This window comes from Mastigoproctus giganteus, chromosome 8 (genome assembly GCF_048544385.1).
Source record: "Mastigoproctus giganteus isolate SK-2022 chromosome 8, ASM4854438v1, whole genome shotgun sequence".
Classification (NCBI taxonomy): domain Eukaryota; kingdom Metazoa; phylum Arthropoda; class Arachnida; order Uropygi; family Thelyphonidae; genus Mastigoproctus; species Mastigoproctus giganteus.
The window spans coordinates 173,514,776-173,803,133 of NC_143582.1; the positions used below are offsets into that span (position 1 = coordinate 173,514,776).

At 38.8% G+C, this 288,358-nt stretch overlaps 2 protein-coding genes across 2 annotated transcripts; both read right to left on the reverse strand.

Annotated features, from left to right (window-relative positions):
- Window positions 1–366: 366 nt before the first annotated feature.
- Window positions 367–30,871, reverse strand: LOC150082014 (COMM domain-containing protein 8-like). The gene is made up of 5 exons (XM_090379908.1): window positions 30,789–30,871; window positions 28,341–28,496; window positions 19,704–19,856; window positions 16,163–16,318; window positions 367–525 (listed from the first exon to the last, which is right to left on the reverse strand). Exons 1-5 carry the CDS (start codon window positions 30,855–30,857, stop codon window positions 502–504), a joined length of 558 nt encoding a protein of 185 aa, XP_090236034.1. The 5' UTR covers window positions 30,858–30,871; the 3' UTR covers window positions 367–501.
- Window positions 30,872–113,176: 82,305 nt separating this feature from the next.
- Window positions 113,177–241,304, reverse strand: LOC150082015 (uncharacterized). The gene is made up of 5 exons (XM_090380397.1): window positions 241,193–241,304; window positions 135,925–136,164; window positions 121,980–122,275; window positions 117,065–117,128; window positions 113,177–116,217 (listed from the first exon to the last, which is right to left on the reverse strand). Exons 2-5 carry the CDS (start codon window positions 136,112–136,114, stop codon window positions 113,177–113,179), a joined length of 3,591 nt encoding a protein of 1,196 aa, XP_090236523.1. The 5' UTR covers window positions 136,115–136,164; window positions 241,193–241,304.
- Window positions 241,305–288,358: the final 47,054 nt, after the last annotated feature.

Genomic DNA, 288,358 nt, shown 5'->3' on the forward strand with positions numbered 1-288,358 from the left:
TTCTATATATTTTTAATTATTAGTACCCAACCAAGAAATGAAGGTGAAAATGTAAGGTAAACAGCATATTGAGTCAGTTTATCAATTTACAGTATTTTAAATATTTATTCATTGGAATGTAATAATACAGATACAAGTTGTACATGTGAATATATACATATATTGTAATTTCTGATTGGCAGTTACTGATTATAAAATTATATACACTCTCTCAGAAAAATTTACATTCAGAAGAAATCTCATAACATGCATGAAATATAAGAGACATGCCAAAAGAATTTAAGTAGGAACAAAGAAAATATCTTCAGTTGATCAATTCATTTTAAATCATAACTTTTTGTTCACAAAGACAGTTCTTTTGTCCTCAAGTGTAGATGAACTTCCAAAGTTTTCTAGTCAGATTATTTATTAGCTGCTCTTGTGAATGAGTTCCATAAAAATGAATCAAACAAAAATTCCTTTTATAAGATTTTTAATTCACACTCTGTCACTTTTAGTTCTTCACGTCTTCAGTTCCATGAGAACCTAAAATGATTGAAGATTTATGAATATTATCACTCACAATAGCCTGATTAAAGCAAATCCATTACTGATATAGTGTATTAGATATTATTTCCCTCTAAGAAGCCAATGTTACATATTATTATATTTTGATTACCAATCATATAGTATTGTCAACAAGATTTCATATTCATTTACTATTATTATTAAGGATCATAAAAGGCAACAAGCACCTTTGATAAGTTTCTACATCAAAAGGTGTTATCTTTTAAAGAAAGATGTACATGTTGTTGTATCAACGTGACCTATTACAAACAGCCAAAATGTTGCATAAAAATGTGATGGTTAATGTATGAAAATTCTTTTAAATGATACATCCTTATTTATTAGGAAGATAAACTGCTTTAAGATCTAGAAACTTATGAAGTTTTTACTGATTTAATGTTAAATATAGTTCTGCCCTAAGAAGCAAGAGTCATATTTAAGGTATTCTCTATTCCAATAATTGTGTTGTGGTTTCAAACACAGACAGTGGAATAATTTATTGTATGCAACTCTGCTTTCAATTTCCATTACTGGAAGAATGAAAGCATCCTCAGAATTGGCAAATGAAAGCAGAAATGTGAACAATTTTTTAAGTATTCTGCTTAATGTACACAGTACAATCAAGGAGCCTGTGTTATTCAATTATTATTACTGAATGCTTAGGTTATTTTGTTTATGAAACAAACTACAATAAACTATATCAAAATTTAAATGATTCAGTTTTATACAGGTCTACTAGTTATAGCATCATACATAGCCGAGTAGTCAGGAGCAGGAGTGCAGTAGTACACGCTCTTTGAGTAGACCAGGTTCAAGCCTCTGACTGCTTAATACGGTCGATCTGCCAACCTGCACAGGACCAGCGTGGTAGATTATGGTCCATTTCCCTCAACATGGATTGTTGAGGAGGCTTCCATCCTGCAGTAGGTTGATAATGGCTACAGTTTACCTTTTAACAGTATTCAACTAAGTCAGTTATAACGTCAGACAATTTACCTAAGTTTCAATAAATGTATGCATAAAGTGAAATGGTCTGTCACTATCAAAAGGGAGCCTGCCGATATCATTTTAGCCATTTAATAAGGATATGCAAAATAAATGACTTTGTGAGGGGGTTTATTTAATAATCAAGATACAGAAATAAACATTTAACTCTGTGAAATTTGCAAGATAGTTTACTGAGCTTTAAAAATAAAGGGTGTTATTCTGTACACCCTGCACACTCAATTTATTAAACAAATTTGCTGAGTGATAATGGTTCTGGACCACTTTATGTTCTCAAGTCAAAAACAGTAAAACTAAGGAATGTCCAAATGAAATGAGATTCTGAAGTAAAGCTGAAATTTATCCAATGAGTGAATATGGCCGACCGGGCTAGCCAGGTGGGTAAAGTGCCTGCCTGGCAACCCAAAGGTCGCGGGTTCGATTCCCGCCTCGGGCTTGGATCAAAGTACTGCAAAAACCTTGGGAGGTGCATTATGGCCACAGAAGCCTATGCGCCAACAACTAACAAAAAAAAAAAAAAAAAGAGTGAATATGAACAGTAAGGACATCATTATGGGCTTACTTCACATAGGTAGCAAGCAATGATTTTATTCAATGCTATAGAGAAGCAATGTGATATTCAGTAGAATCCGGATTAGAAGTTTTCCAAAGGATCAGAGGTTTAGAACTTCTTATGCGGGAAAACTTCTTAGAAGGGAAAATGACCTAAGGGTATGAAATATTAACTACACAAATGAAAATGAAAAGATACACATACATAAGTTAAAGGTCATTTTTAAGTACTATTTCAGAATTTATAAATATTTTACTCTATCTATGGGAAACATTTTTAAACTAAGGATTTCTAATTGCTTAACATTCTCTTCATTAAACTCATTACTAAGTTAGAAGGATGAGCTCCTTTGGAGTTTCAACATACCTTAAAAGGTCACAATTACAATAAGATAGAACAATTCACTAAGTAATTCAGAACTGTTCAGAAAAAACAGAACTTAACAGCAAATGCGTCACATAGTCGAAGCTACCCAATTATGGATATCGATGAAAATAATTGCAATATCTTACTTCCATTATATTGAAAATTTTATACTAAAAAGGTTTTAAGGCTGAAGGCAGCAGACTACAGAAAATTAATTAATTGAACAAGTTAGCGCATAGCATCATTTTAGTTCTTAGAAATCACCAAAGTAGGTGGCATCATTTTTGTGATATCTCATATTGTGAATGCCTTCACAAGTTGCCCTAATATTGAAATACCTAGAATAAGCAGGTAAGCAATGCTTCGATAGTGGTTTCTCGAATAGGCAACACTTTGCCAGTGGATTCTTGGCAGATACCACCACCACCACCCCTGTGTAACGGTATCTGCCAAGAATAAGTAACATTAGTCTTCTCAGTGGTGAAGCATTGCTTATTGGAGGTAGTGCAATATCAGGGAAACTCGTTGTGAAGGCATTCACAATGCGAGATGTAAAAAATGATACCATTTCACCTACTTTGGTGGTTTACTACGAACTAAAACAATGCTCAGTAATAACTTGTTCAATTACCAAATTGTTTATATTGTTTAATATTAAAAATAAAGAATTTCTATATTTAAAAAACGTATTAAGTGGGAAAAGGTCATTAAAATAATACACTGTATTCTTTATCATGAACTTTTTATGTGGGAAAACGTTTTAAGTGGTAAAATAATATATTACAACATACAGAGTTGAAATTGGGACTTAAGAAACAAAAAATAGTACAGGGGAAAACTTCTTATGCGGGAATTTCTTATCCCGGTTCTACTGTATGTTGCATTATTATAGCAGATGCCACAGCGCAATTTTTGAAATGCAACTGTTATAATGTGCCTGTGGTTTACCTGAGAGATATTTTTCAGTTTTGTGAAGAAAAAGTTTTTCAATTTTTTTTTTTTTGTCATATTTGATTATACTATTATCTTATATGAATTTTATGTATATCAGATTATATAGTGCTTCTTATATGCATTTTATGTTATAAATCCAATGGTGTCATCAGTTTTTCTTTAGTGTCAGTATTATGGTGGAAATTGAAGGATTTTACGGCATTTGCATATTAGATAAGTGCATACCAATACTATTATATACATATAATAGCCTTTCATATTTGTACCTTTTTTTTTTTTTTTTTTTTCAATTTGCTATGGCTACCAAACAAAGGTATAAATTACCTCCAGACTCATTTTGCTATGTTTGTGGCTATTACACAGATCCAAAACAGGTGAAGCATGACACTGTTGGTGGCACCCAATTAGTGACACCTATTTTGAAATGCCCACTAATAATGATTAACAAGATATTAACATGACAAGATATTAACATTTCCCTAATCAGGTTAACATTAGAGGGATGGTTTTGTGATAGTCTTAAGTGACTCCACATTTGAGGTATAACAAAAGACTTTTGCTATATCTCGAATATCGAGAGAGCCTACGAACCATTATTGCAACTGATGCTTTTGTGGCAGATATATCAAGGTTTAAAAAGTATAGATTGAAACTGTAGTATATGCAAACACATTACTTTACTACTCTAGTGCCACACAACAAGCATATTAAGATTACTGTCTATAAGTTTGCAGTTGATATAAAAGTGGCAGGGTGGTAAATGGCAAGAATCTATGTACTACAAAACAAGACCTAGTAAAATTGCACAGTTAAACTGAGAAGTGGCAACTGAAGTTCAGCATTAATAAAATAAAGGCAGCAGTAATCTCAGAATAACATACCAATTTGGTGGTACCACACTCAAAGTAGTGGAGAACAAAAGAGACCCAAGTAATTGTACAGATTGATATGAAGTTCTCTGAGAAATGCAAATACGCTTCTAGGACAGCTCATGAGGTTCTGTCAATGATATAGAGCAGTGGTGTCCAACCTACAGCCCACAGGCGGATCCGGCCTGCGAATAAATTTTATAAAGTCTGTGCGGAAAGTGAACTAAAAGAGCATTGATCGCCACTGCGTGTACAGGCATGCAAGCATCCAGCTCAACTGTATCCAACAGGTACATGTGGTTCAGTGCAGTCATATGTACGCTAAATACAGTTATGTATTTTGATATAGATTGTTCATTGCATTGAATTAACTATTAATTTGTATTGAATTAAAAAAAAAATCATTCTTAAAAATGTTCCAAAAGGGGAAAATCGATTTGGAGTGTCATGTCAGGAGACAGTTTTTAAAGTGATACTGATTCCAATCATAAATCTTATGATCAACATAAAGGAGTGCTGCGAAAAGAAGTGTTCGAAGTTACAAAGCAAATTAAGAAAACAACAATGTATACTGAAAATGTATCAGTCAAGAAATTTATCTGCTATACGTGCCAGTTATCAAGATTTTCTAGATCTTGTTGCACATTTGATCGCTTTTGAAAGTAAATCGTTCAATGATGGTGAATTTGTTAAGCGTTGTTTGAAGTTGTGGAAGAAATTTGTCCGGAGAAAAGAACAATGATACAAGACATTGTCTCGACAAACAATTATGCAAAGAGTAGAAGATATTGGAAAGAATTTGTTCGAACAACTTTTGGAAAACATATAACAAATGAAATATTTTAGTGTAGCACTGGATGACAATACTGATGTAAATGAGATAACCCAACTCATCTTCATACGTGGAATTAATGATAATTTTGTACCAGTTGAAGGTTTAGCTGATCTACAGAGTATGCACGGAACAACTATAGGTGAAAATCTTTTTGAAAATTTTTGCCAATCTATCGAAAAGTTAGGATTAAATATTAAAAACCGAGAAGGTTTCACAACTGGTGGTGCTTGATTTGATTTGATTTGAATTTTATTGGCGCATTAGCATCTAAGGCTATAATGCGCCAAGACCAGGTAATATATAAAAAATTTCTCCTTTCAGTGACCTAAGTAGTTAGGCCACCATGTCCAGATATATAATATAAAGCTTATCAATAAAAGAAGTAACGATAACGTATAAATTTTAAATGCGAGTAAAAACCTTTATTGATTTAAAAAAGCTAAAAACAGCAGACACATTGTCATTGTCGGATAAAATCTGACTGAGTGTATACGGCTCAGTCAGATGATTAAAAGCGGTAAAACGGATATTGCTAAAATCTGGACAGTCAACTAAAATGTGTCTTATTGTTAAAATTGTGCCACAGGACTCACACATAGGAGGGTCATCAGCCCTCAGCAAAAACGAATGAGTCAAATGACTGTGTCCTATGCGGGTCCGGGCAAGAACAACTTCCTCCTTACGATTCCCGCGCAGACTAGACTGCCACGGTTCAATTACAGGCTTTATACAATATAATTTATTCGCAGTCTGTCTATTCCACGAATCCTGCCATTGGGAGTGTATCTTTTCGTGTATTATTTGCCTGTAGTCTGTATAGGGGACTGACAGGCAGCGATTATTACTGGGAATTGCTGATTTGGCTGCGGCGTCAGCCAAATAATTTCCCACTGGTGGTGCAAAAAATATGATTGATAAAAACATTGGGCTTATGGGGATCACCAACACGTTATGAATGTGGTTATTTCAACTGTAAATTTTACAATATCACATGACCTTAATGTGGCTGTTGAAACATCACCGAATGTTTAAACACAGAAAAAGGGAAACCAATAAAACAACTATCAAATATGGAGTGGCTGTTTGATCTTCTTGCAATTCATACATACATTTCTAGTCATTTAAATGCTCTTAATTTATTAATTTAAAACTACAAGGGAAAGGAAAATTGGTCACATCAAATCATTTCAGAATACGTTATTATTTAAATCCCAGTTGAGCAAGACAATTTAGTTCACTTTGAATGTTGTACTGAGTTAAAGGAGAAACACATTTCCAAAGAATCGTTGCCTTTCGTTATTACAATTACTTTTTGAAAAGTTTGAAAGTCTATTTTCTATAAAATTCCATGAAAAAAACTTCAGCTTTTGTTTGAGAACCCATTTACTTCTATGGCTGAAAACTACAATCCCAGATTGCAACTTGAAATTTTGATCTTCAAGCCAAAATATGATTCAAAAATAAGTATATAGACTGCAAAAATAAACTATTTTAATTCTACACGGATTCCCATCTGAAGATTTTCCGCTAATAAAAGAAAATCCATACTTTGTTCGGATCAACGTATGTTTTCAAGCAGATTTTTTTCACTAGTAAAATCAAATTAACTATTAATTAACTAAAAATATTTTTAAAAAAACAGAATAACAGATGAGCATTTTTTTTTTTTTTTTTTATGAAAACCCCAAACACGAGAGGTATTAGAACCCATAGTACCGTGCATTGGTTGGAGGTTAAGAAGACGAAAGAAGATATTTGTTGACATTAGACTTTAACTTCTGTAGACTGTAATTTTCAGGAAATACATATGAAGGAAGGTTGTTCCAGAAAATGGCAGTTGAATGAATAAACGAGGAAGACGAAGAGTTGATTCTGCAAGTTTGAAGTTGAATAGTAAATGGATGTTGGCTGGTGGCGGCACATGTTCAGACTGCTTTGAAAGAAAGCAGGAATTATAGAAGCCAATTCAAAAGAACAGTGCCCATGGAAGTAACTGTAGAAAAAGGCATGCAACAGAAACAGTATATTTTTAAGACAGCGAGTGGAGAGACTCTGTTAGAGATGAGTCATTAATCAACCTAACTGCCCTCTTCTGAATGGAATCTAGAAGCCTGAGAGAGGTTTTGGAGGCATCGCCCCAAATGTGGGAACAATATTCCATGGTAGGGCGGATTTGCGATTTGTACAGAGTGAACAGCTGTTTGGAAGAAAAGTAATGCCGAGAGTGAGAGAGAAAACCAAGTTTTTTCGATGCACAGGAAGCAATATTTGTAATGTGTTTGTGCCAAGAGAGAGTAGAAGACAGGGTAACCCCCAAAAGAGATATATCAACTTGTCTAGAAATCGGAGTATCACCAAAGATAAGCATAGGAGCAGAAGAATCCTTTTTGTGAGATATAAGACAAGACTGAGTTTTAGAAGGATTTAAATCAACTAAGTTGTCTTTGCCCCACTGGAGAATTAGCTGGAGATCGGCATTTAAGGAAATGATTGCAGATATTCGAGAAGTCGAAGCTGATTGAGCAGGGCTGGAAAGTGGAATGCAATGTGCTATCATCAGAAAACTATGGATAGGATTTCCAATCAATTAAAGAAGGTAATTAATATACAACAAGGAAAAAACTGAACCTTGGCGGACACCAGCATTAGTGGAGAAGTTAGAAGACAAAGAGCCATCTACCATCACCCTCCATGAGCGGTCAGAGAGAACGCTGGATAATCAATTGGTTATCCAGCGTTCTAAATTACTAAAGAACAGTTGGCAAACCATAAGATGGAAGCTTGTTTAGAAGACCTTTATGCCAAACACGATCGAAAGCCTTTGAGATGTCAAGAGCAACTGCTTGTGTTTCACCGAACTTTTTCATTGAATTTGTCCATAAATTGGTAACATAGGCCAGAATATCACCTGTGGATTGACATACGGAATCCATACTGGAAATCGTTGATCAGATGGAAGGTTTCTAGATAGTTTAACGGTTGACGGTTAAGTGATTTCTCCATTAGAAAAAGTAGAAGTAATTGGATGGGAGGGATTTGTCATCGTTTTTAGGAACTGGCTGGATATGAGCAAATTTCCAAGCAGAAGAAAAAACACCTTTGGAATAAGAAAGTGAATAAAGGTGGCATAGAACAGGAGTAAGTTCAGGAGTACAGGTTTTGAGAATAGGTGGAGAAATACCATCAGGACCTGGAGCTCCATCGAGAAATACCATCAGGACTTAATCTTCATTATGTATTGAGATTGGCGTCACAAATTTGCAACCAAATTTTGAACAGTTTTTTAAAAAAATATCCAGCCTCAATCAGCTCATTAAATGTTAAGTTTTGTCCGGTAAATGCTATTATCTATTGTATTTAATGAAATTTTCGAATTTTTCAATTTTATGTTTATCATTATATTTATTTATTCACCTTAATATTGAAAAGCAGTGATCCTTTTCAGGTTGCAAATTTTCTAAAAATGAGCATTTAAAAGCAAAAGTAAAGTATTGTTTTTTTTAAACAAAAGTAAAGTATTAAAAAAAAACAAGCAAACAAAAGTAAGTCATATTTTTAAAATTGTAATAAAATCAAAAAAATAAACAAAAAACGGCAAAATGAAAATAGAAACTTCCTTTTACGAGTAACAAGATATAGAAAATGTGACAATTTTTTCTCAAATCACTCTGTGGGCCCCGGCGAAACAAATCTAACTTTGAATACGGCCCCTGTACGGGAAAAGGTTGGACACCACTGATATAGAGGAATTTTGTCACCAAGGAGGTGATTATCCCATCATGTAAGGTAATGGTTAGGCCACATCCTGAGTACCACACACAGGTCTGGAAGCCTCATTTTAGGAAGAATGAGGATCTGTTGAAATGGGTGCAGAGAAAAGCAACAATATTAGTGAAGGACACAAAAAGGGTACTCCTACCATGAAAAACATCAGCACTTAGAACTAAACACTCACCTGCGAGGAAACCTGATTGGAATGTTTAAAGCTTTAAATGGATCTAGCACACTAAATGCTGATGGCATTCTTACTCTTTATCACGTGATACACATGAGGGGTCATAAACTGTAAAAGGATGGATGCATGATAGATATGTGGAAATTTTATTTCAGTCAACAAGTGATTGATTCTTGGACCAAACTTCCATCTGATGTTCTGGGAGTGGGTAAATTAAATAAATTTAAGAAAGATTAGATAAATTATTAGAGGGGATGGATAGATGAGGTTGGTAGTTTGCTTTTAACCATGGCTAATGTTGCATAAACTTTCTTCCATGCAAAATTTGCCACTCACAAACAAATATCAATCTCCAATGCTATTTATTTTCAGTAAAAATGTATATCACCATTTTTTACTGAAACTTATTTTATATTCAAATCATCTGTCAAAACCCTCCTCAAGTTGTTGGTTTTACGGCATAACGACAGCTAAAGGCCATTATGCACCAAACAATGGTAGGAGATTTCAGGCGTTATTAAATGTGAGATATATGTAATACGTGGGATATAAGCATTATATTTTGCCATAGCATTTTATCCTTTTTAGGAAAGTGAAAACTGCATTAATGTCAGATCTGTTGTCTAGTTTTTGTTGCAAAGTAGGTGTGATTTGGGCTGCATGGTTTGATAAGAAGGTTGGTGGTCTCTCTCTCTCTCTCTCTCTCTCTCTCTCTCTCTCTCTCTCTCTCTCTCTCTCTCTCTCTCTCTCTCTCTCTCTCTCTCTCTCTCTCTCTCTCTCTCTCTCTCTCTCTCTCTCTCTCTAATGCTGTATGCCATGAGAGAGAGAGAGAGAGAGAGAGAGAGAGAGAGAGAGAGAGAGAGAGAGAGAGAAGTCAATTATGATATGCTGGACTGTGATTTGTGCTTGGCAGTTTGGACAGAAAGGTGGATCTGAGGAAGAAAGATGATAAAAATGAGTAAGGTGTGTATGTCCTATTCGTAGTCTTGCAAGCGTGACTTCTTTCTTTCGGTTCGAGCGGAAACTAGATAGCCAAGACTGGAGTTCCTGTTTAATCCGAAGGAGTTTGTTGCCTTCTTGGTTTTTCCAGATGATTTGCCAGTGATTCATACTTTGCCTTATTATAAAACTTTTATAGTCAGTGAAAGGAGTTTTAAAAGAAGCATCAACTGGTTCCACAGTAGATTTGGTGCATGGTCGGAACTCTCATTGCCAGGTATGCCAACATGGCTAGCGACCCAACAAAATTTTACTACTTTTGTGTTCTTAGCTAGATGAGTCAGCAAGTTTTGAATATTACCAAGTAGGTAGTTGTGATACTTTCTTGGTTGCTGTAAAGCGAGAAGGGCACTGAGAGTCGGTAAAAATAATACTATGGGTACACTGGTGCAATTTTATAGTTTCTAGGACCATATGTATGGCATGTAGTTCAGCAGAAAAGATACTGCACTCTAAGGGTAGCTGACTGGAGATTACGGATGATGGAAGAACGACAGCAGCACCGACATGATTGGTCAGTTTTGGGGCCATCAGTATATATCTGGGTATAAGATTCATATCTTTCAATTAGAGATTTGTTAAGCTGTTTTATATTCTGTGGAGAAAGAGTGCTTTTCTCCATTTTTGCAGGGACAGATCACATGCTGCAGGACAGAGAGCCCATGGGGAGCAGCGGAACTAGTGGTGGCTATTTTAGATAGGTCTAGTTGCCAATTCTCAAATAATGAGCAAGCAAAGACATATGCCAGCAGGTAAATTTATTGATGGATAAATGTGGAACTAGTGGTGGCTATTTTAGAAAGGTCTAGCTGCCAATTATCAAGTAATGAGCAAAGACATATGCCAACAGGTTGATTTATTTGATGGATAAATGGCATAAAAGTTCTTCCAATTTGGAGTAAATAGATGTTTCCACGCTGTATGCAGGGGTTGGCTCTTGATTTTGACAGCATAATTAAGCAGTAAAATTTGTCTTTGTAAAGAGAGTGGAGGATAGTGAGCTTCAGTGTATAGGCTTTGCACAGGAGATGTGCAGTAGGCTCTAGGACCAATAAGTAGGCCATTGTGATGAATAGGGTCCAAAAACCTCAAGCTGCTGGATCTAGCAGAGTTGTAAACTGGCGATCCATAGTCTAACCTTGATCTTACGATTGCATGATATAAATGAAGGAGTATATGACAGTCAGCACCCCATGGTGTAGCTGATAATACTCTCAAAATATTTAATTTCGTGAAACAGGTGGTTCTAAATTGTTTGATATGGTCAAGAAAGATCAATTTTTTATCTAAAGTTAACCCAAGATATCGGATAGTAGGCACAACAGATATGTTGTGGTTGCTCAGCTTTAGAATTGGGTCAGGATGAAGATTATGTCTTCTACATAAATGAACTGCAACAGTTTTTTCAGATGATATGTGAAAACCATTATCTGCAGCCCAAGTTATAATTCTATTAAGAGCACCTTGAAGTTGTCTCTCAATCATTCTCATGTTTTGGGAGTGACAAGATATACTAAAATCATTTGTATATAAAGTAGTAAATACAGTGGCTGGAATGACCTTAGTTACTGAGTTTATTTTTATAATGAACAGTGTGGCACTTAAAACTGTGGAACACCTTCTTGGATGAAGTTACGAGAGAGGGTGGATTGAATGCGGACCTGGAAAGACCACTGCTTCAGAAAGTTCTGTATAAACTTTGGCATATTACCCCTGAAGCCAAAAAATTAATATAGATTGTGGAGAATTCCATATCGTCAAGCTGTGTCAAAAGCTTTCTCGATGTCTAAAACTGTAGTCAAACGTTCCTTCCTTACGAAAGCATTGTGAATCTGGTTTTCCGTTTGCATCAAGCGGTCTAAAGTTGATCTACCTGTATCAAATCCACATTGAAATAAATTGAGAAGGTTGTATTTGCTCAGCAACCAGGTAAGACGAGAGTTTACCATCTTTCCATTATTCTGCTCATACAGCTGGTGACAGCAATAGGCTGATAGTGACGTGGATTCACTGAGTCCTTGCCAGGTTTTAATAATGGTATGACATATAAGTGTCACCAGATATCAAGGAAAGCATTTTCTGTAAAAATCCTGTTATATAGCAGGAGTAAGACATGAAGCAACTCTTTGCTCAGCTCTTAACATGTAATAGTGAATTCCATCAAGTCCAGCAGCACTAGGTCTTGAGCTGTTAAGAGCAAGCCATAGTTCAATTATGGTGAAGGGACAGTTGTATGATTGATGATGGTTAGTGCTAAAATTTAACCTGTTTTTTGGCAAGGAACTTTAATTTATGGAATTCTGGTGAGTGTGAGGATCCGGCAGAGGTTTCAGAAAAAGACTCTCTGAGAGTGTTAGCTATGTCTGGAGGCAGTGAAATGTCATTATCATTTACATTCAGTATTGATAGATGTGAAGGAGGACATTTGTTATACATTTTTCTAATATTTTTCCAGATTGTGTTTTAGTGGTCCTCGTAATTGTGGAAGTGAAACGTTTCAATGATTCTGTTTTGCTTGACTGCTGACTGCACCTAGCATTGGCTCTGGCTTTTTTAAACTAGACTAGACTAGCAGTGGTAGGATTCTTGAGAAAGTTATTCCAGGCTTTATTTTTCTCTTGTTTGGCTTTGTTGCATTCATTGTTTCACCAGGGTTTTGGTCTTATTTGCTGACTTATGGAAACTCTTGGTATTGCCGCTTCTGTGGCCTGCAATATTTGGTTTGTTATATAATCAAGAGCATTATTTATTGACGCATTTGAAACAACTGTTTTTTTCTAGGATTACTAGTTGCCTATATTTTTCCCAATCAGCTTTTGAAAAGTTCCATTTGGCTGTCTGATTATGGCAGGGTGGTAAATTTGCTTCTATATGACAGACTATTGGGTAGTGGCCACTACCCAGTAACCTATCATGAACAGACCAGTCGAACAGTGGAAAAAAGGGCTGGTGAGCATATGGAGAGGTCAATTGCTGAGCTTTACCCAGAAGGCAGGTGAAAATAAGTGGGTAGTCCAATATTTGGTAGCATCAGATTTAAATTATCAAGAAACTTTTCTAATATTTTCCCCCATTTATCATGTATTTTATCACCGGACAAATCCACTATGTAAAAGAGAGGAGGAAGCTGAGATACAAGAGTTTCAAAATCACCGTACAAGATGTCATGGTTAGAGGGAAGATATAGAGAGACAATGGTAAGAGCAAAACGAAAGTATATTCGAGCGGCTACTGCTTCAAGATTTGTTTGTAGCATTAATGGTCGGGAGGGGATTTGGAGCTGACTACAATTGCAACCTTCCACGAGCTGAATTGGTTACACGAGAAACTATCTTTTCTGTAGGTAAAATGATGTTTAAGTGAGGTAGTGACAGAAGCAGTTAAGTTAGTTTCTTGAAGGCAAAAGGCAACTGGGTTATACTGAAGAAGGAGATCGATCCCGAATGTCATCAAGGTTGCTGTGGTATCCTCTACAATTCCACTGAAGGAAACTGGGCATCATTTGGATGTAGTGGGGGTCCTCAGTTTCTGTCCGAGGAGCCGTTGACTTATGGTGAACAGGTTTTCTTTTCATAAAGTACGGTCTTCCCATCTCCATCTCTTCCTCTATCAAGAACTGGTTCTTCATGGTCAGTGTTTCTTTCTATTTCTATTGAATCAGTTTTAGTAGAATCATCACTTTTTGAGTATTGTGGGTTATTATTAGTATGCGGAACAGTGATTGGTGTATTAATAGCACTGCTTGTCTTAGATGGTTTGCTAGATAAGAGCACAGCTGCCAAAATTGACCAAGCCAAGTCTGACATTGATGTCTTTGGGGAAAATGTAACTTCTGTTTGAGTACCAGTCGTTGATCCTACTAGCACATTACTGGTTACTGCAGTTGGCTTTTGAACTACTTGAGCGAAAGAGGGTCATATGTTAAATTGAGCCTGTACCGATTTTTTGGCTTCTTGGTACATGACGTTTTGTTCGGCTTTGACCCGTTAAATGTTTTCTTTCTTTTTTCCAAAGAGGACAATCTCTGGAATAGGCATGTGGGCCATTACAATTTAAGCACTTGTTCTGTTCAGATTTACATTCTGAGTGAATATGCTCGCGTGAACCGCAACTAGCACAAGTGGCTAAACCTCTGCACATGTTTTGGGAATGCCAAAATTTTTGGCATTTAAAACAGCATGTTGGGTTAGGAACGTACAGCTTTATCTGACAATTGAGATACTCTGCTTTGATGGATGTTGGAGGTTTGGGGTTATGGAATGTTAATATTATGTTCCAAGTTGGAACTAAAGCATTGTCTCATTTGGTATATATGCACTTTACATGCACAATTTCTTTGTCTTGCAATTCATTTTTAAAAAAAAAAAACTCTTCTTCTGAGAGATTTATGAGGTACCACTCAGCTAGCACACTCTTAGAGGTGTTTAGAGTAGCATGAGGGGAAACAGTGATGGATAATCCTCCAAAGGATGTGATTGCCGTTCATCTGAGACCTCAACAAGCCGGTCGCCAGATCTAAAACACTGATGTTTTTGGTGATCCTATTAGATTTTTTAGGTGTTTCTGTATTTTAAAAGGCGAGAGACTACCTAGAGATTGTTCTTGAGTAGAGTGCAATACAAGATGCATTGGAGCTCTTCTCTTAATAGTGTCAGTTTGTCTTTTGGCACTGCATGAGTTAGTCTTCTATCTCATGAGTAGCCATGTTAGGATCCTTAGGTCCTGAAGGGGAGATCATTTTGCTCTTTTTAGCCCTGTAAAGATAAACTTTTCTTTCCAGGTTACAGGAATTAGTCTGGTTAGTACTATTAACCAAACAAAAAGGAGAGTTTCCTTTCTGGAATTCTGCCTAGTTTTTGTAGTGCAAAAGTTATGCAATACAACTAAATAATGTAAAAACTATTTAAAACCAAAATAAAACTATTCGCTTTGCACACACAGTATAGAGCTCACTTGGAATTGCTTGGTTACACTAATAATAGCTTGGTACCTGGGGCCCCCTCAAGTCTCTCAATCCAAAATTACTTCCTCTGCCATTAGTCATATATCTAAATGTCTATGTGACTAAATCAAAGTTTGCACCATTTCCACCAGTTGTGCGAGTTTTCATATAACCACTTCTTTCATATCCTCCTGACCTGCTTATGCCTTTTTCACTGCTGCATTGACTCCTGATAACATTTCCACCTCTCACTTGCTCTTTTGCTTAACTTAATGATTCATTGCTCTAACTGTGATTACTCATTTTGTAATGGAACCAAGAAAGCTCTCTTATTATGAATGTAAATGCTTCACAAGAACCACAAAGTTCTTAAAATTGTAGCCTAAGCAAACACAGATATATTGGAACATACTCATATTGTCCTAATGCTTGTAAAGGCATTCCAACAAGCTTATTGCCAAACTTCATACTCTCCTAAAAGGTCATAGATATTGTGAAATTGTAGAAACTCATGACTACTGTTACAATTTAGAGAAGTATTAGGTTTGGGAGTGCCTCTCCTGAAACCTCAAAACACTATAATTTTATTAGGTTCTTTGCATCATGGCACATTGCTTGAATCCATATGTGTCAGCTTATGCTAGTGACATTCACTGACATGTATATGCATATGCATTAAATTAGGGTAGACAATGAAGGTCATTCAAATTGGGAAGAACAGATATATAGCAGCATAAGAAGCATTCCAAATGGGTGAAAAATAAGAAATATGTGATGAACAACATACTAGTGAGATCTCTGATGGCATATGAATGTTATTTATATTCATTTTTGTTAGTACCACCCTTTATGGCTAATGATTCTTTGACAAGAAGTGTTAAATTTGACATGTTTAACCAAAACTATGATTTCAATTAATTAATGGCATATAATTACATGAAAGCACATACATACTAAGCTCCATTCCTCCATATTGTCAGTGGAAATTCCTATCATATGATTTGATCCAGAAAACAATGGAAGCATCTTAGCATGATGCTGTACTATTTGCACTTCATCCTTAATGACATAAAATTATACAAGTGAACTGTGAGGAAAACTGAAACACTGTTTTTCTTAAGATAAGAATTATGCTTACTTTCTGTGCCTCTTCCATGGAGTCAATCAAAGTTTTCAACTCATCTTTAGACATTTCTAATGTAACTAATTTTTGTCCAATATCTTCGGTTATATCCAAATTGAGTGTTAAGAGGGGTTCATGAAGAGTTGCTAACTTGTCACTAGAAAGGGCTAGCTGAAAATATAAAATATTTGTCACATTTTGTAAACAAGGGTGTTCATTTAACAAATTATGTTGGATGCTAATGGGCAATATTACTCTAAATAATGATCACTCCTGATGACTTTAACAATGTGTAGAATTTATGAATTTAAATGGAAAGAAACACTATACTATTAAATTATATGGTAGAGATTATGAAAAGTATAAATAAATGGGGCATGTGCCATTCATCACATTACAAACTGCTAAAAAAAGTATACTAGATAAAGAGAAACAGTTAATTTTATTTGAAAGACCAACTCAAAAGTTTCACAAAAACTCAGTGTAACCAATAGATGGCAGAACTAAAAAAGCTTGATCATTCGCAATGGCATTGTGGACAGAACGTGATGTGTGTGTGTGCGCGTGTGTTGTGACATAAATCTATCATTAAAGTGCAAACACATTACTGGCTGGAATAATGGAGAAAAATCATCCAGAAGAGCCTATACAGTCAGTGGTTGAAACAGCTTCAAGAAAGAGAGATAGTGTTCTGTGCCAGAAAGTGGGGGAACCTTCTGATCTTTTTTATGAACCCTATCTCCTTTATGAACACTGAATCTTATTTATGAACCCTATAACAACTGTCTTCCGCCACCTTCTGGTACAGAAGGTAGTGGAGGACAGTTTATAGAATTAAAAAAGCCTTTCGCTGCAGCCCAGGGAAGTCAATTCATCATGCCAATAGAGGACTTCATTTGATCCAATCAACCATATGGAAGATTCTCCATACTTGTTTGAAGTTGTTTACACATCAAATTCAGATTAAGTGCTGAAGCCAGTTGATCATCTACATATCATTTTACTGATGGAATGCTAAGGCATGTTGAAAATAAGAATAGTTACTTGGACAGTGTTTTTAGTGAGTCAAGTTTTCATTAGTGTGATATAGGTAAATAGGCACAACTACACAATTTGTCTGTAGAAGACACATATTGTTTAAGAGAGAGTTCCAAGCTGAATGTGTTGTAATGTGTATAATGTTTCATCATGAGGTGACTGGCTCTTTCTTCTTTTGCACAAAGACAGCCAACTGTGCTAACTGACTTTGTATTCATCTATCTGCTATAATGTAGATGAATAATGTAACAAAATACTAATTTTCAGCAGGATGGTGCTCCTCTATGATGCAGCCAGAAAGTTAGAGAATTTCTGGATGCTCAATGAACTGGATGAGAAGGACCCATTTCTTGGCCTCCTCACTCCCCAGATATAACTCCTATGGATTTTTAAATCTAGGATAATTATTATATTTCAAGCTTAAATGTGTACAAATATCCTTGCAATGATAGATTACAACAGTTTTTTGACTAATAAAATCCTTCCTTAATACAGTATGCAAACTTAAACATTTTTGTTTTTTTTCACGTTAGGCTCTGAAGAGTAGGAAGTACACTGTATATATATTTTGAGGGTTGATTAAAAGCAATATTAACAAATTACATCTGCATATGTACAGATCGTCTTGGAACTCTACAAGGATGTTTTGTCATCTATTAATTGTACTCAGAAGTAATAGTAGCTGTTTTTATATTTAAGATAGGTCAAAAGTCAGCACAGGAAGGGTGAAACCCTTCTTGTTAAGAGCTAAAAGAGAAGAGAGCTTTCACAATCAGTTTCCACTAATGATTAGAAATTAAGGTAGATGTGAAGGGAATTCAAGATTTCATATGATATAGCCGTGCACAAGTTGAAATTGAAACTATACATTTTTTATGCATACACACAGAGAGAGAGAGAGAGAGAGATATTACTGCATTGAAGATTACTGAACGAGTTTTGTATGTTTTCAAAAAAATACATATTGTATATATACAATATACATATTGTGTGTGTGTGTGTGTGTGTGTGTGTGTGTGTGTGTGTGTGTGTGTGTGTGTGTGTGTGTGTGTGTGTGTATATATATATATATATATTTTTTTTTTAAATGTTTTTAAATTGCTAAAATTTATTTAAAAAAAAGATTTTATTTTTTAAAATAAAATTACTCTAATTATTGGATATAAAATCCAAACAGGTCAAAATCAATATTAAGAGTATTTATATACATAGTTTATCAATTTTTTACAAACTTCCAAATTCTTCAATAAGAAAAAAAAAAAAAAAAAAAAACTTGCTTCAAGTTGTATACATGCTGTCCAGAAATACAGACAAAAGGAGTAAGGAACAAGTGAACGAACGTTTGCACATATCAACAGTACAGTTTCTTCTGCGATACCAAAGATCGTGGACAAGAGTTGGGGGGGGGAACTGAATATAGTTTTGGCATTATTTGGCTTAAATATTGAGCCCATATGGATACCTATTTATTATCTGTATGAAAAATTATTTTTTTTTTTTTCAAATAAAAAAAGTTGCTTCTCTTTATTCAGTGTACTTTTCTTATAGCAGTTTGCAATGTAGTGAATATTAAATGCCCATCCTATGAGCCATTAGAAGCATAAATGATTTCTTGATCAATTAAAAAAAAAAAGAAGTAAATGTAATTCATTCACCCCCCCCCCCCAAGACTCATATTTGTAGTCAGCGGTCCCACAATCTGTTTGCATAAGTGGACTGCATGAAATGGTCATGTACATGGCATGGGCCACGACATTTTCAAACAGAAAATGTGAATATACTTTGCTACTAAACCTAATCACCAAATTAAGAAATTAATTTTTTTTTTATGTGAACCCCAAACACGAGAGGTATTAGAACCTATAGTACTTAGTACCGTGCTTGGGTTAATATGATTTATGTATAAATATCACTGCACTTCTTACAATAATCACTGAAATTTCGAAATAATCATTCGTAACATCAAGTTAAAAACAAATCAAAAGCTTTCCTATTTTGGCAAACACAACAATGAAATTCATTCATGTTTTCATAATGAAGTTGGGCGCCTCCGCAGCCAGGAGCGGCAGTGCGTAGCACACGCTTCTTGATAAGACCGGGGTTTGAGCCCGTGACCGCCAAATACGGAGGATGCAGAAAGGTCAGGGAATGACCACCGCATATCCTCGGAGCAATATGGCCTTAGTTGCCAATGCTCCTAAAAACCAAATAACAATGACATAATGAAGTAAAACACAGCAAATAAAAAAATAAAAAACCAGTTGCCCACCTATTTGAATACATTCATTCTTTTTACTTCTTTGAAATAGTGGTTTATATTGCAGATTTTAATTTTTTTTTTTTTTTTTCAGATAGCAGATAAATGGGCAATTTGTGCATTACTACATCTGAATGAATGACCAAACATGTTGTGACAAGTTGTAACAACCTATTTGTTGTAACTGATGACAGTGCTACAACTTCAAGGTATAAAGTCAGTCCCTAACTTTTTTGTTCACACATTGTACATAAAACTCACCTTTAATTTCCAATCAAAATCTTTAAGATATCCTGGAGATATAGCATGTGTCTCTTGGAGAAGAATACTTTTTAAGTCATCTGACCTAAGGTCTATGCAGTCAAGTGCCACTTTGATATGTGACTGGGATAAAGATGAAAGCATTTCTGAAAGCTAAAATAATTCTTTATATAAATAGTTTTATAGCAATTTTTACAATATGAAGTATCAATCAAAAGAACAACAATTTAACAAGCAAAATATTTGAAAATGACTTTCTTAAAAAAAAAAAAAAAAAAACTATTAAGTTCATAACTATTAAGTTGTAGACCTAAATAGTTTTTTTTTTTATAGCTAATCACAGAAAGTGATTAGCTATAAACATCAGCAAGATTTTCAGAATTCAATACAGCTTGTATAAATTTTCTTGTAATTTACTTATGATTCCACCACCAAGGGTTATCTCATTACTGCATTACAAACAAACAGCACTCATACTGTTTGGAAATTTGTCCTTTATTCGTTTTGAATAAACAAATAAAGGACATTATGAAAATGAATACTCTTAGTGTCCTTTATTCATAATTAACCTCCATACATGCCAACTAACATACAATTTTTTTCCTTTCTAACTTTTTCAACTAATGCATCCCCTCCCCTCCGATGTCTTGGATAGATTTAATGCAAATACTGAGCTTAATTGACAACAGTACGCAGTCATGTAGATGATATTTCTCGATCTGAGGCCTGCAGACCCAAATTTACCCAGCCAGTTCTTGCCAGTTTGGCAGAACTGGTTCTTAAAATTTTAGGAAAAAAGCTATTGCTTTATTTTACTCATTACACTCAGTTTTATTTTATTGCCACTAAAAGAATAACTGAAGTGAACCAAATGTTAATAAAACTGTGACATTTTCCCACAGAAATTTCACAGGAAGCATATTTTATACAGCAAGTCATCTAAAACTTTAAGCAAAAAAACTATAAAAACTGATTAAAATTTATAAAATTAAAAATATTTTTATTTCCATTTCTAAACAATATTAATATGCTTAGAGTCACCCTAGGCAAAAATAGCAGTGATATTCTTGGGGTGGGGTTTGCAGTTGACTAAAGATTACGAATGATGGGATAGGGAATTAAATCAAGCTTTTGCTGTAGCATAATAGTTGAAATCAATTGCATAAGCATTTTACATTGTCAAATCTCTTTTAGACTGGAATTTATATATGTTTATTATGCTATTTCCATGTAAATTTATTTATGAAATCTATTTTCTATTATGAAAATGTGTTTCAGTTTGATTCCATTGTATCTGGAAAAGTTCACATTGGTCAATTTTTTCCCCATAAGTAATCACGCTTATGGAAAGAGTGAAGAAAAAAAAAAATAAAAAAAAACCAATGTGAGCTTTCCATGAATGTGCCAGTCATGTCAGTTGAAGAATGGGTGTATTTAATAAAATGACAGAGGTAACAAAATCACCCATTTGAGAGATCATTTTAGACTTGTCAGGTTTATTGCAATATCAAGAAAACTAACAGCGACTTCAGAGTAAGCCTATGCTGGAAAAGGACTGTCATTTTCAACACAAACTACTGAAAAGTTATTTACACAGATTTAAATTTCATAGCATTTCATTAAAGATATGCATTACTTTTTTATACATGGATGCATATCCTACTATCATACCCAGAAAGTCATGCCCCTGTTTGTAAAGCACAGTCCTGCAGAACCTGACAGGTGCCCAACTCTGATTTTTATTTCTGGAAAGAGTTTTTTTTTTTTTGTTTTAAAAATTCTGCTTTCACCATACCAATATCTCTTCTTTTCTTAATGGATTTACGTACTCATTGTATGTAACATTAATTCTGCTAAAAATGAAAAACAATGTTACAATCATAAAATATAAAGATGAGCTAAAAGTCACTTCCATTTTGCAGTTCAGAGAATCATTAAGAGCAGAAAATATTTAAAATGCTTATGTGCACATAATGTGTTTAGCCAAATAAAGGAATAAACAGATAAATAATAATCAAATCAAGAACTATTTTACATCAATAATAATCAAGAAAAAAAGAAACATATTTTGTACAATTAAACATAAAACAAAGAGTAACTAATTTTCATAGCAGACACCTATACCACACATCAGTCATGTGCTAATTTCAAACTACACACATCAGCCACGTGTTGTTTTTAAGATGCTGAAAATGAAACTAGCACTTTGAAGCAAAAGTGCAAAAACAGTAAACAGTCATAGGACTGACAGGTTCTTTTCAATTTTAATTCCAAGCAAACAATACATTATTACTTTAAACATCTCAAATACAAGTTTGACTATATTTAGGATGGTACAAAAAAAAAAAATTCAGATTTTTAATCATTAATTAACAATTAATGCACAACAGACATTTTTTAAGGTCACTTGCCAGATGTCACATGGATCAGGTTTAAAATGGACAGTCTTGATGGAATAGATAGCTTTTCCCTAAACATCATTAATAATTTAACTTATTTTGTCGTTTAACCTATACTGGTTCACCTATGACTTACCTAAGTAATTTAGATACTGATGTGGAAAGTACATACTGGATGCTTAGTCTCAGCCAGTTTTTAAATTCTGTACAGTGGGATCAACTGATGATGTTACCAACAGTAAATTCTAAGTGGGAAGCATTCAAGGAATTAATCGTGGATGCTACTAAAAGTTTCATACCTATTAAGAAATATTGTTCAAGGTTTAGGCCTAAATGGTTATCAAATGAACTAATGAGACTTGGGACAGAGAAGAAAAATGCATGGAATGCATATAAATTATCAAGCGACTCAGAAGCCTATGGCAGCTATAAGCTAGTCTGTAATCAGGTCACAAAGGAGGTTAGGCAGGTGAAGGCAAATTACGAGAAATCTTTGGCAAAAGATGCTAAGAAAAACAGCAAGGATTTCTTTACTTATATAAACTCTAAAAGGAAGGGGATGAATCTCATTGGTCCACTTGATATCGATGGTTCGACCGTTGATGATCCTGCTCAGATAGCAAACAAACTGAATGAGTATTTTGCATCTACATTCACACGTGAGGAGTTATTAAGGTTTGAAAATGGCAGAAGATTATCAAATTGTAGCAGGGTGCTTAATGATTTTGTAATAACTGAGAGCAAAGTGGAGGAGAAATTGTTGAAGTTAAACATAAGAAAGGCACCTGGGGTGGATGGGATCTATCCAGTTATATTAAAGGAGGTGGCAAAGCAACTAAGCAAACCCTTAGCCATAATTATGAGAGCATCCTTGGACTCAGGGGAGGTCCCGACGGACTGGAGATGTGCAAATGTATCCCCAATTCACAAAGGGGGATTGAAGGGTGACACGAGTAATTACAGACCGGTTTTAACTTCCGTTCCAGGTAAAATAATGGAGTCACTGGTTAAAGATAATTATTTGCAGGATCATCTAGAGAAGACTGCAGCAATAATTCAGACAGAGTATGGGTTTGTTAAAGGAAAGTCTTGTCTGATAAATTTGATAGGATATTATGATGTGGTTACAAAGGAACTGGATGCAAAAAATAATTTTGATATCATATATTTGGATTTCAGGAAAGCTTCTGACACTGTTGCGCATGGAAGACTATTGTACAAATTGGAGCAGAATGGTATTAAGGGTAAGTTGCTACAATGGATAAAAGGATGGCTGAGTGGGAGAAGACAGAGGGTGGTAATTAATGGGTGCTGCTCTTCGTGGACTTATATTATTAGTGGAGTCCCACAGGGTTCGGTGTTGTGTCCTCTGTTGTTTTGTATATTTATCAATGATATTGATGAAGGTATATTAGGCTTAGTGTTGAAGTTTGCAGATGATACAAAGGTTGGCAGGGTTGTTAATGACAGTAACGGCAGTGTGCTACTGCAACAGGATCTAGATAATTTGGGCAGATGGGCTAAGAAGTGGCAACTGAAGTTTAACCTTGAGAAATGCAAAGTACTGCATATGGGTAGAAGTAACCCCAGAGAAACGTACCAACTGTGTGGTACTACACTTAAGGTGGTAGAAAATGAAAAAGACCTGGGAGTAATTGTGCAGTCAGATATGAAGTTTTCTGAGCAATGCAGACAGGCTGCCAGGGCAGGTCATGGGGTTTTGTCAATGATATATAGGAATTTTGCTAGCAGGGAAAAGGAGGTGATTGTCCCTCTGTATAAAGCAATGGTCAGGCCATGCCTTGAGTACTGTGTACAGGTCTGGAGGCCTCATTTTAGGAAGGATGTAGATTTGTTTGAGCGTGTACAGAGAAGGGCAACAAGATTGGTGAGGGGAATGAAGAGATCCTCTTACCAAGAGAGGCTTAAGTTCTGCAAATTGCAGTGGCTGGAGACTAGACACCTGCGTGGTGATCTGATTGAGGTGTATAAGGCCTTGAATGGGTTGAGCATGCTGAATTCTGGTAGGATCCTTCCACTTGTTCAGATTACGAACCTAAGGGGGCATAAATTCAAATTAAGAAAAGACAGATGTAGAATAGATGTATGGAAATTTGCCTTAACCCAGGGGGTAGTTAATTGCTCGAATAAACTTCGATCGGTCGTTGTGCAAGCTGATAGGTTAAAAAAATTTAAGGAGGAACTAGACAGGCATTTGGAGGGAATGGTGTGATTTTTTTTTTTTTTTCTTGGCTGATGTTGCATAAGCGCATACATTTGCTTTCTTGCATGACATGCCACTACTACTACTACTACTATCATTCGTTGAAATATTGTTATACATTTGTGCCTAAATATGGACGGCATATATATACACTATTTCAATTCAATGAAAATATTATTTATTATTTAATTCAATGAAAATATTATATCTTTTATTTTGTACATAAAATACAGATGTTCTATTTAACATTGGATAACCAAACCTGTGTTCACATCTTTAAAAGTTCAATTAATCCTTTGTTATTTGCATAGCACATCACAGAACTTGGGGGGGGGGGAGATCTTGTCATTTTTTCCCACCAATCACCTCTAACTAATGTTACAATACTTAGTTTTCATTTAGATTTACGACAGATCATGTAGGGTCAGTTGCTTTGCTTAGTTGATGGTTAAAAGATACCATTAGATCTATATCCATACTTTGATGGATGATAATAAAGTACATATTGCTTGAAAAATGAGTGGATCAGGAAAGGTGTTAATGGCCCTCCCCTATAGGTTAACTATATCCATTATGCTAAATTTTTTTTGCATTTTTTCAATTGAGCTTTCATTGGAAAGGGTAAGGGAGAGACAGAGAAAGATATAACAGAAAAAAAAAAGAGGAAATACTGAGTGAATAAGAAATTTCAAGCAATAAGAAGTGGAATAATTTTTTAAAATCATAATGAATAAAAGACTGTTTTCCAATTTAATGACATGGGTGATTGAAAGTTAAGTTAAATGCTTTAAACTAGCACTTTAGAGCAAGTTTTCTACTCTTAGCCTGTTAAAAATATAGTTTGAATTAATTAATGCTTTACAATTGTTGCAAGCTTTAGTTTAAGCAGAAAATGAACCTGGAGATTTGGATGCAAGTCAATTGCAATATGCAACATTAAGATTTGCAAATTACAGTGTCTGGTGACTAGGCACCTGCAAGGTGATCTGAGTGAGGTGTATAAGGCTTTGAATGGTTTTAGCAAGCTCAAAGCAAGCTAATGGGATTCATACTCTTGCCCAGATTAATTGCCTGAGGGTGCATAAATTAAAATTGAGGAAAGACAGTTAGCATTAGCATTAGTAGAGCCATATGATGCAAGAAAGCAAGCTTATTCAGCATCAGCCAAAAAAAAAAAAAAAAAAAACAACCACTACTCCCATTTCACCCCTCAATTCGTTCGAAATACCTGTCCAGCTGAGCCTTAAATTTGTTTAGGCTATCAACTTCAACAACAAGCGATGGAAGTCTATTCCACAAACCAACTGCCCGCTGGCTAAAGGCGAATTTCCGCACATCTATCCGACATCCGTCCTTCCTCAATTTGAATTTATGCCCTCTCAGGTGATTATTCTGAGCAAGAGGAAGAATCCCATCGGCATTGAGCATGCTCAAGCCATTCAAAGCCTTGTACACCTCTATCAGATCACCTCGGCGATGCCTAGTCTCCAGGCTCTGTAATTTGCAAAACTTAAGCCTTTCTTCGTAAGAGCAACCCTTTGTTCCATTCACTAATCTTGTTGCCCTTCTCTGTACTCGTTCCAGCAGCTCTACATCCTTCTTGAAATGAGGCCTCCAGACCTGTATACAGTACTCAAGGTGTGGCCTGACCAATGCCTTATACAAGGGAATAATCACATCCCTGTCCCTGCTAGAAAAATTCCTGTATATCATTGACAAGACACCATGAGCTACTCTTGCAGCTTGTCTGCACTGCTCAGAGAACTTCATATCTGCCTGCACAATTACCCCCAGGTCCTTTTCATTCTCTACCACTGTCAGCGTAGTACCACAGAGTTGATACGTTGATCTGGGGTTACTGTTTCCCATATGTAGTACTTTACATTTGTCAATGTTAAACTTCATTTGCCACCTCTCAGCCCATCTGCTCAACCTTTCCAGATCCTGTTGCAGCAGCATAGTATCAGTAGTGTCCTTAACCACCCTGCCAACCTTTGTATCGTCTGCAAACTTGGACATTAAGCCTAATACACCATCATCAATATCATTTATAAATACAGAAAACAACAATGGACCCAACACTGAACCCTGAGGAACTCCACTAATAACATTAGTCCACGTTGAGCAGTGTCCATTGATTACCACTCTCTGTCTTCTGCCACTCAACCATCCCTTTATCCATAGCAGCAATTTGACTCGAATGCCACACTTCTCCAATTTGTGCAGCAGTCTTCCATGCACAACAGTATCAAAAGCCTTTCTAAGATCCAAATATATAATATCAAAGTTATTCCCTGCATCCAGTTCTTTTGTGACTACATCATAGTATCCAATCAAATTGGTCAGACAAGACCTGCCCTTAACAAACCCATGCTGTGTCTGAGCTATAACTGAATTCTTGTCCAGATGATCCTGCAGTGCTTCTTTAACCAGTGCCTCCATTAATTTTCCCTGGAACCGAAGTTAAACTAACAGGTCTATAATTACTTGTGTCAGACTTTGATCCTCCTTTGTGAATTGGGGTTACATTTGCACATCTCCAGTCCATGGGTACCTCCCCTGAGTCCAATGAAGCTCTCATAATTATGGCTAGGGGTTTGCTTACTTCCTTTGCTGCCTCCTTTAATATAACTGGATAGATCCCATCCACCCCGGGTGCCTTTTTTATGTTTATCCTCAACAATTTCTCCTCCACTTTCCTCTCAGTTATTAGAAAATCATCTAGCTCACTGCCAATGTTTACTTCACCTACGACATTCCCCTTCCTGAATAACTCCTCATGTGTGAATGTAGATGCAAAATACTCGTTTAGATTGTTAGCCACCTGAGCTGGATCCTCAACTGTTGAACCATCAACATCCAGTGGACCAATCTGATTCATCCCTTTCCTTCTTGAGTTTAAATAGGTAAAGAACTCTTTTCTGTTTTTCTTTGCATCCTTTGCCAAGGATTTCTCATAATCTGCCTTTGCCTGCCTAATCTCCTTTGTGACTTGGTTACAGACCAACTTATATCTATCATAGGCTTCCACGTCACCCATTAATTTGTATGTATCCCATGCATTTTTCTTCACTGCCATATGTCTCATTAGTTCATCTGACAACCATTTAGGCCTGAACCTTGCACAATATTTCTTGGTTGGTATGTAAAGCCTGGTAGCTTCCAAGATTAGTTCCTTGAATGCTTCCCATTTTGAATTTGCTGTTGGTAACATCATCAGTTGGTCCCACTGTATAGAATTTAAATACTGTCTCAGACAATCATAGTCACCTTTACGAAAGCAAAAACCCTTCCCTTTACCTCTGATGGTAGTTACCTCCTTGAGTAAATCCCACTTCAGCACACTGTGATCACTGCCACCCAGTGGTTCATTTATCTGCAGATTCCTAATGCATGAAGAATCACTACTGATAATCAGATCAAGAGTATTACTCCCTCTAGTTGCCTCCCGAACATGCTGGTGTAGAAAACAATCATCCAATAAATCCACAAAAGCCTTGCTAGTGTGTGAGTGACCAACCCACAAATTCCAGTCAATATCTGGGAAATTAAAATCCCCCATTATAAGACTCTCTGATTTACTGGCCCATTCTATTTCCCTGTACAGTATCTTATTATACTCATCAGAGTCATTAGGCCTATAGCACACTCCTACTCTCAATTTTGATTTACCTATGCTTATGTCACACCAAACTGACTCAACACTGCACTGTCCAGCGATGTCAACTGGCTTCACTTCCTTGGATTTTATGTGTTTTTTAACTAATAGCATAACCCCTCCTCCCTTCCAGTTGTAGAATAGATGTGCAGAAATTTGCCTTCGTAGAAGTTGCAGCTTAAATAAATTCAAGGCAGAACTAAACAAAAAATTGGAGCAAATGGATGGGTGAAATGGTAAATTTTTTTTTTTTTTTTTTTGGCTGACACTGTATAAGCTTGCTTTCTTGCATCATATGCCTTTACTAATGCTAATAAAATAATAACTAGTAAAAATAATTACTCAAAAATACTGACCTCATCTTTAGTGAAATCTTGTCCAGCTACACTTTTTAAGAAAGTCTTCCATGCATTTCCCAAATCCCACCATTCTGTCAATGTCCATATATCAGAAAACATTTCATAATTAGGTGATTTTCTACCACATATTCCATCCACTACAAGATGTAAATACTGAAATAAATTGTAATAATTATAATAAGAATATGTAGATTTTAAAGTGGGGTTCTATCTTGTACAAATGAATCAGTTAAAACTGATTCATTTAGAATAGTAATGATTAACTCTCATACTATTCTAAATAATATCAGCATAATTAAATTTTCTCATGGTTATTTAAAAATCAATAAATACAACTTTATTAAAAAAAAAAATGCAAACAACCTGGATCATTCTGAGGAACACATTAATAGAATCAATAACAATATATACAGATTTCAATGTATCTCATTGCATTAACACTTTTAGCATCTACAGTAATATAAATTTCATCCTAGAACAGTTACATAATGAAGATTGAATAGCATTTTGATTTTTCCATTAGTATGTAAAATTTTCTATTATTATACAATCAGATACAAATATCAAAACACACACATACATGCACACTGTTTGCTTGTTGTTGTAGGGTTTTAGGTGCATCAGTGACTTATGCCATATTACACTATATCTATTGTCTGTAAATTGAGTATGATCTATGGTAAAAAAAAACCATGCTATCCTCACCTGACACTATCTAATTCATCCATGTTGTGAAAAAGGCCCATAAAAATTCCCCATGCCATCGATTCGATTCAAAGTGTGGTCTTTTTCACCCAGTGTGAGTGGACAGTAAACTCTACTAACTGTTCTACATGTGAATACCCAATTTACCTTTGAATTTCTTCAATACCTGTTAGTCTCAATACCTGCTGGCCAAAAGAAAACCTCATACAATCTAGTCTAAACTTTTTTCCCTATAATTTGAATTTATGGTCCATAGTCCTTGAATTCTTTTTTAACATTAAAATTCAACCTTCATTCATTTTACTAACTCTTCTCAGAACTTTATAGATCTCAATCGGGTTCCCTCTGAGGTGCCAGGTTGCACAGCTTTGTAACCCACACAATCGAAGTCTTTCCTTGTATTTTTGCCCTTTTGCCAATCTCACCATGCAAGTTGTTATCTTTGGATTTAATATGAGGTCTCCACTGCCTTAAAGTAGAGACCTCATCTGAAAGAGTCTTACAACTGCCATATACATTGAGATTATGACCTATCTTCTACAGGATATTATTTGATAAATAACTGATAGGACACTGGACTTTCTTGGCCACCTGTTTACATTGCTCAGGGAATTTCATATTTGAAGATCCTTTCTTCCTCTACTGTTTTTAATTTAACCCCACCAAGTGGGTATGTTATTTTGGGGGCACTATTGTCCAAGTGTAAGACCTCACATTTTGTCTGCATTAAAACATAACTGCCACTTTTCTGACCATTCCTGAAGCCTATTCAGGTCATCCTGAAGGAGCATTAATTATCATGCTTAGCATGATAATCAATGACTCTCACAATTTTTATATCTGCAAATTTTGATATCACGCCCTCTATCCCTTCGTCAACGTCGTTTATGAAAATCAGAAACAATGGTGATCCAAGAACAGATCTTTTTGTGTTGATTAAAAGAAGAAACATGGTGATAATTCTAAAAATATTCTTAACAAAATGAATGGTCATCACAGCGGCTGTTTTTGTAGCGAATACGAGTGTTGCGATTCAACCCAAGGGGCTCACATCTGGTGAGTATGAGCTTGGCACACCCAGGGTCCTTAGCTGGATATCATCATTCTTCTCTTTCTTGGTGATTCCCTTCTACTTCCGACTCTTGTCCTCTCTCTCTCTCTCTCTCACAGGGTAATTCTGAAATTTTTTTTTGGCTAGTGCAACATAAGCCTCAGACTTCCTTGCACCATACAGCTAATAATAATAATCCTATGCACCACGTAGATCAATCCTAAATTTTACATTAATTGGTTTCAATTCACAACATAGCAAGTAACAGAGAACGGCACCTCTATGCATTCTAATATCCAAGAAATCAAGCGATACGTGAGGAAAAGAATCGTTTGCAGTCGGTACTTGCAAAAGCTGTCAAACATCGTAATTAAAAATTGAGGTTTTATCTCGCTATGGGGCGCTATATTCATAACTCTCATTGATCGGTAAAATATTTGTTCACCTGACAATATTAAATTAAACCGGTTTTTTTTTTCACTTCTTTTTTAAATAAATGAGGTTATTCTGCTTATACATATTTCAGAAATGGAGCACATAAATCAACACGAACCGCAAATGTAATTAACTGACAGACACGCCTCTTCTAGTAAACAGCAAAAGAAAGCAATATCGCACATCAAACTGCTTGCTCTTTACAAAGGCAACTACTATGATAAAAAAAAAAATTCGCAAAACACTTCTCTAACCTTTGCAGCTTTCTTTTCATGACATTTACTTAAAAGACTTATATTCTCAAAGGATAACACTTCAGCCATATTTAAAGCCCAAGGAAAGCAACGAACGCCCTCTACAAGTTTTGGTCAACGACTATAAGGTAAGAAGTGGCTCTAAAAGAAAAAAAAAAAAAAAACGTTTGGCTAGTGCAAGGGTTTTTAATAAGAGAGGCTCGCCTCCAAAGTAGGATCCAGACAGTTGGAGACGGGTGACATAACGATGATGATTTACGTGATGGACATCAATTGAATTAATGTCATAAAGCACACAGTATTTGTTCCAAGTTATGCACGACCTGGGGGGAGAGAGGGGGGCGATAACCCATGCCGGATTCTACACTTCTCGTTCCATTTACAAATTTTAAAATTACAGTAGGAGAGGTAAGGAAACAGGGCAAAACTGGAAGGGAGGTTACTGACAAAAAAGCCAAAAGCTTTGAACGGAAATAAGTACAGTTCAGTGTCTTTTACGAAGTGCATAGCGTATGAGTCAGAAACCACTGGACGCTAATTTTATTATCGTTTCTTTTCTTTCTTTTTTTTTTAACTTTTTTTTTTTTTTTTATTGAAATACAGTACAGTACTTATAAACAAATGTCCTATTTTATATTTCTGGGCGGCTCTTTTAATATCACATTCAATGAAAAATGGTCAGCAATGCTTGCTTTTTTTTTAGAACAAACTTTAAACGAATTTTACACTGGACAAAACTTAAGGACCAACACTATTTCTAAAGGTTACAACCACAAAATCTTTACTTAAGGTTTTCTTTACTGATGAGAGTAGATTCAGTCTCAGCAGCGGTTCTGGAGGTCAGCTAATCTGGCAAGAGGTTGGCACACTGTATCACCCCGCAAACATCACTGAAATGGATCGGTATGGCGGTCGAGGTGTTCTCGTCTGGGGAGGCATTATCTTGGATGGACGTACACAACTCCAGATACTGGAAGGCGGTACTGTAACCGGTGCACGCTACTCTGCTGAGGTAATCCTTCCCCATGTGCGTCTGTTCCGAGGTGCAATTGGCCCCGAGTTCGTGTTTACGGATGATAACGCCACACCCCATCGCACTGTAGCTGCTGATATATTTTTGGAAAGTGAGAACATTGTTTGTATGGATTGGCCTGCCCGTTCCCCACCGACTAAATCCCATCGAACACATATGGGACGCTCTGGGGAGACGCCCAGCGGCACGTCCACACCACCAGAAAATGTTCACCAGCTGAAGATGGCGCTGACAGAGGAATGGACGACATTACCGCAAGAACTTTTCAACAACATTGGTCTAAGTATGGACAGGCAGTGTAAAGCCTGCATTGACATTAGGGGTGGCCAGATCTCCTACTGAAGAGGATCACCTCTTCCCTTTGTTCCATCTTTGGCAGTGATGCATCTGTATCATGGCAGCCAGTGCTATGTTGCCATTTTTGAATAAAGCCCCTCTGTACCGTTTTGTTTCCGTTGTTGTTGTGTCGGTATTGTTTCTTTCATCATTTCTGTACCTCATGAGGTTCCTTTGGTATGCATTCCCCATATACAGGCCGCTCCTATGAGAAGCTACAGGTGAAACCTGACTGGTACTTGAATTTTGCACACCAGTGTATCTTATCTTGTTTTTGTTGCCAAATACACTGCTCGATAAAATTGACAGAACACGTAAACAACATGGTGTTACTCGATCAGCTTGCGATGAAGCAGGACGAAATTTGGCATGGTGGTGTAACATAAAATAACGATGAAAAGAGGAGACAGCGATAAACTTTGGGCAGGTATAAGAGGCATTTATAGGGACTGTATAAGAATTACTAAAAAGGTCACGTTACAGAAGTCAATAAAAGATGCTCTAAAATATGGTCACATGACATCAGTACAGCGTATGATCCCCTTCAACGGCTAAATAGGCCTGACAGGGGTGGGAGGGGATCCATGCTCAATATAAGGTGGCTACAAGATTCTGTGGCAATAAATCCCATTCTTTCACCAGTGCAGAACTCAGCTCACGAAGCAACCGAGGAGTTAGTCTCAGCATGCAATGTGACGCCCAAAGGTGTCCCACACATGTTAAATCTAATTTAAGTCTGTGATCGGCCAATGAAGTCGTTGGATGTCTTCAGTTTCAAGAGATTCCTCCACTATTTGTTTTATGAAAAGGGGCGCTGTCGTGGCCGAAAAACAAAATCTGGGCCAACTGCACCCCTAAGAAGAAGCACATACGGTTCGAGGATCTGTTCTCTGTATGTATGAGCAGGTACAGTACCTCTATCAAAAACATGAGGAGTGTGGCTGTTGGTCATTATTCTTACCCATACAAGAATATCGCCTCCACCGTTAGTTTTTCTTTCTCTGATGTTGGAGGGATGATACCGCATTCCTCGTTGTCACCAGATGAGTTAACGTCTAGACTCTGTTCATAGGGTAAAACGGGACTCATCAGAGAACAGAACTGTACCCCATTTGTCATTGCTTGAAGTCAAATATTCATAGCACCAGTTTCTACGAGCTCTGCGGTGGTTTGGGATAAATGGAATGCAAACCACTGGCTTCTTTGCATATAGTCCACTTGAATTGAGCCTGTTTAACACAGTTCAGTTGAAAATTGTAGAGGTATGGCATTAAGGGTAAGTTTTCAGATGATACAAAAGTTGGCAGGGTTGTTAACGACAGTAAAGACAGTATGCTACTCCAACTGGATCTAGATAAGTTGGGAAAATTGGCTGAGAAGTGGCAACTGAAGTTTAACATTGACAAATTCAAAGTACTGCATATGGGTAGCAATAACTGAAGAGAAACGTAAGAACTGTATAGTACTACAGTTAGGGAAGTGAAAAGTGAAAAAGACCTGGGGGTAATTGTGCAGCCAAATATGAAGTTCGCTGAGCAGTGCTGCCTGGGCAGGTCATGGAGTCTTGTCTATGATATATAGGAATTTTGCTAGCGGGGATAGGGAGGTGATTATCCCGTTATACAAGGCAATAGTCAGGCCACACCTACAGTACTGTGTACAGGTCTAGAGGCCTCATTTTAGGAAGGATGTAGAGTTGCTAGAACGAGTACAAAGAAGGGAAACAAAATTGATGAGGGGGAACAAAGGGGTGCTCTTACCAAGAAAGGCTTAAGTTCTGCAAATTGCAGCGCCTGGAAAGTAGGCATCTGCGAGGTGATCTGATTGAGGAGTATAAGGCCTTGAATGGGTTGAGCAAGCTGAATGCTGATGGGATTCTTCGTCTTGCTCAGACTAAGAATCTGAAGGGGGTACAGTTTCAAATTGAGGAAAGATAGTTGTAGAATAGATGTGCGGAAATTTGCCTTAGCCAGAGGGTAGTTGATTGGTGGAACAGGCTTCCATCTTTAGTTGTGGAAGCTAATAGCTTGTTGTTTGGTTTTTAGGAGCATTAGCAACTAAGGCCATATTGCTCCCGGATATGCGGTGGTCATTCCCTGACCTTTCCGCATCCTCCGTATTTGGTGGTGACGGGCTCGAACCCCGGTCTAATCAAGAAGCGTGTGCTACGCACTGCTGCTCCTTCTCACCTGGCTACGGCGGCGCCGGAAGCTAATAGCCTAAATAAATTTAAGGCTGAGGTGGACAGGCATTTGGAACAAATGGAGGGGTGAAATGGGAGGGTTTTTTTTTTTTTTGGCTGATGTTTCCTTGCATCGTATGCCTCTGCTAATGCTAATGATAAATTTATTAACCTGTGGTCGCGGCAACCTCAAGAGTCAGTTGACGAGATGATATAGTATAGTTCCGTCTTGCTGTTAGAGTCAGATAGTGGGCTTTCCTATCCAAAGCAATCATCTGAATGAGGATGACTTGCCATCTTGAGTACTGGAGATGTGGCTGTCTCACTGAGCAAGGCAAAAAAAAAAAAAAAAAAAAGGGAGTGAAGTGATGTGGTCGCAACCCGTGTTTTTTATGGGTATGAATAATTTGCATAATGTGCGGTTTGTAAAGCGATAGATCGATTTCTATTGGAAACTCGAATTTTTCATGTCAGGATGCCTATTATATCAAATATTTGCCTTCGGTGACACCGTTCATAATAAAATATTCATGAAAAACATTTTGTTATGTTAATTTAGTTGAACAGTGCATTACAGTTCCAACTGGTAATATATTAACAATTTAAACACCGGGATAAAGGAAGAAAGATCTATTTTGGACAACATACAAATAGAAATCATATGATAAATATGCAGCTTCTCACTGTGAAAAAGTTGTACAGTGAGAAGCTGCAATGCAAAATCTATAAACAATTTCCAGTGAAATAAAGATATCAGGAATTATCAAAGAAGTCCTTTAAGCAACTATTATATACCAAACTACTCCAAGCCATAATTAAGATGATTTTAATGTACCTGACAAACGTACGTGTAAAGAAAGGTCGAGTCAGTAAGCTGCCATAAAAAAATACATGTTCCATTATTTTCTATTATACTAGTATATCTGCTACCGTAAAGCAGATATGATGAAACCTTGCGTGTAGCACTGTGGTAAAGATCGCCGTGCTAGATTTAAAAATTGTCAAGGATGGAAGGGATATTAATTGGCTTTTTTGGGACATCGGTCCCAAAAAAAAAAGTCACAATTAATTGGCATTAATTGTGATTGCCCTTATCCGGACGAAAGATGGACCTACCCGTTACTGAGTAGGTAGTCTACGATTTCTGTCCACTCAGTGTATATTCAGAGAAGTTTCAGATTAACAGAGATCAATTTCAATTGCTAAGTTGAGAATTCAATCGGGATTCGTAATCTTGCATATTCAAGCTAGGTGTACTTTTGGAACTGATGTTCAACCTGCGAAGGATCTAGGGTTGGACATCGGGTCACGTGTCCCTTCCCTCTGTCGTTCGCCCCACAAAGAAACTTAGTAATATTTCGTATCGTTTATTCTCGGTGATCGCCTAAATGTTGTCATAAACAGGAATATCCATCTCTTTTCCATTTCCGAGAAAATGTGACTTTCTAATTAACTTTGTAATTTTTTTTTTTTTTTTATGAGATGTTACTAAACTTTCTTCAGTGTTTTCTTCCGGGTATTTGCAGAAACTGCTGTTACCAACTTGTACTCGTGATGCTTATTTGATCGTGGATTTTTTTTTGTATATTTTTTTTAATCGAGTACCGCTTTTCTTCCAGTTTTCATGAATTTGCTACCGTATCCAGCAACTGTTTTGTTTTGAAACGTTTATGTATTTAAACAAAGGTAATGGATTTCAGGGCTAAGCCAGAAACAGTTCATATTTATATCAACAGATGGCACTGCTATGCGTTTCCCACACCTCTTCAGGGCTGTCCAACTTCCCAGAGAGTGCGTAATATATCTTTGCTACCTACACGCTACTGTATTTTAAAAAAAAGATTTTATTTTTCAATAGACCGATACAGATATCTTTCTACAATGGTTAAATGTATGAAGAATTAAGAATTAATTCAAACACAAATAAGAATTAAGCCATAATGTTCAAAAAAAATATTTAAATTGAATAGTTGTAAAGTTACATACAAAAATTAATACAGTAAACACATTGTATTTACTAGATATCGTGTGAAATCAATTAAAAAGTTGCACCCAATATTTTCTAAATCTTTTTGTAGCATATATTTAGCGTTTATATTTAGCACAAGCGTTTTCGACAAAATTTGCTGCATTTTTTAAAAGGATGTTAACACATATTTTGTTTGTTGTTGATTGGCTTTACGCGCATCAGCGACTTAGATCATATTGCGCAATGTGTATTGTCTGTATAAGTGTGTATAATCGCCAGGGGTAGGCCGTCCCGAGGGTGCAAGGCGTGCACTGCACCCAGGAGCCAAAGTTCAAGGGGCGCCTGTAAACCTGACACTTGCATACACATATGAAGAAAATTTTAAAGGGTGTGCCAAATTTCAATTGGTACCCTGGCGCCAAATTACGATTAACACCCTGACGTCACATACCCTAGGAACACCCCAAATGATCGCTAGGCCGATTTGTACGTTGTACAGACTGAAACACTTGGAATAACTCACTGGGGAACCCTACTTCCTTCTTCTGAGATCGGCTAACTACAGCTCCCATTGAAAAAGTTAATTCCTCCAGCTTACGAAGGGACTCCAACCCAAACCTCTCCACACGAGTACAGGTGGCGAAACCACTACACTTGCACCGTCACGGAGGATACTTATTTTGGGAAATAAATGGATACTCTCGCGGGACGCACAAAACTAAATGGAGGGATGCAAGCGGTCGAAGGACCACCAGTTGGATAGCTTTAGATACAGTATTATACTCACAATACACCACCAGAGTATGCCTCCACGGGTGCGTCTGTGAAGTTTGATGATTCATTACGAGAAGCCTAACATCAAACAAAATTGCATGGCAATGTATAGCTATTTAATCTGGAATGCTGCGAGCCATGAAATTATCCATATTTGGAGTAATTCTTTGAAAGCTCTGCTGATCTTTGCAAACAGGAAAGGAAGTCCTCGCAATCAGGGTCGCCTTTTTAGGCCCTAGGTCTTGCTATATTATATCAAACATATTAAAATGCTGTTGCGATAAATATAGTTTTGTTTTTAAAGAAGTTCGGAAGCGTTTCTATAAATTTCGTTTTGAAGTTATTTGAAATAGCACACTTGTTCGAGTAATAACTTAATCCCGATATGAACTTTGATAATATTGTTGACGATATTTTGCTACAAGAAAAGCTGAAGAATGAATATATTAAATATTAGTTTGTAGAATTTTATTGTGGGAATAAAATGGTTGGATTTTATTTGAATTATATATTTTTTGAGTTTCGCAGGGCACAAAAAACTTCGTAGGTGCCTAAAGTGCCTAATGGAAAAGACGATCCTGATGGCAATGTTTTTTCTTCAGAGATTAACTGATGTTTTTAGTACAGCTTAATTATTTAAACTAAAGCTCTGATTTTTTAATAGTATTATAATTCAACACAGAGCAACATAACATTTAGAATTTATCGAAAAATGGGTCAAACCATTTTTTTAAATAAATACAAAACGTAGATTTTCATCCCAACTTTTCTATCTGTTGGGTATGTTTTCATTTTATTATATTTCAAGCTCAACACGCTTCCATAATTTTTCTTCCTGCATTTGCCTTTTGAATCTTTTAGCTTCGTATTGTACAACATAATATGTTTCTGATTATCTCATTTTGATGTATGTTTTATGTAAATATTTACTGTACTTTCTGACGTTAATACTCTACTTCTTTACACAAACGTGGATTTATTTGGCTAAGTAAACACTCCGTCACCTTTCTGTGGATACTGTGCGTGAGTTTATTAGGGGCTCTTGGCCCTGTTATGTGGCTTTCATTAAATAAATAAACAAAAGAATTAGAACAAATAAAGGAATGAGATTCATTATTCTTTTGTATTACACGTTTTCATTTGCGTTTTATTCCCCCAGTGACTACAGATGTTGCTATTATTGTTTTCTAAACTTAAACTTGATAAAAACTGTCGTTACCTTCCGAGTAATATGTAATTAGAGTATTTCCATAGCAATATATACCACCTTACCAAAAATATTCGGACACCATAAAGTTTGTTAAAACACGAGTTAAGAATGAATCCAGTAATATTCAATCCGTAGCATAATCATTTCGAGTAATTCGTTGTAGCAGGCAGTGAGAAGTTCCCGACTAGTGTCACGACAGTTTTATTAACAAGGAATTTGCTTCAATTATTCTGTTAAATAGCAATGGCGATTTTCTATCGAACCAGCTATGGTGACACTACTGCATGTCCCTCCATACACTTGCAGTGGTGGACTTGGCGGTAAGGCAGTTTCGCTACTGAACACGTCAGTGATTTCCAATTGGTTTAGATGGAACCCATATTCATAATCCATTAAGCTTCCGCGACCGAATATGATGTCACGTAAAATTCCACAAATATCCACAATGAATTAATTAAAAATCCATTGAACTTCAGTTATTTATAACTAAGCAACTCGCCAGAATACAAGTTGTCTGTCATATACAACTACAGTATTATTCTTCTGTCAAGGGATATACAGAGAGCGGACAAAATAATGGAAACACCTAATATAAAAGTAGTAGTTTTTGTAATGGCTGTAAGAAGTATTTATGGAAATGGAGTGAGGATTTTTTTATTTTGTTTCTTGCAAGTAGCACTGTGAAGGAAAGACGATAAAAGTTGATGTTTATTTGGAGGTGATATATAAAGATACATGAAGAAAATGACCGACCTGTCTGAATTCCAAAGAGGTCAAATTCCAAATTCCTGAATTCCAAAGAGGTTTAGAAGGGGCATTGGTGGCTGAAACTACTGATTTGTTTGATGTATCCAGAGAAACTGCATCGAGAGAGTGATGTCTGCATTCGCCAAGCATGGAAAAACAAAATCTGATATGACGGATTGTGGCAGAAAATCGAAGCTGACTGAAAGAGACCGCTGGACACTGAAATGGACGGTAGCCCGAAAACACAAAACTACTGCCTCAAAAATAACTGCACAAATTAATGTGAGTGTCAGCAATCCAGTTTATAGAAAAACAGTTCGGCGAGAACTTCATAAAGCTGAAATTTGTAGCTGAGCATCGCCATTGCTAAGCCATTTGATACAGATTGTAATACTAGAAAGTGGATGCAATGATGTAAGGAGCGCAAAAACTGGACACCTGATGATTGGAAACATGTCATATGTTCAGAGAAATCACCATTAACACTTCTTCCAACATCAGTGAGAGTTAATATGATGTATGCCAAAGGAAGCGCATCATACTAATCTGGTGTCAACCACCAAACATGGAGGAGGAGGAGGAGGAGGATCGACAATGGTTTGAGCAGCAATATCTAGGTCCTATCATTACTCTGAACGGGCGAATTACTGCCACTGATTACCTTGATATTTTTGAGGTTCATCTCCATGGTACAAACATTGTTTCCCACAAACGATTCAATGTTTCAAGATGATAATGCTTCAATACACACAGATAATGTGTCCAATCTTGGTTTGAGAGCACGAAACTGAGGCTAAGCACATCCCATGGCCTGCACAATCAACAGGCTTAAACGTTATCGAGCCACTGTGATATTTGGAAAGGAGAGTGAGAAGCAGATTTCATCCATCTATCTTCATTACTCAAGGAGCTGGAATGTTCCTCCATGAAGAATGGTCCAATATTCCTCTTAAGCCACGATATCGAAATTGTCTACAAACAACACGTTAAATAGTTTTAAATGACTTTATTTTCAGATCATGTTCCACTATAAACAAACTCTTCTCTGTGTTGAGCACCATGTTCATTTACCGCTTGAACTGCGCATGCGCATTTATTTCTGGATATCGACAGATGGCGACACTGTGCACAGAATAAAGATCGCTATTTCTGGACTTTAGGATATTTGCGTCTTTTATTCCAATTTTTTTTCACAAGTTCATATTTAAAATGATTATCCCATGCTACTTATGACACACGTATCAACCTCAAAAAAAAATTTTTCTTTTTATACTCGAATAAGCACAAAAGTGATGTCATACGTTATCCCACCGCAATCCTGTTTTTACAACAAATTTTTTAAACTCATATACACATAATGCATTTAATTATTGAATCCTTAATTATTTAATTAATCTTTTATATTTAACTAATTATTTGATATAAAGATACTAGGTGCTGTTTTCTGAATTGTTTTCTGCTCTACATAGTCAATTAGCAGCATTTTTTTTTAATTTCTCATTAGAAAAGCACCAGATTCTATCGATTTTTATAATTGTTACATCGAATTAAATCTGATAAATTTATATACCGCTTATAGATTAAAATGATTTCAAAGTAACTTTTTCGAAGTGCCCCTTGTTTCAAACAACAACAGTTCACAGTTGGACTGAATGCCAAAATTGCGTTTCTGGTGTTGACCAGCTAAAAGAGGGAAAACTCATATCGATTCACGATACTGCGAGTCAGCCTCAAAGTAGAATTAGTAACTAAACGAAACTCTGTTGCTGCCATCGAATTCCCAGAATTGTGATTCATAGTGGAATTTCCAAATTACTGATTTTAAAATAGCATTGTAAGTGCTTGCCATCTCTTATCACGTATCCAGTATAATCCGCAAGTTGATAGCAGTGAGACCTGCATAACGATAAAGTACTGTTTTGTTAATTCATTTCGGTCTTTAGATTTTAAGTATCATTTTGGGTTGTTATTTTAAAGCAGCCTAGGTTAAAAAATAATTAAAAATGGTGGAAAACCGGAAGAATAACTGGAAAAAAAGCAAAAAAACTATGCAACCTTCTCACTGGACCAAATAATTGGACCACAGTCTGAAATAAAGTCATAAAAGTTTTTTCGGGGGGGGAGAGGAGATAAAGTTTTTCCTCTTTTCTAGGCGGCATTTGAATATAAGCCTTTTCCAATGGTGTGGAAGGACGATGTCCATAATGACTGCTGTTGTTGATGTTGTAGGATTTTAGGAGCATCAGCGACTAAGGCTACATTGTTCCTTGTATTATCTGTAAATTGCATGTTTTTTGTGGTCGATTTTCTGGTTGCTGAACGAAAAACTCGAATTTCGGGGTCAAAAAAACCATGCTACCCTCGCTTGAGACCGATGAACTAAGCCACGTTGTGGAAAAACCATAAAAATTCCTTACGTCATTGACGAGAATCGAACTCAGGACTTTTCCACCCGGTGTGGGAAGGATAGCGATTCTACAATTGTGCTCCCCACGAAGGCCATAATGACTGTTCTAGCCATGAGGATGCAGAGGATGAAGTGGAATACAAACTCCATTAGTTCTACTTAGAATTTCCTGGTCAACATGACGCTTCTGGAAGGCCCTCGTGGGTAGCACAGTTGGTAAGATCGCCGTCCTTCCACACACCGAGTGGAAAAAACCTGAGTTCGATTCCCGTCGATGACGGGAGGAAATTTTTATGGGCCTTTTTCACAACGTGGCTGGAGTCGGTCTCAGGAGGGTAACAGTTTTTTCTCCCAGCAATTCGGGTTTTTCGTCCAGCAAACAGAAAATCGACCCCAGAACTGACGCAATTTATACGCAATATACACTGAGCAATATTGCCTTAGTCGCTGCTACTCCTAAAACCCTACACCAACAACATCTTCTGGAAGAGCATGCGTACAACAAATCGCTTGTCGAAAGAAATTTTGTTCTTTTGATTTTGCTGTCTGATAATGGTGCAGACCTAAACGGGAAAATCAGTAATATCTAGATACACAAGCTCCATACCATACAGGACTGGTTTCTGGACAATTGCACCAAAACATTTGGCTGACCGGCTGAAAGCTCGAACCTTAATTGAGCCGAACCCCTGCAGACGAAATGGAGTGCCGGATTTTGGGTGCAACCAAAATGGCCTTTTTCCAAAAACGGCAGTATCAGTTACTTTGCTGGATTTACCTGTTTTGTTTTTGTAGGATTTTAGGTGCAGAGGCTTAGACCCTATTGCTTCGTAGATATTGTCTATAAATTTTATATGTTCTGTGGTCGATTTGCCTGTTGCTATTAGGCGAAAAACTCGAGTTTTCAGGAGATAAAAAACATTCTACCTTCGCCTGAGACCAACTAACTCAGCCAAGTTGTGAAAAAGACCCATAAAAATTCCTCCTGTTAATGACTAGATTCGAACTCAGGCCTTTTTTTTCCCGTTGTATGTAGGACGCCGATTATATGAATTGTGCTACTTTGCTGAACAGGAACGGAGAATTGTAGTCGATACCTACCGAAATAATGTATGACATCATACGTAATGCTGTTACGTATAATGTTATACATTGGTAGAGTGTATGCCCAGGAGAGCATACACTCAGTGGTCGGCATGATAGCTTCAACTATCATCCAGGCCATTGATGGCTCTACTGTGTATTAGGATTTTGAATTAAAAGCACTTTTTTGCAAGTACTTGCGTACTGGAATGCCTTTGGTCAAGTAGCCACGACGCCTATCTCATGAAACTTGTAAGCTGTATTCTAAACAGTAATAACTTACAAGTTGAAAATTCCTAGAAGCACACAAGCAAATTTTCTTCAACCATAAGCGTAACGACGAGGCAAAATTCATCTCCAAAGAACATTTGTATCGTACTGTAACGCGTTTATCATGTAAAGTTACAAATGTGGACCAAAAGCTGTCACGTAAACAAAATTTTAAGTCTGCTACTATCTACAACTAGATGAAAATATTATTGTTTGGTAGCCAGGATTGTTATAAATCACAATTTTATAATGTTAAATCAGCCTGTTAAGCAGTTTGAATCCTAAACGAACTTTAAGTCCAAAGTCTGTAACCGATCTAGCTGGACAGGAGTTCCGACCAAAATGAATTAAAAAGTAATAATAAATAAAAATATATATAAGGGCCTAGCAACACAGATCAAAGACTGAGGGAATATTATTACTTTAGTAGGGTTTTTGGAGCATCAGTGACCAAGGCCACATATTACTCCGTGTATATTGTCGCTGTGTTCTGTGATTTTCTGTTTGCTGGACAAAAAACCTGAGTTTCCGGGAGAAAAAACCGTGCTACCATCGTCTGAGATCAATTCCGTACCGTTATGAAAAACCCTCATAAAAATTCCTTACATTATTGACGGGACTCAAAATTTGGGTCTTTTTCACCCGGTGTGGAGAGGTCAACGTTCCTACCAACTGTGCTGCCCATGAGGGCTGAGATAATAGCCCAAATAGAATTATTACATACTAATGGAATGTTGCTCCTATAAAGAAGAGTCTCCTTCGACTAAACAGAAGACAGTATGGGAAATGAATTGTCATGATGATGATGAAGCTAGACGTGTGAATCTGTAATATTTCCAGTGGTTTTCCACAAATCCGCAAAGAGTACTTGTTGCAAGAACTTTCCAAAACCAGGTGATGTGTTTCTAGTGTTGTTTGACTGGTCTTTTAGTTACTGGAAGGGGCGATGACCAGGAAGGAAGCCTCCCATCATCCCTCCATCCATGACAAGGGGAGTCAGTCCAGGATCAGTACATGTGGAGTCTTTCGGGCAACCCACACTCTTGCATAGCGAAAGTGGGAGGGGCAGCCTTGAAGAAGTGAAGATGTGGAGTAGGAGAGTTGCGATGGAAAGGGAAATGAGTACAGGGAATATAATAGAAGACGTTCTCGAGGCTTACTAAAGATTAAGAAACCTTCATTACGAAGGAACCCTAAGGAAGAGTGGATATGTTCGTGAGTAGAACTGGCTCTTAATGCTGGAACACAAGAGCCACCTTTCACGGAATCATTAGGAAGAATCTGAAGGAAGAGCCAGATAACATTTTCCAATTGTTGTCAGAGTTTTCTTCTAACAGAATGACGAAATTTTGCGTGTGTATGTAGGCGCGTACGTCTGTGTTAGGCGCCAAAGCAACTAAGGCTGTGAAGCGTCAGTATACTGTGTCTGTAAACTGCGTGTATTCTGGATCGATTTGCCGGTGTGCTGGGCGAAAACCTAAGTTTCCGTAAAGAAAAAAAAATCATCGGGGTAACTACCCGTCCACCGATGATAGGCCAACAAGACGTGAAACGGTGCCGTCTGGGTGGTGGTGGTATCTCCCGAGAATATGTAACAATAGTATTCTCTATTGGTGAAGCGTTACTTGTTCGAGGTAGTGAAATATATGGTTTATAGTAAAAAAAAAAAAAAATCATGCAACCCTTAGTTACTGGAATGTTAGCCACGATGTGGAAAAAAACCATAAAATTCCTCGCTTCAGTGGCGAGATTCCAACCCGGGGTTTTTCCATCGCTGGATGTGTGGGGAGGAAGATTATTATATTCGCTGTGCTCGAGGGGCACGCAAACGCACTAACATATGGCCCTACATCCGGCAGGTGCGGGATTTTAGTGCGCTGAGCACTGACAGTGAATAATGGACCCGGACCTGGCTCCTCGAGCTTAGGATGGGCATTAGGCAGCAGCTGCCCAGGTGTTGGTTGCTCGCTAGTTCGGAGAGGCCTGACACACTTTTTTCAGGCCGTTTCACAGAGGTTTTGTGCTGTCGCTGGTGTTCAAGGTGGAGATGACCATATTTGCCTAGGTGCCACCCTGACTCAAGAACATAAAAAAAAAACAAAAAAAAAAAAAAACACTAAAATTTTTACCGAATATTTGATTCACAGAAAATCATCGATTAATTTTACCTTTAGAGAGAAACTCATGTGAACTAGACGCTCCCGATCGAAAAATGCTCTAATCACCTTGCCATTTTGAATTGTATCTAATGTAAGGCGGCTCCTAAACTCAACTCTGCCCCATGATTCATGTGTTTATACCAAACTCTGTAGAATGGACAGAAATTAGCGTAGTTTTATGTTGTGCAGTGTGTTTTTTTTTAAAGTATTCCACGTACTTCTTTTACAGTAATTTTTCACCTTTGAAACCATTAGAATATTGCTGCGCAGCTACTGTACTAATGCGTATAATACTATACGTGCACAAGTACATTGATCTCAACTTTTTGCTAAACATTTTTATATAATTTATACAGGCAACAAACCTGTGGGTCTATTATAGTGGTAAAAATTACTGCCCTTCTATACTCTAGGGAAATAGTTCGAATCTAATTCTCCGGGGAAATTGGTCGACACTTATCCACTGTGGCCAAGTTAATCGCTTTCAGGTATTTCTACTAAATTCTGGTTTTTCATCTTATAAAATGGTAAAACCGACTATAGACTACCAAATTTACAGACACTAAATAGTAAAGCCTCGTAGCCTTAGTTACCCCGACATAAATTTAAAAATTAACAAGAATAACCCAGAACTCTGAGTTATTCTTGTTAATGTTCTTGTTCTTCTTAAAAACTCTTGATTCTACTGAGAGGGTTTAAGTTTAAGGTTTTAGTATCCCATTTTTATAAGGTTATGTATGAGTCTTATATTGTGCAGTCATATTAAAACTACGTTTCTTGTGTTTGACCTGTTTGGTCGGTATTAGTGCAAGAAATAACGCGGATTATTATCCTAAACTTTTAATTGAAATGAATGAAGTGAACTTAGCCGGCTGGTTTCGTTATTGCTGCATGGCACGATGCATTTCTGATATCGTACTTGTCACGTTGTTCGAGATGAGTGATATCCTCTTCGAAGCGCTCACACACACACACCGAAAACTATCTGTAATCTTCAATGTGCTAAAGTACTGACAGCTTCGGAAACCTTTTCCACAGAGGCACAACTTGCAAAAGAATAGAACTTTGGCAAACTTTATTGAACTGCCTATAAATAGAAGACGTCATATACATCCTGGAGAGTATGAAATTTCTTGTAAACCAGAAGTACAAAGCATAGTGCGAGGACTCTCAGAATTGTTTATCTACTATATGTATCTTTACGATGTTAATGATACCACTTATACACTGTATGACCAAAAGTATTCGGATACATGCGTGGCTGTACCCGTAAAATCTTCACCCTATCAAAGTGGATTTGATTTTAGGCAACAAGCAGTAGTGCGTGGGAGTTAATACAAAGGAATAATAATAATAATTATTATTATTATTATTCGTTTATTAACTACAAGAAACTGTGGGTCACCCCGGGACGGCAGTATGCCAGGAGGATGTTTTATATGGAGTGATTTAGCACCAACATCTCAGACTTTGACAAAATGTGATAAGCAACGCAGAACACTGCCTAGAATTGTTGTGTAACAGAAACCACTTTCCTTTTTCTCGAAACCGAAGCCTTATTCGGTGAATTGTTTTAACCAAAGCATCCGAAATGTGTGCATTGTACTCCTTATTCACTATCTTACCTAGTGGACAAGCCAATTCTGACAGAGATTTGAGCAAACGGAAAGTCTGCGCTAAGTTCATTCCGTACCTTTTTGATGGATGAACAAAAGATGTTCAGACAAAAGCCTGAGAAGGGCTCATTTAATCTGTTGATGATCATTCCTCTTTGCTAAACTCCAGTATTACAAGTGACGAGTCACAATGTTTCTAATACAATCCATAGATGAAGAGATAAAGCCTGGAATGGCGAACAACATGCTCTCCAGGACCGTTTAGGTTTTAAAAATCAAAGAGATGCCTATCAATTTCTTCGATGGCAATTGTTAAAAGAATTCACCGAGTACATCTTCAGTTTAGAGAAAAGGGAGGTGGTTGTTGCACGACAACGCTAGGCTGCGCTGCTTATGAGGAGTTGAGGATGAGATTGTGGAACCAAAATCCTCCTTCCTTTCCTGATCTCCCCTGGACTACTTTTTTTTACCCTACATCAAAGCCACTCTGAAAGCATGACGATTTCATGGAGCAGAGAACACTAAAAGAAATGTGATAACGGAATTGGTGACAGCCAGTTGAAATGCGTAGAAGTGTTTCCGACGTCTGCACGAGAGATCTGATCTGGCAAGCGTGCAGTTGCTCGAGGCAGTTATTTCGAAAAACAACAAAAGCTTTTTCATTTTCCCTACGATTTTCTATAAATTGGTCCATTCCTTAAAAAAATTTAAAACACTCCCACGGTCCTTTAGCAATTCATTTCCATACATTCTTCCTTTTATGAGAATGTTTTAATTACTAGCCGACCGTTGTTAATCACTGATATGATGTTAGAAAGAATAAATTAAAGATATTTATTCTTTTTAACATCATGTTTTGTTGTAAGTAAAAATTTGGAATAGAATACATTTACAATAAGTTAAATAAACGCAAAATAGGCTCTTTGTGGGATTTTGGTAAGGCCAGATGAACTGTTGGTGTATCAGCAATTAATAAAATAACTATAATGCACTGATTGCAGTCTTATATTATGTTTGTTTTAAGAGACAAGGGTTCAAGATAAGATATTTATCAACCATTTTCAGAAAAACGAAACGTTCATCAATATTCTGTCATTCTCCTAGAAAATACTGTTAACAATTTCCCCCTCTTTTAGATACAAAGGACATTCTGCGTTGATATTGATTGGTTGGTCTGGTGTGGGCTTGTTAGGCACATCGGCAATTTAGGCCACATCGGGTCGTGCATAATGTCTTTAAATTGGGTGTGAACTGTGGTCGGTTTGCTAGACGCAAAACTCGAGGTTCCGGCAGAAAAACCATGCTATCCTCACCTGAGATCGACTAACACAGCCATGTTGTGAAAAAGCCCGATAAAAATTCCTCGCGTCATTGACGGGATTCGAACTCAGGTCTTTTCCAGCCGGAGTGAGGAGGATGATGATTTTACCAACTTACCACCCACGAGGGCAATTTCAGGTAACCCAACGAATCTTTCTAAAATGTCCAATTATATAATTTTATCCAAATCTGTCCACTGGGAATTGAGTGGCCACTTGTGGACGAACATGACGAAGATATATAAAGTTCATATATAATAAACTCATATGTATGCAAGCATACATCCCAAATCGTTGTCTGAATTTCTTACTTCCATCGATTTATCCTCATACTTTGCTTTTCCTCAAACTGTCCAGTGGGTTTCTCGTGTTTGTTCAAGTAGCAATAGTTCTGCCAGTCCTGGCCCAAATTCACTTTTCTTTTTTAACAACACCAGTCTTCAGAGTTTTAATTTAAGCGATGATAATTTTTATTGAGTTGTACAATAATCACCGATGGGCCTGCATTTACCAAATCAGATTTTATTTGGGTTACAAAGAAGCGATCTAAACTTGTTACGCACAGAGGCATATGGCTCCCCTTCTTTACGTCATTGGCGATCTTCAGGAACATATTAATCTTAATCAGTACTGGGTCAAGTATGACCACGCCCCTAAAGAGCATATCAGCTGAAGGGCTACACTTGCACAAAATTAATGTACATTCAAAAGACAATAAGGCATTGAAGGGAATTTAGCACAAGTTCTTTCCAGCGAACAGATAAAATTCTAAATGTATTTTAAAGTTTTCTTTTATTTTTCCCTGTATTAAAGATCTTCAGAGTACTGAGAGAAACATCCAGTATAGGCACATTAGCTTCTCTCAAGGTGTTTTCAATGGCAGATCGCTTCAGTTATTTTTATCCCCAGTTACAGCATCCGTAACGTTTGGTGAAGAGATCCTCTTGCAGCTGCGCGATGATGTGCAGCCTTCTGGTCATGATCCACTTTTTCCATGGGATTGTGCTCAAGTTAATATGAAGAACAGCACGCGAGATGAAGCTTTCTGGATCAAATATTCAGTGCTAGAATGTTATTGAAGCACGTGTCAGATGCAAAGGACCAAATAGCAGATTCATGGAGCGGTATTGGTATGAGACAAACCCTTGTGTATAATGCACGATCACATTTGGGTCATGACATAACCATTCTACCCTCGCCTGCAACTCCTGTCTATTGGTCCGTAATGCTGCGTGCGTCGTTGCCTTTATATCCCCTCTTTATCACAGAATACATTCAACACGCTTTGCTGCATGTATATTTATGGGAAGTACTCCTGTATTTATTGTATAAATTACTCTACGCGTTATGGTTTGAAGGCCTATTCTTAATACTAAAAGTACATTTTTTTATGATGCATTTAATCTCTGGCTCGAGTTACTGATGGAATCGAACTGAAGACTTTCCATAGAAAATAAAAGCCACTCGAAGAATGTCACAGCCATTATTCTAGTCGCTAGTGTTGTTCAGATGATCTTTATTTGCGTCAGCATAACTTAATTGATCTATTACGTCACGTTCTATAACAAGTTGGTTGGTTAGTTGTTGCAGGGTTTTAGGCGCATCAGTAACTTAGGCAATATTGCGCCGTATATAATATGTCCATAAATTCCGCGTGTTCTGGGGTCGGTTTGCTGTTTTCTGGACGAAAAACCTGAGTTTCCGGGAGAAAAACCAGTTATCCTCTCCTGATATGTTTGATATTTATTAGTTAAAGCGGTCCCAGCCAACCAATGGCAACCCCGCGGTCAGTTACACATAATTCAGCAGAACTCTTATATACTCCCTCTCCTGTTTGCTCAAGTACAGGGAGGGAAAACACCTGCCATGACCAAAAAAGATTGATATAATTAAATTTCAGACAAAGTCCAAACTTCATTGTAAAGATCTGCATCTGTTCACAGTCTGTTGGAAAGCCAGCAGCGCTACGAGCTGACGAGAACAGAAATGCCAGCACAAAGAACTGGAGTTGTAGTGGATATAGCAGAGTCAAGCCTCCACGATTTCACATAATGCTAGGTAATTTGGCATACACCATACCGCATTACAAATCCAAGGCTTCCAAATGCAGAAGAATCTTCCAGCTAATTCAGTCGCGTTGTGAAAAAGACCAATAAAAATTCCTCGCATCATTGACGGGATTCGAACTCAGGATCACTGGATCGCCGTTGGCTGGATGTTATTTGATTAATGGACCAATATATTGGATCTTGACACACCTATGACACAGTCATACGTGAAAGGCCAGCAGGGGCTTTCACGTACGACTTTCTTAAATAATCTATATCATTCAAATACACGCATACAGCATCCCTACGTATGTGGCCACCTGCTTTATATAGCGTGGTACGAATACATGATGTCTTACTGAAGGAGCTCTCCAATTCATAAAAAGGGTCCTTAATAAAGTGGCCATGCAGTGCATTACTCTGAAACAACAATGATTCTGGGTCCGGTGGTCATACTAAATCAAGAATGAAGATATCCAATAGCATTACAGAGTAATGAGAATTACAGCAATTGTTGCATCAATGTTATTGATCTTTCAGCTGTGCAACTGAAAGATCCATTGCAAACTAGCTGCCACAGTACGCAGGATATCGCAGTTTACTATGGCCAGGCGACTCTACAAAGGCTGTTTACCCAACAGTCAGTACGCTGTGTCCCTCTAACACCTACCCATCGGAGACATCGTTTACAGTGTTGCATTAAACACAAGGACTGGACAGCAGCGCAATAGGGTAAGGTACTTTTTACTGATGAGAGTAGATTCAGTCTCAGCAACGATTCTGGACGTCAGCTAATCTGGCGAGAGGTTGGCACCCGGTATCACCCCGCAAACATCACTGAAAGGGATCGATATGGAGGTCGAGGTGTTCTCGTCTGGGGAGGCATTATCTTGGATGGACGTGCACAACTCCAGATACTGGAAGGCGGTACTGTAACCGGTGCACGCTACTGTACTGAGGTAATCCTTCCCCATGTGCGTCTGTTCTGAGGTGCCATTGGCCCCGAGTTCGTGTTTATGGATGATAACGCCACACCCCATCGCACTGTAGCTGTTAATATGCTTTTGGAAAGTGAGGATACTGTTTGTATGGATTGGCCTTCCCGTTCACCGATCTAAATCCCATCGAACACATATGGGACGCTCTGGGGCGGCCCCCTAGCGGCACATTCACACCCACCAGCTGGTGAACATTTTCTGGGTGTGAATGTTCACCAGTTAGTGACACACACCCACCAGAAAATGTTCACCAGCTGAAGATGGTGCTGACAGAGGAATGGACAATGTTACCCCTAGAACTTATCAACAACATTGTTCTAAGGATGGACAGACGGGGCAAAGCCTGAAATCAAGTCACAAAGAAGGTCAGGCAGGCCAAGGCAGCTTATGAAAAATCTTTTGCAAAGGATGCAAAAAAAAAAAAAAAAAAAAAATCGCAAGGAATTCTTTACTTATCTAAATTCTAGAAGAAAAGGGATGAATCAGATTGGACCACTTAACATAGATGGGTTGACTATTGCTGATCATGCTCAGTTAGCTGATAAACTGAATGAGCATTTTGCATCTACATTCACACATGAGGAGTTATTCAATGAGGGGAGTGCCCGAAGTTTATCAAACGCTAATAGGGAGCTAAGTGATTTTGTAATAACATAACTTAGAGCAAAGTGGAGAAATTGTTGAAGTTAAACATAAGGAAGGCACCTGGGGTGGACGGGATCTATCCAGTTATATTAAAGGAGGCAGCAAAAGAAGTTAGCAGGCCCTTGGCCATAATTATGAGAGCTTCCTTGGACTCAGGGTAGGTCCCCATGGACTGGAGGGGGTGCAAATGTATCACCAATTCAAAGGAGGTTCAAAAAGTGACACAAGTAACTACGGACCTGTTAGTTTAACTTGTGTTCCGAGGAAAATAATTGAATCACTGATTAAAGAAGCATTGCAGGATCATCACAAGACTGCAGTAATAGTTAAGACACAACATGGGTTTGTCAAAGGGAGGTCTTGTCTGACCAATTTGATTGGTTACTATGATCTGGTCACAGAGGAACTAAATGCCCAAAATAATTTTGATATCATATACTTGGACTTCAGGGAAGCTTTTGACACTGTTGCGCATGGAAGACTGCTATACAAATTGGAGAGGTATCGCATTAAGGGTAAGTTGCTACAATGGATAAAGGGATGGTTGAGTGGGAGACGACAGAGAGTGGTAATCAATGGACACTGCTCCTCGTGGACAAGTGTTATTAGTGGAGTTCCCCAAGGTTCGGTGTTGGGACCATTGTTGTTTTACATATTTATCAATGATGATGATGAAGGTATATTAGGTTTAATGTCCAAGTTTGCAGATGATAGAAAGGTTGGCACGGTTGTTAACGACAGTAATGACAGTATGCTACTCCAACTGGATCTAGATAAGTTGGGAAAATGGGCTGAGAAGTGGCAACCAGACTTTGACAAAGGCAAAATACTGCATATGGGTAGCAATAACCGAATAGGAACGTACCAACTGGGTGATACTACACTCAGGGAAGTGGAAAGTGAAAAAAACATGGGGGTAATTGTGCAGCCAAATATGAAGTTTGCTGAACAGTGCAGACGGGCTGCCAGGGCAGGTCATGGAGTCTTGTCAATGATATATAGGAATTTTGCTACCAGGGACAGGGAGGTGATAATCCCATTATACAAGGCAATGGTCAGGCCACACCTACAGTACTATGTAAAGGTCTGGAGGCCTCATTTTAGGAAGGATGTAGAGTTGCTAGAACGAGTACAAAGAAGGGTAACAAGATTGGTGAGGGGAACAAAGGGGGTGCTCTTACCAAGAAAGGCTTAAATTCTGCAAATTGCAGAGCCTGGAGAGTAGGCATCTGCGAGGTGATCTGATTGAGGTGTATAAGGCCTTGAATGGGTTGAGCACGCTGAATGCCGATGGGATTCTTCCTCTTGCTCAGACTAAGAACCTGAGAGGGCACAGTTTCAAATTGTGGAAAGATAGTTGTAGAATAGATGTGCGAAAATTTGCCTTTAGCCAGCGGGTAGTTGATTTGTGGAACAGACTTCCATCTTTTGTTGTGGAAGCTAATAGCATAAATAAATTTAAGGCTAAGCTGAACAGGCATTTGGAACGAATGGAGGGATGAAATGGGAGGGTTTTTTTTTTGGCTAATGCTGCATAAGCTTCTTAATTGCATTGTATGCCTCTACTAATGCTCATACATAAGATACACTCACAATTTTCTATGTATTGCCGACCAAAGGATAAAGAAGGTCAGTAATAGTACTTTTATTATGATATATTATTTAATTATTATTACTATTATTTATTACGAGACACAATTTTTGGAAAATAACTGTCTACAATTTATCCGCACCTTGTAGCTCTAACATTATCTGCATCATCGGAAGCACAGTACAAAAGTTTTAAGGGCTCTATTTTCGAAAGGCGACATGGTCAGTTAGTTTCAGAATGTATCCTTCAACCCGGGTTTGACGAGCATGAAAAGTGCTTTGATTTTCCAACAACGATGTTATTAGAAAGGATAAAATCTTCAGATTTTATATCCCTTTACTAGTGGATTTATTTATTTAGAAAAATCTACAAAAGGTAATCCTGATCAAGGTCGGTTGGTACATGAACGAAAGGCATTTTTAGTTAAATTTTCTAAAATCGAAATCTGACTTCGAGGTCACTTTTGTGCTTGTTTCCTTCTTAATAGCTTCCAATATGGCATCCACTGTAACTCTAATTTTAGAGGGCGCGCGACCAAAATTTATATTAGTTGTGAGGATCGGGAGGAGGAGTGGTCCAAGATATTCTAGAGGAAGTATTATTACAAGAGTATTTTATTTTATATAGTTTCTAAGAAATGTTTATTTAGCTCTTATAAACAAATTTCACACAAAGTAGGGAGACCTCCAATCACAATGTATAATAAAAAGTACAATGAAAGGGAGGAATGAATTCGAGGTATCTGTGTCAGATACCTGGGCACGTGATCAAGATACTGCTCTCTGTCCAGGAGCATTAGCGACTAGGGCCACCATATTCCTCTGTGTATTTTGTCTGTAAACTGCGTTCTCTAGTCCGTTTTGTTTTCTGGATGAAAATCCCGAGTTTCCAGGAGAAAAAACCAAGCTTCCCTCGCCTGAGAACAAGAAACTCATCCACGTTTTGAAAAAGGCCCATAAAAATCGACGGGACTCGAACTCGAGCCTTTTCCATTCGTTGTGGGGGAGGACCGCGATCCTACCAACTGTTCTACCCACATGGAGTCGCTCCAGTAAAACTAATCAACTAACTCATTGAAAAGTCTTGATAAATACTCTCTTATCATCCGAGGAATTCAAAACGATGACAAACAACGTCTTATATCAAAACAACCGCATAACTTGTTGCAACCAAACTAACGTATTAATTGTAACCATCAACCTCGCCTGAGAAAGAAAATCAAAACGATCAGGATGTTGTTCGCTACCGTTTGTTTTTAAAAGTTCATTAAAATCAATTTAGAAGCGTGGAAAATTCATTAAAAATATTGACCGTACTCTTTCTTTCAACAAATCTTTACTTTTATTTTTTATACTACACTTAAAAATCTAGTCTTTTTTGTTCCACTTGATGAAAAGAGAAAAACTGCCCCTGTTTTTCGAAAGGATAAAACCATTGTTAGCTAGAGAGCCTCTGAAGTTTTAAAAATCACAAAATAAAAATCTGAACTTAATGATAATGACCCCAGGGCTGTCGTTATAAAGAAATCGAGGGCTGGCTTCGTTCATTTATGACGATAGGTAGTCACATAATTTCTATGTTTTTTGATAGATAATTTCCTAACGAAAAAGATTTGGAAATTGAAATTAAAATGTTCCCGCTCACATCAAGCAGACAATAGGAAAATGTCAATCTTGGAGTAATGATAATTTTTTGAACTTCGGCATTGTCAGGGTCAATTTTGTTTGGTTAGTTTTTATCCCACCCTTTAGAAATCATAACCGAAGAGCTCCCAGGATTTTTGAAAACTCAGCGCTTGTGGTCATAAGTATAAAGGTAGGGAAAGATGGTGCCCAAAAGAATGCTTGAGTCTTTTAACTTGTGCTAAAGGAGCTACGTAGTCCCACAGACTGTGGATAATCGTGGCAATTATTACAATCAATGAGAGATTAATCGCTAATCTAGTATGACAACGATATACCGGTACCACTGGCATATAGCAAAATGGGGACGCACTGTCCTCCAGCATATATTAGGAAAAATCATTCGAAAAAAGTGTGTTCTAGAGCCGAGGGAAAGACTTAACTCATTCCAAAGAGACAAACGAATCAAAGTTCTTGATAGATTTCTTGCTGTCATCTGTGGCATGGAAATCCAGGTAACCTTCGATTGATGGAAATATTAAGCGGCAGTGGAAGACAGATAATAATACAATTCACTGAAAGACCCGCTAGGGACTACTACCAACTCCCAGAGGCCGTCGGCAGTTTAAACACGTTGGAGGAAAAACATATATAGTCAACGATGTAGGCTCTCTACTAAGTACGGTAAAAACATGAACGTTAATCAATAAGTTCTGCTCGAGGCAGGTAACTATATCATAAGAAATTACAATTGAGTTATAAGGCGGATATCCTGATAGTAGAGAAGCCAGTTAGCTGGCGCCGTCTGTTAAAGATTTCTTTTGCAAATTCTTGGAAGATTTTAAAAATTTCCTTATTTGCAATTAAATCGTGTTCATTTCCAGGAGCAAGATGATGAGATGTAGTTGAGATTTGTTGCCGAAGATCTTGGTAGATTAGGCAATAATAAATCACGTGTTGCCAGTCTTCGATGCCACCGCATAAGCAAGAATCTGTAGTGGTCAGATTAAACTGTAAGAGCTTGGCATTCAATGATCCATATCCTATTATTAAGTATGATGTGCAGAAATCGGGGAAGTATCATTTCTGTACCTTGTTGGAACAGGTAAATGAAATGTCAGGTATAAACGACTTAGTAACAATACCTTTGGTGGAAACGGAACGCCTGGATTGTCAACAGTTGGTGAGAAGATTCAGTATTTCTCTTTTTCTTTCTTTGGGTCAGCCGTTGGAAGGACAGTAAATTTAGGAAGGTAATAGGTATCGATAGTTCGTAGCGCTGGTATGAAAAGACTTTTGTATAGTTTCCAATTGTGATTTTACTGTAAGAAGGCTGGCTATTTGAAACCCAATTTTCTGTTCAGTATTACTATGTTGCTCTGTTACGTAAAAGGTAATATCACCAGTAGCGTGGTTGAGCTCCATGGATAGATTAGAAGACGCCTCGTTCTTTTCGTGTTTATTTTCAATATCCATTTTCGCGTTATACAGTAAAAAATCTATTTGTCTAGTGGAATGAATTTACTTTCTCTCTCCCAGATACAGTGTCTAAAAAGGCGTCAGAACAAGTTATTTCGATGCACAGTTGCGAAATGAAAATTGTAAGAGCACTTTCTCTGCTCAGGAAATTGCTTTTCAGTAGCGTAGTTCCCAAATGAAAAATTTCCGTATGAGTGAAATATTTGATGACATGGAGATTCCGTTTCATCTCTTTTTAAGTCAGCATTCTGCGAGCAGTTAACTGCTGACATTTCGCGTGTTGATTAAAAAAGGGAGATTTAACTCATCAATGGGTTGAACAAACAGGAAATATTTTCATTCGAAGCTTTGATTTTCAGGATGTGTATTATGAAGTGCTTTTGCTCTTCGCTCATTATCCAGGTAGCAAAACACGCCGTCTACAAGGTCTTGCCGCATTCAACAGCCGCTAGATAGAGGACATTAGGAGTACGCCCACGAGAGCATTACGACAATTTGCCGGTGCCGGCACTTCCTTGAAAAATTTTAAATTAAAATGTCGTTGCCCCTGCATCGCGTAACATTCTACAAGGAGGAATTGTGGGACAGCTTGGAACAGCGAGCGATAATTAAGACCACATTAGGGACTTTTGATCGTTGCATAAACCCAACTGTTTAATTAAGATTTTAATTAAGATTATCTATGGAAGCACTTTATGAGATTTCAGCATTCACTGAGTTAATGTTTGGAATGCGAGTTTGTAGAAAGCACCAGCAGAAAAACATAATGCAGACGTCAACAAACATTACCTCGGGGACCTTCATCGGAAACCCAAGACATTTAAATAGAGCTTAACAATTACTCGAAAGAAATAAGAAGGGATGATTGTCTTAAGTTCACACGCGACAATATTTGTTATTAATGCAAGCTGGAGTAATCCTTTTACGAAGAAATTGATTGTTGTTTGCAGATTGGTTCCTGTGTAGTTGAGGTAGAAGATTTAGGCAGGTTTTAAGAAAATCTATTAAAGCTTTATATATTACTTCCTTCTTGTTTAAAATTGGTTTAAGATGGATTATTTCAAAGCTGACAGACCCGTAAGAATTTTTGCTGTTGTATAGAGCGCATTCAAACGTTTAAAAGTAATTGAAGCTGGTGGACAGTAATAAACAGTTCAATGAGATTTTACTTCTGAATTTCCCACTCTTTGAATTAAGAACGTTGCTGGTGCCAAACAGATTTTTCGAGAATCTCTCGATGAAATAATAAAAAATAGGCTTTGAAATGAAAATAAGGGGAAAAAAAAGTTTCTATTGAAAACGCTCTCCTTTGTTTGCTGCTTTTGACTTTCTCCGAAATCTGACAGGAGAAAAGGGGGAGGAGGAACAAACTTTAGAAATGTTTGCTGTTCTATAATTCATTAACTTGAATTGTAACTTTTAGGACATCGACAATTCCAGATTACATGTCCATTTTTTAGACGCTAATCAATTCTATATGCGTTATCTTTCATGTTCTGGGAGGACTTTAAAAAAAACACCAAGGACTGGTCTTATTTTCAGATAAAGAAAGGTTCTATTTAGAATGTTTTATGAATAAAAGATTTTCAGAACAGAGAGAAATAAAATTTGAAACTAAATACAATACGCAAGCCAGTAGATCCGAAGAATTTTTAAGAACGCAAAATGAACAGAAATCACTGACAATTTTGTACTCCACTCACTCGAAAAGTAAATTAACTTCTATTTTATTTCTGCGCTTTCTATGGCATATTTTCTACGAAGTGCTGAAAATTTGAGCTTGTTTTTCTTAAACTACTTTAAAACAGTTCTTTTGCCACGCTGGAGAACGATTAGATTTTTTGAGACTTGGAAAAATAAAAAAATTAACGCATTATCCTGAATCTCGAAGCTAACGTGTCATGGCTTTAAAACATATTTGCACTTCTAAAAGAAGAATGTACAAAAAATATAATTTTCATAATAGCTATAAATGAAATTTTAGAAAAGATATAAGATCTCTGAATAAATCAGTTTTATAATTAACGTTACCAAAGTAAAAACTTATGTATCTTTGCTTAGAGTTTGCATTTTTAAATTAAGTTAGAATCCAGATCTTCCACGTGTTTACGTTGTTTTTACCTTTTGCCAGTTGTTGTTGCTGAGTTTTTAGGAGCATCATCACCTAAGGTCATATTTTTCCGTGTATATTATCTGTAAATTGTGTGTTCTCTGGTCGATTTTTTGTCTGCTGGACAAAAAACCCGACTTTCCGGGAGAAAAAACATGCTGCTCTCGCCTGAGACGGACTAACTCAGCCACACTGTGAAAAAGACCCATAAAAATTCCTCTTCTCATCGACGAGACTGTAACTGAGGTCTTTTCCACCCGGTGTGGGGAGGACAGTGATCCTAACAACTGTGCTACCCACGAGGGCAAACTTTACCCAGTGTCCACATTTTGACCTTCTCTTATAACCGGCTAACTCGTCTTCTCGTGAAAATTCCTCAAATTCATCGCGTCATCGATCGAATTCGAACCTGGTGGACAGTGACAGCTAATCAGTCAAGGAGGCTTTCGGAGCTAGTCGAAAGCGCTTCTCTTAGACATATTTTTGTTATTTTTCAAACATTGTCACCTGCTCCATGGATAATCCCCAAACGCCAGCACTGTGGTTTCTTATTGATGCCACTGATAAGATCGTATTTGAAGACATCTTGTTTACGTCTTAACACACACACACAAGTCTCTCATTTCATGCTGGTGGAATTAATAGCACCCTCCTCTTCAGAAAGCCATGATGGAAACATCAATCACGTTAAGGTTTCCCTTAGCAACAGATAAAGACTCGTGGCTTACCGTTACGGTTGGTTGCTAGAAACATTTGGATGTTGTTTGCCAGATTTACTATTGCGGCATTATATTTCTCGGGCTCGCTTCCTTTGATGGAAAAATACAGGCGCATTATTGGTTATTACTTTCTAAGCAGAGAAGGGAAACGTGCGTGACCTATTTCTCATAAGACTGCAGTTCCAGAGGAATGCAACTACAGAATACACGGATGATTATAATAGAGAAATACTTTGAGAACTGTTTTTTTCTTGAAATTGGATTACAAATAGTATTTTCTTAGAACATCTTATGCCTTTCAGTAGATCTTTAGAATAATCCGCACTGAATATGATTCTTAGTTTCTGTTTTTCCGAGATCTTTCAAAGACGTTAGAAGTTGGTTATTTAAGGATTATGATAAAAATGTTTTTGGTAACCCACTTTTAACATCTGAGAAAAAATTAAAAAGCTTTGATGGGTTTAACTATTACGTGAATGCTGTAATTTCGCGAATCTACTTAGAATAATTAGTTAGAATGCCTCACAAGATGCAATTTCACGTAAAGAAACTCCAGGAAGTATGTAGGGAGGCACACATTCTGGAGTTTCACACATCCATTTGCAATGATAAAAGAAATGTTATTGCTACAGAAATTACTATTCAGGATGAGGTTTACAAGTATGTTCCCAGGATTCTGGGTGTGGGGATATACGCTCTCCAGTCAAAGCATTATGATCACCTCGATATTTTAGCAAGTGGCTGTTCCTCCCTGCCTGGTGGCACACGTGTTGCGCAGAAAACCAGTAAATATGATATTGCAGTTTGTGACATGCAGTCCATACGAAGTTCTTGGTTGACATTGACAAGGGACTGGATTTGACGGACTTCGAAAAGGGGATGATTGTCCAATAGCGGTTGAGAATGGTGTGGATTGTTCGTGGAGAGCTGTAGTTAAGGTGTGCCAAGAATGGATGATGTACGGTGGACAGAGTAGGAGTCGCTGGGCCAATGGCGATAACTGACGCCTCAACAATGGTCTTGGTGAACGTAGGCTGTACCGCCTTGTGCAAGTCGATAAAAGGAAAAAGATGGAAAGGCTGACTATGGACTTTTCAGCGTTCCAACAATTTTCTATGGAAGATTTTAATAGAAGGAAGCGCCCTCGTGGGCATCACAGTTGGTAGAATCGCGGCCCCTCCACACTGTGTGGAAAAGACCTGAGTTCTGTGTCTGAGGTTTTTCGTCCAACAAACAGAAAATCGATCTCAGAACACACGCAATTTACATAAAATATACACAGAGCAATATGGCCTTAGTCGCTGACGCTACTAAAACCCTACTAAAACAAAAGTAGAAGGAAACAATTAATCTTAACTGCTTAAATGCGTGCTTGACCTTTCTTTGAGAAGTCGTTTTTTGAATGACTTGAACTTATAGTGTAGTTTGGATCAGGACTTGTATATTCTATATATTATGGATTTGTTGTAGCCTTCTAAGGTGTAGATGATGTTACATCTACACCAGTAAGGTGTAGATGTAACATCATCTACACCTTACAGGTTTTTGGAGATAGCTTGTAAATATGAAATAATAGGACACGTCTCCATCCAACAAATTTGGATCTGAATGAATATCTTCTGGACTGTGATGGTCTCCATATATTTGTTCCAAGTCTTCATTTGTTCTGCACTTTGAAGAATGCTTTTGGACACCTCGCTGATTCGTGAAGATGTTGTGTAAATATGTAAATAATTGAACAAGTCTCGATTCAAAATTTTGAACTTGATTATTACCTTATTGATTTGTCATGTAAATGTGAAAATATCAGGATAAGCCTCCATCCATAAGTTGTGGTCTTAAAAGTGTGTATATTTTATTTTACCCACTTTGTCTCTCTTTTTTTCCCCTCCCTGACTGCACCCACTGGTTTCGCACTACTTCCAGTGGGTGGGTGACTTTGTGGACCGAAAGAGTATTTACTCTACCTGGCCCACCTTCCCTTGTTATCCTGTAGTGTACCCTGAAGTAGCTAAGAGGCTAGAACAACACAACACACCACAGTTCACATATCTGGTCTTTTTCACAGAGAACTGTTTCCTAACAGTGACAGGAGGTGGAGTTAAACAAATGTTCTAGGTGCCGCCCTAACAAAAATACATACATGACCATCGATGTTAATCAGGGTCATTATGGGCCTTTGGAGTAGGCGCTCGGTCAAGATAACCATACGGCCACTCATCGCTAACGGCGCCTAAAGTTTTTGCCTGAATCTGGAGTTATTGGACAACTGACGACTGTAAAAAAGTTTTCTGATGAATCATGTTTCTTGCTATGGACGGTAGATGCGAGGAATCACTCCGATATTCTGGTACCAACAGAAACGGGCAAGTGATGGCAGTGTTTTGGTATGGGGACCTTTACCTGGGAATCTGAATGCAAAAAGCTATCTATTCATTGGTCCTCCGTGACACCTTAGTGACTTCGCCACTTGTCACTCGATTGGAAAAGTCTAGGTTCAAGTCCCTTCGTTGAGAGGAGAAATTTCTAAAGTCCTCTTCAGTGTAGTCTGTAGTTAACCGATTTAAGCCGGAGGAAGCAGGGTTTCCCTGGTGAGTTATTTCGGGTTCTTCATCCCACACCACATTGTTTGTTTTGTTGAATTTTAGGAGAGTCAGCGACTTAGGACATATTGCGCCGCATATTATCTGCAAATCGCCTGCGTTCTGAATCCCGATTTGCTGTTTTCTGGACTTAAAACCCGAGTTTCCAGGAGGAAAAAATCATGCTACTCTTTCCTGAGACCGACTGACTAGCCAGAATGTAAAAATGGCCCATGAAAATTCCTTACGTCATCGACATGATTCAAACTCACACACTGGGATGACCGGTTAAGAGCTCCAATCTTAAGAATATTGAGCATTAGTGGGATGAACAGAAGAAGTGTGAGAAATCGGCCACGCAATTTGCGAAGTCATAAGTTTATCGGACTTATAACCTCAAAAACTGATTAAAAGATTTCCTGCGCGAGGGAGGGGCGAAATATTTCCACTTAAACTTGCCAAATTGGCGGAAAGTTCGCCACTTAGGGTACATGCTGTATTAAAGTTCTGTGTTTTCGTTACTTATATAAATGTTCCAATACTTTTTATGGCAAGTGATGGCAGTGTATGCGGCATAATTTAAATCAAGAAGTTAAATAGCCAATATGAGATATATGACGTCATTAATGAATGTTGGGTCATCCACTCTCAAGGAATGTTTCCGTCCCTTGGCTGGTTGAAATAGAAAAATTAATGAGTCACTCCCAACACTCATATTATTGCCATATTAACCCGTCCCTTAATGGTTTAGCATCTTTAGACCCTTTTGAAACTATTTTAAAAGCTTCTTATTTGAGTTTCAAGTTTTTGTTTTCTATATTTAAACACCAGGATGAAAAAAAAAGTGTTTTTACACTACTGGAAATCAAATCCTTGAAACACTCAAGTTTTGTAATATGAAATTTTCTCAATTCTACGATAAGTCCAATGCGAATCCTTTGATTCCTATGACTTTCCTTGCACTGGTGGCGAATTCTCAACTCGAGATTTCTTTGCAGAAGTTCACTGTTATCACTGAGGTTTAGCATCGCTTGGTACTATGCCAGTTTTTTTCTTTTTTTTTCACATTAATTATAAATGTGCGAAAGGTTAACCTGCTTTCTATGCATTAAATATAACTGTAGTCTTTCTTACTTTGAGATCTAAGAGTTTAGGAATCGATGCTCGGTATGTGTATCGCAAACATTGAAACTGGAACCATACCTTCTATGTGTGTGTGTGTGTCTACTAGTCTGAATTACCACATGAATAACAAGCTTTGTTCAGAAGACATTATCGAGATTTAATTCGAAATTAAATACAGAGAAATGCGCTCACGCACAATAGACCATCTAAGACAGTGTGGTAGGAGTTTCTCGAACTATTCATTCGTTGTATCGTCTTCTCCTTCATCCGTCCTCCATTGCACCAGTAGCAGACAGGAATACGTTAATTTATTCGTTTACAACATTCTTAAATTAAATATGCATTTATTTATTGTAAAGTAATAGAATACATTTCCTTGGTGTTACCATGACAAGAAGCAAGTCTCAAAATAAGGGCGAGACTATATTTTATCAGAGCTGTGTTCCAGCACGTTATTCTGTCATCGTAAAAGAATTTCGTAACGAGGCAGTCCCCAACAAATGGATAGATAGCGGCAGACCCACTGAGGTGTCTGTAGTCTTCTGATTTAATCCCTGCAGTTTATTTTATTTTATTTCTGTGGGGTGATTTGAATGAAACGGGTCACGGACGTGAACTGAGGTCTTTAGACATTCTGAAAGCGTTCCTTGTTGCTGAAGAATTTTCTAAAATTGGTCATATGCTAACGACAAAAGTACGCCAACATGTACATAAGAGAATACTTTTATGCATGAGGGACATCAAGTTGGAACAATGTTAGTAAATCTTTGGGTATAATTTTAATATCGCTTCTGTTGTTTAATTCTCTGATATGTAAAACAGTTTTCATCCTTCCTCTTGAAATATTAAAATAACGTGACATTGTTATTGATCTGCTGTTTTACAAAAAAGATTTTTCTCTGCATTATTCGAGAACATTAAACTTTCCGTTATTTTTCTTGCCATGTTATGCGATATTAGTTCTCCTACAGCTCGAGAGTGTTCTTAAGTTCCTGGGACGTTGCCAGTACTTGCATACTTCAAGAATTCCACGTCGGGTAATTTAACATGACGCTTGCTTTAATATCAACATGAACAAATGGCTTTTGGGTCCCCAATGTTGTTATTATTACGATTAACGTGCTATTAGGAACTAAAATTGTTATCACCGGATGACGAAAGAAAAACTGAAAATACGAGGAGTGGGTGAAACGCTTTGAGCCAAACTATGAGAGTAGTAAGTGAAAAAGATAAATGAGAAAGATACAATGACCCCATTATGACTGCAAAGCATCAATCCTATCCTATCCTGAAAGAAGGGTTTTGTCCAAGTACTCTATAAAGTTCTTGATTACTGTGAAAAAGGTCCCAGCCAACAGTTTTTTTCAAATTAGCGAAAAACATGGCAATTCAATGGTGTCATACCGGATGAATAAAGCACAAAGAATAAGATTAATTCAGGTAAAAACACCGAAGACGCCTTATTGAGAATTCGTGTCAGTTTTTTTTTTAATCAGATCGAAAGTTTCTGAAATTTTGACACCTAAAAAGCACAAACCTCAACTCTCCTCATTCTCAGAATCATCTCGCATCCAGCACAGTGATAGTAAGCGTTATCTTCCAAATTGTGTAAAGGAAGGCCCAAGTTCGAACCTCATCTTTACAGGAGGAACTTTTATAGGCATTATTCACAATGTGGCCGAGATAGTCGGTCTCGTTTTATGCACTTTATTGTTTTCATTCTGGAAATTATTATTTTTTTTATCAAGCAAAGCAGGAGAGCCTACCATAAAGTTTACAATATACCGATGCCTCACAGTCTTAGAAGCCCCGACACAAATTTCAAACAAAACAAAGAAAGAAACGAATTAAAAAAGTTTAGAACTCCTCAGATAATGGGTAATTTTCAAGTGTCACTCAGCTGTGTTGCCTTCACGTTGTCACGGTGGCCTTGTTAATTGCTAGTTTCTTTAATGTTTGCTGAAGTAATCACCTTTCACAGGGTAACTTTTTATTCTTCATACTGTTCCTTTTCTTTGCAGCTTTACAAGCTTCAAATTCTTCGTACCAAGCACATCATTATCTGTAGAGAAAGGTCTATAGATTTTGTCGGCAACACTTAATACCTTCCAGAGTTGCCCCGGACTTCTTGGATGAAATTTTTGACAACAAAACAAAAAATAGATTTAACTGCTACCCTGAGGTGTATGGCAAAGGACTGACGTGGCCTCTAATGTCAATTCTTTTAAACCAGCGTGATTTTTATCTGTGGGATTATCTCAAAGATAGTGTTCGCGAAGATCTACGAATTAATCCTGCACTGAAGAAAGCGATTCAAAATTATTTTTTCTGGTCATAGAAAAAGTTGAAGCATGTTCTTCGTAACTTCACACTCCAACTGCGACACGTTATTGGAAAACTTGGAGGGTATGTTTGAACATGTTGTGGAATGAATTTCTGAACACTGCTAAATATAGTTCAAGTGTTAATTAAATAATATTTTATGTCTTTCAGATTAATATAATGGTATGATGAGTAAAACACATCCTGTAGTTAGCTTTCGCGCTACTATAGTGATTACAGCCACCGTTCTTCCATGTTTGGAAAGGCCTAGTTTCCATTCCAGTCACTGGCCGAAGTTCATGTATACTTGCCTTTGGAACGGGAGGAACTTTTATGGAGTTGTTCGTCCGGTGAGTGGGCAATTTAGTCTCCGGCGAAAATTACATTGTTTTTTTCCCCCCAAAAAACTAGGATTTCATACAGCAAGACGGACGAACCTTGTGTGTATATTCTGCTGTAATTCACAACAAAAGATACATAAGCGGACTACAACTGGTGTGAGTGAGTGTCCCAGTTCTAAGGTCAATATTTAAACAATATTTTACGATATGGCGAAACGATTTAAAATAAATAATCTGTATTTAATTCTGGTAAGGTACATTTACCAGAATTCAATGTTCCAGTCATTTTGTATTTTATAGATTATACAAAAGCATTTGATTGTGTTCAACACGAGAAACGATTACTATTATGGGTTTCCCAATCCACATAATTCAGCTGATTAAGCTACTGTACCAGGAACAGGAAGGAACTGTGAGAAAGAACATGGGAAACATGGACTTTTTCACAATAGGTAACGGTGTCAGGCAGGGCTGTATTTTGTCACCTCACCTTTTTAATCTTTATGCCAAAGATATCATGTGTGAAACTTAGATTTAGAAACTGGCATCAAAATTGGAGGACTGAAGATATGCAGATGATACTGTGCTAATTTGTAATTCAAAGGATCATCTTAAAGAAACAATGAGGAGAGTATGTGAAGGAAGTAAGAAAAAAGGATTGTTTCTCAATGTGTGTAAAACTAAAATTATCGTGATTGGTGATAATCTCGGTTCCAGTAAAGTGAAGGTTAATGGGCAAGATATCGAAGAAGTTGATGAATTTGATTACTTAGGGTCAAGAATAAATAAAAATAGTGACTGCTCAAACGATGTAAAGAGACGAGAGGCAATTGCAGATCGCTGATCTGCTAAAATTATGGAGAGATCATGATCTGCCCCTAAAGACGAAACTGAGAATCACTGATTCGTTAATTTTTCTAGTTGCCACTTATGGATGTGAAGGATGGAATCTGAAAAGAGTTGACAGGAAGAAAATTGAGGCATTTGAAATGTGGTGTTACAGGAGAATACTGCGAATTTTTTACTTGGATCGAAGAACAAATGAGTGGGTATTGAATAAAATTGGCAGGCCTAAAATTCTTCTTCATAGCATCATAGAAGGGAAAACTTTCTGTTGAAGAATATAAGGGAAGGAAAAACCGTGGGGAAGAGGTGCAGAGGAAGACCTGCAACTAGGTGGAAGGATGGGATCAGTGAACTTCTGGGCATGACACTTTGCGATGCTACTCGTATAGCCCACGATCGACGTAGTTGGAGGAATTTGTTGATGGCCACAACAGCTCCTCAGGGAGCTATGTGAATGGAAGAAGAGAAGGTACAATTGGTAATTTACGATATATAACCAGCTTTGCTCATCACAGCCAGAGGGGCCAGCAGAATTATAATATTATTTAATAAATTATTATTTAGTGAAAATCAAATTAAAAATATTATGTACAAATTTTCCAGAAGGCAAAATTTACAGTGAAATTTACATTACTGTATATACAAATTTAAACAAATCCATTACCATTCTGTTGTTATAATTAGGAAACCCTTTACAAAACGAGAAAAACAGTTGCTATCTCTATAGCATTTCACTAAACTAAATGTCAGTTCAGATGACTTCTGTGTGACAATTTCTCTTCGTGACCATCTATTTATTCACATACAGCTCTGCATCATTCATTCCTGCCCCAAAGACAACTGGAAGGAGGTGGCTGTTGTAGGTGTCCCATTTTGAAGCGAGATGTACTGAGGTTTTCATGTGTCTGCTATATTTCTTTGTAATTCACGCATATCAACTGCTTGAGCCACTTGAGGAGGTACTCAATGTGGTCACGGAATCAGAGCTTTGGGTTGAAATCTTTATGACTAGTAGGTAAAGGTATTAGTGACCCTCCAATTGTTGATTGAATCAAATCACAGCAGATTTATTTAGGAGAGCACAGTACCGATTGATTTGTAAGGATTGTGGTGTGATCATTTTAGGGTGTCCATAAAAAGGTGTGCTGTCCTTCCCTGCTAACGATTATAACAAGTAAAAATTAGTTATAATCGAAACAGGCCGCAAAAGGAGTCTGTTTTGATAAGACCAGCGGGATGGTAGGGATTCGTTGCTTAACACGAGGGTAATCCGCGATGAGAACCAATCGATGCTAAAAAAAAACAAAAAAATAAACTGATACACACACAAGAACCTTAATTAAAAGAACGCCACAGAAGCTGCAAGTAAAGCAAAAAAGAAACGTCTGAGGAGAATCATTGACATAAGAATACAAAGATAAAAATACAACGTTCAGTTCCCGGAAAGAGTAGTAGCCATCATAAATAAGAAAGTGAAGAAAATAAAAGGAGTGAATAGCTTGCGCCACACACACACACACACAAACTAATATGAAATTGATGTTTTCTTCCCAGTGAAATTTCTTCTCAGATAATTGGATTGCTGAAATAAGATGATCGATAGCAAGGAACCCGGATCGATTATTTTCTTTAAAACCTGGATTCGCAATAACGTAATAAAAACGCTCTTTTTATTTACTTCCATGAAAACAGATCACGAAAAAGAAATCATTAAAGGAAACATTGATAAATTATACTCAAATGTGCTTTGAACGACATGTTTATGTTCTTAAATGTTATGTTCTGTTCTCAATACTCGGGGCCTTTTAAGTTTGACGCTCACTACCTGCAGTCAGCATTAAAATTTCACAAACAGGATACAAATTGAGTATAAAATTACTTATCATGAAGAATTCAAATTTTATAAACGGATGTTTATTTGTCATCTCGAGCGAATACAAAACATTGCAAAATCTACTCGGCATCAAGTATCCATAGCCTCAGTTCAAGTGGATTGTGATTAACAAGGCTTCTCGAGAAACAAAATTATTGAAGTGCTTTGGATGAATCAAAAGCACGTCAATAATTCAAAATGTAAAGGTACGATGACTCGTACCTTTGCATTTAGAATCACTATGATACCGTTGTACGAGTCCAATCCTGCAAATGGCAGACAGTGGTCATCTAGAGTTTGTCTATCTCATCAATTATGCGTCCATTTCATCTGCCTTAAAGCGCAGATACATGTATTTAAAATCAAATCGACTATCTATGGAGATGACGTCATCAGTCACAACAGAGAGGTACTCGTATGCCTGAGGACAAGTATACCATTTGAAAGCGTTGTTGAGGGTCTTCAGATTATGAAAAAACACCAACAAGAACTATCAGTACAGTGAATTTATAAGTAAATGTCAGATGCCGACTGCTAGATTTTCGCGGAGTGAAAGGATACGTTGAATTTCTGCGGCAGCACACCCCTAGAGATAAAGAACACATCGCATTTGAAGCCATCTCAAGAGACAGTATCCATCGATCGATTACTTTCCTGGTGTGGATCCCTGCAGCCAGTGATTAGGCTCGCTTTCCTTCACGCAGTGTGGAAAGGCCTGGTTTCGAATCCTGTTAAGAAAGATGCATTTCCATGGACTTGATTCAACCGTAATTGAGTTAGTCTCAGATGAGAGCTGCATGGTCCACTTCCCTCTCTGAAACTTTACATTCAAACCGGCCATACAATACACGAATTTTCTGAAATTGAATGCTAACAGTTTGTTGCCCTCGTGTAAAAATAAATAAAAAAACAGAAACAAATAAACCTCTGCAAAACTGTCTAAAATCATTACAGAATAAAAACATTAATGCATCTATACAGAGTTTGATAACAAGCGAATGTGAACAGTTTTTTTGTTTTTGATTTGTTTCAGGCAGCTTTATTAATTTTTCCATATATCAGTTTAATGCATTCTTCAAAGTTTATCACCAAATCGAAGTGACACCATGACCTTTATGACGATGTAGCGTCTTTATGGAGTTCATATCCGAATTAAAAGGTAGTCCGAGCGAGATTTGAAAATGGGCAGATTTTGTAGAGTAGTTATTTTTATATTTTTATTTAATTTCTTTAATATTGTCAATTTTCTGCTTGCTTGCTGTAAATCTGGTATCCTATTTTTGATTTAGATTAAAATTACACAAATATGCTCTCTGCGTTGCTCTCTTTTTAAGTGTTGTTGGTTTGTGCACGCATTCGATAATTTACATAAAACAATTTTAATTATGTAACGCGCTAATCTAGTCTTTCCGCGTTTTTCTTTCTCTTCAGAGGAAATTTTCTGCGTCTTCAGATTATTAGTATCTATTTCTAGTGTCTTAGAGAACGCTGTTTTTTTTAAATTAGACTAAGCTTTTTTGAAAAACGTAATATTCTTAAAACGGCTGCCAAACGTGATTTGTAAATCACGTTTGGCAGCCGTTTTTATGAATTTATAAATGTAATTTTGAAAAGTAGGATGTAATATTCGCCAAATATTTTTAAGGAAGGAATTAACGCAGATTTATTGAAAACAAAGAAGACAGAAAGCAGATGTATCATACCTGAGTTGCGAAACACTTCCTCGAAGACTAATGGTGAACCAGCGCATTCCATTGAAGCAGAAAAGTTAAGACAATTGAAATGCCATTACAGATAAAGCGAGACCTGCAACTGCTGTTTCTCATTGGTATCATAATTGGAGTTTGGGAAACAGGACACGTTTTATTAATTAGAGAGGACAAGACGGAGTTCCGTGAGGCGACACGAATTACACTCCATCTATAAATGAGAAAAGATGACGAAGGGAACGTTATTGAGGGTCAGCTTGATGGAAATATTAATAGCAGCCATTTGTTCTCGTGATATCAGCGAAGCTTTCAAAATGTCTCTTGCGTGACCAAGCACACATCCAATTGGATGTAGCGTGAAAGTCCTTTATTATCTTCGTCAAATTTTCTATTCAATAGATTGGATAACGCATTACGTTTTCTCTGATAGGTATGTACGAATATTACTTATTCAGTCAGTCCATAAATTCTGAAGTTGCGTACATCTTCAGAAAGCATGAACTTCGTTCGCTTTGCGATAAGAAGAAAAGTAATTTGAAGAAGATGCTCTGTATTTGTTGAAAGGATATCGGAAAGGTTTAATAAGTTATGCAACAGGAATTCTGCTAGCTTCAGGTGTAATGCTTTTTGTTCGATGCAGAGAATATTTACGACGGTGCTCCCTCACCAAAATTTCGTGATTTATATGTAAATAGCTTATTCAGTGAAGATCTGGTTGAGATTCTGGGAAAGTTGTTGTTGAAGGGTTTTTAGAGCATCAGCAACTAAGGCCATATTGCTCCGTGATATTGTCTATAAATTGTGTGTGTTCTAGGGTCGATTTTCCTTTCTGGACGAAAACCCTAAGTTTCTGGGAGAAAAAAACCATCTACTCTCACCTGAGATCGACTAACTCAGCCAGGTTGTGAAAATGGCCCATAAAAATTCTTGACATCATAGACGGGTTGAAACTCGGGTCTTTTCTACCCAGTATGGGGAAGACAGCGATCCTATCAGCTGTGCTACCCACGAGGGCTTCTGGGAAACCTTTGAAAACACGCTTACATGGATTTCAGGTATTCTTTAGGTGAAAGAAATGCAAAGGAGGTTTTAGAGATGCTTGAACAATGTACCATCATGTTGCAAATGTCTTCTTTATTGCTTTATCCGTACTAATGGACCCAACGCGTGTGAGCCTAACCGTAAGTGTATTATGTCTGTAGAAGTGCGTGTTCAAGGGCCGATTTACATGTTATTCGCGCTGAAGTACCCAGAATAATCAGGGGAAGAAACTTTACTCCCTCCGCTGCAGTCGTCGAAGGTAATAGAACCCTAACCGCTCTAAAACTCGGATACACTTACCCATGTGACGCGCATGAAGATTTTTATAGTTGCAAAGAACAAAAGAGCACCCAAATCCACTCTATATTCTTACGATTCGCATTAAACGGTGTTGAATTTAATCCTTTTTTTTTAATTTTACACAATAACAAAGTAAATATGATAATATTATTGCACATGATTCCAAAGTGTTTATATACTCTGATAAAGTACAGAGCAGATAGCACTTCTCAAGGACACAGACCACGCCTTCAGAAAACGTGGAAAACAACCTAGAAAAGCTAAATCTAAAACTCAACACACACAAGTCGGCGCTGTAACATTTACATAAATTAAGAAGGCAACTATCCTTCAAGTAACAATCGATGGGTAGCTTGTTAATAGGATTCAGTACCATGAGAATCTAGGCTTGGGACCCTAAACTTTGTTTAAAAAAGCATATAGAGGAATTAAAGAGAAACTTACTCAAAGTCAGGTGGAGTATCCAACAAGAAGTAACACTGTAACGAAGTCCCAGTTAATAATTCCGTATATTGAGAGGTTTATCCGATTGCAATTACATGGTCATCGATTCCGTCTAAAGAGATTCAAAAAATTATGGCAACACAATATTGGCTACTGAGATGGCTGACGCACAAACTTAACACCAGGTCGAGGACGATGTTGGACCTCAACCTTAAACCTTGGAATCGTGGGCGACAAGAAATAAAACTAAAGATCTTCGCAAAATTTAGCAAAACAAACTGATGTACCAAACCTAAATTGCATAAGGGATATCTTAGAAAAGCAGATGGCTGAAGAAATAATAAAGAAAATGGAACTGAAGTAAAAGGAACGAGTGCTTTAGACAGCATGCTTACTGCAAATACAGTCGGCTTAGTAAACCACTTTAAAATAAGCCTAAGAAAATTTAATGAGGACAAAGAGTATAGAAGGAATGCACTTAGAAAAACGTACAAAGTTGTGTATTGCAATACGAGAAACTTTAGACATCTGGAATGAAGTTTAAGATTACATAAGCGCTTTACTGAAACGGCTTCAGTAAAGTAAAGTCACGAAGTGCTCCAGTGGACCTAGTGTACTTTGAAGGCTAAGTTGTGAGGAGATCCGGAGGAGGAAAAATAATCAGGGGACCCTAAGTTTGAAGGACTTAGAAAGGTTCGAAAAGATAAGCTAAGATAACTAACTCAGCCAAGGAAAGAACTTTAACTAATGATACAACAAACATAATGGTTTATATTTTAAAGTTTTAAATGTTTTTTTTGAGGAAAGTCAACATTAAAACCTGTGCGTGTGTGTGTATATTGCGTTAAGTCAAAGTCAAAGCTACGAGGCTCAGTATATTGTGTCCGTCAATTGCGTGTAGTCTGTGATCGGTTTTTTTTGTTTGCTGTATGAAAAGGCCGAGTTTCAGGGAGAAAAAACACCACGTAACCCTCACCTGAGACTGACTAACTCAGCCACGTTGTGAAAAACTCCATAAAATTGTTTGTGCCCTTGACGGGATTCGAACTTAGGTTTTTTCCATCCGGTGTGGGGACGACAGCGATTATACCCACTGCGCTATCCGCGAGGGCAAAGTTTTATTAGCTAGGAGTAAATTAGTGGATTTAAAAGTAAAAGAAGTGCTAGAAAAATTAAAAAAAAATTACAGAAGTAATGTGCACGACCAAAAACAAGACTGTCAAGCAAAAGCAAAGGAACGCTATTGCCTTATTGAAAGTATTTGAAGAAAGTGTATTTTAAACTTAAATTTATTGAAAATTATTGCGAACTGGATAAACATGAAATTGTTGTAATCACGTACAACCTTGAAGGCTGTATCAGGGTGATTTGTAATAAACAGATAAAACAAAACTACAATAAACGTTATAGTTATTCTAAAAGGTATATCTAAATTTAGCCAATTTTAAATTATAAATTACTTCATCTTGGAAGTAAACGTCAAAAATATTACATAAACTCCGGTCTTCCATCCAACTGGAAACATCCAAAGGTCGTGATCAAAGATTGGTCAATAAGTTCTAGGAACTACAGTACATCAGAAAATTGCAGACGTTGGGTTATGAGAATTTAATATTAAATCCCGGTTTCTTTAATATTTTACATTTCTTTCAAGAAATATCATTCCAGACTCGTGTATCTTGAAGTAATCTGCAGTTCCTGTCAAGAGCGAGATTTTGAAAATCTTTCAGTTTTTACGTACACAACGAGCTGCACCAGTGATGGTTCTGTTGACTGGCAGCGCGCCAAAAGGTGATGACACGAGCACACGAATATCTGTTATGAGAAAGCAAGATGAATCTATAACAAACACCTATGTTGCTGGGAACCAAGCCACGTGTAAAACCAGCAGGAAGTGAAAAATAGTCCCAGCTATGGATTTAGTGGACAGAAATTGCAGAAAGCAAGAACATCTTTCCTTTTTCGCATATTGCGGTATTTGTTCAGTGACGCAAGTATTGAATAAACATTACGATAGTCATTAGGACATCCAAGATGTAGAGGATGTCGATTAGCAGCCGGACAAATATAGAAAATGTAGAAGAATTTGTATTGGAAATATGTGCATAACAAAGAGCAATGAATACGAAAGCAACAGACAGTGAACTCAATGGCTTTCTGGAAGAAAGCCATTGAGTTCACTGTCATTGAGTTTAAAAACAGCGTTGTTAACTATCTACTTCGACTGCATGATGAAAAGGGTTTTTCATCCCTAATAGCGTTTCTTCTAATTAGTATTTTTAAGTATTGGTATTAGCCATATAGTGCAAGGGATCCAAAGACTTTTGCTGCTGTACAACCAAAAGAAAATATTGGTTTGTTCCCGTTGGAAATTCTTCTGTTCCAGAGCTCATCACAAAGCAGCCATCCTTCAACTTGAGGAAACGTTCTAAGGCGGTGTCTTCTTCGCAGTCTAAAAATGCTGATGTGTAAAAGTTAACAGCATTTGCATACCATCAAATAAAGAGGTAGTTTTCAAAATATGCAGCAAAATTGTTAGAAGAAAAACGCTTTTGCAGTGTACAGCCAAGAAAGAGGAGAAAAAAAAAAGAATGTAAGTGAAAGTCGCTGGCGAACACGCTTGCCAGAATGTCATAAGAGAGCTGTCTTCAAAGTACATTATTCAAGAATACCCAGATGGCTTGCAACAGTCAGACTGATCCATCTTCGTGTGTTCCTAGTCTGAGTTTAAGGCAGTGGGCATGTCTAGAATTTGGTGTAGACATCTTGCATCGATTGACATTCCGGCCCCACATCTCTCAAGAATAAGTTCTGTTGCCGGGAACAGAGAATATTAAGGAAAGACTCGCCACACGTGTTCAGGAGATGTAAACAGGAAGTGTCTTATCCCGGCGGTCGCGAGTCAAAATAGCGATTATTTCGTGGTAAACGTGTTTTGTACACTCTTAAAGGTTACTATATTTGCTCTCCTAGCACGTGATTCATCAACTGCAATGCGAGATGTACCAAGACTAAGTTTTGCCCATTCACTTGAGCAAACGAAAGAACAGTAGTGATCGACACTCTTCCCCGTTAGCTGCCGATTGACAGAGAGTTAAAAAACGCGCGCTCTTAGTCAAAAAATTAAAATAACAAACAAACAAACAAACACTGGGTCTGAACCACTTGGGGGAAAAATATTCATAGTCATTCATAGTGGATAGCGGAAATGCGCTATCCACTATGACTGATGTAACACTTGACGTAAAGGACGTAACACTTGGGAAACCGAGTATCGATTGCCTACTGCACTTCTACTTGACATTTTTTACCTCGAGGGCTAATTTATAGTTTGCAAAAGGGCACACCATAGTGTCGAATGAGTGCGCAACGACATCTGTATTAAATTACTAACAATTAAACAATTTTTGGGACTTCTGGGGGCACCAACAAACCATCTTGAGAGGGTTTGTTGCCATGATAGCCGCGGATATAGCGTTGGACAATGCTATCCTATTGCTCTTTCATTTGCTGTTTCGAGTCCTCTGGGATCTTCGGTCCAGCGAAGGTTAGTTGGGGCTAAAAAATGATGCATATGCCCAACTTAATATATAGCTCAATTATATAGTCCCAGTCCTACAATTCATTATCAAAAAATTCCCCTTTCCTTACATATTTCAGCCCTCAGTACATCAACGTTACCGACTAATCTTAGGAGGTTCCTTATCCTTAACGATTTTTCCATCGGCCAAACAAAGCAGCAAGGAATTCTTTCACCATCTCGAGAAGCATGCCGTTTTTCACCCTAGGAATCTCCCTGCTGTCGACTAACCATTGTACTCGCAATATCATAAGGCTGTCAAGTTCGTCCGTGGTAACCCTTAAGCTCCCGATGTTAGTTTGATAATCATTTTCCCTCACAAAGAGGAAATTTCTTATGGAAAGTCTACATCTCCTGTCCAAAATTGACCTATACGAAAAGCTTTCAACGTATGCTGCCCTTCAACATTTGCTTCTTCGTCTCACTGGAAATTTGATAAATTCGACTTTGAGCTGCTTCTTGATTTGTTTTCTATTTCAGACTGCTGGTACATAAGACCCTCCAAGTTGCTTGAGACTGTGTGTGTTGGAATGCCTTGTTTAATGTTTAAAATTATTTTTCTGTTCAGAATGTATTGTGCAATAAAACACTAAAATGAATAACCGTGTATCGTCTCTTTTTCAACTAATTCATTGCTTTTCACAAAGTCGAAATTTAAATTAGGAGATTTTCACAGTAACTCTCGTTTGATTGTAACCCCGTGCTGTCTCCTTTTTCAATTATTGCATTTAGATTTTTTTTTCTTTGGTTCCTAATATGATTCGCGTAAAATCAACGTATATATTCTTCTAGTGTAAATTACAAATTTCAGTTTGATGAAGGAAAAAAACAATAAAATGCTAAAGTGGATCAACGTCGAAAGAGGTTTGCCTCAAGTAATTTACAAACCAAAATTCTAAACAACCACAAAATCAAATCACTCGAACTTTAAAGTAGCAATAGCCTTCCCCCAGTAATGCTCCATGCGAAGAAGCCAGTTTCTTCCGATATCAGTCAAACCATTTCTCCAGTTCCTCAAAGAATAGTAGTAGAGTTTTAGGAACATCAGCGACTAAGGCCATATTGCGCAGAATGTCTGTGAATTGCGTGTGTTCTGTGATCGATTTTCTGTTTGCTGGATGAAAAACCCGAGTTTTTGGGGAGAAAAACCATGGTACACTTGTCTGAGACCAACTAACTCAGCCATGTTGTGAAAAATCCTCCCGTCAATGACGGGATTCGAACTCAGGTCTTTTCCCTCCGGTGTGGGGAGGACGGCGATCCTAACTGCGCAACTCCAAAAATCCCGGCATCTCCAAAATCAACATGAACTTTCCACACGAAAACTAAAGATCTAAAAACCAATCTCATATGAATAAATGAAGGCCATCTGATAACAACAGTAACATCTGGAATCCTAGGGCCAAAGAAACAAGATTAACTCAATTAAACAATACTTCAATTTCATTATCTAGATAAGAGTTTAATTCATGCGATGACGTGCTTACTAGACGCATGTTTATAACTAGACATACATGTAAACACCATGCCCTTAGCCTAACAAGGTCGTGACGGATTTCCAATGCAACGAATTCACTATAAGTTATTATCGATTTATTCCTAATGTTTCCACTGTAATCCTTCTACTGGCATTATACTTAACATCGCAACTTTAATGTAGAAACGCTGTTTTAACTTAGTTACGTTCTAAGTTAGTTTGCCTTTGTATTGCGAGACTGTTTGTGTTCTATTGACAGGACCAAAGCCAGTAATAAGTTTCTGGAAGACATCGGGAGCACCGTGGATGGTTAGGCATATAAATTCCACATATCTCTGAAGTATTAGCGGCATGCGAATCGCTCAATGAAAGCCATTTTCATTATTCCACTACGCATACATCCGTTTTTTCTCGGCATCTGCTCTTTAGCTGTCGTTGGAGACTTATCAATATTGGAAGCGATCTCTACGAATCACAGCGAGCGCGTTTCTTACAGAAAGATTTGGTTCGGTGCTTTTATTTGCTTTTTTTAGTATCCAATAAGGAGTGGAGTTGCATGAAAGAATTATTATTTGTTGTTTGGCAATGCCATCAGTGCAGACTCGTCAAAATAACGGATTCAATGCTGAGGTATGTGAATTATCTTCATTGATTTCTTCTTTTTTTTTCAAAGATCTTACAGTATATTACTGAAGGCTGCTGTTTTGTTTTGTTTTAAACGAATTTCGAATGTATTGCTGAGCGCAATTCACTGTAAGATTTCAGAGTTCTTACCATGGAACTATTTTACGTTGAACCAGGTCAAAAATGGAAATATGTAAGGTTTGCTAGAGATATACTGCTAATGTTTGGCATCGATTCGGCTCTCCTCTAAAGTCTCTAAATCAGTTTCTCCCTATGTTCAGTACCGATTTACTGTATTACCAATTTCTTTTTTCAGCATTGATGGTGTTTAAACTCCTATTTCAAGATAACTCTAAGCAAACCGTTGTTGTAGTTGAGTTTTAGAGCATCAGCGACTAAGGCCATAATGCTCCTTGTATGCTATCTGAAATTTGCGTATTCTTAGGTCGATTTTCTGTTTGCTGAATAAAAAACCCATGCTACCCTCGCCTGAGAGCAGTCACGTTGTGAAAAAGGCCCATAAAAATTCCTCACGTCATCGGTGGGACTCGAACTCGGGTCTTTTCCACCCGAGGTGGAGAAGACCGTGATTCTACTAACTGTGCTACACACAACGGCTCTAAGCAAACTGGTTAAAGCATTGCAAAGCGTATTTAATACTAAATATTGAAATTCCGGACTTTGAATGGAGTGATTGAATTAGCAATGCATCATTATTTGGATCTTATTGTTATGGTATCTATTGCTGCGCTCATTTAACACTATGGGGTAGGGGCATCAACCTTTTTGGCTAGGGCCATATAAAAATGCTGAAGATCGCAGGCCGCAAGACAGCCTGCGATCTTCAGCATCTGCACTCGTGTTCAATTTATTTTTACATGTAATAATTAAATATGAAAATCCACCAATTATTACACAATGCTAACAATATGACATATTGAGATTATAATCATAAACATTCCTACTGTATTATATGTTTATAATACTCTTTCTAAACTTAATTTTAAACTCGAGGACGCATTCCATTTGAAGGCTGCCCATATGACCGCGGGCCGCAATGTGGAGTGGGCCTCAAGAGGCTTGTGGGGGGTGGACACTCCTACTATAGGATATGCTATAGCTTAAATTAAGAGCTTATTTCTTCTGTTCCTTTCCAATATCTCTTTCACGGACACGGTTCCTCTAAAAAAAAATGAGTATTATCGATCGATAATCCTCGAACCCTATTAATAAGTTTATAATTAAATAATTGTTTTTTTAGCAGTAGATCAGTCCATAAGTGATTAAACGCATTTAAAATTACAGCGTTTTTGGCTGAGTCAATTATCTTTTCTTAGGGAGGAAGCAGTCAATTTTTAATCGCATCAAAAGCAATAACAGGTCTTTGCAGGGACGTTCCTAGGGTATGTGGCGCCCTGGTAACAATCGCAATTTGGAGCCCGGGTGCCAATAGAATTTGGTGCTCCCTTTAAAATTTTCTTCATGCGTATGTAAGTTTCTGGTTTTCAGGCACCCCTTTGAACGCTAGCGCCCCTTGCATGTTTGAATGTTTGTCATTGGTAGAACAGACTAAAATAATTTCATCTGCGAGTTGTTTATACAACTGGCCAATAACTGCATAACGTTACACATTATCACTGTGACGCTGATGACGTCATACGGTTACCTGTGACACTATTGTCTTGCAAGCTGTTTCCCTTATCAGCCGCATCTTTCACATATTTCATGCGGGATTCCTACTTCTCGAAGATATTTTCTTACATTAGCGGGCAGTATTATTTATTGGCACGTGCGCCGACCGCCTTAAACATTGCTTGTTTCGTCACACGTCGGCATACTTCAGTTGCTTTTTACAAACAACACGCGCAAGACGTCCCATGGTTATAACATCGCAGCCGCGCATAATTCAGAGTGAGAGAGAGAGATCAATGCCAGACATCTTACTGCTTTCTCAAAACTATTGTTCTCCAAGGAAGCCAGCAGCTGCAGAAGCGGAGTCAGGCAAACTTTCGCGCACAACAACAACGCAGACGTGTAAAAAACGTCTTAGCAAAAAAAAAAAACTCTCCAAGTTCAATAAAAGAAGCTCGTGCCGTATCTGCACACCCTCAGGTGGATGCCGACAAAGATGAAGTGCAGCCCAGAGCGAATTCAACAAACCCATTTGTATTTCTTTTTTCATCAATGTTAGATTATTAAGAGCAGATACGCACTGTGTCCACAGGAAGATTGTGTTTGTCTCCAGTTGGACCAAACAACAAAAGATGGGTTGAAGAATAAATGGAAACGTAGAAATTTAAATTGTAAAAGTACGTCAACGTGTCTTCACTACACTGTTTACGACGACTTAATGAGCCTCTAGATTATATACACTACCTTGCCAAAAGCGTAAGCCTGCTAATGGAAATACGTATCCATAAATGCAACGCGATTCGTCTGCTGCTTAACATTATAGAACCATTTTTTTATAGATCAGACGACAAATCGAAAAACATTTGCGCATGGGTGGTTACTTTTGAACATTTAACCTGATTTCTTTAGAGCGGAGGAATATTCTTGGGTTCATTGGAACGATAATCGTATTGATTGATCAGTTATGGAGACTCTTGATTTACTCAAGAATATCACACCCATTGAATAAAATCCTCAAGATTGAATATCTTAAATTACCGCGTTATAAAAAGCACTTCTGCGCGGTATTTCATGCCAGTGGTTTTTCAGGGACTCAACTAAAACACCGTATACATTAGCACGCCAATAGAGGATGGTTTTTTCACCTTTGCATTCCTGGAGGGATTCAGAAAATAGTTTTATTGTAAAGGCCGAAATGCAACTTTTCAATAGTTTCCATTTTGGCGTTGCACCAGAAAAAATGAAAGTAAATTTACGGCAAAAATTCCAAAGATTGATTTATTAATAATGGACAGTTTTGTAAGGCCACTAAGTGTACATTGTATATAAAATATCTCTAGAGAAGATGATGCATTAATCTCTAATTGTATCACCTGCTTCTGACATTGCATTTGTTGCGTTTGCACAGCAGATGCACCAGAACTCGATCTAGTTGTTGTTGTAGAAAGATTTTAGGAGTATGATAAAGTGGTGGTTACTTTTGTGGCATTATCGTATAAGACAAGCTATTTTTCATTTTACCTCGTTTTCTAAGAATGGACAGCACGCATATACGACGTCAACAGGTTTGAATTCCCACTGATAGCTTTTCCAATTAAATGTTTAGTACATGGAAGGGGATTCAAGGGTGCTTTGTTTAATTGATTATTGTGGGGTTTTAGGAGCATCAGAAACTTAGGCCATATTCATTTGCTGGATGAAAAACCATACTGTCCCTGAAACAAATCAACTCAGCCACGAGAAAAAGGCCCATAAAAATTCCTCGAGTTTCCAACTCGGGTCTTTTCCACCTGGTATGGGTAGGAAGACGTAGATTGTACCAACTGTGCTAATTAAAGGCATTCAAGGGGGTTTTGACGAGTTATTATTTCTAAATCGCAATAGAACTGAAATAGGTCCAGTCGTTTGCCATATTAAAAGATGGAAAAAAGTGGTATCTAATATGTATTTAGTTTTTGACAGGCTGATTGGCTTGTCAACCTGCTGGATACTATAACATCAAGACTAAATTTAGACCAAAACTGGGGCTTAACATTAATTTTAGACATTAGCTAACTTTGAAAGTTTTGGGTTCGTGCGCTGGAGAAGTATCCCCAAATTATCTCTCTCTGCATGGTTTTTGTTGCTAATATAAGGTCATTAACCCAAATTACTCATCAATTTTTACCCCTTCAGGTTTAACTACCGATAACAAGCAACAGTGAAGAGTATTTTGTTCACTGGCAACGCTTAGAGATGGGTGAACGTACAAGTGCTGGCTGATGAAACGGGTCAGAGAAAATTAGCCTCTGACGAACGAGCAGATTGGAAAGAACGAGTGCAATCAATACGACAGGGCTTGCAACTACCATTATCTCATCAAACGTGTCTATGTAAAATGGAAGCTGGTGCTTGGCACAAAAAAGGATTTCATCCTCCTTAGACAGCTGTAAACTCAATTTTTATCTGAATAAGTGACTGCTTTAAATGTGTAAGATAATGTTTCAAAAAATCTTTCATATTTAAAAGATAATGTATGCATACATCCCCCCCCCCTTGTTCTTATTTTAAAATTGGAAAAAGAATTACCGATTTTAAAACAGCGGCAACAATCGCTACTACTCGCAACGATCAACCCTCCAAAGGAGTGTGCACCCTGTTCTGAACTTTAACCCAAAACATTATCTGTTGGAAAAAAGAGGAAATTTTTTCCACTGACATTTTTTTAAAAGGGCACACGCGTTGTTCATCTATTATTTTGGACTGTCGTCTGCTCAGTTAACAGTACCAAAATGGCTTCCTTCACGCGCAAACTTGAATTCACTTTCGATAAAACGATACACAAAAAGGAACCACCAGAGATATTTTACACATTGTGCGTGCAACTGGAAAGTTTCCTTAGAGGCGCGCGTAATACTTTCAGTATGCAGTCAGAAAAGAATTTTCTTCTGCCGATGGCATTGGGAAGAAAAAGCCCAAAAAGGACGGTTTCTCCTTTCGCTTTTATCAATAACTTGCCTATAAAAAAAATCTAGCAGAACCACAAAACATTTCGAATAATACAGTTTTGTGATTTGTACCACAACTCGTGTCTGCACCATAAGATGAATAAGTGGGTGCAAAGTGAACACTTCTCTTCGTGTTGCTGATAGCAACACGAAGAGAAGAGCCAAAGGAAGGCATTTATATTACCCCACGACACTTATTTCTCCACCCCGATAGGTTTTTTGGTAAGAAAGTACTGGAATGGACTATCGATTAGCTAAAAGCTGATATAAGGCGAAAAGTTGTATTGGAGTCAGCAGCGCGTCTGCATGAGCCTGACATAAATGGAAATAGTATGCTAAGTGAGAGGGGTGGGATAACTGAGGATCTCCCATCTTCGTACGACCATTTGGAGAACATAAAGAGCATCGAGCATCCGAAGAAGATGAAGTCGTATTTGAGTGGTGCCGTTCCAAGTTTTCCCAGGGTTCCTCGGGTTTGCGAGCGTTATCTCGCATTATCGGCTAATGTACGGGGAGGGAGGGAGGAGGGGAGGGAACAGCTACATCGCAGGTGTCCGCAGGAATGAAAGAGATTTAATATTCTCTTGTTCTGCCTTACGACTCTCGCAGAGGCTTTTCCTTTGCCTTTTTCTAAATTACGATCCCATTAAGGAATATCTTCTTACATAAAAGGGACGAATGGGCCACTTAGGCTGCTGCATATCGTGACAGACGTCCATTAATGAGAGCCGGCTTGTTAAATATTGAGGTTCTTTCATCGCTCGTGCGAAACGTGTTTTCGTCATTCGGGTTTCGTGATTCCTTCTTAGTGCGTCATCCCCACAACAGATGAATTGTGGCTCGCTTTCCACTGTTTATGTATGTCGAGGGGTTTGCTGTTCGCTAGCACCTCTGCCTAAGGGACTTCGCAGCAAAATCTTATGGGCGAATAAACGGGAGCTGGAAGTCGAAGTGTTGATAATCTCGCGGGTCACACTTGTGACGTCATCTACCATAAAATCGTTAGGTTACCTCTCAATTTCTTCCTGCGTGGAGTCTCGTTTTTTCCCCATTTTACTTCTTTAATTTTCGAGAAGTAATGCGAAAAGAAGAATGGAAATTTGTCATTTGCATTACTCGAGCCTCAGCTGATTAATATTTACGACCGCTCGAGTTGATATCAGGAGTGTGCTGTCCCTCAATCAGTCTGTTAAATTTTTTCACGAAAATTCCATTCTCCATTCGTATTGTTCAGCGCCATTTTAGATGACGTCATCCATTACATCTAAATAGCAAATTAGGTAGAGCAACCGTCTCAAGGGTTCTCTTGATAAAGTTGCCGAACATTTGATGTTTAATTATAAATTAATATTATTATGTTTATGAAACAGCAAATGGGCATAGCTGCTGTACAGCTTTTAGCCAGAGGGACGATTACTGCAGAATTAGTTCTAAGCAGATGACATGTCACAAGGGCAATACGTTTACTTTTCTTGAGTTCATATACATGCAGCTATCAATGTACGAGGAGGTATCAAAAGGTTCATACCCTTACCTAGAAATAATAGCCCTAGAAAGGTGAAACTTTGTAGGAACTTTAATCCTTTTCTATGTACTCTCCATGTGTAGTAACACATTTCTTCCATCTATGGATCAATTGTTTAATGCCTTGATCATAGAAGTCTGCATTTATTGCCTGAAAACACGATTCTACTTCATTGATGACTTCCTGAGACGACTCAAAGCGGCGTCCACGCAATGGTTTCTTCACTGTACACCCAGCATTCGTCATTTGTCACCAACCGATCAAAAAAGTTCTCAACATCGGCATTACACAAATCCAACAGTTGGCGGGAACATTGCATTCGAAATTGATTCTGCAAAGGTGTCAGCAATATTGGAACCCATCGTGCGGACATGTGCAGATGGTCATGTACAATGCTGTGAGCAGACCCATGACTAATTCCCACTGCATTTGCGATTAAATGAAACGAATTGTCACACATCTGTCACTCAGCACTAGCTTCTCAACCTTTGCAACCGTCTCACTGTCTGTGGATGTTGATGGCCTTCCTTCTCTTGGCTCGTCAAAGACACTTGTGTGACCGTACTGGAACTCCCGTTTCCACTTTTTTTACAGTGTCATAGGATGGACAAGTCCGCTTTCATTTCTTCTTCAATTTCCTGGGCTTTCTTGCCCTTCTAATGCAGGAACTTGATCACTGCTCGATACTCCACTTTGTCAACCACAGCGTCCTTCCTTAGATTCCGGGCTCCACCCTTGGTGTACGATCACCTACTGGAATGAAACTTCACATGTTAGTTATTGAATACGTAGGCCAACTTATATCAAAAACTGCATCTTCCTACTGATGTTTTATCTAGGTCAGGGTACGAACTTTTTGATATCCCTCGTGTGATGCATATTTGTTTAGACACTTATTTAACAGTATAATAATTTTCAGATTATTTATAAAACGATGTATAAATATTACAAAGGCTACAGTACTTCGGTCTGAACTAAAAAAACACTTATTTCAAATCTTGATTACTTTTTCTTGATTGAGCCGCCTGTATTTTCTCCCTACTTTAACCTTCTGTAAATTGTGCGAGTGTTATGCGGTCGATTTGCTGTTTGTTGGAAGAAACCCGAGTTTCCGGGAGAGAAAAAAAAAAACAAAAAAAAAACGATGCTACCCTCTCCTAAGACCAACAAACTCAGCCACGTTATGAAAAAGACCCATAAAAATTCCTCACATCATTGCCGGGATTCGAACTCTGGTTTTTTCCAGTCGGTGCCTCCTGTAAGACCGGACCACACTATCCAAAAGTTAATTGAAAGCAGCATTTGATCAAATACGATCAGTTTCATTTTTTACATAATTATTAAAAATTTTACAAGGTTCTCGAAGAAAATTAAAAATAAACAACAAAATAGCAACTGAATACTGTAAGATGGACCTGGCTGTAAATCATGTGAAGTCATTTAAATATAGGAAATTTTAAAAACATCGTTGCTGCACATATCTTGTGTTGAACTCTAATATTATCTGATTCCTTCTTAGTGCGTCATCCCCACATTATTACGATTCTAAGAGACATTCTAATTGATTCCAATGATTCATAGGCTGCACGCCAATGAATTATTCGAAACCTAGTCCAGTAGGAGGGAGGCTGTGCTTCTTCGAGTCAGAGAAGAAAGTTTTCAGTCCTGTTTAGCGTGATGTTAGTGAATTGTGTTAAAAACTGCATTTGAATGGAATATTAACGTGATTTATTCGATGGGAAGTTGAAATAAAAGGAAATTGCAATATTTCTTTAAGGGGGTGGATGAAATCACAATATAGGTCATAGGTTGACGATCCCTGGGTTATAGATCGGTGTAAGGGTAGTGGTTCGTAGATTAAAGCTCTTTTTTTTAATTATTTGGCTTTTCCATGGTTTTATTTTTATTTGCTTAAATTCCACTTTAAATGCTAGGTTTCAGTTTAGTAACTCTGAAGTGTGTCATATGGAACTACAGGAGTAAAGGCAGCTCCTATAACAGACTTATAAGATGTTCGGAACTGAGAATAATATAACAGAGGCCACAGAAATTGTAAAAATCATCCATTAAAGATATATATTGGTATCAGGAAGCAAATGCCGATAGAAGAGATTGAAATGAGCGTTTGCAGCGGATCTAATGAAAATCGGCCAAATATTTCTCTCTGAACATCATCGTGCATTACATGCGGACGGACGGACGGACGCCATGTCCGTCCGTCCGCATGAAGGGAAACATAGACACACTTCAAGATGCGCAACCATGTCCTAAATTATTGAAGGTGAATAACACGACGAACCTTGTGGGTTAATTTATTATTAAAAGTGGTAGGTGTTAATATACGTGAGAATTTCCCTCCGCATACCCTGTTTAAGAGGCAGTAACTGAAATCTCTTACACAACATCAAAACCGTTCTTGAATAGATGTCTGTTCAGCAAACTGGTCTCGAGTTTTGCATCTACAAAGACAAATCATATGCCATTCGAAACGTCTCAACCAGGAATTTAATGCGTTAATTTTTAAATACGAAATTAATTCAATGTGTTTGCGAGAATACTAACTGGAATTTCAAATCTGGATTTTATAAGCAGAGCGGTTGGACTAGCGCTGTAATGAAGAAAAGTCGAAGGTCGCCATAGCCGTGTGGCCAGGCGTGATTCGAGGTTGCGTACATACATACACACACTTTGAATGACCGTGGTTCAAACTCGCGTGACTGCTATATACGGTGTTACTTCTTGCATTCTCCCTTGTGAACTCGTGTGGCCATCCTACTTATAAACAGAATTTTTGGATATACGCGATCAAATCCACAGACCGCCTCCCCACCACTTGTTCCTTGAATCTTTGACAGAAAAATTGAGCCAGTTGATTTGAAATATAAATAAAAAAGCAGTTCACCGGGAAGGTATTTACTGATTGGAACCTTATTTTTGACCTTTGTAACCAGTTCTTTTATTCCTGCCATCTGTGGTGGTTGAGTCTCCTTCCCCCTTTCGCCTGGTGGCTCATCCCACCACCCACTTTAAACTTCCACCCTCTGGGCCAGGACGTCCTGTACCAATGGTCCCCTTACTGTCCCCTCTTTCAAATCAAATCGTGATTTTTTGAATAAAGTACCAGTTTGGTAAGAATGTAATTCTCGTCTTCGTTTGACTCATCATTATATAAACTGCCCAACCATGACTGCACACGCAGCTCTGTTTTTACATCGATCAACAAAACACAACCGTACGTAAAAACGACCTGAATATTCGCTGAAATCCAGGTTACCCAACGTTGCATTAAACGAAATAGAAAAACTGTGAATCGTCCTAAAAACTGCTATTATCTCAGGCCATTAGCTTCATCTGGCAACCATCAATACAATTTTCATCGCTAGGCGACCGAATGAGCAGAGCTATTAGTAAAAAGACAACTACAGTCACGTTTAAACGAACTCATAAATAGTCCATATGTTGAAGCGGTAATGTACAAAAGCGGGCAACAACCCCATCTGCGATGTGAAGCTGTTGCTCAAAGGCGTCCATTGAAAAATGGCTAACTCTTTGACAACTCGGTATACAGATCGATGTCTCGATTTACGATTTTTCAAACGAAAATCGATTTAGTAAACGTCGATTTTTAGAAGAAAATAACCAAATTAAAATTTCACACTGACACTGTTTTTAGTTCTCTGACGATGGATTTAATGATTCACTGAAGAAAAAGAGAAAGGGAAGTCAAAGTTTGCTGATTTCAAGGTAAAAAAAGGTGGTTAAGGACTAGAATCAGATCCATACTTTACTCCATAAAAGGGCTGACGTACAAACGAGCGGTTAACAACAAAGCGCAGTTCCACCCATGTTTGAATTGACAGTAGTTCTAACCCACTTGACTGCTTAATACGTGGTTCTATTCCTTGTGAACGTCCCTCTGGTACATCTACTTTAGAAAAATGATTTTGGATGTACAGTTTGTGCTTACAAAGGCCATTTTTAGTGGGTTAGAACGACAGGTAACTCTTCTAATGAAGTGCAAGAGCGACAGAGTTACAACAATTGCATATCGGGTGGGCAAAAATGATGTTCCAATCTTTCAAGCCATTGTCGCTCTAATGGAATGGCAGGCTGCACCGAAACTTGTAATCTAAGTTTCAAAAGATGATTATGGAAAAATATCTCCAAAACTCGTCAGCTCATCACCGGAGGGACAAAAACAGGTTGCTGTTTAGTTGTAGACTGTTCAATGTGATGACTTTCCACAGAAGTACCACACTGAACGCAGCTTTCGAGCGCTAATGTCCCCACACAAAATTTGCAGACTGCCACGTGGAAGCTAAGCCAATGCGACTTTGAAATATTGACTCATCGGCCACATTCCTCTGACCTTGCCCCAGCATTTTCCCAATTATTTCTGAGACTGGTTTCAAGCGAAATGACCAAGGGAGTTTTAAGAAGTGGCCAACAGAAGTGCATCCATCGCTGCTGTGAACGTGGATCAAAAGGAACCTTTGTTTATCAAAGGGCTTTTATCAATTCGTATACTACCACGAGAAAGAGTCCATTTTCCTCTCACCGATTCCAAATACACAAAGCTTCCTTGCGTTAGAATTTCCAGTTGCTTTCATTTCTTTTTTGTGCCTCCCCATGAACTCTAGTGGGTGCGTGTAGTGTTTTATGGCTCCCAGTTTGCAGCAACGGCTCATCGAAAATCCAAAGTGCTTTCAGTTCAACTGTTTTCCATTTCTACAACTGGCCCCGAGGTTGTAAGTCAAAATTTTGATGGTGTTATGTAATATTCATGACTGTAGATCACTATCCGGCTTTCAGGGAATCGTTTACATTAAAAACATCAAGTCGTTTTCTTTCTGCTAAATTTTTTTTCTTCCTTTCTTATAAACAACAAAAGCTTTTTGCTGACCGTGCGTCAGTTTTAAATGTTACAATGAAAGTCTGATGAAACCTCTGATACTATAAAATTTAATGCGCTTTTCCTTTGGTATTAAGGGGGAGGGGGAGGAGAGAGAGAGAGAGAGAGAGAGAGAGAGAGAGAAAGAAAGACCATCTCTCGATAGGAGTAATTGACATCACCCTTAATTTTTTGGCGCGTTAGTATATATGCATAATATGTGCCCATTGTTTTCACCATGTCCGTTCGTCCATCCGCATGTAATAACTCGCCTCCCAGTGGATTGATTTTCATTATGTTTTATACTCTGGCCATTTACAAATATTCGTCGAGCCATCCCAATTTCAATGAAATCGAACCAATAGAAATCCGATAATTATTCTTTCCTTTTTTTTTTCCACACACACATAGGTTATCATTCATCTACTGCATATTGTAGCTGACGCACTGGATATTATGTTTGCTGCCATGTTCTGGTTTGAGATGAATAGAGTGTGATGCATGCGCAGAAACAATTTTCTCGGTTCGCGCATCAAAGTTGTTACTCTTGATTATAAATCATGAATTATTACTATCTGCTGGCTCGTCTGAAATGTAACGCACTGTACATTAACTAACTTGCTTTAGATTGTTAAAGATGGGAAACTAAAGAACTAATTCTTGACATGACAAGAGTTATTGGTCTTTTTTATCTCCTATTTTAAGCTTTTAATCCTAATTAAAAGTAAAACAGATAGCCTAATCTCGAGAGCCATAAAAAAATCTCAATTTTCATAGAATGTAGTGGCAGATGGTTACCCACCCTATCTAAGAACTGACCGCTGTTTTCGATGACAGGAATGTTATTTGTCAAAATTGTTTGCTCTTACTTTAAATAATAATAAAAAATGGCTGTTTGAAATTAATGAACCTCAGCGCCTCTGGCACACCATTAGCTTTTATTGTTGCGCGTAATCCAATATCTCACAGAGCTGACATCCCGCTGCCATCTATCATCAACACGTGAGCACACAACACGCGCAGCTATGGGATTCTACTCTAACGATAACTGGACATGTGAGAGCAACTTGCTCCGGTAGATTTGGGCATCTATAAATTGATAAGAAGTGGAGTAATGAGACGCTTCATCAATTTGGCAACATTTGCTGTGCTCGGGAGAGAAACAAAATATTGCGATAAAACTTAATTGATGAACGCTATCGCATTTTAAGCGTATTTAATTATCTTATGGTATAAATAATAAGATAGGGAGGGAGGGAGTAGTACGTAAGTCAAAAACAAACGAAGTTCCATCAATATACTAAATGAACTGTTACGAGCTTTCAGCAATAGGTGGCAGAACAATCCACAGTGGTATAAAAACATACACGAATGCAACGAAACATCACGATTTATCCCAATAGAAGTTTAAGGGTTTGCTGCCAGCAGGGAAGGTGACTGTAACTGTTTTCTGGGACTGTAATTGAGTTCTTTTGAATTTAAGAGGCTGGAGATACGTGACCTTCTTCGTACTGCGTCTTCTGGAAAACAAAAAGGTTCAATTCGCAGAAAACTGGCTAGGCTGCAGAGATGTTGAGTGCTCATGTTGCAGAACAACGCAATGTTGCATATATCGCGTGCCAACCGAGAGATCACTGGCCTCTTAGCAACTATCCAGCAGAAGTCGCCAGCTAGTACCATCCCTGCCACGAGGAGGCAGGTCATCGACCATTCTGTTGCGAAGAACCACTGGCTGCACTCGTGACTCGACGAGAGTGTGCGGGCTAGCCTTTAAGAAGGAAAGGCGAGGTAATTACTGGGGAAGTTTGGATAAAAGAAAAAATAAGACAGTGGTTTTTTTTTTTTTTTTTTTTTTTTAATTTTGCTTATTTTAACTTCTGCTTATTTTCGTTGACGAATTGGCCATCAGGTATGCTAGGGTAGTCTCGCTACAAAATAGAAACGCACCATAATAGCCTTGTTAACTGAAATGTGGTATTTCATAGGACTTTGTGGTGGGGAGTTAACTGGCAATGTCTTTCAGTAAAATGCCAAAGAAATATAACGTAAAATTTCAAAAGAAATAAGCAAGATTTTCTACATACTGTGAAATCTGGAAAATGTAAATTTTCCTTTTTTGCATATGCAGATGTGATATTTCACTTTCAAGTAGCGGAAAACGCAATGATGAAAATGCGATGCGTACAAATAAGCATAATGACAGCGTGCAGGGCATATAAATAAAATAATGTTGCGTTTCATGGAGGCGATGATATCATATACGCCAATTGGTAGGTACAACATTAAGGTACTACTCTGCGGGTACAGCGTGGATATATTCTTCCGAACAACATGAAGGCATGTGAGATTCTTTTAAAAAACTTCTTGGCACTTGGTGTTGATAACGCGCTTGTTATGGTAGGCCAAAAACTGGAGTAGCGAGGGTATTAAAAGAGGAGATTAAGCGCTTGGATTGGTAAAAAAATTAATATAAAATGTACATTTTGCCACTAAAATTTAATTTCTAGTGTAGTGGACTCAAAACTTCCTGCATTTTCGAAATAATCTCATCCTTTTCTTCTAATTTTTGGTGAAAGAACTCTCGCTGTTTGCAATAAACTTTTTTTTATTTTTATTTTCGGACTGATTCGGCTTAAAAATCTCCTCATTTCCTCCTAAAAATCTCCTCATGAGGAGGTTTTTAGGCCGAATCAGGGAGGTTTTTGAAAGCCAAAAGTTAGCAGTTATGGTACGGCGATTATGAAGAATTTTAGCGCGATGCAGCGTTATTAATCAGGATGAAATGAATGAATAAATATACACAGAAGGCCGCGTTATAATCTTTTCAATTTGGGAGTGTCTGAAACATCGAGACCGCTCACTCGCGGTATTCGAAATCTAACGAGCGTAAGGTTAAAATGAAGACATGTAAGAATCTTTTTTACTGCACGCGCTGCAGAATCGATCGATTCTTTTCTTTTTTTATATATATTTTAATGAACGGTGGTCCAATGAGGATTTCAAAACAAAGGGATGCGAATTTAAATAAGCTTACCGCGCGGTGTAATACCATCAATTTTTCAGATCTATAAATCGCGATAACAAATTAATAATTTTTATACCGAGCAGCATTTTTATTTTTTGAAAGTATTTCAGAAAGAAGTGAGTGAAAGAAAGCAGCGCCGTATGAAAATTAGTAGGCGAGAGATTACCTTTATAATCTCTGGACTCTGTTAGTATTAATCATCAGTTAAACCAAAAAAATAATAAAATAAGTTCATACTATTCGATTATTCATACTATTCCCCTTCCCAAAAGGTAACCCCGTCCATCTTCTTTAGCCAGACTTAGTTTTTACCAATTAGGAGCAATTTAAATCAGTGTTTGAGAACACGCAGCCCATAGATGAATCCCATGAGATTCTGTCTTTTCTTATTATCTGAGATTTCACATTTGACCTCTCTGGTTCTTGTCTCATCTACGAGGGAGAACAGACTTTCCTCATTCCTTTTACTCAATTCCTTCCACATCTCAATCCGATATTCCCTTAGATGACTAGTTGTTAAACTTTGCAGTCCACACCTAAATATTTCTTAATACAGTTTTTAAATTCTATACAGTGGAACCAACTGATGATGTAACCATGTGGCCACAGAAGAAACGAACTTCAAATTCACGTTGTGAAAGGAAGTGCAGCTTCTGCTGTATCCGGGTCAGGACAGGATGAGGATTGAACCTCATCGATGATAAAGCCTGCAATGAACTCAGAGAATAGGTATATATAATATATTTTTTGTGGTGGGTGGTTTGTATACGATCCAAGGCTAGCTCCACTGCATGTAGCTCCGCAGTGAACACACTGTATTCGTGGGAGATCTGCTCAGGTAATGTGGTGTCTGGGAAAACAGTTGCAGATCCGACAGACATTTCTGACCTCGAGCCATCTGTGTAGACTGGCAAGAAGTCAGAATGGTCAGAGCGCTGTGCTAAAAAAGAGCTGCAGGTAGGCAGCGGATGGAGTACTGTCCTTTCTTCAGTTGTTAAGGGAGAAGTTGCAGTTTGGGACACGAGCATACCAGGGTGGAGAGGGTTGCCCTGGTGATGAGACAACATTGTCTAATGTGATGTCCAAATCGCTCAGTAGCTGTTGTTGTTATTGCTGTTTGGTTTTTAGGAGCATTAGCAACTAAGGCTATATTGCTCCGAGGATATGCGGTGGTCATTCCCTGACCTTTCCGCATCCTCCGTATTTGGTGGTCACGGGCTCGAACCCCGGTCTAAAGAAGCGTGTGCTACTCACTGCTGCTCCTGCTCACCTGGTTACGGAGGCGCCTTGCTCGCTCAGTAGCCTTTGGGTACGAACACCGAATGGTTGGTTGGCAGTATGGCGAGCGTTGTATAGATTTTCCTAACGTGGCTCAAAAACGGGTGTCCGCGTGGGATGATCTAACTTCAGTTTCAAAGCATACTGTACGGCCGGTTCAAGATAAACTAAACACAATGGGCATAATAGAAGACAGGAATTGTCCATGTGGAGAACCAGAGACTTGGCGTCACATCATGCATGACTGCGACAACTATGAAGATATAAGAGCAAGTCTTATTGTAAGAATTCAGTATAACCCAATCCACCAAGAGCCCCGACTATTGGACACTCAGGAAGAGTACACAGCACTAACTAACTTCGCAATACAATTATTCATAAGAAGGAAAACAATCATAGCAATGCAACCTGATCCTCGGGAGGACAATAACACCCAACAGATATATCACAAACCAGATAAAAATAAACGAGAGACACAGAAGAGTCAAAGTAAGAGCAAAAGAATAAAATATCAGCATGAGGAAATAGACACGCCATTTGAAACTCAAGAGACCTGCGCAGGGCTACTCCTCCTGGGAGAGACCAAAGCAAGAATCCTGCGGCCGACCATCTCGGACTTGATACAAACACGCCATAAAGAAGTTCTTGAAAATGATGAAAAGTGGATTGACATCAGAACTAGAGTGCCATCTGGCTATCAAATCTCGCACCTGCGAGATCTCTTTAAAACCCTAATTCCTGGCGGGGGGAGAGAGAGAAACACGCTCCCTTCCCCCTTGCCAACCCTATTTCCCTCTAGCGAGGCATGGGCATGCCCCACTGAAAAACCGGGGGGCCACCTTCCCTATCGACCCCTCTGCTTCCTATTTCATCCCCCAGCCTTTTGCCTCCCACCGAAATCTGTCATCTCACACAGCGAAATTCTAAGCCACACCAAAATTCTTGCCCGACCCAATTAGGCTTTATCAAACCCTTCCGCGTAAAACCCCAAACAGTGCTCCTAAAGCAAAACCCCAAATTCGCAATAAAACATCCTCGCGAATATTTATTTTTCTAATTTTTATTTTATTTATTTTGGTCCTAGCCACTGAAATCCCACGAAAGTAGGTGGCAGGACCTGCCAGAGTACTGATTCAATCACTGGTAACACTCGTCCCCCCCCCCCGACTTATTTACAAGCTTGTGACCAAACAACATAGTACATATCCCACACACTTTTAAATCTCTGGCTTGACCGATACAGGGAACGTACGCTGAGATGGGAGAAGACCTAGGAAGTTAAGTGGCAGGACCTGCCGGAGTGAATCTAAGGCTGCTGGGTTCTTGGTCTGCCTCCACGGGGCGTAAGTGGGACAACGTTGGACCTCAGCAGAGGTCTAGCGGCTAAATGGCCAGAAGAATAACGGCACAGGACACTACACATGTACAATTCCAACACACTTTTAAATCTCTGGCATTTCCCAGCGAACTGGTTCACCACAATGAAAACAACGCGGAGATGGGGGAAACCCCAGTGCCGTATGACAACACACACTTAAGCTGCAGAGACAACTGTTTCCTGCGAAGCGATAACGAGGGCTCATTCGCTCTAGACAGGAGATGTTCGAAATGCTCCAGTGGCAATGCGGATTGCCCGATGGTGGATGGGATCCAGCCATCGTGGAGTACGCAGAGTCTAGAAGATGTGTGTACCTGGCACCCGTAATATAACTTAGATCGAACGAGTGCATCGGTCAGCGCCCCACGAATGTGTCGAGATTGCACCTAGGGTATTCAAGCCTCTCGTGCACTTCGCAAGTAGTTGACGAATGTGTTGTAGAAAGGTCAACTTTCTATCAAATACGAGGCCCAAAAATCTAGTCTCAGGCACTACTGGAATAGCATTTTGTCCAAGCCTCAGTTCAGGTTCAGGGTGAAGATTGCGCTTTCCGCAAAAATGCATTCAAACAGTCTTATGTGGAGAGAACCCGAATCCGTTATTCATTGCCCATGAGTTCAGATGATCAATGGCAGCACGTTGCAGTTGCCTCTCAATTACCCTCATGTTGCAGGCAGAATTACAGAATATGCTAAAACCGTCAACATAGAGGGCACAGTTAACAGTTGGAAGAAGCTGTTCTGTGATGGAATTCACCTTGATGGCAAAAAGCGTAACATTTAAAACGAATCCTTGAGGTACTCCCTCCTCTTGGCTAAAACAGAGAGAGAGAGAGAGAGAGAGAGAGAGAGAGAGAGAGAGAGAGAGAGAGAGAGAGAGAAGATCCTACACGGACTTGGAACGAACGATGAGATAATTTTTTTATAAAATTCGGGAGATGACCTTTGAAGGCCGATGCTGTAGAGGTCTTTTAAAATTTCAAATCTCCAGGTTGTGTCACGCTTTTTCCATATCGAAGAACACGGACACCAGGTGTTCTCGTTTTAAAAAGGTATCTCGAATGGAAGTTTCGAGCCTGATTAAATGGTCCAAAGTTGACCTATTCCTGCGGAAGCCGGACTGTAATCTGGAGAGGAGCCCATTTACCTCCAAATACCATATAAGGCGGGCATTGACCATTCCTCCAGAATTTTGCACATACAGCTAGTCAGAGCGATGGAACGGTAGTTCGTTGGGATTTTAGGATCCTTTCCTGGCTCAGGAAAGGCAAGCGCGATTGCCTTATGCCAGGAATCCGGAAACTGTTCTTCTTGAAATATTCTGTTATATAGAAAGAGTAGTTGGTTCACGAATTTTGCAGACAGATGTTTGATCATATCATAATGGATACGATCTGGTCCAGCAGCACTTGCCTTGGCTTGGCTTGGTAAGAGTTAGAGCTGTTTCTAACTCTTCCGTGATGAAGGGACGGTTATAGGTATAAGACTATTTAGATTTAAAGTTAATTGGCTGCTTTTCAAGTTTGTCTTTCCAGACCAGAAACTCTTGGGAGTAAGATGTTGACGAGATGACAGAAAAGGTCTCCCCAAGTGCATTGGCTATTGCAGTTGGGTTTGCAATAATGCATCCATTACATTCCAGGACCGATGAAGGGTGCGATGTACACCGACGAGACAAAACATTATGACCAGCGAGTCATTATGCAAATCGAAGCAACTGCAGGTGAACTACGGCGCGTGCACGGGTCGGGACACGGTATAAAAAACAAACACCCGATACTGAGCTCCGTTAATCAGTGTAATCTTGTCCTTCAGGTGGGAAAGGCAGCGGACTCAAGCGAGTTTGACAAATGCCAAATTGTAATGGACAGACTAGTGGGTCAGAGCATATCCGAAACGGTATGGCTGGTGGGATGCTCACGGTCAGCCGTGGTAGTACCTACCGAAAGTGGTCCGAGGAGGGAAACCCGCGAGCCGCCGGCGGTGTGTTGGACGACCACGGCTCATCGATTCTCGAGGTGAGCGAAGGCTCTTCCGGATGGTACGTGGCAACAGAAGGGTAACTGTGGTGCAATTAGCCGGTAATTGGAATGCTTCTGACAGGAGTAATTTGTCACAACACGCAGTACATCCAACCCTGATGAAAATGGGGCTATGTAGCCGCAGGCCGCTCTGAGTGCCCATGCTGACCACAGTTCACTGGCGACAGCGCTACAATGGGCACGCGACCATCGAAACTGGACCTTGAGTGATTCGAAGTTTCCTGTTGCACCATGTGGACGGTCGGATACGTGTGCGTCGTTTACCTGGGAAGGTGATGGTGCCTGGATGCACTGTGGGACGAAAGCTAGCCAGTTGCGACGTTGTCATGCTTGGGGATTCTGTTGGGATACCCTGGTTCCAGTCATCCATGTGACGGGTACTCTAACGTCTACCACATACCTAAACATCATTCTAGAGCCATGCTTAGGGAAGCAGTGCCTAATTTTTCCACTGGTCAAGAGTCAGTGTTGGTGCAGGATGCTGATAATTACCGAACGCTGCCGTCTTTTGCAAAAGAAGCTTTGATGAGAAGACTTGTGCAGTCTCAGATGACAGCAGTTATTCACGCCTCTGGTCCGAACCCAACTTGACCTGCAATTTGATGTTTACGACGAACTGTGTGGCTGTGTCCTCACCTGTTTATAGAACGATAGATTTTGCTGTATGTTTGCTGTAGATGAGCAAATCAACTTTTTTTTTAATACACCACGGGACCTCTCTGTCTTTTTTAATACGTGGCGTATTTAAAAAGAGAAAGAGAGAGAGACTCTCTCTCTCTCTCTTTTATTTAATACGCCACAGGAACCCCCCCCCTCTCTCTCTCTCTCTCTCTCTCTCTCTCTTTTTTAATACGCCGCGGGACCCCTTCTCTTTTTTTCTCCTCTGGAGTGAGCCTCCAGAGGAATCTGGCCCATCATTTGGCAATATCAGGTGGGTCAGATTCTTGAAATGACACAGCACGAGCACTATTGGGACCTGCCCACTTTCCAGTGGAGTATCCAGTATCATCTGTCCAGTGACTGATGCTTCTGGGTAGCCAAATGGATAGACACAACAACAGAACACACACAAACCTACGTCATTCACATATCTGGGCCATTTTTAGTGATACTGTTCTTCACAGAGATACGAGGCGAAGATGAACTGAGGTTCAAGGAACCGCCCTTTACAAAAACACATATCCGCCTAAACATCATTGCTGACCAGGTACACCCTTTCATGGCAACGGTGTTCCCCTCTGGCGGTGCCGTCTTTCAGCAGGATAATGCGCCATGTCCCACCGAACGGATTATTCGAGACTGGTTTGTAGAACATGAGGAAGACTTCCAGGTATTGCCTCGGCTTCCGAATTTCTCAGACATCAGTCCCATAGAGCATCTGTGGTTTGTGTTGGAACAGCAATTCCGATCTGCGGCGTCTCAACCACGGACCTTACAGGAGTTAAAGGATCTGCTGGTTACGTGTTGGTACCAGATACCACAAGACACATTTAGAAATCTTGTAGCACCCATGCCTCGCCTGGTACGAGCTGTTTTGGCTGCACATGGAGGGCCAACATCATATTAGGTAAGTGGTCATAATGTTTTGGTTCATCGGTGTATATGTCCCCTTAATTTTTCCAGATTGCTTTACTGCTGGTTGACTGGGTAATAGTGGATGTAAAGCGGATCCACGATTCCTTTTGGCTCTGACGACGAATATATCGTGCTTTTGCGCGTGCACGTTTGAAGGCTAAGTGATTGGCTGTGGTAGGATCTCGTCGGAATATCCCCCAAGCTTTATTTTGGGCCTTTTTGCTGCTGCGCATTCAGCATTCCATCAAGGTTTTGGAAATGGAGGAAACCGGGTAGATGTTTTCGGAATTGTAGTTGCAGCTGCATGGACAATGCTTTCTCTGATGTACCCCACGCATCACTGATAAGCTCCTGACTGACTATACTGATGCTAAAGTCTACCAGGTGTTGAAAGGTGTTCCAGTCAGTCTGATCAATCTTCCATCGCGGTAACCTAAAAGGTGGGCACAGCCTCCCTTTAAGTAAGTTGGTTATCACAGGGAAGTGATCGCTTCCATAAAGGTTCTCCTCTACCATCCGAGAGAGAGAGAGAGAGAGAGAGAGAGAGAGAGAGAGAGAGAGAGAGAGCTCAGTATCACAGAACGTACAGGTAGACATGTGGAAAAAGGTGTTAGTTACCACATTTAGAAGGGAAAGGTCATTGTCAGTGAGCGTATGTTCTATGACACGTCCCCTTCCATTAATGTTGGCACTACCCCACAGGGTGTTATATCCATTGAAATCGCCCACAGTAAGCAGCTGCACAATGATATCATCAAGGTCTTTCTAGGAGATATCAGCCTCAGGTGGCAAATAAATCGAACAGACTGTTAATAAGAACCGTACCGTAAGGCGAACCGCTACCGCTTCTATGTGGGTGGAGAGCGGAATAGTTTGAAGTGGGGTATGGTTGTCCAGAAGTACAAAGCAACACCCCCATGAATAGGTCCATCCCCAGTTCTGTCCTTTCGAACGATCGTAATATTACGAAGGGGAGGGTTTTTATTTGTCTTCAGGTAAGCAAAAGCAAACTGGCTTATGCTTTTGCGGGAGGGCCTTGATGTTATCATTATTCCGCAGGAATCCACGACAGTTCCATTGCAGGAATTTAACCATTGTTTTGGCTTTGTGGGTCCATCAGGCGGCTTCCGAAGTACTGACCGCTTACTTTTGTCAGTCTAGGCTTTCTTTCCTGGGGAAGTGCGGACGCTGTCCAGTGTCCATTTCCCCCTCAGCAAAGAGTTCCAAGACTGAATCTTCTTGTATCTCCTTCTCCTCGACATCCATGTTTTCTTGGGTACTTCAACTTTCTTAATCTTTTCTTTGGCAATTGCTTTTGCTACTTTTGGAGCATCAGGAGATACTGATATAGGAGTGACAGCTGATTGGTCTTTCTGTGCAGGTGTTTGTGGGCTTAAGAGGTAACGTGCGATGGGTGTGAATGACTCTTTTGGAGGAATGGTCATGCCCGTCTGAGTTCCGATAGAACAACTCCCTGCTACCTTCTGGGCGTAGGTGGGTTTGTTGATATTTAGAGGTTTCACCGCTTTCCTTGCCTCCTGGTATGATATTTTCAGCTCTGCCTTCAGCCATTGGATTTCTTTTTCTTCTTTCCACTCTGGCATGCTCGTGAGTAGGCTGAATGTTCTCCCTCGCAATTAATGCAGGTAGGTTTCGTGGCTGAACATGTGTTGTTTCGTGGTCCTTTGCACTACAACGAGCGCATGCAAAGACTCCACGGCAGACCATTTGAGAATGTCCGTATTTCTGGCACCGAAAACATCGTACAGGATTTGGAACCTATGGACGCACTGGACAGTTCATGTATTCAGCTTTGATCTCATCAGGAGACGTCGGTGTGTTGAAAGTCAGGATTACGTTTCTAGTTTTAACAAGTTTCCCATCCCCACAAGCTTAACGGCAATCACTTCCTGCAGTTTTAGCTCAGATCTCCTCCTCGATAATGTCGAGAAGGTCCCACTCTGAAATGACACCTCTCGATGAGTTGAGTGTTCTGTGTGATATCACTGTTATGGGTATTCCTCCGATTGATGTTGCTCGGAGTAGCTGCTCCGACTGCCTATCACTTTTACTTTCATTTAAGAGGTCCCCAGAACGGAGCCTCTTAACTGATTTAGGGGAACCTGCTAATACATCTAACGCTTTCTGTATAAAGAAGCGCGACATTTTGCCATTCACTTTTTGCTGGTTGAATGTATAATTAAAATCATTGGGATAGACCCTGATGGTATTTCAGTTCGCCGTTTCTTTGTAGCAAAAGTGCTATCTGTGTCTTCATCTATATTTGCAGATAGGGACCGGGTTGTGGCCCCTGAAGAAGTATGTTTATCATGGTTCATGAAGTTTTTGAAGTGGTTCAGTGGCTGGGCTCCCCACCCACCGGGCTCAAGGAGCTTAAAGGGATGCCCACTACCCGGCATGCAATAAATGCGCTAGGGAGTGGAACGGCAGGGCTACCCAGACACCATACCCGCATCACCGCCAGCCTGAATCCTGTCCCTCGGAACATGAGGGTAGGGGCATGGCATTGACACGGCTGACCCTCGCAGGCTAGCCTACTAGCCGATTTGCATCTTCCAGGACCACCAGTCTTGTCGAAGCAGGGGGAAAATTGGAGTATTGAAGCTGGGCCCCTCAACCCCGTATCGGAATTTCCACGGGTAGCAGCGCACGGCAAACACACCGGATCCCATTGATGTTAGTCTGGAACCTAGACTGTGGGCGTTGGATCCCAGCAATGCTAATCTGGATATCCAGCAGCGTCAGGTAGGGCTCTTCACCACGTACAGGTGCCCACATATAGCGGTCTTTGGCAAAGGATGCAAAGCAAAACAGCAAAGAGTTCTTTACTTATGTAAACTACAGAAGGAAGGGAATGAATCAGATTGGTCTACTTCATATCCATGGTTCAACTGTTGATCTTGCTCAGGTAGCTGACAAATTGAATGAGTATTTTGCATCTACATTCACACATGGATTTTCACATTCATGGAGGGAAAATGCCAGAGGTTTAATAAACTCTGGAAGTGAGCTAAATGATTTTGTAATAACTGAGAGCAGAGTGGAGGAGAACTTGTTAAAGTTAAACATAAAAAGGCACCTTGGGTGGATGGGATCTATCCAGTTATATTAAAGGAGGCGGAAAAGGAAGTAAGCAAATCCTTAGCCATAATTATTAGAGCTTCCTTGGACTCAGGGGAGGTACCCATGGACTGGAGATGTGTAAATATGTCCCCAATTCACAAAGGAGAATCAAAGGGCGAAAAGCAATTACAGACCTGTTAGTTTAACTTCTGTTCCCAGGAAATTAATATAGGCACTGGTTAAAGAAGCATTGCAGGATCATCTAGACAAGACTGAAGCAATAATTCAGACACAGCATGGGTTTGTTAAGGGAAAGTCTTGTCTGACCAATTCGATTGGATATTATGATGTGGTTACAAAGGAACTGGATGTAAAAAATAAATTTGATATCATATACTTGGATCTTAGAAAGGCCTTTGATACTGTTGCACATGGAAGACTACTGTACAAATTGGAGCAGTATGGCATTAAGAGCAAGTTGCTACAATGGATAAAGGGATGGTTGAGTGGGAGACGACAGGGAGTGGTAATCAATGAACACTGCTCTTCGTGGACAAATGTTATTAGTGTAGTCCCTCAGGGTTCAGTCCATTGTTGTTTTCCGTATTTATAAATGATATTGATGATGGTATATTAGGCTTAATGTCTAAGTGCAGACGACACGAAGGTCGGCATGGCTATTAATGACAGTGCACTGCTGCAAGAGGATCTAGAAAAGTTGAGCAGGTGGGCTGAGAAGTGGCAACTGAAGTTTTACATTGAAAAATGTAAAGTTCTGCATATGGGTAGAAGTAACCCCAAAGAAATGTACCAACTGTGTGGTGTTACACTCAGGGTTATAGAGAATGAAAAGGACCTGGGGGTAATTGTGCAGGCAGATATGACGTTTTCTGAGCAGTGCAGACAGTCAGCAAGAGTAGATCATGGTGTCTTGTCAATGATATACAGGACTTTTTTCTAGCATTATCCATTTATATAAGGCAATGGTCAGGCCACACCTTCAGTACTGTATACAAGTCTGAAGGCCTGGATTTTAGGAAGGACGTAGAGCTGCTGGAACGAGTACAGAGAAGGGCAACAAGATTAGTGCATGGAACAAACGGTTGCTCTTACGAAGAAAGGCTTAAAATTTGCAAATTATGGTGTCTGGAGACTGCGAGGTGATCTGATTGAGGTGTATAAGGCTTTGAATGGGTTGAGCAAGTTCAATGCAGATGGGATTCTTCCTCTTGCTCATATTAAGAACCCGAGGGGGCATAAATTCAAATTGAGGAAAGACAGTTGTAGAACAGATGTGCGGAAATTTGCCTTTAGCCAGCGGGTGGTTGATTTCTGCTGAAGAAACTTTCATCTGTCGTTGTAGAAGTTGACAACTTAAGTAAATTCAAGGCAGAACTAGACAAACATTTGGAGCGAATGGATGGGTGAAGGAAAGGTTTGTTTTTATTTTATTTTATTTTTTTGGCTGATGCTGTATAAGCTTGCTTTCTTGCATCATATGCCTCTGCTAACGTAATCCCAGTTTGTTCTAGATTACGAAATAGTTCTCGTATATTGCAGCCGTGTGTGAGAGAAGGGATCAAAAGTTTTACTGAAATGTAGATATGTCAAAATTATTACCTATGTCTATTCAATGGCTACATAGTAGTAAAATATCAGATTAGTCAGGCATGACCTTTGTTAACGAGACCTTGCTGGGATCTATCCAAGGTACCCTGTTTTTATTTCTTTCCAGTTTTTTCCGAGCTGTTTTTGCTTCAGAATTCGTTTTTTCCTGGATTTCAGCCGAAAACTGTCTTAGGAGAGAGAAATAGAATGTCTGCCTATTATAATAAATGTTGCTTTAACACACAAGGACATCATGTTGAGTTCTGTGACGTGTTGTTTGTCTAATTCACTTTACCTTGTATCGAAATGCCTCACCTCCCGCCGGCCCCCGTTTCCTTTACCTGCGTTTTACATTTGATTTCACTTTTCATCAGAAATTGGAAGTCCTTTTGTTTTTTTTTTTCTGAACTCTGTCTCCCCGGAGCTTTCCCTTGTTATGCAACCGACTACAAACTGCTCAATTTGTAAAGGCAAATAAAATCTTCCTACTGAAGTTTTCTTTGACAATAAATAAAACTTCCTGATATCAATTTCATCCTTTTAGAGATCGCTTCTAGAAAATGCAGATACAAAATCGATATTTATTGCCTTTCGAGAAGTAAGAAAACATGTATCGCCGAGAGGTCGAATAATAAAAAATAAAATCTAATATAAAAACTTTTGCTGAAGAGAACCCTACAGAGGAAGGTGCAGGATGTCAGGTTTCCTAGAGAACTGGCAATCGAGTGAAACGCGTTATCAGAGTGCTATGGTGAAGAGAGGCCATTTCGATTTCAAAGAGAAAATAAATAGAGCTAAAAAATCTTTTTATGGTCTCCACCCATGGAAAAAAAACACTGATATGTGAAAAAATAAACATTACTTTTCTGCATGAACAGCGAATGGAAATTATTTCAAATTGTCGATATATTTTTTTATTTTTCCAAGGATGGATCCATCCAGGGAAGTGGAAGGAAGCAAAATACTTTGAGCTTTGACGAGTGTGTCCAATAATTTTAGATAACTCATAATTCAATCTAAACAATAAGACCATCTTGATGATTCCTACTTTGAGTCACATTCCATGTACATCAAAATGGACGACCACTTGTGTTTTCAACAACTAATTTGGATTAAATTCCCTCAATCCAACGAGTAAACATCTAGTAAACTTCTAAAAGGGAAATATAGAATTAATAAATGCTTTATAAACAGATTTTGCAAGGAGTTTCAAACTTAAACGAGAATTCCATTATCAATGGTTTCAGAAACACCATAAATCTCTTAAATTCTCTGAAACAACACCGGCCAATTTTAATTTCGTTCAAAACACAGGATTTCACAAGAAACGTTGAAAATATTTGAAACTTTAAGGACTACTCAGTACAAATATACGGTACAACAGAAATGTAGGTAGATTAAGACTCCCATATTATGAAAATTTGCAAAATTATTTTTAAGACTCAAAAGTGGTCGTACAAACTTCTGATAATCTTTTCTGGCAAGAATTGCATGTGAAAAGCTCAACGTTTCTTATCAAGTCCGATATTTGCTTATTCAATGGAATCTTTCTTCCGAAAATCCAATAAACTTATTAAACAAGTTTCTGCCATCTTGTCAGTGTGTAATAAATTTGGCTTTTTATTTTTGATCTATCGTCAGACGCTGCTAAAATACTTCCTTTACTGACCTTCAAGTTATCTGCAAGTGTGGCGAAATGAATGGATTATTTAAAAGAAGGTACGTATCGGGAACTTAATTAACGCTTCGCTTCTTTATTTTGTCCACCCCAATAAAGAAAAAAAAAATCTTACTGAATAAAAGACATTACCATAACTTTGGTTTTGATTTAATGTGATTCACTGTCATCAGTCTTTTAATGAAGGCTCTAATCAGAGAACTTTTATGCATAATGTTAGATAAGCCACAAAATATTAAATTCAAATCACTTTTTTTTACTTATTTCATTCAGCAAGTTCGTTTTGAACAGTTAACTAAGTTTCATTGTTCTATCACATTTAATGGAGCGATAGAAAACTTTGATAATTTCGTTCAAACTTTTGATTACCATTAAAATTTAGGTAATTAATTGGAAGGCGAGTTTACAAGAATGGAATGTGTTTAATGCTAGCTTGCTTTAAAAAGTTTTCTCAAAACATTTCAAAACTTCGATGAAATAACAAGGCGAATGATAATTATTGATCAAATTAAAGTCCGCTTATGTTAAGGAAAAGGAAAAAAAACAAAAGGTTAGTATAACAGATTAGTGTTATTAAAATTTTCTCCTGTTAGTATTAGTGGTGGAAAATGATGTAAGTTTATACAATATCAACTAAAAACCTACCTACCTCATTTGCACATCCCCTGTAACAATTTATCTAATGCTTCCTTTAAATTTATTCAAACTATCCACTTCCAACACCACCAGATGGTAGTTTTCTCAAAAAATTAATTATTCTGTAGCTGAAAGCACTGTATCGCAACCATTCTTTTTCAATTTAAATGTACGCCTCCTTATGAGTGTTGTCCGAGAAAGAGTAAGGATTTATCAGCATTTAGTTTCAATTGATTTGGAACCTTAAAAAGAAATCGGGTCTCTTCGCACTTATATAGTTTTTAGGGGCTTCAATTTACAGAACTGAAGCCTTTCCTGATAAGTGTTTTTAATCCTCCTGCTGCTCTTCTCAGCACTCGTCTCAACAGATCTACACCTTTCCTAAAATGAGGTCTCCTCTTGTATGCAGATCCCAAGATGCGGCCTAATGACTTCCTTATAGAACAGAATAATCACCTCCCCTTCTCCCTGCTGACAAAATTCCTTTACATCATTAACAGAATTCCCATGAGCTGTCCTAGCAGCTTATCTCCATTGCTCAGAGAACTTCAATAATATTGTACAATTACCTCTAGGTGTTTTTCATTCTCCACTACCTTCAGTGTGCTGCTCAAACGGTATATTATTCTACGATTACTGCTGCCCGTATTTAATTCCCTGCACTTATTAATGCTACATCTCAATTACCACTTCTCAGCCCATCCGCTTAATTTTTCAAGGTCTTAACTGCTGTAGTATGCCTTGATTCCTGTCATTAACCATCCTGTCAACCAATAAATATTGAAAACAGTAAAGAGCCCCAGTACTGAACCCCGAGAGAGGCTCTACTAATAACATTGACAGACGTTAACCACCAAAAATCTAAGATAACCGCCCTCTGTTTTGAGCCAATCAACCATCCACTTATCAATAGCAGTAACTTTCCCCTAAACGTCACACTGGTGCGGTTGTACAGCAGGCTTTCATATGGAACAGTATCAAAAGCTTTACTGACATCTACGTATAGAATATCAAACTTATTTTTTCCAACTAACTCCTTTATTACTCCACCATAGAAGCTAAACAGCTCGTCAGACAAGATTTCCTCTTAACAAATCCATGCTGCGATTGTTATATAACTGCTGTTATGACGATCCTGGATTAATTCTTTGACCACTGACTTCAATTTCCCTGGAACAGAAATAAAATTTACAGGTCTACAATTATTCATACCACCCCTTTGTTCCCCGCTTGTGAATAAAGAAATATTTGCATATCCCCAACGTGTAAGGACTTTCCCTGGATACAAGGATGCTCTCTTAATTATTACAAAAAGTTTGCGTACCTTCTGTTTCTGCTTCTTTTAATCCAATCGGACAGATTCTGTCAAAATCCAAGCGCTTTATTTACTTTTAGCTTCAAAATTTCTTTTCCATTTTCTTCTTAGTTATAACTTGATATACTTCTGGAATCCCCATCCCTAAAATCTTTTTCATTCTTGATATTAAATGTTTCTTAATATTAAAGAAATAAATATTTATTGCGAAATTCTTATGTCAAGAAGTATGGAGATTTCTGCAGAATAACACGACTCACTCTAGGAAATATCTCTTAAAAATAATTTTAAAGTGAACTAGACTACAGGTTATTACATCTATATAAAGGGGCCCTGAGCTGTATGTTTTTTAATAAAGATGTTATCGTTCCTTTTGTTCTTAAAAGGAGTTTCTTTATGGATTTGGGAATTTATTACGTAAATATCTTCAAGTTACTGTTTTTAAGGACATGATGGTTAAAGAAAAGCGTTTTGTTATTATCTTTCTTTAAAGTGTTCTTGGCACCATCGAAATTTATTGCTCGCACATGCTTTATGTTACCGCTCTAACAGAATGGAGTGTCCAATAAAACAAAAGAGCATACTCCGAGAGATGTGTTGTATCTTTCTAAGTCGATACTTTGCCATTCCCCACTCAGCCTCATTTGCGATAAATGTAGTCTAGTAAGATTTGCACTAAGAATACTATTTGTAAAGAAAAACAATTCCTTTAGGAATTTAATCGTTCGGCGAACGATCTTATTTTCTTCGTGTTTAAGTGGCTGACATAAGAGTGACAATTTATTTTTTCCTTCAAGTCCTTTCACCATTAATGCCATCAAATTACAAGCATAATTATTTTAACGTTTTATTTTAATTTAAAAATGAAATATTGGCGATTAAAATATGGAAGAGAACTAGAAATTAATGAATTGGTATTTAGCTAAAATCAAATCATTTAATCAAACTTAAATCATTTAAAAGCATTTTTACCGAAAAAAGTAAAAGACATAACACCGCTTTTAATGCGCTGACAAATTTCTTGGGGTAGTGGGGAGTAGGAAAAACAAAGATCATTTTGGTTGAACTTTTAGTTTAGGTTAAACCAGATGAAAGATGCTTGGTATCTATATTTAGGATAGAAAATTTGCATATCACCTTTATGAATTGAATAAATGCTAATAAAAAAAAAAGTAGCACGCAGCTTGTTGGGTTATAAACCGGAATGATCACAGATTGAAGGAAGACAGGATCCATTTTTGACATACACAATCCCCAGGACAATAAAGGAAGCGTTTCTAATCTTGTACGCTATTTCTTTAAACTTAAATGTAAAATGAATGTTTCTAAACACGAACAGTATTGGTATAAATGCATTCTGAAGGTGTTTTGCTCTGGTGTTGATAATAAACCCTCACAACCAAGGTCGATATCGAAAATAGAGCACTCGTGGTTCTATGCTGTTTGTCAACATAAAATGTTATAATGGAATAAAGCTTTGCATTTGTATCATCGCTGCAATCAGAGTCAACAAAAACAGTTAATTTTGCATAAATTATCGCTGAAACTGTTACGTCAGCTTTGGTATATGCTGCGCGAGAAAGATAAAGAGCACGAGCGCCACTTTTAACGGTCATTTTGAAGACCATATCGATAAACCTTTCGGAAAATATCGATCATAACTTAATCATTCAAAAAGTTTCTATCAACACACAAATATCGAAAAGCATAGTGGAAAGACATTGAAATTCGTGAAAAAAAAGTAAGTCTTTTGAGTTTATTTTAACAAAATTTAACTCAAAATTTAACTCAGTCTTTTTGAGTTAAATTTTACAGATCTCATAAAATTTGACGATATATTTTAATGTCGTTTATCATGTTCATAAAAAAGTCAATAGGTAACTTTTTTTAGAATTCCAAAAAGGGGAAGAAGGTCTGTATAGCTTTTGAAGAACGCCAATGACTGATAAGCATTTAATCATTTTGATTGGCAAATAAAAAGACAGAGGAAAAGAATATAGCGTAAGAGAATAAATTTTTTTACACAAATCTTGCAAAAATAATTAAAAGGATCCAGTAATACGAGTATAGTAGTTTGAAATATGCCTTTTTCAAGCGTACTTCAGATAAGCAATCTTAAATAGTCATCTGTAAATATTAAAATATAATCAGAATTTTAAAAATGAATGGGGATGTTTTGGCTGGTACTGTTTATATACAGGGCTGTGTTAACGCTGAAATTTTAAGTTTATTTTTTAACTTAAACAGTTCCTACACCCAAAACAAACGTTTACTGAACTATTATATATGCATTGGCTACGTTTCTGGACGAAACGTGTGCTCTGTTATCAGGCCAGTATTGAAGTAATTAATTTAATAAAAAATGAATGATTGATCCCTTCCAAATCAAACTATGAACTGTTCGTAGCTTGATTTGAAAGGGACCAGTGACTGACTTTTGTAACTGGATTATCCCCTAATTGGACTGATGATAGGATCGCACAGTCCATCCAGGTTCGTGGTCACGTGCACATAATTTGCACTGGGTGCAAGAAAATTAAGTATAAAAACAAATTTCTTTTTCTGGATCGAAGTGGTGTTGCACATTTGTATTCCATAGATACGGATATCTATAGCATTCCAAAGAAAAAATCCGAGAGATAACTTTCAACGTTTATCACTTTGATAAGCAGCTCGTTTTAGATCCAGAAACTGAGTGTAAAATTACTGAAATCTGTCATTTATAAATGACAAGTTTTTCGGTAATTAAATACAAAAGTTCGCTTTTATTTTTCTAAAGAAAAGTAGAGACTACGTGCTACGATATTCGCACCAAAACATCGATACAATAGCAAGTAGTAACTTACAAAAGCATTAGCTACATTTAAAATCAATCAAATTGTGATCACTATAAAAACAGTCTTCATATATATGAGAGTGCATTTGCTGAATAGTTAAATGAATTTCAAAACAAAGCTTTCGAAAAGGACTACGTAAGCTAAACATTAGAAGTTATCTTTATTCAGCTTGGAGGTTTGCATAAACATAACGTAGTAGTTGAGATTAAAAAAAATTCAGAGAGTAATTAGGAAACCTTACTACAAAGTATAGAAATCCATCACGGAAATCCATCGGGGATTTAAGGCTTTAAGAGGGCTAAGTCAACTAAACACCGGAGGTATCTTTCTTTTCTTGGGCAATGTACACAAGGGGACAGAGATTTAAACCAAGAAACGCTGTTATCTGACTCGTGTATTTAAGCCTTTGAAAGGGCTGACTAAACTAAACACAGACTTATTTTTCCTTTCCTTCTCAAACAACATATACATTGGATCGGTCTAAGCTAAGAAAAGATAACAGCGGACAAATCATAATACAAACTCATTTTAATCAAATCTTAATTAGCTATTCGAACAGATTACCACCTAATTTTTAGCAACTCAAAAAGTTAAAATAGATAAACACTTACCTGAAATGATAATAGACACCAGTTGGCGAGATATACGTGGCTTGCAATTACGCAGAATGAAGTTTTTAGCTCCAATGTTATCCAATTTTTTTCTTGAATAATTAATTCGAATATTGGTGATTACTTATAAAAAAATACATTCCTCTGAGAATTACCAATGCTCTTAGTCCTGGCACAAGATCTGCAATGTGATCATGGTTCAAGCCTGTGTGGCTACTAAATACGATGCTGTTTCTTGTATTCTCTCAGTCTTGTGAACCCTTCTGCCAGTGTGGTCATCCACAAGTATAAACAGAAAATTTATTTATTAATAGGGTTAAATAAACCAAATCAAACCTAACAATTTTTAACAAAGCCATATTTATTGTACAGCACTGTTACTTTCGCTCATACAGAGGTACATCAGAAGACAGACATTGTGACTACTCTTGCAGACGCGTGGAATGATATATTCGACTTCTGCGAACGTTATGTGCTTGGCCCGGCGACCAATTGTACTGCGGTCAACAGCATCATAGTCACATCATTTTCTGTAGCCTCCGGAAGTGTTCTGTAGTCTCCACACACACACACACACACACACACACACACACACACACACACACACACACACACACACACCAAGAATTCATTCAATTAGAGCACACTGTTTCTGAAGGACATTTATGGAAGAACCATATTTTAAGGCTGCTACAGCGACAACACCTTTGGGAAGGCTATATCATTATGAAAATAAGAAGCAGGAAGGCCCTATACAACATGTAACAGTTCTGTAGAATAAACACAGCTTTGTGAAAAAAGGGGGCTTTTTTGGAGTGATCCTCGTATTTGCAGAACTCAATTTTCCTTTTGATAGTTATCAATACTATCATAATGCTTCGTCCCTCCCTCCCTCACTTGAAACCAGCGTCTCCGATTGCCTTTGAAATGTGTATTATGGTTGAGAATAGACTGGATTGACATTTTGATGACAAGGTAATATCATCAGCGCCCATATCTCTGTCCTCCAGATTTCCAACCCCGATCATTTTCACCCATAAATAATTCGCGATGTCTTGCAAATATTTATTTTATGCCAGATAAATTATGGATCGCTAATGAGGCCATTTTTATTCTTAACGATCCTATTCTTTGATTTTCATCGCATTCCAATATTCATAAAACTTTTATATTGTCTCAAGAGAAACTTTCGTGGGCTGAAAAACATGTCAACACACAATTATTGAAATCCTGTTCCTTCCTTTTATTGGAAACAGCAGAAGTCGCCTAGAGCACAGTTGAATCTAAACGCTAATTAGCTGTGGAAACAATACACCTCACAATAACAATTCCTTGAAAATTCGACCAAAAACAGAACAAAGGAATTGCTGTAATATCCAGAGGAACTCATAAGTGGATCGCAATACAGTAGCCGAGTGGTCAGAAAATAGAAGCCATTTTGCCGGCGAAGATTATAAATAACCGTTAGGATAACTGTTATTGCATTCGGAAGTACCAAGCACTGTGAAATAAGTGGAATTCTTCAGTCGCTTTCAAGGGTCGATGACAGCACTTAAGAACGCTAGAAAACAATAGTTAAGTTCATCTCTCTTAGTAGAATGACAGAAATAGTGTGTATTGTTCGAGAAAAGATTGTTCCTAATAGCCAGTGGATTCCTTTTAGCAGGTGTTGCTCTGCTTTTCGAGTCAGATGGTGTTGACCAATAAAACCCACTCACTTCCTTTGAGAGAAACGCTCCTGATATCGGAGTAGTAGAGCGAAAGTCGACCCATCGTAACTATGCTTTTTTTTTCGAAGCAAGTACCGTTTCGCCGGGTTGAACGACTTCTTGTGTGTCCCTCAGAGGTCATTTATCTCAAAATTAGGGGAATTGTATCCACGACTGACATAATGTCCCTTATCTGCTTGCATATTTATGGCTTGCCTCGGACAGTTCGTGGAAAAATCGTTGTTTAGATCACGCCCAACAGCTGCCTTTGGTACTAAGAGCTAAAAATATATTGCCGTTATTAAATTGGATTAGTATTATTAAAAGATTTGAATGTCCAAAGATAGACATGATTCATATATTCATTTGACATCACAAAATGACAAAGGGTGGAATTAGTTAAGGGTTTAGAAACCAATAAAGAAACAATTTCTTCGACAAAGTTTTTAAATATTGGACTACAACGAATTCTGTTCCACCACACCCTCCACATCCCAAAGATTTACTGAACATGTTCGAGTGGATTTGTTTGATCGCTTACTTTTCTTGGAATTTCGTTGGCGTTTTCAACGATGACTCCCTTGGTAGGTTGTATACCATTTCTCGAATAGTCTGCTTGAATTGGGTGCGCAGTGAAGTCCAAGAAAGTGCACATGGCATTCTATAATATATTTTATATTTGTATTTCTAGCAGGATTGTGGGAGATTGAAGAATATGAATTCCGAGTACAACTTCCGAGATTTTCTCACAACCGCATTCTGAATAAATTTTATAGCATTTTAAAATCCATATCGATGGTTGGGAAAGAGTCCGAAATGTAAAATCTGAACAGATATTCACTTAAAGGAATAATTCATTTTGGTTTGTACGGAAGGCCACGCTGGTTCAAAAAAACCCATCCCATTAGACCTGCTATTAGCTTTGTGCTAGCACAAAGAGCGAGGTGTGAACCTCACTCTCCTCGCCTTCCATCTGTTCGGCAGGTTAAAGAAACATCTTCCAGACCAGCAGTTTCGATCCCACGAGAATTATGGCTTCTTTCTACCTCGGTGGTGCAGAAAATTTAAAGGTAATTTGAAAGTGTCTAAATAAATTCACCTTTTTTACATATAAAATTTCTTCTACCGTTTTTTCCAAGCTTTTTTTCCCTCTATTACTGAAGCAGCTGTAGTGACATCATCAAGGTGGTGGGATAACCATTAGCTACGGTAGGCACGTCAAGAGAGGTTTAATGAGTTACAGCAGAAAGATTCTAATTCAGATTTGAACTACCTTTGTACCAACATTATGTGCAAAAGGAAGTGGAAAGTTCTGTTGTTCAGCTCATTATCAATAAAGTTGTTAAAAAAGAATAACTTTGTGAAATCTTACCGGATTTAAAAAAATTCGGCATGGTGTTAAATCTGGTTCAAACTGTTGTTGAAATCAAACTCAAGATTCATCGAAAATAGCAAAGATTCTTTGAGAAGCGTTCAGGTAAGGAGTAGGAACTCTCGAGAAGTCGCAAAGTTCATATTATTGACGCCTAATGCCAATAAAAATTGGCATCATTAATTGGAATAGCCATTATTTATTGATTATTGATAATTTTTAAATTAAATAAAAGGAAATGTAAGTCGAAACTTAAGATGATTTTCGGGATAAAGAACAACAACAACATAACAAGCGAAAAGAACGCTGTTTTATAAAATATTAATTTATGGACAGTGAATGAAATACAGATGAGATATTCAAAACATGACGTCATTTGAAAAGTTGAGATACACTACTATTTACACTAGAGACCGCCACTGTTTCAAAGGTGGAAGCCATAGGTGAAGAATACAAGGAATAGTAGGAGTAGTCCTGATCTCGAAGTAAATGAATACTTTTCTTGTAATGAGAATATTTTTACAGTGATAAGATGTCAGTTCTTAATCTCATGGCAGTACGGATGTATCCAAGAAGATACCAGAAAAAAAAAAAAAAAGATTCCAAGGACAATAAAAACGGAAGCTTAAATAGTCCAAACTCGCACTTTCTCGGCCACAACACACCAGTTGGAATGGTCGCAGTAGGAAGCAATGATGTGCAAGTTCTTTACGTACTTGTCAATTAGGGCATCGAGCTCCCCCTGGCGGAACACGTGATAATATCGGTGTAAGGTGAGAGTTCCACCGTGGTCGTTATCCTGGATACTTTCTTGAGATGTGGACAATGGGAACGTATCCGTATCGACGTCTGACGCGTTGTCTTCGCAACACCAGCACGATGATCCGTCACTTTCCAACGAGTTAAGCGGAAGTATTTCGAGTTTCCCGAATTGATCTTCGTTTATTGAATTCACACTCGTTTGGAGAAGGGCTTCCTCGTCCTTTGTTGGGCTCTGATCCAAGGGGCTTTTGTCAAGCGTGGAGGATAGAGAATGATGAGGCGCGGATAATTCATCGGAAGATCTTTTGTCCAGACGAAAGTTTCCACACAATGCACTACCTTCGGTATCTTGGCACGGGGGTGGTTCCGTAACGGAAACAGGAAATTTCTCGCAATTTGTCGATTCCACTTCCTTTTCCTTACGATCAGAGGTCGGCCCGCAAGTTACAGAAAAACGAATGGATCGGTATGAATCATCGGGATGCTCTTCATCGTCAGATAAGAAGAGATCAATACGCTCCGGCTCGGGGAAGACTCTGCCGGCATTCCTCATATGTGACAGCACTATTGACTTCCCATTGTTCTTCTGCTTCAAGTGGCTAGGCTCAGATCGTTCGCGCTCGTCAGAGACGTGCCGCGTGCTTCTTACGGCGACTTTCACTTGGCACTCCCGAACATCTGAATTATCGCCGCTACCTTCAGGACGCGTCGAAGCATTCGGGGACGCCACGATATTTGTGTTGCTGCTTCTAAACCGTTCTTTGGCATCGTCGTGTCCCTGGCCGCTTACCAGGGAGCTTTTTTTTTCCGGTGTGCTAGGATCACAAAATGACCTTTGGCCTTCAGAGGAGGAGGAGGTCATGTGTTCGAATTTAGACTCTTTATTACTCCTTTGAAAGTCAGAACTCTCCAATGTATGTTCTAGAATTGGCTTTGAATTTTTTGTGGACTGAGGACTGAAACTAGTTCCTTTGTCTTCTTGTATGTCGCACGGACGGCTGCTTATTCTATCGCCTTTCTCATCCTCCACTGACTCACTACGATTTCTCTGATCACCGCTGGAGGGCAGTGGGAAGGCACTAGAGACATCAGATGGGTCCGGGTCAACTTTGTGTTGGATTTCTTCACTGTGGTTATCAAGCAATTGGACAGATTGCAATACAGTAGAGTCCACAGCCAACTTGATGCCCTCTGTATTTTGATTTTCGTGGATTTCCTTCCCTTCCTGTTCACTGCAGATTATCTCGGTGGTAAAAGGCAATCGTTCTTTGGTGTTAGAATGTGTTTTCAGATTTCCGGCACTGGTAACAGGAAACAATTCTACTTTATCAAACTGCACGATAGATTTTCTACCTTCGCTGTTTCCTCGCGAGGATTGGTTTCTGTCAGAAAGGGCTACACTGATGTTCCTGTTAACAAATCCATTTTTCGGACACGTGACCTTCACTTCCATCAACGGGATAAAGGATAAACTTTCATAGCGCGCACAGGTAGCAATAGGCGGGTTGATATCCTTAATTTTAACAACGACTGGCTCTTTGGATACTTCCTCGTGCAGCTTCGATCCCCTGGTCGCAGTGATATCCGAGTCGTAATCATTAGGGTTGTACAGCTCGGGCATAGAATAATACGAGGTCAGCTGGGTTGTTTCGGACTCATCTAGTTTCTCCATCTCGTTTGATCTATCGTCTGTGATTCGCTTTTGATCAAGGGATGTCGTAGTTCTCGAGGAATTCAATGTATTACTAATATCACACTGGGTCACTACTTTATGCTTGTCGCTTTCAACAGGGTCGTGTGCCGATTTCTTTAAAATTGAAGGCAACTGTTTCTTGGAGGTCGTGTTGTCATATTTTATCCTCTTGTTCTCTTCCATGTTCCGAGTGGCCATGTGATCGAGCAATTTATTCTTCTTATTCATTGAGAGTACCGAATCCGTGGTTATCAGGCTGCCATTCGTTTCGTTGTCCTTCGGTTCGGTCCACGTGTTTTCTGTAGGAAGGATGCTGTTTCCATTCACAATGTCTGTAGCTGTGAGGGATGTCAAATTCAGGCGAACACCAGGCGGCACGATTTTGTTTGCTACGTAATCGAAGTTTTCGGCGAGATGTTCAACTATGAGATTGTCCAACTCGTCAACTTTTTCGAGGTGAGTGTCGGTGGTGTTATCGAAGGGAAAGTTGCACGTGGCTGTAGTCCTCGACCGCACAATTCCACCTTTCACAGGCTCATTGGCGTAGCTCGAGAAATCCACTGCCGACGTTTTAGTGCGAGTTAGTTCAGTTTTACGCAAGGCTCCCCTTCTTCTCCTCAGCATAGTTGGAATGAGGTTTAAAAGATCGCTAAACGAACGCACCATCCTCCTCTTTTGCTTTTTGGGCGACCGACTGCTGCTCGAGATGGAACACCGCTTCTGTTGCAACGTAGTTGTGCTTCCAGTTTCGCTGTCCACATCGCTATCGCCCAGGTGACGGAGTTCAATATGCATTCCTCTGCCGCCATCGGGATCGCAGCACGAGCACCTTCTGGACTTTTTTCCGGTGGCGGGATGCGAAAGAGCAGAATCGACACTTCTAGCAAAGAAGGGACGCTTAGCGTGGGGATGGTTGCGACTGTCTCGTTCGGGGCATTCGGCGGACGAACTGGCTGGGTTGGAGAACCGTCGAATGGCTCTGCGCACGAAGCCATAACAAGTCTGCTTGGAGGAAGGCATTTGGGAACTGGAGGTGCTGTCGTAGGCTGCATCTAGACTCAAGCACTTGCAGTTTCCTTTGGACACGGCAAACTTCTGCCTCCTCCACCTACTGCAGCTATGCTGGCCCTTGTTAGCGTGGTGGTGGCATTTGATTGACTCGTCTATGTCGGGAACGGGACTCGCTCTGGGCGACTCAAAGATGTCGGGATCTGTATAAAAAAAACAGGATACATTTTAGAAATTACGTAACAATGGGGTGGTCGTAATACTGACGCCAAACTGCATCAAGATTAACGTTTCGCGTTGTTTCTCTCTTTTAAATTTAAGGAATACTAGATATTTGGAGTATTCTGGCATAACGGACCAAATGTCGAATTGAAAAATATAAATTAATTTTAAACATGGACGTATACGTACACGTTTATAAAGAAAATAAATTCAAAATTTCAAATTTTTACTATTAAAATTTAGAAAGAATTACAATTTACAAGTTTTTAATACTTTCAAATTTTTAAGGGCTATTTCTTTTAAAGGTCATTTGCACATTAAGGTTTTTTTTTGTCTGAGAGAGAGAAAGATAAGTTTTAATATAAATACTTATCATGGAAATTAAAATCGATATCTTATAAACTTCTGATATGCAAATTAAAGCTGTGACATTGAAGCCATTTTTGGAGTTTGAGGCGTCACCATTAAGTACAGTTATGCTGAATTAAATAAATGATGCGCTTCAACCATGCAGGATTTTGAATAATTGAAGCGCTTTCAGGAACAGCAAACAGTCTGCGTTAATATTGCAAGTGATGTAATCGATTTTCAGTGTCTTTCTCTTCGGAATGAAAGGAGAAACACTGGAGGAGGTAATTATTTTGATCAAGAATAAGAGTCACCTCTAAATACAAAGAATCTTAATGTACTAAGAGCTCATTTGCTTTGCACTTACTACAGTGATAATTTTCTTCGGCTGAATAATACATTAGGCCATATTTTAGTGTTAAAGCAACTTCATTAAACTTTCGCTTTAACTAAATATGAATGAGAACTAGTTAGGCTTACCTCCACTGCTGATGCTTCCTCTGGTCGAACAATTCCAAGGTATAAGAATATCTTGAGATTGGAACTGCAATAGAAAAGGCAGTCTTAAAAACAATGGCATCTACAAATGGATAATGAACTGTTCAGCGACTTGCATTTACGAGGATCATTTCAGATGTTTCCTCAACAGACAAACCCTCGAAAGAAAATGTCACAAGGGTCTGAATCTGTTCCCTACTCGAGCATCGCTTTCTAGCGAATCACTTGGTCAAGCTGCACTCGTGCAAAACCATCATACGCTGGTACTGCTACACAGGAAACTGCTGAAATACATCTCGTACATGTGGACAACCAATACTGAAAGATTAAAAGCTATACGTTTGAATTTTAGTAAAAATATCCTGAAAATCGCGAGACCTCCCCATGTAAACTTACAGTAAACACGCTTTTACATGTGTTTATTACGATGGCACGTTCAGTAGGCAGGCACGACCTATTTCCATTTACTAGAGGTAGAGCTGAAAGCGGTGAGACTGAGAGGGTGACTAAGCAAGATCACTGCCACATGGATATGTCCATAACATCATTTATTGTCTAGTGAATGGAACTGTATTATAGATGCAAAACATCGTTTTGGATTCAAACCAAACCCTCACCGAAAGAAACAAAAACAGGTTGTTAGAAGTTGAGAGCGAGCCTTGCAGATAAACTGCAGCCACCAGTGCTTTAACCTTGTGCTGTAGCACATGGGTCCAAGCTACGATTAGTCGGCTATTTTGTTTGATTAATTTTTATTCTATAATTGTCATTCTTTAGAAAAAGGGACCCATCTGAATTATTAGAAAATGGATCCAAAAGGTAAGAGTTCATAACTTTGAGGGATGTGTCAAAATGACTTGACGATTTTAAGGATGATTAATCTTATATCAAATTAGAGTAGTTATCGATGAATCCTCATAACTATTCCAATTTGGGATAAGATTACTCCTAGACCTTTGTTGACAGATATTGTAATTAAAGGATACAATTATCAATGCAATAACGAGACCACAGGACTTGGGTTCCGTTTTTCAGTGTGCATCGTCCATATCTCATTCATTATAGACATTGCTGTACATTTGCACAGAAGTCATAAGAACAGCATCGTTTTATGGATTTGATGCACTTATTTCGTGAGACCAATATCCATTGGGTGCTAATTACTAAAAAAAAATCCAGATAGTAATTTACCCAACCATAATTGACGCTGTTTGGATAATTCATGCAAGCTTAAAAGGAAGATCGATGTCAGAAACCTACTCCAGACTTTATTCAAAATTGAGCACTCTTAATTCCAAATCACAACTGGATATTACCTTCTTAAACATCAAAGCAGCTTATGATTGGTGTGTGTGTGTGTTCTTGCATACATTAGGGAATTATTCCAATAATCAAAGAAGGCTGCTAACTAATTAGTTTCTCCACTTGAAGTGAGGGTGGAAATTGACTTTAGTTTTACACGTTGGGCTTCTTTGCTTTTTTACCAGCTGCAGTTACGAGACTCATCGCAGTCGCGCTTCCTGTTGCGAGTACAGACTTTCAATTTCATTCTTTCTTTTTCCATATTTTAAATCTTTTAATCCTCTCTTTAGCCTTTTTCTTTATTCAAGCTGTTTAATTGGCGCACGCCACACCAGCATCTCACTAACATTACCTTGTTGCAGTTTGCAGAAAATCTCCCATGTGATATAAAAGTGTTAGATTGAATTTCTAACCTTTAATTGATAACACCGCGCATGCCTTCATATATTTTTTCAAAGTTTTTTAATGATTTCTTACCCCCCGAATAATCCACGAGACTTGAATGGTATAGACTGGAACAGTCTTCTGTCCTTGGTACTACCATATTGGTGGCTTCAACAGCCTTCCATAAAAATCAGTAGATATTTTCATCTTCACGAGACCTCCTTTACTTTTTTTATGTCCAGTTTGTTTTTAGAAGTCTATTTAAGCCTATAATGTAGAGCCATTCTTCCGCATAGGACATTTTAGATGAAAGTTAAGCGAGACAGCAAATAGAAATTGCAAGTGAAACGTGGTTATTTCTTATAACTAAACTTGCAGCTCTAGTGTAATGTAAACAACTGCAGGGAAATACGGAAAGAAACACGTGAAAGATTCTTCACCTCAGGAAATAACATCCGTCAAGAAGAAATGTCAACCTTATCAAGAAAGCCCACATCTATGTTACGATTTTCTCGGAGATATTTTCCTCCTTTGAGGCTTCAACACCGAGTCGGTTGACACTTGCAAGTGACGAATTGCTAGAACTCATTAGAAGCTGTAAAACGGCACACTATTGATCTGGCTAACGTGTGAAGTGTTCTTGCTTATTGAATTTCCAGGAAGGCTGCCCACGGGGAAGACCACAACGAATGAGAAAATTTCGCAAATCAGGTAGGTAGCAGCCTTTCAAACAGCGGCAACTTTCTCGAAATTGGTATTAGCTGGCGTGGCATGAAAACTTCATATAAAACCGAATAACTTTCCCAGTTATTTGGTAGTTTAAAAGTAACACGGACTGTGCGTTAAATTCCACCATCGTAGCCCCTTGCTGTGCACTTATTTGTACGATATGTAAAGTTTGTGATCTCTTCGAAGTCATGTTAACGTGGAAGCCTGGAGGGTGGTCACACACAAGGTTAGCTTTTAGGGACGGCAAAATGAAGGGGCACTAACCTGTTTATGTTTGTGGAGGGGAGGGGAGCAGTAGTATTTTCTTGTTTGTATTCAGGCGCTTGAGTAAAAGTGGCTTTGAAAATTATTTCATCGAGAGACAGGTCAATGCTAACAGAAGCATTTCAACGAGAACTGTTTGGAGTACAAAGCCACATGCGAGTATACGTGCCTTTATAGCAAAAACGCCCAGATCTCTCAGGTTCTCAAGACTGAGGAGAATGGGATTGGCCCACCCAGAGGCCCCAGCTGGATGTTATCATTAGTTTTTTTCTTGATGATTCCCTTATACTTCTGTTCTTACTTTTTCGTAGCGAGAATCTGATTTTCCTCTTAAGAGTACGTGTCCAGCCCAAACTGTAGACAGTCGAGGAATATAGATAAAATAAATGAGATTAGAGCTACCTGAGAATGATCTCAGGTAGCTCTAATTTTGCGTATGTTCTCTGGTCAATTTGCCTGTTGTGCTGGATGAAAAGTTAGGAAAAACATTTATTTATTTATTGCACTAGGCGGTCCCAGCCAACTTTCCCGGCATCCCCACCACTATTTACATACTGCACAAATAAATACGAATTACTCTATTATAACATATTGAACTTCTGCGCTTCATGTGAGTTGGGAAAGACAGAGGAACCACCACCAGTTGGAGAACCACCTCAACTATTCTACCTATAGATATAGCATACAACTGAAGTGCTATGATCTGGCAGTAGGAAATTGGTAGTGAGCCAAGGTATAAAAAGCCTGGCATGGGAGTAAATGGGGTCTCCAGGTTTTTAACCAACGAAAGCCCCGAAGCGTAAGAAGACATGGCTGGAAAAGCAGAAGAAAGACAGGTAGTTGGAATGTTAGTGCAATGAATAGGATGGGCAAATTCGAGAACTTGAAATGGAACGAAGTAAAATAGATACTCTGGGGGTGAGTCAAGATGGAAGGGGACTTTGGAAGTGAGGGAGGGTAGGGAATTATATTCTGGAGATAATGAGGGTAAGAATAGAGTGGTAGTTTTAAACAAGCAAGTATCTGAAAGCGTGAAAATAGTGGAATATATTAATAATAAGTTGATATTTGTAAGAATGAAGGCAGAACTAAAAGAAACGATATTAGTACATGGATATATGTCAACAGAACACAATAAAGAGCAATTCTATTTTTGAGTAACTAGAAAACTTAATTGAGAGAGATCAGGCAGTCAGATTTTTGATGGTTATGGAACGATTAGAAAGCAGTAGTAGGATAAAAGGAGGGGAAAAGATGAGGAACGGTATGAGATTGGTAGCCGGAATCAGAGGCGAAAGGTCTATGCAGTTCTTTGAACAGAATGATCTAGTGATAAATACTCGGACAGCATAATAGGAGATATATATGAAACACGCTTGGAGATCGAAGTAGATCTTAAGTTGACTATATCTTGGTCCGGACAGATACAGAAACAGTTAAAAGAACTCACACGCATACCTAGGACCACACATATATTCTAATCGTAATATTGTATAATGAACGTGGAATCAAAGTTGAAAAGGATTCAACTTTGAAAAAAGGGCAAAGAAGGATAGAAGATGGAACTTGGAGAGAATAGGACCAACAAGGAAGGATATTATGAAGGGGAAATTAAGGGAAAGGCTCTTATCGGAAAGGGGGTGACAAAGTATAAATGGTAAATAGATAAGTTAGAGACAATATAAGGAAAATAGCTGAAAAGGAAACATGATAAACTTGTGTGTTGGATCTGTCTTTGCCAAAAACACTGACGGTGAACAGAAAACGCAACAACTATTCAATTTTATAAGAGGAGAGTCGGAATCGCTCTCCTCTTATAAAATTTACTTTTTTTAATGTTCCGATCCATTCATTTTAACAATATGTTGAAAATTACAAAAATAAATGTCTGTGCAGTGCATATTTACTTTTTTTTCTCTCTCTCAAGTTGCCCGTTCCCTTTAAAAGTTAGACAGAACTGCTCTGATTTTTAAATTTCCACTTTAAAGCGATTCGCATAAGCAATCAACACTTTGGCAGGGCAGCAATCACCCGCAGCAAGAGATGAGCAATTTGGTGAGCAGTGAGAATTGTGGTGTCATGCACTCGCACGAACACGTGATAAGATTAAGTGCACCATCTCCATCTCCCCGTAGAACTGCGCTAATTATCACCGTTAATAATTACTAGTGAGGCGTTACGCGTGACGGGTCCATATGACCACGAGGCGTTCTCTTACCTTCCTATGCTGTTGCTCCATGGCCCACACCGTTATCATCACTTTCCCGCCGATCCGCAGGATCCTCGCTAGTTCTCGCAATGCCTGAACTCGACGCTCGGTTGTGGCGAAGTGATGGATGACGGCGACAGACAGAGCTGCATCCATAGTCTCGTCCCTGAGCGGTAGACGTTGGTTGTCTGACATCTGGACTTCGTGGTTGTTGCTTCGAGCTGTCCGAACCAAGGGAGAGCAGCGATCGATTCCAACGGCGAACACTTGGTGGTTGACGGAAAGATATTTTCCACTGCCGCATCCTGAGAGAAAGACAAAGTGAGAAGTGTGTCATAAAACTTCCTGACAGCTCTGAAGACATTTCTGTACCGCTTAATTCAGAAATAACTTCCCGCACGGTTCCATACTAAATAAAAGGGATGGCAGAAGCAGTATTTGGAGAAGATTCTGCAAGGCAACCACCAATAATTATCTTTATTTTGGTTACATTAGAATGCAAAATTTGTTTTGGTAAAATCTGTATGGTTGATCAAGTCATGGTCATCCCTAACAATGAATGTCATCTTTAACAATAAATCAGTTAAACGATTTCCTTAAATTAAAAATATTTAAATAATACGATAGTGATTTAAAATAACTTATAAAATTATTTTCAAATATGTAAAATCGTTTAAATAAAAATTAAGTTTATTAGTTTTTATTTATAAGATAAATACGTACGTCTTCAACTTTATATAAATATAAAAAAGGTTAAACTTTAAATACTTTTCTTCCATTTAAGGTATTGTTTAGAGAGCTGTATACACCACAGGATATCAGTCATTTTTAACTTCCTGTGTCTGAAATCAGAATTTTTTTTTCAGTTTGTTTCCTAGAGAAATGTGAAGAACGTTAGTTTTTCCTCTTAGATTTCCAGCAAAGTTTTCAGATTATCATAATTGTCAAACAAAGAGAAAAAAAACTCTGCATCTGACATCGAAGCTTAAATTTTCTTAGAAGCTATTAAGACAATGACATCAGCATTTCTTATTCCATCAGTAAGAAGAAAATGCATTTCCGATAAATGAGCCAAGTTAGATGGCTGTTTTTCTTTCTAATTTCAACAATATCTTCCTCCCTCCCTTTGGCCTTAGCGTTATTTTGAAAATCTGTAAATGCCTGCTTATCAATATCCACGGAAAGATGGGAATGGCTGAAAATGGGCCCGCAAATTATTATTATTTGAGTGCAAAGTACATAATGTCACTCATTACCATAAAAGAATCATAGAGGAGTCTGTCGAATATTAATGGAATGGTAGAGTTTTTAGCAAAAGGCATTAGAAAACCCAAATGGTTATTTTCAATTTGCTGTCAGTTGAAGAGGGTAATGCAAAATCTGGCATTTCCATCTTGCACGAATAACATCCTAATTTACGACAAACAAAACAGTGTCCATAAACGGCAAGGCATAACACCGAGAGAGAATAAAAATAAATGGTTTCAATGATTATTCGTAGCTAGATGAAAAGCGCATCGTAAAAGAATCCTATTTAGGTTTATGAATGTCATCAAAGAATCCATTTCGCATACTTACTCGCTGAAAGAGAAATCAGATGGACTTCAAATTTTGGCTCTTTAATTGTTGGTGGTCTGATGCAATATGTACAAAAGCAGCGAGATGAAAATGAATTCCTTCTTAACCTTAACTTTTATATAAAGTACTGTGAAATTACGTGTTGGAATATTGTTGTTGTTGGTTTGTTGTTTAATGGCACAAGGACTGCTAAGGCCATATTGTGCTTATTCCACAATCGCTACCAAAAACGAGAAGAGAGATTCTGGACAGACGATGTCTTTGGATTGATTAAAAATTTGCAAGATTCATAAGGAACATATCCTTCGGAACAGTATATAGTGGGTTCGCCAGTTGTCACCTTTTGGTGGAAAGGTCGGAGTTCGAATTCCGTCGGAGGGTGAATGGCTTTCTTTTTTTTTCTTAAGGATTCTTCAAGGATTGTGAGTTATGGATTTTTCAGCTTATACAACAAGGCACATCTACTTGTGTACAGACATAATATAACATTAAGCAATACTTTAACCAGAAATTTTAAAAATAAAACAACTCGCGAATAACAACCAAATAAATATCAAATGATTTTAATGCCATTCGCATTTTCAAAGAAATTCGTACTCTGTTTCGAATGTCCAAAACAAACGGATTCTCTTGCCTTATAAAAATACTACAATTCGCAGAAACAATTAGTAGCCTTATTCATAAGTTTTTTTCACAGTCAGGAAGGGCATAACATCCTTAATGTCCATCATTACAATGTTTTCTTCCTCAAAACGCCTGCTACTCTGCTTTTGAATAGTCATGGTAGTTAAACAGACGTTAATGAGACCTGTATACGAAAATAAACAAACAATCAACTCCATTTATAGTATTTTATGGCAGGTTGCACGATAATTGTGTGCGCATAAAATTTACAAATAAATGTGAGTTGTCGTCCTCCTCCTCGGAAAAGTTGAGTAACTTTCCCAAGGAGGAGGAGGAGGACAACCAATGGCAATAGAGAAGTTAACCTGTCGCCATCATAGTCTGCGTATTTGCTATGTAATACAGGTTCGAACTAAGACTACGCGAAACTCTGCAAGTGCACGTTACCATGGAAATTGCGGACCCATAGTGGACCTAAATGAGTTTCTCTTTAATGGAGAAATAGTCTCCATTAACCAGAATGCAATTAACTTTCCATTTTCTCTAGGCTCTCGAATCACATTAATCTGGAAAGCTTGCTGGTGAAAGAAGAAGAAAAAAAATCAGCTAAAGTGATTATCTTCTGGAAAAACACAATACGAGGGCAGTATTGGTGATCATCACCATAGCAACGCTATTTACGTTTACTCGTAATGAGAGAGCAAATTCGTATAGTGATTTAGGTAACATAATTAAGTCTTATCGTGGGAGCCAATGAGATTACAAAGGGGATAAACCGCTTCCGGCGCTGAGATTTCCTGCCACGTCTTAAAAATTTATTCTTTTCATCCAACAAGGTTCTAAGCGCTGAAGGAATCTATTAGCCGCGAAGTTTTCGGCATTCGTTCTCACATACGAAAATTTACGCATGCGTGTTGGCTTCAGATTAAACAGGGAAGAAACCCCGCACTTGTTAAGCATCTCTGAGAGTGCGTGGAGCAGTCGTTTTGAAGCCCATTCGTAGCGGGACACACCAAAAGCGTGTCGTAAAGCCGAGCATAAAGACACATCGTAAACCTTGTGTCGTCTCCTAACAGTTAATTTACTCACCCTGTCCTTCTCGGGCGGAAAACAGATCCGCACGTGCTTACTGGGAGAAAAATGGAACTTTTTTTTTTCTTCTCTAAAGTTAAGAAATTTATTTCTTTAGGAATGGAGTGAAAGAAACAGAGGACCAAGTCGGCAGAAAGAAAAAGGAAATTGCGCAAAAGTTTTTTTCCAAAGCTGGAAGTTGCAAACACGTTTCGCATCCGTTTGAAAGAAGCCACTTTTTTTTAAAAGTCCTTCAACCACCGTTATTGTTGATAAGAATTCCACTTTAGAAATTAACTACTCTACTTTCATCTGTCCCTCCCCCCTGCGAACCGCCAGGGGCCGAAGAAAAAGGAACTTTTAATGGCACGGTTGATAGAGAAGAGAGATGTTTCATCAATAATGCATTGCCCTTGTAACTAGAACGCGGTTCACTTGTACTGGGGATAAAAGAAACTAAATTATCCGTAAGAGTGCAGAAAATTACTTTTGTTGCTGTACTTGGATTTTGCTTTTATTTTTTTGTTTAAACAGATTTCGTATCCAAAGATAACAGGAGTGGTGAGATGCCTCATCCAAGACATTTGACAATGGCAGAGTTCCATTCCTTGAAGTCATATTCGGCCTCTGGAGGGGAAACAGATGATACAGCAGGCAGACTTAGAACAGCATTAACTACAAGTTCTTAAACGTCTTATTCTAATACTAACCGTTCATTTCTAAGAGGACACTTTGGAGACAATGATTAGGGAAAGCAAGCAGGAGTCCATCAACGAATTCAAGGTTTAAATGGCAGTCATTGTTCATAGGACAAGCTGCAATTGCCCTTAAATCCGGTTGCCCAGATTTGGAGAAATGTATATACTTTTTGCAGCTTCGCGGACCTATATTTAATATCAGAAATAATTTTTTTCTATCTTTCGGGATCGATTTGAAGAGAATTACAGTATTCCTGGTTCGTTGTTTGGGAATAAAATTTAAATATCTAAAATTTTTGAATTTATTTCAATATCGTGGGCGTTATTCAAACTGCAAGGTATATACACGCTTTTGACATGTGGGAGGCGCAGATTTCCAGTGACGCATAAAGGATGATTGGGTTAACGCACATTAAGAGATACTGGACAAGTAGCTTCTGGTTTGTGATACCTGTTAGTTCTTGCTTAAGACTCCAGTGTATAGCACAAAATTTATATTTCTCAGTCACTGAAGTGATATTGAAAGGTGAGGTTCTTATCCTAAGGTACACCAAGAAATGTTTACCCCGAAGATTTGCGCCATATCGATGAAGACACGGACATCATTCTCAACAAGTTTCTTCGAAGAAGTGAGCTTTTATTTAGCTTGAGTCCAATTGAATGAAGAGAATCATTCAAGTCAAACATGCATTTTTTTACCTCAAGGTTGACCATTGTTTTTAGTTATTCAAGGAAACTTAGATTTTATAAACTATGGATTATACTCGAAAGATCGGCGAATCACGTGATCCCACTGGCCAACAAAAAAAAAAATTCTTATCTCTGTTGAAAAATTTGCAGTTTCAAAAGAAAATTGAGCCGCTGATTCCAAAAATACCAAAATATGTCTATTACGTATCCATTGAAAGATATTTAATTTTCAGTAACTTAATGAACGATATTTTTCAAATATACAATAATATACATGCTATCTTAAAATGAGCCTTATTTTAAGATATTTTAATCAAACATACTGCACTACATACATTCTGTTTCCTTAGAAATGTTTGCACTCAGTTCTTCTTATAATCCATTTTGCTTTCCCTCTTATGAAACCTTGAGTAATCTTCCATCGTGGAAGTATCCCAGCTACAGTGACCTTGGTACAGCTTTTCCACGTGGAAATGGCTTGATGAAAACGCACCCCTTGCTCATCAACGTATCTCCCAAATTCAGGCAAAAACTGAGATGGAAATGAAAAAAAAAAAAAAAATCCCGATTTTCAAAGCTATTCACCAGCCCATCATAACACTGCAGTAAAGTTGACACCAGAGATTCATAATTACCTTCCTTCCATTTTCCACAAAATCCGTGAGCAACTATTTTAAACAATCACCAAGTTGCTAACTCAGATTCCTGTAGCTTTTTTTTTCAAATACATCATCTTTGAGACCCAGTGAAAATTCCTTCCTTCAGTTTTACATCTGTTAAATCTGGGAATATTTCTTATGTGGAAGGATCCACTTCAATCTTTATCCAGAGCCTTAACAAAATTAGTCATTAATCGAAGCTATATGCAAAGGTGGAAGAACAACCTTTTTTGGTTCAACCAGTGGAACATTTTATATCCCTTCTCTCTTCTAAAATTCCTCCCTCTTTTTTGCTGCTGCAAAAATGCTGTTTTTCTGTTGCTCAACTGTTCCACAAACATAGAAAACAACAGCATTTTGTGAATACTTGCCTGGAAACCAGTGAATAATCCAATTTCTTTAAGATTAGCACAGAAATTCCAAGAAATGTCATGGTACTCTATTGCATTCGGGATCTTGGACATACTTTCATTTGTTCTTTTCAAGTCAACAGCATGAAGCAGAGGAATTGATGGGAATGCATTTCCATTGTGCAGAAAACTGCTTTTAAATTTGATTTGATTTTAAGCCATCAGTACGTACACGCGTCATTCACTAGGATTGTGTTTAATGCCCAGTTCGTTCAGAGGACCACTAATATCGTTACAGAAACACACATCTCCTTCCATAACGAAATATTTTGAAAACTTGACATTTTCAATATACTGTACTGTAATTTCAGTTCCTGCTTCAGGTGACTTCCACTATTGTAGCTAGAATCAAGGAGTTCTGTTTCCTCCTGAGATAATTTTAAATCACGAACTGAATCATTCAACTTCTATTGCCGAATTAAGTGTGGTGCGTTATAATTTTCTGGTTGTTAGTCCAAATCTGTTGAAGTGGATATTCCAGCAAAGTCTGCAATAACGAGAATCCTCGTTATATTCGTCTTTGCTTCCTATATTCGACAATTTTGGGAGATCTCGTATAGGCAGGTCTTTATTATACGGAACAGGCCTTATTGCAGATGATATTTGATGCTTTTTGCTTTTTTCTGGACACTCCTGATAATTGTGTCACGCAGCAACAAATCAATATGGTTTACGCGGTTCTTGAGGCACGATGGGAACAGCAAAAGGCATACTTTTAATTTCCCAGTTAGCCACATCCACAGATTTTTGGTGAAAGTAATACAGGACATATGTGAAGTCCAAGTTTATTCCTGTTGCAAATCTTGCAATCAAAGTACAAAGAATATGCAAGTTTCGTAATATGCAACAGATACGAAGATAAAATGTTACACGTACTTACACTACAATTGTCTTTCGGTTACTGAAACAGGTGGAAGGCAGACAGACAAGGTTGAACATGTTGACGTCCCAACATTACTGTCATCTATTAGAACATGCAAACATTATTTGCAAGTAATATAACTGCAATTGAGGGACATAAGCAGAGTCACGTCTACTTTATAAAATTGCAATGAAATGTACGTATAGAATTTCTCATATAACAACTAATATCGATTGAGAAGGTTTTTGTTGTTGTTTTTTTATTTAATTCTTACTGCTATAAATTAATCTCCGGCTAATTTTAGTTTCTAACTGATCCAAGTCTAACTAAGATTGTTCCGGAATACTATGGAAAGATAGCAGCTTAGTGTTCACAAGGCCCTCTCTAGAAGCGGCTTATCTCACACAACCTACGTCGTTTCGAAGCCCATTTCTTATATCCTTGTGGCCATTTGTGAAGGTATAAATGCCAATGAAAAACTCATTCTTGACCGAAGGCATCTATGGATAAACAGCCATGCATCGTTTCTGTCTAGAGACTCTGTCCAAAAGACGTCATGAGACGCTTTTTGTCAGTTTAATCACGTACACGTCATCTAAAAGTTTCATCCCACATGAAGACACCACAAAAGAGACCGAAGAAACCATCTATATTGATCACAGGTCAGAAAAAAAAAATAGCGGAAAGTTACAAGATGTTTTCTTTTGGAGTATCAATTCCAGTGACAAGACTAGGAAAGAAAAAGAATCACGAGTAAGTGAAGAAACGCCAAAAGTATAAATATATTTCATTCAAGTTAGGAGTTTCAATACTCCGAAAACTACAACTGGTTAGTGTAACGAAAGGTAACGTTTCCATCGAAGTTTTTTTTACAAAAATCTAAAAGAAAACCTTAATCAGAAGCCATAACTGCCATTAATCATTAACCAGCGAACATTAAGAGCACGGATATCTCCACTGTACAATTTGAACAACGCAAACTTTTCTGTTTTTGAAGGTAAAAATTCATTTGCATTTCCTCCTTTTTTCGCTTCGACATGTGGTTGCAGAACTGAAGCACGCCCTATTCAGTGAATAACGCAATTAAGTGAAACGATCTAAAAAACAAGTCGCGTTTATTTCCTGTTTAATTCTGGTAATCATATTCATGAACGAGATTGTAGATTAAAAGTTCTTTTTTTAACCGTGAAAAACAACAGAAGCCCGTTGTAATTTTGCAATGGGAACCTCTTGCTAGACCACCATAATCAATTTTCAAACTTAAACCAAACGGTTAAAACTAATCTTGGCAATAACAGAAACTTTCGCAGTCCCAAAATAAGAACGTATTTGCATCCTACAGAATACAATGCTTGTTGAGATAAATACACAAATTAAAATCTTAAATATTTTACTTTAATAAGTAGAACGAGACAAAGATAAAAAAATAAGTTCCATATTTAATTAATTTCGGCGCATTTCAAAGAAATATTATAACCGGAAGGTGGGGTATAAAATAAGAATGAAGTCTGAATTAAGGAGAAAAATTTCGATTAAGTTATTCGCACAAAACACGCCCAATCCAGCCATAATTCTTGCGTTCTCAATCAATGAAAGCAAACTACGAAGATTTGTTTTGTTTCTTTTTAATCAATCGTTCCATCCTTAGACAAAAACAACCCCCCAAAACCCTCAGCATCTGTATTATCTTTATGCAAATTAATTTTATATAAAACTAAAGCGTAACATGTCCTCGGATGCAGAAGCGTTAAAGCATATGGTTAATGCTGTAATAATTAGCCGGAAGAGCTGGGTACAATTTTTGAAATTGTATTTATTTCTGATAGCTGAAAAGGAAAACTACGAAGAATATCTGGAAAATAAGGCACCCCAGGCTACGTGCACTGGAGACATTTCGATAAATTGAATAACTGGCAGACACATTTATTTGGTTTCTATTAGTCTGTTGTATATAAACGCACCCATGGACTTAATTAAATACTACTCGCAGCTTAAATATTAATAAAGCATATAAATTGAATACAAATAAAGTACTGTGCATTGATTTTTAAGCTGTAAATTTTCTTATTTTTAAAATATTTATAATAAATTTTGAATAGAGCTCGCGGACTCATTGGAGCACCTTTTTGGATCACAATGTTTGCGAAATTTGCTGAAGAACTCCGATCTAGATTATGAAACATTTCTCAATAAGACCCAGCACTTCTCGGAATCAAATGATCTCAGGCACGCGCATAACTACTCGTAAATACGAGCACGCGTACCACTATCATAACAAATCTGTTAACTAAATTGTACCAAATGTTAAAACGATGCAATGGCGTGTCTGGAAAATGCTAATGGCGGTAGAAGGTCGAAACAGGGCAAGCATATGCGGCAATAAAACTAAATACGCGTATATATTATACAGCTGTGTGGGCAGTGCTGTAATCCTAACCCTTCCTCGTGCTACTGTGTTCAACTCAGTCAGTTACAGTTCTTCTAAATTATCCAATAATGATACTAATGAGGTCTCGCCCAGTTTCGAGACGAGTTATAACGTCAGAAGAAAGTCAGACGTTTCTTTCCAACGAAATAAAAATAGCTGCTGAAGTGATTACGGCGATTAATATTAATGAATCCAAAAGTCACCGAAATGGCCGTTTCTCGTGCATCCAAAGCTAGTCCGGCGTTCAATTTAACACAATCGGTATGTGGCATGACGTCACTGGAATCTGTTGACGCAAAATGACTCTCCTTTTGGAATTGACACCAGCGCCGCCATCGTGCCGAGTGAAAGATCGAGTGCGTACAGTCGTATATTATAAGTGTCGACCGATGGAAAATACGACATAGTCGTGCATCTAAAAATACCCTCGCCATGTCAATGAATGAAACCAGCGAACAACACGAAGCTTGGATACAATGCAAAGCCTTTGACCGGAATGAGACTTACATTGGCATTAACGAAGGATTATGCGCAGCTCGTGCAGAAAATGGCTTGCCGTCACTGTTAGTAACCGAGTAATTAGAGATCAGGGTGAAAGAAGGGGATTGGGAACCACCAAACGGAAAGGAAGGAAATAAAGATTCGATGGAAGCACTTCGCCTCTCTCGTGCCTGGAAAGACAAAAGTTCTTAATTAGCGTGGGAAATGCAGGCAGGAATTACCGGACCGATTCTACGTACCATGAAACACGTGATTAGCACTAAGTCTGTTAGTGCAGGACTTTAATTGGGTTTACTGCGCTGCCTGAACGATTCGACACTGGATGCTGCAGCGTGTGCGCTGTGACGATGCCACAAAGAATTTATTCTAGGATTACTTACGAACAAGAAGAAAGGACACTTCTACACACCTTTTGGGTTGGAAAAATAAAAAAAAAAAAACAACGGACAGCAGTTTTGGCTAGAGATTGAACTGTTTTCTTCTGACGAGGTTCTTAAACATTTGAAGAAAATACTTTGTATCATGGTCATTTCTTAGAATTAGCCTGTGTGCCATTGAAATTTAGGACGGAGATACATTATGTCCAACCACCTGTACACATCGTGTTTTGTTCAATATAATAAAGGTTTGGTGATAAAAGGGAAAGAACGTCTTTTGATAGACCCTTCTATATACATAAAGTTCTAAGAGATACAGTCAGACATTAACAGATCTTAAAACTAGGGTTAGAATTGTTAAGATGAGATTACCCAGATGCTAAATTTCTACTTTGAATTGCTTTTTGACTTCGGCATACCGGGAATCTTGGTAATGGAGCCATTTACAGCCCTCCTTGCTCTGATTACATTTGAGGTAAACAGGCACGAATAACAAAACCAGAGGGCATCGGTTCCAGCAGTGATTCTTCCACCATTACAACGAGATTGGTACGATGCAGTGGCTGCCAGTCTCGCTGCTGTTATCGTTGCTTAATAAAAAAACGGCAAACTACTCTTAAAGAAAGTCTTCGTGGATTTTATTTGCACTTGCCTATCACACTTTTTTGTGGTGAACCGGTCAACTTCCTAGGAATCAATTAACGACAAACTTTGTAAGGATAACCAGCAGGAAGTTCAGAACAACTAAAACGTGCTTAGCGTTTACAAAGGCGCGCCAACCAACTGTGTTTGCCCCATGGCACGTGCATTTTTAATTTTAAGAGTAAAATATAAGCGTGGCCGATTTTCCACCTGAAAGGCCTCTGGGACTGTTCAAAGTGGAAATCATTATTTTCATAATGGCCGAACAATTTATTAACGCGAAGCCCTATTCTTCTAGAAGGAAAGTGAAATTGATAAATTACGCGAAAGGTGAGCTGTACATAATGTCGAAGGACCATCTACTTTCTTGGCAAGTCTTAGAAGGCGATCAATTGAAGAAGCATCTTCGTTTTGAATTTATTTTCCTCGGAGGAAACCGAAGATGCCACTGGTGGCATCTTCGGTTGCCTCTGAGGAATATAAATTGCTTCAAACGGCGTGATGGAATCGAGTTTGGTCGCTATTCATGGTACCAATGTCCTTAATTATTTATCACGGATTTAACCTCGATGCAAAAGCACACCGAGCCAGTCGTCATCAACTCACCAAAATTCGCGCCATTAAGAGTTTTCCGTAATTGAACACGCGTCTTAAAGGCTTAGCCAACCCCCTTCGAATTTCTCTCACCACTGACAAAGACAAATTGCTACTGCAGCGACGCCCTCTCACATTAATTCACCTTTCCGTGCCGCTAAAAATCGCACTCTTTCAAACACGCTTTCGGGGGAAAAGAAAAAACCAGTTTGAGCCGACTTGGTAAATTTTCAGCCTTTATTTTTTGTGAAGTGAACGAGCTTCACAGGAAACGCTCTGATGCAAGTATAATAGCAAAAGTCGTGACTTCCAAACAAGCCAGTACGGTAGATAAATGCTGACAGTGCGCTTTTTCCTGTAACTATTGGACAAGGTTGACTGTTTGGGGATGGAGACAGGAACAAGCTGCGAATGGCTGAAAGATTTTGCTCTCTCACTATTTGTTCTCAATATAAAGGACTTTTAAAGGGCCCCGCTCTCCACAGAAACACGTGTTAAACATTTCCTAAAAGCGTTTACTTTAAGTAGTTGGTCACCAATGCTTTTAGCGTTAAGTCCTGAGGGAATTTGAACGTTTATTTATTCTACAACGCATTTGTAAAAAGACTGCTAAGCCCAATAAACTTTATTGCGAAAGAGAAACTCAGTTGTCGCAGAAATGTGAAAAAATTGCAGTCGTTACAGATTTCGATCCTTGTTTAACTTGACACACAGCGCATGATTATTCTAATGTCAGAGCATTTATTAACATAAGTATCCACAAAAGGAACACTGATCTCAAATATTTTAACTTTAATTATAAATGGATTTCAAATAATCTACTGCCAATGATGAAATCTTATTTTAAATGTTTAGTAAAGAATAAAGTCACTTCGACAAACATCATGTACCAACCATTTTCTAAATAAATGTTCAATTTTGATCTGGCCTTTTGCCCCTCAGAAATCAGTTTCATTTCGTTAAAAATGCGTGTATGTTATTCGTTATAACGCGGGCTCTGATAATAATCGTTTGGTTGTCATAGCTACCAATGCCAATACGAAAAGATGGAGCCTGTACACGTTTCTAGCTGAGTGAACAACGCATTATTAATTTTTTTCCTTCATTCAAAGGAAAGTGTGAAAGGGCATGAAATTCTGAGGTTAGGTTTTGAGCATAGTACGGGGAATCTTGCCTGTCGTGGTCTTCAGTTTTAAAATAGCGAAGACCATTCGAGGAGAGTCGCGAGCGCATAAAGATAGACCAGCAATTGCAATCAATGCTGCGACAAACGCATGGGTGAAGAACTCATTCGGTGTAACAGAGAAACAACTAGCATTGAAACGTGTTAAGGCATCCAACCATCTGTTACAGAACAAAGGCAATACAAGTTCACATTTCTTCGGTTCTGAATTCACAATTTCAGAGGGAATGTTATAACGTTTTGAATCGCATCGTAACTACTGATGAGAGATGGGCTCAAAATTTTCATACTGAAAGCAAACGTTCCAGTAAAGAGTGCAGGCAATTCATCTCCACTGAAAGAGTGTCCTCGACGAACAAGGTGACAGTTGCATGTATTTGTTTTCGGATGAAAAAGGTATTAGTCATGTTTATTTCCCAGAACAAGGCACCAATACTAATGTTGCTTACTACTATGATATTAAAAATCCTGAAACTAGCTCTAAGGAAGAAGCAGTCGGGTCTTTGTTTCTTTCCCTTCCAAGACAACGGCTGTCCGCACACAGTTACACTGACTGAACTGGTGTGGAATGTTCTTCCACATCCTCCTTGTAGTTTTGATTTGTCACAATGTGCCTACCATCTGTTTGCGCTGCTGAAAGGCTTCCCGTCCATTCTGAGGGTTATTTCCAGAGAGACTTTAGAGAACTCTCAAGAGATCCAACTTCTGTAGTCCATCGTTAGTAAACCGGTTTAATTGAAGAAAATTTCAAGATTGTCATTTTCCGAAGAGACTTCAGAGATCTCTCCAGAGATTCATCGTTGATAAACCCGTTGAATTGAAGCAAGTATCCAGATTGGCATTTTGAGACGGGTGGTTTGGTTGAACCTTGTTTGAAAAAGCTCCTCTGTTTTTTCTCCCCCTTTTTAATGTCTTACCAGAGTTTACTCTTTCATGAACTCAAATGCTCATTAATGTTCGCTTTTCAATACCGTACGTCTACCATTTTTCAAATTTACCTGAAAAACAAAAGAATCCAGGTTCAAAACACAGAAAGTGAACCCTACACGGAACAACAAAATAGAAAACAGAATAAAATAATATGGTAAAGGAAAATTTCGACTTCTCTATAAAATAAAGTGCAATCGTACGGACCGGGATGAAATCTAAAAAAAAAACGAGGCAATTTTTTAGTTTGCATTTCAAAGCTAATGTCTGAGAACATCTCCGCACTGTGGTTAAACAAATGACCTTACAATATGCTCTCAACCCACGATACTTTCTTACTGAAGTGGCAATAAATTTTACATTACGCCACACTTTCTTTAATACAGAATTATCTTGCGAGTTCATGACTGAACTGCCACTATTATTTCAAATAAGAAATTATCCACACAAACACTCACTTCTAGTACAGAGTGGCACGCAAACTGTGGTCTGTGGACCCAAGGAAAGCGGAGAGAAAATAGCTCATTAATTCCGAGAATTATTGTTGAGAGTTTAATCTGGGGTCCGCTGGTAAAGCTAGAAATCATAACGGGTCCTTGGCCAAAGAAGTTTGCGTGGCACCGTTTTAAAATATAAAAAGATCCAGGAGAACAGCTAAATAAATACTCAAAGATAAATTAATATATATAATGAAATATGGCAATACTCACCAATATCGGCTACCAAACTCCCTGGTTCAAGGTCCACAAGAAACTGCTTGACACGAGGCCAGATCTGCTTCCGAGAGCCACAGAACTGAGCAGCTACCTGATGATACACATCATGCACGTAGGTTTGTTCTAAAGTCAGAGAACGTGCCAGGCGTTCTTCTCGTGCGCTTTCGGCGTCTTTTTCAGGCATCCTGGGGGGTCATTAGCGCTCACAGAGTACGACCAATTAATGGCCGATGTCTAAGTAAAAAATAAACAAAATAAATACATATATAAACAGAAAAAAAGTGAAACAGGGGGAAAAAACTGAATGCAGACAGTAATTGTTCTATTATGTGTTAAGACTAAGTTAATTGCCGAGGCAGTCGATGGAGGTATTTAGAGGTGATACGTTGCAAGTTATCCAACACCCACACTTACGGTTAATGTCTCTTTTCTCCCCAGGAGAAAAAGACAAGAGCCAAGTAGTCTGCACGATAAATCTTGTCTCGGAGTACCCCAGAGCACTCGTGCCATAGGGAAATTCTGAAGACGACTTGACTACTTTATGAGAATAAGATAGATGGGCTCGACATTGTCTTTTTGCTCGGAAACTTTCACGTGCGCTACAAGACACTAATGGACTTCTAAGCGTTCGAATTAATCTAAAATCCCGAGTCTTCTTATCATTTATCATTATCTACTCGTTTAACCTACCATTAAGGTGTTAGGCACACGCTGGACGGTTTAAGTGAGGTTGAAGCGTCCGATGACATCCAGAGTCTAACTGTGGACAATTTCAACTGCGAGGATGAATTGCTATTAAATGACAGCTTACAAATCCGTCTGCAACACCCAGCGTCAATCATAATCTCTTCGCATTCTTCTTTTTTAATTTTCAAAAAGATATTTGGACAAATGAACGAATCCTAATTTCAAAGTCTTTTTTATATGAAGTTCTTTATAACGGGGTAGATCGTTAAGGCAATCACAAGAAGGTACTATAAACAAACTTATTTGCTATCGTAGTTCTACCATCTGTCAATAATCTTCCACTCTGCTTGGACCACGAAGTCAGAAATTATGTAGGTTTTTCATCGCGATGTCTGTACTTCGGGATCGGCATTAAGGGCCATAAATTTAGTTAAAATTGCACGCTACGACGAGGGGAGCATTCTTAAACACCATTTACGAGGGCAGACACGAAGGGTCCTTTGAAACCAACTTCTGGGTAGCGGCAGAATATTTTTTGCTGTTGATGCGAATCCACGTCCTGTCACCATAGCAACTGCAATTTATTTTCGAGCATCTTGGAGCGATCCCCCTGTCTCGAGAGGCGGTCGGGCTCGTTCATCATTTATCTATTCACCAAAAAGGGAATTTTTGGACTACGAACGACAGCGGCAACGACGAAATTATTGGTGTTAAGGAGTTCAAATGAATGTTAAAACAAGTCACGAAGGAGTCAAAGGTCGATTGCAATTTTTGGAACTTCAGATGTGAATTCACAAATTCAAATGACAATTTAATGCGCGTATTGGCTTGTGCTTGAAGTAACCAGCGCCATTAGAAAAATGGACATTCTTGAATTTGTAGAGTAATTGAGGAAAGAAAATACAGAAACGAACCAGGAAAAATAACCATTTTATGAGTTTGCAAACCAGCCGAACTCTTCTTAGTGTATTTTTACAAATCGATTAAAATTTTTTCTCCAGGAAAAAGAGGAGCATTCGTGTCACTGCGAAGTTGCTAGAAAAGTAAACCTCAAATCCAATTAACTGTTTAATTATGGAGATATTTGCTTTCATTTTATTGTCAAAAAATGCTGTTGGATTTTTGAAATATTGAATGGTGATTTCCCATCGAAGTAAAAAACTGACTGGTGCCCCGAATAATGAGAATTGCTTCGAGAAAATAATTCAATAATCCTCCGCGTTTGAATAATCTTTAACCGGTTGGGGGGGGGGGGGGAAGATTCTTTAAAATCCAGTTCTCTTTCTCTGTTCACTCGCTGTTAGTCAGATCAGCAATTCAAATGGAATTCTAAAGAAAAATTTGTTTTCAGGCCTTGCGAATTCTCTGCTGCAGAGAACAAAGAAAGCAAATTATCTAAAATGAAATTATGATTTAAACTGTAAATCAAAGTCAACAAAAATAAAAGATTCTAATGGTAGATCGGACGTTAAATTCCTCCATTTTTAAAATTTAATAAAAAAAAAAAAAAAAAAAAAAAGAGGGAATTTTCTGAGAGTAGTAATAGTAAGGTTTTAGGAGCATCGGCGTCTAAGGCAATATTGCTCCATGTATATTGTATGTAAATTGCGTGTATTCTTAGGTCGATTTTCTGTTTGCTGGTTGAAAAACCCGAATTTCTGGTAAGAAAAACCATGCGACCCTCGCCTGAGACGGACTCTTTATTATTTTAACTAAATAAATTTACTCGATTTTATTACACGGTAATGTTTACTTTCTATTGCTTGTGTGCAAAACTTTAAGGACCAGTCAAGTTTCGACCTGTAGCTTCTCATAGGAGTGGCCTGGACATGGGAAAAGCATACCAAAGGAACCTCGTGAGGTTCAGAAATGAAGGAAACAACACCGACACAAAACGGTACAGAGGGACTTTATTCAAAAATGGCAACATAGCACTGGCTGCCACGATACGGATGCATCACTGCCAAATATGGAACAAAGGGAAGAAGTGGTCCTCAGTAGGAAATATGGTCACCCCTAATGCCAATGCAGGCTTTACACCGCCTGTTCATACTTATAACAATGTTGTTGATAAGTTCTTGCGGTAACATCGTCCATTCCTCTGTTAGCGCCATCTTCAGCTGGTGAACATTTTCTGGTGGGTGTGGACGTGCCGCTAGGCGTCTCCACAGAGCTTCCCATATGTTTTCGATGGGATTTAGATCGGGAGAACGGGAAGGCCAATCCATACGAACAATGTCCTCACACGAACTCGGGGCAAATGGAACCTCGGAACAGAAGCATGTGGGGAAGGATTACCTCAGTACAGTAGCGTGCATCGATTACAGTACCGCCTTTCAGTATCTGGAGTTGTGTACGTCCATCCAAGATAACGCCTCTCCAGACGAGAAGACCTCGACCAGTGATTTTTGCGTGGTGATACCGTGTGTGTGTGCCAACCTCTCGCCAGAATCGCTAACGTCCAGAATCGCTTCTGCGACTGAATCAGCACTCATCAGTAAAGAATACTGACCCCCATTGCGCTGCTCTCCAGTCCTTGTGTTCGATGCACCACTGCAAGCGGTATCTTCGATGGGCAGGTGTTAAAGGGACACAGCGTACTGGCCGTCGGGCAAACAGTACACCTTTGTGGAGTTGCTTGGCCACAGTAAACCTCGATATCCTGCGTCCTGTGCAGCTGGTTTGCAATGGATCCCGCTGTTTGGTGTCGGTCCCTCTTGGCCTGTAGGAATATATAGCAGTCATCATTGGGCGTTGTTTTTTGTGGACGACACTGGTCCTTCGAACAGCTGTACCTGTCGTTCTGAAGGCCGACCACGCACATGAGACGATGCTATGGGCGATTCCAAACTCTGCAGCCACACTCCTCGCACTTCGAGCTCCCCAATTATTCGACCCCGAGTAAAGTCATCCAGATGTTGTCCACTAGCCATTTCTTTGTCTGTAGCACTGTATGAAACCAATCTAACGTCTGTAACAATCGAGCTCACCATTCGGTGATTTGCACATAACTGTTGAACTGCTGCTTTTATCTGTTTATGTGAGCCCTCTCATCACGATTCAAATTTTTGCATTTCTACTGAACGACCGCAGTTATGCAAATCGCCATAGGCTGTTTCGTTTGATTTTGTGATTGTAAACGTTAGAAATATTGTTGTTCCTTAAGTTTTGCACACCAATGTACATGTACGAATGTTTCACGATCGTTAGAATGGCCACGAATTTTTTAAACGTACATGTGGCACTCGCATCACAAGTACACAGAAAATCCGTTGCAATTTAAGAGAAAGTGATTAATGAGCTGGTCAGATTTTCAAAAGATAAATGAATGTCACTAACAGTTCTTCTATGAAAGCGCCGGACGAATAGTTAACCGCGCTAACGATCAAATGTAATAACGCACTCATATTCGAAAGATGAAAATCAATTGCAACTAAAAGATGTCTTCAGTCCCAATTACTCGCAAAAACACATACACAGAAATTCGCGCCGCTGTTCCGGGTTAAAAATTTCTCTCTCGTAAATAACTACTCCTCGGGGGTGTCCGTAATCAAATAACATCAAAATATACGGCGAATACGAGCGTGTTATGCGGCGAATAAATTATGCAAAATAAATTCCCCAGATCAGAGGAGAAATTTCGCGAAACAACGATGCGGAATAATAATTTAAATCTTTCCTATAGAAGAAATGAAACAGTTTTCCGCATGAAGTGAATTCAGAATTACCATTCATGAATTTTGCATCGCCTCCATTCTAACCCGCGCGGCAATCACAGAGTGTCTGGTGGAGACCCTGTCACTATGTTTTTATACGCAGGAATACATTAAGAATTTATTTCTGGGGGAACCAAAGGGGGAAATAAACATATAAAGCTCTCACAGTGTGTTTGACACAATGCACGGGTCGCCTGATTTCCATTTGCTCGCCTCGATTCTTCAGTCACTGCGTGAGTGACGTCACATACCAGTGACGTCAGTCATGGCTAATAGCTTATGATTAAACTGTACAGTACAGGGAAATTTGATCCGGTTTCAGCTTATTATTCTCTGTGACATTTAAAATTCAGCTGTACACACACACACACACACGAAACGTTTGAAACTGCTCAAAATAAATTATTTTAATGCCCCACAAGAATAATTGTCATTTTTTCGGCTTTTACTAATTTTTTTTTTGCGAATTTTAAGTGTACTAAAATTACTTCTGCAAGGCTTTCGAGAAATCCAGCACTTTCAAGCAGATATGGTTTAAAAGTCACGCGATTCAAAACAATACAAACTATTGTTGAGAACGAGTCTGCTGAAACGCGACTACCATTGTTACCCCCTTGAAACTATTGTTGAGAATGAGTCTGCTGAAACGCGACTACCATTGTTACCCTTGAAACTATTGTTGAGAACTAGTCTGCTGAAACGCGACTACCATTGTTACCCTCTTGAAACTATTGTTGAGAACGAGTCTGCTGAAACGTGACTACCATTGTTACTCTTGAAACGCATACATAGTTCTTAACTACATATTTTAAATCATAATACGGTTTTCTTTAATTCCAAGCAATACAATTGAAACTGTTTCTCAGAACAGAGATGAATCGATGCTCTACAGAGGTACGTATTTCAGGATGCGATTCTCCATCATACTTCAACACATTTTGATCTGTAACTGCGTCCGAAATCTCGTATGCATTAATTATGACCACCAAGAGCGCTTTATCACACTGTCTAAAAGCTGCAGTTCTACGCATGCCTCCACAGCTCTAAGCAGACGACTGTTTATTTAAAAGCGCTAAATCAAAGGCTTCGTTAGCGTAATGGATTAGAAATGAGAGGGCCATCATATGGGCTTGAAAGTATCCCTCGGCAGCAATTTATTATCGTGATACATGGATGCACCGATAAAGGTGGAAGTTTATTGTGCTAGTTCTGACATGCGTAATGGATTCCTGTGAGTTACAGTAAGACTTAAAAACACGGAAAGAATTGTTATCCTTTTATCGAAGAATTTTTGGCCCAGCCACACTAAACTATTTGAAATATTCCTCCTGGGTTCCACACCATTAAAATTAGTGGGCAAGACACTTAGAATGGGCAAAATTGTTTCTTCTATAGTGAAACAGTCACAATAACCTGTAGAAACGGAAATAACTTCAATAGTAGAGAATTTTGGTTGTTGCATCCGGATGTGGGGAAAGATGATTTGAAAAGAAACTGAAGGGACAATGAGCAGGACATCTAGTTGATATGGAAGAAGCTTATGAGGGTCACGGTTTATTTCTTATGGTGTTTATACGAGAATAGTTGGAGATTGACGGAAAGTTTGCTAACGAATTTCTGTGTCAGCTGGAAACGTTTTGTGGCTACATCCAAGGGCATTTAAAGTGAAGACGTTGGTTCTTCTTGACCGGCAACGTCTATGCTGTCGTAAGGGCTGTGGATCAAGAGTAAGAGCTCGGTTGGGTCTGTTTGGTGGTGATCATTTTGGACGTGATTCGAACGTTTCTGGGATTGAGATGCTGCTGTGAAGGGACGTATGGGAGAGAATCTGAGCTGGTGAAAGGTGGCTTGTCACTTTTTTCAGTCCCTTCAGTATCTAGTACCCTGAGGAAAAAGACTTTGAAGATCAGAAAACTAGGCTGCTTTACGAACTATATTATTGAGGTTTAGGGGCGATTTAATGAAGACATTTGGGTGCACAAGTCAGAAGTTTCCAGAGTGGTTTCACCAAATTTATTGAGCAATATATTAAGAATTTACAGCGTTCATTTCACGTGCTTCATGTTATGCAGTCAGTGAGTTCTTGAAAGCTGATAAGTGATAATTGATTTCAGATGGCTCTGGTTAAGGAACCGCACATCTTCCTACTCTCTTACTCTTTGTCCACGCGTTATTGGCTTTAAACAATAACCCAACTTAAAAGATTAACAATAAAATCTGTGGATAGCGAATAAAAAAAATTCAGTTAAGTTCTTGGGTGCGAAAATATTGACTTATTTCTAGAACGCTTACTATTTGTTCAAAAACAAATGCGAATTCTGAATTCAATAAACGCGTGTATTGAGTTTCATAAAAGAGCTCGCACGCTTTGCTAGTATTTTTCTTTCTGGAGGTCATTTCTACATAAGTTGTCTTCTCTATGGCTCGCTGTTTGACAGTCGCTTTGCTCTCTCGTCGAGGTCTTGGCAGGAAGCGGAAAAATGGAGGACACGCACTAAATCGCGAGGCTTAGAGAGTAGAGGAAAGTCCATTAAAAATGACAGTCGTACGGATGTCAAAATCCTATACTACTTCATCTCTTACTTTCCTTTTTCTTGTCCTCACCATACAAAAAAAGAAATCGGTCTTGCTTTCAAAGTCCTTGTGCCTCTGATAGGGCGGGACCACAATATGTTACTTGTCATTTTCCATCCCTGTACGTTTACTCCAAAAGGCACACTGGGTGTCATACCAGACTAGCACATTCTCGGGAAAGTCGAGGAGTATTAAGAATTTTTACTCCTAAGATACTCTTGAAAGTTCTCGATGGCAATTTGAATCAATAGCTTGGCTACGATTTATTACGCGAGTGCTACAACGCGAGTGCTTTTAGGGACTTGAAAGATCAAAATCATAGATGGAGGAATATCAGATGAAAATGAAAAATAGGTTGTCTTCTTGACGATATCGATTTCGCCACTTAATTCGGGAAAGTCTGGGTTCAAATCTCCCCAATGACTAGAGGAATTTAATGGTCCTTCCATTCCACAGATACTTGTATATTATGCGGAGAGAGAGTGTGTGTATCGCTCTATTTGAAGGCGACAAATTAATGTAAAGAAAGAAAACTCAAAGCCATCAGGGATTTAATGAAAGCAAGATGAAAAACTGTGTCCACAACCGATATCCATTCGCTTTATTAAATGATTAATTAGCTGGTTTGAATCAGACGAATGAAACTCACTTTCCCAAAAACCAAGCAAAGTAAAAGCTAATGTTCATTGGCAGAAAGATGCCCTTTATCGGTGGACTCCTTACAAGATACTTTGGTGTATCATTAACACAAAAGACAAGGCCAGAATGTTCAATTTATCAAAGAAAGCGAGTAGAACGCATTTCGATTACGTCTGACGTTAAAGTAGGTTACCAGACAAATCAACCCTAATGTGGCTGATGGAGAAGCAAATGTCCTTAGAAATGCACGACGCTCGTGCTCACCAAACAAACGTAAACTCAATTTTGTTCCGTCGGTGTACAAGACGTGTTTACACTTATGCCAAGCGGTGGTTATGCAAATTCAGGGGGTGTTACTGGGTGATTTAACAATGCCCGACGACCGTAGTGAGCTAATTACGAAGCTATGAACCCTCCAGACTTCTCGTTAATTTTGATTGATCGTTCCCGAACTTCATTAATCTGTCTGTGAGTGTTTATGTGAGATTATTATTATAGCAGCGACCAATCTATTGTTACGTATTAAAAGGATTAAGGTGTCAACGGAATTCATTACTTCTTTGAATTTATTGCGCGCGCACATTATTAAAAGGATTACGATGTCTTGGATGGTTATCCGTAAACAATGGATGTCTGGAAGTCATTGCTAGCCACAATGGTCCCATTTTAGATCATTCATCGGACATTTTTAGGATAATTACGAGTGGAATAGGAATTCCTTCTTAAGGAAGGCCGTTCAAATTTCTACCATCAGAGAGTTCCAGTTGACAATATCGTAAAATAAAGTTTTATTACTCTGCGTGGTATAAAGTGGAATACGCGCTGAACATCCCAGAGCATACTTCACTTCATAAAGATTGTTGGAATTCTTTGACGCGTTCTTGTGGTAAGTAGAGCGGTTAGGATATACTTGTAAAATGCAAACAGATCAATCTACATGGAATCTTAAAGCTCCATTAGCAAAGGTTTTCTGATCATTACAACAATTCTAAACTTAATAATTCCTACTATAGTTCAACAAGATAATAAAAACAAAAAGCCTGAAAATCGCCATGGAAAAAAGAAATACATTTATTAGCGGCGATTATCGGGAATTTCAACAAGTGGTTAAGACAATGAACAATGTTCTTGGGTGGCTCCAAAAGGCCGTGCGTATTGAAGAATGGTAAAGAAAGATCTGACGATTATAAAAGCTGTCAACTTCATTAATAGGATCTGGATCTAAAATAAAAGTTCTTTTCTTGTTTACGTGCAAGTTCTTTTAATTACGCATCGCTGGCCATACTGCGACAATTTCAAATATCCACGAGGTAAGTGGTACCCATGTAAACAGCCTGTTTGGATCGAAACTGCTAGAAGGACGCTTCACAGAGCATGCTTCTCGTAAATTATTACTCGAACTCAATTCTGCATTACTCGAGAAAAAAGAAGAGTTCTATTTTAACCCAGTAGAAAAAGATAAAGCAGTTCATTACCAGCAGGACAGGTAATGACCTGACTACCAACTTTCTGTAATTTGACGATACATCACCCTGTCAGTAATGCTGGAAACCCCCTCTTCCCAACCCTTGCAGCGACAGCAACCAGTAATAAGAAACTTCCACCGAAAGATGAATTGATTCTTACTCATGTGACCCTCGTCATTGGCGCATGGCGTACATCGGCAGGATAGAAATGAATTCAAACGGCACGAGGAAATGCATTCTCTTTTATAATTTGCATGGAGACCCAGGAGATGTTAGAGACAGCGCGGCATGTCAAATCACCAGCTGCTGCTTGCTCTGTCTTCGCACTTCCGATGTACCTCAACGTGAGTTGCCGTAGTGTTTAGGTTACTATGGTTTCAGCACACCACACAGCGTTTCTTGTGTTCTGTATCCAGTCCTTCGATTCCTGGCAATCCGTCTTTCACGCGTGCAGATTTTAGCGATGCATTTTGACTTCGATGGTTCATCCCTGGTACGAAGGCAGCTTGGGATCAACCGTCTTCTCTTTCAAGTTTCGTATTCAGAAATCTTTCCAAATATACTGCGAGATATATTTTAACTGAAAGATCTTTCTGGAAAAGAGTTTCCATTAATCTCCTACAGCGCCATTTACGATTATTATTCTTTAAAATATTTCGTGTCTTCTGCAAAATTCTGCAATGCTTGAATAACGGAACGGATGTCACCATATAGAGCGAGGAGAGTAAGACAGTGAGGAGGATCGAAATTATAGGTAATGGGATTATGGCAATAGTCAATCTTGATGTATTCTTGATCCCTGATAAGAGCAATAAAGCAAATCACGTTGATCACATCATCTAAAATGCTCCATACAATTAATGGACATCCCCAGATCAACTTCATTTTGCAATAGAGAAGATGTTCCTCAAGCATTACATTACAGTAATTTGCAGTTATTGAACGAAAAGAACAGGCAAAGAAATGGCGTGTATGAAAAAACACAGAACTTCAATAACATTATTTGGAAGTATGTATTGTGTCTTGTGTAGGGTGGCACCTAAACGTTAGTTAAACTCCACATCTGCATGAAGTGGAGAAAAATATTGCGTGATCAGTAGAAACTCATGAAAGATGAATTCTATTATGGAGCGTACCTTCCTGACACCACTGGCATTGCAACCAATCATGCTGGTTACGAGATTCTGCAATTTCTCGGGGAAGGGAATCACAGGAGGCCGAGTTTGGGTAGCAGTGCCCCTGCTCAATACTTTTAAAGTCTAGAGAGTAGAAGACTAGTTCATGAGTTAGATATCATCCTCATGGCACTTCTACGGAATTTCAGGGAATCACTGTTATTCCTCAGGCTGATCCAAAAACTGAACGAACCAGATGCTGGAATGTATTAGTCAACATTTGGCAGAATAGATGGAATTCTACAGAAAGAGGATCCATTAATAAAAAAATCGCTACTAAATGTAATTAATCAATCTACTTCCATTATCCATGAGAAAATGGTTTTTCACCCTCACGGTTTACTCCTACATTCCAACTGAACATGGTTCGCTTCTTACCAATTTAGACTTTCTGATACAGTCGATGTGGGCTACCGGAAAGCTCTTCTCACGTACTTTTTGAATGCTCCATTTACGAGGACCTAAGACTGGTTTTTAAGGCAACAGTTCCAAACTTGTCTCCTGGATGTGAGAAGCTACTCATATCTATGAATAATTTCCAAGCCCTTCAAACCTTCTGCAATGCTGCTTTTAATCGTAGGAAGACTTTCACCCTTAATGCAAACTGTTGTCTCGTCTGTCGTCCTGATAACCCAATGAAAAAAAAATGCTGGTTTTTCAAGAACACGCCAAGAAGGTCTCAACCGATGTTGAATTTTTCAGGCTTATCCTTTATTAACACTCAATCCCTCCTCTGTATAGTAATACCATCATCAACTAGTGACTTCTGATATCACTCCAGATTAAGAGATTTACATCTAGAACTGTTTTTGGATAACTTTACTGCTGCCATTTAACTGAAGACTTCTACTCCTTGTGGACTACACTGGGCACCACAGGATAAAGATAAAGACTTGGTCGAGAAGTATCCTTTATCGTACTCCACTCCCCTTTGTTATTTTCTTCTTCATTTTTTTTGCCTTCTGCTGTCCTCTCATGGGTGAAAGGGAATGATTGTTCGTGTGTGCTGGAGCCGGCTTGCTGGTCCGGGGTTCTTTTGAATGCTTCCAAACTCGCTTTGGGCATTCAGTGCGTGACTATCGAGGTCATCCACGGTACATGCACAGTTGTGGCCTACCTACCCGTAATGTGTAGACAAACACTGTGCAGGCTTTTCAGGTGGTCCCCTTTCTGATAAGATGGCCAGAAACAACACACATTTCTGGCCTTCTAGAGAGATGTATTCATCAGTGTACCAAGGCAGAGTTGAATTGACGTTCAGGTGTCGTCCTCCATAAACTACTATACATGTCTGCGTATCTTCTACGTATCATTCTCGCTGCAAACATTGGAATACATAAAAAGAAAGAGCAGCTATGATATCTGCAGTAATCAACGTAGTAATATAGCGCAGTAAAAAGTTATATTAGGGAACTTTAATTTGCCTCTTAACACATATGACAAATATCCACGTGTGTGCTGTGACACGGACGATCAGTTCTTGAAACACAGCATATAATTGGATGTCTGTAAAGTAACTAAATCTATCTAATTATTTTAAATAGGGCCCGAAATGTACTTTTGCTTAGGGCCCGCATATCCTCGAGTTAGACATTGGGATTGAGTAGTTTCTACCAGAAGATCGCCAGACTAGAGCCGCCTTACTGATTTCGAGACCCCGCAGTAGACAATGCATTTCTGCCTAAGGGAGATAATTTAGTCTGAGAGACAGAGCGCAAAATGAAGAATGCTGGTATCTCCTCTTGATGGATTGTTTCTTGGGTTGAGAAATGTAATTTTCGGTTATTTGCCTCGGGTCTTGAGCTCAATGGCTGTAAAGGCGAAAAGATTATTATCCATCTTTGCTGCTTACAGCCCTGAGAGAGTGGATTTTTTTCCCTCCCAGGTGTCCGGCCCCGCCACAGGCAGAAGAAATGTCGTTAGTGACCAAGTAGTATAAGAGTGTGTTAGTTTTAAGGAATACTTAAGTTTTCCTTAAAAGACCTGTAACTTTGAGAAAAGGCTGTAAAAATCGCTCAGAGAATCGCTTGGTACCCGGGCCCGAAATACTTGATCTGTATTTGCTGAAATATTCAACAGTGCAACGAATGATGCTGGAAATGGTTAGAAACCTAGATCTTCTACATATCTCTGAAAGAGAATGCTGAAGAACTGATTATTATGCGAGATGGCACGCTTCCCCATTGGGTTAACGTTTTGACACTGGCTTTACCAGTAGCCACTCATCTAAAAGGGGAATTAAATCCAGATTTAATGCCCTTCGAGTTCTTTATTTGTAGATGGGATAAAGAAGTTTACCAATCAGATCCGGGGGGGGGGACTTGCTCTTCCAGGAGACGTATTGAAAACAATCGGAGGAAAGCACCTTAGTGAGGTGACCGAAGCGTGGACAATTCACGTGCCTTCATCAATATCAAATGGTGGTAAAGGAGAACCTTCAAAACAGCCAAATAACTGCTGTAACATCTTGACTAATACTTCCATTTCGAAAGTCGACTTTGTCTTCTTCTCTTTCACAATGCTCATCAATAAAAGTTTCGTTTCCTACTCTCCTAATAGTCTTGTTCACGCCAGCGACCTCGCTTACACTATCACGAGATTCCACATTATACCGCACCCGCCTCCTAATATGACATTCGCTTTTCCCTTTTATTGGTAGACCATCTTCTCTTCGAAATCTGGACCGCACAAAAAGGGTAATAATCAGTGTCAGTATTCTACGAGCGCACGCCTGTTCAGAAACGACTCTTTGTTGCGGTTGCTGCAACAAAATAATAAAATCAAAACAGGAATGATGTTCCAAATTATTCTCAACGATAACAGTTGTAAAAGAGTTGAGTTTGGGTTAATATGTTCTACGGAACACCCTGCTTGACCCCAGATTAACAGAAAGTTTAATCCCAACCTGTATCCTCTGAGATATTGACCTCGTTCGTAGCAGCCAACGCCGTGGCCGTATTATTTTCCAATTATTTGAACGAAAGGGATTTTGGCAACACGCGAGTTATTCAAATCTCGCAGGCGACGACGCCGCTGCCGCCATATGTTGCTACAAACATTCCGGCCCCGATGTCACGAGCTACCCAACTGCACTTCCCGCTACGGCTCTCCATCTGTTGTCTCGGAGTCGCGTGGATCACAAGGGTTTGCGTCCTGTTCACTTCTTGGCACGAGTTGTTCGGCACACTGTCGTAATTACGGAACAGTCCCGCAGAACGTGCGGCTGACAGAAAACTCATTAAGTTTCATTCTTCCACGTAAGGGCTCCGCGAATGCGCGCGTCCCCTCGCATTTTAAAATATGCGGCGGTAGAGCGGCATGTACCTGTCTGCCGAAGACGTGACCTATATCTTGACGCGTCGCACGCCCGTGTACGTGACCACACCGAAGAGAGAGAGAGAGAGACGAAGGATCTTGCACGGATAATAGCGGATGTAATGGAATGGCTTAGTGCAGGAGAATTGCAGTAGCGAACCCGCAAACAAAATGCGGACACATGACATTGTCTTTAATGACTCGCAGTTGTATAATGCGTTTAATAGAAGCGCTCCTTTAGCGGAAGTTTCCTTCGTCTTAAGTTTACCTTGAAGACCCCGCACGCTCATTTATGTTTGCGCCAAAGATGGTCGCGGTGACCTTAAACCACTAAATACAGGTTAAATATATCGTTAAAAAGAAATCTTAGTTCACCGAACATCACCTTTGCTGAAAGTATTTTAAGTCTTGTTTAAGAATTGTTGATCGGGAACGCAAGTTCATCTCGTACACCTTTGCGTTGAGATAAGTCATCCAGAATTTGCTGTAGAAATTAATCCTGTTGAGTCCTTTTGTGGTTAAATGTTTTTGTTTAATAAAATACAGTTAGGAATTGGGAGGTTGAGTATCGAATAACATGTGACTGCATTTATTTTGACTACAGTTGGAAGTGAATTGATCAGTTTGTTTATTGGTGCAAGGTGGTTGAGACGTAATGGTGTCAGTGGTTTTAAAGATCAGGTTAAACGCCCAACCAGAAGATGGTTGACTTGAATCTGTTGATTCTTGTTTGTTTTTGATTATTTTGGTTTGGATTAATCAACCTTCCACTGTCTGGAAGTGTACAACTCTTCAAGAATGTTGATTACAACGGCATCATCACTGGACTCACAAAAAATGATTATTGCGGGCCTCGATGGAAATGGTTCAAAAATCGGGAAATGCTATAGGAAGTGACAAAAACACACAGGCCTAAGCATTTTTGCTTTAAAAAAGATTTTAAATTACCACTAATGGGATGTTTGGCCCCGTCCCTCTCTCTTTGGGAAAGACTTCAATGTTCGTTGGTAAGTCGGTTCCCAATTTTGGTGTGCAGTGCTTTTTTTTTTATATAAAGCACCTTGTTCCAGACATAAGCTTCCAAATGAAGTCATAAGTGCAATAGTGTCTCTCAAAAGTTGAGGGACTTCCTTACGATGAAAATATCGTTTACGAAATACCATAAACGATACGTTAAGAAATTTTCTTAATCTTAAAATCTGAAAGAAAAAAAATTAACAGTTGGAATTAAAGTGAATTTCACTGCTGTGTAATTTGATTAGTTACAACTGACGTGTTTCGGGAATTGAGGCAACATCCATTTCAGTTGAGAAAGAGATGTGAAAATGTGATCATCTCTTCTGAAGCGTGGGAAACTGGGTTTCGAACTATACCTCTTAAAATTGAAACTACTCTTACACGCGTTGCTAAATTTAACTTCACGAATTTCCATCTTCAATTCAGAGTAAGAAAGTGCATTGTGTTCTCACCAGTCAGTTATCTTTCTCATAAATGCGAGTTTCAGTTCAAAAGCCTTAATACGAGTAAATAACAACTGGCTTTGACTCATAGTCTAAAGTTCAGATTATTTAAAGTTTCTTTTCCTATCTGCCACACAGCGTCTGATACAGAGGGGCCACCCGAACTTACGGGGATATTTCTTTATCTTATTTCTCAATGTTCTATAAAAGCGGGACAAGCTGGTCAAATTATCAAAGGTGTCCTTACCAGAAAAATTTTGACTGGATTGCCTCAGGGTACGGTATTTCTGAGTTCCCTTTAATTTTGACTCCCCAATCCCAACAGTCTAAGTGCACACGATATAGGAATGATATCCCCCCCCCTTTGACCCTTTTCAAAATGTCGTGTAGGCGTCAATTTGTCACTTCTACCTTGTCCATGTGGCTCTAAAGGGATGCACTGCAATGAATATATTGTCTCAGCAATAAAGATTTCTAAAATTCCCCCAAAAAATTCATTTTATGATGAATTAAGTGGATTATCAGCCGCGTCCTGAGATCATGCAACATTCCCAGCGTGGGTACTCTAAATCCTAAATCGTGCACTTATTAAATTGCAAACCCCACTCAGCCATTTCCCTGACACCGCAAGCTGAATAATTGAGCGAACACTCTATGCTAAGTATGATGACCTTAATCACTGCTCACGGCCCCTTCCCACGTTGACCTTACTGAAGCCGTTAATCACCTACTCGTTAGCTCTATTAGTCTCTTTAAGATATTACAGACTGCCTCGTTAGTATAACGCAGTCACGAGGGAACACTGAATCCCGAATACACTCGAATTAAAATTTATCGAATATTAACACGTTGTACGCGTGTAAGATTACATCGTCGCTGAGTGATGAGATCCATTACCCATTCGCTATACTTTTCCTATAGTTTCAAAGTTTACAGCGAAGCCAAATTTAGGATGGTGGAGTAGTACCATCAGTAGACTGCCGGGAATTCATTGAAAGAAGCAGCGGAATAAAATGACATCCGATTTCTAACCAATGGAAAAAAATATCCAACACTGATGAATCCTCTTATAATATAATAGGATTCTTCGGCGTATTATATTATCTGATGGATCTTCTCGAAGATGAATATCCCTCTAACATGCCTAGAGCAGCCGAACTATTGTAAGATATCGAGTTACACTAAAACCAGCAGACACCAGCAGCGCAATTGCATTTATCAATCTGAAGAGGAAATATATGTCACTAGATGATTAATTTATACATTGCAGAGGGTAATATAATCTTGGTGGTGGTGGTGGTGGTATAGGAAATGTTTAATAAAGTTATTTCCTGCTCTTTCAGTTTCGTTATTGGGCAAGATGATATGAAGACTCCGGGCACGATGTCTTTGGCACTGCTGAAAGGCCTGGATTCGATTCCATTGTGGACAAGAAGAATTTATGGGCTTCCACGCGTTAAGGTTTGTATTTTATAAAGATGAATTAATTGCAAAATATGATGTATTATTATAAAAGCAATCCACTAGCTTTAATACAAGATTTTAAAAAATAACAAAATGAATATATACAAATATATGAATAAAAATTAATATTTTGAGAGAAAGATACGTAGATATAACTAATTCTAATGGACTTTCATAAAATTTGATTCTTTTAGCAAGATTTGTAAAGCCTTCGTAGATTGTTGTGTAGCCTGCTCAGATTTCGTTAAAATGTGGGAAGGCTCAACAAAAGACTCATTGAGGGTTGGCAACCACCGCCCCCCTGGACATGATTATGATTTTTCCCTCAGTTTGTTCACTGCCTCCCAGTCAATGGCAGTGGCTTCCCGAATACACCTGCTGATATCAAACACTTCGGCCAAATCAGATTGGTAATGTTGTACCAAGCAATATTATAACCATCCTGTATTAATAAATATTGAAATCGAAGTTAGCCAAGCCAAGATTCCTTTGTAATCTGGAATTCATAGGTACCTGTAAATACAAGGGAATGCTCTAATTATACAAAAACAGAGGTATTTTTAAACTACGTCTTTGGAGGATTTCAATTACATTGCAGAGCACATAAATCATTTAACAAGAGGCAGTTGAAAATGAGGAACAATTCCCTCTTGAAGGATTTATCGCGATCCAACACAAATCCATCATAGTTATGTAGGAAAGGGCTAACCATCGTTAATCTCTTCCGGGTCTTTCACCTGTTAAGTAAAAAAGGATTAGATTTATCGTGCCATGATGGCTAGTTGGTGGGCTGGTGTCTTTCTGTATTGGTTTTTTCGAAAATTGATAAATAGAGACTGCAATTTTAAGTGCTAAGAGAGAACATAAAGATTTTCCCCAAACCCCGAATTAGATTAAGAGGAACAGTAGAACTTCTCGATTTCGACTGGATGAGTACAAAGAACAATATCGATTATTGAAGTCAGTGTCCGAACTACTGCCTTTTTCCTTCCTCTGTTATTGGTCTCTGGCGCCACGCATACCTGTGATCAGAGAACGCACGAGCGATAGCATGTAATAGGTTTTGACCTCGTTCGTTATGTAAGATCAGTAGAGAGATGGAGCACAATTAACACAGCATGACAGCGCGTGGTACGCGATAGCGTTCGGCGCCAAGCTGCTTATTACAGCCATTACTCTTCCCCGGAAGTAAACGGACTCTTAAGAAGTTGGGAAGGAGGTTGTTCACGGTGCTTTCTCTTCTCTACTTATTAGAGCCGTCGCTCATCATCTAACAGGGCATTAGTGTCTTGTGAGAGCGGGCTACTGCACACTTGCATGGATGCGCCGTGATCAATGAATCTGGGGCTGAAATTAAGTCCGCAGTGAGTGAATTGAAAAAAAATAGGTTTAACTGCATACGGCGTCGAATAGAGGGATTGGCCGGGCGTAATGTACTGGCTGGCGTTGTCCCTCTGCTGATATTTCTTTTAAGCATCTCTAGTTATTCTTCTATTTCCTTTGATTAAACTGACTAAATGCAATAAAAATACGTATTCATCTCTGGAGTATTGAGTACGTCTGTCGGGTAGTTTATGATGTTATAACTGATATTCCAAAAGTACCGATATGCTTCAAGTAGATAAAACAGCCTGCACAGTCTCTCTCTCTCTCTCTCTCTCTCTCTCTCTCTCTCTCTCTCGGATTTGCATTAAAAAAGGTAAATTAAATCAATAGTACTGCACACTTGCATGGATGTTTTGTGATCAATGAATCTAGGGCTGAAATTAAGGATGACGGTCTGACTTTCCAGGAACACCTCCCGAACACGAAAACAAAATGTACTCTGCAATGTGGGAAATCCGCCAGGAACTAACGGAGATACACCCTGCTGAATTGGTAAAGAAATACGTCCTTCGATGTCTCTACCTCATTCCTCTTTATGCAGCAACTATTTGGTCATCGGCCCCTACAACACACTTCAAATTCCTCAGCCTGGAATATTGGCTCGTGAAATGGCTCAACTGGCGGACTGGAAACCAGGACACTATTTCTAGGGCCCAACTCTACATCAATCCCGAAGAGGTCACAGCATGGAAACAACGAATTGTGGCAGCTAATCTTCTTGCACTGGCCAGACTAATCACAGGACGACTTGACGCCCCGTATTGCCGGAAGAAGTCAAGTGGACACAATCTCCCACTGGGTATCAGTTTCAGCAAACTCAAAAGGTCTGAAACGCATGTTCCCAGGAAACACGGCTGATTTGATAAATAGTCTAACCATCGACCTGGATAAATTCTGCCAGCAGCAGTACATCGACAGACGCCAAAACCTAATGGACACATACACAAATCTACCGTTATGACTCACCAGAGAACCACCAGAAGGAAAATATGAACTGTCTCAACCAAGGAAATATCTTTTTGTACACACATTTCACGTTTTTGTTTAGCAATTTTGATTAAATATTATCTTGCTTAGTTTGGGATATTACGGTATTCCACAATTTAAGTATGTAATTAAAGAATTCTGTAAATAGCGCTTCTTTCAGGTTAAGCACGCATGTGGCTCCATGTAACCCCACCCACATCTCCCTGCCTTAACCTTTGAACGTAATAATCACCTCCTAGCTTGCTGCTGTCCAGGAGGTGGCTCTAGAGCAGAGCAATAAACATATAATAATAATAATAATAATAATAATAAATGGAAACAGCAGTAATCTGTTCACGTCTGTATGAAACCCCCTGCACATCCGATTGGATTATTCATCAGAGCGAGTGGACAGATCTGTTTTATTCATTCTTTTGGAAAGTCACCGCCTCTATTCATATTGCACAGCTAGAAGCACAACACATTCAGACTCATTTTTCGCGAATTACGATGATGGTTCAAGTTGATGAGGCCTGTAGAGAAATTGAGTGTACAAAGCCATGTCATCTTGTGGTCAATATTCGCCATAACCCTTCTCTTCTCTCAGTCAAAGCTGCACTGAGTACGGCATCGGAGAATCCTGTTGGTTCGAGTTGTAAACACTCGTGTACCATCTTTTCAAAAAGGCAATAATCACATGAAGTAAAGGCCAAACTATCGAGAGAGTGTGGCAGTGCTCCCGGGGTGGGAGCCCCGCTTTCTCCTATGCTTTGGCATGGCTCTGTATAACAGAACAGCACCAGAAGTAAAGATAATCAATGGCTTACATACCAAAATGGGAAGGTAAAAAGTAATTTAACAAATTTACAGTAAAGCAGACTCAATGAGTTCTTGACATTGTGTTGTGATCAACATGCCACAGCAATACTACTCCTCCAACTGACACCACTGGAAACTACTTAGCATAATCAATCTCAGCTCTGTAGCAAACTGACAACCCGAATTCTTTTCAGAAAAGAAGCAGAATCCCAGCCATGGTTTGGAAGATCGAGAGTGTCGAGTAAATGAGACAAAGCTCATAAAATAGCAGTATATTGCGAACTGCGTGTCGGTTTCATTGTCGGTTTTGCCTCTTTTTCTGGATGAAAAACTAACAAAACTGGCAACCCTCGTCCAAATCCAACTATTATTATTAATATCTTTATTGCAATCAGCGAAAATAAGTTGAAAACATTTTTTTTTCATAATATCAACAAACCGATCAAGGAAAAACAGTGACAGTCACTCGGTTGAAGACGAGAGCTACTTCCTGATGATATGTCTTCTGTAGGCTTTGTCCTCAATGAATTTCTTGTAGTCAGCATCCATATCTTGATGCTCACGTTTTGAAGCATCTCCATTGGCAGAAATCTGTCGCCCTTCCTAAGCCTCCACGCCATTGACTGTAAAGAGGGGAGGGCACTTGGGGGTTTCGGGGGGGATTCTCCAATTACAAATCTGCCAAGGACTTGGGGTACTGATTTCACCCGCTATCATTTTAATGGTGACGAGGAAGCGAAGGGTGATTTCTGTAGTTTAGAAATTTGGTCATTTCTGAATTATGTGCGAGGGGTGGAAGCTTGTGCTTGAAGAGCACCCACCGAAGAAGCCAGTACTTATCAGATGAGATGGTTTTTAGCGTGTTTTTTTCTGCCGACGCCCTATTTAAGATCCGTAAGTAATGACTGACTGGCTGAAGAAACAGGTAAATATATTGAAGGGTGAACTGAGACTGACATGAAGGAGGTGTTGTTTGGCAAGCCATCTGGATCGGAAGACCTTGTTGTGGATATCTGCAAGAGTGTTTAAAGCTGAGCTTAGGGTCAAAGATGACCCCGAAATCTCTGCTCTTGGCTACAGGAGAGATGGAGGTTCCATGGATTTTCAACTTTAGTTGAGTTGAGTGTGATGTGAATGAGAACACCTTTTGTGCAGATTTATTTGAGTTAATCTGGAGAGAGAACTGTGCTAAATACGTAACAAGAGTTTTTAGGCTGTTGTTGAATGGTGTGGGAAGCAGTCTCAGGTTGGTCGGTCCCATGTATCCGATAGAGGAGCTTCAAATCATCTATGTAGCTGAGAAAATCCGTTTCCTGGCACAGAAATGGGTGGATAGCAGCAGTAAAGAGGAGCCCAGAAAAAACTCCGTCTTGGGGAACTCCTACACTGACTTTCCTAGTGAAGGATTTTTTCATTCACCGTCAGGTGGAGAACCCTGGTTGTAAGAAGCGACTTTAAGAATTCAAGGACATTTCCTTTAATCTGGTATCCCTCCTTACATAACTGAAGGAGGGGCTGGACGTCAATGCAGTCGAAGGCAGATTGGATATCTAGATACACAATTGCCATCTCCTCCCTGACTTGTAGAGCCTCCAGAATGGTGTTAGTGGTTGCCAGCAGGGCAGGCTGGTGATGGTGGACCTGCGTTTCAGTGCATAATGGATAAATTGTGAATTATATGGGACAACTTAGTTGGTTAAGATGGGAAGAAGGCACTTCTCCATAACTTTCAGGATGCACCACGCTTTTATAATTGGCCTGAACTGGATACTGAAGTAGCTCCATGTGTTTTTGGAATTTCCCGAACTATATATTGGTTTCAGGATGTTGGGAAACTAAGTTGTGGTAATTCCATTTGAGATTCCTAGAAGCGCATCTATGATGAAAACACTTACGCTCTTAAGGATAAGGCCGAGTTTTTGTCACACAGCTTTCTCCACAGACAACAGTTGAGATCATATCTGAATTACATTAGGTATATGTCTTCATTCAAAAAATGAGGCTGTTCGGACCTTTGGAGAGGTTCGGAACAGTATAACCTGAATGCTTCTCCCCTTTCTTAGACTTAGTGGGTCGGAGTCAGCTCTTCCTTTAATTAGTCGTCAGTTTCCTTTCCTTTCATACCCCAAGTACCCTCCCCAAAACTAACTCGGCCACAACGTGTGTTTCGTTAGTTTACATCAAGTTTTCTTTCAAGCTCGGTAAAACAGCTTGTGCACCTCCAATCTAAAAAGGTACCACCATTTTCCTAGCTTAAAATATTTAGAGAGTATTTGTACATTGGCGAATAAATTATCAGAAGACAGAAAATAAAATTAAAGTAACAGGAAACCCTGCAGTTTACAGTACTTTATTTTTTCCTGTTTTGAAATAGATAGAAATAAATAAATTTATAGCTGTATTTGGATAACTTTTGATGGTGTTTGAAAAGTTTCTTTGAATGGCATGCTACTTGTGTCTGAATATCAAGCTTATATTCCAGAATAAAGGGGGGAAAAAGGAATTTACTTTTCCAAAGATATAAGAGCGCATATGGCTCGCATATGAGTCCCAAAAGGAAAGTTGTTACACGTTAATGAGCCAAAGGTAACGATGAACCCTTGTTTAAACAGCGCCTCAATGTATGATGGTGATGACAGAACTAAATCGGGATCATTTTAACTATCCCATTAACTCGGAAAGACTTTACGGCACGTTTCACCCAAAGCAGTCCGTGCGTGTGGGTATAAAAGAGGAATGCAGTTTACATATTTCTGCAAGTGAGCCAGCTGAATCCTTCCACCGTGAATGTTAATCTTGGCACCGATTATTTCCACGTTCTGCAAAAGAGTGCGCAATACATGGTTAGGTTAACGTCTCACAGTTATCGTGGATGTGAAACTACGAGATATTTCACGAAGCCACTGAAACCCATACAGTCTCTACATTGATCTCTTTATGTGGAACTCAAAAACAATCTTAAAGGAAGACCACGTTAAGAAATGACTCAACTGCTACTTTTCCTATAATGCATTCAGAATTTTAGCGATTAATCATTAAGCGGGAGAGGGAATTTGTTCTTTAATATAAAGAACTATACACGTATACAAAGACCGTTTGTGTAAGGCGTGGTACTCTCCTGTAGAAACTATTTTTCAAATCAATTACACCAACCATCATAAAATAGCGAATGAAGTTATCTTGGAGCAAACTGAGATACAGAACGGATTAGCAACGGTTTTAATGAACAGGGAAACAAAGGTTCTAGTTGTTGTTGCAAACGTAAAGATTTTTCCACATAGATCCTCTTAGACCGATTGGCCTCATCGATCGAAAAACATGTCAGGTTCAAACTGTATACAGATCCTCTTCAAGAGGCGTTAAATGGTTTGCATCTAATGTATTCAAATGTTAGACTTCATCATGTGAATCTCTAATTGGTTGACTCTAAACATTAGTTGCTGTTAGTTTCGATTGTTTTGCCATGAAAAGTCAGAGTAATCTAAAATGCGTATAATCTGATCAGTTTGACCGTTTGCTGGATGAAAAAACCTAAAACTGATCCACGATGTGTGAAGGAACTCCATAAAAATTCCTTCCGTTTAGATAAGACTCGAACTCTGGCCTTACAAGATGCAGAAGGCAATGATCGCAACCACTATGCTAACCAGTCGCAAATAAAGCGAATTTGTGACGTCCATTGCAAAACCTTGTAGTGAGGGTGCTTATTTGAGGTATGTATTTATTCACCATCTCTGACGTACATTTCTTGGTCTGCTTTTTAGCCTGCTGATCTTGATGACAAGGCTGGGTCCATTTTGTCTCAAATGATTTCTTATTGAATTCATTGTCTGGATGAGTTTTCATTAAGAATACTTTTGAAATAAATGTTAAATGCAGTTATTATTACATACTAGGAAAAGTATTTTTCTTCCGTACAGTACAAAGCCATGTAAAATCATGCAGAGGCCAAACAGGCAGAAAACGCATATGATTATACGTTACAAGAATAAAAGTTCTAACAGACTTTGATGGTTTAATAATTAATACTGCAATGGTTCCACTAGTTTAAAAATCTTTGCAATTATATGGCATTTAGTAAAACTCTTCCTTGTAGATGATTCTGTCGAAAACCAGCGAAAGAACTGCAACATTTAGCACAATAGTGCGACCTTTTCTTTGGAATCGACGTTCAAGCTATTACAGGAGTTACTTCCCATTCTTTATCTTAATTCTCATCTGTAACTACGCAACTGCTTCAGATACAATGGATAAACTTTAACCTTGAAACCCTTTTTCCAGCTACTTCACAGCTGCCCTGAGAAGTGTGTTTATACTCAAGTACCTGTTTAGCTAGCTCATGTTATCGGCAGACTGAGCACCTATCTTAGAAATCCGGATGTCCGCGACATTCTTAATTCATGGAACACTTATTATGTCAAGTACCGCGATGCGGTTACGTATGGAAGCAGTCAGACTACATTAGCAGAACGACAATAACACCTTTGAGCATCCTTCATCCATAACATCGCAAACGAACCATACATTTCTATTAAGTGATCTTAACGTTCCACTGTACAGAGTACAGAAAAAGAACTTTGCAGTTTCGCAAAGCAATATATATTGACAAATAACAGAACATGGCACTTTTCTAAACTTAACAACACACTTTTAATTTTTCGTGATTTAGGGCAAAGATTAACACAAGTTTGGTTCATAGCTTTATAAAAGTCATCTCAGCAGTGACTCTGTGATTACAGCTGCCAATTCCGAGCAGTAAATCATGCAAATGTCCCGACAGTTCTGCGTACAAAGTAATTTCAATGCCTTTCTGTTTATTTATGGTCAGAACACGAACACCCTATTAAAATTTCAGAGGAGGAAGGAAGCTTATATCCAGTTTTATTGATATTGATTCGCAAAATCATTTGAAGTCTTCTGTAGTACTATTTATAAATATTTCGTAAAAATTCCAGTCTCTCTCTCTTGCACATACGATGCTTACAGTTTTAAAAATAAGGTGAAAACAGATGGCGCTTATTGTGAATAAGAATCGGACAAATCGTGTAAAAGGATTAATAATAAATTGCTGTATTAATTTTTGCAATAAAGACATTTTCTCTGTCTCTCTACTACAGTATAATTTGCAGACCCGATGTGTTCGCTTTCCTGTAAGACTTCGGTAATTGCGGTGAAGCTACCTTCGCAGGGACGTATCCTTGGCAGAAAATTAGCCCAGTGAAAGTTGCCAACCCTTCTAGACTAAAGCTAATTGGTCGACTCTCTCACAATTAGGCTGCCTTCCTTCTACTAATTACTTAGCACAGTACTATGAAATTAGATCTTCACTCACTTAACTGGAAATTTGTTTTCTTCTTAAGCGATTTCACCATCTTCCTAGAGAGAGAGAGAATTGTCTTTGTGGATTAGTTCCGCCTAGAACACTGGTTAAATTACACAATACACCAAAACTGTAATAAGAAATTTGTTCGTTGAAGAACTACACTTTACTACACAATAAGAAGCGTTACGTCAGTGGATCTATTCTAATCCTTTGATCACAAATTGTGTTCCATATAATGAATGAACGTATTCAAATAGATTCATAACAAAATGCTTGTGTTGTTAAAAATCCTTCAGAGATTAAATAGATTATTAATAAACTCATTGAGTATTGCGTAATTTAACTGCATACTGGTACCGCTACAGAAAGGGCCCGTGATAATACACCATCATGGTTGGGATTCCTGTTTTTGCATAAAATCGATAAAATCTTGTTGCCACCGACAAAATTGAAATAACAGCGTTAATAACATAAAACTGTACAGTAGTTTGTGTATACACACACACACACACACACACACACACACACACACACACACACACACACACACACACACACACACACACACAATTAACGTATAAAATTAAAAGGAAACAAAAATACAATAATTAATCTGAACTTAAATTATAGAATTAAGATTCTGAATATAAATTTTTGAATTAAGATCAGATTATACTAGCAGTCCTCATCGGACTCTATTGGCGACTCTTTCTCTGGAGACAACAGATCTTTGTGATTACGCATTTTTATCTAATACGATTAAATCAGAGGTTATCATATAATAGGTTTTTATGGTATATCATAACTGGTAGGAGATAAAAATAAGGTGAGGTCTCCCAGACCAAATCGCCCGGTTGGGAAAATGAAGCAGCCGAAGAGCACTTTCATTTTCGCCTCACCCATTGGTCATCAAGGCAACTAGAAACGAATCTAATAATTCACAGAGTAGATCGTTTAGTGGTTATGCCACTAAGCAGCAGTTTGATAAAAAGATGATCTTCCTACCGTGGATAATGTAAGCCAAAAGGTTGCTATTTATGGATATAAGAAACCCGGAGTCCCTTGGGTGAGGGGGAGCATGAAAGATGCCAAGAAATGAAAAATGGTGTGAGGAAGCTCAGAAATTTAACAGCCTGAAAGATGTATCGAAGATAAACTGTCCATTTTTTCATGTTTATTTTTTGTTTCATTTTAAATTTCCAATGAATGCATTTTGGCAGACAGTAGCTATTCCTAGATTCCGCGATAAATTCACTACAGTTTCTTGGAAACTAAGACAGGATTTTAGTGTTCACACAGGTCTTATAACAGTAGAACTAACTCCAAACAACGAAAGCGAAAGTTTTGGGCATTATGTAAACGCTCAGTAAAAAAAAAAGCTACCTATTTCGAGCCGGAACAGGAACTTGGGATCCCCAGAGAAATCTGATAGCCTCTTACTCTTCCTTACGTAAGTCTAGACAATTCGCAAACACGTGCAGTTACTAAGTAAGTAGTTTCTGCCATCCTTTGTTTCTTTGGTAAACTTAGCGCAGTTAACAAATAACCTGTTTGTGTGCCCTCGACCCATACAGCAATGTTGGCAGTCCCCGCCACACTGCGGGCTATTCTCTCGACAATTACTTAAGCGAAAACAGGACGCAGTGACTTTGACGGCAGCGATCAATACATAGACCATGACGTCACCGGCGTGCGCTCCCCCGACGTCACGATGGCTAATAACGAGTCCACAATGTGACGGCACACAAAAGTTCAAATATAAATTCTTCCGGGTTCGGCTATGACGTAAGAAATGAAGAATTTTACCTCCGAAAGGTGTAAATGCAAAAACACAAAGTACTCTGACGTTTGGACTGACGGTGGAATTCTAATAGCCGAATATCCCCCCCTCCCGTTATGAAAAAGAAACTTTAAAATTGGTTGAATTCTTTGTCTACATATCCGGCTTCAGGCGATTCAGGCAGTGAGTTGGTGTGTCGTGTCTTAAATTGCGTGTTTTGTCGCACTTGAAAAGGTCTCAATAAGTGCGTGGCGTCATTGACGGAAACCTTTAAGACATAAAACACCCTTCCACAATTAGGGACGGAAATAGAATCACTGCGAACATTTCGTCTAGTTTGTAATTATAATAAGCCACGTAGGTCTGGGAATATTCTGACGTTTCTGGTAGATTGTAATCAGTTGCAAATTAGAACCCTTCCCACGAACTTGTACCTTCTCACATTTCTTAATTAAGTCATCGAGTGAGGGATACGATTCATCAGATAACCATCACTAATTAATATCTTAATAACTAGGTTACCGAACAGTAAAGATGAGAAAAGCAAGAGATGGAATGTCTTAGATTGGGTAAGTGGGCAGTAATTAAAATTCCTTTGGGGCTTTGTATATTAAATTGAATTCTACGAACAATATTAAGTGTCCAATATGAAAGCCTCGCTATGAGGCGAATGGACACGCAACATTTAATTCTTAAATCGACAAAACCGCTTGGAAATGATAATAACCATGGATTAGGATAATGAAATTCCAAGCTAGGGCTAACCAGAATATGCTACGAATTTCCTGCGAAGTCTACTCTCTTGAATTGATTCCACTACAAGTCTAGCGTTAAATAGACTTGTAGCGTCTAATACCACATATCTGAAAATGCATATGCGTCCAAGAAAAATCAATTTCTAATAATATATGCTATTTTGTACTTATTTCTATTGTTATACTTAAAATGGTGATTAAGTTTCATCGTCTCCAACTTCAGAACAGTTTTCAAAAAATGGACAGGGCCAACCATATTTGTTTCGTGTTTTCTAAAATAAGATCTCCAACATAAGACAGCAACTGTAAAGGCATTGAGAACAGCAAACAAAGTAACAGAAGCACATTTAAAAGGAATGAGACTTGGATATTGGGTTAACCATATTTAAGATGAGTTTCTGTTGAACCGGTCTTTATCGCTCACATCCTTGAGATAAATGAGTGTTTGCGAATTTTCATAGTGGCTGGTACCCTCATGAGGACGTGCCATTGCAGTTCCTTTAAACTTTGAGTTACTTTTCCATCTTAGTGGATATCTGCGTTTTCCCAAATGGTTGGTGCAGGGGAGGAGGTGATTTCAAGCAGCAGTTGTGCCATACTATCTTAGGAGTCCGAGTCGCTATGCTGCGATGGGCGAGTTCTGACTCTTCCCTGTAGAATATAATATTTTATTTCATTGTCTTCTTTAATCTGGGTTTTTCTGCTTCTTGAAAGAAAAACCCAGATTAAAGAAAGAAAAATAAAGCGCATACATTTTACATTAGTGTGTAATGAGAAATTACGAAAATTTGGATATTTTATAAAGAGCGTGTTGCTGGGTGGGGAACCGAAGGATTCATTAATAAACCCCAAGTAATATTTGTCTGAAAATATACAAAATCCATTGAACATAAGCCAGACCATGCCAAATGGATCAAAATGATAACGGACACCGAAAGCCTCCAATATTCAAGACTGGACACCACAGTTGAAATTACGGAAAACCTGCAGCATTACCTCAGCGATTACTGCTGTATTCAGTGAAATGTAGTCCTCCAGATCCACCATTAAATCCCAAGACACGAGCAGCCCCAATGATCCAAAGGTCAATGTATTTTTCACAAAGGTATTAACGATTTCAAGAGTTCTTTATAGAGTGGTACATGCTGTATAGCTGTTGGTAACTTGATGACCTCACTAAGACGAAGCAAAATTATTTATGAAATTAATTCTGTCCACGTTGAATCAATAATTACGTACTTCAGTTTCGTACCACGTGCGACGTAAGGCCTACATACTTCATGAGAAACTATTACAGAACACCTGTTCCGAACTTCTTTTAACGTTTCTAATCAGGAAACCACTCGCGATACGCGCAGCATGAACCCTCGAAACACAATAAGAACTCGCATACATTAGCAGCCTCGAGAGCAGCGCACCTGCGACCAATATACATTTAGAAGAAAGAAGAATATGCGCCATTCTTTCTGCTGAAATGGTTTTAAAAATAGGACGTTTCGGATGAAATAAATTTCATAACTCTTTATATTATCCATCAGTCATTGCACTTTACCAGAATCCGCTAGGCGAAAGGGATATGACAGCGGTGTTACAGCTGATACTCTTACGAGAAAGGGAAGAAAGAACACAAGCATGAACAACTTCTAAATTCCAAAACTGCATAAATTGGATCGTTCTCCAGAAGGAAAGGTACGTGCTTAGTTTTTTTCATGCGCCAGCGCCGATTAACCTTTCGTCTAACGCCCGTCCGCCCACATGTAGTAATTCTACTCCCAGTGAATAGATTTTTATATTTTTCTCTTTCGAAAAAAATAAGTCAGCCATTCTAAATTTCATCAAAATCAGAAACAATTGACGATCTAATTCATCCCAGAAGTTCTCTATGGAACTGAGGTCAAGACTTTGGGTTGGCCAATCCAACTTTTCGATACGAATATTCTCAAACCAGTCCATCACAAGGCGAGCAGTATGGAATGGAATATAGTCCTACTGATACAGGTAAGGGGGTTCTCCAAAGTGCTGGCACAAAGCAGGTAGGGCATTATTGTCCAGGACGTTTAGATATACCTCAGAATTTGGTTTTGCCCAAAACCACCAATGATCCCAGGCCAAACCATGTAAAACAGTCCAAGATTATTACGTTGGCTCTGCCGAACTGCATTATCGAACGATAGTCAAGTAGCTTTCTCCGCGCATCCGCAACACCCAGACACGCACGACATATGGCTTATAGACCATGTATCGCGACTAGTCACTCCAAAGTACAGCTTCCATTGGTATCCGGTCCAAAAACTGGTATTTGAAAGACTTTACACCAAGATGGACGGTGTGGCATTAGTGGGGGTGATTAGTGGCTTGTGGACTGCTGCACTATCGTGGTAATCCATATCATGCAGCGTCGTGCGCACTGTACTGGTGCTGACATGTGTCCCAATCGATTCAATGAGGGACTACGTGTGCTGCGACGCCGTCGACCTGCATTCAGCGGGCTATTCTTTGCTGGACTGTCATGTTCCGTCAGCTTCGGTTTTCGGCGTCGGTTCATGGTGGTGTGGGCACCATTTGGCTTCCGCTAGCAGATTTTCACGACCTGAGACATACTGTGAACCGTTTATACTCAGAAGATTTAATGGCAGGAAAGGAGAAGAGTATGTTAAGAAATATAAACATTACCCGATTAGAAATGAGAGACTTTGCGATTAATTTTAGGAAACAACGACTATTCTAACTTGATGGGATGGCCAGAAAAACGCAGTCGACAAAGAAGACTGCCAACATTCCACACTACATCCTTCGAACAACGGTTCACCATGCTGTATTGCTTTCAGCACACTCGCAAAACAAATCGTCGCCGTCACGTGGAGTAATTTTATCTTCAGAGTCTGTACGATTCATCATACTTTACTACGACTCCTTCTAATAAATTCAGATACTTGTTGGCTTTGAGGCTGCATGTAGCGCTAAATCCTGGTGTCACTTTTTGAAACTTTTTTTTGTGCCTTCCCTTTGTGTATACTTTTTTCACTCTCTCCTTCTTTAGTATAATATGTATTGATAATGCAAATATACATAAATGAATTACATTTAGGTACGCACGGTACCCTTTTTGGTCCCCCATCACCCTTATTTTTATGGACTGCGAAACGTAGACTAAAGTGAAAAATGTTTTTGTGATAAATTTTGGGAATTGGATTCGCAGAAAGTTGATCTGTTGAGGACGCACCATTTGAAATGCAATGCAAAAACCTTCACATGGACAACCATAACAAAGCAGTGCGGGTCTTTTTTATGAACCAGCGTATCAACCTGTTGCTTTAAGAGTACACTCGTCCGATTTACCCCCTTCTCTCCAATCTGCTGAGAACTTCCACGCGGAAGGGGTTTTAAATAAACAACCCTCAACAAAACTTGGATTTTTCTTAATTGCTGAATGACATACAATAACAAATTGAATACTTTTAATTATTATGTACCTTCTCACACATTCAGATGTCCTTTCATAATGCAGGTGATGAAAACTTTGCGCAAGAGAGTTTTGTACAATATATATATACACACACACTGCACTACCATTAATATCCGTACACTTGCCTTTAGACAAAACAAAAGCTTTTGTGTCATTTAATATTTTGTGCTGACGGCCTTCAATCTTCGCGGCATACTCTCAACCAGCTTTTTATAAATGTCAGTTGATATGTTCGTCCACTCGGCCTTTAACGCAGCCATCAAGTTTGGCCTTGTTCTTTGGGCTATCTCGACGTGCACGTACCCGATGAGCCAATACATTCCAAAGATGCTCGACAGGATGCATAATTGTCCAGAATTCGTAATTTGTTCGATAACGACTAATGGGCCCAAGCCAAACCATGAAAAGTAGCTCCATACCATGCTGCCTCCACCAAATCTCATTGTTGGGAGGATACAATCAGGAAGGAATTATTGCACTGGCATTCGCCACATCCAGGAACGGCCATCAGACTGGTAGAGTGCGAACCTCGACTCGTTTGTCCATAGGTCTGCTTTCCACTGCTCTACAGTCCAGAATTCGCGCTCCTTACACCATGTTAATCGGAGTGTAGATTTTTTGAGGTGATCAATGGCTTGTGAACAGCTGCATGACCATTGTAACCCATATCGTGGAGTTTCCTTCGTATTGTACTAGTACTGACATTAGTCCCAATACTTAGAGGGTTTGTGTGTGTGACTTGAGACAATGGCAAATTACGATTTGGTGCTTCGCAGAACTCTTGTCCCGTTCTGTTAGTTTTCGAGGTTTACCAGGCCGTTTTTTGGCAGATTCAGTCCCATTCCTCTTCCATTTGCATATGACTTCACTAACTGTTGACCTAGGGATCACCAGATTGATTGCGATGTCAGGTTGGAAGTCTTAATTCTGTCGAACGTGTCATCTTGCACGCCCACTTTTGCAATTGTCTGTTCGAAGCCCAGTGTGCATATTTATAGGAGTTTCCGTGATGCACAGGACTTGTTTCCCCATCCATGGAGGGGTGTCCGGATATTAATGGTAGGGCAGTGTACTTATTTTTTAGGAAGGCGACATAAAGAAAACCTGAAGTTAAAAATATAAATAAATAAATAAATAAATTTTCTGTTTATACTCCGGCACGACAACCAAGTCAGTAGAGTTTACAATAAATCGTCAATACAAATATTTATCGTATTTAGTAGTCACGGGCTTGAACCCCGGTCCACTCAAGGAACGCGTGCTATGCACTCTCGCTCCTGACCACTGGGCTACGTCAGGCCTAATTATTATATTAAAACTATTATTGCATCTTTGGAGGATAGAAAAAAAAAATCTTCCCCCTCCTCCACGCGCTTGTTTAAAAATGAGAATAGTGGAACAGTCCTGAAATTATCAATTAATGGTTAAGCAAATCCGCACCTGTTTTTATATCCGCGTCACTAAACTACATGTTTGACGCAAATCCTCACAATCCCAACAAAAGATAATAAATTCAAGAATTTCCGTTGCAAAATTATTCAATATAAAAAAAGCACGTAGTTGCGAACAAGTTCTGTTTTTTAATGACGTAGTTACAGAAAAAGAAGAGTGGAGGATTAAAGACTAATTTGCTGACTGAATCGTTAATATTTTTCTCGAATCCTGCGAGTAAATCTACAGTTCATCTTTATGCGTGTACCGAGTCTAATTGTACTATAAATAAGTTTAAAACTATTGCCTCTCACGTTCTTTTTTTTGGGAAGGTTTCTTCTTCTTTTTAATGAAAATGTTTTGTATTCACCTCCTAATGCATCCCCAGCCGAAGTCAGTAGATGACATTTTACTACTGCAGAGTGAGAAATACTTTTAAGAGCTGAAGTCTCGTTCAGAAAAAAAGAAAATTAATTTGGAAAAATGCCAGAATTCAACACATGTAATGATCTACCAATGCCAATTCTCTTCTTTATGCATCTTTTCGGAGACCATTTCTTATATCAGTAATAACATCACGCTAAAGAAAACGAAACATTCATTTAAAAATTCAAATGATGTTTAAAGTAACTCTCGGGTCTTTAAATATTCGTGGACATTCTCTAAACTCTTTCAAAAAGGTCGAAAGAAAAATTAAATCCTAGGATTTAAGTCCTAGATGAATCCAGTTGTATTTGTAGAAACGTTGTCGTCACTGTTAAATTGTAATTTTAAGCAACGGATAATATTTTTTAATTAAATTACCGAAAGCCTCCAAACAGATGTTTTCTTCAACCATTCCATCTGAGGACACTTCGCTATTGAGGTAATCAGATCCGAATTAGAAGATTTCGTGCAGCAATTTTGGCCCGAAACGTTACAAGAGACCACTGATGCTATTGCAGCAAGTGCGCGAGTACTTCAAATTAACGGAGCAATATTCTTTTAAGAGTGGTATCAGCGAGACTACAAAAGAACATGCTGTTAACTAACCTTTACACTGATGGAATTACGTGAACAAGATTCTATCAGAGATTAAGAAACACAAGAGACGAATCCTATTTAAAGGAAAATAGGTTCCTTTCATCATACGGATTCACTTTACTGATAATCTCCAATCGGGTAGATTTCCACATTTTTAACGAAGAATCCCCAATACGTCCAGATCGTCTTTGACATCATTATGAGACATGTTTATATAAGCGAATATATTTTACTCTTCAGTTTAAATTCTTACGTATCTGTTAAGTCTTTTTAACACACGCGAGCTTTTATCTAAATTTAAGACGTGCCCGCTTATGCAAGCCATCAGCTATTCTACCTCGCTGGCATAATGACACAACGAAGTGATATTATAACGCATTTGAAAAAAAAGAAAACTTATTGAAAAGTTTATCATTCCCATAATCAAAAAGTGGTTGCTCTATTCTACTTAGAATTTTGCCAAACTTTCGCCTCAGTCTCTCTTGCGAGTAACTTATTTAAGCGTTCCACAACTCGTTGCCCGAAGATAGGGTACTGTGGAACGTTCATAAGATCAAGTTAGTTGTTACTCCCTAAGATTTTATATTTGTGTCCTATGGTTCTCATTTGAGTCATTAGTGAACGTATTCCTCCCCCCTCAGAGCCTCAATCAAACAAGCAATAATTTCTCCTAAAGGTTTGCTAAGCTCTGAATACCACATTTTAGTCCCTCCTCACAAGGATAATGCTTAGCGATCTTCATTGCACCTTCCAGAAATTAAACAGCTTTCTTTAGCTGTACGGCCTCCAGATCCGGATACACCATTTCAAGTATGGTAGCACTATCGTCTTATAGACAGTAATAATTATATTCCATCTACTTACAAGGTTTCGATAAATCATAGACAGAACACTGTGTCCTTCTTGCAGTCTGCTTATACTGCATATACTTCATGTATTTCTGTATCGTAATCCAATCTGTGAAAATTGAAGGGATTTTCTCCTTTAATTCATCTACGCCTAATCAATAAACTATTCCTAGGTTTTTGTTCTTCAAATGCAATACTTTGGGTTTCGTAGCATTAAACTTTAGCTACCATTTTTCAACCAAACTTGTAGTGGATCCAAATCCTTTTGAAGCAGGATTGCCCGTTTCTTATCTCTAACCATCCACCCAAACTTTAACAGCCTTCCCTTGTGATCACTCATCAATATCATTAGGAAGATAAACAAAGATCTGAGCACTGATCCCTAGGAATCCAATTGCCATTCCACTCTGAAGAATAACCATTTATGATCACACTTCTCCTGTCATTCAACCAACTCTTAATCCACTGATGGATCTTTCCTGTTATCCTGACTTCATTTCAATTTAAAAATAACCGCTTATGAGGTAAGAACTGTATCAAAAGCCTTACTAAAATCCAAGAATCTAAAAGTTGCTTCTTCTTGCATCCATCTATCAGATTAGTCAGGCAAGAATTCCCCTTCGCAAAACCACGCCAAGACCCATTTAGGATACCATTTTTGTCGAGATGATCCTGTACTGCGTTTTTAACCTTAGATTCCATAATCTTAAAACTACACTGGTCTATAATTGTCCAAACTTCATTAGCTAAGTAAAAAAGAGCTAAAAAAGTATGCATGAACATCGATCCGAAAAATACCTGCCGAGTTATCACTTCCGAGTTACAGTGATGCAAGGATCACATTCATCGGAAGTGATACGGTCCTCAATACATAACCATATTGACAGGTAAAAAGCTCAAAATTACCAGGAATTTTCTGGATTATGCGAGCAATCTTAATGAGCTTTTGAAGACCTTTACTGCTAACCAGAAATCAAGATCCTAGATTTTTTAGGTGTCGCCTGCATAAAAATTAATGGGATCCAATTCAGCAACTCGCGAATAGTCACGCTGGACTGCTGGGAAACTCCAAGCATAAACCACATGAGCGCCCTAGTCTATAGGAGAAGATCTGACAATGTAGGAAAATCTTGGATGTACACAAGGAGCAATTAGTTACCAATGATTCCGATCCAAACGTCGATAGCGAACTGTTGCCGATAAAGAACGACTCCACAAGTATTTTCGTCTGCTCGCAGACTTTTTTTATGAAAACTGAAGACGCCATTCATCGTAACTAGTGCCCCATCGGGGAAGATAACCAACGAAATAAAGAGAGGAGAAAAGACATTTCTGCTTAAGCAGAATGTGTGCTAGAATCGTTTGGTGAGAGGGCCGCACTCGCAGTAGATAAGGATGTAGATGCTGCACATCAATGTTCCTCCAGGCCATTTCCTGTAAAACATTGACCTCTGCCGCTAACCTTGATGCAGTCTGGTTCAGAACCTATTCTTCTAAAGCAAGTGTTCATACGACTCACTCTTTTCCAATCAGCGTTCACAGGCGCGATGTATCAAAGGCTGAAACATTTCTTGTGGAGACACCGTCGTTCTGGTAATGCTTCCTGGTAGAGACGCCTAGCTTCCCTGTATTTACCATTTTCACGTACATTACATTCACGTTCGTCATTTCAGTATTTGAATAACGATCCATGTCCACGAGAATCCGGACTTAAGTTCATGCGAACTGTTTTTCTTCGCGTTTTGCCAATTAGAGCTTAGTCCCCAACTTTCTCCAGAACTTTCCGAATCACCCTACATATAAAAGCTAAGGCAATGGTCACGAAACAATTTCACCAATAATAGTATGATTTTTTTTCCAGCTAGGTGGTTGACTGATCATAATTTCAGTTTTCTTCACTACACACCATTCTTTGGTATTAATGACGTGGTTAGCTGTTTGGAGAAGATGTAACAATGTGCTCTGGGAATGTTTGAAATGAATGATTCAAAAGAAGACAGTATGCATCAAGATTTGTTTTTTAGTTATTAAAACAACTTCAGAAACACGAAATTAAGAATAACCCTCTCTGAAGGCTGTTCGCAATAATACCACGTTTCTGAAGAATACCATTAACTTTATCAAATAATATCAAAGTTCCTTGGTCGTTCGATATTTAACTGAAAACCAAATGCTTTCTCCTACCTTACTTTCTGGACTTTTATCCTTCAGATTTGTTTCCAAGGATGAAGCTGAAACTCAAAGGAAAGACATTTAACGGTGTCTTTGAGGAGATTTAGCAAAAACTGCAAGGCACCTGTCAGTACTACGAAATTGGAATTTAAAACTTGCTTCCAAAGATGGCAAAAAATCGATGGGCTCGATGTATTAAGTACCAAGAGGAAGATATTATTATGAAGGCAACATGAAGCAAAATTTGTGTAGCGCCTCATACGTTACACACAAAGGCCAAAATGGACACACTTCCTGAACTAGATAAACTACGATGAATGTTCTAGTAAAGGCTGTAAAAAGTTCGAAGAGCTGTTGGGCAAATATTGAGCATAAGCTTTGAATAATTGCAGGTTTCCGTTCTATGAAAACGAAGTGGGGCCATGTACCGAATGCCGATTGGTGAAATGCAATTACATCCAACCAGTATAAACTATTAATAATTATATTTTCCGGTGCAAAAAGAAGTAAGGGGGAAGGTGACCATATTCGTTTCAATATATCTCGACAGCGACCCCTAAATAAAATCATTTCCAAGTAATAAATTTGAATTTGTAATCACTTTAATGAGAACTCTAATGGGCGTGAATAGACGAACAGGTGGACCATTAACGAGGCTTGTAACTAATCGAATTAAAGTAAAAACTCTCGCCTTAAAAATGTAAGGTCTTTTAGTTTTGTCTGAGCATTTTGTATAACTAATTCTATACAATTTGGCAAGCGTGCAATTTTGGGCTTTGCCCATAATATGCAGAACTTCTGTCTGGTAAACAGAATCTACCATCCAGTAGCAAACAAAGTATTTCAAAGGGATAACAGTACGCAAAATATTGCGTACTGTTATCCCTAAACGTTTCGAAAATTTCTTTATATTAAGGATATAAAGGACTCATTTGTTCATTCTATCACGTACCGGTGAATAAATAGAGGGAAGATGCTGACTATAGCAGATAAAAACAATTTAAAACAGGTTTCCAGAATCTTCTGTCATAAATTCAAAAGTCCCCCTATCGGAGAATTAGCGAATGTGCGACCCTACCCATCCATCTTCCCCTTATTTCTTGGAACTGACAACTCATAGTTCATTGTGAACCGACACGGCAACAAAACCATCGTACTACAGAAGGTTGCTAAGAGAGCACGTGACTAAGACTATATCTGCAGGAAGATAAAACGGGTGGGCATGTTTAGCCAGAGGACTCGTTAAGTATTCATACCTGTACCACAACGAAGTGCATGAATGAAACTTGGGCACGTCAACCACCCCGCTATGCCAAGAAAACAAACATTGGTAGGAAGGCAGTCGCGAGAATACCAGAAACATTCATATTATTGATGTCCGTGGCAAAAATAGCCTAGTTGTCTCTTCCTAACTAGCATATGGCGAGAATTGCGCCTGAAGAGAGAGAGAGAGAGAGAGAGAGAGAGAGAGAGAGAGAGAGAGAGAGAGAGAGAGAGAGAGAGAGAGAGAGAGAGAGAGAGAGAGAGAGAGAGTGGGAAAGGTGGTTCTAAGGAATTGTGCGAAGAGATCGTACTTTTATTACCGTTCATTATTAATATCTTTCTCCATTATCGAGGAAAGAGAAACTGCCATTGGAGCTAAACTGTCTTTTTAGTCACTGAATGCCACAGATTCAAGTAAGCCATCTTTCTGTCGTCAAATAGATCGCTAATGATGTGAATTTGCTGAGATTTTGGGACCATCTCTGGTTTGTTAAAGAAAAATAATTTTCAAATCAAAAGCGAATCCAGAATCAAAATAATAAACATTGCACTTATCCAACTCCAAAATGGTAGATGTTACTTTCAAAGTTTACTGGGAATTTTCTCACCTTAATGGCGGTATAACATCGGTATTTTTTGCCTCGCATCCAAGGAATGTGTGCACTGTCGGTCATAAAATATCACTACCCTCCCAAGAACCACCTTTCGGTGATGCGATCAATGAAAGTCTTAACACCAAATGACCTCAAGAGAAGTGCACTTAAGCAACGAAGAAATCACCTTTCTGCAGATGTGTCAGGGGAATAACGAATTGACAAACGAAGCAATAAATGAACGAAATCAAATTAGAACAACAAGGGAAACCGTTGCCATGTCCTGATACCCAGAAAAGTTTATATACTCGGTTAATTAAGCGGCAAAAGAGATAAAAAAGAACTGAAGAATTAATCCAATTAAAGGAAAACAACAACAGTTGCGATTCGCTACAAAAAGGGGACAGTCTGGGCAGTGGTATCGATTCCAAAATGGTAAAAAAAAAAATTAAACACTTACAACGTCAAAAAAACTGAAAATGTTCAAAGAATTCCAGAGCCAAGTTAATTATCGTGGATCCATCATATCGAAATAACCAATAAAATAGGTGGAAGACGTTGTGCCATAATACATAAAAATATAAATTGAGAGAACTCGGGGACATCGTAAGGAGGCTTCAAATACCTTAGAAAACAAGTAACCATAGAAACATAAGGTAAGTAAGTAATCTCTAATCAATGGCCACGGTGAAGATAAAGACAGCAGAATTGATTTTGGTTGGAATATTAATATTGATTTTAGTGGTTCTGCGAGGTAATAAAAATAATTGATAATCGCAATAACTATGGCCACTGGAACCACAAACAAACTCCGAATGGCCGAAAGATTTAAGAAGCTAAGATGTAAGAAGATTTAAGAAGTTAAGATTTTGCTTAAGCAGCTATCAACGGCCGAGTTTTAAAACGTTTTCATGATCAATAAAAAGATTAAATGTAATACAGAAAATACCAATTTATATGGTCACACAAGAGGGCAGCTCTCAAACTTCACGTTGCCTTGCAGAGCACTAAAAATAGGGAAAAAAAGGTTATGGCGCGAGGGGAGACAACGCGCAACTACCCTCGCAGTTATTTTATACAGCTATACGCATGTTGCACAGTGGAAGTTTTAATGGAAACACCCTGCTGGTTGGTTGTTGTAGGGCTTAAGCGCATCATCAATGCCAGCGTATTGCTCCGAATATAATGTCTGTAAATGCGTGTTCTGTGGTCGATTTGCTGCTTTTCTAGACGAAATATCCGAGTTTCCGGGAGAAAAAAAACCACGCTATCCTAGCTTGGGACAGACTAACCTAGCCACGTTGTGAAAAAGACTCAATTTCAATCATAATACTTATGCAAAGTACAGAATATTACTCATAAGCTCTAAATATAATTACGAACTACAAGAGCAGACTGAAAGTAAGGTCGGCAATGTTTTATTTAAGCACCAAAGTAGCTATGGCTATGAGGCGTTAGTGTATTGTGTCTATAATGGCATGTATGCTTTTGTTGCTTTGCTGGACATAAAAACCATGCAACCCTTTCCCGAGAAGGACTAACTCGGCCATGATGTGAAAAATGACGATAAACGTTCCTCTCGCAGAGATGGGACTCGATCCAGGCCTTTGCAATTGGTATTAAGCGACAGAGTTCGTAACCATTGTGCTAACCTGCGAAGTCTGCCCTCGTGGAAGAGCTATAGCCCGTTTGGATACTCTAGGAAGGAGGATCTTCAGCCACAGTTCCTTCTACCGGAGACCTCAGTTGAGCTTGCATCACCCTTAACTCAAGAATGGGAATTGATACTCCAACATTAATTAACAAACACGTTTTTTTTCAGCATAAGAAAAGAAGCGCATCTCACGTCTGTATTGCTACCCACGAGATTAGATGCTAATATGATTATCGACGCCTACGTTTCGGCAACTTAACTCATTTGCATAACTAATTTCAGATCGAAGATTTCCCTAGTCTTTATACGTCATTGAGATTAGCATTAGCATTAGTAGAGGCATACGATGCAAGAAAGCAAACTTATTCAGCATCAGCCAAAAAAAAAAAAAAAAAAAAAACCCTCTCCCATTTCACCCCTCCGTTCGTTCGAAATACCTGTCCAGTTGAGCTTTAAATTTGTTTAGGCTATCAACTTCAACAACAAGTGATGGAAGTCGGTTCCACCAACCAACCACCCGCTGGCCAAAGGCAAATTTCCGCACATCTATCCGACATCCGTCCTTCCTCAATTTGAATTTATGCCCTCTGAGGTGATTATTCTGAGAAAGATGAAGAATCCCATTGGCATTGAGCATGCTCAAACCATTCAAAGCCTTATACACCTCTATCAGATCACCTCGCCGGTGCCTAGTCTCCAGACTCTGTAATTCGCAAAACTTAAGCCTTTCTTCGTAAGAGCAACCCTTTGTTCCATTCACTAATCTTGTTGCCCTTCTCTGTACCCGTTCCAGCAGCTCTACATCCTTCTTGAAATGAGGCCTCCAGACCTGTATACAGTACTCAAGATGTGGCCTAACCATTGCCTTATACAAGGGAATAATCACCTCCTTATCCCTGCTAGAAAAATTCCTGTATATCATTGACAAGACACCATGAGCAACTCTTGCAGCTCGTCTGCACTGCTCAGAGAACTTCATATCTGCCTGCACAATTACCCCCAGGTCCCTTTCATTCTCCACCACTGTCAGTGTAGTACCGCAGAGTTGATACATTGCTCTGGGGTTACTGTTACCTATATGTAGTACTTTACATTTGTCAATGTTAAACTTCATTTGCCACCTCTCAGCCCATCTGTTCAACCTTTCCAGATCCTGTTGCAGCAGCATAGCGTCAGTAGTGTCCTTAACGACCCTGCCAACCTTTGTATCATCTGCAAACTTAGACATTAAACTTGATATCCCATCATCAATATCATTCATAAACACCGAAAACAACAATGGACCCAACACTGAACCTTGAGGAACTCCACTAATAACATTAGTCCACGTTGAGCAGTGTCCATTGATTACCACTCTCAGTCTTCTGCCACTCAACCATCCCCTTATCCATAGCAGCAATTTGCCTCCAATGCCACACTGCTCCAATTTGTGCAGCAGTCTTCCATGCACAACAGTATCAAAAGCCTTTCTAAGATCCAAATATATAATATCAAAGTTATTCCCTGCATCCAGTTCTTTTGTGACTACATCATAGTATCCAATCAAATTGGTCAGGCAAGACCTGCCCTTAACAAAACCATGCTGTGTCTGAGCTGTAACTGAAGTCTTGTCCAGATGATCCTGCAGTGCTTCTTTAACCAGTGCCTCCATTAATTTTTCTGGAACCGAAGTTAAACTAACAGGTCTATAATTACTTGTGTCAGCCTTTGATCCTCCTTTGTGAATTGGGGTTACATTTGCACATCTCCAGTCTATGGGTACCTCCCCTGAGTCCAAAGAAGCTCTCATAATTATGGCTAGGGGTTTGCATACTTCCTTTGCTGCCTCCTTTAATATAACTGGATAGATCCTATCCACCCCAGGTGCCTTTTTTATGTTTATCCTCAACAATCTCTCCTCCACTTTCCTCTCAGTTATTACAAAATCATCCAGCTCACTGCCAATGTTTACTTTACCTACATCATTCTCCTTCCTGAATAACTCCTCATGCGTGAATGTAGATGCAAAATACTCGTTTAGATTGTTAGCCACCTGAGCAGGATCCTCAACTGTTGAACCATCAATATCCAGTGGACCAATCTGATTCATCCCTTTCCTTCTCGAGTTCAAGTATGTAAAGAACTTCTTTCTGTTTTTCTTTGCATCCTTTGCCAAGGATTTTTCGTAGTCTGCCTTTGCCTGCCTAATCTCCTTTGTGACTTGGTTACAGACCAACTTATATCTATCATAGGCTTCCATGTCACCCATTAATTTGTATGTATCCCATGCATTTTTCTTCTCTGCCACATGTCTCATTAGTTCATCTGACATCCATTTAGGCCTAAACCTTGAACAATATTTCTTAGTTGGTATGTAAAGCCTGGTAGCCACCAAGATTAGTTCCTTGAATGCTTCCCATTTTGAGTTTGCTGTTGGTAACATCATCAGTTGGTCCCACTGTATAGAATTTAAATACTGTTTCAGACCATCATAGTCGCCTTTACGAAAACAAAAACCCTTCCCTTTACCTCTGATGGTAGTTACCTCTTTGAGTAAATCCCACTTCAACACACTGTGATCACTGCCACCTAGTGATTCATTTATCTGCAGATTCTTAATGCATGAAGAATCACTACTGATAATCAGATCAAGAGTATTGCTCCCTCTTGTTGCCTCACGAACATGCTGATGTAGAAAACAATCATCCAATAAATCCACAAAAGCCTTGCTAGTGTGCGAGTGACCAACCCACAAATTCCAGTCAATATCTGGGAAATTAAAATCCCCCATTATAAGACTCTCTGATTTACTGGCCCACTCTATTTCCCTGTACAATATATTATTATACTCATCAGAGTCATTAGGCCTATAGCACACTCCTACTCTCAATTTTGATCTCCCAATGCTTATGTCACACCAAACTGACTCGACACTGCCCTGTCCATCGATGTCAACTGGCTTCACTTCCTTTGACTTTATGTGTTTCTTAATTAATAGCATAACCCCTCCTCCCCTCCTGTCCTGTCTATCCTTTCTATATACATTGTATTCCCCAAATTCCAGTTCCGCATTACTTATATCTGTGTGACACCACGTCTCTGATATCCCAACAATATCTGCCTTTGATGTTTTGAGCAATACCTCAAATTCATCAAATTTATTTACCAAACTCCTAGCATTGGTGTACACGCAGGTATACATGCACCTGTTTCTATTCTTAGCTACCCTAACACAACCCATGTGTTTACTTGTTACGCAATGACTACCAGCAGTCTCTGAAATATCCTGCATCTTGTTTTCCAGGCTTCTGCTCATTTCAATAGAAGCAGTGCAAGAATCACTTCCACCTCTGCCAGTGGCTACTGTTAATCTATTAGTCCTTGTATCCCCCCAACTAGCAGTTTTCCGACCCACCTAACAGTGCCTCGACAGCATCAGCAAAAATTCTTGCACCCTTTCTATTTAAGTGTATCCCATCCCTGTAGAAGCAATCTCTCCTGTTAACAAGTACAGTCCAGGCTGAAAAAAATTCTACCCCTTGAGCCTTGCACAATCCCTCCAGGGCCGAATTGATCGACAAGGCTCTCATCATATACTCCCTCCTATCGTGTCTGGGCAGAATTGCAGACACTTTCAAGTTCAACCCTAATTCACGGCTTTTTTTCAACAGTGACCTGTACTTGCTAAGTAATTTCGCCGGTCTCCTACTCTTAATATCATTAGTGCCAACGTGTACAACTATTATCACCTTTTGTGCCCTTAAAAGATGATATCCGCTCTACAACGTCATCAACCTTTGCCCCTGGCAGACATACCCTGGTCCTATTCCACCTATCCTTTTTACAAAGCATGTTCCCCGTTTCCCTGACAATAGAGTCACCAACAACTACTAGTTCCTGTGGGACCAGCGCATTCTGCCTAGGGGGCTGCCTCTGTGTTGCCTGATGACCAAGTGCAAGCTCTGGCGTTGATGTGGGCAGCTGAGAGCTTGATGGGCCCCTCAATTTATTTCCTTCGAGGGCATCCACCCTGTCCTTCAAGCTCTCATAAAGGCCCATAACAACGCTGAGTTGTCGCCTGATTTCCTTGCACTCCTTACATCGTGCACACACAAAGACATCCCCCTTGGCAGTATCATGTCCCGTACCCGAGTGCTCCGCAAACATCAAGCAAACAGTGCATTTTAAAAGACTGTGATTCAGAGGGCAACTTCCCCCCTCAGTTCTCCCCTGAACCACAGCACTCCCATTAGCTTGAGCCTTTTGCTTTGCTGCTCTGGTCTGAGTCATGATTCCGATTTAATTCAATAAAATTCAAAACAAAAATTAAATCCTTAAGTTATATCCCAAAACAGTTATGTTATATATATATATATATATATATTTTTTTTTTTTTTTTTCGGTATCTAGTGTTCCCTTTATACAACTTCCGTATCACGTGTACCACTATAGTTATGTATTAATTATTTGTTACGATTAAGTCGTTATATATATTTATAGAGTTAAAAATACAATATAATTGACAATAAAGTTTATCAAGATTAATAGATTTACTGATTAATGGACAATATTATATTATGCACTATACTACACTAAGCTTATGCTATCGTGTAAAAATGGCGGGAATTCACGAACGGTATTTCTACGGACTCGTAAGTATTGATTAGTTTCGAAATCTCGCTATCTCAATTGAGAATAAACTAAGGATCCTGACTAGGTCTATAATCTACTTATAGAAGATAATTTGATATAACAATTGGTTAATAAATCGACTAAATTTGGTTAAAAGACCTCTCGTTCAATTTGTGACACGTGGATTTGATACCGTTACCGATACTAAGTAATATCTACGAAATCTCTGTCTAAGTTAAACTTTAAACTAAGTATCGTAACTAGGAATATAAAGCTACTCTAGAAAATAAGTTAATATGACAATTTAAACTAATAAAGCAGAAAATAAATCAGGAAAAACTTCTCTGTTTGAAGAGCTTTAAGGAGCAATGTCTAATGAATTTTTCATTAATGTTTTTCCGTACTCTAATAACAAGATTCTGACTTATTTACATTTCTCCTTGACTTTTAATCATCAGCGTACTTAGAAGAAGTAGGCAGATTAAATATAAGATAGCAGGTATACCTACCTAGTTTCATATTTTCTATCCTTCTTCAAGGTAGGTTTTAAAGTCCAATACTCGTAAATAAGTTTCTCTTCGTTGTTTACACACATCTCAGTAAATATTGTATAAAGTCATAAATAAAAAGGGCTTTTATACATTATTCCCATTTCACCGATCCATTCACTCCAAAGGTTTGTCTAGTTCTGCCTTGAATCTATTTAAGCTATCAACTTGCACAACGACAGATGGAAGTTTGTTCCAGCAATTAACCACCCGCTGGCTAAAGGCAAATTTCCACACATCCATCTTACAACTATCTTTCCTCAATTTGAATTTATGTCCGCAGGCGATTAATCTGAGCACGAGGAAGAATCCCATCAGCACTGAGTTTGCACAAACCGTTCATGGCTTTATACACCTCAATCAGATCACCTCGCAGGTGCCTAGTCTCCAGACGCTGCAATCTGCAGAACTTATCCCCTTATTTGTAAGAGCACCCCCTTGTTTCCCCTTCTCTGTACTCATTCTAGCTATTCTACATCCTTCCAAAAATGAGGCCTCCAGACCTGTACACAGTACTCAAGGTGTGGCCTGACCATTGCCTTATGCAAAGGGATAATCACTTCCTTGTCCCTGCTAGCAAAATTCCTGAATATCATTACCAAGACCCAATGGCCTTCTCTGGCAGACTCTACACTGCTCAGAAAACTTCATATCTGATTGTGAACTTCATAGCAAATGTTGAATTTGGAATTTTTATCCCACGTTGGTGCTATTTAACAAATGCACCTTAGATGTTGATGACTTTCAGCGATTCTACAAAACTTATATTCGTGTCTTGTATTTTTTATTCCAAAATTTAACTCAAAATCTTTCGCCTATGTCGTCACTTTAAACATTCTAGAACCCCTTGATTCATAGGCTGGATTCAGGTTGTCACATTCGGTAGTAAAAGCATAGCTTTTATGTGCTCCACAATTGGAACGTGACTGAGCGTTATCTACAAAGAGAATAGTCTTTTTTTCAGGTAAGTTTATTTTCTTCAAGTGTTTTTCTTTACAGAAGATAAAAATCCATGAAAAAAAAGTTCTTTGAATAATGCAGAGTCCATCCATGCTAATTTCTGTGAGTGTTAGTAATCTGATAAAAATGAACAATTTATATTTTTAAAAGCTCCGAAATTGGTTGATTTACTAAAAATCAAATTAGCGATCTGTGACTTCCATTTTTTTTAATTGCTGCAGCTACCATAATTCTCTCTTGGGATTTTCTTTATATCCTGATGCTGCAGACTCCAATTTTTGCCATCGTTTTTTTAAGGTAACATCTTAAAAGTTACTTGTTTTGTCTACATTGTAAGTAGTTCTCCAACTTTTCTCTGTAGATAAACGACCTTGTATCTTCCATAAATTTTTTGGCAGCAGGATGATCAGTAGTAATCTTTCCCCGCCAATACTGAACTACAATGAATATCATGACATTTCCAACGTCCAAGCCATCTGTCACTTGCTGTAAAACTTTCTGTACCATCAATCTTTGACGTTTATGCCAATGCCTTTTCTTTGGTGTTTTTACGGATCCGTTGATTCGATTTCCATAAACCATAATGCATTGTCTATTACGTTTAATCTTTGTTTGTTTAAAGTGGAGACACAACTGAATGATCCTTGGGAAACAAACTAAGGGCCCTGACTAAAATATATATATAAAAAAAATCCTTTAAATTCTTCGTCTTTTTTTCATCCATATTTCATTGATTTACGTAATATTTATTTAAATCACGTGCTTTAATTACAATAACAAACAATTTAACTAAGTGCAAACAGTTTGGAACAAATGTACAACTGACCTTTCTGGATGCATATAACTCAACAGGCAGAAGTGGTCTGCTAACTGCTACAAGCATGCTGTCTGGTGCCCGCGACACACCCCAGCGTGCCACGAGCATCAGACAGAATGTTTTAAAGAGAGCAGGGAGGATAGGTTGATCCAAGATCTGTTAAGATGGCTTTTATCGTATTGGGAACGATGGTGAAGAAAAAGAAGTTCCACGTTTTTCAGCTGGCTATATTAAAGTCAAAGATAACATCCAAGTACTTTTTCAACCTTACATTAACTCTGACCTCAGCACGATTGAAAAGCCAAGCGATTTCTAAAACAATAACAACTTTTGCTTATTCTGCATACTCCAAACTGCAGCAATACAGATGACAGGAAGACAACGTGTATCGCATTAATATATTTTTCGTGCTCCTAACTTCGTTCCTCGGTTACCATAATCGCCGCCACTTTCCTGAGGAGGCCACCCTATCTCGCTACCAAATGAGCATGTGCGTGGGGACTGTATATTTCCGCATATGAGGGGGAAAAGCACATTTGTTCGGCGGGCGAGATTTAATAAAGTTTTACCAATTTCAACAGCGGTTAGTGGTATGAAGTGTGCAAGCGGATGCCTCACGATGCATAATGCAGCGTGCCTAGTGGGTCCCGAGAGCAACCTTACTCAGAAATTCATGCATTTTTCCGTATTGCAAGAAGTGCTTCGAAGAAAGCTCTTCTCCGCGTTATATATGTAAACCAATCTAGACCTACTGCAACGTTCTCCAGATGTTGTGGGCTGTTATGAAGCGAAAAAACAGAACAGACAAAGTGTAAGACGATTATCCCCGTTTGTAATCAAAGAACCGCTCACCAGCTCCTGCCCATCAACACATATTGGGAAGGAAAATAAGAACTACATTGATTAGTGCACCCAAACATTCATATTTCGAGCGCAATGCCAAGACAGAAGTAATCCTGAAACGAACTTGATGAACTTAGCCACTAAGAACTGAGTTGGATCTTTCGGAATTTTACTAAGGTGATTAAAGCCGTGAAGTGCGAATGTATGGTGTCTTTATTGCACAAATTCCAAAGCTGATTTCAATATTTGCGAGGGAGGAAAACTTTGGATAGATGCTTTTCTGTTCAACTAAGACCACTTAACTCGTCCACGCTTGAAAAGGCTTTGAAAATCCCTGCCATTTTACAAACAAGCAGATAATATTATACATACCAGAACATTTACCTGCATACTATGTGTGCTGAATCCAATGCTAAATTACGTTACAGTTTTATAAGGAATCTGAACTCTCCTTCGGAAAACATCATATGGAAAGGCCCACACTGTTGATTGATGTGTGCTTGTATTAATGGACTGAATTATATCTTTAAAACATGTAATCAACCAGAACATTTAGAAAAAAACTATCACAAAGAAACAAATTATGTATAAAATGTCATTATTGCAATTACTCTGCTATCTGACCTCAGCAAATAGAAGGTCAGAACCACGGGATGAAGTTTTGAACAGCAAGAAAAACTATTTTCATAAATGCAACGCTACACGAGCATTTTATGCTATCCTACTCCAACATGTGCTCGTTGCAACTCCACATATGACAGCAACAGACACACAAGTTAAAACTTTGACATCTTTACAAGTTGCAACGAGGGAAAACGGTTTGGACCATCTAATATTGATGGGCACGTGCAGCCAACGTAATTTAGAAAATGTCAGTTGATGGAGGAACTTCTACCACAAGGGACACTCGGATCGTTACATTAACATTGCTAGGAAAGCTCTTCACTCAGTCTGCCATCCATTTATTCACAGGAAGCGCAGAAAACGACAAAATTTCATTAATGTCTGCGTGGCGCACGATGACCAGTTGCTTTCTAGCTAAAATAACAAAATTAAGAGGATGAAGAACTTCTGTTTAATGTAAGGGTACGTCAAAGTTAACGTGTCAAGAGGATAATAAAAGAAATGGTAATTAACATTTAAAGGAAACAGAAGGCGCATTCATATCCCAGTTGAGTGGATGATTTTTTCCTTGTGTATCCTATCTATACTATCAGTCTTCAGAGCACACACACAGTAATGTATTATAAGCACAAGTAGTCGTTTAAGCAGCTTAATGCAATTTAAAAGCTTACCAATCGAAAAACTCAGCTCCACTCACCATGGACCCTCCATCCCCCAAGTTTAATTAGAGTAAAATTCCAAAAAAGATGCTAAAGAGTATGAGCTTTCACAGTTCTCGTTTACACCAAAGATTTAGGTCCAAACCAAACCGCTGGTCTGTAAACACCCAAAGGAAACAAATTATCTTACTTCGGGATCGTTAAATTGGATTTACAGAGGCTGTGTTTTGTACCAATATTATAAGCAGTTTAAGTTTTATGGCTACACTGAAGAGAACACTTTCTTACACATGAATACCAGTTCTGTTAAAGTGATAACAGACAGCAGATTTCGAAAAGAAATCGAAGTTAATGGAAAATATTTTGATACATTTGACCATCAACTATATTACTGTCCAAAACTTTAAGACTGGTGAAAGACGATCTTTTTCTAAGAAAAAAAACAACAAGATAGCAGTAATTTAGCGGAAACCAATTATATTAAGAGATCCTTAAATCCGTATTGTTCATTGGTTAATTAAGTTCTTCCACCAGCCATTTCTGTAACGTCTTTAAGTGGATTCATTTAGGGAAATGCCAAGATTCCAAAAGCGTCTGAACGAATAAAAACAAGTATATACAGTTGTTTCGAAGACTTTCTGTAGTTTCCGCTGCACTACCCCAGAATAGCGTTGAAACCACACTGCCGTTAGTTGGTGACCTCAAGAAAGCTTCGAGAACAATTGGATTAGAGCAGCCCGACTCAAAACATTGGCAAAAGGGCCTTGCTTTCTTTGTGCTGTCTTCAACGACAAGATTGCTGTAATCCAATTAAGTCTCTTTCAAAGAGACTGCAGGAAATGGATAAAACACGCCACGGTACTAAGCTGTTTTCATTGCCTATCCGTTTTAACTTGGGCATTCCAGACATAGTACGGAAACTTCGAGATAGGAGTTTCTCAGCAGTATATTCAAATATTTAATAACTATCCATGGAAAACATTGGCGTACTACAAGCGGGAACTAAGGCGTGTTCACGATGTATCTCTAATACTTCCTGGATACAATTTGGAAGCTTCTGTTTAAAATCTATTTTACAGCGAAACCGCATAAACAAGGACAGACATATTTACTGATAGCAGAATTGTTGATCTCATAAACAGCAATAAAACCTGAGATCTCGGGCTGCATTAATTTCGGCCACAGAAAAACCTATTGGCCAAAACCAAGGATTAATTTCAGAACAAAGACTCAAAGAGAGTGCTTGACTTTAAGTGATATGACAGGAAGTAGGATTCGTTGGACTCCAAATGCATTTCCAATTAGTTCTGCCACAATAAGCGAAGAAGGTTGAGTTCATCGCCTTTATTAACCTTTGACGCATGAAGTTATTGATGTATTCGTGATGGCCGCTTCTAAAAAAATCAAAATTTGGAAAAGTTTAAGGGCGAATCTTCTAATGTTAACTGATTAAGTTGTTTAGCAAAAAAATGTCTTGCAAATTCCAATAAGATCCATTACACGCTCGAAGAATCACCTGCCAATGCCGAAATAAACCAAATCGATGATGCGGGTCCCCAAGTAAAATAAAAGTTCCGTGTGTAGAGAATTTCCTATTAGCGATAGTTACAATTACTTTGTTTTTGTTGTTCCTTAATGGGGCCCTAGAACACAGAAGCAATTTTCATTAATTGTCGAGGCTCTTTGCTAGGATTAACTTCCATCCATGGAATGAGCGGATATCTGCGAATGCCATATTTCATGGCGGCTTTGTCTATCAGATAAAAACTAGCCTATTTCCGGCAATATTCGGACGACGTGAGGTAAACCTTAAATTGCCCAAATATGACCGGAATTCGGCAAAGTTCAGTAGTGGATGGAAGAAGCGCGCTCTTTTTTCTCATGATTTTAGGACTAGATTCGAAACACTGTCATAACTTTTATTTATCTTTTAAAATTTTATGATTCTTGTTTTCAACCATCCAGTAATATTCATAGGGATATTTAAAGTAAGCACAACAGAAACTAAGATCCTTAGATTGGATTCGTATTCTATGGTTGGTTTGCTTGGGTTGGTTTTCTTGGAGAAAAAACAAACAAAAACAATGCCGCATCACAGCCTAAGACCAACTAACGATATACCTGAAAGGAAGGGGGGGGGGGTCTTTCCAGAGAATTCCTCCGGTTTGCGTGCCTTACCATACAACCTGTCCTCTGGTTGAATTCCAGAAGGGCCTTACCGTTTGCGGGGATCATTTGTTTCAAAAATCAGAATGAACAATGACTTATACTTGAAGGATTTGATATACGCAGCATCTCTATTCCAATTCTCGTTATGTGATACTACAATGGTCTTCGGGAGAAGTTTATCCCACATATCAAGAAGTTTCAAAATGGTCGCTATACACCATATATTCTGTTTGCTGACATGTACACAAACTGGCAAAAAATAATTCGTCGGTTGGATACTCTACGAAGCCATCGATATAAAACTAATCGATCACGAGTTCGTTGATTGATCGGCACTGTGGGGAATCTGGGCGCGGGGTGATTCTGTTAAGCCCTTTTGATTTATGTAGCAGCAGTGATTGATGATCATATCTCCGTGTTTATGAAATCCCTGCGGTGTAACCGCTGTTCCCGATGCCGAGGTGCTGACGTCACTTTGTACCCTTTCGTTCGCATTCTCGGGTTAATAAGGATTCCTACATTTCCTTACACAAACTTTAATCTCATTAGCAAAGTGTGCCGACAGACAATGACGTAAGAGAGAGAGAGAGAGAGACCGTGGCTAATTTACAATGGAGAAGAAATTTGTTGTCTTGGACCCTTCAGAAAAGACTCTCTCAACAGGCAAAAGTCACTTAAGGGGCACAATCACGCTCGTTCGAAACGTGCCCAAGACCCCAAAAGCTATTGTCACCATCGTTGTCCACTGTTGGCACGTGGCATCATGTAGCAAAGTGCTGTGGCGTGTAAAACACGTCGCAATACTTTGCCGCGAAGTCCGTGTACGGATTGGCTCGCTCAGTCAGAACGAAGGTTCGTTTATACCTGTCGGGAACTGATCGATACTTTGTGACCTGTGACTTGGCTTTGCGATCGGAGATATGAAAGCTGCAAACTCGGGCAGACAGCCGCAATTCGGATCTGAGAAGATTAGAGTGCGGAACATGATAAATATACGGCCACTTGCCGTTTTCGTTGTGGCCTCTGCATGCTGCGAATGCAGTTTTATTTATGGAATAAGATGGCTGCCAGAGATAAGCCGGCGCTTTGGAAGAAGTTTCTACAATCACGGCCATTTCTTCCTCTTTTTCTTACTTGCCATATTCCCCGAGCACTGTTTTTATACCCAGCAAAGTATATTAGTTGGCGACTCGCCAAGTAATCGCATTCCACGATGCCAGGACGTTAGGGAGCTTACATTTATTTATAAGCAGTACGTGTAAACGTAATTTGTAAGGGGTTTCTTAGCATTACTTACAGGTAGCAAATGGCTGATTATTATATGGAATTAAGGCCATTTCAGACGTTACACTGCCAATGGTACGGCCATCGTATGTTTTTATCCATTTTCTTCTTGAGGATGGAGCTGTGCGAAACCCCCGGAGTGGAGAGGTCGCTCTGGAATGTTGGAAAGGTGACAGAATTCTAAATCATGAGAGCCTTATTGCTGTTAGTCGTGGTTACTCGCACAGGCATGGATTTTATGATGGAATAGCGAGTAAAGAAAATTAAGAAGTCGCTAAGGATGTAAAAGGTGAATAGTTAAAGTTATCAGATTTATTAAGAAACCATTGATGTAAAGCGAGAGGAAATGAGGCAGAAATGAACAAATAAGGTTGTGCAAGATCAACAACTGGAGCAAAGGGAAGTTTCTGCATTAAAGGTACTTCAAAAGCAGCCAAACAGAGGCAATAAATTAGCATTTTCATAAATGTACCGGGCAAACAACTGTGGTCTTCCCTGCAGTCATGTTTATACTGATGTGTGTACTGCTAATTATTTCCCGCAAATCTGGTTTCGTAATTAATTTTAATCAGCTCTGTGATTACTCACAGTAATCAGACGGGTTAGGACGATGCACGTTGTATGCAATAAATCGTGCTGTCGATCGTTTTGTGCTGAATTCTAAGTAACATTGTCTTGGAGTAGATATATGAGATGGTTTTGTTTTACTTTTCACTTTAATGTCTTGAGGATTACATCTGGTTTCGAGTAGCTGCAATCATGACTAAGGGTGGAATTCAGTGAACTTATTCCAATTGCTTTCATAAAATATAATTGCATGGCAAAGGAGTCTGCTTTATTTGTCAAACTTTCTGTCGTTAGCTGAGATGGCTTTTAATGACTTCTTGAAAAGTCGCTTGATCCTTAGGCTGAGGTCACACAGCACTCAAATAACTTCGGGCGAATTCTCATCGCACAAAGTGCGGCGACATCGCTTGGACAAGCAAACCTTTTATCGCGTGTATCTGATCATTGTGGAAATGAGTGACTGAATAAATGCCTTGAAAAATCACTGCTTTCCACCAAAGTGGAACAGGAACTCCGTCCAGCCCCTTCCCACGAACCAAAAATCAACTCTCCCAAGCCAACACAGGCTTGCATCTCTGTTTTGCTTAAAATTCTGAAGAAAGCGCTGCTATCGTACATCACCCATGTACGATAATTAAAGGAAGGTCAAGTATAACTAATCTTGCAACAACGACACTGCAAATCTTAGAACAGAGATAGGAGCTGTCAGTTATATACCATCCACTCTGCATTTGATGCGATATAAACCCCAACTGCTACACGTCTTCGAAAGCTATTAAATTTCCGCGGTGATGTTCTCCGGTTCCTAGAATCTCTTCCGTCCAAGAGGACCCTCGTCCTAAAGGTCGGAACAAAGACCTTCACTCGTGATATAACTGCCGGTGCGCCTTAAAGTGGAGTCCTGTCCGACGTTCTCTTGACGGCAATCATGGTACCGTTTGTGGCAACAACTGCAATCGGATCACATATGCTGACGATGTCAAGCTCCTCTCTAGGATATTTCCAGCCGAAACCACTCAACAAATCAATCCTCTGAAATCGGCACAAATCATCTTCTCATTAAAGGGCAGTCCAACAACGCTGGAACCTTTCGCTCAATGGCTCCTCAAATTCTAAGTGTTAAAACGCACAAAGATCTGAGAGTCATATTCGACTCCAAGCTATCATTCACTGAACACGTTAACCTCATACATTTGAGGCTGATTTCACTACGCTTGGTAGCACGGCAACAGCTGTTCCTCACTAATAACCCACACTTGCTAAAAGCATTTTCGTATCCAATCTATACCCGGTCGTCCTGTCCGCCTCAGAGATATGGGCCTCGGCTGATGAAATCCATCCTTAAAAGGATCCTTTCCACGGAATTCTGGCTGTTAAAATGGGAAAAACACCAAGCTCCACCTCCCCCCAACTCTCAAGAGCAACACAGTTAGCAAATGCGGTTCAACTGCCCAGGTTACGGTCCCACATCGGAAAATGAAGGCTTCTATTCACATTCAAGATGGCCACGGATAAAATAACAGAGCCGAATTTCTGGGATCAGTGCTCTTGGCGAATTCCTCGCCGTTATTTCGGTCTTCATTACAGCTATTAGCAAACCATAACTGGCTAGCGCTCACCAATAGATTCCCACCTAAGCAAAAAGTGGTAAACAAAAGAAATACAGAGAAGAATTCTCGCCAATCTATAAGAACTTACAGTATTGTGTCTGTATAATAGCTCAATGCCAATTTGCGTTTACTTATTAGTTTAACGTAATTTTATGTATTTGTAAACCCCTGTTCAGCACCATGCCACGATGCGATTAATTGTATACATCTTACACCGCAATTAGAGATTCTATTTCTTGACATCTGTGGTCTTTCAGCGTGGATTGTTTCAGATCACGCGATGATCTGATTTGACTTCAGATCAAATCAGAAAACTGATTGGTTCGTTCAAGGACATTCTCATTCAAGTAGTCTAGTGAATTCCGTTGAGCCACCAATAACAGCAAACCTTAACCTCTCAATAAAAAGCGATTTCTTATCCCAATTTCGAAGCGTAGTCGCCTGACTTCCAAAAACGCGTGTAGTTTAACTCCACCATTACTGATCTGTAAACCAGTTGGACAGGACCAAGTAACGCTTCAGCCACGGTACATCCCTAAGTAATAATTATTATTAATCCGCTTATTATTATAGCAAGTGTACGCAATCACCCTTTTACACAGCAGACCGGCCAGAGGGGTGTAAAAAAATGCAATTGTTTACAGTAAACAATTACTTATGAGACCCGCAGAATTAATCAAATAATTCAATTCATTTAATGAAATATTGATAAAATGTTTTATCAGATGAATTGATCCGTAGGGGGGGAAGGGTTGGGGATTGAACTGTGGTCAGAACAGGTATAGAACAAAAGTCATTTTCGCTCTGCGCGAGAGAGAGAGAGAGAGAGAGAGAGCCGTGGTGTTACCCACGCACTTGTTTGCAATGGCGATAAGTTTATTCAGAATTTGCGATTAAAATTAACAAATCAGAAGGTCGTTCGTTCGATGAAGTGGAATTAGAACTCTTTATTGGATTGTATACACAACACCCTTCACGGCAACAAGCCAGGAGTTTACATAAAAGGATAACACAATCTAAACAAGGATGAGGGAAAAAAAAGTATTATTCCTAATTATACAACCCTATGATTAAAGATTGGAGCACAAAAATGACAAATTTACATATGAAAAATTAATAACACACACACAAACACACCACCACCATCGTGCTGGTAAGTAAAATAATATTCTAGGGAGAAGTCCTTTTATAGTCAGGACAAGGCGCAGAAAAGTTGGAACACTGGAGTGATGGAGAGGTCCTCGGGAGCAGGTTCTATTGTCCTGTGACGTGGATCTGAGAAGGAAGTCGATGAAATAAGTTCTGCCCATATTTTTTTATCGACTGGGAACATATAGAAGTCGCCATCCAAGGAGTGCATGTACTGCAGAATTTGCATGGGTAGGAATCGATTACATAATTTAACCGGTTTGGGGATGGCCTGAAGGACTGCATTGGCCCTAAGGCTTGAAAACCTCCAACCTCAGTTAACCAGGAAGTCTAGTTCGGAAATAATGCCAACCATCATTTTGACAGCAAAGAAGAGTCTTCTCTCGTGAATGATGACAGGAAGAATCTGATGTTAAGAGTTGCCGCCATCTGGGTGGTCCTTGGTGCAGGAGAAGCCGAAATTTCCATCTGACCCACTTCAATAGCCAGAATTCTCCCGCGAAAATCCGTCTAAGATGCGTCGTAGCAGTTGAAGTCCAGACTTTGGCGCCATAGAGAATGGCCCGTTATACACGGTTCTTAATGTATCTGCACCCAAGCTTGGTCGTGAGAGTGTGAAAGTTGTTGCTTAAGCATCCACCGGAGTTGGCAGACCTTTATTTGCAGGTGGTCTATGTGTGGTGGAAAGGAAAGCTTTTGGTTAAAAATAACGCCCAGGACAGCAGAAATCGCGGATCCTCTTAAAGTGGGTTGCACCATTGTTGGGTTCCCTTTGAGCGAGAATATCAATCAACTGTTTCTGCTTATCAGGATTGATGCGAAGACCGAAACTAAAGAGGAAGGCCTTCAGATTGTGGATTTTCTGTAGGATTAAGGCATCGATATAGTGAGCAGTGCCCCCATGGTTGATAGGATTAAACAGTTTTATGTCATCAGCAAAGGGTGGTCAGTTCGGCCTGTAACGAACTGCACAAGAACAGCTGAGAACAAGATACCAGACAGGACCCCGCAGCTGGAGTCCCTCGTGGGACTCCAGCTGTAATAGTCCTGATGTAGCGCAGATTGCCGTCGCGAACAGTAACAGTCCTGTTCTCGATCATTGTCTGAATAAACCACAGCACGTCTTCGGCAATGCAGTAATACTCACGAAGTAGGCGTGCCAACACCTGAACGGATATGGCATCAAATGCAGCCTGGACGTCGATATACGTAACGGTGATTTCCGAGCTGTACTCAAATACCTCGACGATCTTGGAGACTAGATTTATAGCAGTGGACCTTGACCGTGTAGCATAATGGATCTGCGGTAGCTATTGTGGCATTATTTGGGTGGTTAACCTTCTCACAACAGATTCCTTAAAGAGCATTAATAGGTTTGATGCAGAGGAAATTGTTGAGGAAGTGACTGGGCTGATAAGCAGAGAGTACTTTCGGCAACCGCCTTACTAGATAGACATGTCACATAAGAGTGAAAAAATTTTGAAGGTTCTTGTTAAATAGTGAAAGGACGAGTCAACAATAAATGTATTTTATTTTGACGTCAAAGGTGCTTTCGACAACATAGATCTCAAAAAAGCTTTTCAAATACTAAAAAATCATTTTCTCGTTGACACAATGATTATTTCCTATCTTCAATACAGCCTAAATCGTAGGCTTCTCCTCTTCCCCACTAGTACTGACGATATTCTCGTCACAAACCTCAATAGGCATTCCCCAAGGAGCCGTTCTCTCCAGTATTATATTTTCAGCATCTCTTCAACCACTTCTACAAGAAAATCCAAATCTACTGGCATATGCCGATGATTTAAAGTTATTTATAATCTCCAAAGCCAGTGATGATATTCGCAAAGTTATCAATGATGCGAATTCACAGATTTGTGAAATCATCGAGTACCTGAAAGATCTCAATCTGAATATAAATGCAAGCAAATCTGCTCAAATTACTTATTCCCTTCAGAAACAACCCAACCACATAGAAATAAAAATTGTAGATGTCCCAATCCCAAATGTTTACGCTCACAAAGACCTTGGAGTTGTTTTCGATAAAAATCTCTCCTTTAATGCCCACTATTTATATGTTGCTCAAAAAATTCAAAAAGCAAAATGGTTAATCAAACAAGAAACAGCAGCGATTCAAGACAGAAAAACAGTCATTAAGCATGTTCAAAGATGCATCTTTTCCATTCTGTCCTATGCTTCCGAAATCTGGTCTGGTGCTCCTCAAGTAACCGTCAAGAAATTCCTTGCCCTAGAATATTGGGTTCTTAGATGGCTCAATAGTAAGCTTCGTTTTCCCCATACAATATCCAGGCAACAGCTTTATAAAAACCTAAAAACAAAGCCTCTGCAACAGATGATCAACGAGTCTAGAGTCATGCTTCTTGCAAAGTTAATCACCTCTGCATGCGATTCACCAAACTTAGCCAATATAATAGCTGCCCCCAACAGGGAAAATGCAAGAATCCAGCGATTCAAATCCACCCTCTCCAGGCTCAAACAAATGGACAGAATGTCCCCCAGTGCATCTCTTCACCTTATAAATCATCACAACAGGTTAATCAACTCTGAAGCCTACAGGAGTCAGATCTCCGATGAAATGAAGAAAAATAATCCAACCCAGTAATTACAACTGAAAGCCAATGTCCTGTTCTGCAATTTTTTTTAAATTCATAACTAAAATTCCTAGCCATTGTTAAAATCTGCTATGTACATATACTCGATTATTTTATGTCATTTCCTTTGTATTCTTATCTGCCCCTAGCCATGTGCTGTGATGGGTTTGCCGTATTTGCAATAAATGAATATTTATTTATTTATTAAATACACGGAGGCATTTTGGCATAAACTGAGAAATCCTGCGGTCGGCACCGGATGCGGCCGTAGACGTTTAGCTATTTATTGTGTCGGTCAATCGATATTTGGTGAGGTGAACTGAATTTAAGGGGTCTGTTGAAATCCGATTGAGTGGGAATTCCATTTTGGAGTTTGACTGAGCTGAAAACTTAGTTATATGGTGGCGCTAACTGCTAAGATTGAGTGAGTCAATGGCGTCCTCTGATTGGCTTCTATGGAAGGGGTTCCCCTTATTTATGGTAGCCTCCAGGTTAAGTTCTTTCTTCCCCCCCCCCCCCCCCGATCCTAATAAAAAGCGCCTTAGCTCGGGAGAAGGTAGTTCTGTCCGAGGGTGAGCCGGCGTTTTTTCACCTCTTGTGGATGTTCTGTTTCATGTGGAAACTTTCAGATTCCACCAGGCTTTGAATGCTCTGTGAATGGCTAGTTTCTTCGTTGCAGCAAAGAGAGAGAGAGAACGAGCGCTATCAATGTTGTCATCAGGTCAACCGGAGGTTGGGGTCGCACTCTTCAAAGACACCCCTGGTTTGCCTGAGCTGTATAAACACTTTTCTGGGATGAGCTATTTGGGCACTGTAATTGTCTTGGTTGAGACTTCCCTTCTGCAGTCCAATGTGCTTTCGCCCCTCGGGGGTAGTGTGCTAACTAGTTTAAGACCTAATGTATCTAGACGCTGATTCAATCTACTCTTGGGGTTCCCCAGAGTATTTGAGAGATTGAAATCCCAGTACACGACATATTTCAGTGATGAACGGAGATGGTTAAGCAGCCAGTTGAGGAGGTCAACTATTTGTGAGTGTGGCACTGGTGGGATATACACAGCGATAATGTGAGAGAATTGTTGAGGCTGTTGTTGTTTTTAGTGTAACTGGAAGTGCCTCGAAAGAGTCAGACTGGCTCGATACTGAGCGAAGGACAGAAAATATCTGATCAATTTTTTTGCATTTTATAGAACTTAAAGAAATAGTATCAAAGTTTTGATTGAATAAACACGAAAAGACACACACAGTAAACTCAAATATTATATCCAAAGGCATTGTTATTAATATTTTTCTTTAAAAAATTACTGTTAGTTTTATCGATCAATTTTGACTTCTTTAATTTGTTAACAAAATATTTTTGATGATTTGACCGAATTAAAAAATATTTCCGAATGGGTGGGTGTTAATTAGTACGATGATTATGCATTTAATATTCTTTCTAATTCAACGCAGTAATTTTAATTTTTATCTAGCAGCACGTTGGGGTCCTTACGGTGGACTTGGTTACTTATTCAGAAACCACATATGATTCTGCAGGTGGGAAATCACTGAAGCCTGTTGGAAGTACCTATAAATACGCATTAACTTTGTATTTATAGCGATCATTTAATTGATAAAGATTGAAGCTCTCGTAGCGCCGTTCATTTAGGATTATGAAGTATAATCATTAATTTAAATTAATTTCGAATTATTAATCACATACTTTTAAGTACGCAAGGGGTTTCTCCATCTATTTTCAGTTCTTGAGTTAGCGTTTACTATTATATACACGGGCAGTTCTCAAATCCGTTTATCATCTTACTGATGCTGAAGAAAATGGACTTTTATTTAAAAAATAATAATGTCTGGTCCAAATTTCGGCATTACGACATCAAAGGCCCGTTGTGAAATAGTCAACTAGCTTATGATAACAGCCAGCTGGAATTTGAAGCCATTCTTCCTTCGGTGCGTTTGCAATTTTACCCGCATACACCCGTCTCTCATCCAATACCTTTGAAGGCATGTCCAGATACTTTTTGAGACATGCATATCTAGCGCGATATCCCTTTTCTTTGGAATCTTTTCATCCGCAAATGCCTGTAATATAAAACTGCTATAACAGTCTGCCGTGTTATTGAATTGGAATTCGAAATAAGTCACTGGATATGCTTTCGTTGGATGGAAACAAATTCTTCAGTTCCTAGCTTCGGCAACCTGAATGGCCATTGAATTATAGATATACCGTCCATATCGAAATGCATTAACCAACGTTCAATACCTTCCGTGTTTCATTTTTCTCATATGTCATAAAGACTGTATTCATTACTCAGTCCAAGAATTTTATGGCGCATTGACTACTCCAACTCAGAGGAGAACTTTAAATCTCGGGTTTCAATTTCTATCATTATTGTTACATTCAAAAACTGAAGCCTGAGATTTAGTGCAACATTTTCTTCTTTATAAGGGTCCGTGGCCCCCAAGCGGTTCTTTCGTTTGCCTGTGCTTAAAATGGCCACCGAATGAAACCATTAAACACTGCTGGCAAGCAACAGCTGTGAGTATGGGACACTTTAAGAACTAAATTATTAAGAATGATCGAAGTTTTATTCTTAACAGAAACGAATACTAAAAAATACACGTTTAATGAATTACATATTTAATTATGAAATGATAACACCCAAAATACATTTCCCTAAAAGTAAAAAAGCAATCATCCTTCACATTAAACCTAAAACACAAACGTTTTATGTCAGAAATTTAAAAGTTGTAATGCGAAAAGGAACAGCTGCTCATATTACATAATTAACTGCGAGCCAAGGGGAAATTTCATTTGCACCTGCTGTGTTCATTATCCTTACTAATAAATTATACGTCCCTTTATCCTGTATTGCATTTTTATTAGTAATTACACGTTTCTATATGGTAATTTTCTGCCTGCTATGCGAAGGGGAACTATTATCAATTTTTAACCAGAAGAAACTTTTAAAACGAAGCGTATTCGTGCTTTCAACTAGCAATTACGAAAACATTACACCGAAAATGCTCAATTAACCAAGAGTGAAAAACAGGTGGTTGGAATCGCGAGAGATTCATTGACAAAATGTTTCATTTATTTTATGCAAAGCGAGTGAAAAGAAATCTAAATACTGTATTCCATCGCACACAGCAGAAATAAACAAAAGCTCGTCTCTCTGGATAAATTGAAAGTTGTGGTGGAAAAGCAAACAGCATTTTGAGAAATCATTTTAATTAAAACATGATTTCCACTTACAGCAATTTTTAGGCAGAGCAAAGAAAGAACACGACCCTTGCCTTAAAGGCATTGTAAACTCTTAATTAAAATGCTTTATATTTCAGAATTGGAATTCAGACAACACGCTGAATTATTGCAATCCTAAAACTCAATTATAATTCAGTTTAATAATTCAATACTTTTAGAATTATAGAGGTTTAGCCACGTGTCAGTTCACCAAGTGATTACACCCTGAAAAACTTATTTAAACTAAATAAATAACATGTAAAAACACTGATTGGCCAGTTTATTAGGCACAGCTAACTAATAGCGAGTAGATTCCCCTTAGTCGCCAGAATAGTCTGGATTCAATTGCTTACAACAGTTGTTGCATTCTGGATGCTCGTTGATCTTGTTCCACCTCATCCCGCAAGCGCTCAACTGGATTGGACGAGTGGGAAAGAAACGGCAGCAAGCTGAATTCACTCATCTTCCTGAAACCATCTATAATTTCGGCCTCGCAACATGACACTGTCCAATTGGAAGAATCCACTTGCAGACGGATGCACATTGCAGCCATGAAAGGATGCGCCCGGTCGGATATTTCCAAGGTCTCTCTCCCGAATGTGCAAAACGAAAACATTCCTCACACCGCCGCCACCACAAGCCTGCCTTATTGACTCTAGTAAGGATGGATCTAATAACTCATGCCGTTTTCGCCATAATCTGCTACCTCCATCAGTGTGAAACAACAAGAACTGCGATTCATCAGGCCAGAAAACGTTTCTCCAATCCTCCACTGTGTAATGTTGGTATTCTTGAACGGACCGTGGAAGTACTTCGGTTGTAAGATAGCCCATCCGTGACAACGTATAAGTTTTGCGTTCTGAATTCTCTTTAGTTACTATTGTTTGAGTTATTTGACTGACTGTAGCCTTTTTGTTATGCTAGTCAAGTCTGGTCAGCCTCTGTTGACCTCTTGCTTCAACGAGCTGTTCCGGCAGTTGGGCTGGATGTTATTTGGTTATTGTAACGATCTCTGTACATCCGACAAGCAGTATTATGTGAAAAATCCAGTAGGACTGCTGTTTCCGAGATACTCATACTGATCTGGAAAATGTTTAGATTCGAATCTGATCTGAACAGGAGGAATTTGTGAATATGTTTCACATCACGGACCAGTTTATCGAATTCGATTGAGGGCTGCATTGTTCTAACAGCCAGAAATTTGGTTTTTCATGACGAATCGCAGAGTATATGAAATTTACAGACAACATATTGACGCCTCATAATCTTAGTTTTCTCGGCACAAATCCCAAAACAACAATCAATTCATATTAAGCATTGGATAATTTAAGAACAAGAATGGCCTTGAAAATGTGCAAGTTAATAATGGTAATACTGCTCTAAATTTCAGAGGCCTAGAGTTCAGTTACAGATTTAAGGCTGTTCAAAAAAAGGTCCAAAGTAAATAACCCTTTTTCCATATTGCATGCTGTGCCCGAATAGCTAATCCTGGTGTGAAAAACAACCAACTAAACTTCCTCCCGCACTAGTAAGAAAGGAATCTGGACCTTTTCCACACGGTGTTTAAAAACAGTTGTCGTGCCACTGTACTAATCGTAGGGGCATAAATTTAGCTGAGTGGCAATGATTATCAAGTAGCAAGGAGACCAGTTTGCTTGTCTACATCAATCATGGCTTGATACATAAACAGTAAGGTGTCGGAATAACACTTACAATGTGTCCAAGAGAACGCACGCTGCTGGTGTTAAAGTTTATCGGGTCACACAAACTTGTGTAAAGTTTACTGAGAGAGAGAGAGAGAGAGAGAGAGAGAGAGAGAGAGAGAGAGAGAGAGATTTGGAAAATGTGTGCATATATCTTGACAGCTACTTTAAAACAGTGGAATCTGCTTCTGAGATAATTTCTTTCATACAATCAATTCCAAAGATCAAAACGTTTTTTGTGGCTGGATCCCTAGAATATGAAAACGGCGCCCTACTAACGAAAACATCGTGTGCTGTATTTTTCAGAAGAGAAATCGGCCATAACGCTATTGAAAATTTTCTATCCACAACTGCCAATCCGCTTGTCTATTTAAAACTAAAAAGAGCAATTCTCAAAGACGCATTGGTTCTGTAATGGAAAGGCAACTACCCTGCACGTTGGGTGGTTGTGTGTCTCTCTCTCTCTCTCTCTCTGTTCGGATCATTCCAGCCGTACCTTCACTAGGGCGGCCCTCGAATAGTCAACAATTCCTGCGGTTGCTGAGATACTGGCCCCCGCCATTCCAGCGCTGCAAATCATTGCGTGTTCCAACTCCGTCGAGTCCTTCCCTTTCCCCATTATACGGGCTTTGATCACCTAGAGCAGCATATGCTGCTCTAGGTGATGGGATGTCCACTCGTGGAGACAAGGGTGGTCAATGTTTTGGCTCATCAGTGCGTAATTTTACGTTTACTATACTTTTATTCCACGCAGGACATTCCAGCGATTGATCAATTAGGATTGGATATTAAATACGTGATTAGTGGGGATAAGACTACGACTGATAATAATATTGGTCTGTCAGAAAGCAACAGGTGTCGCGCTGTATTGTCTAATAAAACCATAACTAAGAGAAGCTGAACTTCAGAAATACAACCTGTCGGGTGTTCTTTTGAGAGCAGCAAATATGAGTATTTGCTGTCCAAGTACAGCTCGAAAAGAAGAACGGCAGAAAGACTGCCTGAATTGAACCACTTAACTTTGAAGATATTTTTTTTACCTTGTAATGACAAATAATGCCTAAACTTAAAATTAATAAACAAAAGTATAAAATTAATTCAAAATATATAAAAATGCGATAGTATACATGTAATTAGATGCAAAATAAAGATATTATCCTAGATTTAATCGATAGGATAATATCTTTTAGGAACCTAGTTGGATCACCAACTTGCTCATGTAGTTTTGTACTAAATGTTCTTAAAGCAGGTTCTTAGCAAAAATAAATGGGACAGACTAATACTTTGTATTATAGAGGCAAATATCATCTTGAGGATCGCCATACGTGTACAGGAGATTGCATCCTGGATGCAAAACATACAGGATGCATCGTGTCCTAAAGTATAGCAATAATAGTCGCTAATAAAAATATTAATTCGATCCGGTGCTTGGTGAATCATCCCAGAGTGTTTTAATTTCTGGACAGGACAGGGACAGCCCAGTTAACTCTATCGTATGAACTAATATCTAAAAGCTTACTCACAACGATGTTTTTTAAATTTATTTTAAAATTACCTGCAAAAAATGTACTTTAAATTTCGCCCATCAGAGCCTATGGCACATCTTAAACCCTCACGTGGTTTAAAGAGCTCGGCTCTACCTTTCAGCAAAGTGCCACAGGCTCTGAATTTATCTTTATGAGTGAAAATTTTCTTCAAAATAGGACTCAGCTCGTCACTGAATTCCTTCAAAGTGAAATGTCTTGCAGTAGATTCATCAGGATTCAGCCAGCCGAGAATTCAATTCAGCATGTCGGGAACACTTTAGAGAAACGAATTAGGCTAGGTCTACTTCATCCAAGAAGTCTCTGTGCATCAAGATGTGTTTTAGAAAGGCGAGATGTATTACTAGAAGGCCTATCAAATTCTAAACAGCACGAGAGCTCGTTGGGAGAGATAATTTTGTTGTCAGAAGCGATCACACTACGTATCAGACATGTTAATTACGCACGACTGACCCTCAGTTTTGGATAGTCATGATTACTATCCAAAATCATAAAAATAAAAGCATATTCTTTCCAAATTTAATATAATCGAGTCTTAAATATGTTATTCACACACACTGGCCAAACAAACAAACACGAACCTTCATATTAAGACAGTCAGAGATAGAAGAAATGCGAATAAATGCAAGGGAACTAATGTGGGGTGACAACATGTTGTCCTGTTGGTATGAAGACTGCAGTAATCTTAAGCTAAAATTTTGAAAACGCGTGATCTATCAGACTTAAAAGGTTTTATTGTGGGTGCACGTTTATCAGAAGCCACGATTCAAGAAACGAAAGACAACTGGTTTCTCAAAAGGATCCATCTCCAAGGTTTTTAATGACCGAAAAGCAAGCAGTTCTTTCACATCTCAGGAGGCGTAAATGTAGCAGAAAAACTACTCGAACAGCGAACCCGTCGTGCTCTGAAGAGGACTGTAGGGAAATAAATTGCTGGACATCCAATCGCAGTCACGCGATATTTTTATGGAAGAATGTTTACAATTAGACCAAAATGCCCACTGGACATCCAGTGTGCAGCGAATAACATCTGAATTCAGCCCAGAAATTCCCTAGTTCAACTCTCATATAATTAAAGAAATTGTGTATTTGCAGTCGCCTGCCTATTCGGAAGCCATTTGTTTTATAGAAAACAGAAAATCCACTTGTAGTGGTGCCGAGACCGGCCTGACTTGACAATAGAAGAAAATCATGTGGTCAGACGAATCACATACACTTTTGTTTTGATGGTAGGTAGAGAGTGTGGGGAGAACCTCACGAAGCGATGGACCGTGCTTGCCTTTAAGACAAGCCCTAAGCATCTGGAGGTGGTATCATGGTATGGGGAATGATCTGTTGGCAAGGGTTGTGTCCACTGATATTGGTGGAAGGTCGAATGTTACCTAGGGAGTACCCGATCTATTGCACCTTTATATCAGATCTACTGCACTCTGCAATGTTACTTTTATTCCGAAAGTGATGGCCACTTTATGGACGACAATGCAACAGCACATCGTGCCAAAATTGTGCAAGAATGGTTCTTAGAACATGACATGGAATTTACCATTTTCCTTGACCCCCAACATTCACCTGGTCTCAATCCTATTGAAAATGCGTGGGATATGCTGGAGAGAGCTGTTCTGCAACGAAGTCCTCTTCCTTCCACTTTGTCGCAGTCACGCGATATTTTGCTGGAAGAACGATTACAATTAGACCGAAATACACCGAAACTCCTCACAGAACCCATGCCAAGCTACACACTTTCTGCTGGCGCCTCCGTAGCCAGGTGGGAAGGAGCAGCAGTGCGTAGCACACGCTTCTTGATTAGACCGGGGTTCGAGCCCGTCACCACCAAATACGGACGATGCGGAAAGGTCAGGGAATGACCACCGCATATCCCGGAGCAATATAGCCTTAGTTGCTAATGCTCCTAAAAAAAAAAAAAAAAAAAAAAACACACTTTCTGTTATACGAAACAAAGGCGACCCGATTCGATACTAAATAAAGGTTCGTATTTTTTCAGCCAGTGTGTACAATAACTTTTGGGCACTAGCGTACTTTAGATAATTCTAAATATATAAAGAAAAGTTGATATTATATGTATATTCAAGTCCAACGAGATTTAGGCACGACTGATTTGCCTTTGAAACATTTATTACCTTACGTAATTTTTCAAGACAAAAGAGTCCCTTTAAATCCAACTAACCAACATCCAGTCATTGTGGCAAAAAGAAATCTAAGTATATCAAGAAATTAATACGGCAAATTAATTACAGCAATTAGGGTTATACTTATCAAGGTTCGATTACCAAGATACCCTAATAATCAAATTTAAATAAAATCCTAAAAATAAAATATCGATTTTACGCAAGGGAGAATACTTGGGCACTCACTCAGGTAGCAGTCGCACACCTCACCACGTCTAACTTTAACTGCTGCATTCATTTGAATTGGTTTAGTGGTATAATTAACATTTCTTTTGCTCCCACAATAGTGTGGGAGCCATAAAGTTTGTCCTTGTAGTAAAGTTAGTTATGTTATGCTTTAAAGAAGTAAAATCGGATGATACAACGTACTTTACTTGATTATAACTTAAATTAATGGTTAAGTTATTTAACCAAAGCAGAATCCAGCTGAGCTAAAACCTTTCTTTTTGAGGGATACAGCAATGGAACCACACATTTGAAACTTAAGAGGTTTAATAGATAATATTTACGATTTCAATTTAGTTTAGTTTGCGAGATTTGTAAATAGAATGGAATACACGAAAACCAAATATAAAAGACAAATTACTTAATGTACATAACGCATTACATTTCAGGAGCGTTCGATTTTATTAATTGATTTTACGCGATTAATAGAAGCGAAAAGTAAATATAGTTATCTCTTTATCAATAAATTACTAATATTACAACGTCATAGAACATTTAATAAAATAAAAATCGTAGTTTTACGTTTTCTAAATTTAGCCGCTTAGTTTAATTACAACTATATAATATTTATTACTCTTCTCCCATAGACTCTTTTTTAAAGTCTCTTTTCTTATTTTAATTGTATTTAGAATGGCTCGACAAATCTTTATAAAGAACTAAACAAAAAAATCCGTCCACTGGGAGTCGATTTGTTAGATGAGAACGGACGGGTATGGTGAAGACAATAGGTGCTTATGCACGCGCGCGGACACACGCCTAAAAACTGAAAAAGGCAGGAAACTGATCATATAATATGCACAATTTACAGGAAGTAAATTGCTTGTATTTTATGATCGATCTCGAGTTTCTGCGACCAAGACCGGAGAACTCGGCTACAGCGTGAAAAGGCCATAAAAGAAATTTCTGTCGAGATGGAATTCGAAACCAGGGTTTATCCACACGATGTGGAAAGAGAGCAATTATAGAAAACGTGCATATCGCGAGGTCTTTGATAAGTTATTTTAAGATGCGACAGATTGAGATGTCAGCTGAGCGTATTTAAAGAATTTTTGTAATCTGAGATGGCGAGTAACGTAATTAATAATCCATTTAACTTGCAGCGTAGGTTCTTTTTAACTGAATATTTTTCATTTCATTTTATTGCTGAAATAAATTACATTAATGTTCAGAAATATCGACATACCCAATATGCAAATTGTCTTCTCAAATTGAAGATGAAATTATAGAAATAGGAAAGAATCCTCTTAGAAAATATTCTATAGCATTAATTTGAAAAAATGAATTCTGAAAATTTAAATTATTTAAAAATAGCAAAATAAAATTTTAATTAATGTTAAAGTCACATTCTGGGGGGGGGGGCTAACATTTCAGTAAATTCGGTTAACACCTCAATTATACATTTTCATCGATACATTTCTTCCTAAACTCAGAAATTACTCTAAAGGGATGCTGGAATACACCCACCAAAAAGTGACCGAAAAAGAAAATCCAGTTTCAAGTGTATTTTACAACTAAAGCAGGGAGAAAAACAACAGGCGGTCAAAGGTCACTCACTGAGCTTCACACTCTACTAATGCTATGGAAGAGAAGGCCTGGCGAATGATCTTGAGTCACCTGTTGTTTATTATTAAATCAATAACAATTTAAATTTTCACAAAAGAAAACGAGGATCAATAGATGTTCATAAATAGATGTTCAATAGATGTTCAAAAAAAAAGGTGTGCAAGGAAATGAAAGAACCGTGCCATACGTCGGAGGTAAAAACCTGCAGCCAGAACAAATATGCATTGTACAGTCAGGAGATCGTGTCTTGAGCGATGTAGGAGGAGAGTTTATTAAAATGCACAAAAAGACTTCGACTCAATAGATATTGAATCAGCTGAAGACGCTCTCCATTTTCAAGTTCAATTAGTAACTTTTTTCCATTTGTAACTTCAACTGTACGTTTCGAAATGTTGTTTGTTTGATTACAGATTCAATGAAGAATTTGAAATAAAACTCGGTGGAACTTTTATTTCTTGTTTCACGTTCTTAGAAAGAAGCAAGTATTTCAGACATCTACTGAAGATATAATGAAAATAAAAAGAAAGCCCTTAAAGGAAACTGTCACTTCTTTCATTCTTATCAAAGGGTTGCTGAAAGCAATGAAAAAAAAAACATCAACCTGCCATGTTTGATTGTAAACAGATTGAAGCAGACAAATGCGGAGGAGGAGGAGGAAACAGTTTGTGCCGCCCTTCACCATGCCAATCTCATTAACATTGGTAATGACACCTACACTTAAATGAAAGTGGGCGTACTCACGATCAAACTTATTTTTAAGTAAAAGAACTCAACAGTTCTAAGTTAATGGACGTCTTTAACTGAAAAGAGATATCAGTATTCTCGGTGATCCCGTGAATAAGGTTTGATCAGAAAACTCGGCGAATATCTTATAGAACACGCGGTGGGAGCTGAAAGATTGTGAGCGTTGCTTGCATCTTTTGAGCATGCGCAACAAGTCAGCTTCTTACAAGCTAGTCTAGTGGAAAATTGCTTGGGGTGAACACTTTTTCATTCTCCGCTCTGTACTGCAAATGAAAATCTGAAAGCCGTGAGAAAATTGACTCAAGGACCAAGGATCAAAGCTCTCATAAAACAAGGAAAGGAAAACGATTTGAGTCAATTCAAGGAATCCACTCAAATACGATGGACCACCTAAAAGCATTCACAGAAAATAAGACGTCGAAAATTATTATTATCTGTTTATCTATCCACAAAACGTGTACCACCGCCGGACAGCTATGTGCCAGGAGGGTGTGTTATTTACAATCTGAGGTACTACATGTATAACGGGTTACAAGTAGCGTACATGGGGGGTCGACCCGAGAAATTTACAAACAATTTTACTTATATACAAGAGGTATTACTTATGTACAAAAGTAATATGAAGTTTGAAAAATTATGCGCATACTCTGAAGTTATACAAAATTATTTGTAGAAAGATATTCATTGGTCCTGTGAAGATGTCCATCACAGATTTATCAGCTAATAGTGTTTTCTTCCTGTAGAACTTATCTTATACGGATGGATGCCCAGTTTGTTGAAGATCAAGGCTATTGGCAGAAACATATCCCGCAGAGAATTAAGATTTGTACGAGCTAGCCAAAGAGGGAAGCAAGAGTAGTGATCTCTCTTCTCGCTTTTTTTTCCGGATGATACTGTTGGGGCATCTATCCGCCCCATCATAAGTCATAATAAAGCGAGGGTATATCATATAGCCAGATATCTCCAGGGAGGTATCTGCTTGGAGGATGGATCTGAAAATAATAAGCTGGTTAACCACAAACCCTGCTCGTCCATCTTAGTAACCAATATTCCAGTCAGAAGTATCTGTTTAAGTAGCAGTATAAGGCATTTCAGGGTGGAAAATTAGCGTTGGAGTATGCTCCGCGATCTACCGTCTACGGTTCACAATTCAGCTTACGTTTTCTTTCTCATCCTATCAAAAAGAGAGATTGGAAAGTGAACTCTTCGTGCCATGTGAAGCCAGGTCTCTGTGGGACATCGTCCTTTTCACCCCTTACAAATACTGTATTTGGATATTGTTTAACTCTTTTCTACTCGTTATTAGAGCTGATTTTGAAGTGTTCAGATGCAGCCCAATTGATTTAAGATATTTTTGTAGTCAGTATCTGACTAGAAGGTTTATGTTATGATACCGATGAGAACTATATGAGCTCACTTAGATCTTCAGGTCGTCAGCAGAGGTTAAAAGAATTGAATTATATTCTAAGAAAGACTCGAAAACTGCTGCAAAAAGGATCGTTGAAAACACCCCCCTGCGAGATGCCTCTTGTGACGTCGAGAGTTATTTTGAAGTTGTAGGGAAAGAAAGATGTCTTGAAAGTAAGATAGACTCAAAATTTAAAGTATGGTATGTTAAAAGATAAAATAGTGTTGCATATGGTAAAAAGAGCTGGCACGTAAATCATATGCCGATTTAATGTCCAGGAAGATGATATCAATCTGGGATCTGCTGTTGAGAGTTTGCTGTAGTCTGAAGAGGTTATCTAGGCGATTGGATCTTCTGTATTTACATCAACGGCAGGTACGATGGACAATGTTTCGGGAGAATATGTTGAAGAATATTAATAATGTAGTCACTAAATAAAACCAATCTGTTGCAATATTCACCGAATTCTTACTAAACCTTGCAGTATTATAATCAAATTTTTATTGACCTATCCGTGGGTGTGCATGTAATGTGTTTTTGTCTGAGGCAGGTGTTGGTCATCTTATTTGTGCCAGTCATCTTTGTTAAGAAGCAGAACCATGCGAAGCCAGTCGTGTTGTTGCGTGGGCGATATAATTTTATTTTGGATATAGTGTAGTGTTGTTTAAGTGGCCTCTAAGCAGCCAGGAAACAATGAAAGCAGCTTTCTGGCGCCAGTCCATAGCCACATGGAAGCAGGACACCATAAAAATTCTGTTTTAAGGATGCGTTTTTCTACAAAAATTTTATTCCTAACTGTTCCAAGTTTTTTCGCCAAAGTAATTAGAGTATGGGGCGCCAGTGCATTGTGTATGGTTGGTTTGCTTGTTTTCGGCATCAGCATCTCGCGAAAATAGGCATGCAACCCTCGCCCAAATTCGATTAGATAGAAACAGCGTTTTCGGAGACTGTAATAAAAACTCATAAAGGTTCCTCCTCCTATTTAGTATGGACTGGAATCAACAAGACCGTCGTAACTGAGTGGACAAAGTGGATTGAGATGAAAGTGGTTCAAGCCCACTCGACTGCTAAATACGGTGCTATTCTTGTATTCTCTCTTTCCTTTGTAGATAGAGAATACTGTAATGAATTTCTTGAATAATATTTTTATCTTAAAAAGAACTTATTTTTTGACAACTTTTTGGCACTTGAATAACACTTTCAATAAAATATCTTTAAAATACTCCGAATTCTGCAAACGTACTTGGCAATAATTTATACAATGGTACCAACGAAACACAGTGAGCCATAAAAACGAAAGTTATCTTTAATAATAAGATTAAAGAAAAACAGTTATTAGTAGGATACAGGAAATAACATTTCCATGCAAAATTCCAAGTCCAAGTATGCGCTAGTGAAGACTAAAATAGCTTTCGCTTTGGAATTCATAGAAGTGCTACAAAACATTGCCAACTTTATTTCATAGCAGAAGAAGAAGAAGAAAAAAGCAGGAGCCTTTTGAAGATGCACTCGGAATAGAATCTCTGAACAATGGCCATGTTCCATTCGACGTTTAGTAATAATGCATGAGATATTTTTAGTTTTCACTACAGTTTCCAAATGCTGCACACAAGGCGTTTCTAATACAGGCGATATGAACTCCACTGCATTGGCAATGTGTGTTGCAGGGAAAACTGTTTTACAGGGGTTCGTTGGAAACAGCTATTTGTTCTTTGTGTTTGCGTATTACGATTTATAATCAAATTTTTTAATTCTTTATTGCATCTGAGATAAAAGGTGCACAACAGACTGGCATATCCCTGGAACCTTTCGTAATAATATACACCTAGTAACCAATAAAATAGGATAATAAAAATCGCAGATTTTCTCTGAAATATCTTTTCTAAAGTAATTTTTAAGCATTTGCACTCAACCAACCTTGCAGAGATTTTGCATACATAGTGTGCATAGTGTGCATAGTGTTAGGGTCAGGCGCCACCTGTGATTTCTCACATCTGCGCCATATGTACGCTGTGAAGAAATACAGAACTACTGTAAATGCCAGAAAAGTGTTGTCTGTTGTATATGACATATTGCGTTAGGTTCTGTTGAGTGTCCTGGCATTTGGCCGCAGGGCCCCTGGTGGGACCTCACGTTGCCCGCACACACCGCTAGGAGGTAGCCAGGCTGCCCATTATTCTCTGGCTAGTCTCCGCCAGGGTCGCCTGAGCGTCCTGGACGAAGACCAAGTTAAAAAAAAAAAAAAAAAAAAGAAAAAAGAAAAGAGAAGAAGAGAAGAGAAGGTCTGGGGAACAAGAGGAAGAGGGATCTGAATGTGAGGAACAAGCTAAAGTGGACAGATAGAGAAGGCAGTCCACCCGAGTAAGGAGAAATAGGGGATGGGTAGAGGGATCAAAAGTCACAGGGTCAGGCGCCACTGTGCGAGTGCCAAAGGCCAAGCACTCTCTGGGAGTCAGCTTTTCAAGGAGTGCCAACCATGATGATGCCAGCATAGTATTTTAATCTTCAGTCTTACTCTTTTATCAGTTTGGGAAAATGCTATCCGACCCCAGTTTGTGTTTGCACTTGAAGGTCGTTGTTCTGAGCAGCTCTAAGTTCAGCAAACTTTGCCCGTCTGATGGTAAAGACAGCTTGTGCGTAACTCGTTAAGGCTTTGTATGTCGTTTCATTCTGAAGCAGGTATGTTTCATGATTACGAGGGTTCTCCTGGATTTCAGTTAAAAATTTGAGCCTACAATCATCGTAAGCAGGGCACTCATACATGAGATGCCCCCATGACTCCTCTTCGCCACAGTGGCAGAATGGATTGCTTTCAATTCCCATTGCTGTCAATTTTTGTTGAAAGGGCCCATGTCCTGTGATCAGGAATGTAACTTGCAGACCAGGTGAAAACCAGTAAGGAGACTTCGGGAAAGTCATGTCAATGGATGGGAGGAATCTTCTGGTAATTTCTCCTTTGGGCGTGGTTTCCCATGAATGCTGCCAAATTCCTTGAAGGTGTGTGAAGATACGTTTTCTTTCTTGTTTCAGGTCATTGGTAAGTTGCAGTTGAAGATTTAACAACTGTGTCGGAATTCCCTTCTTTAATCGATGGTAAAGTCCCCTTTTAATCACCTCAAGATAGAGTGGCAAGCATCCAGTAATAGCCTGTAGGGCAGGGGTGCTGACAGTGCGACATGCCCTGCAGATAGATAACATCATGAATCTTTGTATTGAGTCAAGTTTACGCTTGTTCTTTTCCAGGATAGCCTTTGTACACCAAACTGAGGCTCCATAACACACAATTGGGAGAAACGCCGCTTTATAGATGAGTGACAAAGCTTTATGCTTCAAACCCCAGTCCGCTCTGCTGACTCTTCTTATCATAGCCGTATACTTTCGGATTTTTGTGGATAAGTACTTCAGATGAGAGTGAAAGGTAAGACCGGTGTCAATGTAGATTCCCAGGTATTTGACTTCTGTGTAGAGACGTATAGGGATGTTATTTAACTTCATTGTTGGAGGCCTGCGTATTTGTAGCTTTCCTTTGAGGAGAATCGATTTTGTTTTCTCACCAGAAATTGAGAGGTTGTGGAGTGCTGCCCAGTTTTGGAGCTTTTCCAGAGCTGTATTTGCTTTTGCTTCCAGTGCCGCTCTTGTGTCACCTTGCACCACCAGAACAAGATCATCAGCGAAGGCTAAGGGTCTGGCTCCACCCAGGTCAAACCCCAGGAACTCGTCCAGAACAATGGACCAGAGAAATGGCCCAAGGACAGAGCCCTGGGGGCAACCCCGGTGAACGCATCTTGTCATAGTCTGGTATTTGTTTACAACTTGTAATTTTCTATTGCTGAGATAGGATTTTAGACTATTGTATAGGTTTTTGGACGTGTTTGCCTGCCGAAGCCTCCGAAGGACACTGGGCCACCAGTCGATCGAAGGCACCAGCAAAGTCCACCATGATGGCTAGAGTATACTTTGAAGTTGTATGTGTGGCCTGGGCAATCAAGTTGTGTATAGCGTCTTCAGTGCTGGAGCCTGTCTTGAATCCAAACTGACATGTTTTGCATACAGCGTACCCTAGAAGAGTAATATGACCAGTATAGACCAGACAGCCGTGTTCGATACCTCAATGGCATGCACGTTTTTGAAGGTCCGCTGGTGAATATTTGGCAGGTTTTCTTTTAGAAGTCCAGCGTGAAAACTAACTACGAGAAAGCGGAAACGCCCACAAGTGCAAGTGATCCGTCATTTCTTGTCATCCTTTTGAAGCGGTGACATGCAGCGTGACATAAGGTGCCGGAGAATTACATCCAAGAAATATTTTTACACTTAAAACTCGCTTCTTTATATGAGGTCTCTGAGAGTTTTTTTTAAAGTCTCAAGTGACCCAAGTGTTTTCCGCTACTTCTTTCCCAATTTGCGAAAATTGTTTTTATAAAACATGACAGACCTCAAGTTTCTTTGTTTTGGGAGAAATATAAAGGGAAACGCTTGGTAACTAGTTGCTAAGCTCTGCAGACTGAAATCTTCCTCCGTTGAGAGTTTCTTCCTTTTAAAACCTTTAATTATGAAAATATTCTTTAAGGTACATTTTACGATAACTTCAAAGAAAATGAAAAAAAAAAACTTCAACTAATTACGAAATTCCCATTCAAATAAAAAGAGATTTTAATGCTAAAAATGGCTTTCATTTTGTATTAGTATTAAAATGACAATAATGATGCAAAGAAGCGAATTTATTCTGGAGAAATCTTCCAAAAAACCCATATTATTCCCAAAAAACGCTGATCCAATTTTTGTTCTTAATTTTTTTTGTCAAACTCCTCGACTCAGCCACCTTTGTAGGCAACTTATTTTAGCGTTTCACAATACGCTTCCCGAAGATAAACTACTTCATAAGATATTCTAATATCCTTCCCTAAGATTTTATAGTCGTGCCCTTTGGTTTTTGTCTCGCTCACCAGTGAGACTATTACATCCTCATTCATTTTCATCATCCTGATCCTTGATATTAACCAACAGGCCTCTACACAGATAATGAAACTGGAAAACTATCTAGCCATAATTGGGTTACATTTGAACCCTTCCAAATCTGCTCAACTACCGATAACAAAAAAAAAAAAAAAAAAAGTTAAAAATTGTGTTCAAATCTTCGTTGACGGGGAAAGGGTGCAAAGGGTAACTTCCCACACAGACCTAGGCCTCACCTGGGATGTTGGACTCACCTTCCAGCCTCACTTTTTCAGGATGAGATAGAAGACATAGGCGGCACTTTGGGCAGTGCGCCAGGAGCTCGTTGGTGTGCATCAGCCAGCGTTGCTTTGTCAGTACATCCTGAGGTGTATTACCCCTATTCCTCTCTACGCATCTGAAAATTAGTCATCTGCTCCTGCCTCCCATCTAAAAAAAGTACCCCAGTCTGGAATATTGGTTGCTCAGATGGATGAACAGGGTGGTGGGCCACCCTGTTACTATCTCTAGATCCATCCTCCAAGCTAATCTAGGGACCACACCCTGGAGACTTCTCATTACCACAAGAAACGTACCCATGCTAGTTCGGCTTATCACAGGCCGAATAGATGCTCCATCTATATCCTCGTTAATCTCTAGCCCAAAGAAGATAAGAGGTGAACGCCGCGACTCCTGCCACCCTCTGCGGTTTACGCTTACAAACATTGATTCCCTTAGGGACATGTTTCCGGCCAACTGCCTCCAAATCTACAATAAACTGGGAATCAACCCTGATAAGTTATATGAGGACAAGCTCTACAGAAAGGAATGCCTCAAGAACTTACCAACAATTGAACCTGTGACGATCACCTACACCTGGTCTTTTGCATGCTGCATTTTTTTAAAAGTTCTGATGTCTATTGCTATAAAAACTTTCTTTTTATTTCAAGCGTATGTAAGTTCAATTATGTAAATATCTCGGGTCAAGCACGCATGTACTCTTGTACACTGTACACGTGGTTCCTCGCACCTCAGTATGTAAATTTCTCACCCTCCTGGCACACTGCCGTCCCAGGGTGACCCACAGTTTCTTGTGGTTAATAAACGGATGATAATAATTTTATTCATCCCTCTCAAGATCTTATACATCGAAAGACATCTAGCTACTAAGTTCTGTAGGCCATAGCTTTTAAGGCTATTCGTCATAGGGATAATATTCAATAATAAGTTCAATAGCTCTCCTCCTCAGCGAGAAATTTATTCCAAAGATATAAGAACACCCTGGCTGAAGGGCAAACATCACATTTATCCTTCTGTTACTCCCTAAGATTTAATTTGTGCCCTCTGATTGTCTCTCCTGCAAGTGAGAATCTACCTCCCTCGTTTATCTCACTAATCCTCTTTATTCCTCCAAACAACGCACAGCATCAACGTAATGCGCAATCAACCATAAAAGTGCTTCAGCTACGATATTCGGACAGCCTCTGATGCATATGAAGGAAAAAAATGATATCGATTGCCGGATTTATATTGGTCCGATTTCAATGATATTTAGCAAGGATTGACAAATCGTTATATCAGAGTAAAATATAATATTTTATGAAAATTCATCCGCAGGGAGTCTTTATTACAGCGAGCTACAGAGGGACAAAGAAATAATTTCCTGATTTTTATTGGGCTCATTTATATTTGGCTCTTAAAGAACCAAATATAAATTTTATGAAAATGCGTCCCCTCGGAGTCGAGTTATTACGTGCGGGCGAACGGACGGACAGATATGGTGCAGTCAATAGGCGCTTTACGCACATATGCTAATGAGCCTAAGAATGTCTGTAATATGCACAATTCCAGAAGAATTGTCTTATGTATATAAGAAGTTTACACTTTTAAATCAGAATTAACAATGCGATGTGACTTTTATTAACATTTTGTTAATTAAAAGAAATGTGTTAAATTAACAATACTACGAAGTGGAGCAGATTATCCCCCAAGAGCATTTACTGTTAATTGTATTTGAGCAATTGCACATTAAACTAGAAGTGTGTCAGTCTTCCATCATCATTTATGACGCTAAATAACTTGTCAGGAATGAAATGAGTAACATTCACGCAGAGCCGAATTAAAGGTTGTATCTCAATTAGGCAAGGAAACCATTCAAGTGTGCCAGATCTGCACTTAAAATGAAATAATGTGTTTTAGAATTAAAAACACGAAACACAAGCAGCTTTTAAATCAGAATAAAAAAAAAAAAAAAACAATGTGCCTTTCTTTGACATTTATCCTATAATTCCTCCTCCTGGAAGTTTCTCTTCATTCCTTTAATATTTCTCCTGTAATTCCTCCTTCCTTTAACATTTCTCATTAATTAACAGCAATGAAATTAAGGATGCTATGAACAATACTAATGTACTCCACTGTTTGATAGCAGTGTATTGCAGAGAATAGTGTTTTACAGGGGTTTCCTTGTGCATGTGTATAATCGAATAATTTGTTTGCAAATGATTCTCGTTTGTTCTCTCCAAAAATTTTTATATTTTGATCACTAGGCATAAATAATAGAAAATAAATCAAGCTACCATCTGTAATAGACCGCATTAAATTACGGAGTATACAGTATAGAGATACACGCATCAATTTTTCTTCCTTTTGATTCATCTTATCTATTAAGAATAGTATACATATCTAATTATGTATACATATTTATTTTTCAGTATACATATTTAATTTTCTAAGCAGAATTTGACTTTTATTAATTCGTTTGGGTCTGTTTTATCGACCTAGGATCTGTGCGAAGGTAACCTAGTCAACAAATCCAGCATTCCACCTTGCTTTTATGCACAAAGAGGGTATTTTTATATGCGAAGAGTTGTACACTTAACTGTCAAAGTTTACTCTTTCGTTATGTCACACATAACAATGAATCACGGCAAGTGCTGCGTGCCAAGCACCCCCAGCATCACAGAAAAGAATGAAGAGTACATAACCATCACACAAACGAGTCGCTTTTAAGACGTTCCTTACAATAAAAATGAATTCATTCTTTTTCAAAATGAAGCGAAATTTTCCCATCTGGATTTTAATTCAACTTTTATTTTCTTTAATAAATATAATGAATCCTCCTGTCTGATGCATGCCATACTATGGAAGGTTGTAGCGAACAAGTGAATAAACGTCATGAAGTCAGTACTTTAGTGAGACTCACAGAAAAAAAGGTTTCTTTCAGAATGCAATTTCATATTAAGGTATTAATTTACCTTATTTATTTCGAGACACAGCTTGACAATAATTACAGGAGTGCGCTAAGAAAACAAATAACTTCGTTATTTAATCGCAAGAGTAATTCGGGGGATTACGCTTTAATTCTAGAAACATAAATAAATTGTTCCTTCAAATTATAGCCATCAGTATATAAACGGCAACATTATATAATCCATCAGCATATAAATGCTCACTGCATGTAAATGGCGCGGGGAAATGTGTTCATTTAGTATTCAGCTATGGACCTTGAAAAAGCAAGCGAGTCCACTGACGATTCAGGGAACCATTAAGGTGTACAGATTCTCAGAAGCGATTATCAAACTGTTGGAGGGCCTGAGGTTCCAAGCCTTCTGTTTCATATGATACTGTTGGACGGTGAGCGAATGCCATGAACTCCGGACGAGAGGACTGCACTAGTGATGGTGCTTTGGAAATGATGCGCTCACATTTACTCATAATGAGCTTTATCATCCCGTGCCACCCGATGGCTATTGTTAATGGAACTTGTTATGCAGGGGTTGTTAGGTGATAAACTTACCTGCGCTCAGGAGTTACTGAAGCACCTTTCTTATACCCCAACCCTATCCAGATAGGATTACTTTTTGTCCTCTCTGGTAAGAGCCACTTCGGGGACACCAGTTTTAATCTGGGAACAGCATCAAAACGGCTGTCAGAGGATAAGGAAGTCGCCCAGTTAAGGACGGCCGATTACAGCGCTGCAATTGATGGTCTTCCTCACCGATTACGCAAGGATAAATGCGTAGATCTTGGTGTTGGTTGATTGTCTGTAGCGATGACACACACAGCAAATTCTGAAATGGCCGTTATACACATACAATAAAACCATTTCTGTTTATGCTCGTGGCAGCAGAATTTTAACTAAGTGATCCACAATAATTGCCATTTTTGTGGAATTACGTGGATTTGATATATCTTTTATTGAGCAACCTTCTTGCTCAATAAAAGATATTGCTCAAATCGTAATAAATTAGACTTTTATAAAAAATAATCCAACTGTTGCAGATAAAACACAACTTCCATATAAACTTCTAGAAGCTTAAAGGGTAGTAAAAATTTAAGAAAATATTATGAAATATTTTGAAACTTTATAAAGTTATTTTTAGTCCGATACATCTGCAAGATAAATCTTAAATTTTCCAGACAGCGTTTGTCTGGAAAACAAAAGAAAAAAGTTCATTAAAATAACGCTGTTATTTAACATGCAAATACATAGACATCGAAGAGTTTGCAAACGAAAACAAATCTTTTTAATATTTAAGGATAAACCAAAGAAATGAGCATAATTAAAAGCAACACAGACGATTTACCCTCTTGAGAATCCAAACTTTGTTTTGATAAAAGATTTGTTAGAAATACGATATTTCTGATGAAATAACGGTTAAGAAATTCAATAACTACTCTTGAATCTTTAAGAAATGCTCTCGATACACAAAAAAGACGGCGTCTGAACAGAGTCAAATGATGGAGAAGCTGTATCTGAACACACTGCGTTCAGATACACTGGAAAAAAAAAGTGGAATATCAACATTTTTAGGATAGTTTTTTTTCCATTACTTTTATTAAGACAGAACCAATGGCAAAAGTATGGAAATCTTTGTATATTCCCTTGGAGGGAGTGCTTAAAAGGTTCGAAACTATTCTTTGAGCAAAAAAAGGGCGGTAATACTGGAGGAATGAGGTCAGCATTTTCTAAATCCAACCATAAGTAAAAACAAAAGTTTTGAGACTATCTGAAACGAAGTTCTGAGAAAAATGATATATAGATGGATATTAATGGTATTCAAAAGGGTTCTTTGTTGGAAAGCAGATGCCAGAAAGAAAGCTCAAACAACGTTTGATATATGAGCGATGAGGTAGCAGGAAAGTCCGATATCGCAGATCGATGGTCATCGATTCTTCACACTTCGTGAGACACAATAGCACGGTCAGCAGAGAGGGGTTGAGGAAGTCAATCACGACTTTCAGATTGGATATAAAGTTCAAAAGGCATTGTCATTAATAGAAAAATGCCCAGCTCCTTAATACAAAGATTGAATGTGCTCACCTTAGAGGATTGCGCAAGCACAGAGATCATTAAAATTGAAGTAATTGAGAACAAAAAAGTTAAAGCAATTAAAGACAAAATCGTTAACTAATAGTTTTGCTATATAAATCATTGCTGCGGGTAACTTACTGTTCATGGTTAAAAGATCACCGCAAAAAACTTCGTGCCGAAAATAAATAATAAATCTTTGGACATGCGTGTCAAGACGACATGTTAACTTATCCGCTCAGTTCCAAGTAAGCTGGCTCTTACATCGTCATGAGACTGACTTGGGACACGCCATCCAGAGAACACGCTCAATCTTATTAGAAATTACGCATCTCCAACATTATGCTTCTGAACGAAGAAAAGGAATGTCAAGGTCGCCGATCCCATACATACTTCTCTAATGGAGTACGAAGACTTGTATTTGAAAATAAATAAATTGTTTCTTAATGACTTCCTCACTAGAATAAAGCCTACATCGGGATTTACACCTACAGTTGTCAGCTAATCATAGGGATTTATTGGCTAACTCAGTAATTATTGATGAAATCATCACATTAACCAGCCATAGAACTAGATGTCTAAGTGACCGAAGTCCTCCTATTCTTCAGAGAAGCGAAGCGTCTACCAATATTAAAATTCTAAAGGCAAACTCCATCGACGCACATGTACTTAAATAACTGTTCATGATGCCGTCTAGCCACCCGTCTCAACGAGGATTACTTTGTTCTCTAATTTTTTTTTCTTTCGTCTGCTTCATCACTCGCTTCTTCCCTCTAAGGCAATTTTCTCTATTATTCCAACCCGGGGGAACGTTGCAGGTTTCCCACAATTCCCAAACCTGACAGATATTTCCGCCTCCCGCGTGCGGAAAGATATCTCCCGTAGCAAGATACGTGTTCAGCTTCCGTAATAATGAAACCAATTTCGCCAAGTGATGGCCCACAGGTCATAAGAGGGACTCAATGATGAGGTTGGTCGATTGGATGACATTACGGCAATCAGAGAATGCGGAAAATCCGGCATGCCTTGCAGTGGCTATCACACACGGATGAAAGACACAGAGAAAATAAAAAGCAAGGGAAGGGGCAAAAGGGTAAAATGGACAAAAAGGCGAATCTTCGATCTAAGATTACTCCGGGCCTGACTCTTAATTCCTTTACAGTATTGACGCAGAAACATGACGCAAAGAAGATTCGATGATGGAACGTTCGTCTACCGCCAGTACCCCTGCGTATGTACAAAAAATTGGAAATTCATCTAGAAAGGAACTAAAACAGCGGATATCCACGCTCAAAAATTAGGTAGAAAATCCTTCAATCGATTTAAAAAAAAAAAAACGTTTTTAGCTATTCTGAGAAAAAACCCACCAGCCAAATTGTAGAAATTATCATTCATATACTTATAGAAGTGTTTTCAATTAAAACAGAAGTCGTTTTGAAGATTGGTTGCCTTACTTTTCACAACTTGTCATAGTATTTCCAATTCCGATGGTTAGACTATGCCATCTTTATCTCGTGTTTGGGCAAGTGCGTGTTCAAAGCCAATGTGCGGGTCGTATGGACTAAAAATCCGAAATGACTCATGAGGAGCCCTAACTACAACCCCGATTGAAGAGAACTTGAGGAATTCATTAGTTTCCAATGAAAATTGAACCCAAACCTCTTCTGTGAAAAATGTTGGACCAACTACTACCACGGAGGGCTGTCCCCAGTGCCATTTTAATTGGTATGATACATCGTAGTCTACCACTCATTTTGGAGAAGTCTGTGTTCGAATCCCATCGATAATGCGAAGAACGTACAGGTTTTTTTTTTATTCTGGAATCCAGGATTTTTCCACCGCACAGACAAATGGACCAGAAACACACAATAGAGATGAATACATGATATTGAAAATTTTTGTCACAGAAGACGATCACTCAGTGATAATCTGCACTTCCTCCGGTAAAGAACGTTTTCCTAAATGCTGTTCTTTAAACAGCTTGTTGCAAAATTTAGGAGGACCGATGAATTGATGTGGCTATCATAGTTAACGTGTTGTACTCCGAAAAAAAGGCACTGCAAGATAATTCGTGATAATAAATTGCAGTCGTTGAAATGCACCATTCAGATTCACCACAGGGAACCTTTCTCCATTACTGTGTCTATTAAAAGGGAAAAAGAATGAGGACTTTGAGTAATTGTTCTATTTGTATCTGGATACTTAATGCCCCTATTTTAAATAGAATGATAAATCAACCTCAGAAATATACGTTGTTTAATTAATTAGAACCTGTAGCATAAAAATGGGATTAAAGATCTCTACATTGGAATTTAATGGAAAAAAACAAATAAAGAAGTAGCTTAGTGACAGTTTTTAAGACTTAATTCCTTTAACTAGCAATAAAATTATGAACAGCGATTGAATGAGACTGATATAAAGGAGGACTGGCAACGATAGATGCAGTACAGGATGTTCGAGAGGAAAGAGAAAATACGCAATTGGAAATTAAAACGAATACAACCATAAACAGCCATATACTAAGTATAATATATAAAGGATGTTTTCTGTTTAGAATTACGTGGTTATGAGGGTCATAGAAAATATTAGGCATACTAAAATGACAAATAAAGCACATTATTTGCAAATCACCAAGTTTGACTTCGGTCGAAGACAAATTCCAGATTTTAAAATACCAAAAAATAAATCTCGCTTCTTATTTCTACGTATGACGAACTATAATAGCAGAAAAGTGGTAATCAAGTTGAAAGACCTCGAAAATCTCATTACGATCGAGGAAAGCCTTCGGGAATTGCTATTCAAAACAGAAACGGATTCTGGCCAACGCGAAAGACTATTCCTCAAAGCACTTTATGCGAAGTGCTATCAGCAAACAAGGCGCCTAATTCTCGTGCCAAAATCAATTCACCTATTGAATGCAGCTCGTTTAAAGCTATTATGTATTTTACGTTTTGTTTTAAAACTATATCGTGGAAATTTCGTTTTGAAGTTACATCAAGCTCATCCATCACCTGTCTGAGAATTTCGCTCTCTAGACAGCATCTCGTAATCGCTGGGAAAGACTTATAGAAAGTCTGAACGAACTACAGTGACCACTGGGTACTAATTCATGGTAAGGTAATCCTTCTTGATTAGCATATTTTATCAGTGTGGTTTGGCATTCGATCTCATCCGTCTCGCTCTTTAATTATGACGGTGTAGGAGTTTTCCACTGCGCGTATTCTGATGATTTAGAGCAGAAGTGAGGAAACTGACGCCCTGCTATCCTAAACATGATTATGTTCACAAAGAATATTTATTCATTCTTTAAAGCATTAGAGCAAAGGCATATATAAAATGAGAACAAAGGAAGAGAAATAAACATTGGTCATTCTACCACAGAAGAAATGAAATATGGTAGCAATTATTACTCTACTGCCCAGTTTAGATGCTGGATTCTTACCATAGTTTTTGGTTAGCTACTAAAAGGTATAACCTGGACATTGAAGCTTACTGAATGCGAATAAAAATGCTTATTTTGTCAACCTAAAAGATTTCTGTCCTTCCAAGTTTGAATTACCCCCGTTAAACGAGAAATGAACTGCCTTATTATAGGATATTGGCATTTTTGCGAAAAATGAATCTTGTGTGGACTTTGGTCAACTCTTTGCGATGGAAAATACTATAAAATACTTTCAACTGAATGTCAGTTTTAATGAAGGTTATTTGTTGAAGTGAACAGGAAGCCCGTGCCTCATTTGTTCAGAATAAGTTTCGCTTACTAAAAGTTCGACCTAGACACCTAGTTTAAGTTCCACCAGTCTTAAACAACAACAGCAAAATGATCTTCAAGAACAACTGCGATTAAAAAAAACCACAGCTTAAAGCGAGCTTTGAGTGAAGAAAAATTGGTATTTGAGAAACCAATCAACGTAATTTTACAAGCAAACTACAAAGTGAGCGAATTTATTTTGCAGTGTTCTTTTGCAACTGAGCATTTTATTTAAAAGCGAAATTAATTTGTGAAAAAAAGTCCATAATTCCTGGCGTCATCGATGGGATGCAGACTCGTGCTTTTTCCATCCGTCGTGGGGGAACCGAAGATTATAATCAAATGTGATACCCTCCAGGGTTTCCCAGGATATTGCGAAGACAGGGGCTAAGAATCAAGAGATGCTAACATCACCTTGCCTCTCAAGCGCCCTTCTCAGAACAAAAAGAATTAACAATTCAATAAATGTTTGGTTACTTGTCTATTATCCTCCAGCCAGTAGTTATGTCACCGCCATACGTGGATGGTAGTAATCTAACTACTGTACCCCAGCAGGAGGATAATAGACAAGCATCAGTTTGTGAAACAGCAGAGGTCCAAGACCACAAGACACATCAAATATAACAGTTTCGCTGATAACTTGTTATCCTCCTAACCCGCAGGTTGTTCAAGGACTTGGGACAATGGACAATATATTAGTTAATCGATAGCCCATTATAAAAGCAATCATTTATTTGCAATTATTAAACTACAACTTTTCGAAAGTACACTTAAATAATACGGTGTAAAACAGTTAAATAATGCGCACCAATTTTAATATTTTTTTACTGATGTTTATTTTATCGAATTGTTTATTACAAACCACCCCGAATATCTATTTATTACAGATCACCCCGATACAGCCGTAAAGGGAGGATCATAAATACTCGCAACTTCTTGTTTATACTTCAAATAAATTAATGTTTTCAATTTTTTCTTTCAGTTCTTGTTTACAAAATACAGAGACAATTCCTTTCCTCCGTTACAGTCCTGCAATTGCTCCTATTTACTTCTGTAATCTTTACGTTTTCCTATAATTCCTTTCCTTTTAAATGAAAAAAATTTATTTTTCAGGCTTAAACTTTAAATTTGAAAGCCCTCCAAACTCAGTTTCCGCATTTTTTAACACCTAGCAGATAAGGCTTGAACATCTGGTCAACCTCAGCACCTAGTTTTAACTTCATAACCCCTTTCCTGCGGTCACATCCTCCTGGCGTTCATTCAAGACATTTGAATCAAGAAAGGGTGGTCATAAGGTCCTGCACCGGTTTGTAAAATTTAATAACGAAAGTTATTAGCATATGATGCAAGAAAGCAAGCTTACGCAGCATCAGCCAAAAAAAAAACAAACTCCCATTTCATCCCTCCGTTCGTTCCAAGTACCTGTCCAGCTCAGCTTTAAATTTATTTAGGCTATCAACTTCCACCACAAGGGATGGGAGTCTGTTCCACCAACCAACCACCCGCTGGCTAAAGGCAAATTTCCGCACATCTATCCTACATCTGTCTTTCCTCAATTTGAGTTTATGCCCTCTCAAATGATCATTCTGAGCAAGAGGAAGAATCCCATCGGCATTGAGCATGCTCAAACCATTCAAGGCTTTATACACCTCTATCAGATCAACTCGCCGGTGCCTAGTCTCCAGACACTGTAATTTGCAAAATTTAAACCTTTCTTCGTAAGAGCAACCCTTCGTTCCGTTTACTAACCTTGTTGCCCTTCTCTGTGCTCGTTCCAGCAGCTCTACACCCTTCTTGAAATGAGGCCTCCAAACCTGTATACAGTACTCTAGGTGCGGCCTGACCATTGCCTTATACAAGGGAATAATCACCTCCCTATCCCTGCTAGACAAATTCCTGTATATCATTGATAAGACACCATGAGTTACTTTTGCAGCCCGTCTGCACTGCTCAGAGAACTTCATATCTGGCTGCACAATTACCCCCAGGTCCATTTCATTCTCTACCACTGTCAGTGTAGTACCACAGAGTTGATACGTTGCTCTGGGGTTGCTGTTTCCCCATATGTAGTATCTTACATTTTCAATTTTAAACTTCATTTGCCACCTCTTAGCCCATCTCCTCAACCTTTCCAGATCCTGTTGCAGCAGCATAGCGTCAGTAGTGTCCTTAACAACCCTGCCAACCTTTTTTGTATCGTTTGCAAACTTGGACATTAAGCTTGATATACCATCATCAATATCATTTATGAATACAGAAAACAACACTGAACCCTGATTAACTCCACTAATAACATCAGTCCACGATGAGCAGTGTCCATTGATTACCACTCTGTCTTCTCCCCCTCAACCACCCCTTTATTCATAGCAGCAGCTTGCCTCCAATGCCACACTGCTCCAATTAAAAGCCTTTCTAAGATCCAAATATAGAATATCAAAGTTATTCCCTGCATCCAGTTCTTTTGTGACTGCATCATAGTATCCAATCAAGCAAGTATTCCTTTAACAAAACCATGCTGTGTCCGAGCTATAACTGCAGTCTTGTCTAGATGATCCTGCAATGCTTCTTTAACCAGAAGTTAAACTAACAGGTCTATAATTACTTGTGTCAGCCTTTGATCCTCCGTTGTGAATTGGGGTCACATTTGCACATCTCCAGTCCATGAGTACCTCCCCTGAGTCCAAGGAAGCTCTCATAATTATGGCTAAGGGTTTGCTGCCTCCTTTAATATAACTGGATAGATCCCATCCACCCCGGGCGCCTTTTTTATGTTTATCTTCAACAATTTCTCCTCCACTTTACTCTCAGTTATTACAAAATCGTCCAGCTCACTGCCAGAGTTTAGTTCACCTCTGGCATTCCCCTTCCTGAATAACTCCTCATGTGTGAATGTAGATGCAAAATACTCTTAATTTGTTAGCTACCTGAGCAGGATCATCAACAGTTGACCCATCAATATCAAGTGGACCAATCTGATTCATCCCCTTCCTTCTAGAGTTAACATAAGTAAAGAACTCTTTGCTGTTTTTCTTTGCATCCCTTGCCAAAGATTTCTCGTAATCTGCCTTCGCCTGCCTAACCTCCTTTGTAACTTGGTTGCATATCAACTTGTATCTATCATAGGCTTCTGTGTCATGTGTTAATTTGTAAGTATCCCATGCATTTTTCTTCTCTGCCATATGCCTCATTAGTTCATCTGACAACCATTTAGGCCTAAACCTTGAACAATATTTCTTGGTTGGTATGTAAAGCCTGGTAGCTTCCAAGATTAGTTCCTTGAATGCTTCCCATTTTGAATTTGCTGTTGGTAACATCATCAGTTGGTCCCACTGTATAGAATTTAAATACTGTCTCAGTCCATCGTAGTCGCCTTTACGGAAGCAATAACCCTTCCCTTTACCCCTAATGGTAGTTACTTCTTTGAGTAAATCCCACTTCAGCACACTGTGATCACTGCCACCTAGTGGTTCATTTATCTGCAGATTCTTAATGCATGAAGAATCACTGCTGATAATCAAATCAAGAGTATTCCTCCCTCTAGTTGCCTCCCGAACATGCTGATGTAGAAAACAATCATCCAATAAATCCACAAAAGTCCTGCTAGTGTGTGAGTGACCAGCCCCCAAATTCCAGTCAATATCTGGGAAATTAAAATCCCCCATTATAAGACTCCCTGATTTACTGGCCCACTCTATTTCCCCGTACAGTTTCTTATTATACTCATCAGAGTCATTAGGCCTATAGCACACTCCTACTCTCAATTTTGATTTCCCAATACTTATGTCACACCAAACTGACTCGACACTGCACTGTCCAGCGATGTCGACTGGCTTCACTTCCTTGGACTTTATGTGTTTCTTAATTAATAGCATAACCCCTCCTCCCTTCTTATCCTGTCTGTAGACGTTGTACTCCCCAAATTGCAGTTCTGCATCCCTTATATCTGTGTGACACCACTTCTCTGATATCCCAACAATATCCGCCTTTGATGTTTTGAGCAATACCTCAAATTCATCAAATTTATTTACCAAACTCCTAGCATTGGTGTATACGCAAATATACATGCACCTGTTCTTTTTCTTAGCTACTCTATCACAACCCATGTGTTTACTTGTACCAATGTGTTTACTTGTTTATGTAATGACTTCCAGCAGTCTCTGTAATATCCTGCATCTTATTTTCCAGGCTGCTGCTCATTCCAATAGAAGCAGTGCAAAAATCACTTTTGCGGCTACCGTTAATCTTTTAGTCTTTGTATCCCCCCAAACTAGCAGTTTTCCGACCCACCTAACACTGCCTCGATAGCATCAGCAAATATTCTTGCACCCTTTCTATTTAAGTGTATCTCATCCCTGTAGAAGCAATCTCTCCTATTAACAAGTACAGTCCAGGCTGAAAAAAATTCTACCCCTTGAGCCTTGCACAATCTTTCCAGGGCCAAATTGATCGACAAGGCTCTCATCATATACTCCCTCCTATCGTGTCTGGGCAGAATTGCAGACACTTTCAAATTCAACCCTAATTCTCGGCTTTTGTTCAACAGTGACCTGTACTTGCTAAGTAATTCTGCTGGTTATACAAATGATGGAACCATTTAGTGAAAATTATATGAAAGTTCAAGTCTTAAAGTTATTTCTATAAAAATTTCATCCACGTAAATCTGAATTTTCTTCTGTTGTATTTTTATATTTCAATTTCTCTTTTATTTTCGGATATTGAATGACCCCAAATGAAGAAAAAGTTAACTGCGTGCTTTCGCTTGCAGAGTTTAAATGAAAAACAGATGAGAGAAGAAAGTTCACTACTCATTATAAAAAAGATGCACCCCATAAAAAGTCAATAAGTAGTGGATGAAAAATTTTAAAGAAACTGGATCAGTTAATGAGAAACCACGATCTGGAGACCCCAAATGATGCCGGCCATGTTGAAGTGTGATAATTAAAAACTTCATTAAGAATAAAACTTTGACTTGAACTTTACTAAATAGTTCCATTATTTGTATATCTCTAGTTATTAGAATTTAAAACCTGCGAAAGACTGACTACTCGGTATCAATGTTTTTTACGTTAACTGGTCAGATGATTGTTATTTTATAAAAGTAGCGTTAGAAATTCGTTTTACTAGGACAGTACTAGAAAATGCAGCATTCTGTTTTCTGCTGTAGGAAAATTAAATTAACGTGCAATATAAAAAGAAAATTAAACGCGATTAAATATTTTAAACCTCTGTGTGCCTTGCAAGCATGAAATATTATTTAAGCGGACATTTCTTTCATGTATAACGCCGGATTCATTGACACAGACGTTTGAAAAATAACAAAGAAGAAAACAAAATTAAGAAGCTATGCTTTGAAAAGTGATTTGTTGAACTCAATAAAATCACTCAGAATTGTTCTTCATTCTAACTCTACCCTCAGCACTACCTCTAAACCAAAACTCAACTGATGGGTCCTCCTTGACTTTATAGTTGTGTTGCCGTTTTTCACTCATTTGGAGAGATATGGCATCGAGTCCCATCCTAGACTTCAGGAATTTCTAAAGACTTCTTCAATCGGGGCTGTAGCTAGTTATTCTCGTGAGCTATTCCGAGCTTTTCAGCCCACCCAAGATGCAAACCGACCCATGAACAGACATAATATACAAGAGGCTGAAACGCTCCCTATACCAACAGTTACTGCTATAAGTGTCTACCCCTTCCTCCTATTAGGAGGGAGCAATCAACATCTTCAATTTAGGTCTACATTCTTGTTGTTGCCCTCGCGGGTAGCACAGTTGGTAGAATCCCCGTCCTCCCCCATACCGGGTGGGAAAGACCCAAGTTAGAGTCCCGTCGATTACGTAAGGAATTCTTGTGGGCCCTTTTCACAACGTAGCTGAGTTAGTCGGTCTCAGGTGAGGGTAACATGGTTTTTACTCCCGGAAACAGAACATGCGCAATTTACAGACAATGTACACGGAGCAACATATGTATGGCCTTAGTCGCTGATGTTCCTAAAACCCACCAACATTCTTTGTTATATTGCATAACCATACCAGTGCGCGCGCGCTCTGTTTCTATGTATGAGGTGTGGTTAGAAAGTTCTAAGAATGCCATCATAAAAAGTTAAAAATGAACTTGCCAATAATACTCTTGTCCCTTTCAAAGGAGTTCCCTTAGGTAGCTCTGCATGAAGCTACTCTTTTGGTAAGGTTAAAAACATTTTTAGAACTCGTTTACCGATATCGATTTTAGCACCAGCGATGTACTATACCGTACTTCTACAAAGAGCTAAAATATATCCCTTTCTGCAAAGTTCTGATGTTGTCTGGGAAGAGAAAGAAGACAAGCGTAACCAAATCGAGGAGCAGGAAGGATACTCCATCCGAAGAATCCATTAGAAATTGTCTCATCGATAATACAATATGAATTGGAATAACACTTACTTATCTAATCACAATTTTCCATCTTTTTTGAATGAAATGCTTCAGAAGTTGAAGATAACATGTCAGATTGACGATCTGTCCTTCGGGAACGAATTCTGAGTGGACAATACTTTTTATTGAAGAAAACAGTGAGTATGGACTTAATTTTTATTGGCTTATCCTTAACGTTTTCGGAATACGAGCGCTCACTCTTTTCTAATGTTTTTCTTTGCCTTTTCATCTTGAGATCAAAGCGAAAACTCGAAGTTTCATCGCTTGTTATTAGAATATCCAGATTGTTTCAACCTACTTTTTGAATTTTGTCCAAATATATTTGATGAAACATGTTCTCACTTCAATCACTGGTTATAAGTCCATTTTTAGCATTATCCTCGCAAAGACATGCATTTCAAGGTTAATAGTTAAAACTGGACATATTGTTTTTATCTGCTGAACTGTGCTAAATAAAGAACAGCCAAAGACCTTTTTTACTTAATAAGATCGTTGTACCACTCAATAACTCGTCCCGTCAATAATAAAAGTTTCCACATGAACGTCTTGGATTAATTCGCATCTTCCGATAGACTTTTTTCTCAATTTAACCAGAATTTATGTTCAGGCGATGTTCCTATATTTTTTTTTCAGAAAATTTGATTCCAGCAGAACCACCTTAATTTAATTGGCTGTGCCTATACGTCATTGACAACATCTGTTGTCTGGAATCCTATAGGCAGAATCACTTGAAATTTGAAGCTGTCCAGCATAACTTCAAAAAGTTCCAAGAATCCCTCTACTGAAGCCAACTAGACAACAACGCTTCCATATCCATCCAACAGTTATATTAAGAAATAGTCCAACCAATAGACTCATCTCAGTTGCAAACAATCGCAATTTAGATTTCTTTGAAAATTCAGAATATATCTTTGACGCCATTAATGTTCTTTCCTTGGTACAACGTGTGATATAGTCTACTTAGATTTTCCTTCTTTTGTTGTTCAGTTAAGGAATAACAAAAGAAGTTTCTAATTTATTACTGTTACAATCATTACTTTGTTGTGGTAATGAATAAAGCGTCGTTGTCTTAATTCTATTTTTCAAGTAGGGTCATATTTCTGAAAGCAGAAATATAGTGCTGCTTATTTTTATGGTAATACTATCGCCACAACAAACATCTCAACTCATGGTTGAGCAACCATGCTTCCAGTTCAAATAGTATCATACTTTCAGAGAATGTCCTGCCTATTTGTTGTGAAATACTAAGGAAGCTCGTCTGAACTTGCAATCTGAGAGGTCAATATCTTTGAAATACCTTTCTTTCTGCCTGTTCTACTAAATATGATCCTAAGTGCTGATCACGTTAACATCTGACATTTAATTGGAATTAAAATTCCACCAGTCCTTCTGGAACTCATCTAAGTTACCTTAACCTGAATAGACCGGTAAAATTTGATTTGCCACTGAAACTCTGCTGAATAACCTTGATCTCGATGTGGACCAGTTGTCACAAAACGAAAAATACAGAAAGATTCAATGAAGAAAAATGCTTTCATATAAAAAGTGGACTCCGCTTTGTGTAACGTTAATAATTTAAGGTTTATTACGCTCCCTCATATATAAAAACTCCGCTAGTCTTTTTCGGGTTGATCCTATGTACTCAACTTTGGATCATCATCATTATTATATAAAATTCGGAACCAGAAGGTTGCCGATACATGAAGCTACCATTAAAATGGTCCAGGGTTAACAGAATGCAACAAGTGCAGAATACTGACACGCTGCTTAGAAATTCACAAAATCTGTAGTTTCGAACCTGCTTTCAAGCAAGATATACGAAATTTTTGACAGGGTGGACATCCTCTTGCATTGGCCGCGACCAATATTTTTATTGATTTCAGAAAGTGTGCGGTTTTGGATGAGTTCCAATGAAAGCTGGATGCAGTCCATGGAATGCCCTTTGCCAAAAAGTCTAGTACATTGGTTATTTTTTTTAACTTTCAAAAGGCTGAAGAAACAACGGTTTCGTCTACTTTGCCTAATGGTGGCATCTGTACAGATCACAAGCAGTGCTAAATGAACATTTATTTTATTTGTCTAAATCCTGGTCTAAAGTCTAGACACTACGTTCACTGTGTTTACTCATAACAGGTCCCCAATGTTTTTATCAATGGAGGATTCTTTTTTTTAGAATTAATAAGTGGCGTCGGTGGTGCCAACTATCCGAAAAACAACCTTCTCTGAGACTTCCATTAACTTCTGGTGTAAAATAAAACTGGACTAAAAATACGTGATTACCAGTAATAGTCAATCTATACGATGAAGAAATCCACTAGTTTGCAATGCACGTTTCAATAGAAAACGTTGTTTCAGTTTGAGGGAGAAAACCTCAAACTGCTCCACCCTAAAAGCGTACCTTGTTTTGCGTAGGATATTTTTACCTAGATAAGGATAAAGGTAAAAAATGATCAAAAGATTTTTATTTAATGCGGAAATGCAAATCAGATTGTTCCCTTATATAATGTTGTTGTAGGGTTTTTAGGAGCATCAGCGACTAAGGCTATATTGCTCCTTGTATACTATCTGTCAATTGCGTGTGCTCTGTGGTCGATTTTCTGTTTGCTGGATGACAAAATCTGAGTTACGGGAGGAAAAACCACGCTACCCTCGCCCGAGACTAACTCAGCCACGTTGTGAAAAAATCCTTGGCGTCATCGATGGGACTCGAACTCAAGTATTTTCCACCTGGTGTGGGGAGGACGCAAACGTCTTTAAATAATTAATGTAGGAACATCATTGATAACGCAAATGATAAAATGAATGCACACTTTAAATGGTTCTGATCTGACGAAAGACTCTTCATGGCGAACAAAACTGTACTAAGAAACCTGAGAACAAGAAAGTAGTGACACGGAAATTAGAGTGGACTGTTATACCAGAAATACCTTTGAGCCTACAGACAAGTAAGGCCCCTGGGTTAGTGATACGAGTTTTGAGGAAAACGCGAGGGAAGCATTAAACCATTACTTATGATGACTTCATTGGCCTCAAGGGTGGTTCCTTTGCACTGTGTAGAAGCTCCAGATCGTAAATCCTTAAAAGGTGGTGAGTTGATCACTTATCTCCATGATTTTCCGTCCTGATGAAGTCAGATTGACCAATGAGCAGCTTAAATAAGAGAAAACCATGGATGATTAAAGATCCAGTAGAGGGTAATCCGGATAGAAATAATTTAAGGGAGTAACACCATGGTTTCGTGGAGGAAAAATAGTGTTAAACTATTATGACTAGCACTTTCTTTTACGAGTGAGCACAGCACTGAATTAATGGTGTCAGAAACATCGATAATTATTGTAGTCCTGATGAGATTCTGTTGCAGAATTGTCCTCCTCATCATTTTAGAAGTATTTTTAGAGTTCTCCTTAGCAGTTTAAATTTAATAGTATTTTTCAGAACTTCGTTTTCAAATTTCATCAACATTTCTAGCATTAAAACACCTCTGGTTTGCATTTAATCCTTTTTCAGAATTATTCTCATCTCTATTCAGATATCCGCATCCACGAAATTCACATCTTCATCTTATCCTCTAACAACCTGCTCTGACTAACAGAGGCTTTCAAGATTTCGCTTATTCCTCTGCCTAGATGTTTGCCAACAAATCAACTCAGTCACTATTCTTAATTCACTCACATATATACTCACAGCTTTCTTCCTGCAAGTTTTCAGTATCAGTTATGTGATATTCTTCTGCATTCATTTTGCATCCAGTTCCTGCTACGTAAAAAACTCTCCCCCCCCTTGATATAGCACCCATCCTTAGTTCACTTTCCTATATACAACTCATTTATTTCCCTAAAAAGGGATAAATAAGCCCCCGCACAAGAAATCGGTGGAATTTACAAGATTACAAATACCCTACAAATATTCACATAATGGATACAAAAAATAGTAAAAAGATTATCAAATTAAAATAAAGGTAAGAAATCAAGTTAGCAAATCATCATCTAAATGTCGGTATCAATGAATTTTTCTAGAAGGCTTAATTCAGCCTTAATTTATTAGTCCATCATTAGTTGAATTCCCTTTTTTAAATTGTTTCAGGTTTTCTTGCTATTAAGGAGTGATTATGCTGAGGTGAAATTCGCCAAAATATACTGTGGTCATCAAACACATTAGCAGATGGAAAAATATATTTAAGGGACTGGATTTTCCAGCTAAACTTAATTGGAGTTCGATGAAGCTGGTCATACTATTTTAGACACTGTAAGGCTGCTAGGTTTGGCGGTGTTCCAACTTGAAGGCCCGGTACTCGCAGGACAGGATGCTTTTAAGAGCAAAGGTAACTTATAAGATATCTTATTGAAATCGCAAGGCTACGGGAAGGTGTGAACTGAATTAAAGAGATTTTCCAGGTATTAAATGGCATTCAAAGCAGGTGGCATAAATTCAAACTAAGGTGAAAAGTTCGACTGTACTACAGGAAGTTTCCTTCGGTCAGCAAGAGTTGTTAAATCGCTAGAATAAGTAGCTGCCATGGGTGGATTATTAAAGGCCAGCTGGTTTGGTATCTATGAAAGGAGTTGTTTTAACTGGTGAAGCAAAAGTCTGGCTTCCTTTCACATTAATACCTAACACTCCGTAGCCGAGTGGTCAGGACCGGGATGCAGTAGCACACGCTGTTTGAGTAGACTGGGATTCAAGTCCCTGATTGCTAAATACGGTCGATCTGCCAATCCGCACTGGACCAGCTGGCAGATTATGGTCCTTTATCTTCAACATGAATTGTTGAGGAGGCTTCCATCCTATAATGGATTGATAGTGGTTGCTGCTTACCCTTACCCCTTTAATACCTGACACACCAGGAAAGCGGGTAAGCATTACAGAGAAACCATCTGACACCATTATTGGTATGGAGTCGAGCATTAACCTATCGGAATAAACAATTACATAACTGTTGAGAAAACAGAGTAAAACAGGACAAGTCTAAGTATAGAACTACTATCATAAGAAATCGCGCCCCAATATCGACTTGCACGCATTTGTTGAATACTAACAAGAACGCATCCACGCACATGAAAAAACGCATAAAAATTCATCGCTCGCTGATGTGATTCGAACTCCAAGCTTTCGCTGTGGTTCGAATCACATTTGTGGAAAGAACGGTGATTATATCCATTGTACTATTGGCGAGGGCACTGAGATCATGCTCAACTCTTAGATGATTCTTTTTGAAACGTTGGCCCACCACTTGCTTTGATGACTGCTGCACATCCAGTCGTGGCATCGATTGGATAAGGTTCTAATTGGATTTCTGGGAAATCTTGTGGTACAAAACACGGATTAATGTATCTCGCAGCTCTAAGTGTTTCTGGTTTCTTTTGCATTTCTAAAACACCCATTTTATTCCAAAAATTTTCAGTTGCATCGAGGTAAGTTCCCATGCCATGTTATTGTGCGAATTGATTTATTCTTCAACCGCTTTTGCACTTGTGAACAGTAAAGACAACGAAAAAAATTACATTTATTTAAGCACACGAGTGCAACTTTATATAAATTTAAGACTTTGGCTAATATTTTGGAGTAGTTACTTACGCTTTTGGCTCTATGACATGGAGCAAAGTCGCCTGAACAATTCAATTGGCAATATCCCAATTAGTGATTTGCAACCATGGGAAGTAATTTTGTCTCAAGAATGTCCTTGAACATCTCAGCATTCATTGTACCCTTCAAAAAATTCAAGACGACCAACTCCTCCACAAGAAGCACAGCCCCACATCATTTGAGATGCAGAATTTTTCACTGTACAGACGATGCAGCAGCTTCTTCGTCTAACAGTGTGCGCTGGCTGTCCGAACCTGCAAGTTGAATTTTGATTTCAGAGAAAAAAAAAAATAACATTTACACTGAACCTCAGAACAACTGGCATGCTCTTTTGCCCACTTTCGATGCTGGGCTTTCATTTTTGGGTCAACGGTGGCTTTTTCCCATTCAGCGACTTGCTAGTAATCCCGATGATAAAAAGGAGTCTACGTACTATAGGTGTACTTGCCTTTACTTCTGTATCCTTTGCTAGAGGATAACCCTATTGCATCATCCATCTCTGCTAGAGATGGATGATACAATAGAGTAATGCTATTACAAAATGATATATTGTCAAATTTCACAGAATTTTGGTGAATTTTGCAAGTGATGCAATTGTTTTGAGCATCTAGACTTTAGTAAAGATTTTTTATTCGGTTCCCCCATGAAAGGCAACTGTATAAACTGGAACATGCTGAGATTACTGAAAAGATCAATTGAGTCAGCGACTGGGTAAGCGAAAAGAGACAGAGGGTGGTGATTAATGAACATTCCTCAGAGTGAACTAATGTGAAGGATAGGGGTGCAACAGCGTTCAGTGTTGGGAGCCCTCTTGTTTCTGATTTTCCTCGCTATTTATGATAGGCATTTGATGATGATTTAACAAGGTAGGTATGGTGGTAAAACAATTGGGGCCAGGCTTGCCGCTTCAGAATGACTGAGATCAGTTACTCTTTGTCGTCCTCGCGGATAATACATTGATTGTCATCAGTATTTTCACCATAGGTGGGAAAATGCCCGAGTTCGAATCTCGTCAATGATGCGAGGAATTTTATGGGTTTTTTTCACAGCGTGATTGAGTTATTCGTTCTCAAAAGAGGGTCGCAAGTTTTTTTTGCTCTCGGAAAGCCAGATTTTTCGAAAAGTAAACGGGCAAGTCAATCACGGAATACAGTCTATGGTTACAATGTACTGACGCCTCATAGACTTAGTCGCTCTGGCGATAAATACACACAAACACTGTCTGAAAGATGGTAAATTAAGTTTAATCTTGATAAATATAAAGTTTAGCATTTGGGAAAAAGTTATTCGAGGGTGAAAAACATGGAATTACAGGTTATTTGGAGAGCACTTTGTCAGGATGAGAAAAATTTAGTGGTTATGATATAAGCAAATCAAGTTTTCCTAGAGGTGTAAGCAAGCGACTAGGAAGGCCTGGACTATTTGTTCACTATCAGTGATCAACAGGAACTTAGTCACGAAGAAGAGGGATGTTAGTATTCTTCTTTATTAAAGAATGGTGGAATCTTATGGGAATTTTGAGTATTGTGTTCAGGTCTGCAGAGGTCTCATATCTAAAAAAGTAAACCGCTTCTAGAATAGATCTGAAGAAGGTCAACTACTTCGACTGAGAGTGTTAAGGGTTGTTTTACCCTGTGAGGAACGTCTAGAAAGATCTGGACCGCAAAACTTGGAGACCAAACACCTCAGGTGTGGAATGAGTGTTTTTAAGGCCCTAAAGGAATAAGCTGCATGGACAAGGAAGGAATTTTCACGTTGACAGATGAAAGAAGAACAGGGGGGAAGGCACAAATATAAAATTTTGGGAAGCAACAGAGATTAGATCTTGCGAAGTTCACCCCTGGGAAGTTTGTTCTTGATCACCGAAATGTTTGCTTCCAAAATAGTTGAGTTAGAGTCTAACAAGATTCAAAGTGGAATTGCTCATTGTGCTCTTACATCCAGGAAATGCAGTGAACCTCACTTGGGTCGGTCTCAAGCGAGGTTTTTCTCCCGGAAACTCGAGTGTTTCGTCCAGAAAATTGATCACAGAACACGCAATTTAGAGACATTTTTATATATGGACTAAGCTACTGATGCGCCTATAACCCTACAATAACAAGAACCTGGCCTTAACAAAGAGATGGCTTATTTTCAGTTCAAGTGTGATTCTGAGGATATTCCAGTCAAATGTACTTGAGAAAGAACTACCATTAAATGAAGGACTTTAAGAAGGAGGCCGAAAAAATTCATAAGTTCTTATGTCTGTAGCAAAGGGACATGGATGCGTTGCTGATGTCCTAGATACTGCAGATGTCGAGAAGGTATATCTTTATTGCATATTATTCTAATGATAACCAGGGGGGGGCCATATTATTTCACCAATACAGTTCACTATGATTCTTTTGGAAGTTCCGGATAAGTGAAGAGTGCGTTGCGTGGTCTCAATCCCATAATACTGTCAAGCACATTCATTTGTGAAATTTCAATCGTTCATACAGATATTGCATTCTGCCATTTGTGATATTTTTAGATGTCTCGAACTTAAGTGTTTGAATTGTCTCTGAAACAACTCAAAAAACCCATATCTTCGAAAATAAGCCACCGCTTCTAAAATGAACAATATCCGAGGGACTCAATTACATTAAGTACACTACAGCGTTTCTCGAGAGTCAAGGTCTGTGCTTAGAAGTATACGCATACGCGATAAGGAAGTACATCGTATATCTGAATTTTAGCGAGAGTCTGTAGGGTGAGCAACTCTTAATTGAGTTACTGATCAATAAAAGCATAGTGCACAAAATAATAGGAGCTTCTGGGTTCTCTTAATTAAAGTTTTTATACCAATAGGAGATTTTTACGAAATATCTGCGATCAAATTGAAAAAATGAAGAATTTCAGTTATCTCCAGGCGATGTTAAGTGGTGCCATTCAAGTTAATTATACGTAATGAAATTACTTAACACGCTAATTAAATATACTTTGTTTTTCTACCAGAGTACAACGCCAATAGCTTTCGAGTGGACAGGGCTGCATCGATTTTATAAAAACGATATGAATACACGCTACTTGGAACACGAACTGCGACAATTGGAGTTAGGCTAGAGAGGAAGAGGAACAAGAAAGATTACTATTGAAGATTGCCATGGCGATATCAGTAAGCCTATCCTCAAGATGCCATTTCTGGTATCAAATGACCAGTTGCTGTCTTGATAGAGACTTTATTTCGCAAATTTATTCTAATAAAATGCAGATTTGCACAGGAAGAATCACTAGAAACCCATGTGACTCATTCAAAACTTTGTATACATTGATTACAAAGGAATTGAGACACCGACTGAATTTCATAAGCAGTTAATGTGGACTAAGTGCAAAATCTTATCGTCTCCTAAAGCATATTTTGGAATGCCTATGGGCAACCAAGACACGCCCTGGTGGTTATCGATCGAGACTATAAAAAGTGGCCCGCTAACAAACACTAATATTTTTGTATTACGGCCATTTCAATGTATAAGGTTAAAGTTCAAAGAAACACGGTATTTCGGAGTACACTAGCTTTTATTTCCTCGGCGCTGCGCAGGGAAGACTTACCAATTCCCAGTCGAACATCTCTAAAACAGGAAGGGGAAGATGCATCTGCTCAACAAGACGGTGACTGTAGCATAAGCGAAGAATACTCAAGCAAATCTCCACGCTATCAACGACAATTAGAAGGCTCAGATGATCCAATGGCATATTTGCATCTCCCTAAAAGAGTGGAAATGCCCTCATTTTTCCATTTTTATTTTCTACTTAGTTATTTATTCTTTGTACTATCCCCTCATAAGTGGTCTTTCTTGGAGAAGTTGGCAGTTATCACAATCCGGCAGAATGGCGTCGGTTCATCGACAGCAGAAGTTTGAGGTTAGTTTGCTTCAAAATGGAAATTATTTTATTCTTATTGTGAATTACACACACGCGTTTGCGTTGCCCGTGATTCTACTCCACGTGCTGGGTCATACAAACGCTATCTTGTAAACTCCCGTAACTAAGCCCTCGTTGGATAGCGTAGTTGGTAGGATCGATGTCCTCCGCACACCGGGTGGAAAATACGAGTTCGAGTCCCGTCAATGACGGGAGGAATTTTTATGGGCCTTTTTCCACAACGTGGCCGAGTTAGTCGGTCTCAGGCGAGGGTAGCGTGGTTCTTTCTCCCGGGAACTCCGGTTGTTTGTTCAGCAAACTGAAAATCGACCACAGAACATGCATTTCACAGAAATTATGGCCTTAATTGCTGGTGCTCCTAAAACCCCTACAACAACAACAACCTGTAACTAAACGTCGATACGTAGTAACTCAATTAGTATTAGCAATGGCAAACGATGCAAGAAAGCAAGCTTTTAGAACATCAGCGAAGTAAGAAGGGACCAAGGATCTCTTCGTGCCCTGTGTCGTCTGAGTGTAGTCTCCAGCGTTGTGATGGGCGGCTGTGTGCTTGAAGGGTCCCACTTTTTCTTTCTTGGAGGGCATTCACCCTGTTCCTCAAGCTCTCATACCAGTCCATCAGAACGCAGACTTCGCAACTAAGATCCTCACTCTCTACAATGAAAGTACGCAAAGACATTCCTCTTGGCCGTCTCGTGTCAGCATTCTACAAAGAAGAATGGCTTGTCAACGGGAATTAAAGCGTGGTAAACAAGAAGTTAACGGTGCTTTTTCAAACACGCAAGATCTTGATGCAATCACTTCACGCTAAGCTAGGGAATCGTGATTCTGAGAATCGATTCGTCTTATCCATAACAATGAAAGAAAAAGTAATTGGTCATACGCGATGATCAACTGTAGCTTACAGCTTATTGCGATTGGGTGACGCGTCCACTTTTTTCCAGACAGACAGACAATCGATTCTTGAAAGGTTCATCTTTAGTTGAAAGAAATATAGCGAAGTCTTTCAGCATATACCCTTAATGTTTCGCAAAAATTTATAGCGGAATTTACTAAATCACAAAAAGAGCAGTGGGCAACACAGCGTTATTTTATTCAATTTTTATCCTTGTACAGGATTAGAACAGGGGTTTACACCTGTACACGTGTACAGCTATATCAAAATACGAATTAAAAAATGGAGGGTGTTAGTTCAGCTTAAAGTGGTGGCTATTCGATGGCAACCTCTGATCGAATCGATTTGTTTTCAACATGAAGAAACTTCGCATGATATCAGCATAATGACAACGGGGGCCTCATCCTGCAAGAAAAAAAAATCGTTTTTTTTTTGTTAGTTGTTGGCACATGGGCTTCTGTGGCCATAATGCACCTTCCAAGGTTTTTATACTACTCTGATCCTAGAGCCCGAGGCAGGATTCGAACCCGCGACCTTTGGGTTGCCAGGCAGGCACTTTACCCACCCGGCTAGCCCGGTCGGCAGCAGATATTGTACAATTGAAATTAAACTGAACGGCTAAATTTAGAGAACGTAAAACTACAGAGTTTTATAAGTGTTCTTTAAAATTACAATCTTAGTAATTAATTGAAAAGGATATAACCATATTTACTTTCCATTTCTATTAATCGCAGAAAAAGAAAAAAAAATCATTTAAAAAAAATCTAACGCCCCTGAAATGTAACGAAATGCGTACATTAACTTGTTTCTATTTGGACAAACGAAAGACATCTTCACGGAGAAGACTGAAGACTTTTTGAATGATGAGGAGCTGAAAAAGACAGTAACAGGTGGTCCTCAACAGTAGAGGTCAGCTTTTTTACCACAGAGCATACGTGAGTTGCAAAGAACGATTATGAAAATGTACTGATAAAGAAGTTAGATAGATAGAATAACGCATACAATCTTTCAAATTTTTGTTTAAATAAATGATATAAATTTCAACTTTGCATCTTTGTCTTTATTTTTTATTTCCAAAAAGGCCATTACTTATGGTTAGCATAAGTTTTGGGGAAGTTTTAGGTCCAATTCCAATGACACATTCCTCAACCCATCCCCACAGAAACAATGTGGGGAATTTCGAATAGCACCAGATTTGATCCTTTTTTACTCTTATTCGAAATTAAAGGACGGACTTTCAGGCTATTCATTCATCCATCCCCTCTATAAAATATTACATCATTAAGCAAACTATATGCTCCATTCACCACCCCCAAACACAAAGCTCACCCCAGAGATAACCCATCGCATCGTTAACATCAAAATGAGGTTTTGGTATGGGTTTTAGGCATTTGATAACAGAATAAGCGCCTGAAATGCATATGTACCTAACTTTTTTTTTGTTTTGGACTGTATAGAGTTGTTCAGTACTCCACATCGTTTTTTTTAACAGTGGTTTCATGTCCAATGCTTCTGTTCTAAGCACGTCACTGCATATCCTGGTGCACTTTACCAGGACAGGCATTGACGAGCACTGCTGGCCAAAAGTTGCGCGACTTTAGTAACCCCTTCCATGAAGTGTCTCTGACAGTTGTTGGCCTCAAACATAATCCGGTTCTATCAATGGCTTCTCAAGTCAGCTTATTAAATGTGCTTTCGCGATTTCCTCTCACTATCCGTTTCAACTGCCAACGTACTCTAGGATGGTGTAGGGGGGGAGAGGGCCATTAATGGTAGACTACTCTACCCGATGGTCGGATGAGGTAGTCTACCATTGATCGATGGTTGCGCTACATTCCATCTTCTACTGGTGTACGCTGCTTCCCACAGTCCCTTTGGATGTCTTGCTCTTCCCGCTATCTTCCAGCCGACCAACATTATGAGAGCAGTGCCGGATTAAGGTACGACCTAGCAGGGCCCTTGCCTGGGGGGCTATTCTTTAAGGGGCGCCAAAATTTATGAATCATGAATAAAAATAAATTGTATATCCTTATTAAATGGACGCCAAAAAATCTTTCTGCCCAGGGCGCTGCAATACATTGGTCAGGGCCTGTATGAGGGATATAATCGAATGATTAATAATCGAAATTACCGATTATGGAATTGAAAAAAAAAGTAAAAGAAGATGGTGGGGTTGTTATCAAAACTAAAGCTGAAGTCCCGCAATATGTTATGCCACTCGGCTAATTCTCTCTCCATTCCCCTCCCTTGTCTAATCGATTATACCCGTCACTAACTAACACACTTCGCTCGAGAAGAGAAGAAAGTCCTTTTCTCGATGCACTTACCTGTCACTGAGTATGACTGCTTTTTATATCCTGCTTTTAACTGTCACTGCCATCCACCTGTCATGTGCCGCGTGGACTTAACCATCAGTTCTCAGGGGTGAGGCGTCTCAATACATGTTGGAGGATAGCGTGCATGAACTCGTGACTTAGTTGCGAGTAAATTTTTGGAAGATTTTTCAATGGAGTACGGTAAAAATACCGTACCCCATTGAGTTCGAATAAGGGAAGAACTTCCTTCTCAATGACCAAAAATTAATCGGACTAGAACGATAGTAACAGCTTATGTCCGAAAGAAGCACAACTTTATCTCACTCGCTCGCGTTATGTCTTAAAATAAAACTGTGCAACCTCCAGCTTCAGTAGCCATGGCCGACTTTCGCTTCATAAAAACAGACCAGAGAATGAGGATACCGTTAACTTAATGATGCTGGCTAGTGAAACGGTTACGCCCAATCGAAGTCCATCCCCCTCCCCAAAAAAAAAGGACATCACTAACACGTAACCAAGGCCGTCCTTCGGTGTTGGTAGACCCTGGGTACTCTTCATTTCGAGACCTTGCTGCGTTATATCAAACGTATTAAAATGACCCCTGTTAAGTCTAATTTTGTTTTTTAAAAAAACTTCTATAAATTTACTATTGAAGTTATTTCCATAGCACTTATTCCGGAACTAACTTACTCGCAATACGAGCCAAATTTGATGATTTTATTGTTATTTTAATTATTTTTCCAGGCTCTTAATTATTATTGATATTTTTGGTTATACTCCAAATTATGGGTACACCTTCAGAGGAAGTCGCTTCAATTGGTCCCGAATAACAACTTTAGGATTATCTGAACGCAGTTGTTTGCGCAATACGAGGCAACTTTAATTTTGTTTCGCGCTAAGTAAAACTCTCGCTATCTTAACCGTGCTATTGCCGCTAGCACGCGCCTCGTCCAACTCCCAGTACCTGTGAGTCACTTAAAAGTAACGCTACACTTTGTTCGCGCACCTATCACAAATTCGCACCCCGTTCCCAAGATTAACGCTCCTCGATAACTTATTCCGAGGTACAACGGGTCGTTTAAAATCCCTTACAAAATAACTGAACAAAATGGTAACTTACCATTGGCATACACGATCTTTTCGTTATTTTCCAGCTCCACACACATCGAGTCAAAAAGACGCGTTACTCCCATAGCGTCAGAATACTACAACGGATCAATGGAACATCGTGTACCAACTGCCGCCACAGATATAACCTCGCAACGGCGATACCGAGATAGTTATTTCGATGTAGGGAGCGCTGGCTGACGCACGAGCCAACACACGCGCGCGCGCGCATTCGTTTTATTTTTGAAAGTACCGTAGCGTCGTTCGGGAGGGCTATTAAACGCGCAAATGCTTCGGAGAGTGCGCCAACACGAACGTAATTTACTGATTCACCTCGCGTGGGAGTTGCCGAGTGTACGTTACTATTCGGCCATAAACTACGTCGGTGACGTCATACTAGAAAGCGTAAAGTCGGTTGTTTACTACAAAAAAATATGGCGTTTACGAATAGAATGTCAACATAAAGATTTTCCATTATTTTTGGTCCATAAAAGCAAAATTGGAATGTCCAGTTCTGAAATATAAAGTCGTTGGAGTGGATTAATTTATTTAGCTTTTAGCAAAACAATAAAGTTAGTTAATAAAATAGTTAAAATTAACGATAAATATGTTTGAATAAAGAAAATAGCTCGAAACCTCTTCGAGGGGTTTCCCAATGAAATTGGGAAATCCCTTGAAGGAACCATGGCTAACTTGTATTGGACAAAATGAGTATCTGATTAGAAATGAGTTCCTTCAAGGGTTTCCCAATTTCAATGGGAAACCCTTGAACGCAGTTTTAAAAATGCGAAATTAACTAATGGACCCAATCTAAAATATTCTACGTTCTACCAAATTATATTAACTTGTCCCCCATCCTCCCCACCTACTGAAATTTTAGTTTGGATTGGGGTGTAAACACAAAAGTTATTAAGTGAGGGACGCACACAGGCAGGGTGATCTCGTAAGACTCGTTTTCTCTTCGGATAGGCTGAAATTAAAAACTGCAATCCAAAAATCGATTTGAGTGAGATGACAACGTAGAAATTCCGGAACACGTGAATAACAGTGGGTATTTCCACTTTCACTGAGTGAGCAGCAAAACTAAAATACATCAATAAGTACTAGGGAGTGGGCTTTAGTGCAGTGTTGAATTCGAAGAAGATGGTGTAAAATATTTCGTTATAACTCTATTATTACTTTGGAGCCCTTTTACGATCACGTTTTCACTCGAATGTGTACTGTATAACTTTAACGGTAATGAAAATACTTTAAGAAACAAATATGTATCGTTGGTTATTTTTCATAAATTACATAATTCTACAAATGTTGCGTATTAGCAAAAGTACAAGATATATAACCTAAAACAATATTCTTTAATCACTGTTTACTATCACTTCTAGCATCAAAGCTCATTGGAATCAGTGGGAGACTTCAAATAGTGTAACTTCGATTGTGTTTTACGAAAGAAAGGAAAGGAACCACCCATGGGATGAAAGACGGACTCGCATCCTGCTATACTACTACGTCTCACATGAAAATAGTGCTAAAAAGCTGTTACTTCAACATTTTCTGCGACTCTATATCGTATTAGAGGTTGAATAAAGCAGCTTGTTCTTTCGTGCGAGTCTTCCTTCGCGATAACCGTTACCACGAATGAAATCAGTTAAGGGGGCTAGCACTGAAATTCACTTAAATGCTTCGAATCGATTTATCGTCAGTTGACTTCGATTCCATGTATTCTATTCAATTTGACTGCGTACAAAATATTGAATATTGCGTTCTGGCCTCCAGCAGAACACAACATTCTAAATGCAATCTTATGTAGATGAAACAATAACATCCTCCTCACTACGTGCAAAGGTTGTATAAATCTCACACACAGGACCCATATTCTTTAATATTCGATTGCATCACAACCCTAAGTGCTTTACGTACTGAGCTACTTTTAACTTCTTCTTTTAACTGATAGCCTACAAATAACTCCTGGATTTCTGTTCCCCAGGTGCACAACTGTATTTTAGGGGCATTAAACTTCAGTTTCCATTTTACGGACGATGCACGCAACGATTCGAGGTATTTTGGAGAAACAGTCATCAATCACGCTTTCTAGCTTCAAATACCGACCAGACTTTTACAGGTTCCCCTGTACTCTTCCTCAATGCCATTCGGAACGATCACAAACAGGACTGACAGGGTCACAAACCCCAGAACTGATCCATTTGTTAAGCTGAAGTGTGAACTCCCTTGTTAAGCTGAAGCCTCCCGAGGAATGTTAATTTATGATTACACTCTGTCTCCTTCCTTTTATCCAACATCCTACTCGAACGAAGAATCTTACCAGCCTTAATAGCAATCCCAATTTTGTCCAGTTTATATAATATATTGACATGCAGAAACGCATCGAAAACTTTAATGAAGTCAAAGGTAAATAAATTCGATGTTGATCCTTGCATTCAATTTGTGTTAAATTAAACATAATTCCTATCGAGATGGTCGTGTATCGTATACTTAACCACAGACTCTATGATCTTCCCCACCAATAAACTTACATGTACAGAGTTGCCGATCACGTCTGTCATACCTCCTTTGTGAATTGGGGAGACTTTAACAGTTCTCCAATCCAAGGGGATCGTCCTGGAATTTAATGAAGATCTCATTAACAATCTCAAGGAATTGAGTTTGACTCTAATTTCAATTTTATTGGTTCATCATCAACAAAGGCCAGACTGCACCCCAAAGGGCTAGTGCACTCATCTGAAGCTTTTGTAGTATAACAGTATGCATACAAGAGTCCGCTATCGGGTCAGGCACCCGCGAGTTACCCGCAACGGATCGGATCTCAAGTAATTTTGCGGTTTCAGTTTTTATAAATAACTCATCGCCACACGACACCGAAAGACCAGAATTGAAAAGGTTGAACAGAAAGCAAAGAAGGAAAACAGGCGATTTATTTAACGTGGAAGATTCAAGCAATGAAATTATTGAACCTCTACCTAACGAAATCCAAAATTATATAACAATGAAATTCCCAAAACTAATATTTATTGAAGTGGTGGGAAAAAAAACAATTGTTTTTTTCTTCAAATCTTGCAGCTGTGGCTTGTTTCATTCCTGCTCCACGCCAGCAGTGCGGCCAATGCGACAGGCTCAGGACTGTAATGTACACCATCCAACCTGGGAGCCTTACCTTCAGTAGCTAATTTGCAAAAACTGTTTTTTCCCACCATTTCAATAAATTAAAATCTTCTTCAGTCAGAGGTGGGAGACGAGTTGAATTCACGACGATATTTGAAAATATCGTTGTGAATTCAACTCATCTCCCACCTCTAAATGGATTTCTATGATTGTCTTGCTTTGAGCAAGTAAGTGGACCATCTGATTCCCACTCTCCATTTTTGTACTCACGTAGAATAGAAAGAAGGAGTAGAACTCCTTGTTTCCATTCTTAGCTCTCTTTGAAATCGATTGCTCGTCCTCAACTTTCGGCTTTCTTACCTCCTATGTGGTTCCGTTACATACACGTTTATAATTCTAATATAAAATGGCGTCTCGCAATAGTTTGCAACTGTCCCATTACTTTTTATTCGTTCGATTAAACTCTTAACCACGTAAACCTCAAAATCTTGTATTTTAATGTTCTCTATATACCATGGCGCGTTAAAATACCGAAATGCAACGCTCTCCTAGAGCAAGGATATGTAAAAGAACATTTTATTCTCGCCTCATCTACAGTACTAGAATGATATAAGTTTGGCTCCCTTTTTTGTGCTTGTTATTACAGATCTATACACGACTCCATGTAGGGGAACGATTGCAAAAGACACTGCAGAGGAATGCGTCAGGTTCTTTCATCATTTTTTGTGAAATTTATGAGAGTTTATTTAATTAGACTCCAGGATGCGCGAGATGGTGATATGTCTCTTATAGTTTCTACTAACTATATGACACGTTTACCCTCTAGTAGTGCACCCATTCCTTATTAACAAGACGCCAGCGGCTAAGCCATGATAGCAATACCAGGAGTAATGTTTGTTTCATACATCACTAAAATAAAAGGAAAAAAAAAAAGACAACCCAGAATGAAAGATTAAATCCAGCAAGGTTATGACTACCACAACTCCACTTAATTTGAGCCTATACGCTAATAAAAAGTAGAGATAATGGAAAGAAGAATTTTACAGCGCATTGCAAAGTACAGAGTGAATTTTTATTTATCATATTATTTATCTTCTTTGCAATTTCAAATTTTTCGTACCAACAACATCATTACTCTGCAGAGAAAGGTTTAGAGATTTGGTCTGCAACATCGGATATTACAGGAGTTGTCCTGGAGTTCCTGGAAATTTTTGACGACAAGATGGATTTAATCGCTACCATAAGAAGACAAAGGACTGGCCTCCATGATTAAACCCATAGGATTTTTATCTCTGGAGTTATGTTATGATTTTATAAAGCATGCTTTTAGAGCGCCCCTTTCCCGGACCAATGAAATCACTGTATTTCGAAAATACAAATAATTATTTTTATTTTAGTTTATTGCGTCTAAATCTGTTCTCAAATATATCATAGCAGCATACTGTGCTGCCTGAGTACCCGCTTTTAATTATACCACTTGGTTTTAGAACAATATAACATTTCGTGTATATATGGGCCAGGGCCTCAGACTACCTAAATCCGGCATTGATGAATAGGCAATACCAAAATGCACAAAAATATAGAGAGATATAAGCAAGGCTAGAACAATGAATAATACTGTGAAATGTTTATACATTTCGCTCTATTTAATAAAATAGAATTAATGAATAAATTTTTAACGCATAAAATATCAAATCTCTGTGATTTGCTAGAGGACTGTTTCTCTAACGTTTTCTTCCTATGACCTTTCTCCCCTCCAGCACAAGAAGTCCTTTCTACCTTCGTGATTCTCTTAAAAATCAAAACTCGCAGTTATTTCTAAAATTAAAACTGTTCAGCCCTCAGCTGCTCTAAACTGAAAAAATCATTTTAAGCAAGAATATATCATTAAGAAAATAAATTTCTTAATTAATTATAAGAACAAATAATAAGTAAAAACTTTTCCAGAACAGAAAAGGATTTTAAAGACAAATAAAAAAAATCTTAAGAAAATTCTGAAGGATGCGGGAAATGTTTTAAGAAAATGCGAAGAATAAATAGAGGAAACCAAAGAAGATAAAAAGAGAAGTTATGCAAAAATATCTGTTAGCAAATTTAGATCACAGAGTATAAAAGAAAAAGGAAAATAGCAAAGAAAGTGCCAGCTGGCATAGGGAATCAAGGGATGAGATGAGTTTATCTTGGATTTAAAGAGTGCAACTTCTTTTCTTAAAATACTAAATAACCTAAACAAACATATTAAAAGGCAATTAAAAGTATGCTAAAATAATAAAAATTGGCAAATGAACCCAACTGTATGAAGATGAGAGTGGAGAAGAACAAAACGGAAATGACATCATTAATTAAACTTCACAACGAAATTACATACTGTTCATTATAAATACAGATGTTCAATAATATACAGATAAAATATAATTTAAAATGCAACAAAAAGGTAAAAGAAACGTTCCCGGAACCAGTTCTATAAAATTCTGGCCTGGCCTTGTGATATGAATTATCCTGTTGGAATAAACCATTCACACGTGGACCCATGTCTAATAAAGTTTCGAGACTTAGGACCTCCACATAGTTTTACTCTGTCATGGACCCATGAAGGGATGCGCCTAGTCGGAAACAATTTCTAGATAGTTTGCGTCCACCAAATGTTGCTCCCCTGATATTAAGGGGTCCAAAAGCACCCTGAAAACATTCTCCCACCATTACACTGTTGACACCTAATAGTATGGGTCCACGGACTCAGCTATTATCGCCATATTCCGCTCCTCCTGTTAGCGTCAATCAATAGGAACCGGGATTCATCAGACCAGACACAGATTTTCCAGTCCTATATTGTCTAATATTCGTGTTCCTGAGCCACTAATATTCGTTTTCCGGATTGTTCCAGTAGGTTGCACGGATTACAGTACAATATATAAACAATATTTGAGTTGACTGACTCGAGCCCACTAAATGCGATAATACTGAAATCTTTATTGGAAATCTTCTCGCCATACATGGCCGTCCTGGGATGTAAACAGAAAATTAATTTATTCATAAGTGCTTGTATTCAGCAGATCCAAAAAAAAAATAGACTTTATATCCATTTGAAGGAGGGAGGGGGTGGAAGAATAAATGTGTTTATTCTAACCACGAATGTTTCGAAGGTTAGATTAGCTGACGGATGGACTACCAGACTGATGATCCCTACAGGAAACCGCTGGACCTCGTGCCTGTCGATTTTGACAGTAGACAAATAGCCCCCTAAGTAAGTGATAAATAAAAGCAGCAAAATGCGATCTTCACATAAGCCTTAGTGAGAGAGAGATAATTCGATTTGATAGTCCGCCAGTTAGATGACAATCCGTCAAAGTAAGAAGGCTCCGCGCCAGTCAGTAGAGAATTCATAAATCTCCTTGTACTTCGTATGTGGTGGCGCAAGTTCCTAGGGATTTTCTATAGAAACCCTTGCACAGAAACCAGAAGATACTGCGCCATAGTTTTAAGAAGGTAGGCAATGAAACATTTCCTGCTGGGGGCCCCGCGCAGCTTCGTGAATAGTAATTCCTTACAATAAATGTGCTACAGCTCATCTGGAAAATCCTTGATCGCCTCTTAAGTGGCTTTTTCTCGACAAACAGCATAAGAAAGACTTTACCTTTTGTCTTTCTCTAAACAAGCGATATAATATACGCGTATTGTTTCTTGGCGCGAGAAACTTGTTTTGGAATTTTCTCACACCGTGATGAGTTATTATTAGTATTTGTATTGTCTATACAGGCAAGGAATCCAGAAGCTTTTGCTACACCAATCAAATTATCCTAAGTGTTGTCCCCTTCCCGTAGGTTCAGCAGACCTGTGAACCCCCAACAACCTCAACTACCCACTGAGATCGTCTTCGAAGGTAGCAGCACAATGGTTATAATTATCGGTCCTCCGCACACCAGTTGGAAAAGGCCCGTGTTCGAACTTCGTCAATGACACAAAGAACATTTATGGGTTTTTTCACCAGTGGCTGAGTTGGTTGGTCTCAGACGAGGTTAGCAAGGTTTTTCCTCCGGTTTTTCGTCCAGCAAAACAGATGGATCGACCAGAAAACACGCAATTCGTGGACATATGCACATGGGCGAATGAGGTTGTTTTCAGTAACTCTAACACGACAGTTTTTTTTTTATTTTTACCCATTGATGTACACATTACTCCAATGATTAACAACTCTGGCTAAAAAAAACTTTTTACAATCCAATCTATATTTCTTCACCTTTAGTATAAATTTATACCCGTTGCTTCCAGCATAATTTAATACAACGAAAATTTCCCCTTCATTCATTTTGCTGTTCCCTCTCAGATTCTTTTAAACCTCACTCAGATCCCTTTAGATAACCAGACTCGATGAGATGATCTGAGATGTGATCTGAATGACACGAGCTGGATAAATACATTTTTAGTGACCTACGAGACATATCAACATACATTCACTGATCAGTGAATTGTGACCGTGGTAGGGTTGGTAAGGATAACAACTGCTATTCTCCTACACTGACTCCACCAGATGCGAATCTGGTGGAGTCAATGTGTAGGAATCGCCACTGAAACGTTAGTCCATACGCACCAGGGGTCCTAGTTCTTGTCAGCAAAACATGCCCCATATTAAGCAGCCGCCACAACCTGCCTGGATAGTGGGCACCGTGTCCGATGGGTCCATGGACTCGTGTTGCTTAAACCACACGAAGGTGTCCGTCGGCGCGTGTGTGAGAGTCAGGGGTGAATAGAGGGTATCTCTTGGGTGTGGTCTGCTGTGGAACCCCATACGTCCGAGTGTGCGGCGAATAGTCATTTCTGATATTGTCCTTGAATTCCCCATATTGTATTGCAATGTCAACTGTCGTACAGTGGGCTGCAGTTCAGCCGTACAACGCGCTGCACTCTTCGCTCACAACGTTAAAAAGGAAATCCCCTGGCAATGTAGGCCATTTCTGCGATGAGGCGTATACCTCTAACTGATTTAAATAAAAATAAAAATTCTGATTATACCCACGAAAACGGAAACTGCCCTCAAATAATGAATTACACGTTCTACCGCAACCTTATCCTCAAACTTTAACTTTCAACTTCCCGTTTGACCATAAAAATTTTACCACCTAAATGTTTCCTCAAACACAGAGGTTGAAAATCAAATATTGTCCGAAGAATTCGTACTCTGTGTCAAGTTTGCCACGGATAATCTTGACTCGAAACACGAGGGTATTTCTACGACAAACTGTAACAAAGACCGTCACAAATGAATTCTGCGTCCATATAACTGTCTAGAATTCATAGCGATATGAAATACAGTTGAGCGAGTTTGCGTGTAATTCTATGATTTATTTGACACGTGTTTAATGTCCCATTTATTGAAAGATTCTTAATGCGTGACACCAACGTTCTGCATCTTGCGCCATGCGCTAGATAAACAAACACATTTATTCCATTCCATTCCATTCCATATCAGCAAAGGAGCATTAAATGCTTGGAAAACACGACGCAAAATAAATATATGACCTCGTATAATATTACCCTTATTCAGAAAGATGGATGTGGAATGGGTTCTCTACAAACTGATGTTGTTGGACAGAGAGAGAGAGAGAGAGAGAGAGAGAGAGAGAGAGAGAGAGAGAGAGAGAGAGACCTTGATGATAAGAAATAATTCACCATAGAGTAGACACGCACTTTATGAATCGTTCTCGTACACTGAGACTTCAGCTTATTAAGACACCGAGTCCTGTCATAAAATCTTCCTTTTTGACCTCTCTAAAGGTGTAGCCAATCTATATTTAGACACGATATACACAACAAAACAGCCTTTGGTAATGTCCTTTTACCCTTCTATCTGTTGACGTATTCGAGTATTGGTGTTCCGATTTAGGCCAATTATTGACAGATGATTGCCCCGAAGTTTCTATGACGTCAATAGACTGGCCCGCGCGCATGCAATGTGAATTGAGCTAGCGCCTCTGGCGTATTCCGATTGCACAATGTTTGCGTGGGCCAGAGTGAGAGACGGATTGATCGACATAAAGAGGGGAAAACGTCCCTTGCGATTAACTCCTTCCCCTACCTATTGTCGAAGAACCGGAAAATTTATCGACCACGGCAACGTAACTGCCGGGCGTGTTATCCTGCGCGTGTTTCCGCAGCACCCTTAATGAGGCGATGATTACTGGGTGCTTGAAAAACCACTGTCGAACCGGGTACGCACAGTTCATTGGCTGAAGAGCTAACTGTTTTACGTGATTCTCAAGCTATGAACGTGCAAATGATCATTAACTTTAGGTGTGTCAATGGAAACTTAATAGTCCACAGACGTCATGAGGAACTTCGGTTCTTTTTTGGAAGAGAACAATAGAAGGTTACTTGTTGTGGAGTTCCTTGGGGGATGCAAAGTTAATGCCTCCCACTTTGTTGGTAAACTGGCAATTGCAACGTTAGAAAGCAGACTACTTCTAAACCACAATTTGGGAATATGAATATCTTTTTGAGTGATTAATTATTTAATTTATATAATCACGCAAGTTATAATTAAAATGAACAGCAAGTTTAGTATAGACACTCGCCATTTTACAATTATTTACACATCTACGTAGTTGATATTGATATTTATTACATAAAGGGGTCCCAGCCAACCAATGGGAACCCCGCTCAGTTACACATAATTTAGCAGTACTCTTATATCCTCCCTTTCCTGTTTGCCCAAGTACAGAGAGGGAAAAAACCTGTCATGACTAAAAAAGATTGATATAAACAAACTGACAACTAATCAAATTACATAAAAAATAAAATTTCAGACAAAGTCCAAACTTCATTGGAAAAGATCTGCATCTGTTCACAGTCTGTTGGAAAGCCAGCAGTGCCAGGAGCTGCTGAGAAGAGAAATACCAGCACAAGGGGCTGGAGTTGCAGTGGATATAGCAGACTCAAGCCTCCACGATTTCACAGAATTCTATGTAATTCGGCATACACCATACTACCGCATTACAAATCCAAGGCTTCCAGATGCAGACGAGTCTCCCACCTAAGAAATATTGCAGTTGCAAAGGCTTGGGAAGCCAAGAAGTTCTCCCGTTTATCAACTAGAATTGTCTCGCAGCCTTCTGCCATAAGATTGAGATTACTAACCCGAGATACCAATTCAATTCGTAGATGGCAGTACTCCTCACAGTTGTACATAATACGTTCCCATGATTCTCTTTCGCCATAATGGCAACTAGATCTTTCATTAATTCCTAAATCATGCAACTTTGCATAGTAACATACTTTCATAAAGCGAGGCTATCCGAAGTGGTATTGATTCAACAAGATGTCGGAAGCGTTCGGGTGGTATGGCCAACAAAGCTGTGTGTGTGTAAATCGGTCAGCAGTGCAGGTATGGAAGTGATTGGTGTATCCAGAGGCCTGATATGCTTTTCCATAGTGTCCCACAAGTGCTCTATGGGATTGAACAGGCAGTATGAACCACTTTTCTAAGTGCAATATGGCCTAAGTAGCCATTGCACTTAAAATCCCATAAACAACAACAACAACAACAACTATGGGATTGATAGCGGTAGAGTTCGGAAGCCAATCGATATGCTGGAAGTCAGAATTGTATTCCTCAAACTGTTCCTGCACAACAAGAGCCCGATGGCTCGGCACATTGTCATCTTGGAAGACACCTTCGCCATTCGGGAAAAGTGTAACATAGCGGGGTGTACACAGTCAGCAAGAAGTTGACGATAGCGGAGACCACTGATATATTGTTCCACATTAACCAGGGGGTCCAAGTTCCTGCCAGTGAAACATGCCCCACACCACACAACCGCCTCCACCGGCTTGCACTTTTGTTACCATGCATGATGGATCAAGAGCCTCATGTTGTTGACGCCAAATCCCTAAACGACCATCCACGCTGTGGAATAAATAATATGACTCATCTGACCAGCACACCTTCTTCCAGTCTTCTAAACTTGCATGCACTTTGCACTAGGCGAGTCTTTTACGCCGATGAACCTTGGTTAGGAGAGGACGTCGTAGGGGTCGTCTGCTGGTATATCCCATGCGTGCGACGCATGGTCATGCCAGATATTGTTTCGGGTTGGCCTGTGTTGTATTGGATGGTCAACTCTTCAACAATGCTGCGCCTGTTCCGCTTGTAGGAGACGTCGGACCCGGCGCTCACCTCTAACATCAACCTTTCGCTGATCTTTGCAGTTTTACCGTCGGGTCGTTGTTTGACCATTTTGACGCCAGCCCTGGTACACGTTAACAACGATGGCTCTGGAACACCCCAGAAGGTTGGGAAATCGAGGCACCAGCTCATCGAGCACCCACAATCTGTCCTTTATCAAAGTCCGATAAATCCTTCCTTTTACCCATCACGCTCGGAATTTTACTACCTGAACCACTGACACCTTATCTATAGTACGTAGGTCGACTAACTGCGCACTCTCATTCCTCACGGGGTCAACGGGTCGCATTGAGTGATCAATTCAGTGATCACTCAGTGTATATAGTAAAAAGCAATGAACGCATTACATAAAAATATCTCAGTGATTTCACATAATGAAATCAAATTAATGTAGCATGCCTCCATAGCCAGGTGGGCAGGAGCAGCAGTGCGTAGCACCCGCTTCTTGATTAGACCGGGATTCGAGCCCGTGACCACCAAATACGGAGGATGCGGAAAGGTCAGGGAATGACCACCGCAAATCCCCGGAGCAATATGGCCTTAGTTGCTAATGCTCCTAAAAACCAAACAACAACAACATGCCTCCATAGTGACGTAGTCGCTACCACAGTGTATCGAACAACCGGACTTCATCAGGAAGCGGAATGAAAACCACCAATCATAGTAGTGCTAACATATCTAAAACAATGTGCGAGAGTGTGAGTTAATGAATGTCGTGTCTGTTTATGCTCCTGATACATGGAAAGTTATAAATAAAGGTAAACTGCAGCCATTATCAATCCGCTGCAGGATGGAAGCCTACTCAACGATTCACGTTGAAGGAAATGGACGATAAGCTGTCACTCTGGTCCAGTGCGGGTTGGCAAAACGACCGTATTTAGAAGTCAGAGGTTTGAACCCCGATCTATTCAAAGAGCGTGAACTGCTGCACTCCCGCTCCTGACTACTCGGCTACGGAGGCCGCTGTAACTGTAAAAATCCCTATAAATGTCCCTTATACCTGTCCGAAGTTTCTCGTTGTCTCCTCACTTTATCGTTATTCTATGGTACACCAGCGACATCATTGAAGATGAAATCCACTGGCTGGTAAATCACCTCCACGCCCCTGTTAATCATATTGTTTTTGAGGATTTCAATCTTCCGCCTAGTCTCGCACACCTTAGAAGGAAACTCATTAACAGTATGGCCTACTTAACTGCCAACCCACGAGATCTAATTCCTTAGATTTGACGTTCTCCTCAGCACCCTGCGAACTCGAAGACAGTCCTGACGAACAATCCCGAACCATTGCTATACTCTTGCAATTAGCGGGAACTAACTTAATATCCAAGGCCCCAAAAGAGATCGCAGTTCCCAAATTCACTGACCGACCACGATGTCTCGAAGCCGCATCCTTTATACCTTTGGAAGCCCTCAATAACTGTGATCTCGAGCTAGCTGAGAACCTCTTGACCAGATGGATTCGAACCATCGCAAGTTAAGGTGCAACAAAGATTGTCTGCACCACTCCCCGTTCGAGAGCTTGGTGGACACGCGCAGAGAACAACAGCTTTCAAGAAAAACAAAATCTGCATGAAATGAAAAGAGCAGACGCTGTACAAGATCGGATTGCCTTCTCCAGAACTTGCGCAAATGTTCAACCGCCAGAAATCGTCTGCAATTAAAAAAACCTTTAAATGTAACCATACGAGAAGGCAAATCGTTTTATGATTTTCAGCATACAGGAATTATCAAAACACTAGACCTTGAACTGTGGATGGACCACACTACATAGTTGTAAAACAGGTGGCCCAAAGTATTCACACAACTTACCTGTCAACAACGTCCCAACTGATATGCTCAACACCGTTTGCATCACCAGGAAATAGCTTGTAACTGCTATAAACGGATTGCCGCCCACTACAACTGCAAGCTCTGATCATGTGCGGCAATTCATGATCAAATGTCTCAGCACATTTATCATCAACCACTACTAATCAATTTTTTAACAGTGTCTTAACTGAGCACTTCTTTTCCTTTTCTCTAAAACTGATATGCCATAAGGCCACATCCTAATTGTCCATCTGCAACCCTCATTAAACAATCAAGGCAAATCTCTCGCTCCTCTAGCCTCTTGAAACTCATTGAGAAGGCATTGCTCTCCACCACCAACACAACCACGCCTCACAAACCTCCACAAATTCACTATGCCATTCCTTGAAGATCCATTCTCAGAGCACTAGAAGTTAAAAAAGAACTTGCCGTCACGTACGTGGATCTGAAAGCTGCCTTCGACACGATCATCGTCCCCTCGCTCGTTCACCTCCTAGAAAATTACTTCCATATAAAAGATGACATGTGGTTTATCACAACCCCGCTTTCTGACAAAACTATTCTTACATCAGATCGAGATATAACCTCGAGAAAGATCACCGCATGAGTTCCCCAAGGTGGAGTCCTGTCCGCAGCATTATTTACAGCAGTCATCATTCCATTTCTACAACACAGACGATATAATCTGTTGTGAGGATGATATTAAGCCACATATGAGTTTAGCCAGAAGAACATAGCTCTGTGGGGGGGGGGGGATAATGTTTTTCTTTGGCTTGTTTTTGTTGAGTTTTGACTTCTACCTTACTGAAGTCACAGTCCCACCCCCCACCCCACAAACGCAAATCTGACTGAAATTCACAGAAAATCCAGATTCTGGGGTGTGTAAAGCGGGTGTTAGCAGAACATCAAAGACAGATTTTTTCAATTAAAATTTATAAACTTTAATGAACATTATATACAGCATTTACATAAAAAAAAACTACATATATGCATATCAATTTCTATATATATAAACCATAGTAGCACAATGCACTATATCCCCCCCTCATCAACTATTCTAAATTTACAAATTATTAACGTCAGTTTGTATCAGTTGTATCGTACTTAATTTGAATCCTCAATGATTACTCAATCGTTCTCTTCCATTACCAATTTTTATCTCTTACATCAGTAAAACTCATTTCAACTCTTATTACTCTTTCTATTTTTTTAACTAACCTTTAACACATGAAGTGTATTGCAATTGATGTCCTCTTACCACAGCAATGTTCACTATAGATCATCCATTCTACCTTAATTACTCTCTAGTTATTATCTTGGTCATCCCCCCTTTTCTTCTTCATCTTGCTACCACGAGATGTGAATTCCAACCACCAAAAAATCTACTTCCACTTCAACCCGCAACTCACGACCTTCACCCTTTAGACCTCACACAAATCAGATACAGAGTGGACACTTGCTCAACCTCCACCCGAACTTTTCTTTTTCCCTCAAGTTTGGAACGCCTCCCCCATGGACTCGTAACGAATCCCCATACTCAGTTTAATTTTTCATTCCTTCCTATTTGCTAAAACATCTAACCACAGCTGTCTCCCTAGCGCACAAACCAACCCTTCTCTAGAAATTTCTTATTTTTTAACGGCAATATGACCTTTTCATGTTTGCTAGTCACTTCCAAAACACCCAGTTTCGTGTTCACACCTTCTCTGCTAAATATGGCCAACTCGCCAAAATATCAGCCGCCCTGACGCCGTTTTCTTTTGACGTGAACGCTGGATGTCCACTCATTTCCTGTTTACTTCCTAACGATTTAGATCATAAGAGACGCATCATAATCCCATTTCACGGAGAAATTGTCCTCGAACAATTCGAACTACTGGTAACCCTGCCAAATCAGTCCAAATTGTCTTTACTCTCAAGCATCAATCCACTAAAGTCCAAGCTTTTCCCAGAAGGTATTCTCATTCCAGCGGTCAATATACTGTACACACACATACACTTGGGAGCCGTTTTCAATTGTAAATTGAGCTTCAATCCGCACATTGACAAAATAATAACGAAATTCGGCCAAGTGTGCTGGCCTACCAAACAACAACTGCTCCACGTTAGGGATCTGGATGTACGTATACACGTCTGTATACGCTGTCGTGTTATATGCCTCAGAAATTTGGGTGTCTGTACCTCCGACCAAGATCAAACACGTGTACTTCACCTTCGTTGATTTAAACACAAAGCATCGTTGGCCCCCAAGCAAAGAACAACTGCGATTGAGACCTCGTTAAACTTTGACCGACTACCATTTCTGGTAATGGAAAGTTTTTCAAAAATTTGCTGGTAACCGAGAGAAGGGCAATGCGACGACAGGAGTCGGGTAACTCTTGTTGTTTGGAGGGATTCTTTCGCAGCAAACGACGGGCATTAGCAGTTCGCCAATCTAGTGGGAACCAACCAACTTTGAGGCAATGGTTGAAGAGGTTTAGGATTGGAAGCGTATTCGATGACCTTTTTTTCAGAATTTCGGGTTCCAGGCGATCTGGACCTGGTGTCTTTTTATTTTTCATCTGTAGTGCAACTTGATGAAGTTCCTGCTCTGTGAAAGAATCCTCTACGTTGTTTGACTGGTAAGTTTCATTGTTTTTGCATAGTACAATTTGATCCTGTGTTGACGGGGCAACAGCTGGTCGAAAGACATAGTTTAATATATTATTTATGGATCCCTTCCAGCTTGTCGTGATTTGTCGCTGAGGTGTCTTGGTGGAGTGGATCACTTCTGCTCTGGAGAGTTTATTAGTGATGATTCTGTACACGACTCCCCAGGGTTCCTCGTTACCCATGGTGGAGACCAGTTGCTCCCAGGAGGGTTTTTTCATCTACCTGATCATCGCAGTGTACTGGTTCCGTTTTTCCCTGTATGATTATTTAAGAGCTTCTACTTCAGGTTCCGTCCATGTCCATCGGGCTCATTGGAAAGCTCTTCTTTTTGCATTTACATCGGAGCGCATGTCGGAGCTCATGTAGTTCCTGTCACGACCAAAGGACCACTCTGTGTATTGGTTTCCATCTTGGAATGCAGGCTTCAGCTGCCCTAGTGATTAGGTAGGTGGTAGACGTCAGAGTGCCTGGCACATGGATGACTGGACCCAGAGTATCCCAGCAGAACATCGCGCAAAGCATGACACCGGCTTGTTTTCATCCCACAGTGCATCCAGGCGCCATCACTTCCCCAGGTAAACGACACACACGCACCTGGCCATCCACATGGTGCAACAGGAAACGTGATTCGTTGGACCAGACAACCTTCTTCCAATCACTCAAGGTCCAGTTTCGATGCTCGCGTGCCCATTGTTGGCGCTGTCGCTGGTGAATCGTGGTTAGTATGGGCACTCGGAGCAGCCTGCGGCTACGCAGCCCCATTTTCAGCAGGGTTCGATGTATTGTGTGTTGTGACACATTACTCCCGTCACCAGCATTGAAATTACTGGTGAGTTGAGCCGTAGTCGCTCTTCTGTTTCTACGTACAATCCGGGAGAGCCTTCGCTCATCTCGAGCATCGATGAGCCGTGGTCATCCAGCTTCTTGCCGACGGTTCGTGGGTTCCCCCTCCCTCCTTTGGACCACTTTCGGTAGGCACTAACCACGGCTGACCGTGAGCATCCCACTAGCCGTGCCGTTTCGGATATGCTCTGACCCAGTCGTCTGGCCATTACAATTTGGCCTTTGTCCAACTCGCTTAAGTCGCTTTTTATACAGTGTTCTGACCCGCGCACGCGCCGTAGTTCACTTGAAGTTGCTTCGATTTGCATAACGACTCGCTGGTCATAACGTTTTGGCTCACTGGTGTAGATAAGTTATATATCGTAGTTGGGTTTCTCAACCACAAAAAAACTGATCCAGATGACTCATAACGTGATGATAACAAAATAAGCGAGCCCCGGCTATACTTGTTCTGATGAAACCCAACCGCTCGTCCCTGGGTGAGGGACTCGTCCTCGTGCTCGTCCCAGAGGCGATTGGGTTTCATTACAGTCGCCCACTTCATTACAGCTGCCAAAAGGAACCCATCCATGATGTCAAGTTCAATACTTTGCAACTTCCGGAAGAGTGAAATTGTGAAAGACAGCGCGGTGTTTCTTACGCCACCCAAAGGAACTTCGGGGCAAAGCTGCATGCAACAAGAGCCACAGAACATAATTGCGAATTATTTGAAATGAGGAATGGAGCGGATTTTAAATAAATAACGATAGCTTCAAAAATTATTTTCACGTTGCCACCGATCATTCCTTTTCAGAAAAAAAATAATAAATCTGAACTACGTTTGAGAGAAAAGGTAGAATCCAATGATATGAAAGAGAGGTGTTGTCTAACTAAAGAATGTTATTACCTTTGTTTACAAATGAAGTCCTAGCAAAGACTGAAAGGACAATTTTGTCTATCGTTAAAAGTATTGTATGACGATACTTTGTGGGGGGGGGGAGAAAATAAATATTATTTGTCTTATGTTTTTGTTAAGTTTTGACTTCCACCCCACTGAAGTCACAATCCCATCCCACAAGCGCAAATCTGACTGCAATTCGCAGAAAATTCCAGATTCTAGGGTGTGTAAAGCAGGTGTTAGCAGAACATTAAAGACACGCATTTTTTAAATAAAAATTTACAACCTACAGCATTTACATAAAAAAAAACAAACTACGTATATGCATATCAATTTCTATATATATAAACCATACTAGCACAATACACTATATCCCCCCCCTCATCAACTATTCTCAATTTACAAATTATTAACGTCAGTTTGTATCAGTTGTATCTTACTCGTTATGAATCCTCGATGATTACTCAATCATTCTCTTCCATTACCAATTTTTATCTCTTACATTAGTAAACCGATTTTATCTATTATTACTATTTCTATATATTTTGCTTTATCTCTTAGCTTTTAACCCATGATATTTATTACTACTGGTATCCTGTTACATCAGTGATATTTACTACAAATCACTCATTCCACCTTAGTTACTCTCTAGTTACCATCTTAGTCATCCGTCTTTACTCATGAGGTTTCTTTATTTATAAAAATTCTCTCTACACCTCATCTTCTGTTGGCACCTGGCCTAAATTAATGATATAGGTTAACATATCCTTACAATACTATCCTATAATTTCTTTACTCATTCCTTTCCCTTTATTTACCCCTGTACCACACTTCCGTTATTTCAAAAGCATTAACACTCATAACAAATTATCTCAACCTTAGTAACTTACTTGCCTAATACAAAATGAATGTTCCCTTTTTAAAAGGACTATCACTATTCCTTACAGAGCTAGGTTATCAGTCCTTAAGTTCAGGATTCAAAAAAAAAAAAAAAAAAAAAAAAAAAAACACAGAGGAACAGACTTACGTTCCGGAATGGCCACTACTTCTAATTTTCTTTCTTTTCATGGCTTACATATCTGCACAACTGGCTATTTCTCAACGAGCCGGACCTAGACACAAGTGTAGGCTCTTACAAGACAAACCTTCGGAGGTACATCTTGCAATTTAGTTGCTAGGGTCGCCGATCACCCTATTACTGCCTTCCGATACCGGACCAGGCTTTCTCTCACGTTTTTTTTTCTTTTTCATCTTGCTACCACGAAATGCGATCTCTGACCACCAAAAAATCTACTTCGACCCGCAACTCACGACTTTTTCTCCTTTGAAGTCAGACACAGAGTGGACACTTTCTACCCTTTCTCTCCCCCGAACTTTTTCCCCTCAAATTTGGTACGCCTCCCCCAAGGACTCAAACCAATCCCCATAGTGTTTAATTTTTCATTCCTTCCTATTTGCTAAAACAACTCGCCACAGCCGTCTACCTAGCGCACAAACAAACCCTTCTCTAGAAATTTCTCAATTTTTTCACACTGCAGTATGTCCTTTTCATGTTTGCTGGTCACCTCCAAAACTCATTTTCGCGTTCACACCTTCTCTGCTAAATATGGTCAACATGCCAAAATATCATCCACCCTGACGCCGTTTTCTTTTGACGCAAACACTGGAAATCCACTCATTTCCTGTTTACCCGGTGGCTTTGATAAAAAGAGACGCTTCGTAATCCCATTTTACGGTCTTATTGTTCTTGCCCTCAGAAACCCTTTCACGCCTGTTCTCAAATGGCACACCCCTTTTCTATTCATTGTGCTGTCTCTGTTTGTTCTCATGTATTATTTAAATTACTTATTTACCTTTAGCCGCAATTTTAATTCACACGTCTAAAACTGTCCATTCCTAAATCCAGTGTTCTTCAAACTTTAGCCTTATTTTCATTAAAACTAAATATCCAATCTTAATACTTATTATCTTTAACTTAATACTCCCTTTCCATTGCCCTTCCTGGATTTATTCTAGTCAAATAGATGTTTCTATTATATTTGTAAGATCTACATATTACAACTTGTTATAATTAAAACTTTTGATATGTCATAAAAATATTTTACTCTTAGCTTCTAAAATGTAGCTTTGTTTAGTTTTATATTTAAGTTTACTTTTTGTCCTATTATTATACAACCGTACTTGACAGCATACACGTTTTCGAGTGAAGTCAAGCTTCGATATGCGACCACCAGAGGTGCTAAGAACAAAACAGTGTTAAAGAGAGAAGAGAAATTATTAAATTATGTATTATTAATTATGCTATCGGAAAATGTTTAAAACGGAAGAAACACGTATTATTGTAAATTATATTTATTCCATATGAGTTAAGAATATTATCGAAAGTTTTTTTTTTTTTTTTTTTTTTTTATGAAAACACGAGAGGTATTAGAACCTATAGTACTTAGTACCGTGCTTGGGTTAGAGGTTGAGAACACGAAAGAAGATATTTGTTGACATTGGACTTAAACTTCTGTAGACTGTAATATTCAGGAAATACGTATGAAGGAAGGTTATTCCAGAAAACGGCAGTTGAATGAATAAATGAGGAAGATGAAAAGTTGGTACTGTGGGTTTGAAGTTGGACAGTATGTTGGCTGGTGGCGGCACGTGTATTCTGACTGTTTGGAAAGAGAAAGCGGGAATTATAGAAGCCAATCCAGAAGAACAGTGCCCATGGAAGTATCTGTAGAAAAGGCATGCAGCAGAAACAGTACATCTATGAGACAACGAGTGGGGAGACTCTGTTAGAGATGAATCATTAATTAACCTAACTGCCCTCTTCTGAATGGAATCAAGAAGCCTGAGAGAGGTTTTGGGGGCACCACCCCAGATGTGGGAACAATATTCCATGGCAGGGCGGATTTGCGATTTATACAGAGTGAGCAGCTGTTTGGGAGAAAAGTAACGCCGAGAGCGAAAGAGAAAACCAAGTTTTTTAGATGCAGAGGAAGCAATATTTGTAATGTGCTTGTGCCAAGAGAGATTAGAAGTCAGGGTAATCCCCAAAGGAGATATTTCATTTTGCCTAGAAATCGGAGTGTCACTAAAGATAAGCATAGGAGCAGAAGAATCCGTTTTGCGAGGTATAAGACAAGACTGAGTTTTAGAAGGATTGAAATCAACTAAGTTGTCTTTGCCTCACTGGAGAATTACCTGTGGGGCAAAGATTGGAAGTTAAGGTATTGGTATCGGATATTCAAGAAGTTGAAGCTGATTGAGCAGGACAAGGTTTCTCAAAATGGAAAGCTGAATGCAATGTGCTATCATCGGCAAAACTATGGATAGGATTTCCAGTCAATGGAAGAAGGTCATTAATATACAAGAGGAAAAGAGTGGGGGAAAGAACTGAACCTTGGGGGACACTGGCATTAGTGGAGAAGTTAGAAGACAGAGAGCCATCAACCATCACCCTCAGTGAACGATCAGAGAGAAAACCGGATAAAAAATTACAAAAAACAGTTGGCAAACCATAAGATGGAAGCTTGTTTAGAAGACCTTTATGCCAAACACGATCAAAAGTCTTTGAGATGTCAAGAGCAACTACCTGTGTTTCACCGAACCTTTCCATTAAATTAGTCCATAAATGGGTAACATAAGCCAGAATATCACCAGTGAATTGACACTGATGGAATCCATACTGGCGATCGTTGATCAGATGGAAGGTTTCTAGGTAGTTTAAGAATTGGCGGTTAATTGATTTCTCCATTACTTTAGAAAGAGTAGAAGTAATTGCAATGGGACGATAATTCGATGGGAGGGATTTGTCACCCTTTTTAGGAACTGGCTGGATATGAGCAAAAAGTTATTTTGGAACGACTGCAATTCCTTCTCATGAAAACTAATAGAAGAAAACTTCGCATTTTGGAAATTCGAATGAATTCAGCATTCTAAGAGATGACAATTAAAAGATGGAATTCATGGAAATAAAATATGTTTATTTAGCGAGTCTTTTCTCAAACACAATATGTTATCAAGGTCATTATAGAGAATCACAGATAGGAGAAAATTTGCTTTCTTCATTCAAGTTGACCTTCTAGGAAAATAAACCTTTTTAGAAAAAGATTCAAGGGAACTTTGAAAAAGAAAAAAAAACAGCAAGTGTTAATGATAACTTTTCTAAAGTTAACTGTAGACTTTAGTTGTTCTAAAAATAGTTTAACTGGTAAAAAATTAGTTTAACAGGTGGTCACCAAAATTTAGTCTATAATAAATTAAATGTCTAGATACCAGTTTTATCTTGAAATGCAGTGTAACAGTTTGAAGTTTTTCTCATATTTTGTACAGAAAATATATCTATCTATTTTTCTAAAGGAGTTGTTCAGTGATTACCAAAAACCAACATGAAACATCTCATGTCTTTTCAGGGGAACACGGTTCCTTGAGCTATGTGGCGTTAGGGTAATCTCAGCTTGACCAAACAAGACAATTTCTTAATTTTAGAAATACATTTTCTTCTGTAATAGAGATTAAAGCGGGCCCAGAGGAGAAACAGAGATTCCCTAACTTAGTGCATTATTATTTATGTCTAACAGATCCACTGAAAAAAAGGTTTGATTTAACCAAAGCAGTTTGCCAGATATAAAGTATGGCATAATCAAACTGTCGAAACTCTACAGTAGAGTTTTCAGTTTTGCAACAGAGCCAGGAGATTGAAATTAGGCAACATCCCTCTTTCAAATCACTGAATTCTATATTTTCTATCGAATATTCTCTTTTATTTATTTTCAACTGAATATGGATGATCAGTGGTTTCATACAAAGAATTTTTCAACCTTTCGTTACTTATTTAAAATGCGTGCCATTGCCCATTTTAAATAATGTGCAAGGTACAATTATATTCTGTAGCTCTCGTTGCATGAATTTTTGCTCTGAAGTTCCTCGGGTGTTGTAAGAAGTAAATCTTCTTATTTACTTAATCTGTCGTAAGAAGTAAATTACAAAAAATGAAAGTAACTTGGTTACCTCTTTTTGATCTGATTTGTTTTTCTTAAGAATAAACGTATTTTAAAAACATAAACTTATTTAAAAACATAGTTAATTCTAAACTAACTTAACGCAAATAAAATCGTATGTACAAGCAGATCGCGTGCAACATGAAATGCCTTCTGGTTAACCAACTTATGAATAAGAATACAGCCCAGCAGATAACTAATTAAACTTCCCTTTGATAGTAATGAAGCCTCAGTTGATAGTTCTTAGTTCTTTGCATACACCACTGATTGTTTAGTGAAAATCATAACCAGTTACACTTCCTCGACATTCCTTCCAACTTCCAAAGACAATGGAAATTTTTCAGGATTACTGTAATACCTAAAATTACTTACAGAAAAACCTAACTACACAGAAATTAAAACTGCATATACCTCAATTTCAAATGTCTATGAGCACAAAGACCATTTTATCAACATCTTTCTTTTAATTCCCACTATCTGCATGGTGACCAAAAAATTCAAGAAGGAAAATGGTTGATCAAAGTTTTAAAAAAAAATTCATAAGTTATGTTCAAAAATATACCTTTTCCATACTGTCACATCCTTCCGAAATTTGGTCTGTAGCCCCTCAATAAATTTCTTGCCCTAGACTAGAGTATTGTATTTTGAGATGCCGCAATAGCAAGCTTGGTTTTGCCCATACAATATCTAGTTAGCAACTTTATAACAACTGAAACAAACCTCTTCAACAGATTATCAACGAATCTGTAGTCATGTTTCTTGCCAACTTAACTTCCGCAAGCGATTCACCAAGTACAGTCAACATAATAACAACTCCCAAAAAGTAAAATTCAAAAAACAGCAACAATCCAACGTTAACCTCTCCAGACTCAGGCAAAAGATTTCCAAACAGATGACAATAAACTCAAACGGCATCACTCATTTCAGCAATATTTTCATGGATACAAAATGTATCCATGAAAATGAATTGCAGAACCCATAACCTATATGTAACCAGCAACTTAACCCGTTACTGTACAACAGTCATAATTCGTAAAAACATAAATATAAATCATATTTATTGTTTAACTTGCCAAACAGATGTTATGTATATTGTTTGTTGACTATTTTGTTTCCTCTGTACTAAATTATCTACCCCTACCCCACTCTGTGAAGGACTTACTGTAAAATCTGATAAATTATTTATTTATTTACTTTGGCCAAAATGTAGTAAAAATTATGCAAGAGATATTTTTGCAATGCCGAAATAATTTATCCTTTAAAGTCACTTTGATTGTACAAATTAAATATAAATACAAATTCATAAATGCGCTACATCATTATAGCCTATGACGACATCATAAAACTTCGTTACTGTGACTAATCTAGCGGCTGTAGTGAGCTATACCACGAGTCTAGGGTTATCAATAACAAAACAGAGAATCCTTTGTTGGTGATGTGTGAGCACTTGAGTGATGTACATGGCGAATCTGCGCTGGCAGCACAGTGGTTATAATCACGGTCCTCCAACGCCGGGTGAAAAAGATCCTCTAAACAATATGCACAAGGTTCGAGTCCTGTCAATGACGCGAGGAACTTTTATGGTCTTTTTTCACTCCGTGGCTGACTTAGTCGGTCTCAGGCGTGGACAGTGTGTCTTCCCCTCACCGGAAACTCAAGTTGGTGGTAAAAGGTTAAAGAATTATTGTTCATGCTGAACAATAGTTCTTTAACCTTTTACCACGGTGGCTTTTATAAGACCAGATGTAAGATCATCGGATCGATTCACATTTCTTCAAGACTAGTGAACATGAAGAGTTTATTTTCATTTTACGGACAAGTCCAAAACACTTTATGTTAGCGTTTCTAATAATAAAACTGTGTGCAGATTCGTTACCACAACATATATTATATTTGAGGAAAGGTGAAAGGAAAGATTAACGTGTTTAGAGAGCATGAAAGTTAACACAATAGAAGTAAATTATAAGGAGGGAAACACTTTTAAGGAAGCTGTTATTTTTCTGTGGCTCGCAATTTAATAATTGCCTTCTACTTCGCTGCATTCAAACTTTAACGTTCCCTTAAAAAAAGCATCTCCAATAAACCACAAACTTTCCGAACTACACTTAGTTTCTTAAGAAATTCTTAGGTGTTTGCTTCGAGCGTTTACATTGTATTTTGGTAAATAAAGATGCTGTGTTCTCAGCCGTCCGTCATAAATTACGATGTAAAGCCAGAAGCCTGGGCCCCCACACGATGCTGGCTTCAGTAGCGCCATCTAGACATTATGGTTCATGATTTATTCACTTTCTTTCTGAATGGTTGTCAAGATCAGACGGATATACTCTTTAATTTAATAACTCTTCAAGCGGAACCTTTCAACTCTCCCGTGAATAAACCGTTGTTGTTCTTCCTCCAACGAATGGCAAAGCGACACTTGAATTTCAAATATTAAGGTTCTCGTATTTTGAGAAGTTGACGATAATAAATAACAAGCGTTAAAAACAGATGTGTGTCTGAAACGAGCTTTCCACCGTACCACTCGTCCAAATAAAAGGGAATTGTGATATTTAGAATTGCTGATAAGTGTCAGAAATAGCCAATGAAAGATAAAAAAGATGTTTCCAGTGTAATATTAAAGAGAACTTAACACCAAGCGATGCGATTTAAATGCAAAACAGCTCTTATTTAAACTGCGCTTAGCTAGTAGTTGTAGAAAATTGTACTACATAAAGCAACGCAATATGTCACATTTTCAAAAAAGGTTGTGTTCACCCGTGTTTTTCGCGTTTCGTTATGAATCTGGATATGCTGAATCCGAATATGACCTTAGTTTTTGCAGAGCTTCAATGGTTTGCTCAGAAATAACAGAAAATTAAATCTCCAATAACCATATGTCATATTTATTAACAATTTAACTCCTGTATAGAATATATTATTAATCTTTGCTACAAGTAAATGGCAAACTAGAAAATCACAAAATTAAAAGGAAAAACCCTCCTCGGGTTAATGAAAATAATGTCCTTAAATATATATACAGTATTTGAATGTCTTTGGGTTTTTGGTCATTGTGATCACTCCGAACTAAGGACAAGACGTAGCCACCCGTTATAGCTTCGTACCGCCTTTCTTGGTACCTCTTCTCCATTGCCTGTATGTCTTGGTGTCTCTCCTTACCCTTAACCAACATCGCCCAGATTTGGTCAGAAAAAATCCAAGCGAGAGTGCAAGTAATAGAGCTCGATTAACATCCTGTGTCCCATTTTTCAATTATTTATTTGTAACTTGCACTGCTAATACCAAGAAAGCTTTTCTACATGGCGAAAGAACTAACAGAAATTTCGCCTAGCATCAGTCATTTTGTCTTCCAGTTCTCGATAAGCCAAAATCTGCTTTGTCATAATGTCTCTTTTAGTCATAAAATAGCCTTTCATGGGGAACCGTATCAAAAACTTTACTGAACTGGAGGTAAAAATGTCAGTTGTTTCTTGTATCCAACTGTTCTATGACTACGTCATATTAATTGACTAGACTGGTGAGACAAGACTTCTTTTCAGAATTCATGCTGTAATCCATTAAGGATACCATGCCTGTCTAGACGATTCTATACTGCACCCGAACAGGATCATCTGGACAGGAATCAGATGACGCCATGATCGTATCCACCACTGAAGTCAAACTCAGTGGTCTGTAGTTGTCCATCAGGTCTTTCACATTGTGGAGACGTTAGCACTTTTCCAATACAAGGCAGGATCACACCGGGTTGTAATGATCTCCTTAACATTCTCAAAGGGATGATGCACTCACATGCAGCATTCTTTTAGTATAACAGGATGTTCACTGTCCACTCCTGGAACCTTACTTTGGCTCAGGCTCAGTAGTTCCTCGGGTATACTCTTCTCTCAGATGGATATATCACTATCATGTTAGATGTTGAACAGACTTTAAAGAAGTGTTCTGTTTAGGTAACGCGTTTTTTTTTTTTGTATGCGACCGTAATAGTTTTAATATCCACAGTAGAAGGTTCCTTTGAAAAAAGTGTCAGGTAGACGTACGAGGTTAAACCCACACAAACAATATCGAATCGCCTAAAGTAGGAACAAAACAGGCAGGCAGCTCAAAGTCATCCACTTGGCCAAAGAACTCGACCAAAGAACATGAAATTTATGGGCTTGAAACTTCGGCTTCAAATCCTGTCAATATCTTAAGGAACTTTTGTGGTCTTGTTTAACTCCATGGCTGAGTTAATCTCAAGCAAGGTTTTCCTACCGAAAACTTGGATTTTTCGTCCAGCAAAACAGGCAGATCGACCAAACAACACACGAAATTTATGGACATAATACATATGGGCTTGAAACTTCAAGCTAGCTTGGATGGCCCTTATATGACAGGCAGTTTTATAGACACCAGAGCGAAAAGAGTTAAGCTGTATATCTTACATGAATTTAGGCTTCAAACTGCACGAAGTAGTAAAGCCAATATAGCTACGTAAAAACAAAACAGAAAAAAACAAAGCTCTCCAATTATACGAACTGTTGGTATTTTAGTCTGAAGTAACTGAAACCATGTAAGCCGCGCACTTTTTTTTTTCTAGTACTTCAAAAAGTTTCCCCACGTAAAATATTCATAAAATCCAAGAGGATCGAGAAAGCTTGTGGACGCCAACAATTTTCGTATCGAATTTTTCTGTCTCTCGCTTTCCCTATTGCACTTATGAAAGAATATGAGAATGCAGATACAAAGATCATCAATCGTATCTATTGTCACGGGCATAAAAAGACACCACTAGAAACTCTTGAAGCTATCGATCTTATTTTAACCCCTAACACGAGTGTTAAAACAGATAAGAAATATTTTTCTTTTTGCCAAAAGAAGCCAGCAGGAACTTTACGGAAATATTCTTGCTGGTTCCTTTATATCAGTTGAAAATGAATGCTTAACAGACTCAGAGACCCAGACGTTTATTTATTCAACTCACAGTCGTTTACACACATGCTTTCTTATGCAAAAAGAAAAGACAATGTATAATGCATGATGTGTACCTCATGCGATTAAGTTACCTCTATAAATACACATTTAAAAACTCTACTGAAATTATTCACTGAAAAATGCAAACTAATTTAAAATTTACTTAAACGTAATCATGGTTTCAACTGGAAAAGGTACGGATAACATTTCACAGGGATGTCTGATCGCAAGATGACTGACGGTGGAATTTTCAGTGACAATTTCCACTGTGAATTACAGCTTTTTACTTGTATTCGCATATAGGCAGAACTTTCTCCAGATAAGTATCTAATTCTATACCTGTCGACGTTCTCCAGAGTCCGGTCCCAAGACTGGATCTTTCAGTGCAGAATGTTCTTACACTATTAAAAACAGCGCATGTTCACGAGATATAGGAAGAGTCGTAGAGCAGGGGAGTTATGCTTATCAAAAGCCCTCTGAAGGAACTCAGATAGAAGAAATCAGACAGATTGAGTCCGTGTTGCGCATGGCAATATTGCAGTGAAGCGAGAATAGTAGTTGGGTTATGTTACAGGCCAACAATTCCGAGGAGCATAACAAAAATCTCTCAAGGCAACTTAAATGGATAACTAATTGTGATTGCCTCTTTATGAGTGACTTGAATCTGCCACTTACAGATTGTAAATTGTGAACTGGCAATACTCAATAAGGAAACAGAATTATGAGTCGTCTGGATGGTTGTTATTGTTCCAGCATGCCAGAGAAAGAAAGTATAAGGGATTCTACTGTTATGAACTTTGTTCTCATCAAAGATCTAAACTACATCCAAAATTTGATGGTTCAGAAACCAATAGCGGTAGTGACCACAATGTCATAAAATGGGTAGTATCCAAAATGATTTTTATGGTCTGAGGAAAAGATTAGTAGTTCAATTTCAAGAAGGGATTAAAATGGATTGAGGTATTTCTCGAGCTCTGTTAACTGGAGACAACTATCGTCGGATGAAAACTTCCGTTATGAAAACTATCCTGGCATCTGCAAGTGCAATTGTTCCAGTGGAGAAGTTCTGCAAAAGAAAGATGCACAAGAGAGGTTGAAGATTTAATTTAGTAAAAGAAAAATAGCATGGGCCAGTTACAAAAGATCGCGAGGTATTGGTTTATATGAGTATTATAAGCATATATGCGACAAAAAAACAGTGATGGGGTAAAAAGGCGAAAGCTGGATAACCAAACACTAGCAAGGAGAGCTAAAAATGGAAATAGGGTTTTTCGTAAGTGAATACAAGAAGAGAGCGAAATTTCCTTTAAAATATATTTTAATTTTAAAAGAAATCATTTTGAAATTAAAATCGAATTGCATTATAAATTCAATTCATTAAAAATTTCGTATGAAGTCAGCATTAGAAATTATTCTATTTTCTGGGTAAGATGGAGGGGATATCCTAAGAAAAACGAAAAAAAGTTCCTGTTTGGTACGCTGATCAACTTCGGAAGACTCGATCAATCGTTGGATTTATTTCAAATAGTGTTGGCACAAATAAACCAATGCTTTCTAAATCACAAAGCGGGTGATGCGTGGCAATTAAGAATCTCGACAGTCCCACCAATTCCCTGACAGCAAGAATTATAAGGTCCAGTTGGGAATCCCTTCTCCCCCTACACCCAAATAGATCACCCAAGTGGGATCTTGGCAGAGCATATTAGCCTCATTAATATCAATGAATGGTTGTTGCTACGAGCGGAAGCTTCGTTAGTGCTAACAGACAGCAATTCCTTTTTCTTAATCCGATTATGGCTTAACAGGAAACAGAGGCACCACAACCAGTATTTTTCTTGTCGCTGACTACCGGCATCTATCATCACTTAGAAAACGTGGAATAAAAAAGAAAAACGACATTAATTTGGGACCGAATCTCCTTCTACGTTAAATATTCATCGTATTAACCAGTTAAACAGATGCCATGCGAAAACACAACTCACCAATACAAAAACAATCCATAATTTATATTTACAGATGTCTTAATTTCACACGGACAACTTGGCAGAGTCAAATGACGGTTCAGATCAGCAGCGCAGAAATAATTTAGTGGTTAATGTCTTCAATGATTAATGTCTTCAATGAAGGTTGTAATGCGGTTATTTTGCAATACGTTTATTGGCTCTGAAAGAGTACTGCATCGTAAAAATGGAAATTCGAATTACCACGGAACCGCGCACCATGCAGTTTTTGTTTAAATAAAATTAATTAAATTAATTTTATTTAAACAAAGTGGAAATATTCACCACATTACGAATGTTGTAAAAAGAAAAGTACACCAGATATAGAGGGACAGTTCATTTTAATTCGCAGAACAAATCAAAGTTTTATAGAAATTCTACGAATTAAACTTAAATTTAATTAAATTCAGAACGGCTCGACATATCTTTTTTAAAAAAACCCAAATATAAAATTTCATGATAATCCGTCCACTAGAAGTTGAGTTTTTACAAGCTGACATGGTGAACACAATAGGTGCATTCAAAATTTATAACCAAAAAATCAATGATTTTTATGCATGAACCAAGAGCATTTCGTTTCTGCACATCCCCATATTGCCCATTTATTCCTCCAAAGAGCGCAAGCCAACAAACAATGTCCAGTGCTTCAGCTACAATATACGATAGCCTGTAATATCTATTAAAAGAAAATAAAACGAGAAATAAAATTGACAGATTTCTATTAGTTCAATTTCAATGAAATTTTACAAATTTTTCTAAACTATCCAAATACAAAATTTTATGAAAATCCATCTATTAAAAGTCGGGATAGTTCATGCAGACGGACGGACAAGACGAAGCTAACTACTATCGGAACCAAGGGGGTACAGAACTAGCGTGGTTCTCAGAGCTTGACCAGAAGCCAATAATGAAGAGATATCGTAACTAACTGCAGCAGTTTGAAGAAATCGCAACCAACTCCAGTACTTCTTCCTCATTCTCCTGCCTCTTTTATAGTCTCTCTTCCCTGAGATATACTCCTACAGGAAAAATAATCCGCAGTAATATAGAGCTCCCTTGACAAGACGGGCGTATTAAACCTCATTAATACCAATTAGTGTCTTTGTCTGCAGACTTTCGTTTCCTCGGCATCGGTTTAATGCAACGCACCTCTCCAGCAGCACCCGCTCCTTATTCAATTACTTTTCCCATATTCCTGGAATGTAGGTGGCTACAAAATTGACTCTCGCTCTCACCACACGCACATAATAACCGTAAATAACCTTAACCGACCTTTATCAATAACTCATACTCGATCCCATTAGAGATTTTCCGGTTGGAATTAGCAAACCCAAGTAAATACAACGCGCAAACTTAGTATTCTCTCTACTTATTAAAACCGCAATCTACATAATTGCTTAGGCAGTTAATGTTCCTTGCAGGGAATGCCAAAACTCTGCGCCGCTATTTCTCTGCAGAGTTTGGATTCGCTGTTCAATTAATACGCCTGAGAACTGCAAAACCAACCGCTTATGACCCATGCAGTGCTGCGAACTGATAACTTAATCGATTGCAATGATAATAAAGCGTTCTGCGAAATGATTCTTGAATCAATTTCTAAGCTAATTATTGATACAACTGAAGCAATCCTTAAAAGTTCAGCACAGTTGTCGCGAGTCATTTAGAAGCAGAGTTAATTATCTTAAGATATAAAGGTAACTTTGTGGATTAAACAACTAGTATCTCCGAATACCATATTCTGGTCTCGAAGCATGTTTTCGCCCACGTGCATCGTCTTTGGTGGCTTTATTTAGAAGGGTAACCATAAATGATACACAATCGCATGCGTTTCTAAATTATTATCAATTGCCTGATCATTTTTTGTCCCAGCTTCTTTAAATAAATGGTGTGGAGATGGAAGGGAGATTAATCGAACAGCGTCCTAACTGAAATCATATCGAAGAATACTGGATCTACGAGAGGGGCTTTGAAAAGTTCGTGGTGTGAATATGAAAGGACAGTAGTGCAGTGTTAAAAATTTCTGTACTTAATGTATAACACACCAAATAGTAACCCACCAAATTCTTGAAGCTTCAATAATGCCGATCGCTGCAGTGATCCTTCTCTTCAAGTCATTCATATCAGTTATAAGGAGGGGGATTTGTATATCTGGTCCTTAATATAACCCTCCAAAAAGAAATAATGGCGTGAAGTTCAGTGAGCTAGCTGGACAGAGAATTGGACCCGTCTGATCTTGACACAGCCCTAAATGGCTTGAGCATCTTCACGCTGTTTTTTGCGGTACCTCAAATTCGATTCTTGTCAGTCATGTTGATTTTTGTAGACTGCAGATGAAACTCCTCACTTAGGCCAACCGATCTTCTTATTATGGCTTACAGAACATTCAGTAGCTACAAAAGTCTTATACCAATCGTAGATCAAATGCCTCCACGTTGAAGTTTTGCCATAAGTACTCACAGCCTATTTTCACCAAAATGTATAGGTTAGAAAGAATTGAACTTTTTTTGCGCTAAATATTTCATTTATCCTATGGTACATATTCCGCTATATCCTTCCAACATATGGTCTTTGGCACGTACAATCAGCCCGAAAATTTGTAATAAAAATATAGCCTAGACTGCTGGGCTATTATGTTTTGATTACACGAAAGCCTTTCACCATCTAAATCCATTATGTACACAATCTGAACGTCATTTTGGGCCAAAATATCGGAACTCTCGGCTAGCTCATCACCCAGTTAATGGACAGGTACTTCCAAGATAACAACAGACCTTGCTGTTGCTCTCATCACTCACACACAAGAAAAGATCACGCGAATTAGGGATACTTAGTTCACCGTACACAGGATAATTTACAATGTCTATAAAGACTTCCTCCAGAAAGACGCTTAGAATTTAATGCCCTCCAAATTGACAATGAGAGATACTGCGAAGACAAAGTTTTATATACACAAGTCAATGGGTGAGCCCTACATCTATAAGTAACGTTTTTACAACTAATTAAAAGTCGATGTCAGATAATTCTCTATTTTTTCACGATAACAAATGCAACACAAAGAAAGCGTGTTCATTTGCTCAAGTGGATCCACCATCTAAATGTATTTAATTTATACGTTAATAAGAATAAATACGAGTTTCTTCAAATGTTCTTTAACAGCTCTTCCACCCTTTCTATCAATTACACTGCAATCCAAAACTGAAGTGTGGAAGAAACAAAGGATTCTTTCAAGCGGTCTACATTTTTTGTAGGGGATATGTAATACCCAATGGAAGATTCATCGTGGTTGACAGAGATACCGCGTCATTACAAAACACCTCGAATAAACTCTTGTGTACAATGACACAGCGATTGCTGTTGTATTATATTCTGCAGCAACTATGGTGTTCGCATCTTCCGATTAGAAATAAAATAACAGCCCACTAAATAAACGCTAAATTGGTCTTTCGTTTTGTTTATCTAAGAAGCAGCTATTCATAAATTTATTGCTTAGTACGCGGGAAAGAGGGACATGTGTAAATCCTCGTTCAGATTTTTTTCTTGCGTTTTAATAAGAGTTTGTTTGTCGTATGGAAGCGCTTTACATTTACTCTTGAAGTGTTTTGCTTCATTACATTTGAACCTAGAACTCTGCATCACGTATCTGTGGCCTCTTCCTAATCATCTAACTCGCCAGATTTGTGTGCTTAACGGCAGTTAAGAACAGTTTTTCTCACCAATAAATTTCTGTCCAGGCACGCGTGTGCAGAACACACACACTTATAACGAGTTTGACGAAAAACAGTCCGCACGATTCAATTCTTTCATTCCGCCTCTGTCAGCAATATTGTAATTTATTACCTTAATGTTAATAAACTTTGTAAAACTTTATTTTTATTCATGCGAGAGAAGAAGAGGAGAACTACTACTTCTAGAGAATCGCTTCTACTCCTGGTGTATTAAATTAATGCAAACAAAACGTATGCGCATGAGAAACATACATTTCTTTTAAAGACAGAACCCACCCATAATGACAAGTCTCGGTGTGTGACTTGTCATACTGACTTCGTAATACTTCTCCAAGTATTGTGACCAGAATACGAAAATAAAAAGAGCAGTGACACTTTAGGAATCAGTATATTCAGAGAAGATATCGTAATCATTTCTTGAGTGAGTGAGGCAATTTATTAGAAACACCACATTTATCTGTGTTCCAACATCTCGTTTAAGGCAGCGTGAGTGGGGCGCCTCCGTAGTCAGGTGGGAAGGAGCAGCAGTGCGTAGCACACGCTTCTTGATTAGACCGGGGTTCGAACCCGTGAGCCACCAAATACGGAGGATGCGGAAAGGTCAGGGAATGACCACCGCATGTCCCGGAGCAATATGGCCTTAGTTGCTAATGCTCCTAAATAATAACAACAACAGCAGCGTGAGTGTAACTTACGTGACCAAAAGTACTGTTACCGCTACGCTACCCCAATATGTAGAAGAAAGAAGAAAATCAGAGCTGTACATATCACATTTCATTAGCATTAGTAGATTCATATGATGCAAGAAAGCAAGCTTATACAGCATCAACCAAAAAACAACATTTCACATTTCCCATTCGCTCTAAACGTTTGTCCAGTTCTTCCGTGAATTTATTCAAGCTATCAACTTCCACAACGACAGATGGGTCTGTTCCAGCAATTAACCACCCGCTGGCTAAAAGCAAAATTCTGCACATTTATCGTACACTGTCCCTTCTCAATTTTAATCTATGCCACCTCAGGTTCGTCATCTGAGCAAGAGGAAGAATCCCATCAGCATTGAGCCTGCTCAACCCATTCAAGGCCTTATACACCTCAATCAGATCACCTCGCAGTTGCCTAGTCTCCAGACGCTGCAATTTGCAGAACCTTAGCCTTTCTTGGTAAGAGGACCCCTTCTTTCAACTCACCAATCTTGTTGCCCTTCTTTGTACTCGTTCTAGCAACTCTACATCCTTCCTAAAACGAGGCCTCTAGACCTGTACGCAGTACTCAAGGAGTGGCCTGACCATTGCCTTATTGGCAGTGTGTCTATAAGCAAGGGCCTACAGCCATGCTGTAATATTGCTCTGTAGGCCTGTATTATAACTAACTGAGACACTACAGCCAGTATTCGTAGTACGAGCAGAAATAATTCCAAAGAGGATAACAGTCGAAAACGAATTAGTCGTAGGCTATAGAGTCCCACTCCTGTTGGTTATGCAGCAATTGACGGGTCCATTTGGTCTGCATAGCTGAATACACCGGTTTGTGTGTGAAGTCCATCTCAGTAGGGCCTATGTTCAGGAGGCTTCTACACAATACGCTCAGTGGAAAATTTATTAGGATGGCGATCTCAATAAATCACCCACTGAGTGTAATGGGTTCGATTTATCTGATTAATTTCAAACTTTACACTAAACTTTTCATCCAGTCGTTTAAGGTGTAATAATGACATACAGTGAAAGGATGTTATACGTCATAAACAGATTTTTCAGTTTAGCTGCGTTCACCTCTTAAATTATAAGAGTTACCACCCAATGCTACAATTACAATAAGTAACATTTCACTAAACAGAGAAGTACGCTACTTAGTTCATTAAAACGGACACCCGTTGCTGTGGGCACTCAGATTTGGGTCTAACATGTTAGCAATTATAGGTTAAACACCCTATCCAAAAGGGACACTCCAATACGGACCCGTATATTTTACTACACCTAATATACACGCGCCCTACAGGAAGTACAAAAGTACATTTTAATAGATGTTCTTTTTTGTATGGCAGGAATTGGAGTGAGTCTGTTTCAGGGCAATTTTGGAAATCATAAATAGATGCATTAAAGAGATAAAAAGTAACTATGGGGTATTTCTACTAGTAGAATTCGTTCTTATTCAACAGTTCTTTAAAAATGAAAGAATTTCAGGAATTTTGCGATGGAATACTGTATACAGCAACCAAAAACAGTTAATTATTCGGTTTTGGTGGAAACACGCTTACAAAAATGGCAAGAAATGTTAAGAAGCACGAAAAGCTATCCAAATTAAAGAGAGAATAAGCAAGAAAATAAGCGTATCTACCGAGGAACACAAAATATAACAAAGATAAAATCAATGCAGAAAACGATAAATATGACAGCTTTGCAATAACCACCGGTCTGGAGACAAAGATAAAGTGCTCAATTATAAGGCTTGAGCAAAAGATTTTTTTAAGAGAGGAAGGATACTAATCAGCCTGCTATAAACCATCCCTTTCCGAGGCGAAAATATACTTTCTCTTTTAAAAAAATTCAGTTTGTCTTACTTGAAAACATTGTGACAAAATACTTTCTTCAATAATCGCTTACTCGATACTTTTTCACACGTGAGACTTAGCAGTGCCAAAGGAGGATATTGATTTTGATAAAAAATAAAATAAAAAACGTGCGCATCGTTTTCCGTTTTTTGTAAAAACTCATTTTCGCCATCCATACTCATGTCACACATCCATCCAATGACACCGTCTTTGCGATACCACAAGTGTAGGGAATATACTGCAGCATCCGAGATACTATTTATAGTCAGTTTGGCTGCCAGCAATTGCAAGCACGCGACTGAAAAATTAATGGTAACGATACTTATTCAAATTGCAATTCAAAGTGCGAATTATACATGCAAACTCAAGTAGAAATAATAAGCTGTCCTCCAACATATATTTGGACATACCAAGTTCGGAGCACGATGGCCCAAATCCAGATGTCAACTCTGATGGCAGCTCTGATTTTGAGTATATAAGAAGAAGGTAATCAATCAGAAGCAGATACTCGTACTCAGAAGCAAGATGGAAGGACAAAAAAAGACCAAGGAAAACCCTTCCAAAGTGTTGCTATAGCAACAGAGAAATTTGTGTTTATGTCCGTTTCAGATATCAGAGTAAGTGGGTTACTTTAAGCCACTATGCAGATTGTAGATCAAGTGGGGTATTACAAATTGGGAAGAAAATGGGAGCATAAGGACTATTTGGCCTTGGCCTCAAGTTCAGAAGGGGTCTTAAACAGTTTTACAAATAGATTTTACCTCAATGATTAATGCATTTGCACCTTTATGGCCTATTTTGTTTTCATGCAGTCTGTCTTCCTTTTTTATTATAATTAGAGACCTCAAGAGCTGGAAGTGAACAGGAGTCTTGGACCTCAGAGTGTTTATGACAACAGAACTCTGCATGTAATGCTATTACACTCAAAGGCATACAATTAATAACTCTTATAGCCTATCTGCAATTTAAACGTGCGATGAAAGAAATTCTACAACCACCCTTACCGAGATCACATGACAGATAAGCTAAAGAAAGCTGCCATCAAAAGACGTTGCATGCTGTACGATAGAATAGTGATATTCAACATTTGCTGATATGCCCCTTACAATTTTCTCTAAGAATATTGTATCCACGTTATACCTTTTCTACTACATTTTTGTTCCCTAAGCAACCTTTTTGAAGATCATAACCGTTTATAATACTGATGACGACTGATGAATTAACCCGACCATGATTAACAGAAAAACTTACCATATAAATATCTCAAAAATTATAAACAATTTTCAATAAAGTCGATTTCGTATACGAGCGTACTCCAAGGAGTAAGCATACCACTGTTTGGATCGCATGATGTCCAACTGTTTATGAGCCCAAGGTGCCACCTCACTGCTTCTGTCAATACCTTTCGCGGTCCACGGAGAAGGACGTGGCGGACCTTGAAGCACTGACTGGCAGAGGGTAATGTAGAGTAATAAATCGCGCTAAACCAGGAATGGCAAACAGACAGCATGCATTCCATATTTGGAACGCCATTAAATTTTATGTGCTTGCTAAAACTTTGTAATGAAAATTTTTAAAATGCCACGCTGGCTCGAATCATATGCGCACGGTGTTTTAATGCAGCTGTCTACCGATGCAGACAGCCTATCTCTACTTTCTACCGTTGTCTTCTAGAAGGCTGGTGTAATTTTAGAAGGGCGACCAAAACATATTTGCTGTCCTTGCGCTACATGGTCTACGCATCAAATGGAAGCGCTTGGGTGTGGCGTATGCCCAAGAAATGTTTCGAAGCAAACTATATGATTACATCCACATATGTTCGGTAGCTTAACGTAGTGGTCTGAATCTGTTTTATGTGGTGTGGTCTTGGCCCATTGGGTACTGTGTATGGAACTATAAAATGCTGATATTGTTAAAGTTAAAACATCCTGGACAAAAAATTTTATCCTTTCTGCATTCTTGCAATTATACTGATAAACTTCAGAAATCTACAACTGCTATGCGGAACAGCCCTCCATCTACTTTACGTGTTTGTGATAGAGGCACCATCCCTCTTAGAACTTCCTGGTAAAGTCTTTTTCCAATAATAAAGTCTCTTAGCAGGAAGCTATTTTTTTTTCGTTTTATCTTTTATATAAAACAAAGAGAAAAAGCCCATTTTGGAGATCCACTAATATTCATGAGGAACATCAAGGTTATCTAGACTCTTGAAAGATGTCTGATAATCAAATTATAAAAAATTTCACAATTTTCCAGACAGCCATTTCTGTTCTAATTGACATCTGAATGAAAGAATCGCAGTGACCAACTGAGTAAAATCATTTCAATAGCAAAAGAATGCTTTACAACCCTCTAACAAGCTAAATGGATGGGAAGTAGAAATAAGAAAGCTAAAAGTAAAGAATGAATAAGGTTATTATTCAGAGATTCCGAATCATAATTTCACAATGACCATACCAATAAGGATCTAGAAGAAACAATTAAAAACACTAAACAAATCATGGACTATTAAACAATGCATCTGCAAATAAAATAAGATAACCAAAGCACCAAATTAATTGATTAAGAAGGTGTTACGTTAGTGGCTATAATACCAAAACACAATTAGGTTCTTCCCCCACCCCGCATTATACTTTCACTGAAGCTGGAAGTTCAGAGAGGAGTTTTTAGAATGGTTTTGCACAACACAACACAAATGTGATTCATTCAGTTTGTTGGTGACTGTTATTCTTTCATTCAAATGCCTGGCTTCCCATTGATGAGATAACAGTCAGCATTGAAACGGCCGATCTGGGAAGTGGCAGAAATTCTCATAATTTGGTTAATAGGAGTCTTTCAATAGCCTGGATAATCACTGTGTTTCTTATGAATATTAGCACGTTTTGAATAATAAAGCTTTTAACCACAGTACAGACTTGTGAAGTCTGTCAAGAGACGAGTACATTCGTGCTTTCTTTTAGCAGTTCCCCTTTACAAAGTTTGAAAAATGGCAATAGATTCAAACGGTTTTTTGGGAGTGAAAACCGTGTTACCCTCGTCTGAAACCAACCAACTCCGCCACTTTGTGAAAAAAGTCCATAAACATTCCTCATATCATCCACGGGTCTTTTCTATCTGGTGTATGGCATCTTATGTAGGACGCCAACAGAAGGTCAGTTCAACTCCCCTACCCGGTGTGGGAAGGATTCTACCAACTGTGCTACCCCACAAGAGCGATTGAAGTACGCAAGGCCTTAAAAGCGCCGAGGGCATCCTTTCTCTTCTTCAGATGACATATTCTACACAAGGGGCCCATCGATTTAAATTGAGAAAGGATGGCTGCAGAATACACTTGACAAAATTTGCTTCTGGCCAAAGAGTAATTGACTCACTTTCTGTAACAACCTTATCTAATTTAGCGGGGCTGAGAATTTCACCAAAATTTAAACTTAGAAAGAAGAGAAGAGAAGTGAATTTAATGAAAGGGAATGGATTACGCTAAACACTTATTTAGGATGATGCAACATAAGCTTGCTTCCATGCGTCACTTTGCCAATAGTAATATTAAACCTAAGAACCTTCGGCTTTCTTTTATGTTCTCCAGCTACACTGCTCGACAAAATTTCGGAGACAGCGAGAAATGCGGTACCATCCCTCGAACGTCAGAGAAAGGGACACACGGTGGAAGCGATATTCTTGTGTGGGAGGGAATAATGATCAACGGCCGTACCCCTCCGTGTTTTTGATAGTACCGAGAATAGATTCTCGAACCCTGTGTGCGACTTTTTAGCGGTGCGGTTGGTCCAGATTTTCTTTTCATGCACGACAACTCCACTGCACATAGAGCTCAAGTGGCGGAAGAATATCTTGAAACTGAAAATATTCAACACTGCCGTGGCCAGCGCGATCACCAGACTTAAATCCAATCGAGCATATGTGGGGTGACCTTGGCCGTCGCACTGCACGCTGAGAGCAGACTCCTCGGTCAATTGATGAGCTGAGGTCTGCGCTGATGGAAGAATGGGATTTGTTGCCACGGAATCTTATAGACACCCTTATATCGAGCATGGTTCACCGTTGTCAAGCCTGTTTAGCCGTTGGAGGGGATCTTACGCAGTACTGATGTCATATGATCATATTTTCGAGCAGCTTGTATCAATTTCTGTAATTGTGACCTTTTTGCTAATTCTTACAAAATCCCTATAAAAGAAAGGTAAACTGCGGCCATTATCAACCCACTGCAGGATGGAAGCCTCCTCAACGATTCACGTTGAGGGAAATGGACCATAATCTGCCACGCTGGTCCAGTGCGGGTTGGCAGATCGACCGTATTTAGCAGTCAAGTACTTGAACCCCGATCTACTCAAAGAGCGTGTGCTACTGCACTCCCGCTCCTGACCACTCGGCTACGGATGCTGCTGTAACGGTAACAACCCCTATAAATGTTTTTTATAATTGTCCAAAGTTTCTCGCTGTCATTTTCTCACAATTCATCGTTGATCTATGGTACACCTCCATACCAAATTTCGTCCCACTTCATCGCAGGCTGCACGAGTTACGGTTTTCTACGGGTTCTGTTAATTTTGCCGAGCAGTGTAGTTCCGCATACTTTTATGGATGACAAAGTGCAAAAGGTTTGCCGTTAAAAAAAAGTATTTTATTAAGTCACCTGGGGGGAGGATTGCATTACGAATAAACCGCGTTATACCACTTAAGAGAGGTACGACAGATAAAACGCTCTTCTCCTAAATTTCTAACCATTATATCAGGGTCACCACCCGGAAAGTTATTTCATCCACCCATGCGTGTTGTGTCTGTAAATTGCGCGTGTTCTTTGCTCGATTTATCTATTTTTCTGGACGAAACACCCCGTGTTCGGGGGAAAAAATCTTGCTGTCCACGCTTGAGACCGACTAACTCACCTACGGAGTGAAAAGAGCCCGTAAATGTTCCTCCGGTTGTTGTTATTATTGGATTTTAGGAGCATCGGCGACTAAGGCCATGCTGCTCCATATATATATGGGCTGTAAAATGCGTATATTCCGAGGTCGATTTTCTGTTTGCTGGACGAAAAACCAGAGTTTCTGGGAGAAAAAACCATGGTACCTCGTCTGAGACCGCCTAACTGAGCCACGTTGTGAAAAAGACCCGTAAATATTGACGGGATTCCAACTGTGGTCTTTTCCACCCGTTGGGGGGAGAACAGTGATTATACATTTCTGGAATCCCAAACCGGTCTGGGATTGCAGAAATGGGTTAGCTTTTGAAAGTAACAATTTGTATTAACCGTTTCGCCAGCCACATAATTCTGACCTTTCGCCTTTGTGACCACCAAGTGTTTCGAGAACTTAAAAGCTAATTGATTGGTTTAAACGGGCTGACGAGGTAGAGGAACACTGCAACAACCACCACAGCCACTCCTCCCCCAAGTTGTACACTCATGATCCAAAAAATTACGACCACCTACCTAATAGTATGCTGGGCCGCCTTTCGCCATGGTAACCGCTTGCACTTGGCGTGACATCGACTCCAATGCCGCGGAAAGTATCCTTAGGTACCCTGGACCAGCTGGACGGAAGGATGTCGCGGAGTTTGACAACAGAGCGAGGCACTGACACACATTGGAGAATGCCGAGTTACACCGCATCTCACAAATGTTCAATGGGATTGATGTAGGAAGAATTTGGCCGCCAGTCGAGTACACGATGCTTCAACGTGGGCCTTTTGACAAGAGCCATTGTCTCGTTGAAAAAGCCCACTGACATCTGGATGCTATGTAGGGCAGAACTTGCTCTGAAACAATGCCGAAGTAGGATCTTACGGTGAAGATATGTGCATCGGAGATGATGGGACGCTGACATTCCACGAAAACATCTCGCAAAACCACCGGCCTGCTTACCTCCAGCCGTGCAGAGTGGTTGCAGCTATTCACGCGCTCGCTGCAGGCGTAGGTGTCGATAGCAGTTAGCCAACGTTGGCACATGAATAGGTCGCTTACTCTGTTGGTCTATCCTCAAGATCGTACGTTGGATGGAGTGCTCGAAAACGTTCCTCTGGGCTTCCAGGTTGTAGTCTGCAGTTGTCTGTCGTCCTGGACAGCACGTGCTAATCGCCATTCACCTCGACTGTCAACCAGTGGTGGTCTCTCCGTCCCGGCACTTTGGGTCGTCGTAAATCATTTCCCCTTCGAACTCCATGAGATCCTCCCCTTCCCCACTGCAAGGACTTCGTACTGACGAACTGGCAGGCACTACCCCTACCAGCACTACATATGCTACGACGATGGTGACACCTTAGGTGCTGTGGAATACGTCCACTTATGTATACAGGGGTGGTAATAACGTTATGGATCGTGAGTATATCTCTAAACGCAGACTGATAACACCGTGGGATTAATGCTTTTGGAGACTATTTCTGGACAGTTTCTCGCTCTGTGCCTTGTCCCATTTTCGTTTGACTGATCCTTGCAGAAATAAATGCACGCTTCGTCGGGTTAACAGCCGATTTCGCAGGAACGATAAATGCGCAGCATCCTCGACCGTTTCGCTTTATTTAGCAAATACAGCGAGCACACTTCATCTGCTATTAATGTAAAGGTAGGAACAAGTGCAAAGATCTCAACAACATTCTCTTTTAATAAGCCAACTGCATATCGAATGATATTCCAGCTCACCAGCCCAAAACAGTCTGTTCGAAAAGGTGCCCGGCCCTGAATTCATTAGTTTAATTTCCAGCGACAGCCTCGTTCGTTATTCTAGACCATTTCTTAGTCCCTCTTTGACAAACAAAAGAAGCTATTCATATTCTTAATCTCGCACCTCAATAAAATAAGCTGGTATGGCAGAAAATTCTTTGCACTGACTAACGACCTCTTCCGCGAGAGAAACAATGAGAGAAAATGTGATTTCTCCACATTTTAACATTCTTGGCAACCCGCCAAGTTTCTAATGTCTCGGGATGCGACGCAACAGCGCAGTCCCACCAGTGGCTGCTGCTGCTGTTACCAGTTTGGCGAGCAAACCACTATTAGCCTTCAAAAGATTATTTGCAATGGAAAAGAGCGTTAGACGTTGCCATTAAAAATAACAAAAATACCAGAAACGAGGAGAAAATGAAGAAATGTGGAGAAACAAAGATATAAACGAGGCTAACTAGTAAACTCACTACAGAGAACAACGGGAATACTTTTAGGGGATGCCACGACTAAGATATTCAAAAAATGGCAACGGGAGAAAAAACTAAACGGTAAAAAATCCTTTGAGCTATTTTAAAAGCTTTTAAGTTCCTTTTTACGTTCGTACATTCGATTATCGGGCCAGATACGCCAATGGGACTTCTTTATTTATTGAAGTGCTCACTGCTTGCCGATTTTATTTCCTACAAACAACTTAGAATCGCGAAAGCTCTCCACTTCCATCCGCACCGCTGTCCATAATTCCATTGAATTCCTGGATGGAGGATCCAAAGCTCGAACGGAACTTTCCACAGCATCCCAAAGACGCTCCACAGGATTCATGTCCGGTGAATGGGGAGTTCTGTGAAGAGGCGCGTTGTCCTGCTGGAAGAGTCCATTCCCTTGTGGTTGCACGATGACCATGAAGGGATGCAGATAGTCTGTAATGATGGATACGTACCCTGGGCCGTTCAGAGATGCGTCTAGACGTACCAACGTGTGCCAGTTGAACACGCCCCCAGACCATTACCGACTGTCCACCTACCTAAACAGTTCCTTGTTGACATGACGGGTGCATAGCTTCGTGCAGTTTTCTCCAGATATGCACCCTCTCGTCCCTCGAAATAACTGGAAATGGGACTCATCGGACAGGAGATGCTATTCCGGAAATGGCGTATTCCCGATACAATCTTGATACTGTCCAATGGGGATAGTGCAATTTCTGTATCACTTCCGCGATAGAGTTTAAAGTTTCCCATGCGTCGACCACCCACTATCATCTCTCTTTCAAAGTCGGTTAACTCACGACGTTTATCCATACTGACATCGAATTACCGTCTACGTGAATGCAGTTTACCTGTATACCACCAAGCGGGGGGTTCGTACACTAGCGAGAGGAGTGAGAGTCACTTTGTCCAGTAACCAGGTGTTCCATGAATTCTGTCCTTTCGGTGTACATACACAGAGGATTGCGATGTTATATATATATATATATATATATATATATATATATATATATACTGGTTTTTGTGTAAAGCATACTGCAATTTAGGAAAGCACATATGACAACGATCTGTTTTATTACAAAAAGGCAACGTTTCGTGTGGCAGTAATGTTGATGGAAAGGGATATAACGCGCTCAACTCCTCTGTCTGCTCACACAGCTCTCTTTCAATAACAGAAAGACAGTTGTAGTGAGAATGCGCGTACATTTTATCGGCGTATATATTGCGTATATTTTGCTTTGCTTATCAGTGTATCGTTAAAATGTTTAAGCGAAAGCAAAGGAAGTGTATGGATCACCCTCTGACAATTTCTGTTACGTATTTTTGAACAACAAAAACTTTAGAAGAAAGAAAACCTTCGAAAGAATATTTCTAAAAAATTTCATAAATAAATAATTATTCCTCAATCTTCTATAGAATACAACATTATTAAATGTGCATATTATTTGTACTCAGTTACCACGAATTGAGGATTTGGCAAAGTGGGAAAATTAAAAGCGTGTTTTTTGCTGTAACTATGGGGGGGGGGGCGAGAACCGGGCAATCATATTTAACGATTTCTATTTCTGCTTGACAAAAATATCAGGGATGTTCACGGAAAAAAAGCAAGGGCAGCATCTTAACGTATCATCTGCATGTTCCATAGAATAGAACAGGAGGGGGAGGAGGGTCCTCCTTACTTATATTCGGTGTTCCTATGCCACTTCTCCATCTTCCTTATGGCCTCGCAAAGTGGCGTTATGTTTTTTCTGGAAGTAATCCTTCGGGTTTCAATCACTTTCTTCAGTTACTCGATGACGTCTGTCACGCTCCTTCTTTCGGAACTATGGTCATTCTCTCCACTGCCGACTTCGGTTAGCATCGGCAGCATCTTGTCTTTCTCGTGATATCCTCCAACTCGGTGTTAGTTTAATCTACGATTCCGAAGGAGTGTGCCAGCACTGGGACTGCAAAGGTATTTATGGCTTTAACTGTGTTCCCTCTGTTTAGCTTTGATTTAAGTAGTGTTCTTAGTCTCTGATGGTATTTTTCGGTCACGCTGGTCTTTGTCTCCTTGTGCTCTAATTACTGAACCTGTACCATCTCCAGGTATTTGTAGGTCTTTCCACCGTCATGGCTACACCTGTCTGCAGCTGGAAGTAGTTTCGGCCGACTAATTTTCCCTGATGCAGTCCGTGGATCTTGCATTTGTCTAGTCCAAATTCCATCCTGATGTCCATTGCTGAATTCTTCGGTGATCCGGAGTAGCTATTAGAGTTGCTTCTCGGTTATCGCACAGAGCTTGATGCCATCCATATACCTCAGATAAGAGAGGGTGTACAAGTTTCTCCTTCCTTCTTTGAGGGTATATATTGTATATATCCGTACTTGCTGTTGTTGAGCATAGTGGATAGCGAGTTGGGTGCTAGATGGAACCACAGTGGGCTCAGAGTATCTCCCTGAAAGATTCTTCTCCTGATGGAGGATCGGTCTGAATGTGATCGAGTTGAATTTTTAGAGGTTCGGTGTCTCTGTTAACTAGCTATAAGGCACAGCGTCGAAGACTTGTGGTAGTCGATGTAAGCAGTGTACAGGTTGCGGAGCTTCTTGTAGGCTTGCTCTATAACTGTGGCATCAATTTCTCCTTGAATCCTTTGCTCATCTGCTTGCATCCCTCCCTTCTGCTGCTCGGCCACGACGTTCTGGCTCTAAATGGTCTGATATCTTCTTGGTTATGTAGGTTGAACACTGTTGCGCCTCCCAACAGCGTTCAGTATCTTGAACACTGTTGGGAGACGGATGACCGGCCTGTATTTCACCGGGTTTCTTGTATCCTAGTCCTTAGCCTTCAGATATGTGATTCCTTGAGCAAGAAACTGTGGGATTGTCTCTGGGTGGCTTCTCATCCTGATGAACTGTCCTGATAGGTGCTTATATGTACAAGTGAACTTCTTTTACCAGCAGTTATGGATGTTATCTATTATTATAGAGATTGCAATAAATGTTGAAAATGTCCTTCCCGAATACAAGTAAGAACCCTTTTCACCATGTACTATATGACTTCACCTAGTGCTTGAACAGTTACCTTTGTATTTCTGATTCGATATTGGCTTCTAACTCTTCTGCTATGTGAGGGTTGTTAGTGTGTACCATTCTTTTTAATATTACGCTAGAAATTAAAATCATTATTATAGAAATATTTAGCGCAATTTGAACTGTCGTGTAATTGCGTAGTTAATAATCTATGATTAATGTGACCCGAGACGGAATTAAATAGCAGTTCGTTCAAATAATATCTTGCGCAGTGATCAGACAATGCACGAAGTGTTTCATATGGGCACACAGAAAACTAAAGAATAATAATGGAAGAATACCCGGTTTCATTAAAAAGCGTTAAGCCACCGTGGCGACCTGCCATCTTGAATCTGCTGCGCCTCACTCTAAGTTTTGAATATATTTATAATTTGATTTTGTAATTTTTAAAATTAATATATATATAATGAATACGCATTTAAGCAACTTTTGTGTGCGTTTGCAGAGGCACAGGGTAATAACAAATATGAAAAGTAAATACCGATCTTCAATCACAGATTAAGTGTGCAGCAGAGAAAGCTGGAGTTCAGGTCCTTGATGTAAAGCCGCCTGTTCGTTTCCTTAAAGTTATTTGCCCTATAAATCAAAATTAACGAATAATTTATTATCGCTTCTGCCACTGAAGAAATAAGGAAAAACGTGAAGTAAATTTATTCTTGGCACAGCCGAGGTGAAAAATCGGTTAAATAATGGAGGTCATGAGAATGATTAACACTTCTTATTTCCTTTAATTTCGATAAAATTTCACGGGGATAACACTGCCATCTGGAGGCAATTCATTAAGCATGTAAGGATCATAAACATGCAATTCTACACGGGCCGTGATCAATCTCGATGTTCTCCCCGTAGTGCGAAGGTTGTTATCTGTTTACATCAGGGCAACTTTATTTTCTCGTAAATCATATCAGCCATCCATTCAAAGCCTGGAGAGAGAGAGAGAGAGAGAGAGAGAGAGAGAGAGAGAGAGAGAGAGAGAGAGAGAGAGAGAGAGTAAACAACTCCCTACAGAATACTAATAAGCTGGGAGGAAAAGTTATCCAATTATTCACACATCGGTGTACTTATCTCTCGAATTTTATTTGTAGAAGGAAATATTTCTAATTACCTCAAGGATTAGTTCTCGGAAGAGCCAATTTCAGCAATTTCTGGTGAAGTACAGCGAATAAATCAGATTTGTGGTGGCTTTCTTTCATTATGGGCTGAATAGCAAACACACATTCTGTTCTGTTGTCATCTGGAAGATATTCAGCAA

Coding starts and splice junctions, on each gene's coding strand:
- LOC150082014 (XM_090379908.1), bottom strand. CDS start 30,857: ATGGCTGAAGTGTTATCCTTTGAGAATATAAGTCTTTTAAGTAAATGT. Junction 16,319..19,703: donor ATTTTGATTGGAAATTAAAG/GTGAGTTTTATG, acceptor TTATATTTTCAG/CTAGCCCTTTCTAGTGACAA. Junction 526..16,162: donor CCATGGAAGAGGCACAGAAA/GTAAGCATAATT, acceptor CAATCATTTTAG/GTTCTCATGGAACTGAAGAC.
- LOC150082015 (XM_090380397.1), bottom strand. CDS start 136,114: ATGCCTGAAAAAGACGCCGAAAGCGCACGAGAAGAACGCCTGGCACGT. Junction 122,276..135,924: donor GAGTTTGGTAGCCGATATTG/GTGAGTATTGCC, acceptor TCTTTCTCTCAG/GATGCGGCAGTGGAAAATAT. Junction 116,218..117,064: donor AGGAAGCATCAGCAGTGGAG/GTAAGCCTAACT, acceptor TTTTTTATACAG/ATCCCGACATCTTTGAGTCG.